Raw genomic sequence first — 203,212 nt, 5'->3', positions numbered from 1 at the left:
GGCACGGAAGCAGGCACAGCGAGCGGGCTGCGGGCATCCTGTTAGGCCGACGTGCACCTGCACCTGATTTTACCGTGAATATGGAATCAAGCCCTAAAACAAGAACTCCAGGTGAGAGGTTTCCCAACCATCGTTAGCATTTCCAGAGCAGATTTTCCACCCAGAACATTCCCTCCACAGAACACGGATCCTCTACGGGACGGAGCCGACCTGCCGGCTCCTCGGCCGCCTCTTCTGGAGCGCCATCCTGCCAAGGGGCACAGTTCACAGGTCACTCACTGCGAGTAAGTCACCCCGAAAGCCAGTTCCTAAGTGGCCAAGTGCTCTCACAGAGAGGAACAGCTCCACTTCCTGTTGCCACATTTTCAACTATTTATTGAATGAGGCAGTATAGACAGAATGGAAAACAACACAGAATCCATGCTCTGCTACGGGGTTTGCTCTTGTCTTCTTCTTGGCAAGTTCTCAGACTACTAGGAGGTTATTTCACCACAAAGGAACACGGACTTTAACGCCCCTGGACAGCTTCACAATGACGATCAAAAGAATCATTAAAAAAATAACAAACTGTAGAACTAGGACTGTTTATATGTAAATTTCCCTTCCCTCCCCCCATTACGTACAGAAAAGAACATACAAAGAACATTGGATAGTTTTATATAAAACAAGCAGATACAAGAATCCGAAACTTTTCTCAAAGGCTGAGCGAGACATGAAGAATCTTTTAATGTCGCATTAAAAAAAAAAAAAACAAAAAACAAAAAACACATTAAATACACTGTCACACGCGCGGGGGCCCGGGGAGGAGGAAGGGCCGTCCCCGAGCCGGGGAGCAGAGGTTGGCCTGTGGCAGTGGCCCGAGTGCAGCCCACACCCCGGCGGCCCCACACAATACCACAACACCCAGGGCAGCGGTGGACGCCAGGCTGGATCTAGGAAGGCAGGAAGCACTGATCCAGTCCTCTCCCGACACCCCCAGCACGGAGGCCCAACGTGCAGCCCGGGGCCCTTTCAGTCCCAGTCTCTGCGCCTAGCTACACATCCAGAGAAAGGACTCCCATGGGTGTGCCCGGCCTGTGAGCACTTCTCTCTCGCTCCTTCCTTTCTCCCCACCCTTCCCCACCTCACACGCACACACCCGCAAGCACACTTCACGCACACGCACTCCTCAAACCCTTAATACTTCTGTTACCTTCAGTTCACATACATGACCAGTTCAGGGCTGACCTTAAAACCAAAGCAACTTTGTGATGGTCAGGAGATCCAGGAGGACTCCGGGCGAGGGGAGGAGAGAGGCTGGGGACAATCCTCTCGCCCCTGCCCGGGAGCCCTCCGGGCATCCACCTGCCTGCAGCCAGATCAGTGCTGGGCGGCCCGTGTGGCCCGTTTTCTGGACCTCTTCTGTCCTGGAACCCCCTTCCTCGGGTGAGGCCGCCAGGGAGGGCTCGGGGCGGCCACTGGAGGCAGCTTTGGTGAAGAGCGTGGTCACCTCCGCCTGAGTTTGTCAGTAGCTCAACGTTCGACCCTGGTACGAACAAAAACCAGGTGACTGTGTCTGGCCACGTACCCTATCACCCACAAAATGGGTGGATGGTCATTTCCACAGCTCACCGTGAGTTCATACAGGTAATTCCATGCGGGTTCATACATATACATATATGTATGTACATATATACTTTATATATATATGTAGATGTGCATGTCCATATGTACACATATACATGTATCACACTCACACAGACACACACATAGTATACACACACGTTGCCGCAGAAAGAAGTCCTGCCACAATTTGGCTTTTGTGGGACAGTGAAATTGACAATGCAGTTTCTTACTCCACCGATCCCAGAAAATCAAGAGTGGTGCTTTAAAAAAATGTAATTCCAAAATCCGCTGCCTTCTTCCTTTTAAAAAAAAAGGTTAACAAAACTTTTCTTCCAAAGTCGAGAGACTTAATTCCATTTGATTGCACCGCTGCAAACGTGTACAAAATTCTGAAGTAGACTAGAAAACAACGCCACGGCGTGGCTGCGCATCACTGTTCCAACGTCACCACCTCCACGGCTTGGCCGTCCATGGTGACCGCGCTGTCCGATATCCTGGTGGTCACGGGGGCCATGGCCACCTGCACTGGCCCGTTGCCCTGGGCGAGGCTGGTCACCACAGTCTGGTACATGCTCACAGGGATCTGGACCAGGCCTGCGGAGACAAAGGCAGAGCGTTGGAGCGGCTGGAGCTCAGGTTCGCAGACCCAGGCTCGGCGTCTCCCTGCAGCCCTGTGATCGCAGACCCAGCGTCTAGGCACAAATCCATCCTGCGCTCCCCTTACATTTTTTAAAACAGCCTATCGGGAAGGAAGTTTGGAGAAATGGTGGAAGTGCGGTGCAGGGCACGACTCCCCGACTTGCCAAGACCAGACCTGCCCGCCGCCTGCACCCTGCGGAGGAGGCCCAGCCTTGTGCCCGCCAGCCCCGCTGCCTCGTCCAGGCCGCCTGCACCCTGCGGAGGAGGCCCAGCCTTGTGCCCGCCAGCCCCGCTGCCTCGTCCAGGCCGCCTGCACCCTGCGGAGGAGGCCCAGCCTTGTGCCCGCCAGCCCCGCTGCCTCGTCCAGGCCGCCTGCACCCTGCGGAGGAGGCCCAGCCTTGTGCCCGCCAGCCCCGCTGCCTCGTCCAGGCCGCCTGCACCCTGCGGAGGAGGCCCAGCCTTGTGCCCGCCAGCCCCGCTGCCTCGTCCAGGCCGCCTGCACCCTGCGGAGGAGCTCCAGCCTTGTGCCCGCCAGCCCCGCTGCCTCGTCCAGGCCGCCTGCACCCTGCGGAGGAGCTCCAGCCTTGTGCCCGCCAGCCCCGCTGCCTCGTCCAGGCCGCCTGCACCCTGCGGAGGAGCTCCAGCCTTGTGCCCGCCAGCCCCGCTGCCTCGTCCAGGCCGCCTGCACCCTGCGGAGGAGGCCCAGCCTTGTGCCCGCCAGCCCCGCTGCCTCGTCCAGGCCGCCTGCACCCTGCGGAGGAGGCCCAGCCTTGTGCCCGCCAGCCCCGCTGCCTCGTCCAGGCCGCCTGCACCCTGCGGAGGAGGCCCAGCCTTGTGCCCGCCAGCCCCGCTGCCTCGTCCAGGCCGCCTGCACCCTGCGGAGGAGGTCCAGCCTTGTGCCCGCCAGCCCCGCTGCCTCGTCCAGGCCGCCTGCACCCTGCGGAGGAGGCCCAGCCTTGTGCCCGCCAGCCCCGCTGCCTCGTCCAGGCCGCCTGCACCCTGCGGAGGAGGCCCAGCCTTGTGCCCGCCAGCCCCGCTGCCTCGTCCAGGCCGCCTGCACCCTGCGGAGGAGGCCCAGCCTTGTGCCCGCCAGCCCCGCTGCCTCGTCCAGGCCGCCTGCACCCTGCGGAGGAGGCCCAGCCTTGTGCCCGCCAGCCCCGCTGCCTCGTCCAGGCCGCCTGCACCCTGCGGAGGAGGCCCAGCCTTGTGCCCGCCAGCCCCGCTGCCTCGTCCAGGCCGCCTGCACCCTGCGGAGGAGCTCCAGCCTTGTGCCCGCCAGCCCCGCTGCCTCGTCCAGGCCGCCTGCACCCTGCGGAGGAGGCCCAGCCTTGTGCCCGCCAGCCCCGCTGCCTCGTCCAGGCCGCCTGCACCCTGCGGAGGAGGCCCAGCCTTGTGCCCGCCAGCCCCGCTGCCTCGTCCAGGCCGCCTGCACCCTGCGGAGGAGGCCCAGCCTTGTGCCCGCCAGCCCCGCTGCCTCGTCCAGGCCGCCTGCACCCTGCGGAGGAGGCCCAGCCTTGTGCCCGCCAGCCCCGCTGCCTCGTCCAGGCCGCCTGCACCCTGCGGAGGAGGCCCAGCCTTGTGCCCGCCAGCCCCGCTGCCTCGTCCAGGCCGCCTGCACCCTGCGGAGGAGGCCCAGCCTTGTGCCCGCCAGCCCCGCTGCCTCGTCCAGGCCGCCTGCACCCTGCGGAGGAGCTCCAGCCTTGTGCCCGCCAGCCCCGCTGCCTCGTCCAGGCCGCCTGCACCCTGCGGAGGAGCTCCAGCCTTGTGCCCGCCAGCCCCGCTGCCTCGTCCAGGCCGCCTGCACCCTGCGGAGGAGGCCCAGCCTTGTGCCCGCCAGCCCCGCTGCCTCGTCCAGGCCGCCTGCACCCTGCGGAGGAGGCCCAGCCTTGTGCCCGCCAGCCCCGCTGCCTCGTCCAGGCCGCCTGCACCCTGCGGAGGAGGCCCAGCCTTGTGCCCGCCAGCCCCGCTGCCTCGTCCAGGCCGCCTGCACCCTGCGGAGGAGGTCCAGCCTTGTGCCCGCCAGCCCCGCTGCCTCGTCCAGGCCGCCTGCACCCTGCGGAGGAGGCCCAGCCTTGTGCCCGCCAGCCCCGCTGCCTCGTCCAGGCCGCCTGCACCCTGCGGAGGAGGCCCAGCCTTGTGCCCGCCAGCCCCGCTGCCTCGTCCAGGCCGCCTGCACCCTGCGGAGGAGGCCCAGCCTTGTGCCCGCCAGCCCCGCTGCCTCGTCCAGGCCGCCTGCACCCTGCGGAGGAGCTCCAGCCTTGTGCCCGCCAGCCCCGCTGCCTCGTCCAGGCCGCCTGCACCCTGCGGAGGAGGCCCAGCCTTGTGCCCGCCAGCCCCGCTGCCTCGTCCAGGCCGCCTGCACCCTGCGGAGGAGGCCCAGCCTTGTGCCCGCCAGCCCCGCTGCCTCGTCCAGGCCGCCTGCACCCTGCGGAGGAGGCCCAGCCTTGTGCCCGCCAGCCCCGCTGCCTCGTCCAGGCCGCCTGCACCCTGCGGAGGAGGCCCAGCCTTGTGCCCGCCAGCCCCGCTGCCTCGTCCAGGCCGCCTGCACCCTGCGGAGGAGGCCCAGCCTTGTGCCCGCCAGCCCCGCTGCCTCGTCCAGGCCGCCTGCACCCTGCGGAGGAGGCCCAGCCTTGTGCCCGCCAGCCCCGCTGCCTCGTCCAGGCCGCCTGCACCCTGCGGAGGAGGCCCAGCCTTGTGCCCGCCAGCCCCGCTGCCTCGTCCAGGCCGCCTGCACCCTGCGGAGGAGGCCCAGCCTTGTGCCCGCCAGCCCCGCTGCCTCGTCCAGGCCGCCTGCACCCTGCGGAGGAGCTCCAGCCTTGTGCCCGCCAGCCCCGCTGCCTCGTCCAGGCCGCCTGCACCCTGCGGAGGAGGCCCAGCCTTGTGCCCGCCAGCCCCGCTGCCTCGTCCAGGCCGCCTGCACCCTGCGGAGGAGGTCCAGCCTTGTGCCCGCCAGCCCCGCTGCCTCGTCCAGGCCGCCTGCACCCTGCGGAGGAGGTCCAGCCTTGTGCCCGCCAGCCCCGCTGCCTCGTCCAGGCCGCCTGCACCCTGCGGAGGAGGCCCAGCCTTGTGCCCGCCAGCCCCGCTGCCTCGTCCAGGCCGCCTGCACCCTGCGGAGGAGGCCCAGCCTTGTGCCCGCCAGCCCCCGCTGCCTCGTCCAGGCCGCCTGCACCCTGCGGAGGAGCTCCAGCCTTGTGCCCGCCAGCCCCGCTGCCTCGTCCAGGCCGCCTGCACCCTGCGGAGGAGGCCCAGCCTTGTGCCCGCCAGCCCCGCTGCCTCGTCCAGGCCGCCTGCACCCTGCGGAGGAGGCCCAGCCTTGTGCCCGCCAGCCCCGCTGCCTCGTCCAGGCCGCCTGCACCCTGCGGAGGAGGCCCAGCCTTGTGCCCCGCCAGCCCCGCTGCCTCGTCCAGGCCGCCTGCACCCTGCGGAGGAGGCCAGCCTTGTGCCCGCCAGCCCCGCTGCCTCGTCCAGGCCGCCTGCACCCTGCGGAGGAGGCCCAGCCTTGTGCCCGCCAGCCCCGCTGCCTCGTCCAGGCCGCCTGCACCCTGCGGAGGAGGCCCAGCCTTGTGCCCGCCAGCCCCGCTGCCTCGTCCAGGCCGCCTGCACCCTGCGGAGGAGGCCCAGCCTTGTGCCCGCCAGCCCCGCTGCCTCGTCCAGGCCGCCTGCACCCTGCGGAGGAGCTCCAGCCTTGTGCCCGCCAGCCCCGCTGCCTCGTCCAGGCCGCCTGCACCCTGCGGAGGAGGCCCAGCCTTGTGCCCGCCAGCCCCGCTGCCCTCGTCCAGGCCGCCTGCACCCTGCGGAGGAGGCCCAGCCTTGTGCCCGCCAGCCCCGCTGCCTCGTCCAGGCCGCCTGCACCCTGCGGAGGAGGCCCAGCCTTGTGCCCGCCAGCCCCGCTGCCTCGTCCAGGCCGCCTGCACCCTGCGGAGGAGGCCCAGCCTTGTGCCCGCCAGCCCCGCTGCCTCGTCCAGGCCGCCTGCACCCTGCGGAGGAGGCCCAGCCTTGTGCCCGCCAGCCCCCGCTGCCCCTCGTCCAGGCCGCCTGCACCCTGCGGAGGAGGCCCAGCCTTGTGCCCGCCAGCCCCGCTGCCTCGTCCAGGCCGCCTGCACCCTGCGGAGGAGGCCCAGCCTTGTGCCCGCCAGCCCCGCTGCCTCGTCCAGGCCGCCTGCACCCTGCGGAGGAGCTCCAGCCTTGTGCCCGCCAGCCCCGCTGCCTCGTCCAGGCCGCCTGCACCCTGCGGAGGAGGCCCAGCCTTGTGCCCGCCAGCCCCGCTGCCTCGTCCAGGCCGCCTGCACCCTGCGGAGGAGGCCCAGCCTTGTGCCCCGCCAGCCCCGCTGCCTCGTCCAGGCCGCCTGCACCCTGCGGAGGAGGCCCAGCCTTGTGCCCGCCAGCCCCGCTGCCTCGTCCAGGCCGCCTGCACCCTGCGGAGGAGGCCCAGCCTTGTGCCCCCGCCAGCCCCGCTGCCTCGTCCAGGCCGCCTGCACCCTGCGGAGGAGGCCCAGCCTTGTGCCCCGCCAGCCCCGCTGCCTCGTCCAGGCCGCCTGCACCCTGCGGAGGAGGCCCAGCCTTGTGCCCGCCAGCCCCGCTGCCTCGTCCAGGCCGCCTGCACCCTGCGGAGGAGGCCCAGCCTTGTGCCCGCCAGCCCCGCTGCCTCGTCCAGGCCGCCTGCACCCTGCGGAGGAGGCCCAGCCTTGTGCCCGCCAGCCCCGCTGCCTCGTCCAGGCCGCCTGCACCCTGCGGAGGAGGCCCAGCCTTGTGCCCGCCAGCCCCGCTGCCTCGTCCAGGCCGCCTGCACCCTGCGGAGGAGGCCCAGCCTTGTGCCCGCCAGCCCCGCTGCCTCGTCCAGGCCGCCTGCACCCTGCGGAGGAGGCCCAGCCTTGTGCCCGCCAGCCCCGCTGCCTCGTCCAGGCCGCCTGCACCCTGCGGAGGAGGCCCAGCCTTGTGCCCGCCAGCCCCGCTGCCTCGTCCAGGCCGCCTGCACCCTGCGGAGGAGGCCCAGCCTTGTGCCCGCCAGCCCCGCTGCCTCGTCCAGGCCGCCTGCACCCTGCGGAGGAGGCCCCAGCCTTGTGCCCGCCAGCCCCGCTGCCTCGTCCAGGCCGCCTGCACCCTGCGGAGGAGGCCCAGCCTTGTGCCCGCCAGCCCCGCTGCCTCGTCCAGGCCGCCTGCACCCTGCGGAGGAGGCCCAGCCTTGTGCCCGCCAGCCCCGCTGCCTCGTCCAGGCCGCCTGCACCCTGCGGAGGAGGCCCAGCCTTGTGCCCGCCAGCCCCGCTGCCTCGTCCAGGCCGCCTGCACCCTGCGGAGGAGGCCCAGCCTTGTGCCCGCCAGCCCCGCTGCCTCGTCCAGGCCGCCTGCACCCTGCGGAGGAGGCCCAGCCTTGTGCCCGCCAGCCCCGCTGCCTCGTCCAGGCCGCCTGCACCCTGCGGAGGAGGCCCAGCCTTGTGCCCGCCAGCCCCGCTGCCTCGTCCAGGCCGCCTGCACCCTGCGGAGGAGGCCCAGCCTTGTGCCCGCCAGCCCCGCTGCCTCGTCCAGGCCGCCTGCACCCTGCGGAGGAGGCCCAGCCTTGTGCCCGCCAGCCCCGCTGCCTCGTCCAGGCCGCCTGCACCCTGCGGAGGAGGCCCAGCCTTGTGCCCGCCAGCCCCGCTGCCTCGTCCAGGCCGCCTGCACCCTGCGGAGGAGGCCCAGCCTTGTGCCCGCCAGCCCCGCTGCCTCGTCCAGGCCGCCTGCACCCTGCGGAGGAGGCCCAGCCTTGTGCCCGCCAGCCCCGCTGCCTCGTCCAGGCCGCCTGCACCCTGCGGAGGAGGCCCAGCCTTGTGCCCGCCAGCCCCGCTGCCTCGTCCAGGCCGCCTGCACCCTGCGGAGGAGGCCCAGCCTTGTGCCCGCCAGCCCCGCTGCCTCGTCCAGGCCGCCTGCACCCTGCGGAGGAGGCCCAGCCTTGTGCCCGCCAGCCCCGCTGCCTCGTCCAGGCCGCCTGCACCCTGCGGAGGAGGCTCCAGCCTTGTGCCCGCCAGCCCCGCTGCCTCGTCCAGGCCGCCTGCACCCTGCGGAGGAGGCCCAGCCTTGTGCCCGCCAGCCCCGCTGCCTCGTCCAGGCCGCCTGCACCCTGCGGAGGAGGCCCAGCCTTGTGCCCGCCAGCCCCGCTGCCTCGTCCAGGCCGCCTGCACCCTGCGGAGGAGGCCCAGCCTTGTGCCCGCCAGCCCCGCTGCCTCGTCCAGGCCGCCTGCACCCTGCGGAGGAGGTCCCAGCCTTGTGCCCGCCAGCCCCGCTGCCTCGTCCAGGCCGCCTGCACCCTGCGGAGGAGGCCCAGCCTTGTGCCCGCCAGCCCCGCTGCCTCGTCCAGGCCGCCTGCACCCTGCGGAGGAGGCCCAGCCTTGTGCCCGCCAGCCCCGCTGCCTCGTCCAGGCCGCCTGCACCCTGCGGAGGAGGCCCAGCCTTGTGCCCGCCAGCCCCGCTGCCTCGTCCAGGCCGCCTGCACCCTGCGGAGGAGGCCCAGCCTTGTGCCCGCCAGCCCCGCTGCCTCGTCCAGGCCGCCTGCACCCTGCGGAGGAGGCCCAGCCTTGTGCCCGCCAGCCCCGCTGCCTCGTCCAGGCCGCCTGCACCCTGCGGAGGAGGCCCAGCCTTGTGCCCGCCAGCCCCGCTGCCTCGTCCAGGCCGCCTGCACCCTGCGGAGGAGGCCCAGCCTTGTGCCCGCCAGCCCCGCTGCCTCGTCCAGGCCGCCTGCACCCTGCGGAGGAGGCCCAGCCTTGTGCCCGCCAGCCCCGCTGCCTCGTCCAGGCCGCCTGCACCCTGCGGAGGAGGCCCAGCCTTGTGCCCGCCAGCCCCGCTGCCTCGTCCAGGCCGCCTGCACCCTGCGGAGGAGGCCCAGCCTTGTGCCCGCCAGCCCCGCTGCCTCGTCCAGGCCGCCTGCACCCTGCGGAGGAGGCCCAGCCTTGTGCCCGCCAGCCCCGCTGCCTCGTCCAGGCCGCCTGCACCCTGCGGAGGAGGCCCAGCCTTGTGCCCGCCAGCCCCGCTGCCTCGTCCAGGCCGCCTGCACCCTGCGGAGGAGGCCCAGCCTTGTGCCCGCCAGCCCCGCTGCCTCGTCCAGGCCGCCTGCACCCTGCGGAGGAGGCCCAGCCTTGTGCCCGCCAGCCCCGCTGCCTCGTCCAGGCCGCCTGCACCCTGCGGAGGAGGCTCCAGCCTTGTGCCCGCCAGCCCCGCTGCCTCGTCCAGGCCGCCTGCACCCTGCGGAGGAGGCCCAGCCTTGTGCCCGCCAGCCCCGCTGCCTCGTCCAGGCCGCCTGCACCCTGCGGAGGAGGCCCAGCCTTGTGCCCGCCAGCCCCGCTGCCTCGTCCAGGCCGCCTGCACCCTGCGGAGGAGGCCCAGCCTTGTGCCCGCCAGCCCCGCTGCCTCGTCCAGGCCGCCTGCACCCTGCGGAGGAGGCCCAGCCTTGTGCCCGCCAGCCCCGCTGCCTCGTCCAGGCCGCCTGCACCCTGCGGAGGAGCTCCAGCCTTGTGCCCGCCAGCCCCGCTGCCTCGTCCAGGCCGCCTGCACCCTGCGGAGGAGGCCCAGCCTTGTGCCCGCCAGCCCCGCTGCCTCGTCCAGGCCGCCTGCACCCTGCGGAGGAGGCCCAGCCTTGTGCCCGCCAGCCCCGCTGCCTCGTCCAGGCCGCCTGCACCCTGCGGAGGAGGCCCAGCCTTGTGCCCGCCAGCCCCGCTGCCTCGTCCAGGCCGCCTGCACCCTGCGGAGGAGGCCCAGCCTTGTGCCCGCCAGCCCCGCTGCCTCGTCCAGGCCGCCTGCACCCTGCGGAGGAGGCCCAGCCTTGTGCCCGCCAGCCCCGCTGCCTCGTCCAGGCCGCCTGCACCCTGCGGAGGAGGCCCAGCCTTGTGCCCGCCAGCCCCGCTGCCTCGTCCAGGCCGCCTGCACCCTGCGGAGGAGCTCCAGCCTTGTGCCCGCCAGCCCCGCTGCCTCGTCCAGGCCGCCTGCACCCTGCGGAGGAGGCCCAGCCTTGTGCCCGCCAGCCCCGCTGCCTCGTCCAGGCCGCCTGCACCCTGCGGAGGAGGCCCAGCCTTGTGCCCGCCAGCCCCGCTGCCTCGTCCAGGCCGCCTGCACCCTGCGGAGGAGGTCCAGCCTTGTGCCCGCCAGCCCCGCTGCCTCGTCCAGGCCGCCTGCACCCTGCGGAGGAGGTCCAGCCTTGTGCCCGCCAGCCCCGCTGCCTCGTCCAGGCCGCCTGCACCCTGCGGAGGAGGCCCAGCCTTGTGCCCGCCAGCCCCGCTGCCTCGTCCAGGCCGCCTGCACCCTGCGGAGGAGGCCCAGCCTTGTGCCCGCCAGCCCCGCTGCCTCGTCCAGGCCGCCTGCACCCTGCGGAGGAGGCCCAGCCTTGTGCCCGCCAGCCCCGCTGCCTCGTCCAGGCCGCCTGCACCCTGCGGAGGAGCTCCAGCCTTGTGCCCGCCAGCCCCGCTGCCTCGTCCAGGCCGCCTGCACCCTGCGGAGGAGCTCCAGCCTTGTGCCCGCCAGCCCCGCTGCCTCGTCCAGGCCGCCTGCACCCTGCGGAGGAGGCCCAGCCTTGTGCCCGCCAGCCCCGCTGCCTCGTCCAGGCCGCCTGCACCCTGCGGAGGAGGCCCAGCCTTGTGCCCGCCAGCCCCGCTGCCTCGTCCAGGCCGCCTGCACCCTGCGGAGGAGGCCCAGCCTTGTGCCCGCCAGCCCCGCTGCCTCGTCCAGGCCGCCTGCACCCTGCGGAGGAGGCCCAGCCTTGTGCCCGCCAGCCCCGCTGCCTCGTCCAGGCCGCCTGCACCCTGCGGAGGAGGCCCAGCCTTGTGCCCGCCAGCCCCGCTGCCTCGTCCAGGCCGCCTGCACCCTGCGGAGGAGGTCCAGCCTTGTGCCCGCCAGCCCCGCTGCCTCGTCCAGGAAGTCGCGTGCTCATCCGTGACGCTGCGCTACCCCTTCAGCTCCCTGCGTCGCGGGCTCCGGCTGTCCCAGCTGCAAAAGGAAAACTCTTTTCCCTGTCTTGCCCTGGCTTTTGGCACCACCCCAACCGCATCCCAGCCCTGCAGAGCCCAGCTTATTTAAAAAGCCAAGGTCTGTTCATAACGGCCAAAATTTGAAATCAATCCCAACATGTCCATCCTCAGAGGAATGGACAAAGAAAATGTGGCATATACACACACAGTGGAATAGTATTCAGCTATAAAAAAGGACGCAATCCTACCATGTACATCAGCATGCACGCAACTGCAGGACACCTCGCTGAGGGAATCAGATGGACACAGAAGGACAAACACTGCGTGTTCTCCCTTACATATGGGGGCCGAAATTTAAAAAAAAAAAGGGAAGAAAACCCCAAAAACAAAGAAAAAAGAAATGCCTATTTTTGTATCAGTATTGCCACCAATACAGTTTTGTAAAACTCTGTCTTATGCCTTTGTCATGGTACAAACCACTGGTTAAGAATGTTATACTACTACAGTTTTAACGACTGTGATTACTTTAAAGTTTACTGGAGATGGGGGAAATGGTCATTTTTTCCATTCAATTATACTCTGTAGCCATTGTCTATTCCCACTAACTAGGGTCTTTTTGCTTTTTACTTGTTAAAATTCTCAGTCAGTGAAGCATTAAGACTTTTTACTATAAAGAAAGGAGAAGAGGAGGGAGGGTGGGGGGAAGGGAATACCATTATAAGAACTGCATAAACCAACTACACTGAATCTGTGAAAAAATAATTAGAAAATAAAAACCTTAAAAAAAGCCAAAATGATAACTTTTAAGATTTCAAAAAACAAAAGCCCAGGTTGTTTGATTGGTTGCCTGATTTCTACATTTCCCAGACCAGTAGCATTTAAAAACACCTTTTGGAGTCAACCAACCAACTGAACAAGAAGCCCTCAACCAGCTGTTCACACACTGTCACTCACAGTATGAAAGGAGGGTGTAACCCGAGGAGAGCGGAGGGTGGAGGGCGGGCAGTCCTGTGGAGGCTTCACTGTGGCCGGAAGCAGGCATGTGGCTGACAAGACACGCCCCCGCCCCGTCGCCCACACAGGCCAGGACACCGAGGCTCAGCCACAGCACCGGGAGGCGGACCTGGGTGGTCCCGATGCCTGTGGTGGTATTTGGCTGGGAGGGAGGCCTGCACCCGCACGCTCTCCCGCACGCTGTGCCCATCGCGGCTCCCCTGCACACCAGGCATCCCGACGGGTCACAGAGGCACACAGGGGCAGCAGCACAAGGCAGGGAGCAGAAGACAAAACAAAAGTATCCAGACTCTGACACCCAGGGAGACAGAAGAGATGTGTACCACAAAAATGGGATGCTAGAAAAAAGGAATACAGGGGCCATGCTGGGGCACAGCGGGTTACGCTGCCATCTGCAGCACTGGCAGTCCATATGTATGGGTGCTGGTTCAGGTCCTGGTTGTTCTACTTCTAATCCAGCTTCTTGCTAATGCTTCTGGGAAAGCACTGGAGAATGGACCAAGTCCTTGGGCCCCTGCACGCATATGGGAGACCCGGAAGAAGCTCCTGGCTTTGGCCTGGCCCAGTCCTGGTTGTTACGGCCTTTTGAGGAGTGAACCACTGGATGGGAGATCTTTCTCTCTCTCTCTCTCTCTGTCTCTTCCTCTCTCTCTGTAACTCTGATTTTCAAACAAAATAAACCAATCTTAAAAAAAAAAAAAGGAATATCAGAACAAATCTGAAATAAAAAATCTAATAGATGAGGGACATTCTAAAGAAGGTCAGAAAACAAGTCCAGGAAATCTCCTGAGATAGTGAGAAAAGATGGAATCTAAAAAAACTAGTAGAGAAAACAGAGACTTCAGAGGGCCCAACCTCCTGGGGTCGGTGCTGTGGCAGAGCAGGTTAAGCTGCCACCTAGACACTGGCAGTCCAGGCTGCTCCACTTCCGATCCAGCTCCCTGCTAGTGAACCTGGGAAAGCAGTAGAAGATGGCCCAAGTCCTTGGGCCCCTGCACCCATGTGGGAGACCCGGAAGAAGCTCCTGGCTCCTGGCTTCAGCCTGGCTCAGCCCCAGCTGTGGTGGCCATTTCGGGAGTGAACCAGCAGATGGAAGATATGCCCCTGTAATTCTTCCTTTCAAAATAAATAAATCATATGAAAAAAGAAGACCGACCTCTGATAAAACAGGAAAAAAAAAGTATCAAAAAATTTCTAGAACAGAAAAAACCATGAGTTTCTCACTGAAGAGGCCTTTTGCTGCCCAGCGTGAAATGAAGGTTTAAGGCAGCGTGGCATGGCCGTGGGGAATGACACCGAGACGGTCCTCTAGGGCCACACTGGGGAGGACAGAGATTCTGTGGTGGGAAGTCAGAAGGGCCCTTCGCTGCCTCAACAAAGCAAATATTAACTTTCAGAGAAAAGAAAGTTGTTCAAAAAGAGAAATGGCATCATACTAATTACTGCTTGTTTTGGCGGTGAAGAATTCAAGATTATTATAATATAGACACCAAGTTATTAAAAAATCATGACAAATAATGAGATTTCAACTCCAAGAGTAATGACGTAAGGGTATCATCTGGAACAGCAAGGCTACATACTGGAAAACAGTACAAACTTCTGCGGTACAGACTTAAAAACGTTTTATCAGTTTTATTTATTTGAAATGCAGAGAGAGACAGATCCTTCACCTGCCGGCTCATTCCTCATACACCTCACCTGTTGCACCTCCTAGGTTGCCCATTAGCAGGAAGCTGGACTAAGAAGTGGGGCTGGGCCGGCGCCGTGGCTCACTAGGCTAATCCTCCCCCTTATGGCGCTGGCACACCGGGTTCTAGTCCTGGTTGGGGTGCCGGATTCTGTCCCAGTTGCCCCTCTTCCAGGCCAGCTCTCTGCTGTGGCCCGGGAGTGCAGTGGAGGATGGCCCAAGTGCTTGGGCCCTGCACCCCATGGGAGACCAGGATAAGTACCTGGCTCCTGCCATCGGATCAGCATGGTGCGCCGGCTGCAGCGCGCTGGCCGCAGCGGCCATTGGAGGGTGAACCAACGGCAAAAGTGGGGCTGGGTCTCTAGGCACTCCAACACAGGACACAGGTGATCCAAGAAGTGTCAAGACCGCTGTGCCCAAGGCCCACCCGAGCGCCAACTCCAAGTGCAGTGTTAAGACACTGCATTTTCCACTCACAGTGCAGAGCTGGCCCCTCAATAAATGTTCTCTGCGTTCTTGAACAAAACCTGCCGCCCTTCTAGGGACCCGATGCTAAGTGGGAGAGTCTGAAGCTGGTGAAATCGTTTTAGAACAGGAGTTCCCTGCTCAGAAAAAAAGGCAACATAAAAAAAGAATACACCACTACGCTCCTAAATCTGCACATATGAAACATATGAAATGTGTTCAGCTTTAAAAAATTTAAAAATTAAAAAAAAACAAAACAAACAAACGAAAATACTCAGCCAAGTAAAGCCAGTCTTTTACATCTCCTGTACCTCCTCGCAGCCAGGGAAGGAGCCAATCTGGCCTCCACAAATGAGTGATAACTCATCTCCACGCAGAGCTCGCGACAGTGTCTATGCAGCTGCAGAGCCTGTCGGGGCGGGCTTCTGGCCGAGTGGGTAAGACGCGGGTTAGGGCAGCTGGCTCAGACTTTCCACTAATGCAGCCCATGGAGACAGTGGTAACAGTTCAGGTGCTTGGGTCTCTGCCACCCATGGGGGAGACCTCGACTGAGTCCCCAGCTCCTGGCTTCGGCCTTGGCCCAGCCTCAGTCATTTCAGGCATTTAGAGGAGTGAACCAGGGGATGGGAGAACTCTGTCTTTATGCCTCTCAAGTACATTTACCAATTAAAAAAAGCCTTTCAGAGGGAGAAATTCCATATCCTGAGGTCACTGCACTGCCCTGAAGTCCCGATTCCACTGCTCTCTACATGGGTTCAGCCATCTCACTGTGGAGCACGCGTGCTGACACGGGTTACAGTAAACCACCTCGGCGTCTCCGACCCAGCAGCCTTGATGTCCACGGCAGGGGGTGGGGCGGAGGCGTGGATGGCCAGGACGCACTAAGTCGGGCCGGCTGCCCTTGGAGGAGGGATGATTAAATGCTGAGGCACAGTAATCAGGCTGGGACTGTCCTCACATCTGCTCAGCCTGCCTCTGATTAGCCCTAATCTAGAGGCGCACGCTAATCCAAGCTTGTGTTCTGGGTCACTGACTAAGCAACAGGAGCCCTCCATCGTCTATGTGAAGGGCCTGGAGAGACCCCACAGCAACCTTAGCAGTAAAACTCCCTTGGCATTCGCCTAGTTCTTTTCAAAGCCCTTTACCGGCTGCTGGACCTGAGCTGAGCCCTGGGAAGCAGCAGAGCAGGTGCCCTTCCTTCCCCACACCTGCAGACTTTAGAACCCCAGTACTGCAACTCGAGAAACCTCAGTCCTTTCACCCTAGCTCAGCCAATCTTCCCTGCCTTTATAATGATCATTTTTTACTTATTTATTTGCGAGGGAGACAGACACACAAAGGAGAGGCAGTTTTCATCTGCTGGTTTATTCCCCAAATGCCCCAAACAGCCAGAAGCTGAAGTCAGAAGCCAGGAACTCAACACAGGTCTCCCACATGGGTGGCAGGGACCCAGCTACTTGGAACCATCACTGCTGCCTCCCAGGGTGCACATTAGCAGGGAACTGGAATTGGAAGTGGAGCTGGGACTTTAACTCAGGCACTCCGATATGGAACAAGGGTTTCCAATGACATCTAAACCTCCAGGGCCAAACATCCCTCCCCTCCCCTCCCCTCCCCTCCCCTCCCCTCCCCTCTCCTCTTCTCTTCTTGATTTATTTATTTATTTGAAAGGCACAGTTACAGAGAGGCAGAGGCAGAGAGAGAGAAGTCTTCCATCCACTTGTTCACTTCCCAAATGGCCGCAATGGCTGGTGCTGGGCTTATCCGAAGCCAGGAGCCAGGAGCTTCTTCCGGGTCTCCCACGTGGGTGCAGGGGCCCAAGGACTTGGGCCATCCTCTACTGCTTTCCCAGGCCATAGCAGGGAACTGGATTGGAAATGGAGCAGCTGGGATTCAAACTGGTGCCCATATGGGATGCTGGTACTGCAGACGATGGCTTTACTGGCTATGCCACAGTGCCAGCCCCCATTCTCTTTTCTTTAAACTCAAAAGCAAGCATGAAAATTTATTTGAAAAAAGAAAAAGTAGGGGCAGGCATTGTGACACAGGGGTTTAAGCCACGGCCTGCAAGGCCAGCATCCCATATGAGTGCTGGTTCAAGTCCTGGCTGTTCTACTTTCAACACAGCTCCCTACTAATGTGTCTGGGAAAGCAGCAGAAGTTGGACTAAGTATTTGGGTCTTTGCCACTCATGTGGGAGACCAGGATGGGGTTCTGGGCTTCTGGCTTTGCCCGAGCTCTGGCCATTAAGGCCATCTGGGGAGTGAAGCAGTGGATGGATGATTCTCTGTCAGCCTGCCTTTCAAACACGGGGACATGCTCAGCAAATTCAGATTCCGGGCCATTCCAGCTCTGGACACAACTCCACCCAATACTTGTTCTCCCTTCAGGTCTGATGCTGGGCCAGGGGAGAACCCCAGGGAGACTAGAACCGGGTGGAAAGGCTGCCATTGGCCGGCGCCGCGGCTCACTAGGCTAATCCTCTGCCTGTGGCGCCAGCACACCAGGTTCTAGTCCCGGTCAGGGCGCTGGTTCTGTCCTGGTTGCCCCTCTTCCAGGCCAGCTCTCTGCTGTGGCCAGGGAGTGCAGTGGAGGATGGCCCAAGTGCTTGGGCCCTGCACCTGCTTGGGAGACCAGGAGAAGCACGTGGCTCCTGGCTTCAGATCAGTGCAGTGCACCAGCCGCAGCGGCCATTGGAGGGTGAACCAACGGAAGGAAGACCTTTCTCTCTTTCTCTCTATCTCTCTCACTGTCCACTCTGTCTCTCAAAAAAAAAAAAAAAAAAAAAAAAAAAAAAAAAAAAAAAAGCTTCTGCTTTGTCTGCTTGCTCCTTTCGTTAGAGCAATAGGTCTCTTTAGAGTTTAACTCCTAAATTCTCCTAAGAGAATTTATACTTTATAGGCATTTAATTTCTGTCAGAGGGCAAAGTGAAAAAGCTATAGGAGGGTGTAGGAAAAGGTGCATCTCCTACTTTCCAGAGTTAACTACTGCGGCCGGCTTCTAGGGTGCTCCACCATCTACCCAGCATGGTCTGTGCATCTGCAAGCGTGAATATGTATCTGCGTATTCTCTCCACTCAAACAATGCTCACTGTTCAGACACGCTGCATTTTTTCAAAAAGATATTTCCTTATAAAGTACAAAGAGAGCTGTCTTACTGTATTTCATTTTTTTAGTGGCTGCCCAGTATTCCACTGTATGCAGGAACCCAAATTTAAGGAGTCAGTGCTCCTGTGACTTATACCTCAGGTTTTCAAACTTTATTATGTCAAATAATGGGAGACTCTTAACCGTTCTCCTTCCCCCAACTCAAGACTCAAAATAGTCCATATCTAGTATTGGGATTTAAGATTTAAAGCAATCTAAGTGACAGGGCATGTCCTTTTGGACAGGGGGTTGTCTGTGAGCCTCTCAATCATATCCATGGGTGGTAGATTATGGCATCTGCTCACAAGCCTGGCCTTGTCTTCTAATACCCTGTGCTCACATTAAGGAGCTTGGCCTTGTGTTCTGCAAAACAAGGCCATGAAGTTTTACGGTGGTCTGTCTCTGACGGTGGCTCCAGGGAGCGCTGTGGTAGACCATGGGCGCCAACGTTAAAGAGAGTAACGTTAAAGGTCAGGGTCACAGACTCGCACACTGTGGACTGATTGTTCGTGAGCATCTCTGCTGACCTCTCCTGGGGTCTCTGCCTGCTGTACTGTGTGTGTGTGTGTGTGTGTGTGTGTGTGTGTGTAGCATTTTTATTTATTTATTCAGGGGATCAGTCTTTCCCATAATTACCTTCTCGAATTATCTTGAGATCTGATCAGTAAGTCTAGATACCATAATTACCTAGACCGTGAAATACTGGCTGGCAAAATCACGTCATCCCACCAAAAAAACTACTTTGGTGGCTTTCTACTACCAGAACAATAAAGTCCACAGAGCTAACAATTGAGGGGCATACGTGAGCTTTCTGCAAATACCCTGCAGGACCCCTTCATCACAGCCATTCCTGTCCACTCCGTGTGCCCCGAAGACGCCACACACCTGCCCCGCAGAAGCTTCTGCCGACAGTCATTTCCTGCTGGGCTGTGTCCTGCTCTCCCATAATCCTCACGTCTATCCAGGTTCCCTCTCCATCTTGTTTCACCACCTCCACTGCCGACTCAGTACTGAGTCTACGCTAACCTGTCTCCAAGTAGCACCCACATGTGCATGCCCGCCCGCCCTCCTCTCTCCCCCTTCCTCCCTTCTTTCAGCTAATGTTTGATATAATAATGATAATACAATATATTTTATATTACAGTATTTATATATATTATATAGTAAATAATAATATAATAAATGCTCTATATAAATATATAAATGATAATAATAAATGCTCTAAATAAATATCCTCACTTAAACTGTTGGTAGGACCATGTCTCTGGATAATGAACAACTTCTCCATAGCAGGTGCTCAATACTCGAATATGATGACAGCTTATGATTGATCGTGTTCTTGAAGATGTTCAGAAACTTGACTCCACGCCCTTTAGGCTTGACCTCCATGGCCTGAAGAGCCAGGAGGTCTTTTATTCTGCTTCAGAATGAAGTCAGACATTTTCTACAAGTTTCTTAGGGTGCTATAGCGACGGGCTGTACAGTATGGCAGTTCAGGTGCACCTGATACGGGGGCAGAGCGGGCTGTTCAGCTCCAGTTAAGGCTCCCCAGGGAGGGAGCACTGGTTCATCCAATTTAGATACTGCCATACAGCGGAATACTGGTCCTGCCACGTAACAGTTTGGGAGCCTTAGCTTCCTAAGTAAATGGTAATTACTAATACTAGCTACCTACTCATTACTAGATGCGCTGACAATGGTGCAGTCTGCTACGGCACACAGTGGGTGTGCAGCAGACACTGGCTGCTTTTCAAAGGTGTCTTTGAGTGAGGGGCCGGTGCAGTCTCGCTGGGCCGCAGCTGCCAGACTAATGCTCTCGGGAAGCAGCGAGGACCGCAGAGACGGCACAGATCTCCTTTCAGCACGGATTCGCCCCTGCCAGGAAGCACGGCGTTCGCCACAGGCCTTCAAAGATGTACAGATTAGAGATAAAAGCCGTGAAATCGGGGCAGATGGACAGGCAGGCAGCTCCCTGGTGAAGCACGGCAGTGGTCAGACTGGCAGTGGGAATGCACCATGGCAAAGGCAAAACAGTCGCTGACCCTGGGCATGAGTAACTCAGCACTGTAGGCTTCACTGCGGTCAGCACTACGCAGGGCAGGATGGTACGAGGTCATTCCTCCGACACATTTCTCAACCCCAGAAATTCATAGAACAGGCAAGAGCCAAACAGCACAGGGGCTGCAGGTCTGGTCAGTTATGGGACCTGCAGCCCTCCCCACCCCCCCCCCCCAGCTGTGACACGATAGAGCAGGACAGTCACCTGGGAAGAATGGGCCTTTCATTGCCCTCACAAGTCAGGAAACCTTTGGGAATTGTTTGCTGTAACTGAATCTTCCAGCCCAAAGGCCTTCCAAGTTGGTCATGGAACTATCTTTAGTTGGGAGAAAAAATATTGATGGTTCTGAGAGAAAAACAGAGAACTAAACAAATAATAAACACAACAGTTGGTGGAAGAGTTAAAACCCAAAGGAAACTACGACCTCACACCTACTACAGCTTATGGACACGAGAGCTAACCATGCAGGTCAGGAAAACACTGCTTAAATAGGGAGCCAGGAGGCAGAAGAGATGGAACCACACACATTATTTAAGTAAGCTCTGATGCTTTAGAGTCGTTAGGGGTATCGACAGGTGTTTCTGGGGTGAAAGGCGATGGCAAGTCCCTTAAAAATCCTCATTTACACAGTGCCTGCCATCTAAGCAAAGCTGCTCTCGTATGAAGAACAAGCACGGAGTATATTGGCATAGAAAGAGACAAAGGTAAGAGCTATTGCACCTGGGAAAGCAGTGGAGGATGGCCCAAGTGCTTGGACCCCTGCACCCATGTGGGAGACCCAGAAGAAGCTCCTGGCTCCTGGCTTCAGATGGGCCCAGCTCTGACTGTTGGGGTCATTTGGGGATTGAATTAACGGATGGAAGACCTCTCTCTCTCTCTCTCTGCCTCTCAAATAGACAAAATCTTAAAAATAAATAAATAAATAAAGGGAGAGAGGGAGACACAGAAAGAGGAAGGAAGGTCATGAAATGAATGCCAATATCAACTAAAGGAAAGCCAGGCACCCTCATGATAGGAAGACAAGGGGTAAAGAGAAAAAAATCACTTCTTTCCCAGTAGCTCACTTTCGGTTATATTAGCTGCCTTTGGAACATTTAATCTTCCTCTTCCGCATTTTCCAAATCCAAGGCTTTTGGGTACATCTGAGGGATTTATGGATTAAAATATGCCTTACATCTGGCGAGTGCTGAATACTCCCCTGAAGTCACTAGCAGCCCCCTGGTGCCTTGGTCTACTGGGTAGCACTCAGCACCCAGGGTTTTTCTTCCCCTCTAGATAATCTCCAGACTTACTCAGAAAAACCATTCTGGAATAAAGCTCATACCAATGGGTAGCAAATGGGTAATACATAAGGAATCAACAGTTTTATTTTTAAATTTTTTATCTTTTTAAAAATATTTTATTTATTTATTTGAGAGGTAGAGTTACAGTGAGAGAGAGAGAGAGAGAGAGAGAGGTCTTTTTTCCATTGGTTCACTCCCCAAATGGCCACAACGGCTGGAGCTGAGCCGATCTGAAGCCAGGAGCCAGGTGCTTCCTCCTAGTCTCCCATGCGGGTGCAGGGCCCAAGCACTTGGGCCATCCTCCACTGCCCTCCCAGGTCACAGCAGAGAGCTGGACTGGAAGAGGAGCAGCTGGGACTAGAACCAGGGCCCATAAGAGCACCACAGGCAGAGGATTAAACTACTGTGCCATGGCGCCAGTCCCGAACCAATAGTTTTAAACAGAGTGCAGGGAAGATCATGGAAACCGCAGGAGCCCTGCGCAGGCTATGCGAGAGTCTGAAGCAGTCAAGTACAGAAACGAGCAGCAGGGCCCAGGCAGGAGCGACCCAGCGTGAGGAGCAGAGATGGATTTACTTTTCCATTGTTATTATTATTTGAGAGATTTGTTTTATTTACTTGAAAGGCAGAATGATAGAGAGAGATGGAGAAAGGGAGAGAGGGTGAGTGAGAGATACTGATCTTCCATCTGCTGGTTCACTCCCCAAGTGACCAGGGCTGGGCCAGGCCAAAGCCAAGAACTAGGAACTCCACCCAGATCTCCCATAAGGTGCAGGGGCCCAAGCATTTGGACCGTTTTCGGCTGTTTTCCCAGGCACATTAGCAGGGGGCTGAGTCGGAAGCGGAAGAGTGGAGACTTGAACTGGCTCTGACACAGCTTAACCTGCTGTGCCACAATGGCAGCCTCCCTGTTACATTTTTCCAAAATTCTTCTGATGGAAAATTTCAGATCGGCACAAAGGAAGGAAGAGTAGTACAATGAAGGTCAGGTACCCATCCCAGCCCTGGTTTTTCACACCTGAACAGGGAGAGACTGAGATAATGATGCTTCAAAGATGTGCCCTTGGCTTTTCATTCCCCTATTTAACATAATCTATACAGTACCATTTAGGAAAAACCCCAGACCTTAAACTTTCTAAGAGCAGATCAAAGGTAAAATTTTCTTTGCTGTAGACACTGAGATGACCTGAAGATGCCCGACTGGAAAGTGGAGTAAACTGACAGTCATGGGTCTGACAGTCACACAGGAGGATACCTTCTACTTGATAAAGCATTCTGCCGATCCCATCTGAACTGCCCTTGGCATGGCCAAACTGTCACTGTAGTCAAGTTCTTCATAAAAGAATCCCAGCTAACAAACGAAAAAGGAGTGCCAACACCAGAAAGTCACGTTACCAAGGTTATTAACTGGCAGGCGCAGCAGAGAGGAACCGCGGCTTCCACGCCGGCCAGGGCAGCGCCTGCGGCAGCCTCGACTCACTCCACCCAGCTGCTTTCCTCTTTCCCCCTTTGGGGTCTTCTTGCAACCTGCACAGTCTGCCGTCCAGAGACCACGTAGAGAACTGTGAAAGCCACTGGAAGCTCTGTGGCTCTGCAGCTTCCACCGCACACTCCAGGGCCACAGGGCAGGTGCATCTCTGATGCCCACCCAAGGAGGTTTCAGGAGTCCATCAGTAAACGTGCCAGCTCACTGCATACTCATGGTGCACAAGCTTTTAAAAACCTACCTGAGCTACAGGGAGCATCCATCATTTCCCCCAAACCTCCCTCACTAAACTGGAATTTACAATGCAGACTTACCTTCCTAATTATGTCTTCCTTAAGCTAATATGAAAACTAATTTGTGCTCCCTAAGTACGAAGCAGCTGGGCAGGGGCGGAGGAGATGGCTTACGCTGTCCTGGATTTAAAATGTGTCACGAGCAATCTGCCTGGCAGATAATCTGTAGGTGACAACTCCAAGAGCTGACTACATTTACCGTGATGAACCCACAGGCCACTTCTGTCTAGGGCTGCTATGAGGATCAATAACATTATGTGTGCACCATGTAATTTCATGTGTGTTTTCTCCCACAAGTCAAAGCAACTGTACAGGAGCTACTGGAGGCAGACAAATGGCAGAAGCAAGGGTAAAGATCCTGTTCTGGGTTGGAGTCCCTGAGAAGGGAAGATACTAGCAGCCCCGTGTCCCACCCCCAGGCGTGCTGTCCACACTCCATGTTGTCTGCAGAACAAGCAATTCATACGTCCACTCTGGGCCCCAAGCGTTCACAGAGCCTCTTGTTAGTGAGGCTCCTTGCGGGAAGAACTCTCCAACCCAGCAGCAGGGCTGTGAAGCCTCAGGCAGGCTGGGGAGAGGGTCGGTGGAAAGTGGACACTCTTACTTTACCTCCTCTAATTCAGCAATTCTTTGAGGGGAAAGGGCAAGGAAAGGATGCCAGATTCTCAGAGGAAAAAGTTGTTAAAAGAGACACATCTTCCTTCAGCTGGTTCACTACCCAGATGGCCGCAATGGCCAGCACTGGGCCAGGCTGAAGCCTGGGGCTTCCCCTGGGTCTCCCACGCGGCTGCAAACAAACTGGTGCCCATGTAGGATGCCTGCATTGTAGGCGGCCACTTTACCCTCCACGCCACAATGCCAGCCCCACAACTAACAGATGTGCATTTCTCTCTCTCTCTCTCTCTCTCTCTCACACACACACACACACTATAAGGCTAAAAGCACTGCCTTCGTTCAGATCTAAAAGCCTAGAGCAGAATGCTTTGTACTTCCTCAGCACTTCCCTCAGTTCTATCACGGGTTCTTTCCTTCCCTGCCCAGCCCATCCTCTTATTTTAACTCCTTGCAGCCGCCCAGGGCTCCGTGGGAGAAATTCTATGAGCACTGGAGAGCAATGCAGTGCAGGCACATGTTATAGTGCTACAGGAAGTAAGAGGCTGGGCCGCAAAGCCAGAACTGCGGGACGCCAGTCCAGGGAGCCTCTCCCACGGCAAGATCTTGGTAGCCTCCTTCAGAACCGTGTCTCCGTTTCCATGTTTAGAACCCTTCAATGATGCTCAGATCCAACTGCTGCCTTTACAATGGCAATTTTTTTTCTATCAATTTCACTTTGAAAATTCCATTCAGACCCTGAAAATCTCTAAATTGGGGCCTTTCTAATAAAAAAGATTTGGTGCAATTATGTCACAGGCAATTGTGCTGACAAAGCAAAACCGGGATGTCTCTTGGTGGGGCCTTTGCCCTCAGTCTGACCAACCGGAGGAGAAAAGGGGCTTTGTTGGGAGCAGATGTGCGGTGGGCGGCCCGGGAAGCAGAGGATGAGGCAGGTGCCACTTAGACATTCACTTGACTGGCTCCAGCCACAAGCTCCCCTTCATTTGATATCCTGCTCCTGGCAGGAGGAGGCATCGCACAAAGAGGAAGCATGTTTATCCTGTTCAGATTACTGCTGCTGCTGGGCTCTGCACACTCGCTGCTTACTAAGCCAATGGCAGAGCTGGGCGCTGGGAAGTGAACCCTTGTATTTACCCAGGTAACCTGAGAGCCAGAGGGCCCCAAATCACCCTGGCTGCGCTGTGCAGGCTATGAGAGTTAATAACAGTGTGCTGACATTCCTTCAAAATCCCAGTGGAAGCATAAATTAAAAAAAAGGAAAGTCCCCTTTACCCACAAACCTGACATTTTTTATTCTGGAAGAATCTGTCCTGTTATAATGTGATGCCTGCATGAACAGGATTACTGACCCTTTAACATGTTCAATTAAAACCTGCTTTTTCATCCATGTATGGAATAGAAATGACTTCCATTAAACTTGTCCAATTATAGCTTTGGATTTGATATGCCCGCAAAATAAAAATCCCTTTTACAGAATATTGCCTGCAGTGACAGGCAGCTAAGCTGTCTTGGTTCTCAGGACCTGGAATCATCTAAGATCACTGTCTGCATTTCACATAAGACTCAGAAAGACCTGAGGAGCCGGTGCTGTGGTGTAGCGAGTAAAGCTGCTGCCTATAGTGCCGGCATCCCATATGGGTGCCGGTTCCAGTCCAGCTGCTCCACTTCCGATCCAGCTCTCTGCTATGGCCTGGGAAAGCAGTGGAAGATGGCCCAAGGCCTTGGGCCCCTGCACCTGTGTGGGAGACCTGGAGGAAGCTCCTGGCTTTGGATCAGCCCAGCTCCGACTGTTGTGGCCATTTGGGGAGTGAACCAGCAGATGGAAGATTCTCTCTTTGCCTCTGTGTCTCCGTAACATTTTCAAATAAAAAATAAATGGAGGGGGGGAGGAGGAGGAAGATGGGGAGGAGGAGGAGGAGGGAGAAAGTGGGGGAGGAGGAGGAGAAATATCTGAAACCCTAACAAGAAGGGGAATGAGATAAACATGTGGCTTGGCCTTGGGGACACTGGGCAGCGTCAGTGGTATCCATCTGCCAAATGGCAGGGACCCTCTAGGGGTATTCCCACCCAACAGCCCTGGCCCAAGTCTCTGCCCAAAACATCCCTCAGACTGGTGTCCTGTTTACTCACCAGGTTTCCCATGTGGGAAGACCTGACACAGACCACAGCTAGGCCTGCATGGCTTGACAGCCCAGATGAACTGCCTCTGGGCCATGAGGAGTCAGCTCTGGAAGCGTCCAGCCTTTCACACAGATGGCATCTGAATGCTACATCTGCAGGAAATGGCCTCTGCACACTCATCTAAGAATAGGGACCAGGGCCAGCATGTGGCACAGGGTTAGTTAAGCCTGCCTTGGCCTGCAACACCAGCTGCCCAGGTGAATGCCAGTTCAAATCCCGGCTATTCCACTTCTGATCCAGCTCCTTTCTCATGGTCTGGGAAGGCAGCAGAAGACTGCTCAAGTTCTTGGGCCCCTGATGTCCACATGAGAGATCTGGATGAATTCCAAGCTCCTGGCTTCCCATTTCTTTTGTTCTGTAGTCTTTAAGACTTGGAGCAGCAAAGCCTGAACTAGCAGTTCCTAACATACAAGTGAGTGCTGAGGCCACATCAGTGAGTAACCGGGGGAGGGCAGAGACCCTTGCGGCTTGCAGACCGTCCTGGGAGAGACAGGCTAAACCACGCCGGCAGGCAGGCAGGGGCACTCTCACCAGGCAGACGGCCCTTCTGACGTGCTGATGCGTACCCAGCTCAGTGTTTGAGGGAGGCAAAGAGACCTGCCCACCGCAAACTCCTCCAGTGGTGGGGCTGTGTCTGAAGACGGGCAGGAAAGGCCGGGGAATCCCAGAAGTGCATCTCATCTGTCCGCGGGACCCACTACCTTCCCCTCCGAACAGAAGCTTCCTGACGTGGGCACTCTCTGTGGGGATCCCCACCTCCTCCAGAATGCAGGCCTAGCAGAGGGGCCCTAGACTCTGTCCCGGAAGCGGGAAGAGGGAGCCCTCTGGAGATGAACCCCGCTGCCATGCAGCAGGGGGAGCAGTCGACGGGAGCCGCGTGCTCATGGCGCCACCGGCACTGAGACTGAATAGTCAGCGCCTTCAAGCGCTTCCCTGGGCGGGAGGAGCCGGGTGGTCAGAGGACGGTCACTGCCTCCCAAGAGCTATTCTGGAAGGTGCTCTGCACTTCAGGGGCACAAAGTCCCCACCGCACTCTCCCTGCCTCCCCGTCACCAAAGGGCCGCGTGACACACCGTGCAGGGGAGCATGCACTTCTCGGAGTGTTCTACTGAGGGCCTCATTGTCTGCTTCTGCGTCCCATGTCCCATGGCAGCCATGTTCACGGTGAAATCGGGACTTCATCCAACAGTAACGTCTTTTCAGCTCTGTGAGCCACCAGGCTTTTGGACATTTGATCTTTGTGGGGCCACTATAAATTCACTTGAGCACCTGGCTGCGGATACTTTAGCCACGAAGAGAAACTCGCATTAGTGAGGAATCGCCGTGGAAATACGCAAGTGGCCTGGGTCATGAATAGATCAGAGAGTGAAGCTCCGTGTCACCACTGCCTCCTGTCTCAGGTTTTCCTGCTTGGACTCTGCAGTGCATAAAAATAGGCCACTCTGCTTGCAACCCTCCTGGCCTGCTGTTCACCGGCTGCGGATTATTGCGTCACATGGGCAGCCTATTTTTTTCTTTTTTTTTAAAGCAAAGCCACGCTGTCTGTGAGCGGAGGTCACTGTGAGACAAGGCTCCTGAAGCGTAAGTGTGGCCTTCCCAGGCTGGGGACACGACCTGCCAGAAGGTCACACTACTTTTGCTATAGCCTGTTTTAAAAAAGATTTATTTATTTATTTGAAACAGTTACACAAAGAGAGGAGAGGCAGAGAAAGAGAGAGAGAGAGAGGCAGAGAGAGAGAGAGAGAGAGAGGTCTTCCTTCCAATGATTCACTCCCCAATTGGCCACAACGGCTGGAAGTGTGCCAATCTGAAGCCAGGAGCCAGGAGCTTCTTCCGGGTCTCCCACGTGAGTGCAGGGGCCCAAGGACTTGGGGCATCTTCCACTGCTTTCCCAGGCCATAGCAGAGAGCTGGATCGGAAGTGGAGCATCCGAGACTTGAACCGGCGCGCATATGAGATGCCGGCACTGCAGGCAGCGGCTTTACCCGCTACACTACAGTGTTGGCCCCTATAACCTTAATTTTTATTTGATTGTCCCTAAAAATATTTACTTATTTATCTGAAAGGCAGTGTTATAGAGAAAGAGATCTTCCATCTGCTGGTTCACTCCCCAAATGGCTGCCATGGCCTAGGCTGGGCCAAGCCAAAGCCACAGGAGCTTCTTCCGGGTCTTCCACATGGACACAGGGGCCCAAGTGCTTGGGGCATTTTCCACTACTTTCCCAGGCCATAGCAGAGAGCTGGATCGGAAGAGGAGCAGCTGGGACTTGAACTGGTGCCCATATAGGATGCTGGCACTGCAGGCACTGGCTTTATCTGCCACACAATGTCTGCCCCTTGCCCTAATTCTTAATAAAATTATTTGAAAATTTATATTATTAAATTATTTGAGAAGCAGAGACACATACACAAAAACAGGTCAAACACCCAGCCCTCCAGCCTGTCGATCAGCACCACCCCAGAGATCTCTGCATCGAGGAAATGTTCTGTGTCTGCAAAATCACTGTTGGTATATGTGCCTGCTTCAATTTAAATATGAATAAATAGGCCAGCGCCATGGCTCACTAGGCTAATCCTCCGCCTTGCGGTGCCAGCATACCAGGTTCTAGTCCTGGTCGGGGTGCCGGATTCTGTCCCGGTTGCCCCTCTTCCAGGCCAGCTCTCTGCTGTGGCCAGGGAGTGCACTAGAGGATGGCCCAAGTGCTTGGGCCCTGCACCCCATGGGAGACCAAGATAAGTACCTGGCTCCTGCCATCGGATCAGCGTGGTGCGCCGGCCATGGCGGCCATTGGGGAGGGTGAACCAACAGCAAAGGAAGACCTTTCTCTCTGTCTCTCTCTCTCACTGTCCACTCTGCCTGTCAAAATAAATAAATAAATAAATAAGAATAAATGCCAAGTGAATTAAAAACCCAATACCTCAGAACATGTGTGGCCACTCAACATTTAAAACAGGAAATGAATACATCTTTTTTAAAGATTTATTTACTTTATTTAAAAGGCAGAGTTACAAAAAGGCAGGGGCAGAGAGAAACACCCCCCTGATGGCCACAATGGCTGGAGCTGGGCTGATCTGAAGCCAGGAGCCAGGAACTTCTTCCCAGTTTCCCACGTGAGTGCAGGGGCCCCAGGACTTGGGACATCTTCTCCTACTTTCACAGGCCACGGCAGAGAGCTGGATTGGAAGTGGAGCAGCCAGGACTTGAACCAGTGCCCATATGGGATGCCGGCACTGTAGGCAGCAGCTTTACCTGGTAAGCCACAGTACTGGTCCCATGGATAAATCCTAAAATAATAAATAAATAAAGGGCTGGTGGTGGAGTAAGTAATATAGCCACTGTATTACCATTCTAAGCTGCTGCCTGGAATGCCATCTCATATGGGTACCAGTTCATGCCCTGGCTGCCCTACCTCTGATCCAGCTCCCTGTTAACGGCCTGGGAAAAGCAGCAGAAGATGGCCCAAGTGTGTGGGCCTCTGCCATCCACCTGGGAGACCTGGATGAAGCTCCTCGCTCCTGGCTTTGGCTTGGCCTAGCACTGGCCATTGTGGCCATCCAGGGAATGAACCAGGAGATGAGAAATCTCTCGCTCTCTGTCTCTCCTTCTCTCTAACTCAGACTTTCATATAAATAAATCAACACATCTTTGAAAAAAGTATTAAAAAGTTTAAAAATCTTTCATTCAAGCGTTTAACTGTGGCTATTTGGGGAGTGAACATGCAGAAGGAAGATCTCTCTCTCCCTTTCTCTCTGTAACTCTGCTTTTCAAATAAGTAAATAAATCCTAAAAGAAAGTCATAACATCATTAAAACTATATTTAATTTCAATTAGCTTGTATTTAAGTTCAGTCACATGAAGCTAACATCTACCATTTGGACAGTGCAGCGTTAGATCTTAGATTTTTCACACCAGGTATTTATTTGCCTCTGCTAAGATTTATCTTGACTCTGACTTCCTTTTTTGTATGTGTTTTTTAACACATCATGCATGTGGTAGGTACAATTGAATCTCACAAAGTCTTAAAAGTAGGCAGATTATTTAAAGAGTATCTTTCACCCTCTGGTTCATTCCCCAAATAGCTGCAATGGCTGGAGCTGGGCCAGGTCAAAGCCAGGAGCCAGGAACGCCAGCCCAGTTTCCCACATAAGTGCAGAGACCCAAGCACGCAGGTCACCCTGCCTTCCTAGGTGTACGGCAGGGAGCTGGATCAGAAGTGGAGCAGCAGGGAGTTGAAGATGTCATATGGAATGCTGGTGCTGCAGAGCAGTGGCTTAACTTGCTGTGCCAGACGCCAGCTCCGACTCTGACTTCTAAAGTAAAAATGGCTACCACTATTCCTTAAAATAATTCTGGCGCATGTAGTTACCACATCAAGCTCCAGTGTAATCAGAGGCCATGGAAAAGACCCTGATTTGGGGCCAGCATTGTGGTGTGGTGGGTAAAGCTGCCACCTTCAACACCATCATCCCATGAGGGCATCAGTTTGTGTCCAAGCTGCTCCACTTCCAATCCAGTGCCCTGCTAATGGCCTGGGAAAACAGTGGTAGATGGCCCAAGTACTTGGGGCCCTGCCACCCACATGAAACTCTGGGCTCCTGCCTTTGGCCTGGCCCAGAGCTGGCCATTGTGGCCATCTGGGGAGTGAATTAGCAGATGAAAGATTCTCTCTCTCTCTCTAACTCTTTCAAAGCTCTCCACATCTCGTTTTTTAAGAGGTACACTTTCCAGGTCACTGAGAATGCCCCTCCCCTTTATGTAAAAAATACCCGGTTCCAAGGGGGAGCAGATGTCTTCGGTAGCAATTTGCATTTGCTCTTCCTTGTAGAACGGGTAATGCTTCAGCCTGGTTTGGCAGAGAGCCCGCTAGTATCTTCCTTTCCCTTAAGTCACTCTATCAACAAGACGATCAATGGAACACAGGCCCACGTACCTCACAGGACAGTGGCTTAATGCCCACAGCTACCACCCATGCTGCTCCTCCTCCGAGGAGTCATTTCGCGGACTCACAGCTCACACAAAACCAGCTGCTCAGGGGCTGTCCGCTCCAAGTCCTGGAGGCACTGAACTTAATACGCTTGGATTTAAAATGCAAACAGCACCACAGCATCACAGAACACAGTGGAGTGGGGCCGGTGCTGTGGTGTAGCACATAAAGCCGCCGCCACCTGCAGTGCCGGCATCCCGTATGGGCGCAGGTTCAGTCCCAGCTGCTCCACTTCCCATCCAGCTCTCTGCTATGGCCTGGGAAAGCAGCAGATGGCCCAAGGCCTTGGGCCCCTGTACCTGCGTGGGAGACCCGGAAGAAGTTCCTGGCTTCGGATCGGCGCAGCGCCGGCCGCTGCGGCCAAATGGGGAGTGAACCACTGGATGGAAGGACCCCCCAACCCCGCCTCTCCTTTTCTCTCTGTGTAACTCTTCCAATAAGTAAATCTTTAAAACACAACACAACACAACACAACACAGTGGCACTTTCAAAGTGCTGAGAGGCGAGAGGCTCTCTACAATAAAACTTTATTTACTGCATTTATTTAAACTTTTTATTACAGATGATTACAGGCAGAGAGATCTGTGCACAGCATAGCAGTGCATCAGCCACGCTTGCAGGCAGTAACACCACCACCCTACCTCACTGTGGAGGTCTTGAGAATAGGACTGCTGTTGCAATCTCTTCTGCAAGTCTCCCTTGCCCCCCGCATCCCGAGTTACCTGATCTGAATCTCAGGTTTGTCCTCACTCATCTTCTCTGTTACCTCTCTTGCTAAAAAATATCACTTTAAAAGGAAGTAGTCTAGAGGCAGCACTGTGGCATGGTAGGCTAAGCCTCCACCTGTGGTGCCAGTATCCCAAATGGCACTGGTTCTTGTCCTGGCTGTTCCTCTTCCAATCCAACTCTCTGCTAATGGCCTGGGAAAGGAGTAGAAGATGGCCCACGTGCTTGGGCCTCTGCACCCACATGAGACACCTGGAAGAAGCTTCTGGCTCCTGGCTTCAGATCAGCTCAGCTCTGGCTACTGTGGCCATTTGGGGAGTGAATCAGCAGATGGAAGACCTCTCTCTCTGCTTCTCCCTCTAACTCTATCTCTCAAGTAAATAAATAAATCTTTAAAAAAAAAAAAAAGGAAGTATTCTATGGCCACAGTTAACATTAAACTAGGAAATACATAAATTTCTAAAGTTTTTTAGTAAGGTCAAAGAAAAACAGGGATGGGAAAAGGTGAAGACATCTTTGATAAGATAGAATTTGTTTCCCTAAAGGAATTTCTACATTTAGTTTCATTTGGCAGCTGGAATGGGTACTAAAATGTACATTTGTTTTGAAGTTCAGCAAGACTAGGTGGGATCTTTCATTCTTAGGAAAATTTTATGTTGAAGAATCTTAAGGGAAAACCTCAGTAGCAAGGTTATTGCCAGGCCCAGGCCCAGGCCCAGGCCCAAAGAGGAACCCACAGCACCAAAGATAAATGTGAAGAGCTGCTCTTTCTGTGAGCGTAGCGGAGCGCCTTGCCATCAGCTTTAGTTTTTAAACAGCCTTCCAGTCCGTTTCCTTTCACTCAGGGCGTGAAGAAAGCAGGCTGAGACCCCGGGTGGAGTGGCTTCTGAGCCTCAGCAAGATGTACTCTCTACCTGCTGGACTCCAGTAAGGGCTGCAGGAAGCCCCAGGGGCGGCCTGGTGAGGACTTGGGCAAACAAAACAGCCAGCAACTTGTCTGTCATAGGCTGATTCCCACTCCCTGAGTCGCTCTGCTTTCCTTGGGAGAGGACAGGAGGCTGGCAGAGGCCCAGGGCAAACTGCAGAGCAGCAGGTGGCTGGAGAGAGGCTCCCAGCAGAGGAAACGCTCTTCAGATGGGTGTACTGCCTCCTTCCCCCAAACAGCACCTGCACCTAGGGCGGGTTCATTCACTAATACAGAAGGGGCCTTCTCACTACACACACGGACCCTGGGCTCCTGCAGGCCAGCAGAGGGGAGGGTTCACAGCCATCAGGAACAGCTGGGCAGACGGGCACTCTGAACCAGCCTGTGGCATGTGGCAGGGGAGGAGAGAGGCTGGACATTGCCAAACCCACACACTCAGTACTGCAAGACAGGGATTTGCTCTGCATTTGTGGGGGTCCAGACAGGAGCCTGGAGCTCACAGCAGAGTGGCTTGAAACAAATCACCTCAATTCTGATTCCGTGTCTGCCACTCTCTGTGTGGACCTGGTCAACTTTCCGACCCTTTCTGTGTGCTGTCCTACACGAGGACGCTACATGGCGACCACGGGGTTACTCTGAGACTGAAATAAGATAATGCACATACGGCACCTTGCAGTCTTTCTGCACAGTAAGTATTCGATGTCTGTTAGACAAACAGAACTGAGGAGAGAAAATACAAGTTCTCTAACAAACAAAAATGTTGATGACCTATCTTAAACAGCTCCCTAAATGTGGTGTGCCTATCACCTTTAATATAAAAAAACAAAACTAAAAAAGTCAAAAAGGAAAAACTAAAAATTCAAAGTACGAGAACCAAGGTTCCATAGAACTCCACCTAAACAGAATGGACAGCCGCAGTTTCCTGGTCTGCAGAGACACACCAGTCCTAGGGTCAACGTCTTTTTCATGACCCAGTCACTGCCCAGTACTCAGAGCATTGCCTGCCCACCTCTGGGCACTGAGACACTGAGCATTACCCAGAGTGCCAGGCCCAGGGTAGCCAGGGGGAGAGGAGAGGAATCACATCAGCGCATCTTAGAACTGGTCAGCAGTTCCAGTAAAAGGCTTGGTAGGATTAAAAAAAAAAAAACCAAAAAACTAAAGGTCACAATAGGGCTTTATTCTTCCTAATGAACTTTAACAATTAGTGTAAAGTTCACTCTTTCAAAACAGTTTCTGGGGGCCGGCGCTATAGCATAATGGGTAAAGTCGCCACCTGCAGTGCTGGCATCCCATTTGGGCGCTGGTTCAAGTCCCAGCTGCTCCACTTCCAATCCAGCTCTCTGCTGTGGCCCTGGGAAAGCAGTGGAAGATGGTCCAGGTCCTTGAGCCCCTGCATCTGCGTGGGAGACCTGGAGGAAGCTCCTGACTCCTGGTTTTGGATCCGCGCAGCTCTGGCTGTTGCGGCCATCTGGGAAGTAAACCAGTGGATGGAAGACCTCTCCTCTGCCTTTCAAATAAACAAATAAAGTTAAAAAAAAAAGTTTCTGGAAATTGGAATGATTCACCCGCCCCCAAATTTACACATGGGCCCTTTATTAATGGCTAATAACACTAACAGCACAAGAAAACATTCTAGTACAAACGACAGACAAGACAGGTCAATGGAATCAGAAGTGACTTCACACAAGAACTTCCATTCAGCAAATGATAATGATGATATTTCAAATCAGTACAGAAAGAATGGATTCCAACCTTTTTAATGGAATAAACGGTGCTGGAATAATTGGACTAATATGGAATACTACAGAGGTGAAAAATAATTTAGATTCTTACCTAACGCCATATACCACAACAAAATCAGATATTTTTATATATTTTTATAAAACTGAGGCCCTATTAGGATTAGAAGATAACATATTTAGATATTTATCTAATTTTGAAGGTAAGAAGACCTATTAACATAAAAATAAAAGATAAATTAGGAAAATAAAAAGTAACAGAATAAAATAAAAATAAATGGGGGATCACTTCTTGGCCTTTTGGCTAAGATCAAGTGTAGTAAAATAAATGAGGAAAAACCTATTTCCAACATGCACACAACAGAAAGGCTATGTCCCTACAGATGAAGACCTTTTCCAAATAATAAGAGCTAGATTATACATGAAATTTGTTCACCTTATATCAATAAAAAACTATTTAAGAAAATAAGAGCAAGATTAAAAATCCAAAAGAAAATGGGCAAAGAGCATGAGTGGTGGGTAGTGGTGTAGTAACGGCGCCCGTGATGCCGGCTGGCATCCCATATGAGTGCAAATTCCTGCCCCGGCGGCTTCTCTGCTTCTCTTCAGGTCCAGCTCTCTGCTATGGCCTGGGAAAGCAGCGGAAGATGGCCCAAGTGCTTGGGCTCCTGCAACCCTGTGGAAGACCCAGAGGAAGCTCCTGGCTTCAATCTGGTCCAGCTCTGACTGTCGCGGCCATTTAGGGAATCAAATAGCAGATGGAAGATCTCTCTTGTCTCCCTCCCTTCCCTGCTCCCTCTGTCTCTATAACTCTTACTTTCAAATAAAATAAATAAGTATTTAAGAAAAAAAAGAAGAAGAGGTAGAGAAAAGGTATGTAGACTTGGCTCCTTGAGGCTGGCTGGCAGTGGGTGGTGCTGGTTAGGTGAGAGGTGAAAGGTACTCAGCGGTGGCTAGCGCTGTGGTGCAGTGGGTTAAAGCCTCAGCCTGCAGTGCCGCCATCCCATATGGGTGCTGGTTTGAGTCCTGGCTGCTCCACCTCCAATCCAGCTCTCTGCTATGGCCTGGGAAAGCAGTAGAAGACGGCTCAAGTCCTAGCGCCCCTGCACCCGTGTGGGAGACCCAGAAGCAGCTCCCGGCTCCTGGGTTCAGATCAGTTCACCTCTGGCTGTTGCGGTCATCTTGGGAGCGAACCAGCAGATGGAAGACCTCTCTCCCTGGCTCTACTTCTCTCTGTAACTCTGTCTTTTAAATAAATAAAATAATTCTTAATAATAATAATAAAAAAAGGTACTCAACGAAGACCCCTCCTGCCCAGGCCAAGTCTCAGAGCACAAGGATCCTAGGCTGGCAGAGTGAAAGGGAATGGACAGGCTAATCTATTACTAGGGTGTATTGGAGGGGGAAGTATGGAGGGAACAGTGTTAAAAAAAAAAAAAAAAAAAGTAAAAGGAACTCATCTAGTGGCTTTTCCCAGCCTTAGGCAATTCTATCTACATCTCAATGGAAAGGCACCTATGAAAAATTTTACATTGAATCAAATCTTTTTTTAAAAAGATTTATTTATTTATTTATTTGAAAGTCGGAGTTACACAGAGAGAAGGAGAGGCAGAGAGAGATAGAGAGAGGTCTTCCATCCACTGGTTCCCTCCCCAGATGGCCGCAACAGTCAGAGCTGTCCCGATCCGAAGCCAGGAGCCAGGAGCTTCTTCTGAGTCTCCCACGCAGATGCATGGGTCCAAGGACTTGGGCCATCTTCTACTGCTTTGCCAGGCCATAGCAGAGAGCTGGATTGGAAGTGGAGCAGCCGGAACGCGAACCGGCACCCATATGGGATGGCGGCACTGCAGGAAGTGGCTTACCCGCTACGCCACAGCACCAGCCCCTGAACCAAATCTTGATACTCCATCCTGAGAGACCACTCACTCACTTACCTCTACTGAAAAAGAGAACATAAATGCAATAAAATCATGCCAATGCTTGAACAGCTCCTGGAATTGGGTAGGTGCACAGGTGCAGGGTAATGTCTTTGTCAGGTCTGCCTTGGTGGCCTGGAATTCAAACCTTTGCCAAGGTCATTAACTTGGGAAACACCATCCTGTAGGGTATTGCTTCATATCCTTGCCCACCCCAGCCACCTCCCACAGGTTACTGTCCTCCATCCCACTAACTGTTTCTACTTCAGGTCTGAACAATATCCATAGTGCTCTTAAAAGAGTCGACTGCTAGTTAGATTTTTATTTGAACCATATTCTGGGACCTGGGATGCAGTTTTCCCCCAATGTCTGTTTCCAAGTTATTTCTATGCCCACAAATAGTACCTTGTTCTGCTATTGTCTGGTTCTTCCTGATAAAATACACTTGGTCTACTGGCAGATATCATAAGCTTGTCATTACAGAAGTGACAAACACTGGCAACAGGACACAATCTGAAAAAATGATGAAAAGAAAACCCTAAAAAGTCTAGCCAGATAAACAAATTAGCTGGTTAAGTGGGAAAAAATCTGGTTCCAGTCCCAGAGTAAATCCTACAGCGCTCTAGGTAAATATGTTCGAAGACAAAGACTATCAGAATTATTTGGACCAGATCAATATTGTATTCATCCTCTGGATTCCCAAAGGCAGGTAAATGTTGGCCCTTGTCTGAACTTACTGAGATGAGGCACAACTCACCCATCTGATGACAGAGGAGTGCTGAGAAAGGGTCAGTCTACCTCTCCAGGCCTGAGTTCAGAGAGTACCAGCAGTCCCAGAGGGGGGATGGCCTGCTATGGGGCAGCTACTGGCTTTGAGGACGTAGAGCAACATTTCCTCTCACCACAACTGCAGCCAACAACATGCAATCAGTATATCAACTGATTTACACAAGCCAAGGCTAGCTTAAAAGAGGCAGCTCCCAGTAATCAACAGTAGCGGGTGTGTGATTCAACTTGAGCATATGGCTGAATGGTCAGTGTACTTGGCCAGAGACGCAGAGGGTCTTTAAACGTTCCTACCAATTCATCCATCTGGAAGCAAGGCTGGGAAGGAGCCAGAGCTGTAAAGCAATCTGTTCTCTCACAGACAGGTCGAATCTAGTAGAATGTGGATGACAGTCTCCTACCAAATCCACACAGGGGAGTATTTTTAGCAGATTCACAGTGAGCAACAGCAACTGACCTTCAGAAGAATGCTGTGTAGCCAGATACCTTACCTTTCTTTCAGGGTAGACCAGGACTCAGATAAGGAACAGGAAAAGGTAGGAAAACAGGGGTAGGGATTCTAACTAGAGAGGTTTTCCTTAATTCCATCTATGGTCCATTTCTTTTTCTTTTTTTTTTCTTTTTTAAAGATATATTTATTTATTTGAAAGGCAGAGTTACAGAGAGGCAGAGGTAGAGATTGAGATAGAAAGTCCTCCATCCACTGGTTCACTTTCTAAATGGCCACAATGGGCAAGCTGGGTCTATCCAAAGCCAGCAGCCACATGGGTCTTCCACATGGGTGCAGAGGCCCAAGGACTCAAGGCATCCTCTACTGCTTTCCCAGGCAATAGCAGAGAGCTGGATCAGAAGTGGAGCAGCCAGGACTCAAACCAGCGCCCTTGTGGGATGCCAGCACAGCAGGTGGTGGCCTTACCTACTACATCAAAGCACTGGCTCCCCTGTGGTCCATTTCATCCCAAACATACATGGCTATAAGATGATCTATTATCCCGCAGCATTCTGGCTAAGATCAACTCTGTCTCTGCTTAGGGTAGTTCATGAAAGCCCCAGCCCTATAGAAAAATCAGGCTGTAGTTTTAGAACTGGATTTTTATTTGGCGTAACAAAATTCTCAGAAGCCATATTCTAAATGTTATTCTTCTCTGGGGAAACAGAATTACTTTCTTTCCTCCTATCTTCCGAAGGGAGATGCACACAGCATTGTGTCTTTCTTCAAAGACTTCAACTCTCCAGGCATTCAGTTCTCAGGGACCATCTTAAAAAAGTGCTAGGAGGGGCTGGCCCTGTGGCGCAGCATGTTAAGCTGCCCCTATGGGCAACGTTCATGTCCCAGACGTTCCACTTCTGATCCAGCCTCCTGTTAATGCGCCTGGGAAAGCAGCAGCAGATGGCCCAAGTGGGAGACCCAGAAGAGGCTCCAGGTTCCTGGCTTCGGTCTGGCCCAGCTCTGGCCAATGTGGCCATTTGGGGAGTGACCCAGCAGAAGGAAGGTCTCTCTATCTCTTCTGTCTCTGTAACTCTACTTTTCAAAAAAAAAGTGCCAGGAACTTCTCTCTCAGCCACTAACGCCGCCACTAAAGGAATTTCTGTCCAAATAAAAAGTATGATATGTATCTATCTTCATTCCAGACTTTAATGCAACAATTCCCCCCAAACCATAGAATACTTAATTCGCCCTACTTCATTATATATTTTCATGCAGTTTTAAGAAACAATCACAGAGGGTCTCCCACGAACAGGGCTGGCTGCCTCCTCTTTGGCCCAGCCTTCTGAGGCACCTTCTCTTGTGGCACGTGGATCCAAACAGCTGGGCTGGTATTGTAAATTTTTGTCACATTTTTATGAACCCTATCCCTTTTGCTTTTTCAGGTTATTCACCAATATACAGGAAGTCAAACAGCTAGGAAGGAAGGGCAGGGTGGTGGCAGGTTACTAGCTAAATCCAGAGGTCTGGGGCCGGTGCTATCGTGTACTGGGTAAAGACACCACCTGCAATGCTGGCATCCTATATGGGCACTGGTTCAAGTCCCGGCTGCTCCACTTCTGATCCAGCTCTTTGCTATGGTCTGGGAAAGCAGGAGAAGATGGCACAAGTTCTTGGGTACCTGCACCCACATGGGAGACCCAGAGGAGGCTCCCAGCTTCAGATCGGCATAGCTCTGGCCACTGTGACCATCTGGGGAGTGAACCAGTGGATGTCTTCCAAATAAATAAAATAAAGAAATCTTAAAAAAATAGTAATAATCCAGAGGTCCCTGGTGAGGCCACGCACAACAGGCAGCAGGATCCTGAGGACTGAGCAGAAGAGTGCCACGTCAGCCTGCTGCCTGCCCCGTGAGCACGCAGGATGGCGGCAGCACCTTTCCTGAAGTAGTCGGGACACTCCAGTTCTCACACCGCACCCCGCCACACAGGGACGGTCACTCCTTACCCTACCCCACAGGACAGGAAAGGACAAATGTGTCCTGCAGCAAACTTTAAAGTCCCTCACAGCAAAATAAATGGCTAAATCAGCAGCCACGGCCCTAAGTGTCCTCCAAGTGGAAGGAATCAGAGGCTCCTAGAATTTTCCTAGTCATATAATGCCTTCCAGCGAGGAAAGACGCAAACCAAAGCTCAATCTCTTCCTGAAGGGTTTGTTGCCAGCCATGTCAGGGAGGTTTAAGTGGGAACAGGGAAGAAATCCAATAAAATATTTATGCCTTCTTACCATTAGCATCTTGGACTCCAGTAAGTGCTCCGACGGCTGCTGCGGTTTCCCCAGACAGGACGATCTGTCCCCCGCCTTGTAAGGTGGCTTCAGCCAGGGTGGCGACAGCATGGGCGGCAGCTTCGCTGTGGGCACAGGAACAGGAGGGAGATGTGTAAGACGAATAAAGGCACAGCACGGCAGCAAGACAAAGCAGCCTTCCTGGGACCTGCTTACTCACTCCGGGGTTGCAAACCTACCAGCAACTACGGCACACACCTGTGCCACTGGCAGGAGCCAGGAATAAGTTTAAAATTTTCCTAAGTAACCAGGGAAATCTCAAGCCAGACATCTTTACAAAGCTAACGTGAGATTTTTTTAAACCTGGCAATGACTGCTTGAGACTAGCAGATGTTCACTATCAGTCTCTTCTTATCAATATCACTCGAGTGTTTGCAAGCCACTGTGGAGTCCTGACCTATGGCATTCACAACGCAAAAGCCATTTGGATGTCAATCAAAAGGTTTTCTCTTTTTTCCCCTCCCTTTCTGCGGTAACACAGGCAGACCATCTGAGACCATCTTTTTAAGCCAAGCAGTCAGCAACCTGGACTTGCTATTCAATTATTATTAAATAGTAACAATTCGGTTAAATCCATGCTTTTCATAAATGAAACAGTGGTAGATTAATATCCTGAAAAGCACAGTTCCTCCCTTTGCCTCACTGTGTACGCAGGCAGAGCACAAATGAAGATTTCAAATTTAAAATGATCACTATGCACCCAAACTTCTTGCTTTTATAAGTGCAATGAAATAATAAACATCCTTCCCCACAAAGCAAATACTCTGAGGACTGGAAAGACTTGCACAGTGACCACTCTGCTAGTAACTCGTGTCCCCCTCTCTCTTTTGCTTGCCCTATGCTTTTACTCTGTGCATAAATCCCCTTTTTCTTGATTCCACAGTAGTACAAACTGCAGGATATTTCATTATTTTATGTGCCAGTAGGAAGAAAAATTTCTAAAAATTTTAATTGTAAAACTTATCATCCAAATTTCAGAGACATGCGAATGGGAAAAAGCAGATAAATTCAGTATCCCTCCTAGGAAGGTATCAGGTGTCAGTCTGCAGTATCTGAGAAAACACCACAAGTGGGCATGAAGGGGGTGGCTCCATTTGGTTTTGCAGAGGTGGGCAGAGTCCTGGGTTTAACATCCCCCAAAACCCCAGGGGACTGAGCTTGGCTCTGGAGCTGCAGGTTTTGCTGTCACTATGGCAGTCATCTTGCAGCCACAAGGGGATGTGAGGGCGGAGAAGGGATGGGGTACACAGGTCAGGACTGTGGGCAATGGTGTCTCTTTCGCCTAAAAAAGCCAGCAGACAAGTAAAACAACAGGCAGAATCATTCCCCTGGGGGAGAGTTCCTGGGCACTACAAGGTCTCTAGGAAGCAGTACAAGAAACCCAACGAACACTTCATTAAATCAAAAATTTTCCCCCTTACTAACTTGCCTTGTTTTTGAAATGTTCATAGCTCCATGTTTAAAAAGTTATTTTTTCTGACAATAAAGAAATACAATGTAGAAAACAGGGAAAATTTATTAAGTATAGAAGTATTTTAAATCTCACAGAGATAATTATTTCTTTCTAATCTTAAATACAACTTTAAACAGATAATCAGGATCCTATTGTATGTAAAGTTTTTCTTAATAATCTTTGTGTTGTGCGAGAATACACAGAATCCACCGTCAGTGGCATCCGGCACATCCACGCGGGCATGTAACCGTCACCAGCATCGCCCCCATCGCCCTCTCTGGGCTGTGAAACTGGAGCTGTGCCCACCCAGCAGCTCTCCACTCCTGTGCTCGTGCCTGGCAGTCACCACTCTGCCTTTGCGTCTGGGTGACACGTAAGTGAATCGTGCAATCTTTGTCTTCTTGTGACTGGTTTCACCCAGCAGAATGCCTTCACGGTTCATGCACGCTGCAACCCGTGTCAAGCTTCCTTTCCTTTTCAAGGATGAGTATCTCCCTGTAGGGATGTGCCACGTTTCCATATACACTCCTCTGTCTGTTGATCATCATCTGATTGCTTCCACATTTTAGCTGTTGTGAATAAATCCCTCTTTTGGCTGCTGTGAATAAATCTCTCTTGGAGACCCTGCTTTCAGTTCTCTTGGGTACATATCCAGAAGCGGAACTGCTGCACCATGTGGTAGTTCTATTTTTCATTACTTTAAAGAACCATCAAACTGCTTCCCACAGGAGTCATACCAGTTTACAGTGTCACCAACATACACACAACCTCTCATACACCCTCGCCAACACTTGTTATTTCTGTTTTTGGACAGTAGTCATCCTAATGAATGCGAGGTGGTATTTCAAAGCTTTGATTTGCATTTCTCTAATGACTAGCAATATGGAGCATCTTTTCAAGTGCTTCTTGGCCATTTGTATATTTTCTCTGGAGAAATATCTAGGGAAGTACTTTGCCCATTTTTTTAATTGGGCTGCATTTTTGTTGTTGAAGTTTAGGAGGTCTTAAACATTCTGGCTATCAATCTCTTCAGATATACACTCTGCAAATATTTCTCCCATTCGAGGGAGATATTTCCTTTTTCACTCTGCTGAGTCTTTTGATCTACACACCTAAAAAATATTCATGAAGTCCAATTTGTCTTTTTTCTTTTGTTACCATGCGCTTTGTGCTATATCTGAGAAACCAGTGGCAAGCCCAATGCCATGAAGTTTCTGCCCTGTGTGTTCTTCTAAGAGCTGTACACTGCTAGGTCTCACCTTCTGGGCAGGCCTTTGGCCGAGCAGTTAAGATGCTGGTCAAGTCTTCACCCTGCACTGAAGTACCTGGTTTCAATTCCTGGCTCTAGCTCCCAATTCCAGCTTCCCATCATCAATGCAGAGCGTGGGAAGCAGCAGGTGATGGCTCAAGCAACAGTCCCTGTCATACGTGTGATACACGGATTGAGTTCCTGGTTCCCAGATCTGGCCTAGCCTCACCACTAGCCTTTGTGGGATCGGGGGAGTGAACCAGCAGATGGGAGCTCTCTGTCTTCCTGTCTCTCAAATAAACAACAACCTTGTCAAAAACAATTTGACCATATACAAGTATGGCAAGGTTTCTCTCCACATTTCCTGTTCTATCCCACTGGTCATTGTGTCTGTTTTGATTAGCTGTCCAGTGCATTCTGAAATGAGACGTGTCAGCCCTCCAGCTCTGTCCTTCACTTGCAAGACTGTTTTGGCTATTCAGGGCTCCTTGAGATTCCATATGGAATCTAGGGTTAGCTTCCTTCCTTCCTTCCCTTCCCTCCCTCCCTTCCCTCCCTCCCTCCCTCCCTCCCTTCCTTCCTTCCTTCCTTTCTTTCTTTTACAGGCAGAGTGGACAGGGAGAGAGAGAGAGAGACAGAGAGAAAGGTCTTCCTTTTGCCATTGGTTCACCCTCCAATGGCCGTCGCGGCCAGCACACCGCGCTGATCTGAAGCCAGGAGCCAGGTGCTTCTCCTGGTCTCCCATGGGGTGCAGGGCCATCCTCCACTGCACTCCCGGGCCACAGCAGGAGCTGGCCTGGAAGAGGGGCAACTGGGACAGAATCCGGCGCCCCGACGGGGACTAGAACCCGGTGTGCCGGCGCCGCAAGGCGGAGGATTAGCCTAGTGAGCCGCGGCGCCGGCCTGCTTTTCTATTTCTATAAAATACAACATTGGGATTCTGATAGGAATTACATTGAATTAGTAGACTGCTTTGGGTGGTAGACATGTTAACAATCTTTATTGAGATTTACATTTTTTTTTTTTTAAAGGCAGAATAACAGAGAAAGGGAGATACCAGAAGACAAAGATCTTCCATCTGCTGCTTCACTTCCCAAATGGCCATAACACCCAGGGTTGGGCCAGGCCAAAGCCAGGAGCCAGGAACTTCATCCTGGTTTCTCACATGAGTGGCAAGAGTCCAAGTACTTCTGCCATCATTTGCTACCTTCCCAGGTCCATAAGCAGGGAGCTGGATTGGAAGAGAAACTGAACCAGTACTCATATAGGCCAAAAGCCGAGCAGAATCATAGTTTACATGCAGCCTGGATAAAAGCTATGCCCATTGCTGCTGACACATTCCTTGGTGATCTGATATCTCAGATCTTACTCTACATTTGTATTGTGAACTTGAAGCCAAAGGGGATCCTGCATTTGGAATCACTAGAAGGCTTTTTCCTTACTTTTTTTAATGATAAAGCTTATTTTTAAAGTACTTCTTGCTGGCGCCGCAGCTCAGTTGGCTAATCCTCCGCCTGCGGTGCCGGATTCTGTCCCAGTCGCTCCTCTTCCAGTCCAGCTCTCTGCTGTGGCCTGGGAGTGCAGTGGAGGATGGCCCAAGTGCTTGGGCCCTGCACCCACATGGGAGACCAGGAGAAGCACCTGGCCCCTGGCTTCAGATCGGCGCAGCATGCCGGCCATGGCGGCCATTTTGGGGGTGAATCAATGGAAAAGGAAGACCTTTGTCTCTCTCTCTCTAACTCTGCCTGTCCAAAAAAAAAAAAAAAAAAAAAAAAAAAAAGTACTTCTTAAGTATTCACTAGAGACAGTGCAATAGATTTTTTTTAAAAGGAATTTGTATCAACAAATAATATCATCAGCCAATTGTATAGCATCCAGCCATCACTGATTAATGATAAAAAAAAAAAAAAAAAAACTTACACTCTCACCTGAGACTTCATGGAAAGCAGAAAACATGTTCTCTGAGAAACACTGCAGCTGCGTGACATCCGTGTGAGAATGCTCATTTGGAAACAGGACCTTTGTTGATGGGTTACCTCAGGGACTGCTCTCCCCTATCATCTCATCTCAGTCTACAATGAGCTCATCTCCGTGGCCATTAAAAACGATGTCCTGCCATTCTCGAACATCCTGGACACGTACTTACAGTGAGAATTTCATCCCTGAAATAAAAGCACCTGCCCCTGCTCACACCCATTTTAGGCAGAAGCTCTAAATGATCACGTCTGATGTCGTGTTCTGTGATCAGCACTTAAGGAACACGGTATGCTAGAAGGAAAGCTGGGAACCAGCAACCTCACACAAGGTGGAATGCCGGGACTGAGGGCCCAACAGGGTGACAGGCCGCCAGGTCAGCACGGGCCAGCAGAAGCAACTATGGGCAGGTACTTTATTTGGGGAATAAAGATAATAAAGCCTTCTTGCAGCCATTAGGACTATTATTTCCAAAGCAATTCTAACCATTTATGCTGGATTTCATGGGAAGTGACCAAACTAAACTGTCAAAAAAAAAAAAAAAAATTCCCTTTAGTTAAAAAGTTGAAGAGGGGTTAAAGTGTTTTGAGTTACCAAGTCATTTCTAAACCAGAGCTACAGATGAGAGGTTTCTTTCAACTCAGGGGAAAAGCAGCTGTGCGGCCCCTGCCCACTGCTTCCAGAGAGGATCTCGGGTCTCAGTTGTCCACCTCATGTTATTGAACAAATACCAATCCATTTAATATTGTGATATTAAAAAGAGTGAGTGAATTTTTCTTTAAAATTATGGTCCACTTTTTATTTAAATGTTTTTAAAAAAGATTTATGTATTTATTTGAAAGGCATAACGAAAGAGAGAAAGAAGATCTTCCATCTGCTGGTTTACTCCCCAAATGTCCCCAACAGCCAGAGCTGAGCCAGGCCACAATCAGGAGGCTGGAACTCCATCTGGTCTCCCACATTTATGGCAAGGGCCCAAGCATTAGGGCCATCTTCTGCTGTTTCCCTGGCACATTAGCATGGAGCTGGATTGGAAGTGGAGCAGTCATAGCGCATATGAGATGAAGGTGTTGCAGACAGTGGCTTAACTCACTGTGACACAATGCTGGCCCCTAGTTCACTTACATGGGATTTAGACATCGCAAGTGGCACCTTAACCACTGAACCACATGGCTGCCCTCTCACCCCCTCCCCCATTTCTTCTTTTAAAGCAGACATCTTCACAGCAAAAGAATCCCAAATTCCAAACTCCTCGAGAAGAGGAACTGGTCTAAGTATCTGTTTTCCTGTGGGCCTGGGTCACAGCACTGTACACAGTAGAAACGTGATAAACACTTGGTGTCAACAACACAGTATAAGTTAAGTTTCAACTAGGGTAAACGTAGATTCAGTTTACACATCCGTATCACGTATCTGTACGTGTGATGGAGGAGCTGTCTGACTCTGGCGGAAGACATGGTCGAGAGGAGCTCTAAGTCTATTGCAACAAATAATGAGGGCACTGCTTTCCTCTGCGGTTGCTCAGGCTGAACAGCTTGATTTTTTTTTTTTTTTTTAAACATATGATGTCTTGTTCTTCACTTGTTAACTTTGACTCAGTCTCTGCCTCTTTCTTAAAAGAGCCAATCTTAGCACTAGGTTTGGCCAGTGGTTACGCTGTCAGTTGGGACACCTCACCCCCACTGGAGTGCTTGGGTTCAAGCCCCCATCCTATTCCTGATTCTAACTTTCTGCTAATGTGCACCCTGGGAGGAAGCAGGTGGTGGCTCAAGTACGTGGGTCCCTGGCACCCATGTGGGAGACCTGGATTGAGGTTTTGTCTCCTGACTTTTGCCCTGAGGCTACTGTTAGCCTTTGGGGAGTGAAACAGTGGATGGAAACTTCCTTTATCTGTCTCTCTCTTCTTTGTCTCTTTCATGGATAAATAAATAAATATAAAGTGCTGGTTTATTCTTTACTCTGAAAATTAAAATTAACATAGTTTTTCATCATAATTTCTTCATCCCTGCTTTGGTTAGGAAGCCAGGGTGGGCTGAAGGCTGAGGGGCCCCAGCCCTTGTTCTGACTTGCTACACAAAACTCTTCTAACAGCATGGCTGAAAAACAGGTCTGTCCTGCACCTGTCCTGATCCCCTTCCCCTGTAGAGATGAAGGGAGCCCAGCCTTCTTACTCCGCCGCCTGCTACTACCTGCAGCTGGTCTCCCCCTTCCCGCTCTGCACCCACATCTGCTGTTTACAGCAGCAGAGGTGCAGGTGTACTAGAGACCATGCTTGTTCCATCTGCACCTGCAAACAAGACAGGCTAGAAGGGGCAGATTATGAAATCACTTTGTTACCATAGGAACAAAGACCGGGTTTCACTAAGATGACTTCCAACAACACACTCTGTGGACAGGCTGCAGTGCCAGGGATGAAGGATTCCAACGTGCCTCATCCGGAGAAGAAACGCCGAAGGCTTGTGTCTTAATCCCTAAGACATCGGAGGGTGCGTTACCTCTCTTGGACTGATGTTCTCCCCAGAGCTTGCTGTGGCCTGATCCCTGCTGCCAGGTTTGGTGTCTTCACCCTCACAGAAGATGCACCCTCCCCACCTCAACTCACTGGGGCATTGAACTATCTGATTGCAAACAGATTTCAACATCTCTTCACTGCTCCTGCATGCCGCAGTGACCCACATTCTCCTTCCTTTGGAGTAAACACGGTCACCGCCTCAGCTGCATCCGAGATGGTTAACAAGCCTTCAGGGACACCATTCCCGTCTCTGCCCTCGGAAATAGGCCCTGCTCCTCACTGCAGAGGGAGGCTGTATGTGCCTCACATTTTCCACTGTGCCCGGGGTTTTACACTTCACTAGGAGATCCAAAGTGCGGCTGAAGGCACAAGGAAATCAAGTTTTGCTAGTCTCTGCCACAGTGATAGTTTGCTAGGCTAAAGGTAGGAGGCTGTCACTCTGGCCATGTCCTCTCTCAAAGGAAAGACTGGGATAGAGTGGACGCGAAAGAACCAAATGACTTTCATGTTCCTGAAAAGCACCATGATTCCATGGCTGTGAAAAAACTTTGGATTCCAGGTCACTCAGGGACTCCCTAGGTAATTTCCAGTCCTAGTCAACCACCAAGTTCTGGTCACACTTCTTTCAAATTCATTCACTTTGAGCCAGTTTTGTGGTGCAGCAGGTTAAGCCACCCCCTGTGATGCTGGCATCCCATAGGAGCACTGGTTCCAGTCCTGGCTGCTCAGCTTCTGATCCAGCTCCCTGCTAATGTGCCTGGCAAGGCAGGGGAAGACGGCCCAAGTGTTTGGGTCCCTGCACCCATGTGAGAGACCTGGATGGAGTTCCAGGATTCTGGCTTTGGCCTGGCCCAGACCTGGGGAGTGAACCAGCGGTTGGAATCTCTCTCTCTGTAACTCTGCCTTTCAAATACAATGAATATTTGTAAAAACATTCAGTCACTTTAGCCTTCCACTCTTACTACTTCAGTTCCCAAGACTTTAACAAGTCATGCCTAGATAGCTTCTTCCTAACTGATTTTCTCATCTCTTCTCACTATCATCAATTCTGAAAGGATACATCTTGGAATACAATTGAAATGATCAGCACAATTCCTGAATGCTAAGGGCTGAACCCCCGATGAGTGTCACACAAACCCATCGCACGGTCTTTCTTAAGTGTGTGTGATGGCGGGTATGCTCCTCACAACCACGGGGAAACCAAGGCTCAGGGTTGCGCTTCTCAAGACCCAACAGCTGGCAAGTGATGGAGCCAAGACCCAAACCTGAATCCCGGTCCTCAGCCTTAGTGCTGCAGTCTCAGCCAGACAATGGTTGCGACATCCTCACAGTCCCCAGCATCCACAAGTAGGCAAAACTTCAGCTCATTTTTGAGTTTTGGTGATGACAACCCCCTTCCTCTGACTTTCCACAACATCCACAATTCAGCAGTGAATACCCTCTAAGGACTACTCTTCGCTAAGTTTTACCTCAACCAGTCTCCTCAGTAAGAGTAGGATTTCTACCTTATCTAAGCAGAGCTGTGCGTCCTGTGAGTCCAGGGGCCTGAGACCGACAGCTGCCATGCATCACTGATGGTCACTGCACGCCAGGCCCTGACCTGAGGCTCTCACAGAAGCCTAGTTCTCATAACCCCCTACAAAGTGGGCACTGTCACCCTGTTCTGCGTAGTAGGAAAGTCTAGGTGCTGAGAGCTTTGAAAAAGCTGCCCGATGACAAACGGCTGGTAAGCGAAGGCACCAGGCTCCACACCACTGAGGACAAAAGTGCATCGGGAAAGGAGGGTGGCATGAGGACGACCTTTCCTGTCAACAGCCAGCAGAACAAACCCAGCACGGAACAACACAGCTTCATTCTGGAAACTCTGACTGGAGCATCCCACAGTGTAAGCAACCTTCGAAAACACACAAAAAGGTCACATCTGCTTGGTTATGAGCCAACCTACAGTATCTTAAGGGCTGAGAGTGTGAAGTGCCAATGGTGACAAACTGCGGTACAACATTTCTCTTTGAGGACAGAATGTGGTCCTCATTTATTCCCCCAGCCCTGCCTCCACCTGTTGAGTGCCATGGTGACTGTGGCTCCCTGCTGCATCTCCTGAGAAGCTGCCACTGCCGCCTCCGCCAAGGACGCCACTGCCTGGGTGGCCTCTGATGCTTGCGTTGTCTGGATGGTCATCTCACCTCCCTGCAACGTGGCCCAATTCTGTTCCACCTGAGGCAGAAAGGACAAGATGGTAATAAAAAAAAAAAAAGCCTCAAAAAGACTGTAATTTTAAAAGGTAATTTTTCTAAAAGTTACTGTTTTTAGCCAAATACATATATACTTTTACAGTTTTATTTATTCTTATTTTTCATTTATTTGAAAGGCAGAGCAATAAGGAGGGAGGGAAGAGAAAGAATCATCTAACATCTGGTCCATTCCCCCAGTGCCTACAAAGTGTGGGCTGGGTCAAGCTGGAGCCCAGAGCTAGGAAATCACCAGGTGTCCCATGTGAATGGTGGGACCCCCAACTTGTGCTGCTCCTGCTGCAGGGTCACCTAGAGTGCCTGCAGGAACCTGGTCAGGATTTGGAGTCAGATGTCGAACCCAGTCACTCAGATGTGGGACACAGACACGGCAGCCACCAGGCCAAATGCCCGCCCCTGTTTTCTTTTTAGTGGGGCAGGTTTTATGAGAAAATCAAACAAAAATCCAAAACAAAGGAACGCACTATCTGGTGACAGAATAGATGAGAATCCAATTGTGCCACACCCAGCACAGCGTCACTCCAGCTCGGCACTGTTAAGTCTTTGGGCCGGACAGTTCCTCGTGGTGGAAGCTGTTCGGTGCACTGCAGGATGCTTAGCATCCCTGGCTTCTACCTACTGGACGCCAGCCGTACGCTCTCCAGTTCTGACAGCCCACTCGTCTCCGGGTGGCAGTCGTGGCGCAGTGGGTAATGTGCCTGGGAAGGCAGTGGATAATGGCCCAAGTACTTGGGTCCCTGACACTCATATAGGAGACCTGGATGCAGTTCTGGGCTCCTGGCTTGATGCTGGCCCAGATCTAGCAGTTGTAGCCATTTAAGGAGTGAACCAGAAGATGGAAGCTATTTCTCTCTGCCTTTTAAATAAATAAAAATTTAAAAATCATTAAACAAAAAAAGATGGCAAATGAGGAGCCAGCTCAGCGCAGTATTCTCTCCTGCACCTGGTCTCGGGGTGTTCTCTGTGCTGCTCTGGCCTCGGCGCTGAGGCTCAGCGAATGCCGGCCTGTGCCCGTCAGCCATGTGCCACGAGCTCTGCAGAGGGCAGACACCTACAGCGTCTCCTGCTCTGCTTCCAGTCCCATCCTCAGGTTGCGACACGCTTCTCGATGTTTACCAAAAGCCCCCCAGAGAAAGGGACATTCCTGTGAGCTCCTTTAGTATTTGCCCTGAGTTCTCCTGGACAGGGAGTGGAGACAGTAAGCCCCCAGGGCGCCTCACTAGAGTCAGAGGTATTCTAGAGCTGCAAAGTCACCCACGCAGGAGCTCAAAACACTCTTCCCAAGCTATGAACGCTTTGATCGCATTTTTGCAATCAGCACCGCTGCCAACAATGCCAGTTTCCATGGCGAGCTATGCTGTCCATTCCCTGGAGGCCGGTGGTTCCACTCCTAACTCCTGTTGAAGCTGTGCCGCACTGTCGCCTACTGCCATTGGACAGTCTTCCCTTTTCCTGACCGGCCCTCTGCTTGAGCTCGTCTTGCATCGGTTCACACCTGAGCTTGGTGCAGGGTGGCTCTCTCTAGGCCTCACACTCCAGTAGACATATCTCTCTCACACACACACGCATGTGTAGTGAAACTACTAGGATGTTGCTGTAAACAGCATAATTTAAGGAAGTTAATTTATATGGCACAAAAGATCAATGGGAAAGGCAGTAGAGGGTAGGACAGAGTAAGAGATTTCTAATCAGAAACATGATAGGTAACACGTAAATCAGTTCAGGTGCTAATATCTCCTCGCAGGCTTCCTATTCTGCAGTCTCAATCTTTGTTACGCTCGTGTAGTAGCCAGCGAGGGTTACCCATGTATGTCATGACACAAAGAAACAGCCACAAGCTTTAGAGGGGCAGATACTCAGAGGATGTCTCATTACCTTCTAGGCACAGTCCTCAGACTCCTTAGAATGATGATCTTCAAAACATGGCTTCCTTTATTAGTGAGCCACGGGAGCTTCTCCATGCTTTCACAACTCAGCGCATCACACAGGCTGCTCTCCCTCCCACCCTTCCATCTTTGCTTTGCCAATCATTGCTCCAGTCTGACCTAAATGCTTCTCCTATGGGAATGTTTCCTGAGACAACGCCAATGTCGTACAGTCCCAGGTTAGGAACTTCCCTCTTCTGTGTTCTACATCACCCTGGGCTTGCTCCCAGCAGACCCGCATCCCACTGCAATCTTCCCGACACCCCCTCCGGCTCCCTGGGCGTTCCTCAGGGGCAAGGGCCGTCTCTCTCACCCTGTGTCTACAATGCCGAGGACAGTACTCCCAAAGTGGGTATCGAGTGGATGGATGGAGAACAAATACCTTTCTCTATATCTTCCAAACCAGTTATTCAATTTACTCACATCTCACATAAATTCACATTCATAAAAAACCTAAAAAGCACTACAATTTAAAAACTGTTACATGTATTGGTAGTTCATTTTAAAATCATGTATCTAGTGGTTTTATATTTTCTTCTTCTTCTTCTAACAAAATCACATACAACAGGGCCAGCGTTGTAACACAGTAGGTAAAGCCGCCTCCTGCAGCTCCACACCCACGTGGGAACTGGTTTGTGTCTCTGCTGCTCTGTTTCCAATCCAGCTCCCTGTTAATGGCCTTGGGACAGCAGCAGAGGATGCCCAAGTGCTTGGGCCCCTGTCACCCATGGGGGAGATCCAGATGAAGCTCCTGGCTCCTGGCCCAGCCCAAGCTGTTGTGGTCATCTCGGGAGTGAACCCGTGGATGGAGGATCTCTGTGGTGTCTCCCTTTCTCTCTGTAACTCTGACTTCCCAATAAATAAATAAATAAATCTTTAATAAAATAAAATAAAATCATATATACCATTATCATCAGACTTCTAATTGAACTCTGACACCTAGTGCAACAAATATTACCAATACTGGGGCTGGTGCTGTGGCACAGTACATTAAGCCTCCACCTGTGGTGCTGGCATCCCGTATATGCACTGGGTTGAATCTGGGCTGCTCTACTTCTGATCCAGCTCCCTATTAATGGCCTAGGAAAGCAGTAGAAGATGGCCCAAGTGCTTGAGCTCCTGCACCCACGTGACAGACCTGGAAGAGGCTCTGGTTCCCAGCTTTGGATCAGACCAGTTCCGGTCATTGTGGCCATTTGGGAAGTGAATCAGTGGATGGAAGACCTCTCTCTATTTCTGCCTCTGTTGTAACACCGCTTCTCAAATAAATAAATACATCTTTTAAAAAAAGTGTTAAATAAAATCCACAAATGTCACCAATACTAACTGGTGGTCTTATCACACAATAAAATCAATTTTCTTTTTTAAGATTTTTAAAAATTTATTTGAAGGGCAGAGTTACACACACACACACACAGAGAGAGAGAGAGAGAGAGAGAGAGAGGTCTTCCATCTGTCGGTTCACTCCGCAAATGGCCAGGGCTGGGACAGGACAAAGCCCGAAGCCAGGAACTTCATCCAGGTCTCCCACGTGGGTGCAGGGGTGGCCCAAGTATTTGGTCCATTGTCTGCTGCTTTTCCAGGCACATTAGCAAAGAGCTGAACTGGAAGTGGAGTAGCCAGGACTTGAATTGGTACCCATATGGGATGCCATCATTGCTGGTGGCAACTTAACCCATTACACCACAATGCCGCCCCCTCAAATAAATTTTCAAACCTACTTGCATTTTTAAGTATGACATGAAAAATTAGAATCATATATTTAAAAGTCAACATATCTTTCTTTTATGCTAATATTCCTTATCCAATGACAACTATCTATGTAACTTAATCTGTGTCCCTAATTTTTTAAAATTACTTTTTAAAAAACATTTATTTGAAAGACAAGGAGGGACATACAGAGACGGATGTCCCATCTGCTGCTTCACTCTCCAAATGCCAGTAACAGGCACCACTGGACTAGGCTGAAGCCAGGAGTATGGAATTCCCTCTGGGTCTCCCACGTGGGTGGAAGGGACCCAATTTTCACTTGAGCCACTACCTGCCCCCCCACCCCCCACCCCCCACCCTGAGTGCACATTATAATCAGGAATGGCCCTGGGACTCAAACTCAGGCACTCCAAAATGGGATGCAGGCATTCCAACCAGCCTCTTAACAGCTGTGCCAAACCCTGCCCCTAATTAATTTTAAACTACTGAAGACTAGAGTTTGTACTGTGTACACCCAGCACACTAGGCCCCCAAATGGCCCTTCTGGTGAATATAACTTGATGCAACTGGATTTTGAAGGTAATGTGGTCAAACAGTAAAAGCTCTCATTAGTGAGGCTGGGATTTAAAAAAAATGACTTTACCACTTCTAAAAGTATAGGTATCATTTATTTTTTGCCAAACACCGTCTACTCCTTAGGAGAAAAGTATAAGGAAGGAAGCCGTTTCTACGGAGCCACCAGACAGTGTCTCATTGGCACTGACGTGGTCTTAGCTACTTCAAGTTGGTGAGACACTTGACTAGCTACAGTTGTTAGTTCAAAACTAAGACACTAACAACTATGCCAGTCTCCAAGAGAATAAGAAGGCAAATGGAAACATACAATCTACAACATGTTATCCCTTTCTGAAATAACCTGTTTCCTCTCTACATATCATTTTGATTTCACTGTAAGTGTGGGAAGTTAGAATATTTTTTTCGTCTGACTGAATATGGGTATTTTTCAAAATACTACATATTTATATGTGTCACCTACTTCCACAACAGATAACTTAACAGCTCATGTGCTGGAAAAGCTACAGATGAGTGACTGACATGCTTTTCACCCTTTGTGTTTTCTATGAATGTCTGAATACACTGATTACCTCTAAGATGTGAAGCTATCCAGTAAAATGTGTTTCAATGAATGAGAATTCATTTCCAGATTAAGTGCTGACCAAACACAAGCTGCTCTCTTTAAACAGGATTGTGCCTGCAAGCATTCAGCGGGCAATATGGCTGATCCCTTGGACCATACCCTAAATGAACAGATCTCACAGAAGAACCCACCACTGTCTTCCACACTTCAAGGAGTGTCCTCTAGTGTTAAGTGTTTGGGGAATGTCAGATTTTCCCCCCGCTCATCCCTACCCCTTTATGATGTTTAGACGCTTAGAAAGTTAAGACTCCTGCTGACTTTCGCCTTTCTACACTGAAAACCCAAGCGTGAACTCCTGCCCCCAAGCTTGCCAGGTCCAGGACTGGAACCACTCTCCTGTGAAGGCGCAGCTCCTGCGCCACACAGCGAACAAAGAGCCTGCAGCCAGCAGGGCTCAATCCACGCCAGCTGGCCGAGGAGCCTGGCTGTGCACCCTCTCCCTCTGATGAGACATGGGACCCTGTCAGTTCTCCCTGTCCAGGGTGGGAAGGTGTGGGGTGGTGGTGGTGGTGGTAGTGGTGGTGCACAATGAAACTGATGTACTGGTGTCTGCATAGAAACGCATCATGGTTTTGAACAGGTAAGAAAAGGCTTTCAGCTTTACGTTGTTCTCTGACATCTGCTGGTTGTCTTCCAAACATGAGGAGACAACACACTAGAATCTTTATAGGAAAGCCCATGAAACCCTTCCCTTCACTTCTTGAATCTTAACCGAAGGCTCAGAGCTCAGAACCAGAGAATGATTTTCTAAACACACTACCCAGCTTCAACACTACTCTGTGACTTGGGGCAAATCAACCGAACTCAGTCTCAATTTTCTCATCTATCAAAGCGAAAAAAAAAGAGAACCAATACTTGAGTGCTAGCTCACCAAGCACTCAATAAAGGTTAGCTACCTTTAGGTTCATGTTTCATATTTACCCGTCTTGGTAGTCAACGATTCTCAAGCGAAATTTTTTCAAAGGAATGTTTAAAATATAATGAATAGGGCCTGCATTGTGGCTCAGTGGGTTAAGCATCCAATATGGGTGCCTGTTCAAGTCCCGGCTGCTCCACTTTTGATACAGCTCCCTGCTAATGTGCCTGGGAAAGCAGTGGAAGGTGGTCCCAGTGCTTGGGCCAATGCACCCATATGGAAGATCCAGATGAAGCTCCTGGCTCCAGCCTGTCCCAGCACCAGCTGTTGCAGCCTTTTGGAGAGTAAACCAATGGATGGAAGACCTCTCTCTCTCTCTCTCTCTCTATCTCTCTGGCTCTCCCTCTCTTTGTAATTCTGACTTTCAAATAAATAAATCTTTAAAAAATATAATAAATCACGTAACTAATTCATGAATATAGTTATACTTTCAAAGAATGCTTCCCTTAGTGAGTTCCCAATTTAATGAGGCAATTATTTGTCATAAAGCCCAAGGGTGAAATTCTTTAGGATTCAAAGCACAAAAATATCAAAGCGATAATCCCTTTTTAATGTATATTGTACAAAATGCTATGTACGATGTAAAATTGAAAGTTCCTAACAGTTGGATTTGAGTCATAGTGATCCATGAATTTCAACTGTTATTAACACATAGCATTAATATACTTTCCAGGGGCTAGTGCTGTGGTGTAGTGGGTTAAGCCTATATTGGCGCTGGTTCAAGTTCTGGCTGAACCACTTCAAATCCAGCTCCATGCTAATGTGCCTGGGAAAGCAGTGTAAGATGGACCCAGTGCTTGGGCCCCTGCACCCACATGGGAGATGCGGAGGAAGTTCCTGGTTCCTGGCTTTGGAATCCATCCAGCTTTGGCCATTGTGGCCATTTGGGGAGTGAACCAGCGGATGCAAGTTCTCCCTCTCTCTGCCTCTCAAATAAATAAAGAAATAAATCTTTTTTTTTTTTTTTAAAGGTACTTCCCATACTTGTCATGGTCTGAGGTTTAAATAGAATGCTATAGACGTACAGGCATTTTTCATCCTCTGGGTCCTCATTTCTCCCTCATCTATACATTCAGGTATTTAAGAAGATGAAGAGATTGGGGGAAAAGGTGGCTGCACCAGCATCGTGGCACAGTAGGTTAAGCTGCCACCTGTAACACCAGCACCCCATGCTGGAGCACCAGTTCAAGTCCCGGCTGTTCTACTTCTGATCCAGTTCCCTGCTCATGTGCCTGGGAAGGCGAGAGAAGATGGCTCAAGTGCTTGGGCCCCTGGACGCATATGGGAGGCCTGGATGGAGTTCCTGGCTCTCGGTTTCAGCTTGGCTCATCCCCAGCTGTTATTTGTATTTGGGGGGTGAACCAGCAGATCGCAGTGTGTTCTCTCTCTCTCTCTCCCTCCCTCCCTCCCTCCCCCGCTCCCTCCCTCCCTCCCTGTCAAATAAAGACAGACGACAATGCAGACAGAATCCTCTTTCTTACCTCTCCATCAGCCACAGCAGAATAATTCACTTGGGCAACTGTGACTGTGGTTGGCAGTTCTGAAGCATCAGCCAATGTGGCTACTGTTGCCCCTGTACCAACCTAAAGAATAACAGGAAAAGTGGAAAGTGTCAGTGGGATGTTCCCGGGCCCCTCCTTTCCTCAGAAGCCCATGTTCCTGTAATCCCAAATGTGGCCCAGGGAACAAGTGGTATGACAGTACTGGGGATGATTCTGTAGAATCACATCTCAGAGCTTATAGTGAGTTTCAGAATTTTACTTCAACCAATAAAACGCATTTCACCATCAACTTCCAGTGCCAGTCAGCCCCAATCTTAACACGAGAGGTGCCTGTCAACCAGGCATACTTTACCTCCAAAGACAGCATCAGGAGGGACATTCTCGGGCCACTGACAGTGAAACAGGATTATGGAAGCCAAGTTAAATTTTTTTTTTTTTTTTTGAAATATCTAAGAAAGCCATTCGCAGCTCTGGATTAAGAAAAATGCAAACAATTTAAAATATTCTTCAGAAATTGCTTTCCAGGGAGAAGATTTAGGGGAGCTGTAGGAAATTTATACAAGAGTTTGCACAAAGAGGGGCCACAATGTGGCACAGTGAGTTAAGCTGCCATCTATGACACTGGCATCCCATATGAGCACCGGTTCAAGTCCCAGCTGCTCCGCTTCCTATCCGACTCCCTGTTAATGCACCTGGGAAAGCAGCAGTAACTACCGCCAAGTACTTGGGTCCCTGCCACCCTTGTGCGAGACCTGGATGGAGACCCTGGTTCCTGGCTTTGGCCTGGCTCAGCCCTGACCATTGCAGCCATTTGCGAGTGAATCAATAGATGGGAGACTCTCTGTAATTTTTTTCAAATAAAATAAAACAAGATAAATCTTCTAAAAGAAAGATAGAGTCCAAAGAAAACTTCCTTGTGTGTGGTGAGGGGCCCATGATGCATCTTAGAAAATACAGTCCAACTACCACCAGAACACTCACCTGAATGAGAGAGACAGTGCCGTCGGGGTTACTGAAGGTCTGGACTACAGTCTGTGATGGTACAAGATGGGCTATGCTATGTGTGGTTGTGGCCTGTGTTTGTGTTTGCTGATCTTCAAAAGCGTACAAAAGATCCTCCCGCCCATGCTGTTTGTAACAGTTTTTAACTATGGTCCGTAGTGCCTGGGTCCAGGAAACCTGTTACCAAAAGACCGGAAACAGCACATTAAGCACAGAGAGACGCGACTGTAGCCCCACTAGGGAACAAGCAGTTGCTCACTTATCAAACCAAACCCTGTGTAGAGTAAACTCCTAGGATCATTTCCTACAGATTGATTCTGGCAAAAAGAAACTGAGCACCAGGCACCAAGGAAGGTTTTCTACACTATTCCCACCTGAGGTCAAACTCTGAAACATCTCACAAAAGATCACTGTGGCCAACAAGTGTACATTAAGATTCTTGGAAAACTTCCAGCACTGATAAACAAACATGCAGAAGACACCTCTCTGATTCCATACGTATACTTTTATCAACACTATTTATGAGAAACAAGGACGTTTCCAAGTCTTCAAAGTGATTAATGTTGTTGCTTCAGGTTTCTGTCACTAAGTTTTCCTGGTGATAGACTGATGACTGGAAAAGACTGTAACTCAGCAGCAAACGTCTTGGAGGGGCAGGTCTTTCTACTGCACAACTGTTTTTACTTTTCAGCACAAGAAGTAGAAACGCTGGCAATTGAGGCATTGGATTCAGCACAGAGAAGCAACAGGCTGCTCGGGCCAGGGGAAGCCTTACCCTCTGCTTCTGCTCTTCGGTGCGGACGTCACTCCGGACATTCGCCCACGGGATGTCTTCAGGCCACCAGATGGGCTTGCAGCTCTCTTTCCCCCAGCCTGGTTTCCCACGGCCTGTGGAGTACTTGAGCATCTCTGGAATAAATGCCCGGAGCTGTGCCTAGAAGGGGAGTGAAGACATCGGTGCTCACGAAAGACATCTGGGATGTTCATGTTCCTATCAGCTTCAATAGAGTGTCCTCCTGGATGTTGATGAGTGACCATTTCCCGTAACTTACCACAGGTCCACGGGCAATTGAAAAGCACATAGATGTTGGTAAAGCACGCTTGCAGTTGTATTTTGTGGGTTTGCTACTTTAAGAGTGAGAGTATCTGCCCTGACATCTGATTTCTGTTCCAAAGACATGACTGGGCCTAGGCATTGTTTTCCTTCTATAGTTTCCAACAATGGAATTAGATAAGAGAGAAATTAGAAGAAGAACAGGTGAAATCAAATCAACACCATTTGTAGATAAAATGGCTGTTGTCTAGAAGATTCCAGAGAATCATATGGAAAACTTCTACAACAGTAAGATGGTTGATTACAAAAATATATTCAAATTAGCAGGCTTTCAACTTAATAAAAAGAGAAAACAAGGTCAGCGCTATGGCGTAGAGGGTAAGGCTGCCGCCTACAGGGCCGGCATCCCATAGGAGCATCAGTTCAAGTCCTGGAAAGCAGTAGAAAATGGCCCAACTCCTTGGGCCCCTGCACCCATGTGCAAGACCCGGAAGAAGCTCCTGGCTCCGGATTGGGGCAGCTCTGGCCGTTGTGGCCAATTGGGAAGTGAACCAGCGAATGAAAGACCCCCCCCCCCCCACACACACACCCTCCTTTCTCTGTGTAACTCTTTCAAATAAATAAATGAATCTTTAAAAAAAAAAAAAAAGCTTTAAAAAATCTTTTAGAAAAAGGGAAAACAACTTGAAAACTCTAACAGAAAGTTTGTGGCAAACAAGGACACTGTCCATGAGTCTGACACAGGGGCGCAGTGAAGCGTGTGTGACTTGAATACGTCACAGCCTTCATTCAGATTTCTTCTACATACCAAATCCAGGCCAAATGGGTTTGAGACCACAAAGAAAACTGGCATTCTTTATTTCCTGGCACTGAAACCCCACGCAGTGTGTGTGTGGGATACTCTGTATTTGTCATCACTGACAGTGATGAAGCTAAAACCCGCAGCTCCTCCCCAGACTACTGCTTCCCTTTGCACCCTGATGGCCTCCAGCACCCCAGAGGCAAGTGGCGTCCAAGGACACATCCATCCTGCCTCAGCTTAAAACCCAAAACAGAGGGTGTTTTTAGCAACGAGTCAAGCTCAGGAATGTGGGCTTGTAGCTAGTTACAAAGCAACAAGAGAAACAGGAATGAGAACACTGAAGTATGAACAAGGAATGAACAGCGTCACACTTTAACACTGAAGATCCCTCACCAGATACTTATTTTTCTTATTATAATCAATACAAAATATTATTTTACTAAGAGATGATACAAAATGCTTCATCATAGGGAACCATGAACCCAGTCCAGATAACAGGGTTGACCCCAGTTGCACTGGTCCCCCTCCCGCCAGCCTCCTGCCCACAGGCTATGATGTAACACACTCCATGTATTTGGCTCTGCAGCATGCAGCAGCAGGCTAAGAGAACGCATCCATCTGCAAACCCATGCTATCAGCTGGCTCATGAGGTCATTCCTTCAGCTATTTTAAGAAAGTGCATCTCAAAGTCATTGTCTCCTTCATCCTGATTTCTTGGGAGTACGTCATTTTCTAGCCTCAGATACACAGAGCAGAAAAGAAATTAATCCTCACACACAATATTTTTAATTTATTCATATTAAAAATAGCTTTCTCAGATATGCAAATAAATAGACACCACAAACTTACCAATTCCCCTTTATTCTAATCCCCAAATCCAAACAGGAGGGTGCTTTACTACCGCACGTAGGAGAGTGGAGAAAATGAGATGAGGCGGCTAAGGAACGCTCATTTAACAGAGAACTAAAGGACTCACCGTGGACGTCGGGCTGACAGGATCTGCTCAGATCCTTCTAGAACCCTGAAGATTCTCTAACTCAAATGACTGCTCTACTGCTTCTACAACTTTTTATTTTTTGTGATCAGGATGCAAGACCTTGATCATTTTTAAAATTAATTTTAAAAACATTTTATTTGTATGTGAGGGAGAGGGAAAGAAGAAAAGGAGAGGGTGGGAGGGTGAGAGATGGGGAGGGAGACCACGCCTGAGAGCAAGCCTTCCTACTGGCTGTTTCTCTCTCCACGTGTCGACAGCGGAAGCTGGGAACCCACTCTCCCATAAGGGCAGTAGGAGCCTCATCACTGAGTTATCCCTTCCTCCTAGGACCTGCGGATGGAATTCAGGCTCTCTGGAGGGGGAGGGGCACAAGTGTCTTAACCGCTAAGCTCAGCGCCGGCCTCTCCTCCACTTGTGCTCCCTCATCCTATTTGCACGAACAGTTCCTGTGCTCTCAGTTCTGGGTTATTTTGGCCCTTGGCCATGGACAGCTTCCATCAGTCTTGCTCTGGCTATCCCCCACCAGGCTTTCCGCTCAGTTCAGGAGACTCCCTGGTAACTTGGGAGTGGACACAGCATCAGCCTCCTCTTACCCCTGTCCCCAGCCACTGTCTCCTCAGCATCTGAAATTCACCCCCCGCCCCCCGCCTCCTCCAGCTGCCCAGTCTCACTGCCGGCCCAGTGCCTTCTTCCCGCAAGCCCGTGTCCCTCCTCCAGCTGCACTCACCCTGCCGTTCTGGACAAAGGCATCCTTCAGCCTCGTGTCCAACTCCAAGTTCTCTCTTGCTCTGGAGTCAACGCTGGCTGTGAACTCCAGCCTTTTCTCATCTAAAACACTGTTTTGGGCGGCCATTAGCAGTCATGGCCCTGCCGATGACCCCGGGCAGCAGTGGGTCTCTTCAGTAGAACTTGGGACTGGGAGATTCAGAATCAAATCTCGTCTCCCTCCCCTTCCTGGTTACAAATCACTTGAAATTTTTAAGTTAGTGGAACTTTTTGCTTGAGTGAGTTTTTTTGATCTTCAGCTACATCTTTTGAATAACCTATTTTCAAACGCAACAGCGAGCAATGTTACCACCAAGACAGATTTTCTCTCTCTAAATCCCATGTATGCACTGGGAACCTCGACACTCCTGAGGCCAAGAAGTCTGACAGGGAGGCAATCTTCTCCAAGTTTGCCAAATTGGGGCCTGCTCTGTTCACGAGGGCTCTGCCTTTGTTCCGCATGTTGATGAGAGAAATGCCCGAGCTGCCCTGGCAGCAGAGGATGCAGAACAGTTGCTGGCCGGGTTTAGACAACCATCAGGCTGCAGAGCCAAAAGTGAACCGAGAAAAAGCGGGTGTGAAACCATGTGCAGCGGAGATGCGTGGGTGCGCACCAGAACAGCCTTGTCCGTCCCCTGTTCTCAGCATCTCTCCTGATATAGACGGTGACTTTCAATGGGATTGTTACGGGGACAGGACGCGCAGTTACCCCGCACACGCTTCCCTCCTCCTCCCGTTGCCCGGCGGCAGCACCCTCTAAACGCCAGCGTGTATCAGGAAACACCTCAACAAGGGGAAGAGTGGACAGCGGGGGTCTTCTTCCAAGTCTGGGAAGTTGAAAGGAGATGACTTCAGGCCATTAAGAAGCAACTGACCCAGCACGCACAGAAAGTGGATTCTTTGCTGGAAAGCCTGGAAACAACTGAAAGGACAGAGCAGACAAGCAGTGGAGACGGAGAACGATCCGTGTGAGGAGGAGCAGAGCAGCACGCGTCTGCCGTGAAGGTGGAGTCTGAGGGGTGCAGAGGACCCCTGCGGCGGTGAGGAGGAGGAAGAAGATGGGCTGACCCAGGATGATGCAGAAGACGAGGAAGGAGACGATGACAGAGACAACCCAATGGCGAGGAGGACTCTTAAGCACACGAGGGGTTTAGGCATCGTATCCATTATTTCTTTACCTAGGTGCTGTCTAACATCAAACTTTCACCAGGCGCTCTCCCCAGTATCTTCGGCACATGCTCACTGTTCGCTCATCCCTGTCCTTCCCACGTCCATTAATTCCTATTGCCCTGTGCCTAGACCAACTTTTTTTTAAAGATTTTATTTATGTGAAAGATAAGAATTATACAGAGAGAGAAGGAGAGAGAAAGGGAGGGAGGAAGAGAGAAAGGGAGGGAGAGAAGGAGGGAGAGAAGGAGGGAGGGAGAGGGAGAGAGGGGAAGGAGGGAGGAAGAGAGGGAGAGAGAAAGAGAGGGAGGGAAGGAGGGAGAAAAAGAGAGGGAGAGAGAGGTTCCACAGGTTCACTCCCCAAATGGACACAACGACTGACGCTGGCTGGGCCAGGCTGCAGCCAGGAGCTTCATCCGGGTCTCTCACATGGGTAGCAGGATGTCCTTGGCCCATCTTCTGCTGCTTTCCCGGGCGCATTAGCAGGGAGCTGTACTCTAAGTGGAGCAGCCGGAACTCAAATCGAAATCCATATGGTCTGCTGGTTTTGCAGATGGCAGCTTTACCCAGTATGCCACAACGTCAGCCCCAGTCCCATTTTTACTTCCTTTGATGATCCTAGTAGTTTTGTAATTTGCCCTGCGATTTTTCCTTTAAATTTTGATGCTTCTTCATAACTTAACAATAAAAAGATGTAAGTTTTTTTTAAAAAAATAATAAAATAAAAAACTGTTACATGGCAAACACATAGGGTCAGTTGAGAGGATTAGAGACAGCAGATATATACACAAAGTTGCATTGGACAGTGGTTTTATTATTACTTCAGCCATTGGCCATTTTTTCTTTTTAAAATTTTATTCATTTATTTATTTGAAAGGCAGAGCAACAAGAAAGGGGAGAAATACACACACACACACACACACACACAGATCTTTCATTCACTAATTCACTCCCCCAAATGACCGCAACAGCCATGTCTGAGCCAGACCAAAACCAGAAGCCAGAAACTCCATCCTGGGCTCCTTCACAGATGGCAGGAGTCCAAGTACTTGGGCCATCTTCTATTGCCTTCCCAGGAGCATTAACAGGAAGCTGGATGGAATGGGAGCAGCAATGACTCAAACTTGCACTCTGGTATGGGGTGCTGGCATTGCAAGTGGTGGCTTAACACATTGTACCATAACACATGTCTTGGGCCATTTTTTTTTCTCAGTAACTTCTATATCATTCAAAACTTTGGTCATAAAATTTAGAGCTTAACTTACCTAAAGTCTTATATGGATCATTTATCTTCCACATAGATGCATCATAGCTATATGGCATCTGATTAATAACCCTGATTTTAGAACTTAAATAACTGTTCTTTCATAAAAATTCCTCAAATGCCTACAACAGCTAGGGATGGGCCAGGCTGAAGCCAGGTGCCTCGAACTCCATCTCAGTCTCCATGTGGGTGGCAGGGGCCCAAGTACTTGAACCACATCTGCTGCCTCCCCAGGGTGTGTATTAGCAGGAACCTGAAATGGAGAGCAGATCCAGTACTCACACACAGGCACTCCATTACGGGATGTGGGGATCTCAAGTGGGAGCTTAACCACTGTGCCAAATACCCACTCCAGATTTTTTTTTAATATTTTAATTTTTATTATTTTTAAAGACTTACTTATTTATTGGAAAGTCAGAATTACAGAGAGAGAGAGAGAGAGAGAGAGAGAGAGAGATCTTCCATTTGCTGGTTCACTCCCCATGGCTGGAATGGTCTGAAGTCAGGCACCAGGAGCTTCATCCAGATCTTCCATGTAGGTGCAAGGGTCCAAGCACTCGGACCATGCCCCACTGCCTTTCCAGGCACATTAGCAGGAACCCAGATTGGAAGTGGAGTAGCTGGGACTCAAACCAGTGCCCACATGAGAGGCCAGTGTCATAGGTGGAGGCTTTACTCACTACGCCAAAATGCCAGCCCTCAGATTTCGTTTTTAAATAAGGGAAATTAAGGAATCTATTCTCCCAATCAAAGAAATAATAAACTTTCTGAAATAGTTTTCTAATACTGAATATACAATAGTGTACACAAAGATATCACCTTAATTTTTCAAGTTGGATAAATGAGAAAAAAGTAGTAGGTTAGGTGGGGGAGGATGAATGCACGTGTAGTATCTGTATAAACAGGGATAAAAGAAATAAAGAATGCCAGAGCTGAAAAGGAACTGATCTCACCAGCTGGGCTAAGTATTTCCAAGCCACCCCAATGCCCAGGTAGTTTGGGCAATTTGTTCTGCTAGGTATTTGAACAACAGAAACAACGGACAAGCAGGAGCAGGCATTTGGCCTAGTGGCTGAGACGACTGTGTTCCACACTGGAGTGCCTATGTCTGATTACCAGCCCCAGCCCCTGCTACCAGCTTCATGCCAGTGCAGATCCTAGGAGGCAGCAGGCAATAGCTGCAGTAGTTGGATCCTTGCTACCCACGTGGGAGATCTGGATTGAGTTCCTTATTCTTGGATCCAGTCCCAGTCCAGTCCCAGCCTTTGTGTGCAACTGGGGAGTGAACCAGAGAATAGGAAGTCTCTTTCTCTCTGCTCTTCAAATAAAAACCAATGTTGGGCCAGCATTGTGGCACAGGGGGTTAGTACATCACTTGTGATTCCACTGTTCCACATCAGAATACTGGATGAGTCCCAGCTGCTCCACTTCTGATCCCGTTTCCTGCTAATTCACCTAGGAAGGCAGGGAAAGATAGCCCAAGTATGTGGGTCCCTGACACCCATGCAGGAGACCAGAACGGAGTTCCTGGCTCCCAGCTGTGGCTTGTTATGGCCATCTGGAGAGTAATCCAGGATTTGGAGGATCACCTTCTCTCTCCTAATCTTTCAAATAAACAAATCTTTTTTTAAAAAGATTTATTTGTTTATTTGAAAGAGTTACAGAGAGAGGAGAGGCAGAGAGAGAGAGCAAGAGAGAGAGAATGAGAGCAAGAGAAGTCTTCCATCCGATGGTTCACCCCCCAATTGGCCGCAACGGCCGGAGTGGCACCGATCCATAGCCAGGAGCTTCTTCCGGGGCTCCCACATGGTGCAGGAGCCCATGTGCAGGGGCCCAAGCACTTGGGCCATCTTCTACTGCTCTCCCAGGCCATAGCAGAGAGCTGGATCAGAAGTGGAGCAGCCGGGTCTTGAACGAGCACCCATAAGGGATGCTGGCGCTTCAGACCAGGGCGTTAACCCACTGTACCACAGCACTGGCCACACAAATAAATAAATCTTCATTTTAAAAACAAACAACAGGGGGCTGGCTCTGTGGCGTAGTAGGCTAAGCCTCTGCGTGGGGTGCCGGCATTCCATGTGGGCACCGGTTCATGTCCTGGCTGCTCCTCTGCCAATCTAGCTCTCTGTTACAGCCTGGGAAAGCAGCAGAAGATGGCCCAAGTGCTTGGGACCCTGTGTCCATGTAGGTGACCCAGAAGAGGCTCCTGGCTCCGGATGGGCCCAGCTCTGCTAGCAGCCATTTGGGGAGTGAACCAGCAGATCAAAGACCCTTCTCTCTGTCTTTCCCTCTCTGTCTGTGGCTCTGCTTCTAAAATAAGTAAAATCTTAAAAAAAAAAAAAAAAAAAAAAAAAAAAAACAAGCAAGCAAACAAGAGGTTACTGAAGGAAATGTCAGAACGTGTGACTCAAAGGTAATCATAATTAGAGGAATAACAGAACTAGGGAATTTCTCAAAGATGTTTTATGTGCTAGAAATCTCTGAATGAGGTCTTTTCCTTTTTTCCTTCCTTCCTTTCTCTGATTTATTTTAAAGGCAGATGCAGATTTAGATTTAGATTGGGGGGGGGGGTGGTGAGTTGAGATCTTCCATCTGATGGTTCACTCCCCAAATGGCTGCTATGGCCAGGGCTAAGCCAGGCTGAAGACAGGAGCCTGGACTCCACCCAGGTCTCCCACATGTGTGCAGGGGCCCAAGCACTTGGGCCATCTTCCACTGCTTTCCCAGGCTCATCAGCAGGGAGCCGGATCAGAAGTGGAACATCCAGGACTTGAACCAGTGACCACAGGGATGCCAGCATTGCAGACGGCTGTTTAACCTGTTGTACCACAACGCCGGCGCCGAGAAATGTTTCATACCCTTAGGAAGATCATAAAGGCAACCAGGAGATCCAGGGGAGACAGAAGCAGCTCAAAGGACAGTTGCTTCCACAGGCAGAACCCATCAGGTTAAAAGACAGGAATTAGCTGACACGTCCAAGTTCTAATTCAGAGGCAGATCTTAAAGAGCTAATTATCAAGTACACAAAATTTGTCTTTTATTAAAAGAAGAGACAAAAGTATCTCCTGTAAAAGTTCAGTTTTCCAGTCCACATTTGGGAATGGAGGATTTTTTTTTTTTTTACTTTTTATTCTGTTCCAATAAATTGTGCTGAGACTATTATAAACAGAAAATTAGCCTATTTAGTATAGAAAGAGTTAAATGACTCCTTTCCAGAATTCAGCACTGTGCTCTCATTACCAGTTGGATTAATTACTGGTCCTGGAGAGTTCTGGAAACCAAAGCTTCTCAATGTGCTTGTTAAGGGAGGTTTGCCTTTAATCCACAGGGAGACAATCAACAGGATCAGCAACGGTAAGGACAAGCCTTAATTGGGCTGGAAAAAGCTTTTCTGGCCTCTCATTCTGATTTAGGACTCTGCCACAACCAGCAAAGCAGAGAAAACACAGCTCCTTCCGAGGTTCATTCATCAAAGGAAAAGACCCAATTCTCGCCAGCAGTAGTCATCAGTAAAGATATAGACATCATAGTTGGCTTTATTTATTTGTTTATTTTTAAAGATTTATTTGAGGGACTGGCATTGTGGCAAAGCAGGTCAAGCCTCCACCTGCGATGCCGGCATCCCATATGGGGGCTGGTTCCAGTGCTGGCTGCTTCATTTCTGATCCAGCTCTCTGTTATGGGAAAGCAGGAGAAGATGGCCCAAGTGCTTGGGCCCCTGTGCCCACATGGGAGACTTGAAGGAAGCTCCTGGCTCCTGGCTTCAGACCGGCCCAGCCCTGGCTGTTGCAGCCATTTGGGGAGTGAACCAGTGGATGGATGATTTCTCTTTCGCTCTCTCTCTCCTCCTCTGTAACTCTTTCAAATAAATAAATCTTAAAAAAAATTTATTTGAAAAAAATTTATTTAAAGGCAGAGTGAGAGAGGTCATCCATTGGCTGGTTCATTCCCCAAATGGCCACAATGGCCAGGTCTGGGTCAGGCTAAAGCCAGGAGCCAGGAACTCCACGCTGGTCAGCCATGTGGGTACAGGGGTCCCACCGCTTGGGCCGTCTTCCACTGCCTTCCCAGGCCATTGAGCAGGGAGCTGGATTGGAAGCGGAGCAGCCAGGACCCCAATACATGGAATGCTGGTGTTGCAAGTGGCCGCCTCCCCCGCTGGACCATCAGACCAGCCCTCATGGATGGTTTTAAAATGAAGTCTTTTTCTTTTGCATTTCTCATTTTTGTCTGACAGAAAAACTTGCTCTTGCTGTACAAATTTTTAAAAACCAAAATGTGTTTTAAAGAATTGTGAAAAACTGGGGGGAGGGGGCAACCTCATGGTTGGCAGTAGGGACTAATTCCAACTCCTGCCCCTTCCAAGAATACCTCCCACAGAACTCCCCAAATCCCAAGTCATCACCCAGGGAACTTGAGGATCCAAAGGCGGTGTAAGACTGGGGGGGGGGGGGCAGGGAGAGGAGTGGTGCCTCCCAGCCCTTACTGACTCCAGCCCAGGGTATCTGGAACTACATCTCCCCCAACCCACCATCAGCTGCTCTCCGTCCCACCCCAAAGCCTTCAAAGCAGGTGAACCAGGAAAATCTCCCAGAGATTTAACATTTCATGGTAACAAAGGAAAGAAAAAAGGTAAGGAGGAAAGAGGTAACTCTGCCTCCAAGATGTCGCCAGGGCTCAAGGGGGTGGGGGTGGGGATGGGGCAGATAAGAACCTCCATGGCTCTGTTGGGGAAAAGGGGGCTACTCCTTGTGGATCCACAGCGTGGGGTGTGGTGAAATCTAAAGACAATGTCACATGGGCCAGGGGCTAGGTGTCTTCCCGTCTGCACTTGTGGCTCAGGGAGCCACTGTCCCCAATGCTGGTCTCTCTGGAAACCCCATTTGCCACTGCTTTACTGGTTCCGTGGCAAGGGCTGGAGTGAGGGACAGTGACACTCCACAGGTGTGTAGCTGAGGGACCAAGAGTCCTCAAGGGAGTCTATTGGCTTCTGGGTCTGTGAGACCTCTGCTGGGGCCTGGCTTAGCAGAGGAGGGAGTGGGAGGAGTGGAAGAAGGAAGAGTGAAAAGTTGTTCTAACTATGCTAAAAATTTGCTGTTTGTATATCATTAACTTCCTGCCGTCCAACAATGAATTACACATATATTCCCAAATACTCTTCTCTTATTCTCTCTTTGTGTGTGCCCTGGTTTAGGGATTTTGAGGCCATTTACACTCAAATACCAACAAAAGATCTTCAAACAAATATCTAACAACTCCACTTCTCCCAAAGAGGCCAGAGAATATGTAACCAATTTACCGAGAAGGCAGCTACAACCAAAACATACTGAGAGATTCTGTCTTCTATGCCCTGAACAAAAAAGGCAATGTGGCAAGGAAGGAAAACTAGAGAAATTTCAGACTGCAGTTCAGCGTTTTCATTTAAAATGATGGACTTCCAGGTTGACAGATCCATTTATATTCAAATAGATATTTAAGCTCCCTGCTGATGGCCTGGGAAAGCAGTGGAAGTGCATGGGCCCCTGTACCTATGTGGGAGACCTGGAAGAAGCTCTTAGCTCCTGGCTTCCGATTGGCTCAGCTTCAGCCATTGCAGCCATTTGGGGAGTAAATCAGCAGATGGAAAACCTTTCTTTCTGTCTTGCCCTCTCTCTGTAATTCTGCTTCTCAAATAGATAAATATTTAAAAAAAAAAAAGTATAAAATGCCCAGTCTCACCTTTCCCTGAGGGAATCCCAAATTGGTCAGGTTATTGACCCATGCTATTTATACTCCATCTCCAAACACAGGAAAGCCTTTTTTGCCACCCGCGCTCTCCCAATCCAGCCTGATGAATGCCCTTCCTTACAGGCAAATTCTATGCATTTACATCATAAACACATGCTGGAAAAGCAGTTTTATGCAAAACACATTGTTCATATTGTCCACATACAACTTCCATACAACTAATATTTTTTAATACTTGCCTAACATCATGGCACAGATTTTCCATTTTGTGCACCTGGGGGCCGGCGCTGTGGCACAGCAGGTTACAGCCCCAGTCTATAGCACCAGCATGCAATATGGGCTCCGGTTCGAGTCCCGGCTGCTCCACTTCCGATCCAGCTCTGCTATGGCCTGGGAAAGCAGTGGAGGATGGCCCCTGCACTGGTGTGGGAGACCCAGAAGAAACTCCTGGCTCCTGGCTTCAGATCAGCCTAGCTCTGGCCATTGTGGCCATTTGGGGAGTGAACCAGTGGATGGAAGGTTTCTCTCTCTCTCTCTAACTCTGCCTTTCAAACAAATAAATAAATCTTAGAAAAAAATAGTATGTGCACTTAACATTTTAATAGATGTTGCAAGACTGTCCTCCAGAAACCTTCACCAATTCAAGGCCCACAAAGAATACAGGACAATAATCATTTTTTTTCTAAATGCCCACCTTTGGGGCCAGTGCTATGGTGTAGCAAGTAAAGCTGCTGCCTGTGATGTAGGCATCTCAAATGGGTGCTGGTTTGTATCCCAGCTGCTCCACTTCTGATCCAGCTTCCTGCTGATGTGCCTGCAAAAGCAGCGGAAGATGGCCCAAGTGTTTGGACTTCTGTCACCCAGGTGAGAAACTAGGATGAGGGTTCTGGCTCCTGGCTTCAGCCTGGCCCAGCACTGGACATTGTGGCCATCTGGGGAGTGAACCAGCAGATGAAAGCTCCCTCTTTCTCTCTCTGTAACTCTGACTTCCAAAATGGACAAATAAAATACTCAGCCTCATTTTTTTTTAATTGCCAAGCTTTCTTATTTTGGCTCCTTTGATGTGGGGAAATTGCTCAGTTCACTCCCTAAATTCCTTTAACAGACAGGCCGAGGCCAGACAGAGGCCAGATGGAGACCAGGAGGCCTGAAATCAATTTGGGTCTCCCTCACGAATGCAACCCAGTACTTGAGCCTTCCCAGGGTGGGAACTACCAGGAAGATGACTTGGAAGCAGAGTTTACACTCAAGCCAGGCACTCTGATATGGCATGAGAGTCCCAAGTGGTGTCTTAACTGCTGTGACAAACACCTCTTCCTATTTATTTTTCTAATGATCATTTTCTTATTAATTTGAAAGAAACATTAACCTATTCTGGATACTAATTCCTTGTCTTATAAATTGCAAATATTTCCCTAGTCTAGCTGTACCCTGAACATACAATTTATATGACTATTCCTTTCTCTTAGTATTCATGAGTATACCTTTATTCTTTTACTCTACTCAAGATATCCAAAGTCCTGTTATTTATATATATTCTTCTCCCTACCTAATGTTTTAGAAAATGTGGCATGGCATCCTACATATAAACATTTCATGTCCTCCAGTATGAAAAGCCTTTTTAAAATTTATTTATTTGAAAGGCAGAAATACAGAGATTGAAGGAGAGAAACATCTTCCATCTGCTGGTTCACTCCCCAAATAGCCACAGAAGCCAGGGCTGGGCCAAGCTGAAGTCGGAAACCACAGCTTCTTCCGAGTCTCCCACGTGGGTGCAGGGGCACAAGGACTCGGGCCTCTTCTGCTGCCTTCCCAGGTGCACTGGCAGAGAGCTGGATCAGAAGTGAAGCAATCAGGACTCAAACCAGTGCCCATGTAGGATGCCAGCATTATAGGCTTCACTTTCTATGCCACAGTGTGAGCCCCAGCGAAAAGCCTGCTTTGCTTACAGATGCTGATTATGGTACAGAGAAGCAAGTTTAACCACTACCCACTAGTGGCTCTCAGAGTGGGTTGCACACTGCAATCACCAGAGGAGTTTAAATACTACAGATGCCTCAATCTCTTCCCCAAAGATTCTAACTTAACCACTCTGAAGTGTGGCATGGGCTCCAGGATTCTAAGTTCCCCAGAGGAATCTACTACGCAGCCAACTCTGAGAACCACTAAGCTAAAGTACTTCTTACCCAGCCCTTCTTTTTAAAAAGTTTTTTTTTTTAATTGTGGCAACATATACATAATGTTTATTCTTCCCAACGGAAAGTCTGTACCCAACAAAACATTAACTCCCCATGTCTGGGTTATTTCACTTTAGCCTGATATTTTCTACTCTTTGAATAGAAGAGGCTAGCCCTAAGCTTTTTCAAAACAAAACCCTTGGATTAAGCTGATGCTTGCGACAGCAGCATCCATTTCTGAATGCCAGGTCAAATCTCAGCTGTCTGCTTTCCATCCAGCTCCCTGCTAATGTGCCTGGGAAAGCAGCGGAAAATGGTCCGAGTACGTGGGCCCCTGCACCCACGGGGGAGACCTGGAAGAAGCTCCTGGATCGTGGCTTTGGCCTGGCCCAGCCCCAGCAGTTGTCATCACTTGGGGAGTGATCCAGCTGACAGAAGTCCTCTCTCTGTCACTCTACCTTTTAAAAAAGGACTTCAAAAACCCTCAATTGTAACAGAATGCTGCCTAAGTAAACCAGGTCAAGTCATGTGAGCGAAAAAATTCTTCCTAATGAGGCAGTCACTGTGCTGGGTGCTACTGTGGGTTTCCCGAGAGTGGTGAACTATTGCTATCCTGTTACATCATCACTCCCAGGGACTATTAAAGCAACAAAGCTGCCCCAGTGAGAGTGAGAGGAGGACAGTAAGTTCAAGGGGGAAGAGGAGTGGATTCTAACCTATAACATTTTCTAGAAATGTTTGTTCTACTACAGTCTTTGCCTGGATCTTGTCTAATACAGATTCCAAAAAGATTTACAACCTCTCCAAAATAAGAGAATCCTATAGGACTCCAGTGTGGTAAAGAACCAAATCATCATTGCTGAAAGACTCTTCAGGAAACAACGTATTTCCTTAACTTCAATGTGTAGCCTGAGCCAGCAGCACTGGCATCACCTGGGAGCTGGCCAGTCAGTCCGAGGCCTCACGCGAGACCTGCAACTCAGCTGTGGTGGTGGCGGGGGCACAGCTCTCAGGTGATGCCCATGCACGCTGAAGTTGGAGAAGCACTCATTAGCCCACTCTCGGTGCCTGGATTGCAGTGTCCTAGAAAAATGGGCTAGCCTGGTTTCAGAATCTCTGAAAAACACAACTTCATTATTTCATAGTAAATGAATTCTGGGGTTGAAGAACATCCTCAAACTAGTGATTTTTCCTGCAAAGCTGCATCGTTATTAACCTCCAATTCCTACAAAAGGTGGGCAGACAGATAAGTTTTCCCACTACAGAGCTACATGGTTTCTATTTTCTGAGCACAAGAAAAAAAAAAAAAACTACTTATCAGGATCATTATTAATAGTAGTAACAGAATCTTTTAAGGTAAAATATAGAATTTACAAATAAAGAATTTACTTTCGGCCGGCGCCGCGGCTCACTAGGCTAATCCTCCGCCTTGCGGCGCCGGCACACCGGGTTCTAGTCCCGGTCAGGGCACCGGATTCTGTCCCGGTTGCCCCTCTTCCAGGCCAGCTCTTTGCTGTGGCCGGGGAGTGCAGTGGAGGATGGCCCAAGTACTTGGGCCCTGCACCCCATGGGAGACCAGGAGAAGCACCTGGCTCCTGCCATCGGATCAGCGCGGTGCGCCGGCCGCAGCGCGCCAGCCGTGGCGGCCATTGGAGGGTGAACCAACGGCAAAGGAAGACCACACACACACACACACACACACACGAAACAAACACCCCAGAGCTGCTTCCTAAAAAAACGGAGAGCAATTCATTCATACAGAAATCCAGATATTCTATGACATATAATTTCTACCTGTAAAGGAGACAATTTTGAGAGTCTTTTAAGCAAGCCAAGAAATTCTTTAAAACACTAAATGTTCAGTGTGGACTAGCTGAAATACTCAACCTGTGTGATGATGACAGTTTTATAAAAAAAGTATGTGTGTGTGGAGGCAGCTCTCGCAATATGGACTCAGGCTAAGTTCTATTCCCGCTTATCACTAGGTTACTTCATCAATTGCTTTTTCTATTTACACCTCTTTTTTTTTTTTTTTTTGACAGGCAGAGTGGACAGTGAGAGAGAGAGAGACAGAGACAAAGGTCTTCCTTTGCCGTTGGTTCACCCTACAATGGCCGCCGCGGCTGGTGCACTGCGGCCGGCGCACCGCGCTGACCTGATGGCAGGAGCCAGGTACTTATCCTGGTCTCTCATGGGGTGCAGGGCCCAAGTACTTGGGCCATCCTCCACCGCACTCCCTGGCCACAGCAGAGAGCTGGCCTGAAAGAGGGGCAACTGGGACAGAATCTGGCGCCCCGACCGGGACTAGAACCTGGTGTGCCGGCGCCACTAGGCGGAGGATTAGCCTGTTGAGCCGCAGCGCCGGCCCTCCACCTCTATTTTTCAACTGACAAAATATATGGTCATTTTTATTGTCTTACTTTAGTGCTGAGAAAAATAGAAATTCATGGTTCATTAACTTTCTCTCAAGTATGGCTGAGAGACTGTGTGTTCAGATCATTTGAAAGTTAACACACACAAAAAAAAGTTCATACAAGTAACATGTATAATTAGTATTAATAATTAGTAACAATACTTCTGTGTGATGCCTTAGTTATCAAAGCACTTTCCAATATAGTATCTAATTCTTTCCTTCCTCTGGCTCTGGAGGGTAGGAGGCAGGTTTATTTATTTTCACTTTCAGAAGAATATTAGCAGAGTTTGTGCTGGTGACTATATCTTCTGACTCTAAGCTTCCTGTCCAATAAGCCATATTAGCTTTCTGAAGGCAAAGAATTAATGAGGGGCCGGTGCTGTGAAACAGTAGGCTAAGCCTCTGCCTGAGACGCCAGCATCCCATCTGGGAACTGGTTTGTATCCCAGCTACTCCTCTTCTAATTCAGCTCCCTGCTATGGCCTGAGAAACCAGCAGAAGATGGCCCAGGCTCTTGGGGTACACATGTGGGAGACCCGGAAGAAGCTCCTGGCTCCTGGCTTTGGATTGGCTCAGCTCCGGCCATTGCAGCCATTTGAGGAGTGAACCAGCAGATGGAAGACCTTTCTCTCTGTCTGCCTGTAACTCTACCTCTCAAGTAAATAAATAAAATCTTAAAAAAAAAAGATCCTCATAATAAACATCAGTCATCTCCCAAGTATTGAGATGAGATAACGAATAGAGTCGTGGGCGTAACAACCCAGACAATTTTTTTTTAATTTTATTGCTTCAAGGAAGTCAGGAATTACATATATATGGTCCAAATTCTAGAACTGCTGTCCAGTTAAACTTATTTTATTCTATATGCTTACAGATCATAGGAAAGCATGCTTCCTTTAATAGAAAATAGAAAATGCTCTTTCTCTCTCTATGGAAAGTGTATTAAATTAGATACTCCTCTAAAGAACTCAGTGGTTTGCCTTCTAACACATGGTAGCTATAAAAGATGAAAACAAGGAAGTTTTTTTAAAAAACTATTGAAATCTTTACCCTATCACAAAGAAAAGCAATCTTTGAACAAAAAAAGCAGAAACATTATCAAATTTGTATTTTAAAAAATTCAAGCTTAGGGGATGGCACTGAGCACAGTGGGTTAAACTGCCACCTGAATGCCAGCATCCCTTTCTGGAGCTCTGGTTCCAGTCCTGGTTGTTCTGCTTCTGGGACAGCTCCCGGCTAAGGCCTGGGGGGGGGGTGGGGGGTGGGGATGGAAGATGGCCCAAGTACTTGGGCCCGACATCTGTGTGGGAGACCCAGCTGGAGTTCCTGGCTCCACACTTCAGCTTGGCCCAGCCCCTAGCCTTAATGGCCACTTAGAGGGTGAATCAGTGGGTGGAAGTCAAAGAACAAAAGTTTCAAATGCTTCATCTCCAAAATATATCCATGATGGCTTAATAAAATCAGGTGTTATCCACCAAAGGTGACAGAGAGGAAAAGTGCCCATCACAGAAGACGAGTCTGCCCAGCACAGCAGCTAAACCAGAGACTCAGGCAGTCCAGACACAGTTTGTATCTGAGGACAGAGTAGGTCCTTTACGTTAGTGTTACACTGTGTTTGCCCACTCAGAAGGGCACGGATTTACTGAATGCAAACTGTTCCATGGATGACAAGGGCAAATGTACTGAAGAGTAGAAAAGAAAAGAAACTAAGTCACTGCTCTCAATTCTAATTAAAGAGATAGCACAAGCAAGGACTAACTAAACATGATCATTTCAGGTAGCAACAGGTACCACAGAGACACTAACACTGGGAGTGTATTAGTCAGTGACTAGGAGGGTGGGAAGCCCTCATTAGATGGGATAATTAAGAAAGGCTTGGCCGGCGCTGTGGCTCACTAGGCTAATCCTCCGCCTGTGGCGCCAGCACCCTGGGTTCTAGTCCCGGTTGCTCCTCTTCCAGGCCAGTTCTCTGTGCTTGGGCCCTGCACCCACATGGGAGACCAGGAGGAAGCACCTGGCTCCTGGCTTCAGATCGGCACGGTGCACCAGCCACAGTGGCCATTTGGGGAGTGAACCAACAGAAGGAAGACCTTTCTATCTCTGCCTGTCAGGAAGGAAGGAAGGAAGGAAGGAAGGAAGGAAGGAAGGAAGGAAGAAAGGCTTGTCTTATAAGGGGATATCTGAGTCAGACTTTGATCTGGGAGAACAATGTTTCAGGCAAAGGAAACAGTGAACGCAAAGGAAGCCTGGGGGCTGCGGCGCGTCTTGGGATCCTGGATGGAAAGAGGGACAGAGTGGCTATAGCACAGTGACTTTGGGGAGCAACAGAAGTGAGCTGCGAGAAGTCAAAGCACAAAGGACCTCCACGGCCGTGCAGAGCTTGAACGTGTTCTAGGAATGGTGGAAGCTAGGAAAGGATCGCAACAGCGAAGTGACCTGACCTGACTCAAGGTTGCAAAAATCTCTGATGGCTCTCTGGAGGCACTGGACTGGTCATCTGAGAGATGCTCAGGCGAGGGTGGTGACGGGGATTGGGAAGAAAGTCAGGAGAGGGTAGAGCTCAGAGGTGAGCTGACACGACCTGCTGATGGATCCGACAGTGTGGGTGTCGGGGAAGCGTAGCAAAAACAGAGAAGCAAGTATTACTCCCATGCTGCCACTTGTTCAACCACTTCCTGCCACGGGGAACACCAGAGTGGGAGTGGGGAATGGGGACAACCAAGTTCTGTTCTGCGTGTGCACATCTGTTCTAGGTACTGGACCCCTGACGGTGGTTACAAGCTGGGGTACACAGCATGTAGCTAGGAGAACACTTGAACAGAAACTAAAGACAGAGCAATAGCAGAGGGCTAAGTCCTAGCACCTGCTGACACGGACCAGGTAAGAAGAGGAAGAGGAGCCACAGGGCCCACAGGGTGCACACGGTGAGGCAGGGGGACAGTCTGGAGAGCAGGAGTGACAGAGACCAACACTGCTGGTGGAAGGGTAAGGAGAGCAAGCTGCCAACTAAGTTTAACAAGACAGAAGCACATTAATAAAGAATAAGGTGGGAAAGTATGTTATCAAAATGTCTTTGATGAAGTTTTTTGCTTTTGTTTTATTTGGAAGATAGAGTTACAGAGAGGGAGAGACGAAAAGAGAGATCTTTCATCTGCTGGTTCACTCCCCAGCGGCCGTAACAGGGCAGGACTAGGCTGCAGACAAGCAGAACTCCAGCCTGGTCTCCCACGTGGGTGCAGGGCCCCAAGCACTTGGGCCATCCTCCACTGCTTCCCAGGCGCATCAGCAGGAGCCGGATTGGAAGCGAAGTAGCTGGGACTGGAACTGGCACTCTGATACAATACTATAAATATGGGATCCCAGCACTGCAGGTGGTGGCTTAACTCATTGTGCCACAGAGCCAGCCCCATCAAGCTATAATTTTTAAGTTTAAAAAAAGAATGTAAGAAAGATAATCCCAGCAACATTACTGAGGGGTGCTATTTACGGAGCTAAGTACATCTGACTCCCTTCTCAAAGGAAGAGCGAGGGAGTCAAGGCTCAGGAGGGTGCCCTTCCGAGTTTACCTTTTCAGTACCTGGGGAGGGAAGGTTTACGTGGCCATTATGTGGCAGTACTCAGCCCAAAGAGACTCAAGGTTCACTTGACAGAGTCATCACACTCCCAACAAGCTCCTGCTCAAACCAACCGCCAGGTGAAAGTGTCCTGATCTAACACAAAGACTAAGTGAGACAGGCGGGCAGCAGGGGGAGGAACCATCCAGGCCTGTGGTTCAGTGCTCTCCCCTGGCACCAGTGTCTTCTCCACAGCTCCTCCTGCTTCTCTGTCAGACCCCAGCTGCACCTCACCCTCCTAGTATCACTGAGGACAAAATTGGGATGACCGATGAGTCCGCCCACACGTGCGCCTCTCCTCTGTGTGTCTCCTCCTCACCTCCCGCCCCTCACCTGGGTCATTTTGTCCACAGAGACTGGAATTCCGTCGATGGTGAGAGGCGGCAGTTCTGAATTAACCTCCTGTGGCGCGGGGGCGTGTTCTGCCAGAGCAGACTCCAGGTCTTCCAGTATCATGCTCTTGTACTTACGCACCTGCAGGGAATTAAGGACAGAAGTAAACAAGATGCCCAACAACCAGAGAGGATTGGTGCCAAGCAACACGAGAGTGGGTGGGGCTAACCTCCCTGGCCACTGCAGAGCCCCAGGAACAAACACTTCTCCAACTAGCAGATGAAAATACCCACTGGCCCTGAAGGCATCACACCAAACAGAATTAAAAGAAAAGATGATGAAATTAAGGTAAAGACACTAAAAAGGAACATGTGGAGGAGGTTTTATGGAGTGCAGTCCCCATCACCTGTGCCCACTCTAACAGGAACGACATGCATTACTCTAATTCCCAGGCCCTCTGATAAACACCTAGCTATGGTAATTAATTACCAAAGTAATTTCCAAGATACTTTAGGACTTACAAATATGTCTCTAAAACTTTAAGTACTCTATTTGAAATTGTTGTTAGCATCCTGCAAAGCCAGAATACCAAACAGATGGGAGATTCAAATGCATGAGAGCCTAGACCAGAAAGAACCAGAGGAAAATCAGAGGTGCACGTTGTAGTTCAGTGTTTAAATGGTGCCACTACCAATAAGCCCTGAGGTGAAAGGGAGCTCCTTGGGTCTAGTCCTGGTCCCTCTGGTACTCCCTGGGGACAGAGGTAAACCTCAAAGCTGTGACACCTCTGTAGGCTCATGTATCAGGTTCATTCTTTGGCATTGGCAATGAGCCCCAAATTGTACATGCATGCACACTTGTAAGCAGAAAGGACCAGGCAGTGGATCCTACAACCACCAATCATGGGTTCGCTCACTCAGAAGAATACACAGGGGAAGAGGACATCTCTGTGGACGTGTGCCAAGGTGGGTGGGAAACTACCTCGCTTTTGGGGCTCAAGGTTTCATCTTAGGAAAAATAAAGGGTGGGGAGAACATGAGGCTGGAGTTCTGGCGATGTCTGAGTCCTGGATTTTCTGCTAAGTGGACTGACTCTCATTCATGGCACACTTCCTCATAAATGTCTCATTATGAGGATCAAAATATAATGAGTCCCACACTCCACCCAAACCATCTGGAAAAGTAAATTTTATTGGTTATGCAGTACAACCTCTGCAGTTAAAGAATCCTCCAAACAGGTCAATAACTAAAGGAATCAAAGAAAAATAGCACAAACTTGTAGACTCATGATCTCTCTAGAGGTAACAGCTTTATCCTGGTTTCTGATAAAAAAGAAAAATTTCAAAAATAAAAATTGTTGCTATTTCTCTTAACAAAAGCAGCTGGTAATGCCATAGCACCTCTATAGGATATTTTCTGATTTCCTTTTTGTTACTCCTTTTCTTTTTTTAAAGACTTATCAATTCATTTGAAATGCACAGTTACAGGCAGAGAAGGAGAAAGAGAGAAAAAGATATTCCATAAGCTGGTGGACTTCCCAGATGGCCACAACAGCTGGGGCTGGGCCAGGCAAAAGCCAGGAGCTAGGAGCCAGGAGCTTCTGAGCCTCCCAGGGGTGGCAGGGGCCCAAGCACTTGGGCCAGCTTCCACTGCCTTCACAGGCCATAGCAGAGCTGGATGGGAAGTGGAGCAGCCGGGACTTGAACCGGCGTCCGTATGGGATGCCAGCACTGCAGGTGGCAGCTTTATCTGCTATACCACAGCACCAGACCCTATTTTCTGCTTTCTATATTTCCATTTTCTATGTAATGCTTTTATGCTATCAACCCACTGAGAGGGGGAAGGGGAGAAACGACAACTGAATTTTTAAGCCCAGGCTCCCTGTCCCTTGAACTTTCAAAAAAATATTCATCTATGTATTTGACAGGCAGAATGACAGAGAGAGACAGACAGGGAGAGGTTCTTCATCTGCTGGTTCAGTCCCCAAACGTCTGCAATGGCTGGGGTTGGCTCAAGCCAAAGCCTAGAGCCTAGAAACCCACACAGGTCTCCCACGTGGGTGTGGCAGAGTTGGATGAGAAGCAGAGCAGTCAGGATGCAAGGCAGTGCTCCCATAAGGGATGGCAGCACTGCAGGCTGACGCCTAGCCTGATACGCCAGCACTGGCCCCCGGTCTTTGAGCTTTTGTGCATCAGGTATTTCATATCAGGGGTAGGCCCCCAGTAAGAATGGTAAAATTATAAAAACAAATTTCATTTTACTAGAAACATCGGGCATTCCAAGATGGGAGATCACTAGGTTATTACCATTAAATTAGCCAGTTTCAAACAATTTCAGACATTTTTATGTGTCAATAAAATTCTAGGAATTCAAGTTGTTCAGTCCTTACTACCCACACAGGAGACCTGAACTGAATTCCAGGCTCCTGGCTTTGACCTGGATCAGTCTCGACTGTTATGGGTATCTGGAAAGTGAATCAGCAGATGGAAGATTTCTGTCTCTTTGCCTTTCAAATGTAATTTGCACAAGACAATTTAATGTGAGACTACATTCCTATATAAGCTTTCTTGGTGAAGCTCAGAAATTTTCCAGGGGCCAGCATTGTAGTGCAACAAATTAAGCTGCTCCACTTCGTATCCAGCTCGCTACTTAAGCACGCGGGAAGGCAGAGTGCCACCCACATGGGAGACCAGCACGGGATTTCTGGCTCCTAGCTTCTGCTGGCCCAGATCTGGATGTTGAGTCATTTGAGGGATGAACTAGTGGATGGACAATCATTCTCCCTCCCCTCCACTCTCCTGTTACTCTGCCTTTCAAATAAATAAATCTTAAAAGGCCGGCGCCACGGCTCACTTGGCTAATCTTCCGCCTGCAGCTCTGGCACCCCGGGTTCTAGTCCGGTTGCTCCTCTTCCAGTCCAGCTCTCTGCTGTAGCCCCGGAGTGCAGTGGAGGATGGCCCAAGTGCTTGGGCCCTGCACCTGCATGGGAGACCAGGAGGAAGCACCTGGCTCCTGGTTTTGGATCGGCGCAGTGTGCCGACTGTAGCAGCCATTTGGGGAGAGGTGAACCAACTTGGAAAAGGAAGACCTTTCTGTCTCTCTCACTGTCTAACTCTGCCTGTCAAAATCAATCAATCAATCAATTGATCAATCTTAAAAAATCTTTTTCTCCCCAGAAAAATAAAGCCAATGTTTCAATTCTATCTGATCTATGAATTCGGAGCTGCATTTCCCCCTCACATTTGTCAGTCCTCTGAAGTTGGGATACATCTTCAAACTGCGGTGGACCACGCAACAATGGGCACAGTCATGACCACATGCACATATGTGCACACGGCTATTATCCCTGAAGACATGACTGCAACACTTTGCCCTGTCAGTCAACTAGTCACTCAGTGCCATTTGAGAGAGCAATTTGAGCTTTGGCTGTTGTCTGCAAAGCATCTGTTTACTAACAGAAGTGTTCCAAGATGGCGGAGTAGGGAGGGCGTTTACTGCTCTAGCCCAGGAGAAGAGAGTTTAAGAACAGTGGAGAGAGTGTAGTCTCAGGGAAGAGTTAGGGAGAAAATGGCAGAGGAAACTCTACTGAAATTAGAGGGACACAGTGGACCTACATGGAGGGCGTGAGCGCCCACGGCTCCCATGGCTCGGGACTCCAGCAGCCGAGAAGCTAAGCACCAGGACTGGAAAGTTTGCTCCCTGATAATGGCTTGGGAAAAACAGCAGAAGATGGCCCAAGTGTTTGGGCCCCTGCCACACACATGGGAGACCCAGAAGAAGCTCGTGGCTCCTGGTTTCAGACTGGCACAGACCTGGCTGCTGTAGCCATCTTGGGAGAGAACCAGCAAATGTAAGATCTCTCTCACTCTGTCTCCCCCTCTCCCTCTGTAATTCTGACTTTCAAATAAATAAATCTTTTTTAAAAAATCAAGGAAAAAAAAAAAGAAAAAGAAGGATTTGCATCAACCTCATTGTGGTTTGGGGAAAAAATGAGACAATATCAAAGTATCTTTTAAAGAAATGCACAGAGCAACAATATTACAGGACAAAACACAGACAACAATGACTGAAACAAGACCCTGAAAAGGAAGATGTTTTAGGAATATTTTAATCCTTTCACTTACATTTTTTTAATGTATGTACAAAAATGAGTATGATTAAAAGCTAAATCTAAGTAAGCCTGAAACAGTGCTTTCAGTAAGTATAAAATAATGGCCACCTGCAAAGCCAGCATCCCATGTTGGAGCCTCAGATCAAGTCCTGATGGTGCTGCTTCCCATCCAGCTACTTGTTAATATGCCTGGGAAGACAGCAGAAGATGGTTCAAGCACTTGGACCCCTGCCACGCACGTGGTTAACCCAGCCCCAGCAGTTGCAGAATATCTGGGGAGTGAACCAGCAGAAGACTGATTCTCAAATAAACCCTTATAAATTAAAAAAATAATTTTAAAATGTTCTAAAACATTTATCTGCTAACTCCTCTGAGACTAAGAAGATATTGTCATCTGAGGGTGTAACAAAGACCAGGAACTCGGAAGCACACCTGGCCCTGAGCCTGGCTGAGGGCTGTGGTCCCTGACACTGGCTCCACTCCCAGCCCATGTCAGCCCCTTCCCTCCCCGCCTCCTTCCACTTCTCTAGTCTCCCAGGTCCCCTGCATCCCTAGTTCTGAACACTGAAGCCTCAAGGCCCTAGATGTATCCTCATCTCACACTTGGTATTTAGCACTGTCACACAGTTGCTTGTTAAATGAGCAAAATGCTTTTTATTTTACTGCTTTTTTTTAATATTCAGGTTTTTTTTATTTTTTAAATTTTTTTATTTTTGATAGGCAAAGTGGACAGTGAGAGAGAGAGAGAGAGACAGAGAAAAAGGTCTTCCTTTTGCCGTTGATTCACCCTCCAATGGCCGCCGCGGCCGGCGCACTGCGGCCAGAGCACTGCGCTGATCCGAAGGCAGAAGCCAGGTGCTTCTCCTGGTCTCCCATGGGGTGCAGGGCCCAAGCATTTGGGCCATCCTCCACTGCACTACCGGGCCACAGCAGAGAGCTGGCCTGGAAGAGGGGCAACCGGGACAGAATCCGGTGCCCCGACCGGGACTAGAACCCGGTGTGCCGGCACCGCAAGGCCTATTGAGCCGCGGCGCTGGCATATTTTTTACTGCTTTTTAATTATAACACTGGCCTGGCACTGTGGGGTAGCACAGAAAACCTCTGACGCTGGCATCCCATATGGGCACCAGTTTGAGTCCCGGCTGGTCCACTTCCAATCCAGTCCTCAGCTATGGCCTAGAAAGCAGGAGATGGCCCAAGTGTTTGGGCGCCAGCACCCACATGGGAGACCCAGAAGAAGTTCCTAGCTTTAGTCTGGCCCAGCTCTGGCTGTTGTGGCCATTTGGGGAGTGAACCAGCAGATGGACAATCTCTCTAACACTTTCAAATAAATAAATAAAGCCTTTTTTAAAATAAAATAAATACAACAACACTTCAAAAGGTTTGTAGAAACAGAATTTAAGTTCTTGCCAACTACATGTGAGATCTGTATTTCCTGATTCCTGTGTTTGGCCTGGACCAGCCCCAGGTGTTGCAGGCTTCTGGGGGTGAACCAGCAGATGGAAGACCTCTGCATATATATGTGTCCCTCATCCTCCATCACTTTACCTTCCAAATAAATAAATGTTTAATTTATTTGAAAGGCAGAGTTACAGAGAGGCAGAGGCAGAGAGAGAAAGAGACATCTTCCATCAGCTGGTTTACTCCCCAAATGCCTGCAATGGCTAGAGCTGGGCTGATCCAAAGCCAGGAACTTCTTCCGGGTCTCCCACGTGGGTACAGGGGCCCAAGGACTTGGACCATCTTCTGCTGCTTTCCCAGGCACATTAGCAGGGACCTGGATTTGAAGTGGAGCAGCCAGGACTTGAATTGGAGCCCATATGGGATGCTGGCACTGCAGGTGGCAACTTTACTTGCTCTACCACAGTGCCGGTCCCAATAAATAAATATTTTTTGAAAGGTCTTCCTTTTCCGTTGGTTCACCCCACAACGGCCGCTATGGCCGACGCACCGCGCTGATCCAAAGCCAGGAGCAAGGTGCTTCTCCTGGTCTCCCATGCGGATGCAGGGCCCAAGCACTTGGGCCATCCTCCACTGCACTCCCTGGCCACAGCAGAGAGCTGGCCTGGAAGAGGGGCAACTGGGACAGAATCCGGCGCCCCGACCAGGACTAGAACCTGGTGTGCCAGTGCCGCAGGCAGAGGATTAGCCTAGTGAGCCGCAGCGCCGGCCAATATACTTATCTTTAATTCTATTTTTTATTTATTTTTTATTTATTTATTTTTTTTTTGACAGGCAGAGTGGACAGTGAGAGAGAGAGACAGAGAGAAAGCTCTTCCTTTGCCGTTGGTTCACCCTACAATGGCCGCCACGGCCGGCATGCTGCGGCCGGCGCACCGTGCTGATCCGATGGCAGGAGCCAGGAGCCAGGAGCCAGGTGCTTTTCCTGGTCTCCCATGGGGTGCAGGGCCCAAGCACCTGGGCCATCCTCCACTGCACTTCCTGGCCACAGCAGAGAGCTGGCCTGGAAGAGGGGCAACCGGGACAGAATCCGGCGCCCCAACCGGGACTAGAACCCGGTGTGCCGGCGCCGCTAGGCGGAGGATTAGCCTAGTGAGCCGCGGCACCGGCCATCTTTAATTCTATTTTCCATTAACTTTTTGAAGTACTCTGAGGCACTTCTACATTTCATGTAATTTAAAACCATTTTTAGAGCCCAGTAAACAAATGAGTGACTTACAAGAAATCAAGACCAAGGCCACAGTGCATTACCTACTGAGAAGGCAGAATTAAACAAAGGAGACAGATGATGTCTAAGAAGCTGGTGATAGCTCCAGAGCTACCTTTTGCCTCTGTGAATGTGAGTGACTCCTGCACTTGCAAAACTGGTTAGTCCTGGCCTGTGTATCCCCATCTGAATGCTAGGGATTCGTGACTCCAAGAAAAGAGCTTCAGAAACTCCCACTGTTCTTGAAAAGGGAAAAAAATAATAAATAAAATAGAAAAAGGAAACTCTGTCTTTCTTAACAAAACAGTTCTAGCCTTACTCCTATAGAGTTCATCAAAGTACGCTAACGGCAGTCCTCAGGGCACAGCGGCTTTAAAACCAACACCTGCCAGTGCTTTTCCTGCCAGCTCTCCCTAAACATTCCATGCATGACGTTCCAGCTACAGAAGCCCACACGCACGGGCAGGACTGAATTAGCCTGTGTAAGCACTGGTAGCTCTATGCTTTACTCTAGTTACTTGCTAGCTCTGTTCCCAAGTCTTCACTAAGAATCATACTCAAAAGGACAAAACACGAATTATTCTGTAAGCCTCTTTACCTTGTTTTGTCTTAAAGAGCAAAGGCTTAAAAAGATAAAGGTTTTAAACCTCAGAGGACACTATATTTACAGGTAGTAGATGCCAAAACTCTCAGGAAAAGGGCAAGAGATCCCCACTCTCCATCAGAGCGTAAGGCTCCTTCTGAGAGGTGACCTCATCTTGACTTATTTTCTGACTACTCCGTGTTACAAACACGAAATACACAGCTTATGAAGCTGATAGCTCCTCCATCCTATCATTTATCCAGAAAATATTTATCAGATTTCTCCAGTATTGTGTATAGTCCAAACTAGAAGGGGTGAGCAACACAAAAATGATTACAAATATAAATGTATACTTACAAACTGGGACAAATACTATAACTGATGACTCAACTTCAAAGATGGGGGTTAGTGCTGTGGCGTAGCAGGTAAAGCCGCCACCCGCAGTGCTGGCATCCCATATGGGCACCCAGATGCTCCACTTCTGATCCATCTCTCTGCTGTGGCCTGGGAAGGCAGTGGAAGATGGCCCAAGTGCTTGGGCCCCTGCGCCCAGGTGGGAGACCCAGAAGAAGCTCCTGGCTCCTGGCTTTGGGTCGGCCCAGCTCCAGCTGTTGTGGCCATTTGGGGAGTGAACCAGTGGATGGAAGACCTTTCTCTCTGTCTCTCTCTGTAACTCTGCCTCTCAAACAAATAAAAAAAAAATCTTAAAAAAAAAAACCTTCAAATCTTTAAAAAAAGAAACTTAAAAAACTTTCAAAAGAAACTTCTTAAAAAAAAAAAAGAAACTTCTTGAGGTCTCAACTTAAATCTAATGTATGATTAAGATTTAAAAACCAAACAAGCATTTTAAAATTTCTGAGGTCTGCCAAATGTGTAAAATATTTTATTCATTTAATAAATATTACCAAAGCAAGGGGCAAGCGTCATAGCGCAGCAGGTTAAGGCTCCCATCCCGTACTGGAGTGCCTGGTTTGAGTCCTGGGTACTCCACACTTCTGTTCTAGCTTCTTGCTAATGTGCCTGGGAGGCAGCAGATGAGCATCCAAGTCCCTTGGTTCACCCACACAGGAGACTCAGAAGAAGCTCTGAGCTCCTGGCTTGGGCCTGGCCTATCCCTAGTCATTATGGGCATTTAGGGAGTAAACAGAAGATGGAAGACCTCTCTCTCATTTTCTGTCACTCTGCCCTTCAAATAAATAAAGAATTCTTTCTTTTTCTTTTTCTTTTTTTTTTTTTTTTTCCCACTCTCAAATGTCCACAACAGTCAGGGCTGTGCTGAGACCAAAGCCAAGAGGCAGGAATGCAATCCAGGTCTGCCGCGTAGGTGGCGAGGATGCAGTTCTGTGAGACATCACATCTGTCTCAGAGTCTGCAGCAGAGGGAAGCTGCAGTCAAACTCGGCGTTCTGACATGGAACGCAGGCGTCTTAACTACTGGGCTACACACCGGCTTCCATTTCTGATTACAATGAATAACGCTTCTACGAATGCAGTATGTGTGAACATGCGTTTTCAGTTCTTTCGGATCTAACAGGAGCAAAATTACTAGTCCACACAGTCAATCAACTTTAACATTAATGTTTTCCAACGCAGCTGTCCCACTTTACATGCTCACCAACAACGTGAGAATTCCAGTTTCTTCAAATCCTCACCAAATTTATTGTTTGTCTCTTTGATCACAGTCATCCTAGTGGGTATGAAATGGTATCTCACTGTGGCTTTTGAGTTGGATTTATCTAAGATTAACACTAATGATTAATAATAGCCAATACTAGTGATTAATGATAAGTGATTATCCATGAGTGTTCATGTGCTCACTGGCCATTTCTACATCTTCCCTAGATCCTTCACCCATTTTAAAATTGGGTTATTTGTCTTCTTATTGCTAAGAGTTCTTGATGTATCCTAGATATATAAAACAGTTTTCTTTTAACAGACAGATGATTTGCAAACTTTTTCTCTCGTTCTCTGAGTTGTCTTTTCAGTTGCTGATGGTACCATTTGCAGCTGCTTTCAAGATTTTTGAGTAGTAAAAATTGAAGTTTTGATCAGGGTTATTGCTGTTCCAATAGGAAAGAGCATCTCTGTCCTTAACAAGGCAGTTTAATGCATTTATATTTACATTTATAACAGAATTAATTTGGCCTTACTTGTATTTGTATACTTTTATACTTGTATATCTTGATTTTTCTTTCTTTCTTTCTTTTTTTTTTTTAGATTTATTTATTTAATTGAAAGTCAGAGTTACAGAGAAAGGGAAAGACAACTTCCATTCACTGTTGTTGTTCACAACAGCCAGGGCTGGGCCAGGCTGAAGCCAGGAGTGTCTTTAAGGTCTCCCACATGAGTGGCAGGGGCCCAAGGACTTGGGCCATCTTCCACTGCTTTCCTAGGCCATAGCAGGGAGCTGGACTGGAAATGCAGGAGCCGGGACACCAATCGGCACCCATATGGGATACTGGCATCGCAGGCAGAGGCTTAGTCAACCTTGTTCTACACTTTGTGTTTCATTTTTTAAACTCTTCCCGTGTTTACTGTCTTTAGAACACAGTCTTGGTTCTGCTTTTCCTGTTTAGTGCCCCAGAAGGCCCATCCTGCTTCTGACTGAACTGGCATTTGTACGCTAAGAACTGTACTTGTGGTGAGATACACAAGGCTTCTTGTCTCAGTCTAGTCTGTCCTGTCTCATAGAGTCTGTATCGACTTGTATTCTATGAAGACCTCTAGCAGTTAATTTCCAAGTGAGTAATCTGCAGAGGAGTTTTTCCGGGTCCCCTGAGTGGCTCTCTGATACCACACTGCCATTACTGCTAGTACAGAATTGTGCTTAGACTTCCGCACAGAGAAGAGGAGCCCAGAATTCCTACCGCTCAGCTGTGTGACAGTGAGGCTGCTTGTCAGGCACCACTTGAACTAGAAGCCTTCCTGTAAGCAAAGTCCCTAATATGTGTTCTAATTCCAGGGTTTCACAGAGTGGTGAGAAAACTTCAAACAAAAAAGTTTATTTGGATGCAAAACAAATTTTGAAAAAAATTTTTGAAAAAAGTTTTCTCATAGTATGCATATTCCCTGAACTTTCTGAAGATGTCTTACAAATGTCATTTTAGGCTAACAAATTTTATCCTCATAAAAGCAAAATGTAATTTAAATCTCCACAGATCATCATCGTACAAATGACTCAAAGTTATTTTGGTCAGAGAAAGAATAGTTCACATTATACAAGTTTGCAAGGACAAAATATTGTTTTGAAAATTTATTAAAGATGGTGACAATCAAAAATTCAAACATATTTCCAAATTGAAGTAGCATGTTAAATCAATTTTTTGAAGAAATACCCCCAAAGGAATTTTAAATATCTGATCCATAAAATGCTCCCAGTTTTGCCTCAAAAATTTGACATCTACCATTTTACTTTGACATTTATCATTAATTTTCTCACAAATCCTTACATTGATTTCTTAACAAAAAAACCACAATTGTTTTCATGGCATGTGGTGAAGTAAAATATCTTGTTATAAGAAGTAGAAAGAATAATTATTCTTTTTGGTTTGATCTGCCTGGAGTGGTTTGAAAACCAATTCCCACTCCTACCCCTCCATGCGGCAAGGACAGAAATGCCAACTACTGTACTAGACACAGGGTCAGAAGAATGGAACGAGAATCCACGGAAAGCAGAGCCCATCTGGAAAGACAGCGAGTTCTAACTTACCACATTCTCCAAAGGTGCTGCACCAAACACTTTAAAGACGGGGTTGGGTTTGGAGGGTGAGATACAGAGAACAATGGCTTGCTGTCCCACGCGAGTAGTGTATTCATCTAACGTGGCTCGAAGTTTGCTGAATCAGAATGAAACGACAAAGAAACAGTTAAAGTCGATGGGGGGAGGAGGGGAGCTATGGTGAGCAGTTAAGCTACTGCTCGAAACACTTGCATCCCACACTGACATGCTGGGGTCTGCATCCTGTAGCCACTTCTGGTCCAGCTTCCTGCTAAGGTGCATCCTGAGAGGCAGCAGGTGATGGCTCACGTATTTTGGTCCTGGGAGGCAGCAGGTGATGGCTCACGTATTTTGGTATGTGTCACCATGTGGGAGACCCAGCTAGAGTTCTTGGCTCCTGCTTTTGGCCTGGCCTAGCCCTGGCTGTTGGGGTCAACCAGTGTGGATGGAAGCCCTGCCCTCTCCCCCACAGCTCTACTGGCCCTTCAAATTAAAAAAAAAAAAAAAAAAAGACAAAACTTATCTTGAATTGAGATAAATTACCCTGATCAGACAAAATTTCTTTTACCCTAAATGTGGAAAGGAAAATGTGAGGTCTGATATCCTATTAAGCAGAAATACCCGCATACCTCTCTCTTAAGGTTCAATGACTAGTCCACTGAATCAAGGGCTTCCTGAGGGTTCTGGTTTGGGACCCGGCCATGACATAATTTACCAATGAGTATCACTCCCCTGATCTCAGCAGCACAGCTGAGTCACTGCCACTTACAATCATAAAGACTGCTGCCGAGCTGTCCTCCTGTGGCTGTTATATCATCTCCATGCTTAACGAAGGTGCTCAAGTGACTTGCTTCTGATTTTTTATTGACACAGTCATTGATTATATATCACAGACATGTTACCCAAAAATACTATATCAAAATTTGTGGGGGCCAGCGCTGTGGTGCAGCAGGTAATGGCCTGAAGTGCCGGCATCCCATATGGGTGCTGGTTCGAGTTCCTGCTCCACTTCCTATCCAGCTCTCTGCTAAGGCCTGGGAAGCAGCAGAGGATGGCCCAAGTCCTTGGGCCCCTGCACCCACGTGGGAGACCCGGAAGAAGCTCCTGGCTCCTGGCTTCAGATCAGCACAGCTCCAGCTCCAGCCATTGCGGCCAACTGGGGAGTGAACCATCAGATGGAAGATCTCTCTCTCTCTCTCTGCCACTCTTCTCTCTGTGTAACTCTGACTTTCAAATAAAATAAATAAATCTTAAAAAAATTGTGTAGCTTCAGATTTTCATTGATACAAATATTAAATAATAATTCTCAGTCCTGTAGTATATTACAAACAAAAATGGAATGAGAAGAACCTTTTCTATAGAGTAGTTCTGCCTACACAGGGGATATGTGACAGGACCCCTAGTAAATGCCCAAGACCATGGACAGCACCAAACCCTACATAGACTATGTTTTTACCTATATGTACATTCCCATAATAAAGCTTAACTTACAAACTAGGCAAAGTGAGAGTAACAATACTACTTATAAAATAATCAGTAAAATATACCATGAAAGTTATTTAAAGCTTATGAATTATTGCTGGCATGTTCCATTTAATATTTTTAAACTGTGGCTGACCCTGGGTGACTGAACTAGTGGAAAGCAAACTATCCAGTAAGGAGGGGACCACCATATAGCAAACATTCCTTTTCCTCTAGTCCTGGGAACATAAAGTTCTATACTTCAGAAATCTCCTGGGCACATGGTCTACCCTTTCAAGGGACTGGTAAGCAAAGGACCATCTGAAAGAATGGTTTAGGTTCACTGCCACCAATTTCTCTCTCCCCATTCTTTCTTGAATACATCCAATCTTTTCACTTTTACCACTCTTTTGAAAACGCATGTCCAGTTCAGTCATGATCTCCATGTTGTTAAATCGAGCCGTCAGTTTGTCTCCTATTCAAGCCATCAGCAGCAGCTGACAGAGATGAGCACATGCCCTCACTCTTGGAATACTTTCTGCCCTGGGTGTCGGGGACACCATTCTCCTGATTTTTCTCCTGACTCACTGGTTGCCCCCATCTCTCCACTCTCTAAAGGGTGGAGCACTTCAGGCCTCAGTCCATATTCCCTCCCTAAGTGATTTCAACTAGTCTGGGCTTCATGTATTTTTATAACAATTTATTCATTTATTTGAAAGGCATAATGAGAGAGAGAGAGAGAGAGAGAGCGCGCGCGCCAGAGAGAGAGACCTTCCATCTGCTGGTTCCAAATGGTCACAGTGACCAGGTTGAAGCTGGGAGTGTGGAACTCCATCCAGGTCTCCCACGTAGCTGGTAGGGAACCAAGCACTTGGCCAACTTCCCCTGCTTTCCCAGGCGCATTGGCAGGGAGCTGGATCAGAAGTGAAGCAGCTGGGACTGAACGAACCAGCGTTCACATGGGATGCTTGTGTTGCAGGTGGTGGCTTAACTCACTGTGCCACAACACTGGCTACCAGTCACAGCTTTAAATACTGCCTACATGCCCATACCCCAAGACTTCTCCTTGGAATTCCACCTAATGGTTAAGAGGCATCATAGGGTTAACATGTTGAAAATCAAATTCCTGATTTTGTCTTACGCTCACTCCCACACTGCCCCTCTTCTCCAGTAAATGTCCTCTCAGTCCTTCCAGAAATACTCAAAATCGTGAGGTCACTTCTCTCCTCCTTAAGCCTGAACCTCACATCCCATCCAACGATGAACCGTGCTGAGCTGACTTTTGACATGTATCCAGAACTTGCCCACTTCTTACCACCCCTGCTGCTGCCATCCTGGTTGTAAGACGCCATCCTTTCTGGCCCGGACTCTACATGTTACTGATCGGCCTCCCTGCTTCCATTCTTACACCGCTAAAGTCTGTTCTCAACACAGTAGCTTCAGTGACTCTTGAAAAATCTGTCAGATTTTATCATCTCTCTGGTCAAAAGCCTTCACTGACTTGCCACCTCACTCAGCAGAGAGCTGAAGCCCTGAAGCTGAACTACAGGGCATCTGGAGGTGGCTCTCCACCTGTCTGACAACACCTCCCCAGTCTCCCCCTGGCTGTTTCTCAAACGAGGCCGCCTTGTCCCTTCACAGCCTGTGTCCTAAGATGTCAAGGTGGTTCCTCTTGAGTTCCTTCGGGTCTCATTTCAACGGCTGCCTCAGCAGAAAGGGTTCCCCAGACCACGCCTGTAAAAGAGAGAAACTATTCCCCCCGTCTCCTGGCCCATTTCCCTTATTTCACTCTGTTTTCCCCATAGCACACATCATCATCTGACGTACTATGTATGTATTCTTCAAGTTGATTACCGGTGCCTAGAATAACGTCTGGTATGCAGCAGGTACACAATTTTTGTCTGAATGAATTAATGTGATATTAACATCTGTTAAATTGCATTTCTAGGTTTTCATTTATTTAATTCTATAAAAGTACTTTGAAGTCTAAATCTGCCCTCAGGGACTCCAACCTGGTATCACCGATGAGCCTAATAAGGGGTGTTCTAACTGTCACAAACGAAGCACTTGAGGAGCAGGAAGGGCAGGGGTCGGGCCCTCACCGAAGCAAGCGTGTCTGCTGTCTCTTCCGGATGGACGGGTTGGACTCGAACACGTGAGGCCGTTTCCGCTTCTTTCCTGTTGCCACGGCAGCAGCAGCAGCCATTCCCACAGGACCTGAAGGAACAAGTATACGCTGAGATTAGGCAGAAGCCTAGAACTGTACAAGACAAAGAACAATTAAGGCTACAAAAATCTTTCTGAATATGTTTTCAGTAAACAGAAAATATTTCTGATATTATCAATACATTTCATTATTGTTTAACACGCACCACACTGTGATTTACCCATTAAATTTACAAGAAATCTTTTAAAATAAGCAAATGACTTACACCTCCCTATCACACACCAGCTTGAATTCTGTATAATGCTGCTTTTGTTTTGTTTTGTTTTGCCAGCATGCCCATACTGTTACGGCAATATTCTCAGAAGTGCTAGCAAAAACGGCAGCATTGAGAGGAAAAGCCTGCCAAATTGAAAAAAAAAAAATCAGACTTCAAATTTTATTTCTAGCTCTATACTCCTGTGTCCCTTACTCCAAGACACTGTCAAGTGAAAGAAGTTGGAACTCTACAACAACACCTATAAGAGGAATATCTGGAAGAATACCATCTTAATTGGAAAACTTCATTTATATATCTAGGAATTGTAGCAAAATGAGATGTTGACCACAGGGTCAAGTTGATGAAGTCTCCTGGCGGAAAAGAAAGGAATACTTCCCCACTCTAAGGAGAAAACATTGATGAAAGTTGGCCTGGCTTGCTGTGAAGATGATAAATAGTAATCTTCCTTCTTTAGAAGAGAGACACTATGGATCTATCCTAATCCCTGATTCCTGAGATCTCAACATATTTAGAGGCATCCTAGCTTTATCATTATTTGTGAACCCTGTAAAATGCTGAATAAATTAAGTTTAGTAGCTTGTATTTACACTGTCATATATACTCTAAGTGGCTGGATTAAAATAAAACTTCCTGGGGCTGGCACTGTGGTGTAGTAGGCTAAGCCTCCACCTGCAGCACCAGCATCCCATGTGGGTGCTGGTTCATAACCCAGTTTCTCCTCTTCCGATCCAGCTCCCTGCTAGTAGTGCACCTGGGAAAGCAGTAGAAGATGGCCTAAGTCCTTGGGCCCCTGCACCCACGTGGGAGACCCAGAGGAAACTCCTGGTTCCTGGTTTCGGACTGGCTCAACTCCGGCCATTGAGGCCATTTTGTGAGTGAACCAACAGATTGAAAACCTTCCTCTCTGTCTCTCCTTTTCTCTGTCTGTAACCTCTCAAATAAATAATAAATAAATCTTAAAAAAAAAAAAAAACTTTCTTGAAAAGCTCGATAAGCTTTTTCTACGTGTTTAATAGCATCCTCACTCTGGCTGAAATAAACGCCACCAAAGACCCCCAAAACAAGTTCTTAAATGAATGCTTGCTTTTTACTTCACTTTCCATCATGAATTGCTGGCAGAGAAAATAAAAACTTACTGATGTCTTTTTCCCAACACTTTATTTTTAAAAATTGTGGTAGGACACTTAGTATGAGATCTACTCTCTTAACAAAATTTTAAGCATACAATACAGTCTTGTTAATTGCAGGCAAAATGTTGTATAGCACTAGAACCTACTCATCCTGCATTCCCAAAACTTAACTGAACAGCAACTCCTCATTCTCCTGTCAGTCACTGTCAACAATCACTCTACTCTCTGCTTCTACAAGTCCATTTTAGATCCCTTATATAAGTGTAATTACAAAGTATTTATCCTTGTGTGATTGGCTTATTTTACTTACTTAGCACAATACCCTCAAAATTCATCTATGTTGTCACATATTGCAGTACCTCCTCCTGAAATAATATTCTACTGTATGCACGTATTCCATTTTATGTTCAAACCATTCACCATCTGATGGACATTTAGGTAGTTCTCACATATTGGCTACTGTGAGTGATGCAGCAATGAACATGGGGTAAAATATTTTTGGGATTCCGATTTTATGTAATTCTTTTGTATAAATACTCAAATTATTTAACCAGAAGTAAAACTTCTGGATCATGTGGTATTTAAAAACATTTTTTAATGTATTTGAGAGACAGAGAAGGAGAGACAGAGCTCTCATCTGCCGGGTCACTCGAGATACCTGCGATGGCTGGGGGAATGGAAAAGCAAGCCGCAAAGCTGGGAGCCAGGAACTCAGATCAGGTCTCCCACATGGGGGAGGGACCCAATCCCCTGAGACATCCCTAATGCCTCCCAGTATCCAATTAGCAGGAAGCTGGAATCAGGAGTTAAAGTAGGGAACCAAGGGCCCAGCGCCGTGGCTCACTTGGTTAATCCTCCACCTGCAGAGCCGGCATCCCATATGGGTGCCGGGTTCTAGTCCCAGCTGCTCCTCTTCCAGTCCAGCTCTCTGCTGTGGCCCAGGAGGGCAGTGGAGGATGGCCCAAGTGCTTGGGCCCCTGTACCCGCATAGGAGACCAGGAGGAAGCACCTGGTTCCTGGCTTCAGATCGGCGCAGTGCACCGGCTGCAGCGCACCAGCCATAACGGCCATTTGGGGAGTGAACCAATGGAAGGAAGACCTTTCTCTCTCTCTCACTATCTATATCTCTACGTGTCAAATAAATTAAAAACAAACAAACAAACAAACAAAAAAAAACAAGTGCTCCCTGCACCCACATGGGAGACCGCAGGAAGCACCTGGCTCCTGGCTTCGGATCAGTGCAGTGCCGGCCATAGCAGCCATTTGGGGGGTGAACCAACGGAAGGAAGACCTTTCTCTCTGTCTCTCTCTCACTGTCTAACTCTGCCTGTTAAATTAAATTACACTAAATTAAATTAAATTAAGTAGGGAACCAAACCCAGGCACTCTGATGTGCACTGTAGATGCTGGAATCAGTATCTTAACCACCAGGCCAAATACCTAACCCTATTTTTAATTTTTTAAAATAAAGATTTATTTATTTATTTGAAAGGCAGAGTTACAGAAAGGGAGACAGACTGATCTTTCATCTACTGGTTCACTTTCTAGATGGCCACCAACAGCAAGGGCTGGGCCAGGCCGAAGCCAGAAGCTCACAGAAATGCAAATTGAACCAACACTGAGATGCTATCTCATACCCACCAGACCTGCAAAATGAAAAAAGACAAAGCACGAGAATGAGACGCAACAGGCACTGGAACACAATGCTTGAGGGAATGTAAGTTAATATAAGGATTTGGAAAGACATCTGACCACATCTGGACAAGTTAAAAATGTGCGTATCTTTGATCCTCCAGTTCCTCTCCTGGGCATCCCCTCCCGTCGTGTCTTCCAAGCTGCTGGTTGTGACCCTTTGGCAGGTCACGAGTAGTACTTTTTTCTAAAAAAACAGAGTAAACTAGAACTTATCACAGAGTATACTGTTTGTGTTATTATTCCACAAGAAACTGTCTTTTGGTTCTATATACATGTAGTTAATCTGGGTCACAATGTAAAACGTATTACTGTGAGAGATCATCACAGCGTTTGAATGCCACTGCCCAGAGCCACACAAGAAAACATGGAAAACCATTTTTATTTTCAGCAACTATAATAGCAAAAAATTATGAGCAACCCAAGTAATCTACCAGTATATGAGAAATTCAGAAAATGAGCGCAATACCAAATAGGAGCTGAAACAAAGTGTACAGCCACACTATTGCCATGGATAAATCTCGGAAAAATAGTACTGAATGAAATAATTGCAATGCTACAAAATTTAGTCAGTGACATAACTAATGTAAAATTTAAGACATGTAAAACAACTCTAAGTATTATTTAATAATATATACAGGGCGGCGCCACGGCTCAATAGGCTAATCCTCTGCCTTTGGCACTGGCACACCGGGTTCTAGTCCCAGTCGGGGCGCCGGATTCTGTCCCGGTTGCCCCTCTTCCAGGCCAGCTCTCTGCTGTGGCCAGGGAAGGCAGTGGAGGATGGCCCAAGTCCTTGGGCCCTGCACCCATATGGGAGACCAGGAGAAGCACCTGGCTCCTGGCTTCGGATCAGCGCGGTGCGCCAGCCGCAGCGCACCTGCCGCGGCGGCCATTGGAGGGTGAACCAACAGCAAAGGAAGACCTTTCTCTCTGTCTCTCTCTCTCACTGTCCACTCTGCCTGTCAAAAAAAAAAAAATATAATAATATATACACATAGTAAAAATATGTATAAAGTAATACAAGAGAAGGATTGGTGCCTGCTGCAGCAGGTAAGTCGCCTACCTTCCCTACCAGAGTGTCTGGTTCCAGTCCCATCTACTACACTTCTGATTCAGTTTCCTTCTGGCACACACTCTGGGAGGCAGCAGGTGATAGACAGCTCAGGTACTTGGGTCCCTGCAGCCATGTGGGAGACACGGATGGATTCCCCAGCTCCTGGCTTCAGCCTAGCTCAGCCCTGGCTGTTGTGTGCATTTGGGGAATGAGCCAGGAAATGGAAGTTCTCTTTGTCTCCATTTCAAATCAATATAACTTAAAAAAATACAAATGCAGGGACTGGCTCTGTGGCACAGTGGGTTAAACCTCTGCTTGTGGCGCCAGAATCCCAAAATGGGCACTGGTTTGAGTCCCAGCTTCATCACATCCGGTCCAGCTCCCTGCTAATGGACTAGGAAAGCAGTGGAAGATGGCCTAAGTGCTTGGACCCCTGCACCCACGTGGGAGACCTGGAAGAACCTCCTGGTTTCAAATTGGCCCAACTTCAGCCATTGTGGACATGAACCAGCAGATGGAAGATTTCTCTCTCCCTCTGTGTCACCTTCTCTGTAACTCTGCTTTCAACTAAATTAAAAAACAAACAAACAAAAAACCTGAAAAAGCACCTCAAAATAAACAAGGGTAGTAATGCTTGTGTTTGTTGCACTACTCTTGATACTTTTCTCTATTCAGATATTCAAGGTTTTTTTTTAAGATTTATTTATTTTATTTGAAAGAGTTACACAGAAAGAGAAGGAGAGGCAGAAAGAGAGAGAGAGAAGTCTTCCATCTGCTGGTTCACTCCCCATTGGCAGCAACGGCCAGAGCTGCTCCGATCAGAAGCCAGGAGACAGGAGCTTCCTCTGGGTCTCTCCACATAGGTACAGGGGCCTAGGAACTTGGGCTATCTTCTACTGCTTTGCCAGGCCATAACAGAGAGCTGGATTGGAAGTGGAGCAGCCGGGACCAGAACCGGCACCCATATGGAATGCTGGCACTGCAGGTGGCGGCTTTACCCACTTCACCACAGCAATGGCCCCTGATATTAAACTATTTAAACTTGCTGGACAACTCAACAAAATGCCTCTGTCAGTACTAATTATGTTTGTAGACCATATGAATCTTTCTCCACTTTTTTTTTTTTACCCTATCCCTTATCACTTTGAAGAAAACAAAAGAATAAATTCAATTCTGCTTAACAAGAAGTCCTCTAAAATTCCTATTGGTGACTGATATGAAAAGGGCTATCTTGTTTTCACTCCCCACTGTCCTTTGTCATACTACGTCCACACTTTTTGCCCTGAAAGCCCACACTAACCAGGGGCTGGAGAGAAAGATGCATTTCTGAATGGCAACATGGTGGAGTGAAAGGTTACCTTTCAGATACAGAGAATGGGACAGACATTCTCCTCCGAAAACTCCTCTCGGCTAGTCCTAAGTGAAGTCTGGATTCAGACACAAGGCAAGCAAAGCGAGGGCAACTAGCCATGGCTGTCTGTTGCCTCTCTAAAGCCCTTATTACGCACAGCCTCTATGTTCTGTGTGGTTTCACTCACGCCTGCCTCCTGTACCATTTTCTCTGCTGGCTCACAAGTCTCCAGACACACTGATCTCCTTCCCATTTCCCATCTACAAGTCCTCGCTTTCCCTGTTTCCTCTCTGATCTGCATCTTCCATGTCGCTGCCCGTGGCTGGCACCTAATTGCCTGTGAGTCAAGGCTCTCCCCAGAGAAGCCTTCCCAGCTCACTCAGTCTAAACCAGCAACTGCACCCTCTCCATGATCTCCTCTCAGCATTTTCTTAGTGCATTCAGTTCAGTTCTTGCTAAAATTATTTTATTTTATTTTTTTATTTTTTGACAGGCAGAGTGGACAGTGAGAGAGAGAGACAAAGAGAAAGGTCTTCCTTTTGCCGTTGATTCACCCTCCAATGGCCGCCACGGCTGGCGTGCTGCGGCTGGTGCACTGCGCTGATCCGATGGCAGGAGCCAGGTACTTCTCCTGGTCTCCCATGGGGTGCAGGGCCCAAGCACTTGGGCCATCCTCCACTGCACTCCCTGGCCACAGCAGAGAGCTGGCCTGGAAGAGGGGCAACCAGGACAGAATCCGGCGCCCCGACCGGGACTAGAACCCGGTGTGCCGGTGCCGCTAGGTGGAGGATTAGCCTATTGAGCCGCGGCACCGGCCGCTAAAATTATTGTATGTACTATTTGCACCCCTCCCCACAAACTGGCCTGTAAGTGCCTTCAGGACAAGTTCCTGGCTGTCTTGCTCACAGGATCTACACAATACAGACAGCACGGCCTGGCAAGTCACTGCAACCAGCTGAGTGTCAGTTGCTCCCGTGCCACAGGAGCAGGCAGGCCACAGCTCCTTCCTGCCCTCAACACCATGACAACGCAGTACAACAATTCAGCAAAGCCTTGTGGCGAAGCATCACCCTTCCTTCACAGGGAAGAAGCTGCCCTGGATTCATTATGTTAGGGTGCCCTCTTCTGGGAAGCCTAAGAATTTCACAAAATATATTGTCCAAATAGTTCATGGTTTGCCACTGGTTCTCATTTTTTTAAACCCATAATTCCAGAAGTATGCAGTGGGTAAAAACTGACATTAATAAGGGTATTCTTCATTGCACCTGTCTTCTCACCCTTGAATATAGTGATTACTTCAAAAATGAAGGATTTTGGCAATCACTAGTCACTGATTTCATGTCCAGCTTTTCCTAAATATCTTCTAAGATCAAGAATATTCCTTACGTAACACTAGACCCATTCAGGAAAGGTTTTCAGGCAGTCTAACACCACCATGATGATAAATACAAATGTGAATAAGAGAGAATGATAGAAGACAGCTCTGCTGTAGTCATTTAGTAGTCCAGACCATCTCAAAACCTTCACAACCTTCACCTGCATTAGGATGATCCCGGCTTGCTGGTAGCCTCAGGCATCTGGCAGAAGCAAGCAGAAACCTTCTCTAAAGGCACATTATCCTAGACCCCAAGTTGTTTTTTTTGTTTGTTTTTGTTTTTGTTTTTTTTTGACAGGCAGAGTGGATAGTGAGAGAGAGAGAGAGAGAGAAAGGTCTTCCTTTGCCATTGGTTCACCCTCCAATGGCCGCCACGGCTGGCGTGCTGCGGCCGGTGCACCGCGCTGATCCAAAGGCAGGAGCCAGGTACTTATCCTGGTCTCCATTGGGGTGCAGGGCCCAAGCACTTGGGCCATCCTCCACTGCACTCCTGGGCCACAGCAGAGAGCTGGCCTGGAAGAGGGGCAACCGGGACAAAATCCGGCGCCCCGACCGGGACTAGAACCCGGTGTGCTGGCGCCGCTAGGTGGAGGATTAGCCTATTGAGCTGTGGCACCGGCCCAAACCCCAAGTTATTTCTAAAAATAACTTCTCAGATAACCATCCACAATTCATTCAAATATAATCAGCACATGACGAGATCAGCCATCATGAACAAGAAATGGCTGTAACAATGTGTTAATGCTACTGGTATACCAGAGAAGAAATGACCACACAGACTGCAAAAGCATGTTTGTTTTACCTAAGCAGACTTAAAAAACTGTTTTGCTTTTCACCACAACTGGAAACTGTTACAAGGCAAATTGGGGGGGGGGGGGGAGGAACCACACTAGAATTCTAAAATAGGGGGGAAGAAACAAACTATTAATGATTACCAAAATTAGTAACTCAATGAATAGATTAAAGCACCTCAGACACAGCTGAACAGAAAAATTAATCAACTGAAAAACAATCCAAAGATATTACACAGAACAAAGCATAAAGAGATAAGACAGGACAGGTGTGGCCTAGCAGGTTAGTCTGCCACTTGGGATGATCATATTCAATATCAGAGTGCCTAGGATCAAGTCCCACCTCCAATTCTGGTCCAGCTTCCTGCTAACGAGCCTGGGAGGCAGTCAATAGTGGCCAAGTACTTGAGTTCCTACCACCTGTGTAGGAGACCTGGGTGGAGCTTGTGGCTCCTTGCTTCAGCTTGGACCCTGCCCAGCTGTTGTGGTCTTTTGGGGAGTGAACCAGCAGAAGGAAGATCCCTCTCTGTGTCTCTCCCTCTCTGTCACTCTGCCTTTCAAATAAATAAATAAATAAATAAATAAATAAATAAATAAATCTTTTCAAAAGCGAGAGACAAAAGGATGACACATACAAATTTAAATGGAGTTACCAAAGGAAAAAAGAATGGAGCAGAAACAAAGCCTGAATCAAAATCTACTGACAGATTTCCCAGAATTGATTAAAGACATCAATCCATAGATTCAAGATATCCAGAGAATCCAAAGCAGAATAAATGAGAAGAAATCAGAGCCAGATATGTCAAAAAAACTAATGATAAAGAATGTTGAAAGCAGTTGCGGGGAGGAGCCTATGTGGGAAACAAGCTTCATTGGAGCATAGGCCAGAATAAAACAACTGAATTCTCAAGAGTAACAAAGAAACCTAGAAGAAGGTAGTCTGGTGCCTTCAACAAGAAAGAAAAATAATTACCAAACCAGAATTCCACACCCAGTGAGAACATCCTTCAAGACTGAAGGTTAGGGGCTGGTGCTGTGGCACAGCAGGTTAACACCCTGGCCTGAAGCACTGGCATCCCAATATGGACTGCTCCTCTTCTGGCCCAGCTCTCTGCTATGGCCTGGGAAAGCAGGGGAAGATGACCCAAGTCTTTGTGCCCCTGCACCCACGTGGGAGACCTGGAGGAAGCTCCTGGCTTCTGGCTTTGGATCGGCGCAGCTCCGGCAACTGTGGCCAATCAGGGGTGAACCATTGGATGGAAGACCTCTCTCTCTCTCTCTCTGCCTCTCCTCTCTCTGTGTAACTCTGACTTTCGAATAAATAAATAAAATCTTAAAAAAAAAAAAAAAAGACTGAAGGTTAAATAAAAACATTCTCAGACAAGTGAAATCAGAATTTGCTCCTATCAGATATATGCTAAAGGACATACAAAATGGAATCTTTAAAAAAAAAAAAAGCTTATTTTTTTGAAAGGCAGAGGGAGAGAAGGGGAGAAAGAGACAGAGACAGAGAGAAATCTTCTATTTGCTGGTTCACTCTCCAAATTCCTGCTAACAGCCTAGGCTGGGCCAGGCCAAAGCCAGGAGCCTGGAACTCCAACTGGATCTCCCAATTGGGTGGAAGGAACCCAAGTACTTGAGCCATGACCTGCTGGCTCCCAGGAGCATTAGCAGAAAACTAGATCAGAAGCAGAGTAGCCAGGACCAGAACCAGCACTCCAATACAGGATGCAGGCATCCCAAGAGGTGGCTTAACCACTGCATCGCAAGGCCCACCCTAAAGCAAAAGCAATGTCTTATTTAATATAAACAAAGAATGACTACACAGAACACCAATAGGTCAGGAGCAGGGGAATGAAACTCAAGTATTCCAAAAATTTACTATTATCTCTGTGTGTGGAGAACAGAAGCACCAAGTATGTAAGACTTTGATTAGTGAATGATTAGTGAATGATGTCTTTTATAATCTCTAGGAGTCCCACTAATAGTAAAAGTATTGTTAGCTCCCAAACTAACAAGAAAAATATGAAAATATATGAGTTTTTCAATCACTCTTAAAGAATATACAAAGGAAAAGTAAACACAGAGTGAGGCATAGGAAGATAAAGCACATATAAAGTTGGTAAATTTAAATCTATCATTCATTATACCGCATGTAAATGGAAGAAATGCTTCACTTAAAAGTTAGATGGTCAAAGTCATAACATTAACAGAACAGAAATGATTCCAGAACTTGAAGTCTCAGCATAATACTCACTCAAGTTGGAAACACAAGACTTAAAAAAAAAAATTGTGATGAAGATCGATGTGCGAGCACCCGAGCCTTAACTCTAGCACATACGCACGCTACCACAAATTCCAGAAAACAAGAAGAGTCTAATCCCACACTACCTGCTGCAGCCAGGTGGGCTGTGACCTCGTCAGCTGCTGTGGAGTTGAGTATGTCTGAATCATCGTAAGAGGTATCTTCCGGGGAAGAAGGCGAGTCTTCATCAGCACTCAGCATGCTGTGCTCAGTGTAGGTGGCCACATGGACCTGCTGCACTTGCTGGGCCACTGCATGGGCTTCTATGGTAGCCATGTGTTCAGTCTGAGTCACTCCGTGTTCCTCCATGAAGATCTGCTGACAGAAAAAGAGGAAAAGAATAAGACGCAGTGCGCAATGTAGCACCATGCTTAAACTAAAGAGAGATTTTCTCCAGGGGTAGAGGAACTTGAACAAGCCTCTAATTTCACTACTTACCTCACCACCAAGCCATAGGAAACGGAAGGCACCACTCAAATATGGCACAAAAATGGTGGAATACTTTCCTCATATGAACCCATTCTGATGGAAATTCACGGGGCTAAATCTGATACCTCAGGACACAAAACAAATATCCCTAATAAATATAACAATAAAAAGTGTAAATATAATAGAAACATTCTTAAAATATCCCTTTAACTAGTATTTGATGTTGTAGACATAAAAACACTTAACAGGTGCAGCAGTTTAAGCCTCTGCTTGGGATGCCTGCACCCATCCAATATTGGTCCGCCTGGGATCAAGTCCTATCTCCACTTCCAATCCAGCTTCCTGCTATCGTGCCTGGGAAGTAGCAGATGACGGTTTAACTACAGGGGTCCCTGCCATCCATGTGGGAGATGGGGATGGAGCTGCTGACTCCTGGTTTTGACTCGACCCACCCTCAGCTGTTATGGGCATTTGGGGAGTGAACCAGCAGTTGAAGATTCTCATTCTCCCCATCTCTTTTTCTCCCCCTCTCTCACTGTCACCCTGCTTTTTCCAAAAAGTTTCAGAACAATGGAGTTAAACTAGTGGGGACATTTGGAGTAGCACTTGAAATGCCACTTGGGACACCTGCATCACCCATAAGAGCATCTGGATTCGAGTCCCTGATTCCAGCTTCCTGTAGATTCACACCCTGAGAGACAGAAGGTGAGGGCTCAAGTACTTGGGTCCCTGCCTTCCACGTGGGAGATGTAGATTGAGTGGGACGCTCCTGACTTCAGCCTGGCTCATCACTGGCTGTTGCAGTCACCTGGGAAGTGAACCAGTAGATGGAAAAAATATTTGTTTGTCTACCTTTCAAATAAAATAAGAAGAAATAATAAAATATTTTAAAAATTCAGCAGTGGGGCCATCATTGTGGCATAGTTGGTAAAGTTGTCACCTGCAATGCCAACATCACAAATAAGCACAGTTTATGTTCCAGCTGCTCCACTTCCAATCCAGCTCCCTGCTAATGGCCTAGGGAAAGCAGCAGAAGATGGCTCCGTGCGTGGGCCCCTTTAACCATTGTGGGAGACCCAGCTCCTGGCTCCTTGCTTCAGCCTGGCTCAATGCTGGCCAATGTGGTCATCTGGGGATTGAACCAGTAGATGGAAGATTCTCTCTCGGTAACTCTGCCTCTTTCTCTGTAACTCTCTCAAATCAAAAAATCCTTTTAAAAATTAAAAATAAATTAAATTAAAAACGAAGCAGTAAAAGTTTGCTTTCCTATTGTATTTATATTCTTCTGCCCACTTCCAGAAATTCATTATTCTTTATAAAAATTTTTATTTATTTTACTTTAGAGGCAGACAAACACACACAGAGAGACTGAGAGATTTCTCATTCGCTGGTTCACCCCTCAAACTGGGGCTAGGCCAGGCTGAGGCCAGGTGCCAAAACTCCATCTGGGTCTCCTACATGTGTAGCAGGAACCCAAATACTTGAGCCATCACCTGCTGCCATGCAGAGTGAACACTGATCTCTGACAAAGAGGCAAGCACAATACCACAGTTTAGCAGAATCTTTTTGATGAATGGTAACAGAACAAATGGATACCAACATACCAAAAAATGAGTCTACAGAGACCTTCCATCTTTTACAAAATGAATATATATAGAACAAAATGTGAAATGCAAAACTATAAAATGACGTAGAAGAACCCTACATGACCTTGGGTTTGGCAATGACTTCTGAATATAATACCAAAGGACGAACTATGAAAGAAAAATTTCTCTCCCTCTCTCTGTATCTCACTCTGCCTTTCAAACAAAATGAAAATATATAATTTTTTAAAAAGATTTATTTATTTGAAAGGCAGTTACAGAAAAGCAGAAGGGGGGAAAGAGAGAGAGAGAGAGAGGTCTTCTATCCGCTGGTTCATTCCCCAAATGGCTGCAATGGCCGGAGCTGGGTCAAACTGAAGCCAGGAGCCAGGAGTTTCTTCCAGGTCTCCCAGGAGGGTGCAGGGGCCCAAGGACTTGGGCCATCTTCTACTGCTATCCCAGGCCATAGCAGAGAGCTGGATCGGAAGTGGAGCAGTCGGGACTCAAACTGGCGCCCATATGGGATGCTGGCACTTCAGGCCAGGGTGTCAACCCACTGCGCCACAGTGCCGGCCCAAGTATCTACTTTAATGTACAATTACTATGTGTTAATTTAAAAAAAAAAAAAAAGATTTACTTATTTATTTATTTGAAAGGCAGAACAACAGAGACAGAGAGAGATCTTCTATCCACTGGTTCACTCTCCAAATGGCTACAACAGCCAGGTTTGGGCCAAAAAGAAGTCAGAAGCCAGAAATTCCATTTGAGTTCATTCTCCAAATGGCCACAACAGCCAGAGCTGAGTCGACCCACAGCCAGGAGCTTCCTCCAGGTCCCCCACGTGAGTGCAGGGGTCCAAGCATTTGGGCCATCTTCTACTGCTTTCCAAGGCACATTAGCAGAGAGCTGGACTCGAATGGGCCCCATGTGGGATGCTTGCGCTGCAAGCTGGGGCTTTAACCCGCTGCATCACGGCGCAGGCCCCAAAATGGTTTTTTCAAGATAAGTATCAGATAAGCTGTCCTAAGGTTTCTTTCATATCCTACATTTGGTGTGAGTTTCAGAATACTCAAGAGAACATAACTCCAAATCTGTACTTATCTAAAATTCAACTTAACACACTAAAATTAAATATAATATATGAGAGGAAGATTCCATTAAAATGCTATCTTGCCATCCATTTCATTGTTTTTCTAGTCTAAGAAACAAAATGCTTAAGACAATTTAGAATTCTGGGTACTTCAAAATCGCTTTTAAATGATTTGGGATTACATGGCATCTAACTGCTTTTCAAAGGGATTTGTATGCTATGCACTTGGCATAATGGATTTCAATTCTCTGCTCCAGAATGCGATTCACAGCATAAATCAATAGGGCTGTCTGTCACACAGGCTTGTCACTTCTGCCCAGTTCTCACCGCTTCCCACCGCCCTCCCCAGCCCTTGCCTCAGCATCTCTAACCATTTACAGGCAGCGTTCTATACTAAGCAAAGACAAAGTTACTTTCAACGTTTTTGAACTAGAGGGGGATATCTGTGAAGTATGCTTTCAATGTTTTCATAAAATCATTGAGAGGTAACAGCCCTCTGCCATAGCGAGTAAAGTCACCGCCTGCGGCCCCGGCATCCCATATGGGCGCTGGTTCGCGTCCCAGCTGCTCCACTTCTGACCCAGCTCCCTGCTATGGCCTAGGACAGCATGGAGGATGGCCCAAGTGCTTGGGCCCTTGCACCCGCATGGGAGACCCAGAGGAAGCTCCTGGCTCCTGGCTTCAAATCGGCCCAGCTCCGGCAGTTGCAGCCATTTTGGGAATGAACCAGTGGATGGAAGACCCCCCACCACCACCTTCTGCATCTGCCTCTCTGTAACTCTGCCTTTCAAATAAACAAGTCCTTAAAAACAAAACAAACAAAAAGAAAAAAAGAGCAAGTATAAACGTTTTAAAAAAAAAAAAAAAGTCGTCGAAGGCAGGGTGCCTAAAGACAGAGATGACTGACAGAGCCTCACAGCCCTCTCCCGCTAAGGCAGTGTTAGTGCAGCAGGTCGGCTTCCACCCGCGCGGACTCAGCCTCTGGACAGCCAAACTGACAGGAATTGCTAAGAAGTGAAGACAGATCAACTGTATTTTTAAAAACTGCACAGACTATTACACCGATATCCAGAACCTCTGGGCAAGTTACTTAACCTTTAAGCCGCAATTCTAGCGAAAGAAAAATAACAACTGCGCCTATCCTGGAAAGGATGATGTGAGGATTAAAGGGGCCGATCCAGATAAAATGAGGAGCGCTCTGCAGAGGCCCGGACCCGCTGTCTTTATGACTCTCCTTGCTGATCAGTTTCACAAGCACTGGACCTCAGCTCCTTCATCTTCAAGGGAGACATTCATCTCAAAGACAGGTTTCTCAGCTAACAAACCTGCGCCTCTCAACACTACAGCCAAGTCAAAGGGCGCATCTGCCTACTCCCCAAAGCCGACAGTACTGAGCAGATTCATCAATACTTCATTTTTAAAAAATCGTTCCCCCGAGGAGTAACATGGTAACAGTTTCACTAGAATCTCTTGCTTAGCCCAGCTATCACCGGAGGAGCATTATGCACAAGTCCTTCTGTATTATGTAAGCTACAAGGGCTGGGGGGGTGGGGTAATTTGGGGCAGGGGAGTTCCTGCCATCGCCTTTCCAGGTCAGAATGGTTGCGATGGAGAGCCAATGGAAGGAAGCACAGAGAAAGATTGCACTGTCCCCAGAGTCCCCTACCAGCTGCGGTCCATAATACCTACAGAGCTATGAGAATTTGGAGGGAATGTCCAAGGGAGTCAAACGTAGTCAAATCCACAATGGAGGAGATTAAGTATAGGATATTTTAAAAGTCAAAGCAGGAAGAACAGGCCAGGAAATCTAATCAAAGTATGACTAAATGTAAAAGAAACCATTAGCCTAATCAATAATATTATCATATCAAAAGAAAAACATCAAGAAGCGCCTAAGGGAAGATCTCAGATCAAGCTGGTGTCTTTTAGTCCAACCAGGGACAGGAACACTGAGAGGCTCAACTTATACTCTTAGATGTACCCAGAGTCTAAGCTGCGTAACCAGGTCAGAAATTCTACAACAGAATGAAAAAGCCTGAAGCCAATGACAGGCTGCACCTACGTTATACACACATCCTCTCACACACAGCGAATCATCTCTGGATCGCTCACAATAGCAAGTACAAGGTAAATAGTTGCTATCCTGTATTGTTCAGGGAATAAAGACTAGAAGCCTGTTCAGCACTGATGTCACCTTTTTCCCTGAATATTTTCAATCCACAGTTGTATTAATTGAATCCATGAATGGGGAACCGCTGGATACAGCAGAGCCACTGTACCTGTTCTGAGCTGCTCTATATCCAAGTCCTGGGCTGGATCGGCCAATCATGTTTTGCAGACTTGCCAGTCAGCTTCCGGTTAGGTTACTGTACAGGAAGATTAGGAGAGAAGAGACGTCCCGGCTTCTTTCACTCCACAAAGCTCCAGCAAGGGGACAGCTGTGCCTCCCAACGCCAGCTGTGCCCCTGCTCTTTTGGCAGCTGAGGGCAGACTCCCAGCTGGGTGGGGGCCCCGACCTCCTAGGTGCTTTGCTTCCATTCCCCCAGCCCCAGGGTGATAACTGCGCTTCCTGTCTGCATTACTTGGGAATCTACTTCTTGATCTTTGTCTTGCAACACCTGCGTAGCCAATCCCAGAATTAAATTGCTCCATGCGGTTCTCTAGGCGCTTACTGATACAAAGGGAGCAGAGTGTGTGACCTTGTAAGTAGCTCCTCAGGAGTGTGGGAAGCAGCAGTCTGGACTTACACCTTCAGTGAGGAAGTCACTGTAAGGTCAATTTTACAGGCCCACCGCTAGGGTTTCTGTTTCCAGAACTTTGTACTGATCAAGTTCAGTACAAAATTTCAGTTTAACAAATCACTAAAAAGTTAGCACAGAGGGTTAAAGTCACTGGCTGCGATGCTGGCATCCCATGAGTGCTGGTTCAAGTCCAGGCCACTCTGCTTATACCTGGGAAAGCAGTGGAAGACGGCCCAAGTACTCGAGTCCCTGCCACCCATGTGGGAGACCCAGGTGAAGCTCCAGCCACAGCTGCTGCAGCCATTCAGGGAGTGAGCCAACGAATGAAAGAACTGTCTTTTCCTCTCTCTAACTTTGCTTTTCAAATAAATCTTAAAAAAAAAAAAAAAAAAAAAAAGAGTTTATAAAATGCCTCACTGAGAGAAATGAGACATGCTAATAATTGGGGGGGGGGGGTGCAGCACCATGGTGTAGCGGGTAAAACTGCCACCTGTAGCATAGGCATCTCATATGGGTGCCAGTTCGAGTCCCTACTACTCCACTTCCAATCCTGCTCTGCTGTGGCCTGGGAAAGCAGCAGAAGATGGCCTGGCCTAAGTCTGCGGGCCCCTGCACCCACATGGGAGACTCAGAAGCTCCGGGCTCCTGGCTCCTGACAGGCACAGCTCCAGCCATTGTGGCCACCTGGGGAGTAGTCCGGGGAGTGAACCAGCGGACGGAACATTCTCTCTTTCTCTCTCTCCCTCTCCCTTTCTCTCTGCCTCTGCCTCTCTGTAACTCTGCCTTTCAAATAAATAAATAAATCTTAGGAAAAAAAAAAAAAGAAATGAGGAGTAAAGACAGAAAGTGCCGGCGCCGCGGCTCACTAGGCTAATCCTCCGCCTTGCGGCGCCGGCACACCGGGTTCTAGTCCCGGTCGGGGCACTGGATTCTGTCCCGGTTGCCCCTCTTCCAGGCCAGCCCTCTGCTGTGGCCAGGGAGTGCAGTGGAGGATGGCCCAGGTGCTTGGGCCCTGCACCCCATGGGAGACCAGGAAAAGCACCTGGCTCCTGGCTCCTGCCATGGGCTCAGCGCGGTGCGCCGGCTGCAGCGCGGCGGCCATTGGAGGGTGAACCAATGGCAAAGGAAGACCTTTCTCTCTGTCTCTCTCTCTCACTGTCCACTCTGCCTGTCAAAAAAAAAAAAAAAAAAAAAAAAAAGGACAGAAAGTAGGAGATACAAATATTTATCTGTGAGTTATGCGACTCTTTAAGGTGCTTAACAGGTCTGAAGCTCCTACAAACTTGAAAAATCAGTATTACCATGATATTATATGTGTCTCCTTATAGAAAGCACAACGACAGCCATGGAAAGATGTGTCATTTATTCAACGAACAGACTAGGTATTTGTACAAACCAAATATGACAATGGCAGCTTTGACCTTCATCTGCCACTCTAATTTCTTGGCAGACAATAACAGTTCCCTGTTATCCAAGGGAGCTATGTTCCAAGACCCTCCCACCCCTGGGAGATGCTTGAAACCACAGATAGTACAGAACTCTCTATATAATATGCTTTTCCCTATGCATAAACATTTATCTTTTCAATTCAATTAAGTCTTTCATGGCACCTCTTTGGCACATCCGAATTACCAGCATCAGTAGTCTCACACTTTGGGGACATCACTAAGTAAAACAGGGTTACCTGAGCACAGCACTGCCATACCGTGAGAGTCCCTCTGACATCTGAGATGGCTACCAAGTGACTAAAGGGCAGGCAGTGCACACAGCAGGCACACACTGGATTGAGATGATGCACAGAGCAGTGCAGCACGCAAGCTCATCAAGACACCCGGAATGGTGTACAAATTAAAACTGATGAACTGTTTGTGTCTAGAATTTTCCATTTAATATTTTTAGACGTTGGATGACTAAAACTGTGGAAACAAAAAAAAGGTTGGTGGATACTACTGTATGTAGATCCATGACAAATTACTGACACACAGTACTGATTATAACTCTAGTGTGGACAGAGCGATTCAGTCACCCTTTCTTCCTATAGAGCACAGGACACAATTTACGAGGGTCTGGAGAGTCTCCTCTCCCTCCCACCCCACTCCTGCTTCAACACAGATCCTCACTTCGCCATCAGGAGAGTTAAGACTACACTGGGGCTGCCGCCTGGTTTGCCGGCACCCCATGTGTGAGTGCCAGTTTCAGTCCTGACTCCTCCACTTCTGACCCAGCTGCCTGCTGCTGCATCTGGGGAAGCAGATGACCGCCCAATTCCTTGGGCCCCGGCCACCTACAAGGGAGACCTGGATGAAGTTCTCAGTTCCTGGTTTCAGCCTGGACCAGTCTCGGCTGTGAGGCATTTGGGGGGTAAATCAGCAGATGGAAGATTCTCCCCGGCCCCCACCCATCTTTCCCTCTCTTATTCTGTCTTTCAAGTAGATGAAAGTAAATCAATAAACATTGTATATATAATACAGATATATAATATGTAATATACACAATATATCATATAATGTTATATAATACATATATAATAAAATATATAGTATAAGCATTATATATAATACATAATATCTATATAATGTATATATATGGGGGGGCGCTCTGGAGCCAGAATACTGGATTCAAGTACCTATTCTGTTGCTTTACAAGCAACCTTAGACGAGATTTTTGTTTTGTTTTGTTTTACTTCTGTGCTTTAATGTTACCATCTGTCAGTCAGATGAGGGTAAATAATGGAATCTACTTCATAGACTTATTTGTGAGGGCCAAATGAGTTACTGTTTGTGAAAGGGCTTAAAATGAGCCATGATAGAGAGTGAGTGTTATGTAAGTGCAACTTATTGTTTTATTCCCAAAGACAGGCAAAACAGAAATGACAAAAGTTGGGGTGCAGTTAAGCCACTGCCTGCAATGCCAACATCCCACATGGATGCCACTTTGAGTCCTGGCTACTGCACTTTTGATCTAGCTCCCTACTAACGCACCTGGGAAAGCAGTGGAAGATGGCCCATTTCTTGAGCCCTGTCACCCACATGGCAGTCCTGGATGAAGCTCCTGGCTCCTGGCTTCACCCTGGCCTGGCCCAACCCCAGCCACTGTGGCCATTTGGAGAGTGACAATCTCCCTCTCTGACTCTGCCTTTCAAATACATAAATCTTTTTTTTTTTAAATGCCACAAGTTACATGTTTTTACAAAGGTATTGGAAGAAATAATGCTTATTGGTTACACTAGGAGTTCTGACCACCCTAAAGACCCTTATCAGAGAATCCTTCCTGATTTTTTTTTGAGGATAGGTGAGAACTACATTCTCTCTTTTAGAAAAACGCATATGCATACAGAATTTTCTGAATTATTTCAACATTTTGGGATTCAAATGGCAGACTCCTTCATGATTTTATTGCTATAACAAGGCTGAAACAGTAGAGGGTGCCACAACCAAAACAAACGTAGACAGCACAAGGAATTTCAGGTTGCTTAAATTCTTCACTGAAACAAACATCCTTCCATAGAAGAGAGTTAAGTGAATCTATTTCATCAAATGTTTTGAAATATGTCAACTCTTTTATAGGCTCTAGGTTAACACCAGCTAGAATAATGCTCTGTAATGATGAAAATATAAATTTTCACTGTTCCAAACAATGTGATTTTTAATTTTAATTAATTTTCATTAAAAAACCTCTTGTGGCTTGTGGCTATCATCCTGAACAGTGCAGTTCCACATTCTATTTTCAAGTTTTGAAATGACTTATTTCTAATAACAGGTCATTATCTATCATTGTTAAAGGAATTTCTAACAGAGTGTATTCACACAATAATTCAGGCCCATCTATATCCCTCATGAAAATTCAGCACCACTGGGATAGAAAAGATTGTGTCCGCCCCACCCTACAGGTGTTCACAATCAAAAGTAAAGTGTTGTTTTACTCACTACAGAAGAAACTCCCTACCCAATCCCCTAAGCTACTTCAAACATTTTTTTAAAATCAGAATCACATTTATTTTCACAATATCAATGCTAAACTCAAGAGAGCAACTTCATCGACTCTAAAGGCAAATGTTTCAAAAGTAAAAGGTAATCATAATTTTTGTGACCCTCTGAAAAGGGTCTGCAAAAAAAAAGTGGCCTATTTATTTGCAAGGAGACTATGTCTCAACCTGTGTTTACACAGCGAGAGCAACACAAGAGAGCAAACAAACATCATCAAGAGTAATGCCCACTTCTGCGAAGACATCTAGTGAACCGTGTTCTTTCTACTGACCCCTGAGGGCACTTCAAAGAAGTTCATGGAAAACATGAATTACCTTTTAATTCCTATTAAACCACTAGTGTAATGTAAGCTTATACATCACACAACAGAATCACTAAATAAAGTACACATCTGTTAGAAATTTCCAATCCTGCTCCCAACATAATTTTAGTACACCTATTAAGTACAGGTCATTTAGAAAAAACAGAAACAGAGCATATACCCAATCTTTGCAATTAAATTTTTATAACATGAACACTGCTCAGATATAAATTATGAGCTAAATATTTTTTTTCTAAGTGTAACTTATATAATCTAGGCTTTCTTAAACAAAGACAGATCTTGGGCATATGATCTGTACAAACCTACACTAGTGTATATCACAAATAGTTTTCTTCCTATTATGATAATATAACTTTTCGGAATGAAGATACATGTTAAGGTTTAAGGTATAAGCACTTTAGAAAGCGAACAACTTATTGCTCATTTAAAAAAGTGTACCATCTCATAATAGGCCCATGAACTTTAAAATTTACATGAGAATACATTTACATCTTGCATTTCTAGGAAAGGTACAAGATTTATGTAAAAAAGCAGCAAGAGAGGCCAGCCCTATGGCCCAGTGGGTTAAAGCCCAGGCCTGCAGTGCCGGTACCCCATATGGGCACCGGTTCAAGTCCTGGCTGCTCCACTTCTGATCCAGCTCTCTCCTATGACCTGGGAATGCAGTGAAAGACGACCCAAGTCCTTGGGCCCTGCACACGTGTGGGAGACCTGGGAGAGGCTCCTGGCTCCTGATCAACCCAGCTCCGGCTGTTGCAGCCATTGGGGAGTGAATCAGTGGATGGAAGATCATTCTCTCTCTCTTTCTGTCTCTCAAATAAAATAAATAAATAAATAAATCTTTCTCCCTTTAATTACATTCCAGCAGGATGTGGAACACCTTCTTGGCCATGGGCAGAAGTATTTGATGGACTGTGAAAACTGGTATCCTTGTATAAAAACCGCGCACTTCCTCCCCAAAGTATCATGTTCAGAAAGCCAAAGATCACAGATCGCTTAGGGATCCCACGCTGGTCACAGAACCAAAGTAACAATGCGCGTCCTGCTGTTCACAAGGCAGAGGTTCCTGAACAATACTGTGCCCCACAGCAGAAGGGCAGCAATGCAGTACGAAAACAAAGACTGCAAATGTAACACAGAACTGTGCCGAGGAAGAGTAATCTCCTATGAGAACTTGACTTCATCCCGGTCTCCCATGTGGGTGCAGGAGCCCAAGTATTTGGGGAATTCCCCACTGCTTTCCCAGGTGCATTAGCAGGAAACTAGATCAGAAGTGGAGCGACTGTGACTTGAACTGGCAGCCATGATGCCAGCTCTGCAGGCGGAAGCTTAACCTATGTTACAGCACCAGCCCCAAAGAGTGCATGCTTAAGGCTGAAATAGTAAAGTAAAATAGGTAAGTTTGCCATTTAATAAAGAACAGTCCTAGTCCAGCGACAACTGTCAAAGGTTAAGGAAGCATTGTGAAGACAAGGTTCTAACAGTATTAGGCAGTCTTCAACCAGGAGTGTGTCAGGCACCAGGATAAAGAAGGTGCTGCAGCCAAAGGCCACAGTGTGTGGAAGCACAGGGCATAGCAGGAGAGCATCAAAGACTACCCACACATACAGCAGATCCTGGGAGAGTGTGTGGACCAATGAACACAGCTCTCACCAGTCTCCACACCAGCCCATCTCTACACCGCAATTCGTCTGCCAAAAATCAAGCTAATGCTGATCCACCTGTCAAAGAAAGACTTCTGTCCACTCTGTGCAGCACCTTACGATTTACAACCAATGTCTGGCACGATGCCCGTTAGGGAGTAAACATCTAATGAATGTTGGTGACAATGATTAGTGCATTCTTAAGATGCTTATTAGCAGTTACAAATGAAAAAAAATTTGAATAAGAAGCAGGTGAGTTTCTAAAACTATCCCTGGGTTAGAAACATGGTAGACAGGAAGTCTGGTATGGGCAAGACTATGACTGGATCAGCCATGCAGCTGGCATGGCTCTTTTTGCAGAATAATCGTTTGTCCACAGCTGCTCCCAAATTACCAAAAATCAAATAAGTAGCTGTCATGTGATAGCAGGATTAGAGGCTGCCTCAATTTCCATTAAGGAGAAATAACATAAATTGCCACAAGCCCTGCCCCTCAGTCTCAGACAAGCACAAAGGGCACTTTTATTGAGCCCCTGCACACTGTGAAACACTGCACTGTTGCAGGGCTGCTTCTGTGGCGGGCCTCAACTCTGCACATTCAGCTGAAGCAGCTTCCTAGCTGCAGGACAGTTCAATGTATGGCTTTTCTTTTGAGATACTGAACTAAGGACTTGTTTCTGGAGAAAATCACAAAAGAGCCAATACCATGGATCTAGGAATATATATAAGTAATCACTCTTACTCATTGAACAAATATTTTCTGAATTCTTCTCAGGTACTCCTATATTGTTTTACTATGAGTATTTGAAAACACTATAGCAATTCTCATTTTCTATCTTTAGCTTAAAAAATATAGTCTTATAGAAATGACACATGCTCTTTTTGGGTAATTGAGAAAAATACAGGTACAAAAAAAGGGGAAGAAACACAAACCACCTCCACCTAAGAGAAGCACACTGACAAGTTAATAGTTTGGTATATATCCTGCTAGTATTTTCCCCCCTTTTCTTACATGGTTGGTTTTGAATTAACCACATTACTAACATTTTTATATACATCTTTTTTTTCTTTTCTTTTTCTTTTTTTAAAGACTTATTTATTTACTTGAAAGGCAGAATTACAGAGAGACAGAGGTACAGGCAGAGAGAAAGGTCTTCCATTCGCTGGTTCACTTCCCAAATGGCTGCATTCACCAGAGCTGGGCTGATCCGAAGCCAGGAGCTTCTTCTGGGTCTCCCATATTGTGTGCAAGAAGCCCAAGCACTTGGGCCATCTTCTACTGCTTTCCCAGAACACAGCAGAGAGCTGGATGGGAAGAGGAGCAGCCGGCACCCGTATGGGATGACGGCACTGTAGGCAGCAGCTTTACTCACACAGCACCGGCATCTCAGATCTTTTTTTTTTTTTTTTTTTAAGATTTATTTTATTTATTTGAAAGAGTTACAGATAGAGGCAGAGACAGAGAGAGAAGTCCTCCATCAACTGGCTCACTCCCCAGATGGCTGCATTACGCCGATCCGAAGCCAGGAGCCAGGAGCTTCCTCCAGGTCTCCCATGTGGGCGCAGGGGCCCAAGGACCCGGGCCATCCTCCACTGCTATCCCAGGCCACAGCAGAGAGCTGGATCAGAAAAGGAGCAGCCAGAACCAGAACCAGCACCCACGTGGGATGCTGGTGTTTCAGGCCAGGACCCCATCCCGCTGCGCCACAGCGCTGGCCCCCCCAACACTTTTTATTTTATTTTAATTTTTGACAGGCAGAGTTAGACAGTGAGAGAGAGAGAGACAGAGACAGAGAAGAAGGTCTTCCATTTTCCGTTGGTTCACCCCCCAAGTGGCTGCCACGGCTGGCGCGTTGCGCCCGGCCGATCCAAAGCCAGGAGCCAGGTGCTTCCTCCTGGTCTCCCATGGGGTGCAGGGCCCAAGCACTTGGGCCATCCTACACTGCACTCCCGGGCCACAGCAGAGAGCTGGACTGGAAGAGGAGCAACCGGAACAGAATCCGGTGCCCCGACCAGGACTAGAACCCGGTGTGCCTGGCGCCGCAGTCAGAGGATTAGCCTAGTGAGCCGCGGCGCCGGCCTCCCTGTAAAATTGTACAGCACTTTAGTAACTCCTCAAAGTAGCCATTTAGATTGTTTCTAATTTTTCACTATTACAGATAGCATTACTATGATAATTAAGGTATTCAATAAATAAGTTCATTAAATGAGTAAACAAATGGTTTACTAAGCTAAATGTTTAAGTACATATCCTCTTATTTCTTTCACTTCTAAAGGACATAAATCTGAGCAATCCTACAGTTACAATTCTTATTCTGAGAGAGGGCAGAGGAGGGGATGCAGTAAAAACAATCTGAATGGAAGATAAACAAATAATACCTAGAATGGGTGGAGGACACAACCGAAACATGAGCCTGTTCCTCTGGATAATATGAAAGTGCTAGAGCTGTTGGAAGGTGAAACATGACACGGGGAGTACAGGAGCACTTAGACCCTTCTTCCTAGAAGCACATGTTAAGGGGCTGGCATTGCAGCATAGCGCCAGCATTCCACATCAGCACTGGTTCAACTCATTTTCCTGCTAGTGCACCTGTGAAGGCAGCAGAAGACAGCCCAGGTGCTTGGGCCCCTGCACCCACATGGGAGACCAGGATGAGGCTACTGGCTCCTGGTTGTGGCCATGTGAGGAGTGAACCAGCAGATGGCAGATCTGTGTGTATGTGTGTGTGTGTCTCCCTCTCTTTCTGTAATGTCTGCCTTTCAAATAAATAAAATCTTAAGAAAAAAAGAGACGATTAAAAGTTGATGGATCAACAAGACCTCCAAGGAATGTTCTGCTGCTGCCCTGGTCAATGCCCTTTGAGCGGAGCAGCTCTGAGGCGGCCACAGCCCTGTCGTCCCCGTACCCCAGCAGTAGTTAGGGTCCACTCTTGGGGGGATGTGACGAGGTAGAAGGGCTAATAGGCAGTTCAGTTCCTGTTGGGATGAGAAAAGGGACCTTCCGGAGTGGACAAGATGCTCAACTCTTTCCAGAAGCTGCCTTCAGCAAGACAAAGTCCTGATCCCACCCTTCTGTGAGTTCCTAGTTTATCATGATAATAAGATGAAGTTACCTGGCCCACCCTTGTTTTATCTTGAGCAGGCTACACAGGATTACAATTTGGCCTTCTGAGGGGTTTTGCCCTCCTCTGATTGTTAGCTATTATTCTGCTTCTTCCCAAATTGTGCTTGAAAGACCCCACTTTGACAAGTTTCTCAGGTCTTCCTCTCTTGGAGCTTGTCTTCTGATGCTGTGGTAGCAGGTTATTTCAAAGTATAAATCAAGGACATTGGCAGATGGAAAATATAACAAATATACTAATCTATTCCTCTTCGACATAAAATTAGAATCTGATCCTCTGTTAAAGCAATGAGTTAAAGTAATCTATTATGTTCTCTTGATGTCTCTGTTAAATTCTAATTGTTTAAAAACAGCTGAATTTTTATTTAAGAGCTATGGGTTATTTAAATAGATGCTTATTTTCAAACCTTTGAATAATCACCTTGTAACAATGATTTTGGTCTACATTATGTCATGATGTTAAGGAATCTTATTTCAACCAGATACTTTAAGCCTTCTTGGCATCCTTGACAGGCATGCAAAAAATCAAAATTCAAAGTTCCAAAGAATTTGGACTTTGGTTTTTCCAGTTTGGGCCCAACTGGAAAAAATCGAAGGACAATAATGTCTCTCATCTTGTAGAGATACCAACTAATCAGGCTATTTGGATTATGTTAGAAGTACTGTCAAGATGTGAAGTGGTGCTAAATTTTAAGTTTTTATAATATAAAATGCTACTGCTATGAATGTCTGAAAGTTAAAAAGTCTAATGATCTTGTGTTATTAGACATGATGATTATCTTAATGAGAAAGCCCCAGAGGCCTAAAAGCGTTAAATGCTTTGTAAAATCCTACAGGTGCTTTCAAAAATACTGTGTGAAGTAAGCAAGTGCCTCTTTTTACTTAATAAGTTTATAATTTTAAACATGGCTATTTAGTCTTCTGTCATCCACATCTATTGTATTCAGTACTTTGAGATGGCTCTGTAAACAGATGAAGCCAATAATGAATTACAGGTACCAACTGAAAGAAAGTATGATTAACTGAGGTTACTAAGAGCAGAAAGTAATTCGATTCAATTGGTAAATTAAACAAGTTAAAGAGTTTAAAAAGCTATTATTGAAACTGCTATATTGTTCTATTATGTTATATGTGTATACATATTGTATGTCTACATGGGAGAATTTATTAAGGGTTTGTTTTAATTGGTTTGTGGCTAAAAGATTGCCCATAAATTTAAACAGCTAAAACTATTCAAAGATACACTTTGACTCATGTGACCTGAATCTCTGTATCAGATATTTTAAACTTTTTGGTAGAAAGAAACTAAAAATGTTTTTATATATGCTTGTGCTTGAGTTTGCTGGTTAAACAAGCTACAGCATGGTTTTTTTTTTTTTTTTTTTTTTTTTTTTTGGACAGGCAGAGTGGACAGTGAGAGAAAGAGACAAAGACAAAGGTCTTCCTTTGCCATTGGTTCACCCTCCAATGGCCGCCGCGGCCGGCGCACCGCGCTGATCCAAAGGCAGGAGCCAGGTACTTCTCCTGGTCTCCCATGGGGTGCAGGGCCCAAGCACTTGGGCCATCCTCCACTGCACTCCCTGGCCACAGCAGAGAGCTGGCCTGGAAGAGGGGAAACTGGGACAGAATCCAGCGGCCCGACCAGGACTAGAACCCGGTGTGCCGGCGCCACAAGGCGGAGGATTAGCCTAGTGAGCCGTGGCGCCGGCCTTCATGTTAGATATTTAAGAGATGTTTCCAAATACATGTATTCTTAAAATTTATAGAAGGCATTGGACCTTCTGGTAAGTGTTTTCCTAAGTTGTTATCTAATGGTTGAAGTCGCTTGCTAAGTTTTCATTTGATACTGCTAGTGTCAGTGAGCGATATGGGACTTGCTCCCTCATTTCTCTATTCTAAGCCCGACTTTTCCCCTCATTTCTCTGTTCTCTTTGAAGTGGGAAACTGACTATACTGAAGGACTCCCTAAGATGCACAATTTGATCTTTGTATCTTATAAAAGGGATGGCTAACATTTTCTGTAATAGCACAGCCAAAATGAAAGCTTAAATTATAATTTCACAGCTAGATTTACTTCGTCATAGGCACAGTAAATAGGCAAAACCTCCCTTTCAGACCAAACAAAGGGAAAAGGTTTTAAAGTGAGGATATAGCTTTCCTCATGGGCATGTCTACCCCAAAAGAAACCACTACCAGAACATGCCTGTGACTGCAGACTTCTAGTTTAGGCCACAAAGATTAGAGGTGGGACTTGCGCACCCCCTTGACTTGCATCTCCTGGTCTGCTTTAACAAAAACCAGGAGGAAAAAAAAGCTAGGTATCAGAAGGAATGTAAAGACAGGTGGCAGGACTCTCTGTACAGTGATCTGCCCTCAAGGAGACCCAACAGACCAGTCCACTGCGGTGGCTTTCAATGTGGTAAGCCTGGGCTTCAGCAGAAGTCAGCTTGTGAAGAGCCCTGGCAGCTCTGCCAGCCGAGAGTTGGGTCACTGGAAATGGAAATGCCCTGGAGTCGAAGGACACCCAAGTCAGAGCCACAGATCTTGCTGGCTCCAAGCTGAAAAGCCTTTCACTCGGGCCAGCTTCCAAAGTGACCACCGCTGTTGAGGGGACGGCCAAGTAGGGTCAGTAACATTGCAGGCAGAGCTGTAAATTTCCTGTTAGAGATGCCACCTGCCTTTACCTGGCCAGCTCTCCTCCCAGGCCAGCCAGGTAATGGAAGTCAACAGGGTGCCTTCCCCAAGGAGCTTCACATCTCCCTTAGGATGTACCCCACCCACCTGATTATTATCAAGCCTCTTCTGTCAGGTTCTATTTGCCTCTCAATCAGAGAACTCAGTCATGGTTTAGACAGCACCTTTCTTAGGTCCTCTAATAATGGCTCTGTCCTTTGTATCTAGCCCACTTGGGCTTCATTCCTTGGTAATCACAGCCTCTACCCTAACATCAATGACTCTACTCCCAACCTCTGTATATTGATGGTCCTCTCCTCCACTTAATGTTGTATGATTGTTCAGAATTTCTCTACAGACAGACTCCTCTACCTGCAAAAGTTGAGTGGCCTTTCTCCCGGTCTTGGCTGGGATCAGCTTTAAACCATGTCCATCAAACAATCCTCACAAAGGTCCAGAGACCCCCCTCCTTTCCTCTCCTCTATGAAATCCTCTCATTACCTGGTTAATGCCACTCTTAGGATCATTGGTTGCTAGTCTCACCCTGTCTTTTATACTACAGTGTCTAAGTGTTTACAGCAGGTAATAATGGAACAAACGAAGGCCTTCAGCAACCAGGCGGTCAATCAAATGCTGCTACAGGGATGTACTCGGCTCCCCACCCAGGGACAGCGGCTTGAGACATCGCCCCGTGCCAGCGAAGAGTGCCTCGTCGCCCCACGTCAGCAGGAAGTAGCTCTAAAGACAGATCATCATCCCTCTACCCCTCCTGGACTTTTGGGACTAATGTAACCCCATACAACTCCTGCATCCATCTCTCCTCGCTAACTCCTCTTCTCTCTCTCTCACTCTCTTTTTCCTTCCTCGCCCTTTCCCTCCGGTCTGCTTGGTTTTCCCCAATAAACCCTGTCCCTTACTCCGGTGTCTGGTGTGTTTTGTGGCAGCCTTACAGCTCTCTCTCTCTCTCTTTCTCTCCCTCTTTGTAACTCTGCCTTTCAAATAAGTAAATCTTTAAAGAATGTATTTTTATATCAAAAACATGCACAATCATTAGGCTGTCACAAAACACACCAAACACCGGAGTAAGGGAAAGGTTTTATTGGGGAAAACCAAGCAGACCGGAGGGAAGGGGCGAAGAGGGAAAAGGGAGAGGAGAGTCTGAGAGAGAGAGGAGAGTAGTGAGGAGAGAAGAGAGAGAACAGAGACGAGAGGAGAGCAGAGAGCGCAGAGAAGAGAGAGAGAGCGAGAGAAGAGAGCACATGTTCAGGAACAGGTCCTTTTAAAACTTTGCCGGAGGGCAGGCAGGGAAGCAGGAGCAGTGAATCCCATTAGGATGGGAGTGGAGCTTGACAACGGTGGTTGGGCCATGTGGCCACCTGGCTTTCAGCAATGGCGGCGGGGGCTGGAGCCTAGGATGGTGTCAGCGTGTAGATCGCGCCATAGATAAAACTGTGCTCTTTTCCTAACACAAATATTACCTAAAGCTGACAAATCAAGTAACAGAAGTTAATTATCTTTAAAAAAGATTTACTGCCGGCGCCATGGCTAGCTAGGCTAATCCTCTGCCTGCGGGGCCGGCACCCCAGGTTCTAGTCCTGGTTGGGGCGCTGGTTCTGTCCCCGTTGCTCCTCTTCCAGTCCAGCTCTCTGCTGTGGCCCCGGATGGCCCAAGTGCTTGGACCCTGCACCCACATGGGAGACCAGGAGGAAGCACCTGGCTCCTGGCTTCGGATCGGCTGGGCGCAAGGTGCCAGCCGTGGCAGCCATTTGAGGGGGTGAACCAACAGAAGGAAGACCTTTCTCTCTCTCTCACTGTCTAACTCTGCCTATCCAAAAAAAAAAAAAAAGATTTACTTATTTGAAAAGTAGAGGTAGAGGTACAGAGGCAGAGAGACTGAAAAAGAGAAAAGGACAGAGACCATCTGTGGGTTCACTACCCAGATCCCCACAACAGCTGAGGCATGGCTGGGCTGAAGCCAATTCAGCTTGATCCAGGTCTCCCAGTGGGTGGCAGGGACTTAATCATTATCTGCTGCCTTCTTCCTTCCTAGGGTGGGCATTACCAACAAGGATGTTTTGTGTGTGTGTGTGTGTGTGTGTGTGTTTAAAGGTTAATTTTATGTATTTGAAAGGCAATGTTACAGAGAGACAGATAGAGAGGTCTTGTATTTACTGGTTCACTCCCCAAAGGCCACAATAAACAGGGCAGGAACAGGCCAAAGCTGGGAGTTTTTTTCAGGTCTCTAACATGGGTGTAGGAGCCCAAGCATCTGGCCCATTTTCCACTGCTTTCCCAGGTGCATTAGCAAGGAGCTGGATTGGAAATGGAGCAGCCAGGACTCAACTGGCGCCCAAATGGGATGCTAGTGCTGCAGGCCAGGGCTTTAACCTGATGTGCCACAGCGCTGGCCCCTGTTTATTCAGTTTTATGTTTAGTAAGAGTACTGCAAGAAATGCAGGAACATCCTTGAATGTTTTAGAGTCTTAGGAACTTGCTATCTTTTAAAAATAATTAATTTTGTTTATTAGAAAGGCTGAGATACTCCACGCTGTGGTTCACTCTCTAGATGCCTGCAATAGCCAGGGCTGGGTTGGGCTGAAGTCAGGAGGCAGGAACTCAATCTGGGTCTCCCACATGGGTGGCAGGGACCTAAGAATTTGTCTTGCTGCCTCCCAGGGTGTGCATTAGCAGGAAGAAGAACCTAGTTTTGAATCCAGGGACTGACTGACTCTATTAAAGGTTTATTTATTTACTTGAAAGGCAGAGTTACCGAGAGAGAGAGAGAGAGAGAGAGAGAGAGAGAGAGAGAGAGAGAAAAGAGAAAAGAGAAATATTTCATCTGCTGGTTCACTCCCCAAATAACCACAACAGCCGAGCTGGGCTGATCTGAAGCCAGGAGCTAGGGCTTCTTCTGGGTCTCCCAGGTGGGTGCTAGGGGCCAAGTACTTGGGGCATCCTGTGCTGCTTTCCCAGACGCATTAGCACGGTGCTGGATCAGAAGTGGAGCAGCCGGAACTCAAACTGCACCCATACAGAATGCAGGCGTGGCAAACGGCAGCTTTTACCTGCTGTGCCACAGTGGAAACAGACCCATAAGGGATACGGGTGTCGCAGGTCGCAGCTTCACCAGCTATGCCACAACACAGGCCCCTACCAGGAAGTTTTATAGGAAGCAGAGCTGGGACTCAAACCAGGCACTTCGATGTGGAATATAGGCATTCCAAGCAGCGTCTCAGCCACTGCACCAAACACCCAGCCCATAGTATTGATGTTTTATTTATCCCAAAGGCAGAAAGATTAAGACAGATCTCCTTTTTGTGTTTTCAGTCCCCCAAAGCCCAACATCCTGAGCTGGCCAGGTCAAAGCCACATGCCAGAAACTCAACTGAGGTCTCCCATGGGGGTTGCAGGTCCCAGCTTCTTGAGCAGGCACCTGCTGCCTCCCAGAGTAGACCAGCAGGAGTTGAAAGAGAACCCAGGTACTCTGGTGCAGGATGCAAGCACCCCAAGTGGCAGCTTAACTCCTGTACCAAACACCCACCCTGGAACAGAAATTTCGTTATTTATTATTTATTTATCCAGAAAGACATGAGATAGAGACATACAGAGTGACAGAGAGAGATTTCCCATCTGCTGGTTCATTTCCCAAATGCCTGAAACAGACAAGGCTGGCCAAGCCAGAGTCAGGAGGCGGGTGGGAACTCAACCCAGATCTCCTACATGGGTAGCATTGCCAGCTGCCTCCAGGGCACACTGAAAGGAACGGCCACCACAAAGCACACCAAATCCCAGAGTAAGGGAAAAGGCTTATCGTCGGGTAGGGGAAACCCAACAGGCTGCCTCTCCGTGCACAGAGAACAGCAGCCTGTACGGGGAGAACAGGTCTTATAGAGCTTTGCAGAGGTAAGGAAGTGGGAGCGGCAAATCCCGTTAGGGTGGGGATGCAGCTGACACTTGTGATTGGGCCATTTGGTCACCTGACTTCTAGTGAGCCAGGCTGGGCTCAGGAAGACGGCACCATTTTACTCACACACGCATTAGCAGGGAGGTAGACTCAGGAACAGAACTGGGACTCAAATCTAGGCATTCTGTTATGGGATGCAGGGACCCCAAGCAGCAGCTTCACCACTGCACCAAATGCCAGCCCCCAGAACAGAAGTTTAAACAGATGATTTAGCTTTACAGAAGTGACTACAAAGAAGTTAAAAAGCAGAAATAGTGAAATAATTTCTAAAAGTTGCCTCTGGACAACAGAATGGGGACAGGAAAGAAAGGGAAGAGACAGATAACAGCACTGTGAGGTCAGCTGTCACTTGGGAGGGCAGCATCCCACATCACAGCACCAGTTCAACTTCTATGCTTCAACTTCCGTCTGCTCCGTTTCTGATCCAGCTTTCTACTAATGCACCTGGGAAGGCAGCAGAAGGTGGAGTGAACACCTAATCCTCTGCCACCAACATGTAAGACCATTCTGGCTCCTGGCCCAGCCCTGGCTGTTGCAGCCATTTGGGGAATGAACCAGCAAACTGAAGATCTCTCCTCTCCTCTCCTCTCCTCTCCTCTCTCTCTCCCTGTTGCTCTATTTTTGAAATAACAAATAAATCTTTAAAAAAAAAAAAAAAAAAAAAAAGGAAGACTGCCAGAAAAATCTGAAACTATTCCCTCTGACTCCTCTCATTATAATGACTGGTCACTTCTTTAATCAGAGGTGACCCCAAAACAACAGCCCTTGCAGACCTTCTAGTCTGATTCATCTTCAGACCAGGAAAGGCCAATCAAGTGAGTTACCCAAAGTCGCCTCCAATCAGTGCCAAAACTAAAAGCAGAACTCACATCTGCCTCCCAACCAAGTGCTCCATCAGACTCACCCTCTGTCCTGGGCACAGGCTCTAACCATTATTTGCTAGGATCCTTAACTACTACCTCATACTATCAAACATAAAACTTAAGGGTACAATGAGTTTGTATTGTAAAATGATACTTTGAGGATCCAGCACTGTGGCTTAGCGGGTAAAGCTGCCACCTACAGTGCTGGCATTCCCTATAGGTGCCGGTTTGAGTCTCGGCTGCTCCACTTCTGATCCAGCTCTCTGCTATGCCCTGGGAAAGCAGCAGATGACCCAAGAGCTTGGGCCCCTGCACCGGTGTGGGAGACCCAGAGGAAGCTCCTGGCTTCAGCCTGGCCCAGTTGCGGCCATTGCTGCCAGTTGAAGAGTGAACCAGCAGATGGAAGACCTCTCTCTCTCTCTCTCTCTGCCTCTGCCTCTGCCTCTCTGTAACTCTGCTTACAAATAAATTTTAAAACTCTTTTTAAAAAATGATGCTTTGATTTTTCAACCTGTACTTGCAGTCACCCATCCTGGCCATATCCACTCTTGCTACCATCTTCAAACTGCCATTGTTGCCTTAGAGGATATGGATGCCCTGAGGACTGGTTCCTACAAACTGAGAGGCCTGGCAACATTCTCAGCCACAGAAATCAAAGCAATCCATCAAATTGCCAAAGTAGCATTTTGAAGCTACAGTCTCTGTGAGCACCAGAGCCATTAACCAATTTCATGTTCTTCTTCACCCATATCAAAGAGTTTAAGCAAAGTAGCCACACCCATTTTTACAAGGAAATAAAAAAAAAGGTGAGGGACAAAGGGCTTACTCTTTAAAGAAAATGGAGAATTAGGAATACATTTCTTTTTAAAGATTTATTAATTTATTTGAAAGAGTGAGAGAGAGGAGAGACAGAGAGAAAAAGAGATCTTCCATCTGCTGGTTCACTCCCCAAATGTTTACAACAGCCAACTGGGCCAGGCTGAAACCAGGAGCCCAGAACTCCATCCGGGTCGCCTACATGGGTAACGGGCCCAAGTAACCTGCTACTTTCCCAGACGCATTAGCAGGGAGCTGGACAGAAGTGGAGCCGCAGGGACTCAAATGAGCACTTTGATATGGGATGCTGGCACCACAGGCAACAACTGTGATGTTAACCCAGCTGCACCATGCCAACTCCCAGCAGGCAATTTTTTAATTTCATAATCATTATACCAATTTATAAAAATTATTTATAAATTGAATGTTTAAAGAAATGAAAGTCCCCACAGATTACTAGTCATATAAACTTAGGAAAGAATGGGGAGAACATGTGAAAATGAGGCCATGCCAATAACTGGAAATCAAGTATATATATAATAGGCAAAATCTAACCACCCAAACACCAGTTTTCACTGTATTTGCTAATTTAAGATGTTATCCTGAAAGCTTTTATTTGTAAAAACATTTATTTATTTATTTATTTGAAAGGCAGAGCTACAGAGAGGGAGAGGCACAGAAGTCTTCCCTCTGCTGGTTCACTCTCCAAATAGCCACAACAGTTATGGCTGAGCTAGTGGGAAGCCAGGAGCCAGGAACTTCATCCAGGTCTCCTACATGGGTGCAGGGGCCCAAGCACTTGGGCCATCCTCCACTGCTTCTCCCCGCACATTAGCAGAAAGCTGGATGGGAAGTGGAGCAGCCAGGACTAGAACTGGCACCCATGAGCTATCAGCACCATAGATGATGGATATTTAACCTACTACGCCACAGCGCCGGCCCCACCCTGGAAGCTTAAAAGCATGCTTTCTCACATGAGATGGGCATAAGGTGTCTGGGGCAATCGCTGAAAAAAGCAGGCTGAGCAGGGGCCGGCACTGTGGGGTGGTAGGCTAAGCCTCCGCCTACAGCACCGGCATCCCATGTGGGCTCTGGTTCGTGTCTCGGCTGCTCCACTCCTGATCCAGCTCCCTGTTATTGGCCTGGGAAAGCAATGGAAGATGGCCCAAGTGCTTGGGCCCCTGCACTCATGTAGGAAACCCAGAAGAAGCTCCTGGCTTCAAATCAGCCCAGCTCTGGCCATTGCAGCCATCTAGCGAGTGAACTAGCAGATGGAAAACCTCTCTTTCTGTCTTTCCCTCTTCTCTCTGCCTCTCAAACAAACAAAAAAGGAGGCTGAGCAGTGAACTTCACACTGATCACTTGTTGGCTCACTTCCTGCGTTTTACCCTCTCTGACCCACTGTGAAACTAAGGGCTGAGTTTGGTGGTGGCAGTGCCAAATTGAAACTTTTTAACAGACAAATAATATACATGAAAGCAATATATATGGGGAACATGCTACAGAAACATAAGGCATTATTCTGTTTCACTGTAGAGCAAGCAGGCAGAGAGAGGAATTATTGCTATACCCATTTATATAACCACCCATCAGCATAGAGTGCCAGAGCTCCAGGACAGGGCCGTGGGAAGCTGCTGGCCTGGTCAGGGAAGAGCACATTACCCAAAGCAGAAGAGCAGCCTCCAGCTGCACAGACCCCTCACACCTACTCTATTTGGTCTGTAGTGGTTTTCACTTGGCTGTAAACTTTTTTCCACAGGCCTTAGTTGGTTTTTAACTATAGATGAATGTCTTAACACTTTAAAATTTAAGAATAGCATTAATATTCCAGATTTTTGACCCTCTTAAAATCAGGAAGATATGAGAGCAGCAGGAAGCACTATGGTGTTAAAAGCCTGGGATTGAAAGTCAGACTCTTGGGATAAGAAAACAGCTCTGGGGCCAGCATTGTGGGGAAGTAGGTAAAGCAGCTGCATGCGATGCCAGCATCCCATATGGGTACTGGTTTGATTCCTAACTGCTCAACTTCCAATCCAGCTCTCCAGCTCCGTGCTAATGGCCCGGGAAAGCAGTAGAAGATGGCCCAAGTGCTTGGGCCCCCAGAGCCACTTGGGAGACCAAAAAGAAGCTCCTGTCTTTGATCTGGCCCAGCCCCGGCCATCGTGGCCATTTCGGGGGTGAACCAGTGGATGGAGGCGCTCACTTGCTGTCTGTAACTCTACCTTTCAAATAAAATAAATACATCTTTAAAAACAAAACAAAGAACCAGTTCTGTTATTTCCTAGTGCGTGCTACTGACTTCTGTGTCTTGGTTTTCCCATGTAAAATGGTGATGAGGTCAGCCTTGTGGCACAGTGGATTAAACGGCTGCAATTCCACATCAAAGTGCCAATTCAAATCCCAGCTGCTCTGCTTTCAATCCAGCTTCCTGCTCATCTGCCTGGGAAGGCACCGGAGGACGGCCCAAGTGCTTAGTTAGGACCCTGCCACCCATGTGGGAGACCCAGATGGAGCTCCAGCGTCCTGGCTTTGACCTGGCCTAGCCCACACTGTTTTGGCCATTTGGGGGAATGAACCAGCAAATGGAAGATCTCTCTGTCTCTCCCTCTCTCTAATGTTCTGCCTTTCAAATAGATAAATATTTGTAAAATGAATAGAATATGATAACATATTAATACCCCCCTTACAGTGCTGATGAATATTAAACAAAATAATTAAGTAAAGCACTCAGCAGAGCCCCGGGCCCCCAGTAAATGCTAAACTTTATCATCCTTTTAGCCTGGCAACAATTCACTGGCTGGGGGTGGCAAAATGTCTATTAGCTACAAGCTGCCTGCAGGGCACCGCTCCTGGGCTACCTCATTTACTTCTGATGCCTTCCTACTCTGGGCAGCAGCAGATGCTACTATCCCTAATAGCAACAGTGCAATGCACAAATGCTAGGAAGATAGGTAGGAATAGCAGGTTCAAAGGAGAGTAGGTGATCAAGCCTGTGAAGAAATGTTCACTGAGGACCAGTTTCAAGGCCTGGAGACACAGTGAGGGGCAAACAGGAGAGGTCCTCGACCTCAGGGAACTCATTTCTTATGAAGGGAGCCATCACAACAAAGGTGTAAAGAAACGAGAGAGGATTTCAGAAAGTGTTTTGTGTTATGCAAAAGATAAAGTAAGTCAATATGGTTTTAAAGCACCCTGAGAAGGGAGACATGGTCTCTGATGAGATGCTGTGATTCACAATCCAAAATAAGGAGGCAGCTGGGGAAGAGCCTGGGAGAAGCCTGGTTTATTTGAAAGGCAAAGTTTCAGAGAGAAGGAGGGACAGGGATAAAGAGAGGTCCTCCAAAGGGCCTCAACAGCCTGGGCGGGGCCAAGCCGGAATTCCATCCTGGTCTCCCGTGTGGCTAGCAGGGAACCAAGTACTTGGACTATCTTTCTGCTGCTTTCCCAGGTACATTAGCAGGGAACTAGATCGGAAGCAAAGCAGCCAGGGCTGGAACCAGCATTTCCATATGGGATGCTGGTGTCACAAAGTAGCAGCTTGGGGCTGGCAATGTGCCAAAGTAGGCAAAGCCTCAGCCTACAGTGCCAACATTCCATATGGGCACCGGTTTGTGTCCCGGATGCTCGTCTTCCAATCCAGCTCTCTGCTTACAGCCTAGGAAAAGCAGTGGAAAACGGCTCAAGTGCTTGGGACTGTGCACCTGCATGGAAGACCTGGAAGAATCTCCCCACTCCTGGCTTCAGATCAGCAGCCCAGCTCTGGCTGTTGCAGCCATTTGGGGAGTGAACCAGCAAATGGAAGACCTTTCTTTCCACCTGTAGCTCTACCGCTCAATAAATAAATAAATAATAAAATATTTTCAAGAACATTGGCAGCTTAATCCTCTACATCACAATCAGCGCAAATACACAATATTTCTAAACGGAATCACATTCCAAGGAGAAAAATAATGAAACAACATTGAGGAGATGGGGAGCTGGAAGGAAAGGGTATTGGCCAGAGGACGCCTTCCTGAAAGACATCTGAGCTCAGACCTCCAACAAGCTAGGGAGAGGTGAACTATTTAGGGGAAGATGTCACAGGCAGATAGAATAGCAGAAGCCAAGCTGCTCAGTAAGGAGCACGCATGGCATGATCGAGGCAGAGCAATATGGCCCTTGCGTCTGAAGCCGCTAAGCTAGGAGTGGTCAATGAGGTCAGAGAACTCAGTTACCTGGGCCAGGTTTGCAGAGCCTTGAGGTCACCTTAAAATCCTTAAGTTCTACTCTGAATGAGAAGGGAAATCTTTTAAAAGTTCTGAGCAGGGAGAGATGTGATCTCATTTTCTTACTTACATTTTTATAAGATCATCAGGCTGCTATGTGAGAGCAGACTGCAGATTGGGGGCAGGGGTATAGAAGCGGAGATATCAATATAAAGCCATTGTAAGACATGTGTGGCTTGGACCAGGGTAACAGCAGTGGACATGGGGAGTAGCCAGAAATAGTCACATTCTGCATATTTTTCTTAAAGATTTATTTTATTTGAAAGACAGAGTTCCAGAGAGAGGTAGAAACAGAGAGGTCTTCCATCTGCTGGTTCACTCCCCAATTGGCTGAATGGACAGAGCTGCGCCGATCTGAAGCCAGGAGCTTTCCCCGGGTCTCCTACACGGGTGCAGGGGCCCAAGGACTTGGGTCATCTTCTACTACTACCCCAGGCCATAGCAGAGAGCTGGATCAGAAGAGGAGCAGCTGGGACTAGAACCGACGCCCATATGGGATGCCGGAGCTTCAGGCCAGGGCTCTAACCTGCTGCCCCTCTGCATGTTTGGAAGGTAGAGCTGCCAGAATTTCCTGACACTTTGGATGCAGGGTAGAATGAACGAGACCCGGCTGCTCCACTTCCGATCCAGCTCTCTGCTATGGCCTGGGAAAGCAGTGGACGATGGCCCAAGTCCTTGGGCCCCTGCACCCACGAGGGAGACCCAGAGGAAGCTCCTGGCTCCTGGCTTCAGATAGGCACAGCTCCAGCCGTTGCGGCCAATTGCAGAGTGAACCATAGGATGGAAGACCTCTCTCTGCCTCTCCTCTCTCTGTGTAACCCTGACTTTCAAATAAAGAAATAAATCTTTAAAAAAAAGAATCATTAATTTTTTGGCAAATCAGTTATAAAAGTATCACTGTCACCTTTTTTCTAAGGTATCAATTTAATACTAGATCAATTATCTATTGTACCCGCTGACAGATTTCTGTCAAACAATTTTTTTTTTTTTTTTAAGATTTATCTACTTATTTGAAAGGCAGAGAGTTACAGAGAGACAGAAGCAGAAACAGAAAGAAAGGTCTTCCATCTGCCAGTTCACTCCCAAGATGGTGGCAACGGCCAGAGCTTCAGCGATCCGAAGCCAGGAACTAGGAGCTTCCTTCGGGTCTCCCACGCGAGTGCAGGGGCTCAAGGCCAATAGCAGAGCGCTGAATCAAAAGTAGAGCAGTCAGGACATGAACCGGCACCCACATGAGATATCGGCACTGCAGGCAGCAGCTTTTACCCGATCCACCACAGTGCCAGCCCCCAATTTTCTTTATGTATGTCAAGAGTCTGCGAAAACAAGGTGACTACACCAGTAAGCTAAAGTTGCTCTCCAACTCAGTGGAGAGATCCAAGGCTGTGCTCTAGGCCGGCGCCGTGGCTCACTAGGCTAATCCTCCACCTGCGGCGCCGGCACACCAGGTTCTAGTCCCGGTCGGGGCGCCGGATTCTGTCCCGGTTGCCCCTCTTCCAGGCCAGCTCTCTGCTGTGGCCAGGGAGTGCAGTGGAGGATGGCCCAAGTGCTTGGGCCCTGCACCCGCATGGGAGACCAGGAGAAGCACCTGGCTCCTGGCTTCGGATCAGTGTGGTGTGCCGGCCGCGGCAGCCATTGGAGGGTGAACCAAACAGCAAAGGAAGACCTTTCTCTCTCTCTCTCTCTCTCACTGTCCACTCTGCCTGTCAAAAAAAAAAGGGGGGGGGGATGTGCTCTGTAAATGACTATACAAATATGGGGGGGGTCTTAAAAATTTCATGGAAATGAACATCATCAAAAAATTATGCATGTATTTCAAAAATTTTTGAACAAAAATAAGCTTACCTTTGAATTGCATTTTTTAAAGTGCCCTCATATTCTTTCTTCCTTTCTCATTATTTTAAAGAGATAGGTGTAGTATAAACAGAAAAATACCAGGACTTGGAGTCAGAAGGACTTGGTTTTGATTTCTAGTTGAGTTAACTTGGGAAAACTCATAAAATCCCTATGACCTTTTGCTTTTTTATCTGCAAGACAGAATGACACCAACTGCCTCATTGAGTGACAGCAAAACTCTCTAACTTTAATTGAGCCCTTTCTATGTGCTAGGGACTTTTCTAAGCACTTTCACATATATAATCTCATGTAATCCCATAATTCCATGAGGCATTATTATTATCCATAATAACATAACATGAGATGAGGCACAATGAGTTTAAGTAATTGTTCAAAGGTAAACAGAAACTGATTGGCAGAACAATTTAAATCTTGGTAATATGCATATAGTTTATAAGACATTTTCACACTTTATAAAGCTGGGATAGCACAGTATTAGATTGAGCAACATATGAAATTGCTTTTTAAAGTCCAAAATAGTTAAACATCAAAAAATCTCATATGGTTTGTTCCATAGCACATTTCATAATAATGTATTATAAAGAACTGGAAGAGATGAGCTGGTAGGCTCCAAACTCCAAGATAAGGAAATGGAAAGTCTAATTTACCTGGTTTGACTGTTTTATGCTGTGTATGTGTTGAAATACTGTACACTGTACCATGCAAAATGGTGCAAGTATTACAAGCTAATCAAAAACTGCTTACTAATTCGAGAAAAAAAATTTTTTGGTACAACATTAACTAGTATACTAGTCACTTTATAGCTACTTTTAAAAATGAAATGTGGGACAGGCATTTGGTACAGTGGTTAAAACTCCACTTGGGATCCTGGAACTTGAATTCAAGTCTGGGTTCCACTTCTGATCCTAGCTTCCTGCTAACATCAATGAACCCTGGGAGGCAGCAATTAGATGATGGTCCAAATTTTGGGCCCCAGTCACCCATGTGGGAGACCAGGATTGAATTCTGCCTCCTGGCTTCAGCCCAGCCCCAGCTGTCTCTGCATTTGGGTAGTAAACTAGCGGATGGAAGATCTCTCTGTATGTCTCTTTGACTTCCAAATAAATAACAAAGTAAATGTTTTGTGAAATACAAAAATGCCTTTTAAGTTACAAAGCATTAGGTATTATTTTATGCAACAGTAAAAGGATCCACACTAAGAAAACTGAAGTAGCATGAAGAAAGCAAACAACAAATACAGGACTCCATTCAAATTATACATCAGTCAACAACCAATATCCAATGTAAAAAGTCCAGTATAGGGGCCGGTGCTGTGGTGTAGGGAGTAAAGCCGTCACCTGCAGTGCTGACATCCATATGGGCACCGGTTTGAGTCCCAGCTGTTCCACTTCCAATCCAGCTCTCTGCTATGGCCTGGGAAAGCAGAAGATGGCCCAAGTCCTTGGGCCTCTGCACCTGTGTGGGAGACCTAGAAGAAGCTCCTGGCTCCTGGCTTCGGATTGGCACAGCTCCGGCCATTGAGGCAAATCGGGGGGTGTGAACCAGCAGATGGAAGACCTCTCTCTCTCTCTCTCTGCCTCTCCTTCTCTCTCTGGGTAACTCTTTCAAACAAAATAAATCTTTAAAAAAAAAAAAAAAAAGTCCAGTATACAAGCACATGCAGCTCAGGTTTCCAACTGCAGCCTCAGTTTAATCTTCTAGGCAGTGTGGAGACGATCTCAAGCTGACATCATTGTCCCCATGGTACTCATCATTGTTTACTTTTCTTTTATTTGTTTATCTTCTTTCTCACCCCTCCCCTAGAAAGTAAGCTCACAAGGGCAAAGATCTTTCCGTTCAATTCAGTGTTTTATCCCAAACACACAGACTGTTCAAGGCTCACAATAATCACTCAAATTCACTTGTTGAATGAATATAAAATTGGAATTTCCTAAAATTACCCTTATGTTATAAATACATGAAATACATCTTAAGACAAAGATAAACAGCACTTAGATATTTTGTAAATAATAAAACAAACCTTCCTAAATAACATAAGCTTAAAATGGTTCTTACCCATAAATACTCCAAAAAATATCAGACATCTAAATTTGAACCACACCCACTGGAAAATTAAAATCCCCATATTTACTTTGTGAGTAATTCACTAAAATAAACTGTATTTTGAACCACAAAATTAAACTTAGGGGAGCATATAATTAAAGTTATACGCACTGTAATAAGAAGTGAAAATCACATGAGAACCTCAGATAAGGGGCAGGCATCGCAGCAGGCAGGTTAAACTGCTCCTTGGGACACCAGCTTCCAGTACCGGAGTTCTGGGGCTCAAGTCCCACCTCCACTTTGGATCCAACTTCCTGCTAATGCGCGCCATGGGAGGCAACAGGGGAGGGTTCAAGTACTCGGGTTCCTGGCACCCATATGGGAGGCCTGGATTGAGTTCCTGGGTCCTGGCCTTACAGCTGTTGCAGGCACTTGAGCTACAAACCAGCAGATGAAGATTTTCTCTCTTCCCCTTCTCCTCCCTCTCCCTCTTTCTTCTTCTCTCTATCCCTCCCTCCCTCTCTGCATTTCAAATAAATAAACTTAAAACAAAAACAAAAAAAAGGAATCCTAGATAATGACAGGAAGTTAGAAGAAAGTAAAAAAGCACATTTCAAGACTGAAATGAATGACATTTTCAATCTCGAAAACACATCCATCCCCAACACTTAAGGGAAAGAAGGGAGAACTAAGTGCTATCCAAAGGTTCTAAAGAAATCAAAATTGCCAAAATAACATTTACATTGTATTCGTTTATTTAAAAAAAAATCACCAAAATTTTTCCATCACTACAAAATGTTACATCCATTTAGAATAAGTACAGTGTAAGCACTGTACAAGGGAGAAGACAATTGTCATATAAGAATAAAAATATGTTTTCTCACAACCACGTTCTCAATGTGATCTTTGGATAAAATTTTCAAAAACAGAGGCTATCAACTGTAATTTACCATATACATTTATCAGCAGCACTTGGTCCTGGCCACAATGGACATCCTGCAGCTGGCTGTCAAACTACCAAAAGCTGCTCGTCACCCACCTTCTTAGTCTCTGAGAACTAAGCTCACTTGGGTCAAAACAAGTCAACTGCCTTTTTCACCAGCAGTAATATGCTAGAATAAATGTGTCAAGTATAATTCTGGCTGCCAAGATCCTGTTCTTAAAAACAGACTTGTAACTATTAAAGGGGACATTAAATTAGAGCTATTGCCTAGAAGAAAAGGGCTGTCCTCGTCTGTAACTTGATGGGGATTAAGAGGGAAGCGAAGCAACCTGAAAACGCAATACACAGCACAACTGCCCCAAAGAGTGAACTATTGAAAAATGAGAGACAGAGGGAAAGAGAGAATCAATAGCAATATACTAATAAAACTGGGCTGTATTTAAGAACAGTCCATGTACTGTGCAGCAAGGAATATTAATTCTATCTTAGTAAATTTAAAAATCGCTAGTGCAGAAGAAAACTGTAGTACTCTTAAAAGATGGAGTACAATTAGATAGACAGATAGGAAAATCTCACAATATGGCCTGAGAGTTGGAAAACATGTTTATCAAATTAGCTAAAATGAGTGTGGAGACTTAAAAAAGAAAAAAGTATGGTTATGGTCATGGGCAAACAAAATAATCTAGAAAGTAATACTGAAACTGTTAATGCCTTTTGTCTATGCAGAAGGAATTACAGATTATGAAGACCTCCTGTTCTAGCGAGTTCTTTCTCCCTTTAAAATAATGAGCATGTACTTTCACAATAGTGGGGAGAAAAGACAAATAGAATGATAAATGCTCTCTGCCTTCACCAACTTCAAACTCATGGAAGAGATACCACACAGATGTATATAGAGGCCTCCAAAGTTGCCCTCGGCCCTCTGGGAGACAATTTCTTTTCAAAAGCAGAACTCATTCTTTTTTTTTTTTTAAGATTTATTTATTTATTGGAAAGGCAGAATTAGAGAGAGAGAGAGAGAGAGAGATCTGTCATCTGCTGGTTTACCCCTCAAATGGCTGCAAGGGCCAGGGCTGGGCCAGGCTGAAGGCAGGAGACAGGAACTCCACCTAGGTCTCTCTCCCATGAGGGAAGCAGGGCCCAAGCACTTGGGGCATCTCCCTGCTTTCACAGGGGCATTAGAAGGGAGCCAGACGGGACTCGAACCAGCGCTCATGCGGGATGCTGGTGTTGCAAGCAGTGGCTTAACCTGCTGTACCACAATGCCGACCCCCAGAGCTCCTTCTGTAAAAAGAACCCTGTGTAGAACCTAAAATGCAAGATAGAGTGGCACTTCTTTTCAGGGGGATGGAGAATGCAGAGAGCTATAGTCTTTCATTCCCCTCACCTCCTGAATACATTTGGGGGTTCCATAGAACTTTGCAGAGCACACAAGGAAATCCCTGATTAATACCAAGTATTTCACTATGTAGTTGGGAACCGAAGCCCAAGGACTGAGTTTTTCTTAAGGCCCCTGTCCTGCTAACTGGACCCAGTCATTTTATCTCCTAGCCATGATAGACACAGTATCTGGGGGCCTTTGAGTTTTCCAGATACAGACAAAAGTTCAGAGAAAACTGAAAACACCCATGAAATTGGCTCCAAAACATCAAAAGAATATTGCATAATTAAAATAAATAAATGTACAAGTTTAAAAATTTATTTTCATTGTATTTGAAAGGCAGAGAGAGAGAAAGATTTTCCATCTGCTGGTCACTTCTGCAAATGCTAGGGCTAGGCCAGGAGGCTAGAACTCCAACTGGTCTCTTACACGGGCAGCAGGGACCCAAGCACTGAGCCTTCATCTGCTGCCTCCCAGAGCGCACGTTAGCAGGAAGCTGCACGAGCAGCAGAGGAGCCAGGACTTGAATCGAACGCTCCAGTATGGGATGCAGGTATCACAAGTGGTGCCAAATGCTCACCCTCCCTGATAAACGTATACTGAAATGAGAAAGAAACATAGTGGTTCCTTTTTTTTTTTTTTTTTTAAGATTTTATTTATTTGAGAGGTAGAGTTACAGACAGTGAGAGGAAGAGACAGAGAGAAAGGTCTTCCATCTGCTGGTTCACTCTCCAAATGGCTGCAATGACCAGAGCTGTGCCGATCCAAAGCCAGGAGCATCTTCCAGGTCTCCCAGGTGGGCACAGGGGCCCAAGGATTTGGGCCATTTTATACTGCTTTCCCAGGTCATAACAGAGAGCTGGATCAGAAGAGGAGCAGCCGGGACTAGAATGGGTGCCCATATGGGATTCCAGTGCTGCAGGCTGCAGATTGATCCACTGGGCCACAGTGCCAACCCCGTAACAGTTCTTAAACTTCAAAATGATCTAAGCGCACCTCACTTCCTGGTGGCTTTGTAAATGTATGTTTTTCTATTGAGTAAGGTTTATGTTTAGGCATACGTATCTATCAAAGTAATGGCTAGGATCAGCTACTGAGAAAAACAAATGGAACAAAGTCAGAAAAGACGGATAATTTTTGAAACTGAAAAGAAAGAAAAGGCACATGGACAAGGGGCAGACATTTGGCCTGGCAGGTAAGACACTGCTTAGGATGCCTGCATTCCACATTGGGAGTCCCTGCTCCCGTTCCTGATACTGTCTTCCTGCTAATGCACACTCTGGGGGGTGAAAGGTGATGATGGCTCAAGTAGTTGGGCCTCTGCAACCCAACTGGGGGACCCAGGGTTGAATTTCCAGCTGTTGCAGGCATCTTTGGAGTAATCTAGAATCCAGAAGATATCTCTCTCTGCCTTTGAAATAAATATAATAAAAAGTTTTTTAAAACCATGGTGATCAAGTAGATAGATAACTATGGATGCCATAGACAGTAAAGTCTGCCCTTTGCAGCTAATATCAAATTCCAAAAAAGATTCCAATAGACTAGATTAATGAGCTAAATCTAACAGGATACATTTGAATATGCATAAACATATCACTCCAAACTCTGGTCTTAAAAAACTCAATTCAGAAAAATAGAATGATGGAGACTTGTATCATCATCACACACAAAAATTTTTTTCAGGGGTACTGGTTCACACTAAACTCAGGATGGAAACAAGCATCCTATGATAAGCAGCATGCCCAAACTATGAAAAGACCTATGCTACCTACCAGCTCTTGAAATAATCTATTTAGCTCTGCCAATGATATGAGAAAACTGAGCATTCATTTAGCAAGAATGAAAACGGTCCAAGTAATGTATTAAATTAATTTGAATTGATACATTGTTCTTTACTCATTTTCTAACTACTTTAATTTAAACCAGCTTTATTTCCAAGCTATAAACTCAGTCAGCCTATGAAGAGAATTCTTTCACAAAGGGCTATGATAAACAACTCTCCTGGAACTCCAACATAATCATATTAACAATGGAAACCTATGCAATTCTGTTCCCTCTCAACAACAGAGCAAAAAACCTGAAATTCCATATCAGTCGTGGGGACCAGGATATAAAATCTGTCATTTTGCGAATGGAGACTTTAGCCTAGCAGTTAAGGTACCCACATCCCATATCAGAGTACCTGTGTTTGATATCTAGCTCCTAACTCCAGCTTCCTGCTAATGTAGACCCTAACAGGCAACATTGATGGCTCAAATAATCGGGTTCCTGCCACCTAAATGGAAGACAAGGACTGAGTTCCTGGCTTCTGGCTTCAGCTTAGTCCAGCCCTGGTTCACTGTTGGCATTTGCAGAATCAAACAGATGGGGGTGCTCTATGTCGATCTCTTCCTCTCTGATTTAGATCAGGGCTCCTGGCCTCAGGTTGGCCCAGCCTGGGTTGTTGCAGGCATTTAGGGAATGAGCCAATGAATAGATCAGTCTTCCTCTGCCTCTGTCTGCCTTTCAAATGAAACAAAAAAATTTTTTTTTTTTTTTTTTTTTTTTTTTTAAGATTTTTAATTTAGAGGCCGGTGCTGTGGCATAGCAAGTAAAGCCATCGCCTGCAGTGCCGGCATCCCCTATGGGCACCCATTCTAGTCCCGGCTGCTCCTCTTCCGATCCAGCTCTCTGCTATGGCCTGGGAAAGCAGTAGAAGATGGCCCAAGTCCTTGGGACCCTGCACCCACGTGGGAGACCTGGAAGAGGCTCCTGGCTCCTGGCTTCGGGTTGGTCCAGCTCCTGCCGTTGCAGCCATCTAGGGAGTGCACCAGCGGATGGAAGACCTTTCTCTCTCTCTCTGTATAACTCTTTCAAATAAATAAATAAATCTTTAAAAAAAATTTTTTTTAAATTTATTTGAAAGGCACAGTTACAGAGAGAGAGGGAGAAGCAGAAAGAGATCTTCCATCCACTGATTGGCTCCCCAAGTGGCTGCAACAGCCAGGACTGGACCAGGCTGAAGCCAGGAGCCAGGAGCTTATTCCCAGTTCCCTTTGTGGGTGCAGCAGCCCAAGCACTTGGGCCACTCTCCACTGCTTTCCCAAGTGCATTAGCAGGGAGCTGGATTGGAAGTGGAATATCCGGGACTCGAACTGGCGCCCATATGGGATGCCAGTATTGCAGGCAAATGCTTAACCTGCTGTGTCACAGTGTTGGCCCTGAAAACAAATTTTAAAAAATTTATTATTTCTTTATTTATTTGAAAGGCAGAGTGACAGAAAGAGAGAGACAGAGATCTTCTATCCACTGGTTTACTCCTGCAATGGTCAGGGCTGGGCCAGGCCAAAGTCAAGAACCTGGAACTCCATCCAGGTCTCCCACGAGGGTAGCACTGACCCAAGTACTTGGGCCATCGTCTGCTGCTTTCCCAGGCCCATGAGCAGGGAGCTGGACGGGAAGTGGAGCAGCTGCGACTTGCACCAGCTTTCACACAGATGCCACAGGTGGTGGCTTAACCTGCTGTACCACAACACCAGCCACAAAACAAAAAAAAATTTAAGGGACATGTACATTTTCGCTTAACTTACATGGAAGTATATTTAAGAAACTGGTAGTAGTGGCAGTTTCCAGAAAAAGAAACTAATTATTCAGTGTATTCCTTTTTATATTGTTTGATCTTTTAACCACATGCATGCAATACTTATTCAAAATTAATTTTTAAATGCCATGTACAATCATCCATTTCTCTAGTCTTCTATCTCAAATTTGTATCTAAAAGACACTATTAACTATAGATACAAAATAACTTGATGCACATTTGCTACTTCAGCAATGGACACATATCTCACACCAGAGGAAAGCACCAAAAGCAAGCTGTCCACCAAGCTAGAAGTGATCAGCCACTGATTTCTTGAAGAAGCACCTTGACTACCTTACACCAGAAGCAGACCAGCAAGGCCAGCCATCTGATTCTAGGACACACATGATCCTCCCCGCAAAGGACAGGAGGGGCAGGGTAGTTTGGTACCCTGAAGACACCATTTAATAAGCTGGCTACAATGTGCCAAGACCTTGACATTAATTTCCCTTACACTTTAACAAACTAATGATAAAGGCATCATATCCCTGTGTTAATTAAGGAGATTCGAGGGGCAGGCACTGTGGCATAGCAGGTCAAGCCACTGCAGGTAGTGCCGGCATCCCATATGGGTACCAGTTTGACTCCTAGCTGCTCCACTTCTGATCCAGTTCCCTGCTAATGCACCTAGCTAAGCAGCAGAGGATGGTTCAAGTGCTTGGGCCTCTGCACCCACATCGTGGGAGACCCAGATGAGCTCCTGGCTCTGACCTGGCCCAGCCCTGGCCATTGCAGCCATCTGGGGTGTGACGGAAGATCTGAAGATCTCTTTCTGTCTCTCGCTCTTTCTTTCTATGTAATTCTGCCTTTCAAGTAAGTAATAAATCTTTAAAAAAAAAATAAATAAGGAAGAAACTGTATCTGTTTTTGGAGCCCTAGAGATCAGTAGCAAAATTTTCAGTTGAAATTAAATTTTCTAACCACATAATATCTTCAAGACTAACGAGACTTTTGGGAAGTGGCTAAGTTTCCTGTCATTAGATGTATTCAAGGAGCCTGAGCGCTTTTACTTTGGGGAACAGAGCTGGCCTAGAGGACTTAGAATCTCTTCAAACCCATCAGTTTGCAAGATCTCTACAATCATCCTAATAGACCCTGCTTGTTACGTGTCAGGCGCTGCGCCTGGTCATGAACAAGCACAGCATCTACTCTCATGAATTTACAATTCAGTGGGAGAGAAAGACATCTACCAAGTAATACGCAAACAAATGCAAAATTGTGTACATGGACACTCATGATGAGAGAAAAGTACGAACATGAAGATCAGATAAACTTCCCTGAGAAAATGAGGCTTGAACATGAACAGAGGATTTACACGACTGTGTAGACAGAGGGAAGGAAAAGCTTTTCCCAGCAGGTAAAAACAAAAGGAAAAGTATGATGGCTAAGGACACATCGTTGACACAAATGAGCCACGGGGCTGGCGTTGTGGCACAGCAGGTTAAGCTACCATCTGCGACTGGCATTCTCGTGAGCACCAGTTTGTGTTTCCACTGCTCCACTTCTGATCCAGCTCTCTGCTAATATGCCCGAGAAAGTAGCAGCAGAAGTGTTTGGGCCCCTGCCATCCACATGGGAGACACAGAAGTTCCTGGCTCAGCCTGGTCCAGTACCAGCAGTTGTGGCCAATGGGGACTTACTCAGGGGATGGAAGCTCACTCCTGCTCACTTGCTCTCTCTCTTCCTCTCTTTATATCACTACCTTTCAAATAATTTTTTTTTTGACAGGCAGAGTGGACAGTGAGAGAGAGAGAGAGAGAGAGAGAGAGACAGAGAGAAAGGTCTTCCTTTGCTGTTGGTTCACCCTCCAATCGCGCTGATCCGAAGCCAGGAGCCAGGTACTTATCCTGGTCTCCCATGCAGGTGCAGGGCCCAAGTACTAAGGCCATCCTCCACTGTCCTCCCTTGGCCACAGCAGAGAGCTGGCCTGGAAGAGGGCCAACCGGGACAGAATCTGGCATCCCGACCGGGACTAGAACTCGGGGTGCCAGAGCCGCAGGTGGAGGATTAGCCTATTGAGCCGGGGCGCCAGCTCAAATAAGACTTTAAAATAAAAAAAAAAAAAGTCATGGCGCCGGCACTGTGGTATCGTGGTTAAAGCCCCCGCCTGCAGTGCCAGCATCCCTTATGGGTGCTGGCTCAAGTCCCAGCTGCTCCACTTCTGATCCAGCTCTCTGCTATGGCCTGGGAAACCAGTAAAAGATGGCCCAACCAGCTCTCTGCTGTGGCCAGGGAGCGCAGTGGAGGATGGCCCAAGTGCTTGGGCTCTGCACCCCATGGGAGACCAGGATAAGTACCTGGCTCCTGCCTTCGGATCAGCGCAGTGCGCCAGCCGCAGCGCGCCGGCCGTGGCGGCCATTGGAGGGTGAACCAACGGCAAAGGAAGACCTTTCTCTCTGTCTCTCTCTCTCTCTCACTGTCCACTCTGCCTGTCAAAAAAAAAAAAAAAAAAAAAAAAAAGATGGCCCAAGTCCTTGGGCTCCTGCACCGGCATGGGAGACCTGGAAGAAGCTCCTGGCTCCTGATCAGCTCAGCTCCAGCCATTGCGGCCAATTGGGGAGTGAACCCTCGGATGGAAGACTCTTTCTCTCTCTCTCTCTGCCTCTCCTTCTCTCTCTGTGTAACTCAAATAAATAAATCTTTAAAAAAAAAAAAAAGAAGAAGAAGAAGAAGAAGAGGAAGAAGAAGAAAAAGAAGAGTCCAAAAGGTAGGTCTGGCCACATGAAAGAGCTTTATCTTCATATTAAGTTCAATAGGGAACGAGCTCAGACCTATGTATTTTAAAACATCAATTCATTCTGACTGCACTTAGAATGGACTAGTGCCAAGTCAGAAGAGAGGCACATGGACCAGTCACAGTTTACTGCGACAGCCCAAAAACAACTTGCGGTAGTGGTGACAACAGTGGTAGTGGGGAAAAGGAAGAAACATTGAGTTTATTTAGAAGGCCTGATAAGCAGGATTTGATGAGACGGAAAGACTAAAAAGGCTGCTGGTCTGAGAAACTAGATGAAATAGTACTATTTACTAAGGTTATAAGGTAGCACAGGGCAAGTTTGAAAAGGGAAGCTCATTGGGAGACATGGCACATCATGGGTATCCAAGAATTATGTCGCTGTATAGAGTTCTGAAACTACACCTCAGTGTGCATATATTTGCATGGAATGGCTGCACAACCTTTCACCTTCCTGGAGAAAGAGTTATCATTACAAAATAATCATTATTCTTAACAAAGAACAGTCAAAGCAAGATAGTTTTACCTAAGAAACAAGAATCACTACTACATTAAAGTCCTAAATCAACACTAAACCAACTATCTACTTAAATAAAAATGTAAAGGACACTGAATATACACTACTCATTTGGCTGCAAAATGGGTTTCTTCAGAATGAAGAGCACTGAGGATTAACTACCACTCTGCCACCTCTCAGACACAGCACTGAAGAGCCACGTATAAGAGTCTGTGCGTGTTATTCCAAAGGCTCCGGCTTCCCTCAGGCAGCCCTTCAGGAGGTATCCAGGAAGGCACTGCCACAGGAGAGGCCAGCTCCAGGCCAGCCGCTGCCCCGAGGACCCTCCAAGACACGGACGTGCGACAGTGACTCTGCTCAGCTGACCCTGGGTAGGCCTAAACTAATGGGTGTGTTTGTCTTATTCTGAAACAAAAATGTTTAAAAAGTCAAAAGTTAAAAACTCTAAAAAAATTTAATAGAAAAAAAGTTTCTGGATAAGGCTATAAAGAATGTTTTTGTCCATCTGTACAGTGAGCCTTAAACTAAGCATTATTATAAGTCAAAAAGTTAAATAATTTTAAAGGTATGAAGAGTTACAGTAAGCTTATTATGGAGGGGAGAAAGATTTTTTTTTTGTAACTCCATGTAGCCTTACGAAGCCTACAGGGATGTGCTAGGCTCTCACATTCACTCGCCACTCCCTGTCAGGTGCACCCAGAGTGACCTTCAGTCCTGCAAGCTACATCTATGGTAAGCGGCCTGCTCAGCTCTCCCACTTCTTATCTCTTATACTGCATGCTCACTGGATCTTTTCCTTCTTTAGATGCACACATGCTGTTGTGTTGTAACTGCCTACAGTACTTAGCACGGTAAGGTACCATACAGGTCTGTAGCCTAGCAGCAAGTATCATACCTTACAGCTAAGGCAGGTAGCAGTATACACTGATGTTCCCACAACAACAGAATCGCCTAGTGACACGTTTCTCAGAACTCAACCAGCTATAAGCAACGCACTATATTTAGATGAAAAAATGACATAACTTGAGATATAATTGCAGTAACTAAGAACTCTTAACCCTAGAAGTGTTCACCAGTTTGTATTTTTAAAAAAATCAGCTACTAAGCAGAGGTGGGAACCTTTTTTCTGCCAATTGCCATCTGGATATTTTAACATAATTTATGGGTTGTACAAAATTATCATCAACTTAAAAATCTGCCTGCCATAGATTTACTGAATTTTGAGTACTGCCTTTAGTTTGCCTTGTCAGGGCCAAATGATCATACTAGAAGTACTACATGGGTGGGAAGGAATATTGGGTTATATGCTAGCTCTAGAGTGGATCCCACTGTATAAAATCTTTAAAGAATTTAACACCCAATTATCCTTTACATAAAATTAGAATTTCACACACATATATATGTATATATATATAAAAAGAAGTCAAAATTTAAATTCAAGATTTTTAAAGCTTCTTTTATTTATTTGAAAGCAGAGTTAGAGAGTGAGAGATGTAGCAAAACCGTCCATACACTGGTTCCCTCACCAGATGCCCGCAACTGCAGTGGCTGGGTCAGGCTGAAAACCCAGAAGCCAAGTGCCAGGAGCTTCGCCAGGTCTCCCACGTGGATGCAGGAGCTGGATCAGAAGTGGAGTCGCTAGGACTTGAAGATGCCCATATGTGATGCCAGCGTCACAGGCAGCAGCTCCAGGCAACCCCCAAATTTAAGATTTATGAAGTTAAAAGGTTACAGTAAGCTAAGGTTTATTATTGAAGAAAAATTTTTATAAATTTAGTGGCGCCTAGGTGTAATGGTTAGGACGTCTGTGGTGACATCCTATGCCTTCACATTCACCCCCTTCTCCCTCTGTGACTCAGAGTGACTTTCAGGTCCTCTTCAGATCAGTTGTGGCTTAAATGGAAGAACCTTCCAGGTGCTACTGAGCACAACAACCTCAGCGAAATTAAGATTAAACTTCTACCTCTTAAATCTTCACAGGTGAACTCAAAAGACAGGTCTGACTATTCCTTTGCCTTGTTACATCAAGACTGCTGCACCTTGAGGCAGACATGCTATACCTGCCTCTCTTAATTCTCTCTGGGAACTGTTATTGACAATAAAACTCCTGGGGCGCATTAACACCCTAGCCTGAGGCGCCGGCATCCCATATGGGTGCCAGTTCGAGACCCTGCTGCTCCTCTTCTGGTCCAGCTCTCAGCTATGGCCTGGGAAAGCAGTGGAGGATGGCCCAAGACCTTGGGCCCCTGCACCCTCGTAGGAGACCTGAAGGAAGTTCCTGGCTCCTGGCTTCGGATCGGCGCAGCTTCGGCCGTTGCGGCCAACTGGAGAGTGAACCACTGGATGGAAAACCTCTCTCTCTGCCTCTCCTCTGTGTAATTCTGAGTTTCAAATAAATCTTTAAAAAAAAATAAAAATAATAAATTCCTAATAGGTTCCTCTACTATAATTCTCAAAGCTCAAGCTAAATGGTTTTATAATCTACATAAGGGTAGCCAATTACCACCATCGGGGAGTCTGTAAGAAGCAGCCTATCTTAAGGGCACTCCATTTACAATTGGTCTTGCTCCAGTTTTGCTTATGCTAACTGACAAACTTACAGGTTTCAGAACTGAAGTTCTGAGGGAACTCACCACGCAGGGGACACAGCCATCGGCAGTGACCGAGGCTGCTCCAGCTCTCAAAGCAAATTTGTTAGGCAGCGCCTGTACTACGCCTGTCATAAGCAAGCAGCAGCCACAGAGGAGGTGATGATTCCACGCCCTTCAACATCCCTAAGGATTACGGGAATGCAACCTCTGAAGGGGGCATGCTGTAGGCAGGCATATAGAATAAAACTGATCAGGTTTGTGAGCTGGAAGACCATGCCTTCACCCCGCCCGCCCGTGTGACCACACCTGTGTGCCCACCTGCCAATCAGATTAACTAACCACTCCCTTTTGGAAGTGGATTAAAGGCCTGAAACACGTGGGCCCAGCCTCCCCCCCCCCCCCCCACTTTTTGCCTCTTTCGCCAATGTGGGCCCTTGCTGCCCTGGCCTTCTGGCGCGTGGAACTTTGGGCCACCCGCTCCATGCTTCCTGGCCTCCTGCATGTGGCTGGCTCTTGGTGCTCGGGATGAATCCAGGTTTCCTTTTCTCTCTTAGAGCCCTCACTCTCCTATGCATTTCTTTCACTGAATAAAAACATTAAACAAAACAAAACAAAACAAAACAACAGTGACTTTCAGTCCCACAAGCTCGGTTCACGCCAGGTGTCCTGTATGGCTGTGCCACCGTTGTGCCTTTTCCACCTTCATATCCACAAGCAAGTGTGTATGTCACACACTTCAGTAAGGGAAAGGATGAATTACGTTAACAGCATTTTAAATGAATATATATATTTTATGCACATAAAATCTTTTGAACTCTCCAAATAATACTACATACACACACACAATTTTAACATTACTGTACTACACTATTGTTCCTACTAATCCTTAATTTGCTCTCAATGGGAGTAACAATTTTTTTTTTTTTTTGATAGGCAGAGTGGACAGTGAGAGAGACAGAGAGAAAGGTCTTCCTTTGCCGTTGGTTCACCCTCCAATGGCCGCTGCGGCCGGCGCACCATGCTGATCCGAAGCCAGGAGCCAGGTGCTTCTCCTGGTCTCCCATGGGGTGCAGGGCCCAAGCACTTGGGCCATCCTCCACTGCGCTCCCGGGCCATAGCAGAGAGCTGGCCTGGAAGAGGGGCAACCGGGACAGAATCCGGCACCCCGACCGGGACTAGAACCCGGTGTGCCGGCGCCGCAAGGCGGAAGATTAGCCTACTGAGCCACGGCGCCGGCCCGGGAGTAACAATTAAGAAGGTTCCCAGATTATATAAAAAAAAAAAAAAAAAAGAAGAAGAAGGACCAATAGTAGTATTGACAGAAGAGTATTCACTGCAGCAACTATGCTGTAATAAGGTATCTTGGCTCGGGAAGTCTGATGACAGAGTGGAGAAAAATCAAGTTAATATGTGAATGAAACAGGTGAACCCAGGATTTAGCTTTCATTTTTTACTATGTGAGCCTTCAGGGGCAAGCCTCACACCCTTACTCCATGCTATCCTTAACTCAGCCAAAGTACACAGAACACGACACAGTAAACATTTCCTAGACATGTATATATTCAGAGAGAAAATATTAAACCTCTTTATTTCAGCAAAACACATTTGTAACCGCCTCATTAAGAAAATTTCAGAGCAAAAATAATTGACAATATCAGATTTCCTTATACATTTTAGTTCAAGACAGTATGCATGCATACTATTTTACATTATATACAGTACGTACTCATAAATGTACTGTGGTTTTACAAGTATGCTTAGGAAAACAAAACATTACAAATATTTATCTGCATAACAATTTTTAATTATTTTACTTTTCTTCAATAAGCATTACATTTTTGCATTAAGAAAAAGTCACACATTGCTTATGTTATAACAGACTTAGAATTTTAAAAGGAATTTTTATTTAGAAGAAACTTTATTTCCATTCTCATTTTTCAAATGGGAAAAAAGACCCAGTGAAGGTAAGTAACTTCCCTATCCAAAATCTGACCGTGAAACCATTAGAGCCATTACAGTTGCATTATCTTTGTTGTGGCCAAAAAGCAGATGCTTATATTATGGAGTGTAAAAACTGTTGCAGGTTAGGTGCTTGGCATAGCCTGGGACACCCACATTCTATGTAAGAGTTCCTAGGTTTGAGTACCGTCTACTCTCAATTCCAACTTCCTGCTAATGTGTACCCCGGGAGGCCGCAGGTGACAGTTCATGTGGTTGGATCTCTGCCCACCTACATGGGAGACCCAGACTGAGTTCTGAACTCCTGGCTTCCACCTGGCCTATCCCTCACTGTTGAGGGCATCTGGGGAGTGAACAATGGATTGGAGATACCTTTCTGTTTCTCTTTCAAAAAATTAAAAAACAAAACCAATGCATTTATTTTTTAATGTATTATGTATGTATGTACTTGAAAGGCAGAGCAGCAGAGCGAGAGAGACAGAGAGATTGTCCACCCCTGGTTTACTTCCCAAACGGCTGCAACAGCCAGGACTGGGCCAGACTGAAGCCAAGAACCAGCAACTCCATCCAGATCTTGCACATGGTGGCAGGGGCCCAAACACCTGGGCCATCACCTATTGCTTCTGCAGACCCATTAACAGGTAGCTGGATCAGAAGCAGAGCAGCTGGGACTCAAACCCGTTCTCATCTGCGATGCTGGTGATGCATGCAGAGGTTTACTCCACTGCACCACACCAGCCCCAGTGCTTTTTCACTAAAGCTCATTTGAAGAACTGAAGGTGTGAGAAGGAAAAGCAAAATGACCATCACCTATAAAACAAAGACAACCACTGATGTGGTGGTGTGGGTGGCAGTAAGTTCTTTCTAGGATTTCTCACTAAAAAAACTTCAATGTAGAAAAACTCATGAAATAGTCAAAAACTGAAGAAGACCAAGTCCTTGTCTATATTCTTAAGGAACAGCAGTTCTCCACTTACTACTTGTTGAATTCTTTATTTAGTGGGAGGTTAAGCTTGCAATTACAAAGTAAATGTAAAGTATGTCATTGTAAAAATTAAAAATAAGAAAGGAAGGGTGAAGAGGGAGGGAGGGAAGGTCGGGTGGAAAGTAGCATTATGCTCTCAAAACCATACATATGAATACATAAAATATGGTCCCTTAGTATAAATAAAATTTAAAAACAACACACTCAAGATGACAAAAATCAAAACATTCAGGCACATAACTGGTGACATATCAGGATTATTTCCTCTTTAGACTTAGCACTTGAGGCTCTCTGGGTCAAGCAACTAGTTCTAGTGTTCTTAGCAAACCTCAGTTGATTTGTGGGCTGTTTTCACATGGAAAATCCATTACCAAGAATTTACTTCACATTTGTTTCATGAAAAACAATTCACCCAAAAAAACACAAACATGCCCAAAGGAAAAGACAAAACATTACAATTCTACATGGACTCACTTTGTCTATTAATTAATGTAAAGATAATCCACTTAGTGACAAAACAAATGAACCTAGCAGACATACTAAGTAAAATAAGCAAAGCATATAATAACACACACTCATATACTCACACTAACTCCTATGTGGAAACTACAAAGGTTGATATTATAAATTAGTTAAAAAGAGAAAATTTTGAATGCTTCCATCACAAAGAAAACATCTGAGGTGAAGATTATGCTAATTACCCTGATCTCATCATTACACATATATACATGTGTCAAAATACATTCTACAATAAATATGTACAATCATTATGTGCCAATTAAAAAAAATCTAGCAACACAAGTTAATCGTTAATAACATAACACCAGTTTTCTATGCTTAAGATTATCCAATATATTTATTCATCTTTTATCTACCAATACTTTATCAGGGTACCCTATAAAACAATGCAACTGCATTTATTATTTTGCTTGTGAGGGTGCAATCAAAAGTTTGGAGAACACTACTCCAGACACTGGAATCTGGCTGACACAACTGTCTGCAAACCTAATTTCCAAGATCCAAAGATTAGAGGAAGCAAAAATTACTGATTACTCAAAGTTTTGAATGAAATAATTTGGAAACCAAGTGACTTCTTGTATGAAGCACTTATAAATAATGCATTTTAATTTCCAAATTTTATTCATGACTTTAAACATGAAAAACAGCAATCTGTTAGCATTAAATCATCTTGAATTTCCTAACTGTCATATTTCAGAAGGACCCTACAAAATAGGTCAAATTTTCATTTCATGAATAAGAAAGTTAAGCCGGGGGCTGGCGCTGAGGCTAAGCTGCTGCCATGCGGGACACCACCTCAGAGTGCCGGCTTGAGTCCTGCGGCTCTGCTGCTTACCCGGCCTCCTGCTGGAACACCTGGGAAGGCAGAAGATGGCCCGAGTGTTTGGGCATCTGCCACCCGTGTGGGAGAACAGCATGGAGTTCTAGGTTCCCGGTTTTAGGCTGCACCAGCCCTAACCATTGCAGCCATCTGGAGAGTGAACCAGTGGATGGTAAATCTGTCTCTCCCTCTCTTTCTGTTGCTCCTCCTTTCAAATACATACATACATATCATTTTAAAAAATTAAGCAAGGAGCAAATCAATGTCTTGCCGTATCACTGGACTAAAACATCTGTCCCTTTAGAAATTTTCCAAAGTATAAGCAATTTCTAACTTAAAAATAATTTTTTTTGTGGCCAGCGCTGTGACACAGCAGGTTAAGCTGCCATTTGCAGGGCCAGCATCCCATATGGATGCTGGTGTGAGTTCCGGCTGTTCTGCTTCCGATCCAGCTCTCTGCTAATGGCCTGGGAAAGCAGCAGAAGATGGCCCAAGTGTTTGGGCCCCTGCACCCACGTGCGAGACCCAAAAGAAGCTCCTGGCTCCTGGCCCAGCTCCAGCCTTTATGGCCATTTGTACAGTGAACCAGTGAATGGAAGTTCTCTGTCTCTCTCTCTGTAACTCTTTCAAACAAATAAATCTTTTTAAAAAAAATTATTTTCTATGAGCTCAATCTATGGGTCAATTTGCTTTCAAAACACTTTCCCGGGCCGGTGCCGCGGCTCACTAGGCTAATCCTCCGCCTAGCGGCACCGGCACCCCGGGTTCTAGTCCCGGTCGGGGCGCCGGATTCTGTCCCAGTTGCCCCTCTTCCAGGCCAGCTCTCTGCTGTGGCCAGGGAGTACAGTGGAGGATGGCCCAAGTCCTTGGGCCCTGCACCCCATGGGAGACCAGGAAAAGCACCTGGCGCCTGGCTCCTGCCATCGGATCAGCGCGATGCGCCGGCTGCGGCGGCCATTGGAGGGTGAACCAATGGCAAAGGAAGACCTTTCTCTCTGTCTCTCTCTCACTGTCCACTCTGCCTGTCAAAAAATAAATAAATAAATAAATAAAGTGTCATTTATTAAAAAAAAAACTTTCCCTTTAAAACAATAGCAATTTAATCCCTTCCACAAAGCGTACTGTATCTGTAGTATGTAAACAGTCATTTACTAGTGTGAATCCTAGAGTACAAAAAAACAAGGCACCCAGAACAGGGGGCACCAGTCTGAAATGAAGTGATTTTGCTTTGGTGTTCCTATTCCCACCTCTACAAATTGTCTCGTTTCTTTACAGAGCTCCTCATCTGAGAAACCTACTTAAGGTTCTTTCCCTTCATCTATTCCAGCTGTCAACATAATGGATTCCAGCCAAGTGATGCAATCAACAATTGATGCAATCATGAGCATCCCTGAAAAAGCCCTTGGCTTCTCTGTGCCCAAAGCCCCTGGAGGATCTCACAGAAGTCATGAATGCTCGCCCCAAAAACCACACAGGCACTCACAAGTTCTCATCCATTTCCCAGAGATTCAGGGTTATATGTTCAAAATAGATCAATGAACACCAAAAATCAACCCCCCCCAGCATAAAAGCCCCTGAACTTTACATATTAATACATAAAGCCTCAAAGCTCTTCCAGGGGAATCTGAATTTTACGAGACTTCAACTGAAGTTAATTGTCTAAATCACAGAATTTAAGACTTCTAATACAGTGTTGTTTTTTTTTTTTAAATGTTGGCAGGGGCAGGCAACTGGGTTAGATAGAGGTTAAGATACGGATTAAGACACCCACATGCCAAATCTGAGCACCTGTGTTCACTGTCCAGCTCCAGCTCCCGACACTAGCTTCCTGCTAATGCAGACCTAAGACCTAATGCAGCCATGGTAATTCAAGTAATTAGGTTCCTGGCACCCATGTGGGAGATCTGAATTGAGTTCCACCTCCATGCTTCAGTCCCCTGTCGTGGCCATCTGAGGAGTGAACCAGCAGATGGAAGCATGCACACACTTGGTCACTCAGCGTTCACACTCTCTCCATCTCTTTCTGCTGCTCAAATAAATAAAATTTTAACGCAGAAAAATGCAGCAGTATGGAGATTTTCACAGCCCTGTCACTGGGGGTCACCTCCCAAAGTTCTGAGGCTGCCACTGACATTGAAGGGGAGAAACAAAAATTTCTAAGGCTGGGTCCTCGATTAAAAATTGGATTTTATAGGCCCTCCCCTGTATTTATATAGCTCTAGAAATCTACTGTCTAAATGATCATGACTTGTCACTACATATACATTCAGAAAAATCTCTACAGCCAAACCCAATTTCTATCCCAATGAACCCTGCAGTGTTTCATGACGCTAACTTCCTTTTTCTCAGACCTTCCTCGGCTTCTTCAACCCCACACCATTTAGCTTAACTGTTCAGCCATTTTTTTCTTTTTGAAAAAAAGCATCATTTAGAACTTTTGATTCACATGCAGTATGTGTACATTTCTATGGGGTTCAGTGCAGTGTGTCCACACACACTCACAGCGTAAAGTATTCAAGCCAGGCAAGCAGCCTTCCCTCCTGCGCTGCTCTCTCCCGGCTCTCCCTGCAGTGTATAATCCACCACTGTGAACCGCAGTCGCCCCACTGCCCTGGGGCCGCCATCACCTGCTGCTTCCGTGTGCTGGCCACCCACTGCTTCTCAGCCGGCCCCAGGGCCCTCTTCTTCCAGTTCACTCAAACACAGACACTCCCGAAATCGCCCTTAGCTCCTCCTCACTCCTGGTATACTGTGTTCGGCATTATGCAAACATCCAAGTATTTACTTGACATTTCTTGATTCCTCATAGATACCTGCACACACCTGGAATCATACACTACTGTGTTCTTCCTCAAATTCTATTCTTCCTATGCATTCCCTGTCTTTTTAAAGACATCATCATTCATGAACCAAACTATGAATAACCTTTTAACTCCCCATACAATTCTGATAATCATAAAGCAAAATCTCCAGAATTTATTTTCTGCTACTTCAAATTTCAAGAGTGGATTTCCCACTCAAACCTCTGACAGCTCCCACATGCCTATAGAATAAGGCCCGCTATGCTCATGAATATGGGATTGCACTCCTCCCAATCAGCTTCATTGCCCACTACTCTCCACCTCCAGTAAGCAACTGGCCGCGTCTCAAACCCGGTCACTGACGCCCTTCCTCCAGCCTCCTCGCTCTCCATCAGTAATACATCAGCTCACTCTTCAAAGTCCTACTCAGTCCTCCCCAGCGCGAAGTCTTCCCCAGCTTTACTTGTTCTCCTGTAACCCCACTTACCCTTTAATTGACCCATTTTGGTTTTCAACAAGTTCTACTCACATAATACTCTGATCAGGTCAATCCATATCTTTCTCACCTCCTAGCCCATGGTTTACTTATTACTCTAGCACCTAGCACATGCCCAGAATATATTATGTCTTTCATCAATGTCCAGTGAATGAATGGCAAAATTCCAAAGTGAGGACACACTTTGGGAGCTCATGTCTCAATGAAGGGTATGCCTCACTCTCCTTTGAACACAAAACAAGAAAGAATTAGGTCCCTCGGTCCCTAGCTCCTCATTTCTGGTCCACTGCTCGGTTTTAAGCAATGCTTCGTGAGAACATTTCCTCACTTCCTCTTGTTCTCTGTAGGTTTAGCTGCCAGCCTAACCACATTAGCATTCAGCAGCAGTAGTAAAACAGACTCTCAAGCTTCTAAAAAGCAAAGACTTAACCAAAAGCAAAACACGAGCTCTTTTTGAAAAAATATTCTTAGCATCTATGCATACAAAGCTCACTCTTCATGATGATTCTGCCAAAGATCTGGCAGTTTATCCAACAGGCACCCCTGACAGAGTTCTTAAGAAAACGTCCACTGACACTGTCTCAGCCAAACTTTCCATATCTGTAACCCCAGAAATCAGCACGCTTGAATTCATGTTAATGCTACGCTTATACATGCTAAAATGCAGTTACCATAAATAATACAGTCTAAATCACCTAAGTCACCTCTCTTAAGAACATTCCACACACACCTCCCACCGATAAAAGTGGACTCCACCAGCATCGTCCCCTTCCCCTCTTCTCCCACTGATCTTCCCTCAGCACGAACGCGCATCTCCCGTGGCTTCCTGAAGAAATCACCTGGCGGCCCAGCAGCTGGAGTCTTACACACACTCTCCTCCGGCTGGTGAAAGCGCACTGCTCCGTCTGGGGTTTGGGAGAGGATGCCTCACCATCAGATTATCTTCTAAGTAGCTGCTATTAGTGATATAATACAGTTTCGCCTCCAGGGATCAAAAGTGTTGTAGGTCTGCCTTAACTGCAACTAGTTTGTTTTTAAATATACTAGAACATCTCTATAAAAGCTGCTTCTGCATTTTTTTTCAGTTCACAGAAAACTGTGATGTCATATATTCACATTTTTAAATATTTTACACATAAAAACCTTATGATGAAGGCTTTTTTTGTATTTTACTAACTAAACGGCATCAAGTGGGGCTGAAAACACATTAGCCTAATTTTGAACTGCACTTTAAAAAATACATTTCCCAAGGCATATATAATAAATTTATTTTCCAAGTTTTGTCCATATTGCATTAAAATAACTCAAACAAAGCATTCTTGTTGCTCTAGGATTAAGTTTCCAAAGCTCAATGTGGTTGTAATCTTCTAGAGACACATGAAATTGATTTGTTTCACTGCCTTTTACTATTTCTCTTCCAGCCTGTTCACCTTAGAATATTGAGGAATAAAAGTAGTAACTGAAAACCCAATAAAGTGGATAATCCACCCTCTGGCTAATAAGGTAGGAACTATATGATACATAGACACATGTATCCAGAGATTCAAGAAGCACTGAACTTGGTCTAAATAAAATGTTTCTAAAATAAACTTAACAAGTGGGTTTCTTTTTCATTGCTGTTTTATGAAGCATTCATGGGAAACTGTGTTTGGGTAAGCTCAGGCTGAAAACACCAACTTCAGATCGCAGGGAAAACAAGAAATAGAAAATATTCTTTAAGTGTATAAATATTTTAATTTTTTAACCAAACACTGGTACTTATTTCTAAGCCTGATTTCCTAAATAGTATCTAAATATGTAGTGGCAAGCATCACACACAGATATCTAACTTCAACCATTCCATTTCCTGTTCTGCCTACGGGCCCACAAGGGGTGCATCAGACATCTGTGAAACCCAACAGCCTAGGAAGTTCTCCCTCACCCTCCAACTGTTCACAGCAACACTAAGTGGATGAATAAGCCTGCTTCACCATGAAGCACTGGGCTGTCCACCTGACAGAGCTTAATGGATACTTCCTGTTCTCCAGGAGTCAAACTCAAGAGTGTGAGTCTGAAGGTTGATAGTTCAATCCCTCCGGAAACCAAAACCCAGCGCACCCTTTCCAACACTCATGAAAAAAACTCAGTTATCGGCTGGCGCCACGGCTCACTAGGTTAATCCTCCGTCTTGCAGCGCCGGCACACCGGGTTCTAGTCCCAGTTCCTGGTTGCCCCTCTTCCAGGCCAGCTCTCTGCTGTGGCCCGGGAGTGCAGTGGAGGATGGCCCAAGTGCTTGGGCCCTGCACCCCATGGGAAACCAGGATAAGTACCTGGCTCCTGCCATCGGATCAGCGCGGTGCACCGGCCGCGGCGGCCATTGGAGGGTGAACCAACGGCAAAGGAAGACCTTTCTCTCTGTCTCTCTCTCTCTCACTGTCCACTCTGCCTGTCAAAAATAAAAATAAATAATAAAAAATTTTAAAAAAGATTTATTTATAAAAAAACAGTCACTTATTTGTGGTCATTTCAGAAACTGCTTTTTGATGACAACCCAGTGGGCTGGATCAATCTACCATGGACAGGCCATGAAAATCCAGATACTTCAGTCACGGGAACCTGGTCTTCAGCTCCCTAACAAAATGAGTGATAGATGCATAATTATGATTTGATAAAACAAAAGCCCTATAGTTAGGGCTCCACTGGAACACACATAATTGGGAGGAAATCTTTCCTTCTTTAATCCTTTCTAACACATCACTACTTCCAACTCCTACAGTTCCATCTCTTACATTCAAGAGCTAAATTTCCTTAAAACAAGGCAAGAAAACAATCTGTATAAAAATCCCTGGATTGAGAATAATGAAAACGCAACAAATACTAAGCAAAAAAATCATTCCTGCCCCCCACCAACATACGCGGAGTTTTGATAGTGATGAATCAAAAGCCTTCAAGTAAGGAGGAGCCAAATAGTAACCAGCTATTCTTCCTCTGTTTGGGTCATGGGCCCTGTCGAAAGTCAGGGTCTCACCCTCTTCAGAAGAAAAATAAAGCCCCCGGACACAAAAGTCCTGTGCATGACTGAGGATCCACACGCTGATAAACTATGATATTACACGCAATAGTTCTATGTTCGCCTCTGCACTCACCGGGAAATCACTCAGGTGTGCACACAGAACTAGCCACATTCTCCCTACCTCACAGGAAGGCTCGTCAAGAACTGTCAAACACAAGTCCAGGAGCCAGACTACTACTGAATGACCACCCACACACACTCCCAACACCTCCAGTGCGCTCCCTCCCTCCTTGCCCTTGAGTGAGGAACAACCCAAGAACTTACTGCTCAAGGCCAAAGGAAAAGGAATCTTGAACGGCCGGGCCGCAGAGACCGGGTGGAAAAGGCAGCACCGTCAGCACAGAGGATGCCCGGGGACAAACGCCCGCCAAGCTGACAGGTCCGCTCCCAACATCTCTTCTCCGAAGGGGCTTCCCAAGACACGGCCCCCAAACGCTTAAGAAAACGTACATTTTTGCTCCGACAACAGAAAGAACTCAGCACCACCGACACCAGCTCCCAAGTAAGCAGTTAATATATTCTAATCTAATCCTTAAGAAGGCATACAAGAACAGGCAACAGCTCCTCCAGCTGGATGGCGCAGATAATCGCTCGCAACCCTAAAAATATAAAGATTTTTTAAAACAACTTCAAGTTCTGGTGGGCACAGGCAGATGCACCGTAGAAACTTCGGGACCGGCAGCAGCGACACAACAGGTGAGCGAGGCGGAAGACATCAGTGCACACTGGAGCTCAAAGCAAACCCCCGGAGAGGCTGGGGGTACGGGGTGACATGCACAAGGCCATCCCAGAGCCCCCCGTCTTCCCAGTAGCAAAGGTTCGGTTCCTTTCGAGTGGCGTGCCGCTGCCCCCTAACTCCCCACCCGAGGGACCACCACCCCAGGCACCGAAGAACCGAGGCCCCTCCGTGGGCTCTGCTCAGCTGGGGGGAAAAAAAAATACAATGTCGCTCCTTATTTCTGCGTACAAAAGGACTTTGCGCCCTCCTCCTCGAACTGCCGCCCGGGCCGCCTCCTAACTTGCAAGAAGGTGGGCAACGCGCCATATTCCAGCGTCCCCCCGGTCTACCTGGGTAACAAGCCCACGCCACCCCGGCGGGAGGGAAGCTCCGGAGGTGGCCCGGAGAGCCAGCCCCTTCTCCCGCCGGAGACAGCGGCTCCCGCGCCCGCCCCGGCCGCGCCGCGCCGCGCCGCCGGAGGACGAGACCCCGGAGAGGCCGAGGGGGCGAGCAGGGAGCCGCGGCTCCGGTCCCGCGCAGCCCGCCCGCCCGCCCGCCCGCTCCCGAGCCCGGAGCGCCCTCCGGGGCCTCCCGCTCCCGAGCCCGCGGAAAGGCCGGGCCCCGGGTTCCACGGCGGGGAGAGGGCCGCGGCCCCGAGAGCTTCAAGCGGCGGGGGAGGCCGGAACCCCGGGGCTCTCAGGAGGGCAGCGCCTCCCTCCCGAGCCCGCCAGGACGCCTGGGGCCTACTGCGGCCTGCGCATCCTCGGGGTGGCGGTTTGACTGGGCCGGGCCGGGGCCCCCCGCCCGACGCGGGCCGAATCCGGCGGGGGCCCGGGCCCGGAGCCGGGGGCGGCAGGGTGCCGGCTGCGGGGCGGGCCGGCCGGCCGGCGGGCGGGCGGCGTGTTGCGGCTGCGCCGGGGCTGAAATAGCTGGAGATTGCGCGGTAGGGCACTCACCTCAGAGCGGCTGCGCTACCGTGGGCCTGCGCCGTGGAGACTGCGACCGCGCCGGCTCCTCGCAGCCTCCTGCCACCAGCGGCAATGGCGAGCGCTGCCGCCTCTGCCGCCGCCGCCGCCGCCGCCGAGGGGGAGGGAGGGGGAAGCACGCACGCGACGCACGGCTCGGCTTCCCCGCCCGCGGCCGCCATGATGGTGAGGTCGCGCGGCAGCGGCAGCGGCAGCGGCGGCAGCCGGCCGGGCAGGGGGCTCGCCTGCCGGCCCCGGGCTGCTCCGCCGCCTCGTCGCTTTCACGGGTGGTTTCGGAGCCTTGGCTGGGGCTGGAGCCGGGAAAGCGACCGGACTGGCGCAACGTGGACGCCGCGGAGAGGAGCGGCGCGGGCCGCCCAAAATGGTCGCTAGTGTGGAAAGAGCGAAATTCTCGCCCCCCGGCCTGGGGATTTAGGACCTCCCGAAGGTGGCTAAGCCACGGAGAGGGGCTCTGGCAGCTCTTTCTCGGCGCTGCTTTGCCGGTGCTATCCTCACCCTCTCTGGGATGAACTTGGCGTCCCTGTTTCAGACCCTGCCCGGACGATTAAAAGCAAAGTTTTTGCACAAAGCCGAATATTAATGTATTCGCTCGTTTCGTTGGGCGAGCGTTTCTGGAGGGCCCTGTCTGTGCCAGATACTGCTCTGGGCGCTCTGAAGATGCACCTGTTAGCAAGACAAAAGTCCTTGCTCTCCTGGAGCCCGTGTGAAGCGATGGGGATCCCCAGTCAGGTGCCTGAGAAGTAGGAAGGGGTCGACAGTGGGAACAGCCCCGCGCTGGCAGAGTAGCTCGTGGCTTGTGATTTAAGACTACCTTCAGAATCTTTCAAGCTGATGGTTGAGATCCTGGCCCCAAATGGTAACTCCAGCATCTTCTCTCCTCAGCCTGGGAACATGCGTTTTTAACACCTCCACTCCCACCCCCATCGTCTTAGTTCTGCACATCGTGGTGTAAGAACCATTGCATTGAGAACTTGCTAAATATCCCAAAGGGTGTCAGAAACAGCTTAAAATCAGACAGCTTTACTTTTCAAAAAGATTCCAGAAGCCCCAGAAATCCACATATCCAGAAATTGAACATCTTTTTCTCCGGCGTGTTCTAAGAGAAGTGGGTTCCACCGTCGACCACCCATGTGCTGCAGCCAGAAATTTGGGATTGATCCATCACTCCTTCCTCTGCCTCCAGCCCCCTACATCCAGTTAGAACATGAAGCCTGCCCCCTCCCTGTCGGTTCTTAGCTTGGCTCCGGCACTTGTCACCGCTCATGGAGATTTTTTTTTTTTTTTTTTTTTTTTTTTGACAGGCAGAGTGGACAGTGAGAGAGGTAGAGAAAGAGAGAAAGGTCTTCCTTTACCGTTGGTTCACCCTCCAATGGCCGCTGAGGCTGGTGTGATCCGAAGCCAGGAGCCAGGTGCTTCTCCTGGTCTCCCTTGCAGGTGCAGGGCCCAAGCACTTGGGCCATCCTCCACTGCCTTCCCAGGCCACAGCAGAGAGCTGGCCTGGAAGAGGGGCCACTGGGACTAGAACCCCGGTGCCGGCACCGCAGGCGGAGGATTAGCCTAGTAAGCCGCAGCGCCGGCCTCATGGAGATGTTCTTGAGAGTCTTCTGGCCTCGCTGCCACGGGATTGCCAGCTCCTGTCCGTTCTGTACAGCTTGAGTGGTGGTTCCTTGTGTAAGACGCTAAGATCTCACTGTGCTGAGGGTAAAGTCTAAAATTCTTTGAGGCGGCATCATCCGTTGCTGCCATCTCTGACCTCTCTCAGGTCACACACAGATGCTTGGGTCACGCAAGCCAGGAAGCTCTACTCCCTCTGCCCAGAGCTCTCTTCACCTGTCCCCCCTCCCTCTGGTTCCCTGCTGGAAACTTCTGGAAAATTCCTACCCTCCTCCAGGTCTCACCAGTCATGACCTTTCCTCCAGGAAGTGTTTCCTCATAATGCTTTGATCCTGTGGTCAGCACATCCACTGACATTAAGAGTCTGCAGCATGTGTCGGGCCCTGTGCTAAGCTCCTGACACACATTACCTCCTTTCTCATTTATTTCTCAAATGGAATCCATGAGGTGGGATTATCCCACTGGACAGGTAGAAAGAAGAATATGTCAAGGTGACTTGCCCAAACCATGATGGTACAAGATAGAGCCAGATCTGAAAGTGGTCAGCCTGTCCTCAAAGTTGAACCCTTAGTTCTAGTCCTGGTCAGGGCGCCGGATTCTCTCCGGCTGCTCCTCTTCCAGTCCAGCTCTTGGCTGTGGCCTGGGAAGGCAGTGGAGGATGGCCCAAGTGTTTGGGCCCTGCACCTGCATGGGAGACCAGGAGGAAGCACCTGGCTCCTGGCTTCCGATCGGCACAGTGCGCCGGCCATAGTGGCCATTTAGGGGGTGAACCAATGGAAGGAAGACCTTCCTCTCTGTCTCTCTCTGTCTCACTGTCTAACTCTGCCTGTCCAAAAAAAAAAAACACACACACACACACACACACACAACAACAACCCTTAGCCATCACCTTCGTTTTTCAGATTGCAGGCCAGGACCCACAGAAGAAGCACAGCTTCATGGGTCAGGACCAGCATGTCACAGAAGCAGCAGAAAATAGAGAATGTCGAACTTAGGCTCTTGTTGGGTGAAATATTGTCAGATCCTCTAATACAGCATTTTCTCTAAATCCTGCAAACACTGTACCTACCAGCTTACACAGACTATTGCGAGTGTTAACACCAAAGTATGAATAGTATGTTTGCTTTGAGTTCCATCGTTCTCACGTGTAATTCGGAGCTGCTTCAGGATCACATGACAGTTACCATCCCAAGAAACCTGGGGTTGCTGCCACAGGCCAGCTGGGCTTACCTTTGTATTAGGATTCCTGTTTTAGAGGGTTGCAGCTGCCTTTCAGACAGATGTTTCGACTAAGCTCTTTCTGCCACCACTGTGAACACACCAGTTCCTTTACGTACAGAGGCTGTGTCAACGGGGTTCTCTCAAACCTTTGAATCTAATCCGGACCTGTTGAAGAGGTCATGAGGTAGATGAAATTCTGGTCATCTCCATCCAGGCTCCTGCCCCCTCTTGATCCCTGGATGATTGCATCCCCATATCCCAGCATCCCTGTATCTCATTTGGGCACAGGCTTGTGTCCTAGCTGCTTCACTTCCAAGCTAGCTCTCTGCACATGGCCTGGGAAAAAGCAGCAGAAGTTGGCCCAAGTGCCTTGGCCACTGCCACCCACAGGGGAGACCCAGATGAAGTTTCTGGGTCCTGGCTTCAGCCTGGCCCAGCCTCTGCTGTTATGGCTACCTGGGGGATGAACTAGCAAATGGAAGCTCTTCCCATAAGCCCCAACTCTGACTTTCAAATAAACCTTAATAAAAAAAGGAGGACAAAGCCGGCGCCGTGGCTTAATAGGCTAATCCTCCGCCTGTGGTGCCGGCAAACCGGGTTCTAGTCCCGGTCAGGGCGCCGGATTCTGTCCCGGTTGCCCCTCTTCCAGGCCAGCTCTCTGCTGCACTCGGGAGTGCAGTGGAGGATGGCCCAAGTCCTTGGGCCCTGCACCCGCATGGGAGACAAGGAAAAACACCTGGCTCCCGGGTTCGGATCAGCGCGGTGCACCGGCTGCAGCGCACCATCCGCAGTGTCCATTGGAGGGTGAACCAATGGTAAAGGAAGACCTTTCTCTCTTTCTCTACCTCTCTCACTGTCCACTCTGCCTGTCAAAAAAAAAAAAAAAAAAAAAAGACACCCCCCCCGCAAGACTGACTTTTAAAAAGTCCCAAAAGAACCAAGCCAACTGGTACCCACCAACTTTTAAAGCCCCTGAGTTGCCTCTGAGCCCCACTATAAACAACTCAGTTCCAAACCCCCTTGCATCCTTCTCATAAATGGAGTTACCCCACCCCCTTTTCACCCCAGTCTACTTCTAACTTGAAATCACCACACATCGCCAACTAAACAAGGATCTCCCTCCAATTACCACAAAACCAATCATCTAAAGACACAGCTGAGAAACATAAGGATCAAAGACAAACTTACTGACTGCCAGGAGGTGGTAGACAAGTGGAGAAAAGTAGCATTAACTGGTACAGCCAGATAGGTGGGCTGAGGGTTATACCTACAGTGACAGCCCCTTCTTATTAGGGTGACAGTTGCCATGTGCTTGCAAGGGAGCAGCAGGCAGGACAGGCAGAGGCTGTTCCTTACAATGTAGACTGCAATCAAGAAGCATACTTGTAACTACAATATTTTCTCAGTTATGGGGAGTTTTTCTGTGGTCCAAGAGGATTTCCCAAATAGGTAATTTGCATCTTTAGGCAGAGCTGGGATGCCTATTTTGCAGACACACACACCCCTTATCTTTTTTTTTTTTTTTTTGACAGGTAGAGTTAGACATTGAGGCAGAGAGAGACAGAGAAAGGTCTTCCTTCCATTGGTTCACCCCCTAAATGGCCACTACGCTACACTGATCCGAAGCCAGGAGCCAGGCGCCTCCTCCTGGTCTCCCATGCGGGTGCAGGAGCCCAAGCACTTCGGCCATCCTCCACTGCACTCCAGGGCCACAGCAGAGAGCTGGACTGGAAGAGGAGCAGCCGGGACTAGAACCCGGCACCCAAATGGGATGCCGGCGCCGCAGTCAGAGGATTAACCAAGTGCTGGCCCACAGCGCCGGCCCACCCCCCTTATCTTAAAGGACTGTATTAAAAGTCCTGGGGCCACCTTCCAGCTAGTTGGTAGCTGGCCTCCACCGCCTACACACACACACACACAGCTGGTGTCTCAGCCAGAGTGTCCAATACAACCAAACACAGCATTCCTTTTCGCAGATGAAATCCTCTTCCTGAGCTCTGTACTTTAGTATCGTCTTTTGGTTTACGATATTTTGTTTTGTTTTATTATTTAAAAGATGGTGGGGGCAGGAGACAGAGCTCCCACATGGATGGCAGGGACAGGCAGAGTTACAGAGAGGGAGAGAGAGGGTGAGGTCTTCATCCATTGGTTCACTCCCCAGATGGCTGCAACAACTGGAGCTGGGCTGATCTGAAGCCAGGAGCCAGGAGCTTCTTCCAGGTCTCCCAGGCAGGTGCAGGGGCCCAATACACCTGGCCCATCTTCCGCTGCTTTCCCAGGCCATAGCAGAGCTGGATTGGAAGTGGAGCAGCCAGGAGTCTAACCAGCGCCCATATGGGATGCCAGTGCCACAGACAGAGGCTTAGCCTACTATGCTACAGCACCATCTCCTGCTGTGTCCCAGGGTACATGTTAGCAGGAAGACAACATGGAGACTGAAGCCAGGACTCACAAGATATGGGATACAGGCACCCCAGTGTCTTAACAGCTTTGCCAAACACCTGCTTTTGAGGTTGTTTTTGTTCACCAAATTTAACTGTTTTCTTTAGAGGTAGCCATTGGACAGGATTTGGCTTCCCAAGTGCATGCAGACATTTAAACCTCAAAGTCTTATGTTAATGGTTGATGGATTAAGGGCGGAAACTTGATCCAATTATGGCGTCTGAAGGCGGGGCTTTGGAAAGTGATTGCATTGGATTTCATTGCTGGGCAACCCTTGGATCAGATCCTGACGGCTTTCACAAGGAGAGACTCCAGAGAGGGTAGAGGAAGCCCATGCCCCTTGTGCCTCTCTGCTTCCTAGCTCACTGGCCAATTATCCCTCCGCCCACCAGCCACCAGCCACCAGCCACCAGCCACCAGCCTTAGCAGGTGCCAAAACAAGGAGGCTGCCAGAGCTTGAATGATAGTGAACCTCCCAAATCACCAACCGAAACAGACCTGCTTCCTTCCTAAGAAGTTTCTCTCATGTAATTTAAAGTAATGAAAACTTAATACATTAGATAAATTACCCAAGTGATCAAGACTCGTGCCATTCAAATTATAAACACTGAAAAGATTCCCACTGCTGACCCCTTACCATCCATTTTGTCTCCCAGCAGGCCACAAATGTCATTAATTTTGTGTCTATTCATATATACATATATCTATGTATAGATAAATAGATGTAGGCAAATATATTTATTTATTTACATCTTCCTGTGTTTTAAAAAATATTTGTTAATTTCCATTTTATTTGAAAGGTAGAGAGACAGAGAGAGACAAATGGAGAGAGATCACCCATCGTCTCTCTGGTTCACTCCCCAAATACTTCCAACAGCCAGGGCTGGGCCGGGCCAAAGTCAGTAGACCAGAATTCAATCTGGGTCTCCCACAGGCTGGCAAGTGCTTGAACCATCAACTGCTTCTGCCCTAGGGGTTTGCATCAGCAAGACGATGGAACTGAGGCGGAGCCAGGACTCAAACCCAGACACTCCAATACGGGACGTCCCAAGCAGCAGCTTAACTGCTGTGCCACATGCCTGTCCCCATTTTTCCTTTGCAAAAATATAAATGAAACCACACATACACTTGTACCCCTTGCACTTTTCATGGATACATCTTGGGTATGGTTTCACTGACTGCGTTCTCATCCTTTGCTATAGCTAGCTGCACAGCATTCAGCAGTATTCCTGATTTTCTACTCGCTCGTCTCTAACATCCAATCAACTGCCTTGTTGCATTCATTGTGAAATTTTCCCTACAGTGCTTTCCATTCCCAATGCCAATCAGTTGAGACACTTACCTCTCTTACCACAATCCGCTCCCGTTGGCCCTGACCCTTTAGACTGTGCTGTTCTGTCTGATTCATCTGCTTGAGCACTGCCCTGAGTATGTCCTCGCAGCGGAACCATCATCGGCTGTTCTCTCCTGCACAACCTGGCTCTGCATTCTCTCCTATTGCCCCACCCTCCCCTTCCCCTTCCTAGGCACCAGATCACACTGCTGAGTCTAATGATCCTACATTCTCCCCTTAGTGCTGGCTAAAATGTTACCTCACCTCCAGGTACAGCACGTGGCCCCCAAGTTCAAATCCTCCCTGGACCTAGGCTTGGCTCTGATACCATCTATGAAGTCCTTCTGACCTCTTATAGCCAAGCAAGCTACTAGTGAGCCTAGCGAGGTGTCTAAGTGCAGCATTCTCACTCTCAGGGCTGCACCAACACCAGGCCCTGAGAGCAGGTGGCTCCTGACAGTGTGTGTGCCCCTCCCTCTACTCCCAGCCTTGCTGTTTGCAGAGCTGGGCTTCCTCTAAACCTCCCAAAGAGCCCACTCATGAGTGTCTCTGCCTGGCCTCTGCCATGGCTGTCAGAGCTCAGAGTTCATCTTTGCTCCATGGCTCCAGGCCCCTCCAGGGCAGCACTGCACATGGCCACGCCGGGTCCCTGGTCCCTGGCGCACAGCCTCACGCTTAACACACGTGGGTTCATTAGGCCTGTTTAGGTTGGGAGTCTGCCACTCGTAATGCTGCTCAGTGTGCTTCCAGCCAAAAGGCAGGTTTTTAAGAGGCTACTCAGGTAACCAAGAGGCTCGGATCCATGTGTTTCAGGATCCTGGGAAATCCTCCCCCCACTCCTCACATCTGCTCTGTGCACATCTGCCTTGCCCCTCTCACTAATGATGGACTGTGTCTCCCAGTTTATTTGGTGGGAATCAGCCTCTGCCTACAGCTCCAAAAGTTATAGAAGTTGTAGCTCAGGTATAGAGAGAGAAAGATTTTGATCTCGATCTCGATGTCAGGTTCAAAGTCTGCATGAAAGGATCTCATTGGCCCCAGCTGAGTCAGGAGCCAGCCTCTGGCCCAATCATCCATAGCCAGAAGGGCCTGTAGGCATGTGGTCTTGATGGGGACCTCGGTGTCAGGATTTTGCCTCCATAGCTCCACTACTAAGTGACTCCCTCCAGAATGCTTCCAGTCCCAAACGTTCTAAATTCGTGGGATGGAGAATGCACTTGGTCCGGCTTGGGTCAGGCGACCACCCCTGCACCACGCGTTGGTAGGGGTGGGGAGGAGGCTCCAATACCCAGGCTTGAGCAGTGCATGCGTGGAGGGGCGGGACGTCTGTGAACGGCTGCAGTTTCCAGGGAAGAGAGACTCTGTTGCACTAGTGAGTCACTTCCTTAGGCGGCTGCTATAAGGTATTTGCTGAATAAATACTTGTAATGACTGAATGATCTCATCTGAAAAAGAGCAGCTATCCAGGGCCGCTGGCTAAGTATTTGAGAGTTCCTGGAGATCCCACTCACTCCATCACTCTCAGAACCCCATTGGGGGGCCGGCGCCCAGGCTCACTTGGTTAGTCCTCCACCTGCGGCGCCAGCATCCCATATGGGCACCGGGTTCTAGTCCTGGTTGCTCCTCTTCCAGTCCAGCTCTCTGCTGTGGCCCAGGAAGGCAGTGGAGGATGGCCCAAGTGCTTGGGCCCTGCACCCGCATGGGAGACCAGGGAGAAGCACCTTGCTCCTGGCTTCGGATCGCGCAGCGTGGGCTGTGGCAGCCGTTTGGAGGGTGAACCAACGGAAGGAAGACCTTTCTCTCTCTCTCTCACTGTCTAAAACTCTACCTTCGCTCCCCGCTACTCCGCTGCCGCCCACACAGTTGGCCCCCGGGGAGGACTCGCTGCTGGTGAGCCCACCTCCACCTCCACCCACACAGCTGATGGTGCTTAGAGGAATCCTCCCCAAACACCAGACTTCCCTGGCGCCAGCCCTTACTCTGTCTGATGCCAAACACAGCTTCTTTCCACCCACGTGGCTTCATGTAGACGACCGTGACCAGCCCGCTGTCACTTCGTTCTTGAAACTTGCAACAACCTCTGACCTCCGCGTTCTCTCCTGTCACCAAGCAGCGTGCCACTTTCCTGTGTGGCCTCTGTCTTTCTCTTTTCGTTTCGTTTAGCCATCGCCAGCCTGATTCTGGTATGTGAGGAAGTAGAGAGTCTCTCCAGGGCTGACAGTGAGGTGGGCTGCAGAGATGTTGGCTCGGGACCCTGGAATCGTGGAGGTGGCTGGGTAGGGGTCAGCCTCTGTGTAAGGGGTGATGAAGAAAATGAGAAGTTTAAAAGAAAATAACTGCTGTGCAATGGGACTAGGAAACGAGTTCTGGAAGTGGCACCCAGCCTCTCGTCTGTCTCCCCTGGCCCAAGGTGCCCTTGCCTGTCCTCTATCAAAAGGAATTCGCTGAATTGAGGGAGGAACTCCGCTGGCCCTCCTGCACTAAAGGAGTCATTGGCTTCTCCAGCTGATAAGAACCCCGATGGCCGGAACTGTCCGGAGGGCTTTGTGTAGGGGAATTCCACGTCTGAAACTCCCCCACCCAGACCTTCCCAGAAGAGGGAGGAGGGGAGAAGAAACGGGGGACCCATCCTCACGTCCATAAAATCCCCAGTGCGCTCGGCCCTTTACTGAGGCGAAAGCCTGGTGTGGCAGGTGTAGGAATTTCTGTCTCTACGTTTTCCAGTAAATCACCTTCTTGTCCGCTCATTCCTCGGCCACTTACTTCATCCTTAAGACCCCAGCGTTCACCAGCGGTAACAGAAAGCTTGAATCCTGCCCCGGCCCGCCATCTCCACACCCCTCGAGGGCCCCTGGGGTGCAATACTCCTATGGGGGCTTGGAGGTGGGGGCAATGTCACAAGCAGGCAAAGGAGCACTTTACTATTTGCTGAGAATTTGCCCCCAAACCACAATTCAGAAGCCAGGAATGACAGGCTAAACTCTGGCCATCTCGGTCATCAATGCCCAAATGTGAATCTTAGAACTTTACTTCCTAGGCCAGTGCCGCGGCTCACTAGGCTAATCCTCCGCCTTGCGGCGCCGGCACACCGGGTTCTAGTCCCGGTCGGGGCGCCGGATTCTGTCCCGGTTGCCCCTCTTCCAGGCCAGCTCTCTGCTGTGGCCTGGGAAGGCAGTGGAGGATGGCCCAAGTGCTTGGGCCCTGCACCCCATGGGAGACCAGGATAAGTACCTGGCTCCTGCCATCGGATCAGCGCGGTGCGCCGGCCGCCGCGCGCCGGCTGTGGCGGCCATTGGAGGGTGAACCAACGGCAAAGGAAGACCTTTCTCTCTGTCTCTCTCTCTCACTGTCCACTCTGCCTTTAAAAAAGAACTTTCCTTCCCTGTGGGACAAACTCACGCTAACCAGAGAAATTGGACAAAGCAAGACAAGGCCACAGCCTCTTTTGCCTCAAGACCAAGGCTGTCCCCAGCCTCTCCCTGTAGGCTGTAGCCCTACTGCTTGGCCACCTTGTGGCAGGGGGGAAGGGAACCTGCTGGCTGGGTTGCCTCACCAGCCCCTGTCACCACTGTCACCCTGTCACCACTCAGGATCTGTTCATGAATCCGAGCGCCCTGCACCCATTTATGTTGAGCCTTTTATTTTTCAAATGCTCTACCCCAGGAACCTGGAACGTACTCCATATTCTCCAGTTTCCGTGAGCTTTTCTGCCTTTATGTGTGCGTGGTGGGTTGGGATGAAATTTCTTGCTCACCATGGTGCCTCCACCTTGGAGGAGTAAGCAGATGGAAGACCTCTCTCTCTGCCTCTCTGTAACTCTGCCTTTCAAATAAATAAATAAATCTTTTAAAAAAAGAAAAAGAAGCCCATGCAAACACATGCACAGACATTTGCCTCCACACACGTTCACCTTTCCTGAACAGAGGGGAATATTTTAAAGTTAATGTTTAGGTGGAATATCATTTTCCATCCTCCTACTTTTAACCGATCTGTATTTTTATATTTAAAGTGTCTTCCTTGTAAGCAGTGCAAGGCTGGCACCAGCTTTCCACCCAGTTTGGTAATGTCTGCATTTTGGCTGACATGTTTGCCAATTTCCACTTAATGTGGTTATCAGTATGGTCGGGGGTACATTTATCATTCTGCAAGTTGTGTTCTTTTTGTCCCTTGTGTTTCTCATTCCTTTTTCTGACTTGCTTGTCTCCTTTTGCTTTGAGAATTTATTTTTCTGCAATTATTCCACTTTATCTCTATTATTGGTTTATTAACTAGATCTAGGGTTTTTTAGTGGCTACTTTAATATGCACAAATATGTACTTTTAATGTATCATAGTCTACCTACATTGCTGTTCTACCACTTCACATTTAATTAAAAAACAACATTTAACTACCGGGGCAGGTGTTGTGGTACAGTGGATTAAGTGACCACTGGGGATGCTCCCATTCCATATGAGAGTGCTGGTTCAAGCCCCAGTTCCTCTGCTTCCAACCCAGTTCTCTCCTAATGCACCTGGGAGGCAAGAGATGATGGTCCAAGTACTTGGGTCCCTGCCACGAATGTGGGAGATCCTGATGCACTTCCTGGCTCCAGGCCAGCTGTTGTAGGCATTTGGGGGATTGAACCAGCAGATGGAGGATCTCTGTCTCTCTCTCTCTCTCTCTGCCTTTCAAATAAACAAATAAATCCTTTTTAAAAACTTAACTACAATATAAATTATTTTTAAAAATAAATATTATTGGGACCAGTGAGGTGGCACAGTGGTTAAGCTGCCACCTGCAGTATTGGCATCCCGTATGGGCGCCCATTCGAGTCTCAGCTGCTCCACTTTCGATCCAGCTCTCTGCTGATGTGCTGGAAAAACAGTGGAAAATGGCCCAAGTGCTTGGGCCCCTGCTCTTATGTGGGAGACCCAGAATAAGCCCTGATTCCTGGCTTCAGCCTGGCCCAGTCCTGACCATTTTAGTCATTTAGGAAGTGAAACAGCAGATGGAAGATATCTCTCTTTCTCCCTCTCCCTTCCCCTCTCTTTGTCTCGGTCTCTCTCTTACTCTCTGTAACTCTGCCTTTCAAATAAAAAATCTTTAAAAATAATAAAATAAAATATTATTTATTTGATACTAAAATGGGATGCAGGTGTCTCAAGCAGTGTTTAATCCACTGCACCACCTCACCTGCCCTACTCTAAATAAATGTCCACCTGTCCTTTTTGCTTTTTGTTTTTATTTTTATATATATTTATTTGTTTTTTTTTTTTTTTTTTTTTTTTTTTTTTTTTGACAGGCAGAGTGGACAGTGAGAGAGAGAGACAGAGAGAGAAAGGTCTTCCTTTGCCGTTGGTTCACCCTCCAATGGCCGCCGCTGCAGCCGGCGCACCGCGCTGATCCTGGCAGGAGCCAGGAGCCAGGTGCTTTTCCTGGTCTCCCATGGGGTGCAGGGCCCAAGCACCTGGGCCATCCTCCACTGCACTCCCTGGCCATAGCAGAGAGCTGGCCTGGAAGAGGGGCAACCGGGACAGAATCCGGCGCCCCAACCGGGACTAGAACCCGGTGTGCCGGCGCCGCAAGGTGGAGGATTAGCCTATTGAGCCACGGCGCCGGCTTATTTATTTGTTTAAAAGGCAGAGTTACTGAGAGAGAGAGGGAAACAGAGAGAGAATCTTCATCTGTTGGTTCAGTCCCCAAATGGCTGCAATGACCAAGGCTGGGCCTGGAACCAGGAGCTTCATCAGGCTGTCTCACATGGGTGCAGAGGCCCAAACACTTGGGCCATCTTCTGCTGCTTTTCTCAGACCCTCAGCAGAAACGGATAGGAAGTGGAGCAGCTGGGACATGAACCGGCGGCCAGATGGGATGCTGGCGTCGTAGGCAGCAGTCTTACCCGCTATGCCACAGTGCTGCCTCTTCTCTGTTTCCTTTAACAGCGCTTATATTTAGCATGAATTAAAAAATAAGGGGAAGCACATGAAAAGATGTTCAGCATCATTTGTTGTTAGAGAACTGCAAATTAAAACAACGATGGATACCACTACCCACATATGAAAATGGGCAAACTCCATAAAATGAACAATACCAATTCCGGGTAAGGATGAGGAGCAATGGGTGGGGGGGGGGGGGTCACGCATGTCAAATGGTGCAGCCACTTTCCAAGAGAGTTAAGCAGTTTCTTTCAAAGCCAAACAAAGTCTTAACATAAGACCCAGCAATCATGCCCATATGTATGTGCCCAACTCACCTGAACCCACACAAATCCCTCCATATCATTGTTTTATTCAGAATTCCCCCAACTGGAAGCAACCGAGATGGCATTCAGGAGTACGGGGAGGAACAAACTGTGGTCCATCCAGACAAGGGAACATCACCCAGCACTAAAGCCAAAGGAGCTGTCAAGTCACAAAGAGGCGGGGACGACGCTTAGACACCTGTTACTGTTTGAAAGAAACCAGCGTGGAGAGGCCACGTCATCCACAGCTCCAGTCCCGGGACTCCCTGGAAAAGGCAGAATTACAGCAGCAGCAGGGTGGTCGGTGACTCAGGCTTGGGTGGAGGGTTGCAGAGGGGAAGAAAGGGGATGTCTGTGGGCAGCGAGATCACCCTGTGTGTGCTGTAGTGGTGGCCCCGCGACACTGTGGTCACCAAAGCCCAGAGACGTTTTGGGCACAAGGAATGGCACAGTGTGTGGAAACGCCAGGGTTCCTGGAAGAACTGGGGAGGAAATACACTTCTGATTCCAAATAATTTATGTAGGCCGGCGCCGCGGCTCACTAGGCTAATCCTCTGCCTTGCGGCGCCGGCACACCGGGTTCTAGTCCCGGTCGGGGCGCCGGATTCTGTCCCGGTTGCCCCAACAGCTCTCTGCTGTGGCCCGGGAGTGCAGTGGAGGATGGCCCAAGTCCTTGGGCCCTGCACCCCATGGGAGACCAGGATAAGCACCTGGCTCCTGGCTTCGGATCAGCGTGGTGCGCCAGCCGTGGCGGCCATTGGAGAGTGAACCAACGGCAAAGGAAGACCTTTCTCTCTGTCTCTCTCTCTCACTGTCCACTCTGCCTGTCCAAAAAAAAATTTATGTAGATACTCTCCCCTTAAGGAGGCGGAGCACACGGCTTCCTTCCAAATGCTATGATGTGGAAAGGGGTGGGGGTAGTCTTACAGACTCCTGGGTTATGGTGTGTAGACTGGTACTCTACTTTTGTAATCTTCCTCTCAAAAACCTATAAACCCAGTCCAGTCCCAACTTCCTCAGGAGACAGACCCCAGCTGAGGAGCAGCTATAGAGCGCTTACCCAGCGGCTGGGTGTAGTGGCGCAGTGGTTAGGCCACCCTTGAGACGCCTGCATCCCACATCAGAACGCCCAAGACCGAGTCCCACCTCCATTTCCCACTCAGCTCCCTGTCACTGCACGCCCTGGGAGGCAGCAGGCGATGGCTCAAGACTCAGCTGCTCCTCTTCTGATCCAGCTCTCTGCTATGGCCTGGGAAAGCAGCAGAAGATGGCCTGAGTGCTTGGGCCCCGGATGGAGGTCCTGGTCCAGCCTTGGATGTTGCAGGCATTTGGGGAAGTGAACCAGAGGATGAAGGATTCTGTCTCTCTCTCTCTCAGTCTGGCTTTCAAATGCATAAGCAAGCAAGAAAGAAGGAAAGAAGGAAGGAAAGAAGGAAAGAAGGAAAGAAGGAAGGAAGGAAGGAAGGAAGGAAAGAAGGAAGGAAGGAAGGAAGGAAGGAAGGAAGGAAGGAAGGAAGGAAAGAAAGAAAGAAAGAAAGAAAGAAAGAAAGAAAGAAAGAAAGAAAGAGACCATTTGATTAGAATGCCTCAAAGCCGTTAATATCATCAAAAACAAGGAAATTGAGAACCTTCCACAGTGTGGAACTGCAGGAGCCATGATGACGAAATGCTGTCTGCACGGTCCTGCAACCAAGGACATTAGGGGAAAACTAAGGAACTCTGAATGCTGAGAAAACAGCAAAGAGCAAGACTTCAGCTCTTCCCTCTGGCCTGTGGGGAGCTCAGCAGTGACCTCTCCCATCCACAGGGCTGGAAATGAGTAACTCTTCTCCCATCCTCTGGGGAACTGAGGTCACAGGGCAGACCCCCCGCCAACACCAGATTGGAGAGGCAGACTGGCAGACAGAGCTTATCAGAGCTGGAATTTACCTGCCAAACTTTACAAGGAGGAGAAACTCAGCTGTAATATACCAGTTGCCAGGGACCCCAGGGGGCATATCTGAGAGAGAAAAACTCCAAAGGGTGCAGTCTTGGGGCCTCCCACACTCTGTGAATTTCACCCTTGCAGGCTTCTGGGAGGAGGAGGGGAAAGGCAGCCATTGGGAAAGGCACCCAAAACATTCTGTCCTCGCCAATGGGGCCTGCCCTCAAGAGAAATCACTTCACTGTAGCCCAAAGTGATTGGGGCTTACCACCGCGTAAGCGACCTGCAGGAGGGAGTCCCCACGTCTTGTGCCACAGGTCCTGAGATTAAGGAGCGCTTGTCAGGGCCACAGCCAGGGCACAGGCTCACTCAGACAGACCCTAATCAGGGGGCCTTGGGAGGCCTCCCCTTTCCCCATGGCCCCAGTAGTTACCACCTGACTCAGGGAGGTGGGAATACTCAAGTATCAGACAACACAGTTGAAATCCGCAGAATGCGCTCACCCAGGGCGCTCTTGGGTGAACACACAGGTTTAGCTGGTCTGCATCGCTGGCAGTCTACGTGAGCCTTGGTTGGAGGGATGGCTGCTCTGCTTCTGATCCAGCTCCCTGCTAATGTGCCTTGGAAGGCAGCAGAAGACGGCCAAGTCCTTGGGCCCCTGCACCCACGCGGACCAGGCTCCTGGCCTCGGCCTGGCTCAGCTCTGGCCTTGTGGCCCTTTGAGGGAGTGAACAAGTAGAAGGAAGCCCTCCTTCCTCCCTTCCTTCCTTCCTCTCTCTCTCTCTCTCTCCCCTACCCCCTAGAACTCTGCCTTTCAAACAAATAATTTTTTTAAAAAAAAGGGAGACATATTAACAGAAATTTCAAAACTGCAATGCAAAGAAAGACTAAAAATGGCCCAAATATCCCAGATCTGTGGAACAATTAGAACAGGTGCAAATATGCATGAAAAAAATCAACAGAGCAGGGAAGGAGGCCAGCGCCACAGCTCACTAGGCTAATCCTCCGCCTGCAGCGCCGGCACACCGGGTTCTAGTCCCGGTCGGGGCGCCGGATTCTGTCCTGGTTGCCCCTCTTCCAGGCCAGCTCTCTGCTGTGGCCCGGGAGTGCAGTGGAGGATGGCCCAAGTGCTTGGGCCCTGCACCCCATGGGAGACCAGGAAAAGCACCTGGCTCCTGCCTTCGGATCAGCGCGTTGCGCTGGCCGCAGCACGCCAGCCACAGCAGCCATTGGAGGGTGAACCAACGGCAAAGGAAGACCTTTCGCTCTGTCTCTACCTCTCTCACTGTCTATTCTGCCTGTCAAAAAAAAAAAAAAAAAAAAAACAAAACAAAAAAAAAAAAAACAAAACCATGGGAAGGAAAGGGAGGAGGGAGGGAGTCCTGAGATCACTTCCCAAATAAAATATTGAGCCCCTGGTTCCCAGTTTTTGCTCAACCCTGGCTGCTGCAATCATTTGAGGACTGAACCGAAAGGTGGGAGTTTCTCTCTCTCTCTCTCTCTCTCTCTCTCCCTCCCTCCCTCCCTCTCCCCCTCCTTCTCCCGATATTATCCACATAACCAGTCATGGAGGAATCCAGAGAGTAGTGAGTGAGGAAGGGCGTCACTAGGTTTTTCTTAGATTGGTCGCATTCTTTAAGTCAGGTGTTTGTTCTCTTGTGGACCAGGTCCACCGTGATACAGAGGCCCCAATATCATTTCTGCAGGTGCCATGTTCTCTTTACCTGAAGACTAGAGAAAACGAAACACTGTCTCTTTAATGCAAATAAGGCTGAAAAGAGTGTTGCTTAGAAGTACTTGAGATTCAAGAGGTATTATTTTGCTGGTTTTTGAACAGCTAAGTGACGTTTACTTTGTATTTTATTTGACATATATTCCCAGTGCTAAGTATTTTACAGATGACCTTACGTGCTGGGCAAATATTACAGTTAAACATGCCTACCAATTATAGAGAAAGGGACTAAAAACTGAATGAGGCGCAGTGAGCGAAGCTGCCCGTGTCCCATGCTGGAGCAGAGTCCGGGCTGTTCCCTTGCTGATCTGCCTGGGAAAGCAGTGGAAGACGGCCCAAGCACTTGGCCCCTGCCACCCAGGTAGGAGACCCGGATGGAGCTCCTGACTCCTGGCTTCAGCCTGGCCCAGCCCCAGCTGTATCAGCCAGAATATGTGAACCAAAAGTGAACCATAAGAAGGAAGATCTCTCTCTCCCTCTTGCTCTCTCTCTCTCTTCCTCTCTCTCTTTCTCTTTCTCCATCTCTCTTTCTCTCTGCCTTTCAAATAAATAAATCAGCCTTCAAAAATTTTTTTAAAAGATTTATTTATTTATTTGAAAGTCAGAGTTACACAGAGAGAGAAAAGGCAGAGAGAGAGAGAGAGAGAGAGAGAGAGAGAGAGATCTTCCATCCGCTGGTTCACTCCCCAATCGGCCGCAATGGCCGGAGCTGCACTGATCCGAAGCCTGGAGCCAGGAGCCTCCTCCGGGTCTCCCACGCGGGTGCAGGGGCCCAAGGACTTGGGCCATCTTCTACTGCTATCCCAGGCCACACAGAGAGCTGGATAGGAAGTGGAGCAGCCGGAACGCGAACTGGCACCCATATGGGATGCCGGCGCTTCACGCCCGGGCATTAACCTGCTGCGCCACAGCACTGGCCCCAAAATTTTTAAAAACTGAATGAGAACACTTATTTTACTAAATTTAAGATGACCTAAAATGAAGGAAGAAAGAAGAAAATGTACACAAAATTTTAAAAAATTTTAAGTTGGTTGGCGCCGCGCCTCACTAGGCTAATCCTCTGCCTGTGGCGATGGCACACCGGGTTCTAGTCCCGGTTGCGGCGCTGGTTCTGTCCTGGTTGCCCCTCTTCCAGGCCAGCTCTCTGCTGTGGCCCGGGAGGGCAGTAGAGGATGGCCCAAGTGCTTGGGTGCCTGCACCTGCATGGGAGACCAGGAGAAGCACCTGGCTCCTGGCTTTGGATCAGTGCAGCACCGGCCGTAGTGGCCATTTGGAGGGTGAACCAACGGAAGGAAGACCTTTCTCTCTGTCTCTCTCCTTCACTGTCTAACTCTGCCTGTTAAAAAAAAAAAAAAAAAAAAAAAAAACAAAAAACTTTAAGTTCTTGAAGGGAAAGGTTAGGGGGTTCATTTTAGGTTTCCAAGATTTTGTTTGCATGCTTATATTGTCTTCGTAAGTAATATAGTAGTTCAGAAGAGTGATTTGTGGAGACGAACGATACCATATTTAATAAAGGCACGCTGCTCTAACGTTCCACTGTTCTCCTGTTTATATTTGAAGTTCTCACAGAGGACAAGAAGATTCAGGAAGCTACAGTGCATGATTTTGTCAGACACAGATTATTAAATACTGGGCAAATATTAAATTTCAATGTATTTTCAAATTATAGAGAAAGTAACAAATTATTTCACTAAATTTAAGACCATCTAGAAGTTTTTCTTTTTCTTTCTTTTTCTTTTTTTTTTGGGGCGGGGGAGGCAGAGAGAGAGAGGTGAGACAGAGACAGACAGTTGGAGATCCCATCCGCTGGTTCACCCCCCAGATGGCCACAACAGCCAAGGCTGGGCCAGGCTAAAGCTGGGAGCTGGAACTCAATCCAGGTCTCCCACATGGGTGGCAGGCACTCGACTACTTGAGCCATCACCTGCGGTTTCCTAGGGTGTGCATTAGCGGGAAGCTGGAACCAGGAGCAGAGCCGGGTATGGAACCCAAGTGCTCCAGTGTGGAACATGGGTGCCCCACCAGGCATCTCTGATTTTTTTTATGAAAAAAATTAATACATTTCTTCTCTTAAAAATCTTTATTTGAAAGAGGTACAGAGAGAGGGAGAGACAGAGACAGAGATCTTCCATCTGCTGGTTCACTCCCCCACTCCCCAAATGGCCACGAAGGCCAGGGCTGGGCCAGGCTGAAGCCAACAGCTTCATCTCCTACTGCTACTCAAACCCCTAGAGGTGGCTTAACTCACTGTGCCAACGCCTGCCCTTCCCCTCCTCCCCAGAAGTCTCCCACGAAGGTGCAAGGGCCCAAGCACGTGGGCCGTTTTCCACTGCTTTCCCAGGCCATAGCAGAGAGCTGGATCGGAAGAGGAGCAGCCAGGACTTGAACTGGCTCCCATATGGGATGCCAAATTATAGAGCACTACAGGTGCTACACCACAGCGCCAGCCCCAGAAATCTTTTTTTTTTTTTTTTTTTTTTGAACAATGTACTTATTTATCTATGGTCCTGTGTCAGCAATGGGGTATGAGCTGAGAAAGGCGTCATCAAGCTGTTTGGCCATTGTGGGGACATCACAGAGTATATGGACACAAACCTGGATGAACTGGCCTGCTGCACACAGAGCTACTGCTATGCCACTATACAACCGCCGCTCCTAGAGACAAACTCAGCTTCATGCCACTGCGGGCACTTGGAACAGAGTGGTATTTGTGTATTCAAACATCTAAACACAGAAAAGGTACAGGGGCCAGCAATGTGGTGTAGTGGGTAAAGCTGCCACCTGTGACGCCAGCATCCCATATGGGCACTGGTTCGATTCCCAGCTACTCCACTTCTGACCCAGTGGCCTGGGAAGGCAGTGGAAGACGGCCCATGTGCTTGGGCCCCTGCACCCACGTGGGAGACTTGGAGGAAGCTCCTGGCTCCTGGCTTTGGTCTGGCCCATCCGCTGGACGTTGTGGTCATTTGATGAGTGAACCAATAGATAGAAGTTCTCCCTTTGTCTCTCCCTCTCTCTGCAACTCTCATTTCAAAATAAATTAATATATTTTCTAAAAAGAAAAGGTACAGTAAAAACACAAAGTAATAGGAATTCTTCTGCTCCATTATAATCTGGTGGAGCACCATCGTGCACACAGTCTATTGTTGACTGAATATTCTTATGTGCGCCATGACTGCATTTCCTTATTTTTTTTAACTGGAAACTTCTAATCTGTTCTCTATTTCTTTTCTTTTTTAAGATTTGTTTATTTGTTTGAAAGGTAGAGTTACAGAGAGAAAGAGAGAGACACAGAGAGATCTTCCATCCTCCCCTGCCTTCCCAGGTGCATTAGCAAGGAGCTGGATTGGAAGTGGAGCAGCTGGGACCTGAGCCGGTGCCCATATGGGATGCAGGTGCTGAAGGTGAAAGCTTAACCTACTAGGCCACAGTGCTAGCACCTGTTCTTTTTAAAGTTTTTAAAGTTTTAAAGTTACAGAAGAATTTCAAAGGTAGTACACGGAGCCCAAACCCACACCCAGCTCTCCCTGTTATGAAGACACTGCATGAATCCCAACTCCTTCTGGACTTCACATCCCACGATGTGGTAGTCACACGCGCAACCCCAGGGTGTGTATCTTCTTCTATCTGCTTGGCAGATTCCTGCAGTTGTTTTATTACCAGCTCAAATGTCACCTCCACAGTAACAGGTTTCTTGTCTGCTCTGAAAGCTGCCCTTGTCGTCACTCTGCTGCCAGACCCACAGCCCCCTTCTGTGATGGTGTCCTTGGGGACCCGGGCTAACAGCACATTCTCTGCACTCCCAGTGTTGACCCAGGGCTTCAGGTCCAACTCCAGTCTGGATTCAGCTGGAAGCCACAGAGGGACCCCGGTCCTACTTGAGAGAGGAGGCAGAGAACTTCATTTCTCTGCATTTCTCAAAATATAATTATAGAACTTTAGTACTAACAAGCGTTCTTCCTTTCTTAAAAGAATTTTTTTATTATTTTTAAATAACGTTTTATTATTTGAAGAGTAGAGAGACAGAGCTCTTCCATTGTCTGCTTACTTCCCAAATGCCCCTAACAGCCAGGGCTGGGCCAGGCTGAAGCCAGGAGCATGGATGTCCATCCGGGTCTCCCATATGGCTGGTAGCAGCCCGAGCATTTGGACCTTATTCTGCTGCCTTCCCAGCATTAGCAGGGAGCTAGATCAGAGGTGGGGTAGTGGGGACTTGAACTGGTGTTACAGTATGGGATGCTGGCACTGCAAGTGGAGGTTTAACCGGCTATGCCAAGGTGCCTCCCTCTCTGTGGGTTTTGGTATTGGCAGGGAGGTCTGCAACCAATCCCTGCTGACATTGAGGGACAGTGCACTCAGGGCAGCTTATGGTATTATTACTTGGGAAACAGCAACGACTGCCCCAGGACCCAGCCACATGAAGCATTTCCTAGCTCAGAATCTGGCTCCTGGGGCCAGTGTGGGACAGCAGGTTAAGCTCCTGCCTGCAATGCTGGCATCACATATAAGTCTAAGCTGTTTCATCTCTGAATCCACTCCCTGCTAATGCACCTCGGAAAAGCAGTGGAGGATGGACCAAGTGCTTGGGGCCCTGCACCCATGTGGGAGACCCGGATGAAGCCCCTGGCTCCTGGCTTTGGGCTGGCCCAGTCCTGGCTGTTGTGGTCATCTGGGGAGTGAACCAGTGGGTGGAAGATTCTCTCTCTCTCTCTCTCTCTCTCTCTCTCTCTCTGTAACTCTGCCTTTCAAATAAATCAATATTTGTTTTAAGGAAGCTCTTGTCTTTAAAACTAACAGTCCCATAAAGAGGGCACTAAATCTTTTATTTTTAAAATGTTTTATTTATTTATTTGAGAGGTAGAGTTACAGACAGAGAGAGGGAGAGACAGAGAGAGAGGTCTTCCATCCACTGGTTCACTCCCCAAATGGTTGTGATGGCTGGATCTGGGCTGATCCGAAGCCAGGAGCCAGGAACTTCTTCCAGGTCTCCCAGGTGGGTGCAGGGGCCCAAGGACTTGAGCCATCTTCCGCTGCTCTCCCAGGCCACAGCAAAGTGCTGGATTGGAACTGGAGCAGTCGGGACTTGAACTGGTGTCTATATGGGATGCCGGTGCCACAGGCAGAGGCTTAACCTACTATGCCACAGTGCCGGCCCCTACACTAAATCTTACCTACTCACATTTGAGGGTAAAATGTGTGACTGATCTTACAAATGTCTAAACCTGGAAAAGGGTGGGGATAAGTCTGTGCTGTGTCCTCAGTGTTGGCAGCCTTACCTGTGCACAAGGTAGAGGCCATTGTTCCCCGTGCACAGGTGAGGCTGAGGAAGGCTTAGCAATCAACCCTCGCTCACAGGGCTAAGGAGTTGACTGGGCTCCAGTGCTCATCGCGTGGACTCAGTGCCTCTGTCCTCTCCAGCCATGCCTTAATCCACGGCAAACGTGGCACACACCATAGCGACAAGGACCTCCAACACAGATTCTCAGGCAAAAGACAAGAGTTCTCAGAACACTTTAGAAGGCTTTTGATGCTAATTCCCAACTATTCAGACCGATCAAGTGGATTTTCTCACTCTCTGAACTAAATGGAAAATGATTACATGCAGTTTTCATCAAGGTACCAAGTAGAAGGCCAAGCGAATGGTATGCTCACATCTGTCCTGCAAAGTTCCCCTAAATACAGCTACCACAGCCACGTGGATCTCCCAGGACAATCTCATTTTCAAATCCTATCATGACACTTTTTACATATGTATTTATTTATTTTAAGGTTTATTCGGGGCCAGCACTGTGGCGTAGCAGGTAAAGCTGCAGCTTGCAGTGCCAGCATCCCATATGGGCACTGGTTCAAGTCCTGACTGCTCCACTTCCAATGCAGCTCTCTGCTGTGGCCTGGAAAGCAGTAGAGGATGGCCCAAGTCCTTGAGCCCCTTCTGGGAGACCCAGAAGAAGCTCCTGGCTCCCAGCTTCGGTTAGGCACAGCTCTGGCTGTTGCAGCCATATGGGGAGTGAACCAGCAGATGGAAGATCTCTCTCTCTCTCTCTCTCTCTCTCTTTCTCTCTGCGCCTCTGCCTCTCTGTAACTCTGCCTTTCAAATAAATAAGTACATCTTTTAAAAAAAAGATCACATTAGTTAGCACATGGAAGGCATTAAAAAAAAAAGATTTATTCATTTATTTGAAAGTCAGAGTTACACAGAGAGAGAAGGAGAGGCAGAAAGAGAGAGAGGTCTTTCATCTGCTGGTTCACTCCCCAATTGGCTGCAACGGCCGGAGCTACGCTGATCTGAAGCCAGGAGCCAGGAGCTTCTTCCTGGTCTCCCACGTGAGTGCAGGGGCCCAAGGACCTGGGCCATCCTCCACTGCCCTCTGGGGCCACAGCAGAGAGCTGGACTAGAAGAGGAGCAACCGCGACTAGAACCCGGCGCCCATGTGGGATGCTGGCGTCACAGGCGGAGGAGTAACCAAGTGAGCCACAGTGCCGGCCGAATGAACATATTTTAAAAACTTCATTTATTCAAGAGGCAAGGAGACAATTTCTCTCTCTCTCTCTCTCTCTCTCTCACACACACACAGAGAGAGAGAGAGAGAGAGAGATCCCATCCACCAGCCCATCCCTCTAATTCTCACGGTGGCCCCGGGCTGGGACAGAGGCTGGGAGCTCAGGCCTGCCACGTGAGTAGCAGGAACCCAACGACTCGGGCCATCCATCACTGCTGCCTGCAGGAGCAGGAAGCTGGAGTCGGGAGTGGAGCAGGCATCGGCCGCAGCCCCTGCAGTGTGGGAGGTGAGCATCTTACCCACCCAGCCCCCACCCTGCCCTGGGTGAAGATTTACTGGATGAAGGTAGCCACGTTTCTGCTGGAATACAGATCCCAAAAACCTAGGGGGTCTCCCGTGTATGTCACAGACATCCACTCCATTAGGCAGGAGATTCGCCCCTAAAGATCATCGTTCCTCTGCCTTCGGCTTTGCTGAGATGCCGCAGAGGATTTATGAACCACAGAGCCTCGTATGCTGCTCCGCAGTCTGACTTTTTGGTCTGAGGTTAGACCAAACGGTGGTGCTCACACACCTGTGCTCAGCGCCCACTTTCCTGAGCCTGACTCTCAGTTTTAGCATCTTTTACAACCCGGACGGGCTGAGAAATTCCCAAACCACCCAAGTTCTTGTTTGTCTTTGTTTATCAGTCCTTCCCTCAATGGATATCTTCTCTCGTATATTTTACCCCACACAGCAAGAAGGAATCGGGTTTTCTAGGCTTTGATGGGAAATATCCTTGGCTAACTACCCGGATGGCTGCGGTACCCGATTCGGCTCAGCTTCCTGCTGCTACACAAAGAGGACCGAACTCCCAGCTTTGGTAAGAAGTTCCTCCTTTCCTGTGAGCCCGCAGCAGCAATGGCCGTGACACCCTCACTTCTGCCTAAACCTTGTTCCCGATGGGCTATTCTGCAGGGCAACGCCTGCTTCTCCCCCGCGCGTCCCACTTCCTTCTTGGCGCTCCCGGCAAGGTAATGACCGGCCGTGTTTCTGCTACCGGTCTGTTCTGTTCGAGGCCAGCTGAGCTTCCACCTGCCCCTCGACATTCTTTCAGTCTCTACTCACTTTCCACTTCCACATTCACAAAATTAGTGTATTCATAAGGGAGTGATGGCAGCCGTGTGGGGAGTGAACAGCAAATGGAAGACCTCTCTCCTTCTCTATCTAACTCTGTCTTTCAAATAGATAACATAAGTATTAAAAAGAAATTAGGCCGGCGCCGCAGCTCACTAGGCTAATCCTCCGCCTGCAGCGCTGGCACACCAGATTCTAGTCTCGGTCAGGGTGCCGGATTCTGTCCCGGCTGCCCCTCTTCCTGTCCAGCTCTCTGCTGTGGCCCGGGAAGGCAGTGGAGGATGACCCAAGTGCTTGGGCCCTGCACCGACTAGGAGAAGCACCTGGCTCCTGGCTCCAGATCAGCGCAGTGTGCCGGCCGTGGTGGCCATTGGAGGGTGAACCAACGGAAAAGGAGGACCTTTCTCTCTGTCTCTCTCTCACTGTCCACTCTGCCTGTCAGAAAAAAAAAAAAGAAAAAAGAAAAAAAAGAAAAAAGAAAAAAAAAGAAATTAAAGCATAGGAAATCAATAGGCTCAGCATGCATGCACCCTGCGGTGTTATTGATACCTTTCCATGTCCCCAGCAAGGAGCCCCGCACGGTGGAAAGGGAAGCCGGGAAGGACACTGTTCATTGTTTCAAGCATTTTGTATAATTTCCTTTAAAATAAAAGATTTATTTATTTATTTGAAAGGCAGAGTCACAGAGAAGCAGAGGCAGAGTGAGAGAGAGGTCTTCCATCCCCACATGGCTGCAATGGGCAGAGCTGTGCTGATCTGAAGCCAGGAGCCAGGAGCTTATTCTGGGTTTCCCATGTGGATGCAGGAGCCCAAGGACTTGGGCCATCTTCCGCTGCTTTCCCAGGCCACAGCAGAGAGCTGGATCGGAAGTGGAGCAGCTAGGACACAAACTGGCCCCCATATGGGATGCCGGCGCTGCAGGCAGCGGCTTAACCCGTTACACCACAGCTTCGGCTCCCGTATAATTTACTTTTTAAACTCCATGTCATATTGCTTTGACTAAGCCCAAAAGGAAAACAGGAAACAAAAACCACCCAGAAACACATTGCATGGACCTCCCGTTTCCCGGATTCCCACGCAATGACAGAGGTGAGCTCCCTCTGCAGCTTAGGTCTGGCGCCCGGAACTGTCGCCCCTTGGCCTCGGTCAGCTGTTTGGAAAGCCCTGGAGGAGGCTGCTCCGTGGTCCCTGCTCCCATGAGGGCGCCTGCGTTTCGGAAGGAGCATCACTCCGGAAACAGCTCTCCAGAGAGGGCCAGATCCTCTGAGTTCGTCACAGCACAAGGTTGCCACGGGAACCAACCCTGGGATTAGCAGCAGCCGCGGAAGGCGCACGGGGTCGTGGGGGACGGGACAAGGGTTTGAACTTACACCGCACACTGCCCAGGGCCTTCTTGCCCATCCCATGACCCCCTGGGCTGTGGCTGGTGGGAAAAGTCAGCGAGCAGAGCACTGGGCATCTCTGAGCCAGGGGCCTGGGCTGCACGCTCCACGTCCCCCTACAAGCCTACCAGGTGTGTTCAATGCCGCCAAACTGTGCCAAAAAACCGTGAAGGCGGGCTATTTTGAAAACCATAATTTGTATACTTATTTAAGAGTTAGAGAGAGCGCGCGCGCTACAAGCAGAGACAGGGAGTGCCCATCCACTGGTTCACTCCCCAAATGCTCACAGTATCCAGGGCTGGGCTGGGGGCCAAGAATTCAATGCAGGTCTCTGACGTGCAGGGACCCAGGGACTCCAGTCCCTGCTGCTACCTGCCACGGTTGGTCCTGGCAGAGTGCCGGAGTCAGGAGCAGAGTCAGGAACACGACCTAGGTCCTCCTGTGTGGGAACACCTGCCCCGAGATGGACATATATATATATATATATATACACACACACACACACACATTTATATTTAAGATTTATTTATTTGACAGGCAGAAGAGGAGCAGCCAGTGCCTGATGCAGCATCCATATGGGATGCCGGTGCCGCAGGCAGAGGCTTAGTGCCAGCCCTTCAGAATATACATTTTAAGTTATATATACCTGTTTTACCACAATTTACGACAAAAGCAAAAACGCAACCACGTGTAGAAAATACTGCCCCGTTTTTCAGAAATAGAGACAAAGGCTCAACTGCTGGAAACTACCCAGGCAAGAAGTCTTTTTCCCCCTTGGATTTTTATGTATGTGTGTCCTCTTTACTTGAAAAGCCGACAGACAGAGATCTACCTGCTGGCTCACTCCAAACACTCGCCACACCCCGGGCTGAGCCAGGCCAGGAGCACATTCCAGGTCTCCTGTTGGAGCCGTCACCAGCTGTCCCTCAGCGTGCACACTAGCAGGAAGTTGCAGTGGGGAGTGGGGCCAGGACCCCAACCCCGGCACGTGGGGATGCAGGGCTCCCCGGGAGCTTCTGAACCACTGTGCTAAAAGCCTGCGCCTAAGGTCGCTGTCTGCACCAGCTGTGGACTCAGGTTCTCAGCTTAAAGCCGCAGACTTCCAGAAGCAAGGTCAGAGCCAAGCGAAACCGGCAGCCAGCTGTCTCAGGGGCTGTGGCTTTCGTTAGTGTCTCACACTGTTGCCTGCTGCCAGCCGGGCGCTCCCTGAGAGCAAACCGTGTGCCACGTGTGGGCCCAATTGTATGACTTTCTGCAGAGTGATGCATGCCAGGCTGGGAGCCGAGCTGTGAGGCAGGTGGCTGTTGTCAGCTGGCTAACAGGTACCAAGCATTAAAAGGTACTTCAGAGGACTGAATTATCCTATTCGCCAATTTCCACCCAAGAGCATGGGGGAGTATTAGTTATAGTAGATAACAACGAGAAACCCCTCAATGTCCCCACTGGGAGATATGAGAGCCACGGGATTTACATGGACAGCAAGGACCACGACAACCATAGCCACGTTTACTGAGTGCCTGCTGTGCCCACGTTTCACATGCGCTACCTCCTTCACCCTACAACGGAGCTCCTCACAGGAGCCCATTTTACAGGTCTGCAGACCAAGGCTAGGAAGGTTTTCTAAAATGGCTTTGGAACCCAGCACCATCAAACTTCGGGCCCCATGCTCTTACCTGTTACGTTATCCTGCTTCTGAAGACTGGAAGACGTAAAGAATTGTGCAGAAGCTACCAGGATGGGGCAGGGGTTTGGCCGCTTGGGACGCCTGCATCCCACGTTGGAGTGCCCGGGTTGGAGTCTTTGCCTCCAATTCCGTCGTTCTGCTAATAAGCACCCCGGAAAGCAGCAGGTGATGGCTCACTGCCTTCTGCATGGGAGACCCGGCCTGAGCTGTCAGCTCTTGGCTTCAGCCTGCTCCAGCCCCGGCTGTTGCCAGCATTTGGGGAGTGAACCAGCAGATATCCCTCTCTTTGTCTCTGCCTCTTTGCCTTTCTGCCTTTCAAATAAATAAATTAAATTCAAAAAATCCACGAGGATGACAACCACATAAAACCTGAGGCCATGGGCGAATTGCACCTGTAAGGGCTGGGGGAACAAGTCGGAACACCGGGAGAAGCTACACCGCACTGTAGTTGCAGTGAGGGTTTTTATCCAATCCCACAGAAAGTTCTGGAGCGGGATGGTCCCTTAGGGTTACAGCACTGAGGCCAGGGACCCTGCCTTTGTACTCCTTGCTGCACACACATATTAACTGGGTCCGAGTGGAATGCCGGCCAGCCCACTCTGGCTGAGGACATTTCCAGACAGGGACATTGGCAGGAGGACTTCCTGTGGCTGGGGCCATCAACACCTCCATCCTAAAGAGGGAAGTGGGGGCAGAGCTTTAGCCTAGCGATGAAGATGAAGCACCCGATTCCCACTTGAAGCTTCTGATTCCAGCCTCCTGCTAGGGCAGACCCTGGGAGGCACCTGGTGCTGGCTCGAGTGGTTGGGTCTCTGTCACCTGTGGGGAGACCCGGATGGAGTCCCTGGCTCCTTCCTTTGGTCCCATCCCCTCTCCTGGCCATTGTGGGCAATGGGTAGAGAACCAGCAGACAGACTCCATCTCTCAAATAAATACACATTTTAAAAATAAGATAGGGGCAGGATGTACCTCCACTGCAGTCATAATCATTTTTAAAGAGTATGAAATAAACTAAATGTTTATTGAAGATTTGATAAATAAATAGTGATACATTCGTGCCAAAGCATATGAAGCAGCTGTTAAAAACTCAGTCTGTTACTGACGTGCTGTGGTAGGCAAGATACCTTCTTTGCTGAAAAAAAAAAAAAAAAAAAAAAGGTGAATTGCAAAACAGTATCACTGCATTGTTCCACTTCTATCTTTAAAATACAGGGGTGAGCATCTGCCTGGCGGTGAAGAAGCGGCTGTCCCACGTCGGAGGACCTGGCGTTGACGCTTGTTCCTGCTTCTGACTCCAGTTTCCTGCTGACGCAGCCCTCGGGAGGCAGTGGTGATGGCTCAAGTGGCTGGGTGTCCGCCTCCTACGTGGGAGGCCGGGATCCTGTTTCTGGCTCCCAGCTTCATCCTGGCACGGGCCACTGCAGACATCTGGGGAGCGAAGCAGGGCACGGGAGCTCTCTCTGCCTCTCAAATAATTTTTAAAAATACATAACATGGGCCGGTGCTGCAGCTCACTTGGCTAATCCTCCGCCTGTGGCGCTGGTACCTCAGGTTCTAGTTCCTGCTGGGGCTCTGGATTCTGTCCCAGTTGCTCCTCTCCCAGTCCAGCTCTCTGCTGTGGCCCGGGAGTGCAGTGGAGGATGGCCCAAGTGCTTGGGCCCTGCACCCACATGGGAGACCAGAAGGAAGCACCTGGCTCCTGGCTTTGGATTGGCGCAGCGCTGGCCGTAGCAGCCATTTGGGAGGTGAACCAACGGCAAAGGAAGACCTTTCTCTCTGTCTCTCTCTCTCACTGTCTAACTCTGCCTGTCCAAAAAAAAAAATAATAACATATATACTTTAAAATATATATGAATAATCTTAGAATGGCAGCACTCCTGCCTCAGAATCAGCCCTTCGGACATTCGGATCTGGCTGAAAGGCCCATGAGAGTCTCACAGGCATGGGAAGCCATGACACGGTGGCAAAAACAATCTAAATGAAAGATCCTGATGAACAAGACCCTAGCGGAAGGAACAGGCCATCAAGGAGGGAGGCGCCTTTCTCTGAAGGGAGGAAGGAACCTCCACTGTGATACGGCCTTGACTAAACAAGTTCAGAGTCGGTGAACTCAAGGGGCTTCCATAGCCTAGACAGCTCATGGCAAGAGTCTCGGGTGATTGCTGACGTCATAAATAAGAGTGCCAACTGTTAATCAACAACGGGAGTCACTGGGTACAGGCTCCCCACGTAGGATCTCTGTCCTTAATGTGTTCTACTATGAAACTTAAAAACAACACTACTAGTTGAACAATACCCTATACCTTGTGCGGTTGTGTGAGGGCAGCCTGTTGAAATCCTTGCTTAGTATATACTAAGTTGATCTTCAGTATATGAAGGTAATTGAAAATGAAACTCGATGAAGGGTGGGATGGAGAGGGAGTGGGAGAGGGGAGGGCCACGGGAGGGAGGGAGGTTTGGGGGGGGAGCCACAACAATACACAAGTTGCACTTTGTAAATTCACATTTATTAAATAAAAAAAATAACTATATAACAAACAAAAAAAGAATTTAATACTTTACCCTTTTAGTATTTTTTATGTTCTACTTAAAACTATCGGTTGAACTCTGTAATTAATACACAATTACTCTCAGATGTTTAATTAATGCTATAACTAGTACTCAAATAGTGTTTTACACTTTGTGTTTCTGTGTGGGTGTAAACTGTGGAAATCTTTACTTAATATATGCTAAATTGATCTTCTGTATATAGAGATAATTGAAAATTAATCTTGATGTGAATGGAAGGGGAGAGGGAGTGGGAGAGGGGAGTGTTGTGGGTGGGAGGGAAGTTATGGGGGGGAAGCTATTGTAATCCATAAGCTGTACTTTGGAAATTTATGTTCATTAAATAAAATAAAATATAAAAAATGCAATAGGGAAAGCAATCATAAAAAATATATATGAATAATCTAAAAGTACCTACTGTAGCATAAACTTATATATTTAATTATTTTGGCATTCTTTTTAAAATATTTATTTATTTGAAAGTCAGAGTTACATAGAGAGAAAAGGAGAGGCAGAGAGAGAGGTCTTCCATCTGCTGGTTCACTCTCCAATGGCAGCAATGGCTGGAGCTATGCCAATCCAAAGCCAGGAGTCAGGAGCTTCTTCCAGGTCCCCGATGTGGGTGCAGGGGTCCAAGGACTTGGGCCATCTCCTACTGCTTTCCCAGGCCATAGCAGAGAGCTGGATTGGAAGTAAAGCAGCCGGGACTTGAACCAGCGCCCATATGGGTGCCAACACTACAGGCAGTGGCTTTACCAGATACGCCACAGCATAGGGTCCAAGCATTCATTCATTTTTAATTGACACCTAGTACTTTCACATATGTATGAAGTCCAGGGTAAGAGTTCCACACATGGATATATTTTATGATGATCAAATTAGGGAAGTGAGCATATGCATCCCTCAAACATGTGTTTTGCTGTAAGAACATCCAAATCTCTTCTAAACTTTTTTTTTAAAGATCTATTTATTTATTTGAAAGACAGAAATATGGAGAAAGAGAGAGAGATCTTCCATCAGCCGGTTCACTCCCCAAATGGCTGTAACAGCTGGAGCTGTGCCAATCCAAAGCCAGAACCCAGGAATTTCTTCTGGGTCTCCCACGTGGGTGCAGGGGCTCAAGTGCTTGAGCCATTTTCCCCTGCTTTCCCAGGTGCATTAGCAGGGGCTGGATCAGAAGTGGAGCTGCTGAGACTCAAACCTGCGGCCCATATGGGATGCTGGTGCTGCAAGTGAGGCTTAATCGTCTACACCACAGCGCCGGCCCCTCTTGTAAACTTTTTTTTTTTAAAGATTTATTTATTTATTTGAAAGGCAGAGTTACACAGAGAGAGGAGAGGCGGAGAGAGAGGGACGTCTTCCATCCGATGGTTCACTCCCCAACTGGCCACAATGGCCAGAGCTGTGCCAATCCGTAGATAGGAGCCAGGAGCCTCCTCCGGGTCTCCCATGTGGGTGCAGGAGCCCAAGGCCTTGACCTTCCTCTACTGCTTTCCTAGGCCACAGCAGAGCTGGATCGGAAGTGGAGCAGCCGGGTCTCAAAACACCACCCACATGGGATGCTGGCACCTCAGGCCAGGACGTTAACCCGCTGTGCGACAGAGCCGACTCCTCTTGTAAACTTTTAATACTGATTATCTCGAGGGAGAGGATTATACTAGAAATGAACAATAAACATTACTTTTATTATAATAATCCCGACAGCAAACTTTTCTGGAAAAAAACATGAAAGTCCCAGCCAAATAGGCCCAGGTAACAGCTGCTGAATTTAAGTCAAGAAAATGACCTTTTTCCAGGAACTGTACCCAAAGCAGAAACTACCACTGGCTGTTTTCCAGGCAAGGATGTGGCTGCAAACTTTTCTCTGGCCTTGGGACATTGCCCTGCAGGAATGAAACCAGACGGGTCCCAGGAAGGCGGTATAGCAACAGGATGATCTGAGTCACGTGGGGCAAAACAGATACTTAAAAACAGGAGAAGATACACGCTGGGGATAGAGCCTTGGGAAACTCACCACGGGGAGCCCAGGAGACCAACAGAGACTGGGCAGGTCCACGCGGAAAGAGCGAACAAGGAAGGGAAGTGGAGGAGGCAGGGACCGCGGAGGCTGGCGCCAGGCCCCAGTGGACCAGGTTAGATGGGAAATCGGACCTGCAGCCGGCTGGGAGGAGCCAGGGGACTGCCGCCTTTGACCCCTGCCTTTGCCTCCGGTGCACATGCCCATCAATTGCGGGAGCCGCCTCACCGCACCCCCCACCCAGGAACGAGGACCACAGCACTGCAGAAGGATTTCTTCCCCACCACGCAAGCTGCACAACGAGGAGAGGTCCTGAATATCGAGAACTCTAGCCCGTTCCATCCACACTGAGAAGCGAGCCGGCCCCGCAGGTGGGTCTGCGTGCTTCCACTTGCAACGCAGACACCTAGCCGCTCCTAACAGAGGGAAACTCACCACAAGAAAATCTCCACAGAGTAGCGGTGCAGTTTGTTAAGCAGGGTGACATAACCCTGAACACACCAGAGACTAACCCTGGGGTGTCCCACAACTGTGAGGAAAAGGACAGGTCACACCAGCAGAAGGGAACAACCTCCTCTAACCAAAAAACCAGAGGAAAGAGACAAAGCTGGATACCGCTTCCATCCCAGAATGCTGAACAGAGCGCCCAGGCCACATCCAGCACACACCTCTCAGAACTCACTAAAAGCATAGACGTCCCACTAAATCACAAAGACACAATTAAAGAGAAAAGCACCCAGACAAAAAAATTAAAAAAAATACACAAATGCTGAAAAACAAAAGAAAAACCCTAAATAAGAATAAGGAAGACACTATGAGCCCTCCAAAGGAACCCTACAACTCCTCAATAATAGAGGGTAAAGATGATGAGATTGAGGATATGCCAGAAACGGAATTCAGAAAACTGTCAGATTACTTAGAAGCAATCAGAAGCAAATTCACGATTGAAATGAAAAGTGCTCCCAAGAAATTGAGAAATTAAAGTCAGAATGAAATACTAGAAATGAAGAATTCCATAGATAAAATAAAAATTCAGTGGAAAGCCTTAACAACAGAATAGGTGAGACAGAATAAAGAATATCAGAACTAGAAGACAAATTTCTGGAAATATTGCAGTCAGACCAAAAAAGAAAAAAGAAATTAAAAACTAAAAAACACAGTTAGAGATCTACAAGATACTATCAAACGGCCCAATATAAGGATTCCAGGAGATCTGGAAGGCATAGAAAGAGAGAAAGGATTAGAAGGCCTTCTTGGCCAGTGCTGCGGCTCACTTGGCTAATCCTCTGCCTTGCGGCGCCGGCACACCAGGTTCTAGTCCCGGTCGGGGCACCGGATTCTGTCCCGGTTGCCCCTCTTCCAGGCCAGCTCTCTGCTGTGGCCAGGGAGTGCAGTGGAGGATGGCCCAAGTCCTTGGGCCCTGCACCCCATGGGAGACCAGAATAAGTACCTGGCTCCTGCTATCGGATCAGCGCGGTGCGCCGGCTGCAGTGCGCCGGCCGTGGCGGCCATTGGAGGGTGAACCAACCACAAAGGAAGACCTTTCTCTCTGTCTCTCTCTCTCTCACTGTCCACTCTGCCTGTCAAAAAAAAAAAAAAAAAAAAAAAAACAATAGTCATCCTGAATGTAAATGGTCTCCATTCCCCAGTTAAAAGACACAGACTGGCCGAATGGATTAAAAAAGAAAACCCATTTCTTTGAAACCTGAAAGAAACACATCTCACCAACAAAGATGCATGCAGACTGAAAGTGAAAGGATGGGAAAAAGATAATCCATGCTAACAGAAACCAAAAAGGAGCTGGTGTAGCCATCCTAATATCAGACAAAATAGACTTTAACACAAAAACTAATTTTTTAAAGATTTATTTATTTGAAAGTCAGAGTTACACTCAGAGAGGAAAGGCAAAGAGAGAGGGAGGTCTTCCATCCGATGGTTCACTCCCCAATTAGCCACAATGGCCAGAGCTGCGCTGATCCAAAGCCAGGAGCCAGGAGCTTTTTTTGGGTCTCCCACATGGGTGCCGGGGCCCAAGGACTTGGGCCATCTTCCACTGCTTTCCCAGGCCATAGCAGAGAGCTGGATAGTAATAGGAGCAGCTGAGACTCGAACCGGTGCCCATATGGGATGCTGGCGCTTCAGGCCAGGGTGTTAACCTGCTGTGCCACACGCTGGCCCCCACAAAAACTATTAAAAGAGAAAGAACTACACTATATAATGATTAAAGAATCCATTCAACAGGAAGATGTGACTATTATATAAATGTATATGCACCTAATTACAAGGCACCTGGCTATCTAAAAGAAATGTTAATGGATTTAAAGGGAGAAATAGACTCAAATACAGTAGTAATGAGAGACTTCAATACCCCACTTTCAGTAATGGATGGATCAACCAGACAGAAAATCAACAAGGAAACAACAGAGTTAATCGACACTATATAACAAATAGACCTAGCAGACATCTACAGAGCCTTCTACCCTAAAGCCACAGAATATACATTTTTCTCACCAGTGCTTGGCACTTTCTCTAGGATTGACCACATGCTAGGCCATAATGCAAGTCTAAGCAAATTCAAAAAAATCAAAATCATATGGTGCATCTTCTTAGGCTACAATGCAATGAAGCTGGAAATCAGCAACTCAGGAATCTCTAGAACATACACAAACACATGGGGACTGAACAACATGCTCCTGAATGAACAGTGGGTCACTGAAGAAATCAAAAGAGAAATCAAACAATTTCAAGAAACAAATGAAGATGACAATACAACATATCAAAACTTATGGGATACAGCAAAAGCAGTGTTAAGAGGAAAAGTTTATAGCCATTAGCGCCTACATCAAGAAATTGGAAAGGCACCAAATAAATGAACTATCAATGCACCTCAAAAATCTAGAAAATCAATAGCAAACCAAACCCAAAACTAGTAGAAGAAAAGAAATAATTAAAATTAGAGAAGAAATCAACAAAATCAAAACAAAAATAATTCCAAAAGATCAGCAAAAAAAAGAGCTGGTTTTTTTGAAAAAGTGAACAAAATTGACGCACTATTTGGCCCAACTAACCAAAAAAAAAGGAAAGAGAAGACCCAAACCAATAAAATTAGAGATGAAAAAAGAGATGTGAAAACAGACACCACAGAAATAAAAAGAATCATCAAAAACTACGACAAGCCGGCGCCGTGGCTCAATAGGCTAATCCTCTGCCTTGCGGTGCTGGCACACCGGGTTCTAGTCCCAGTCGGGGTGCCGGATTCTGTCCCGGTTGCCCCTCTTCCAGGCCAGCTCTCTGCTGTGGCCAGGGAGTGCAGTGGAGGATGGCCCAAGTGCTTGGGCCCTGCACCCCATGAGAGATCAGGAGAAGCACCTGGCTCCTGGCTTTGGATCAGCGCGATGCACCAGCCGTGGCGGCCATTGGAGGGTGAACCAACGGCAAAAAAGGAAGACCTTTCTCTCTGTCTCACTGTCCACTCTGCCTGTCAAAAAAAGAAAAAAAAAAGATGAAAAAAAAAAAAACTACTACAAAGAGCTGTATGCCAACAAACTGGGAAACCTAAAAGAAATGGACAGATTCCTGGACACATACAACCTACCTAAATTGAGCCATGAAGACATAGAAAACCTAAAAAGACCCATTACCGAGATGGACATTGAATCAGTGAGAAAGACCCTCCCGACAAAGAAAAGCCCAGGACCAAATGGCTTCACCGCAGAATTCTACCAGACATTTAAAGAAGAATTAACTTCAATTCTTCTCAAGTTATTTAAAACAATTGAAAGGGAGGGAATCTTCCCAAATTCTTTCTATGAAACCAGCATCACCTAAATTCCTAAACCCAGAAAAGACACAACACAACAGAGAAAGAGAACTACAGACCAATTTCCCTGATGAACACAGAGGCAAAAATCCTCAACAAAATTCTGGCCAATCGAATCCAACAACACATCAGAAAGATCATTCACCCAGAGCAAGTGGGATTTATCCCTCATATGCAGGGAGGGATCAGCATTCACAAATCAATCAATGTGATACATCACATTAACAAAATGAAGAAAAAAAACCATATGACTATCTCAATAGATGCAGAGAAAGCATTTGATAAAATACAACACCCGTGGGACCCGTACCATGGCTCACTTAGCTAATCCTCTGCCTACGGCGCAGGCATCCCATTTGGGCACCGGGTTCTAGTCCTGGTTGATCCTTTTCCAGTCCAGCTCTCTGCTGTGGCCCGGGAGGGCAGTGGAGGATGGCCCAGGTGCTTGGGCACCTACATCCACGTAGGGGACCAGGAGGAAGCACCTGGTTCCTGGTTTCAGATCGGTGCAGCACCGGCTGTAGCAGCCATTTATGGGGTGAACCAACAGAGGAAGACCTTTCTCACTCTCTCTCTCACTGTCTAACTCTGCATGTCAAAAAAAAAAAAAAATACAACACCCTTTCATGATGATAACTGTAAACAAATTGGGTTTAGAAGGAACATTCCTCAACACAACCAAGTCAATTTATAACAAACTCACAGCCAGTGTCCGTTTGAATGGTGAAAAGTTGGAAGCATTCCCACTGAGATCCAGAAACAAAGATGCCCACTGTCACCATTGCTATTCAATATAGTCCTGGAAGTTTTAGCCAGAACCATTAGGCAAGAAAAAGAAATTGAAGGGATACAAATTGGGAAAGATGAGGTCAAACTATCCCTATTTGCAGATGCCAAAAGACTCCACAAAGAGACTATTGGAGTATACTAAGATAATCGAAAATGAATCTTGATGTGAATGGAAGGGGAGAGGGAGTGGGAAAGGGGAGGGTGGTGGGTGGGAGGGACGGTATGGGGGGGAAAGCCATTGTAACCCATGAGACGTACTTTGGAAATTTATATTCATTAAATAAAAGATAAAAAAAAAAAAAAAAAAGAGACTATTGGAACTCACAGAAGAGTTTGGTGAAACAGCAGGATATAAAGTCAGTACACAAAAATCAACAGCCTTTGTATACACAGATGATGCGACAGCCGCAAAAGAACTTCTAAGATCAATCCCATTCACAATAGCTACCATAAAATTCAAATACCTTGGAATAAATTTAATCAATATGTCAAAGATCTCTACAATGAGAATTACAAAACTTTAAAGAAAGAAATAGAAGAAGATACAAAAAATGGAAAAAACTTCCATGTCCATGGATTAGAAGAATCAATATCACCAAAATGTCCATACTACCAAAAGCAATTTACAGATTCAATGCAATACCAATCAAAATACCAAAGACATTCTTCTCAGATATAGAAAAAATGATGCTGAAATTAATTTGGAAACACAAGAGACCTCAAATAGCTAAAGCAATCTTATACAACAAAAACAAAGCCAGAGGCATCGCAATACCAGATTTCAAGACATATACAAGGCAGTTATAATCAAAACAGCCTGGTACTGGTACAAAAACAGATGGATAGACCAATGGAAAAGAATAGAAATGCCAGAAATCAATCCAAGCATCTACAACTAACTTATATTCAATGAAGGAGCTAAAACCAATCCCTGGAGCAAGGACAGTCTCTTCAACAAATGGTGCTGGGAAAACTGGATTTCCACATGTAGAAGTATGAAGCAGGACCCCTACCTTACACCTTACACAAAAATCCATTCAAAATTAAAGACCTAAATCTATGACCTGATATCCTCAAATTATTAGAGACCATTGGGGAAACCCTGCAAGACATTGGCACAGGCAAAGAGTTATTGGAAAAGACCCCAGAGGCACAGGCAATAAAAACCAAAGTTAACAAATGGGATTACATAAAATTGAGAAGCTTCTGTACTGCAAAAGAAATAGGAAAGTGAAGAGGCAACCAACAGAATGGGAGAACTTATTTGTAAACTATGCAACTGATAAAGGATTAATAACCAGAATTTATAGAGATCAAGAAACTCCACAACAACAAAACAAATTACCCAGTTAAGAAATGGGCAAAGGACTTAAACAGACATTTTTTTAAAAGAGGAAATCCAAATGGCCAACAGACACATGAAAAAATGCTCAGGATCACTAGCCATCAGGGAAATACAAATCAGAACCACAATGAGGTTTCACCTTACCCCAGTTAGAATGGCTCACATGCAGAAATCTACCAACCACAAATGCTGGTGAGGATATGGGGAAAGATACTCTAATCTGCTGTTGGTGGGAATGTAAACTGGTAAAGCCACTGTGGAAGACAGTTTGAAGATACCTCAGAAATCTGAATATAGTCCTAGCATATGACCCAGCCATCCCACTCCTGGGAATTTACCCAAGGGAAATGACATCAGCAAATAAAAGAGTTATCTGCACCCCCATGTTTATTGCAGCTCAATTCACAATAGCTGAGACATGGAATCAACCTAAATGCCCATCAGAAGACTGGATAAAAAAATCCTGGGATATGTATTTTATGAAATACTACACAGTGGTTAAAAAAAATGAAATCTGGTCATTTGCAACAAAATGGATGAATCTGGAAAACATCATCCTTAGTGAAATAAGCCAGTCCCAAAGGGACAAATACCATATGTTCTCCCTGATCTGTAATAGCTAACAGAATACCTAAAAGGAAACCTGTAAAAGTGAAATTGACACTTTGAGAAGCAATGACTTGAACAGTCTTTATTTTGACTGTTTTTGTTTTTTTGTTTTTTTTTGTTTTTTTTTTTTTTGACAGGCAGAGTGGATAGTGAGAGAGAGAGACAGAGAGAAAGGTCTTCCTTTGCCGTTGGTTCACCTCCAATGGCCGCCATTGCTGGTGCGCTGCGGCCGGCGCACCGCGCTGATCCGATGGCAGGAGCCAGGTACTTATCCTGGTCTCCCATGGGGTGCAGGGCCCAAGTACTTGGGCAATCCTCCACTGCACTCCCTGGCCACAGCAGAGAGCTGGCCTGGAAGAGGGGCAACCGGGACAGAATCCGGCGCCCCGACCGGGACTAGAACCCAGTGTGCCGGCGCCGCTAGGTGGAGGATTAGCCTAGTGAGCCGTGGCGCCAGCTATTTTGACTGTTGAGGAACAGTTTTTAAAAATTTTTTAATAATTTTTCTTTCTTAATACCATTGATTGAACTCATTACTTAACATCGAATTAATCATGCTTATAAAGTCTATTGAAAATAGATACCATTAAAAAAATAAGAGTGATAATAAGAGAGGGAGGAGCTGTATAGTTCTGCATACATTCCTTTTTTAAAAGATTTATTTATTTATTTATTTTAAGATATATTTATTTACTTGAAAGTCAGAATTACACAGAGAGAGAGAAGGAGAAGCAGAGAGAGAGAGTGGTCTTCCATCCAATGGTTCACTCCCCAGTTGACTGCAATGGCCGGAACTGCGCCAATGCGAAGCCAGGAGCCAGGAGCTTCTTCTGGGCTTCCCTTGCAGATGAGGGGCCCAAGCACTTGGACCATCCTCCATTGCTTTCCCAGGCCACAGTAGAGAGCTGAATTGGGAGTGGAGCAACCAGGACTAGAACCGGCACCCATATGGGATGCTGGTGCTTCAGGCCAGGGCATTAACCCACTGCGCCACAGCACCGGCCCCTGCATACATTCCTTACTTCTAAGAGTACAGCTAAAAGCTTGCCATGGGACTCCAAATCCCATTAAGCTAGGTGGTAATAATGCCATCTTAAGTGTGTTAAAGTGATCATATTAAGTGCTAAGTGTGGGGAGCAACTGGGAGAAACTCGGACTAGACTGTTACTCGAATTAAGACTTATTCTATGCATCTGCTCTCCCACAATATGGCGCTGGGAGAGGAGTAAGCTTCTACACAGCTGCCTCCAGTTCAACCAATAAACAGCAGGACCTGCTCCTGATTGGAGGAGAGCAGCGTACTCGGCGTGTGGGTAGCAGAGTTGGAATTGGTGGAAGAGGACTATAAAGGAGGAGAGAGACAACATGCACCAGGAACATCTGAGGGAACACCTGTGCAGCCCCCGAGAGAGCCGGCCGGCGGTGTGCCGCTTCCCCCCGCGGAAGTGGGGAATGTGGCAGGGGGAACCGCCCTTCCACGGAGGTGGAAGGGTCGGTAGCCAACCCGGGAAGAACCAGCAGCAAACCCGGGGAGGGCCGAGCAGATGAAAGAACAGCGCAGGGTCCTGTGTCGTTCCTCCACGAAGACGGGGAGCGACACTAAGTTTGTCACATAGATAGGATAAGTGTTAAAGGGATCACATAAATAAGATCAAGTCTCTGCTAATAAAGATAGAATTAAAAACAAGAGAATGTTCCAACATGGGAAGCAGTCCACAGAGCAGACACATAGAATGGCAATTGCTCTAAACAGCACTCTGACCTGAGTGCCTGGGTTCGAGTCCCCGCTCGGCTCCTGACTCCAGCTTTCCCCTAACGCAGATCCTGGGAGGCAGCATTGATGGCTCCAGCGACTGGGGCCCTGCGGCGCACACGGGAGACCTGGATGGAGTTCTGGGCTCCTGGCTTTGGTCCTGCCCAGCCCTGGCCATGGCAGGCATTTGGAGAATGAACCAGCTGATGGGAGCATGTTCCTGCTCTTGCTCTCTCTCTGCCTCTCCAACAGAAAAGACAGGAAAATACTAAGTCCCTTTAGGACACAAGCGTTGCCCAAGATCACAGAGTTCGGTGGAAGAAGCAGGGCGACTTGCTGTGACATCCGGCGCACCACAACTTCCGGGCTGGAGGCACGAGGTGCCCAGTCACGGATGGCCTGCGCCCTTGGGGATGATGGAGGACCCGGGGCGGGCACGCTCTTCAGGTGGTCACTTCCAGCGGTGGCAGAGCCTCTGGGCTCCTCAGGGAGCCACCTAGCACTTAGTGTCGGGACGGGGGAGGGGGCGGGTGAGGAGAGAGAGGAAAATGGGTGACATCACCCCGGGAAGCCCTGGGCCAGAGCGCCCTGGCGGCTGCACGTGGGTGCCGCGGCGGCTGCGATCCAGCAGGCCATGGGGTGGAGGTCGAGGCTGCAGGGGCTGCTGGAGAGCATGGGCCCAGGTGCCCTGGGAGCCGTGTGGAGCTCCGGGAGGAAGGGGGTGGGGCAGCCCCACATCTCCGTCTTCTCTCGCCCACGGCTCTGTCCTTCCAGGACTCAAATGCTTTTTGGGTGACCCCAAAGCCAGCTGCGTGGTGACTGCTCTCACGGCACCTGTCCTGCTGACCCAAGGGCCTGCGTATCTCAAGACAGTTGGTACGAAGAAGTTTAATCCACTTCCGATCTGGCTCCCTGCTAATGCACCTGGGAAAGCAGTGGAGGATGGCCCAAGTCCTTGGGCCCCTGCACCCTTGTGGGAGACCTGGAAGAAGCTCCTGGCCCCTGGCTTCAGATTGGCACAGCTCCAGTTGTTATGGCCATTTGGGGAGTGAATCAGCGGATAGAAGACCTCTCTCTTTATCTCTCCCTCTTTGTAATTCTGCCTTTTAAATAGATAAATGTTAAAAAAAAAAAAAAAGTTTAATGGTTTTGAAATCCTTTATCACCTGACATTTCAGTAAGAGCTGTTAAACTCTTAAAGGACAATTTCATCTGCTGCAAAATTTTGAAGAGGGGTAAGAGCATTTTAAAACGTTTTTCTCCTATTTCGGCAAAATTTCTCTTTGAGGATGATTACCCAGAACTCGGGTAGAACACCATTCAAAAATGTTCATCGGCCAGTACTTATAACCATTTTAAACTGACTAACCATGCTTTCAAAAGTGACGTTGGTGCAGCCTCGTTGGTTCTGTCCAAAGCAGGCAGCCACTGGCCACATGAGACCTCCAGCACTTGACCTGGGCTTGGTCCGCGCCGAGCCCTGCTCTACCCGCGAAATGCGCACCAGATTTCGAAGACTGTAAGAATTCAAGACTGTAAAACTCTCTCATTAATAAGTTTTATATAGATGACATGTTGAAAGCATAACGGTGTGGATATATTAGGTAACATAAAATATATCGTAAAAAATTGTTTTCAAGTTATGTTCATGGAAACAAGCTCAGGTTACTCGTTAAAAACATGAAGAAATTTTATTTGGAAAAATTGCATACAAATTCAGCATTTAATATGTTCTCTAATGACTAGATTTTCATTTTATAATTCTTTCACAGGATGAAAATGTAGTGACTCTTTCTGTCAAGCCCCATTGGACCCCAGCCCGTTTGTTGAATGTGCCGGAGAAACGTGGCCATTTCCTGTAAGCGAGATGACGCAAAGAAGTTCAGAGGGCACACCCGGGCTTCGCTGAGGCTTGGGAAAAGCGGTTTGGAGCGTCCATCACGCGCCTGTCCCTCCGGGGTGGTGCCCATCGGCTGTGGCACTGTGCGGGCGGCGATCGCTGTGCAGGGCGCTCTCGGACGTCACACCGAGGGCCCCCACAAGTCTCGGGCATCTCCTGAGCCCTGGACGAGCCACGGAGCAGGCATGGGACAGGGAGAGGTGGTGGGGCCCTTGGCTTTTGAGGGTGGGAGTTAAGTTTAGGGAAAGCCCCAGCCTGGCTCCGTATCGGATGCGTCCACTTCACAAGGCGCTCTCAGTCCTCTCCTCCCATAACCTCCCCAAGCCCTGGCCCAGCTGCCCAGCCGCCGGGTGCCCGTTTCTCATCGCTCATATGTCCGCCCAGGACACGGAGGCCCCGCGAGCAGGGTGCTTGTACACACGGTGATTTCTTACACGCGGGATTCCAGCCCCCGTTACGCGCCAGCCGAATGCCAGGGCTGACCCTCTGCTTCCAGCCACACGCCCCCTGGGCTGAGTCCCGGAGACCCCATAACCGGCCTCTGCAGCGCGGGGAGCCAGCTGTGTGCCGTGCACTTGTGGAATGCAAAAGCCGTTGACATTTCCTCAGCTCTTCTGAGGTCAGGAACTGGGCCTGGTAGAACCCAGGAGACATCGTCAGGGAGATCTGAGGGGCTGGGGGTGGGCACGAGGTCCCTGCTGAGCCGGCCACCTTCTGGAAATGAAAAGAAACAATATGGGATCTGTTCGCGGGAATATTGCTTTCCAAATTCTGTGTGGCCTTGGGCTGCTCTGTGATGTAATTTTACCATAATTTTTTCCCAGCTTTGCCCAAATATACCTATATAATTGTGCCTGGAGCCAGTGGGACACGTGTGTAGGTGGTATGGGTACTATAAAAACCACGTCAAGGGGCAGGCATTTGGCACAGTGGTTAAGATGCCTGCACCCCGTATCAGAGGGCCTGGGTTCGAGTCCTTGTTCTGGTCCGTCACCACCCCACTTCCTGCTAGTGTGCACCCTGGAAGGCAGCAGATGATGGTTCAAGCGCTGGGTCCACACCACCCACATAGCAGACCCGGATGGAGTTTCTGGCTCCTGGCTTTGGCCTGGTCACGCCCTGGTTGCTGTGGGCACTTGGAGAGTGAACCAGAGGATAGAAGATGCCTGTCGGTCTCTGTTTCTCAAAATAAAATGAAAACAAAGAAATAAAAATTCTGAAAAACATTGTCTGCCCCTGACATATTCTGCAACTGGGGCCCGATGAGGTGCATCACATAGACAGTGCGCGAATTACACTCACAGTGTAGTTCCGGTTGTCCCGGTGAGGGTGTTTCTAAGAGAGCCTAGCATTTGAATCAAGGGACCAAGCGGGTGGGCGCCAGTCAACCCACCAAGGGCCCAGACAGAACCAAAAGGCGGAGAAAGGGCAACCCCCTGTGGGGAGCAACTCAGACTATACTGTTACTGGAATTAAGACTTATTCTATACATCTGCTCTCCCACAATATGGTGCTGGGAGAGGAGGAAACAGCTTCTACCCAGCTGCCTCTCACCAACTTGACAAGCTGCAGGACCTGCTCCTGATTGGAGGAGAGCAGCGTACTCGGCGTGTGGGTAGCAGAGTTGGGATTGGTGGAAGAGGACTACAAAGGAGGAGAGAGACAACATGCACCAGGAACATCTATCTGAAGGAACACCTGTGCAGCCCCCGAGAGAGCCGGCCGGGGGTGTGCCGCTCCCCTGCGGAAGTGGGGAAAGTGGCAGGGGGGCCCGCCCTTCCACGGAGGTGGAAGAGTCGGTAGCCAACCCGGGAAGAACCAGCAGCAAACCCAGGAAGGGCCGAGCAGACAAAAGAACAGCGCAGGGTCCTGTGTCGTTCCTCCACGAAGAGGGGGAGCGACACCCACCCCCACCCCCGGTCTGCTGGAACGGGGACAGCCGGGATGTCACGGTGCCCGGATGATGGACCGCGGACTCCAGGCCTTGGCCCCTCTCTCACTGCTTCCTTGGGCCTTTGGTCCTGCTCGGCCTTACATCTCGGGCTTTCCAGGGGCTCTGTCGGCAGGGGCGCACGGGCAGATCTGTAGGCTTCCATAACACGTGAGCCCACTCCCATAATACACCTCTGATCTTTCTCGGTATCCACAGCTCGAGCTGTTGCTGGAGCTCTCTGCTGACTAATCCCGACAGCGGCCCCGAGGGATGCCCACGCGTGTCCGCAAGAGAGCGGCGCGAGTGATGGGAAGGAGAGGATCCCCAGCCGGAGCATTTGGCCCCTTTCTTTTTTTAATACATTTTTAAAAAATATTTATTTTATTTATTTGAAAGACAGAGTTAGGAGCTGGCACTGGGGCATAGTGTGTAAAGCCGCCGCCTGCAGTGCCGACATCCCATATGGATGCCAGTTCAAAATCCGACAGCTCTACTTCTGATCCAGCTCTCTGCTGTGGCCCGGGAAAGCAGTAGAAGATGGCCCAGGTCCTTGGGCCCCTGCACCCACATGGGAGACCTGGAGGAAGCTCCTGGCTCCTGGCTTTGGATCGGTGCAGCTCCGGCCGTTGCAGCCGATTGGGGAGTGAACCAGTGGATGGAAGACCTCTCTCTCTCTCTCTCTCTCTCTGTCTCTCTGCCTCTCCTTCTCTGTGTAACTCTGGCTTTCAAATAAATAAATATTGAAAAGAGAGAAAGAGTTGTAAAGAGAGAGGGAGACAGAGAAAGGTCTTCCATCTGCTATTTGTTCCCCAAATGGCCCAAATGGCCAGGACTGAGCTGATCCAAAGCCAGGAGCCAAGAACTTCTTCCAGGTCTCCCACATGGGTACAGGGGCCCAAGGACTCAGGCCATCTTCTGCTGTTTTCCCAGGCCATAGCAGAGAGCGGGATTGGAAGAGGAGTAGCTGGGACTTGAACTGTCGCCCTGTGGGATGCTGGTGCTACAGGCTGGGCTTTAACCCGCTGCACCACAGCGCCGGCCCCTTGGCATCTTTCTTAAAGCACAGTGGGTCCCTGTGCACTGATAAGGAAACGACCCCACAACGTCCTGTGGCACACAGCTAAGCTCGTTGGGACCATTTGTAGAAAAATGGATCTACGTGGCACAGAGAACGGGCTGCAGGACGCAAACAGAACTGTCAACAGTGCATTCCCCTGAGGCTTGAAGGGCAGAGAGGAGTGAGGGGAGCGGGCTAGTCCTTCCTGAATCACTTTATTCTTTACCGTGAGTGTGTGTTGCTTTCATATTAAAAAAAAAGTAATATGGAAAAAAGTAACATTTGCAACCATTTTTAATGATATGGGAAAAGACTATAACAAGTAAAAAAATTAGGGAATGAAATTGTGTATCCAGTGACCTCAGCTACAGAAAAATGCATGTAAAATCCAGGACGGAAATCCATCAAAATGTTAATGGGGGCTGCTTCTGGGTGGCGGGGGTTTTAGGAGCCGGGCCCCCTGTGCTCTTACTTTCTAAATGAGCCTTATTCTTTTTCCAATTCGCAGTTCTGCCAAGGGGCAGCCCATTGGTGCCACACCAGCAGCTGTGGCTGGCATGGGTGCAGCTCCACGTTGTCGGTGCCGTGCTGGGTGCTTCACGGCCCATATTCTTCTGCTTCTTCTTCTTTAAAGATATATCCATTTATTTGAAAGTCAGAGTTACACAGAGAGAGGAGAGGCAAAGAAAGAGGGAGGTCTTCCATTTGCTGTTCACTCCCCGAATGGCCGCAACAGCTGGAGCTGGGCCGATCCGAAGCCAGGAGCCGGGGGCTTCCTCTGGGTCTCCCATGTGGGTGGCAGGGGCCCAAGCACTTGG

At 48.5% G+C, this 203,212-nt stretch overlaps 1 protein-coding gene and 1 pseudogene across 12 annotated transcripts; one reads left to right on the top strand and one right to left on the bottom strand.

Moving 5' to 3' along the window:
* Positions 1–348: 348 nt before the first annotated feature.
* NRF1 (nuclear respiratory factor 1) lies at positions 349–157,561 on the bottom strand. 12 transcript variants are annotated; one of them, XM_051849779.2, is made up of 13 exons: positions 156,017–156,145; positions 107,322–107,408; positions 102,379–102,494; positions 102,027–102,258; positions 91,898–92,012; positions 88,326–88,452; positions 77,257–77,397; positions 57,719–57,877; positions 56,923–57,120; positions 55,921–56,022; positions 48,498–48,655; positions 39,194–39,318; positions 33,197–33,546 (listed from the first exon to the last, which is right to left on the bottom strand). In XM_051849779.2, exons 4-13 carry the CDS (start codon positions 102,247–102,249, stop codon positions 33,224–33,226), a joined length of 1,671 nt encoding a protein of 556 aa, XP_051705739.2. In that variant the 5' UTR covers positions 102,250–102,258; positions 102,379–102,494; positions 107,322–107,408; positions 156,017–156,145; the 3' UTR covers positions 33,197–33,223. The 12 variants fall into 12 exon arrangements, 10 of the variants coding, with proteins under 10 accessions (XP_051705742.1, XP_069927408.1, XP_051705739.2 ...); XR_007920753.2 differs by lacking the exons at positions 33,197–33,546; positions 102,379–102,494; positions 107,322–107,408; positions 156,017–156,145 and adding exons at positions 2,062–2,199; positions 36,100–36,207; positions 157,427–157,561 and having other exon boundaries at positions 102,027–102,255; XM_051849781.2 differs by lacking the exon at positions 107,322–107,408 and having other exon boundaries at positions 102,027–102,255; positions 156,017–156,600.
* LOC108176899 (heterogeneous nuclear ribonucleoprotein C pseudogene) lies at positions 60,658–61,698 on the top strand (annotated as a pseudogene).
* Positions 157,562–203,212: the final 45,651 nt, after the last annotated feature.

Source organism: Oryctolagus cuniculus, chromosome 3 (assembly GCF_964237555.1).
Source record: "Oryctolagus cuniculus chromosome 3, mOryCun1.1, whole genome shotgun sequence".
NCBI classification, from domain to species: Eukaryota; Metazoa; Chordata; class Mammalia; order Lagomorpha; family Leporidae; genus Oryctolagus; species Oryctolagus cuniculus.
Note: the sequence above shows the minus strand (reverse complement) of the source record. Positions and strands in the feature narration are given on the sequence as shown.

Coding starts and splice junctions, on each gene's coding strand:
- NRF1 (XM_051849773.2), bottom strand. CDS start 102,249: ATGGAGGAACACGGAGTGACTCAGACTGAACACATGGCTACCATAGAA. Junction 57,121..57,718: donor CCGAAGAGCAGAAGCAGAGG/GTAAGGCTTCCC, acceptor TTTTGGTAACAG/GTTTCCTGGACCCAGGCACT. Junction 56,023..56,922: donor GCACTGTCTCTCTCATTCAG/GTGAGTGTTCTG, acceptor GTTATTCTTTAG/GTTGGTACAGGGGCAACAGT.